This window comes from Myxine glutinosa, chromosome 1, assembly GCF_964187855.1.
Source record: "Myxine glutinosa chromosome 1, kmMyxGlut1.1, whole genome shotgun sequence".
NCBI lineage: Eukaryota > Metazoa > Chordata > Myxini > Myxiniformes > Myxinidae > Myxine > Myxine glutinosa.
Window position 1 is genome coordinate 448280956 of NC_136261.1, and position 252500 is coordinate 448533455.

General features: G+C 45.0%; 4 protein-coding genes across 9 annotated transcripts in view; 1 reads left to right on the plus strand and 3 right to left on the minus strand.

Moving 5' to 3' along the window:
* The window catches only part of LOC137418670 (ETS domain-containing protein Elk-3), a 66715-nt gene extending 39930 nt beyond the window's left edge, over positions 1-26785 (minus strand). For 5 of the 6 annotated variants that reach the window (XM_078770715.1, XM_068104789.2, XM_068104797.2 and 2 more), the window contains exon 1: positions 26596-26785. The gene's annotated coding sequence lies outside the window, so the exon portion shown is untranslated. Of the gene's footprint in view, positions 1-7949; positions 7970-26595 lie in introns of those variants that run through there. The other variant, XM_068104806.2, reaches the window with a different exon arrangement.
* Positions 26786-88146: 61361 nt separating this feature from the next.
* On the minus strand, positions 88147-103118 carry SNRPF (small nuclear ribonucleoprotein polypeptide F). The gene is made up of 4 exons (XM_068104753.2): positions 102991-103118; positions 100610-100735; positions 91406-91470; positions 88147-88383 (listed from the first exon to the last, which is right to left on the minus strand). Exons 1-4 carry the CDS (start codon positions 102994-102996, stop codon positions 88317-88319), a joined length of 264 nt encoding a protein of 87 aa, XP_067960854.1. The 5' UTR covers positions 102997-103118; the 3' UTR covers positions 88147-88316.
* Positions 103119-103356: 238 nt separating this feature from the next.
* On the plus strand, positions 103357-150937 carry MED20 (mediator complex subunit 20). The gene is made up of 4 exons (XM_068104747.2): positions 103357-103536; positions 116248-116393; positions 138783-139036; positions 150197-150937. Exons 1-4 carry the CDS (start codon positions 103523-103525, stop codon positions 150419-150421), a joined length of 639 nt encoding a protein of 212 aa, XP_067960848.1. The 5' UTR covers positions 103357-103522; the 3' UTR covers positions 150422-150937.
* A 6879-nt stretch (positions 150938-157816) lies between these two features.
* CHCHD4 (coiled-coil-helix-coiled-coil-helix domain containing 4) lies at positions 157817-218094 on the minus strand. The gene is made up of 3 exons (XM_068104737.2): positions 217991-218094; positions 168363-168461; positions 157817-158565 (listed from the first exon to the last, which is right to left on the minus strand). Exons 1-3 carry the CDS (start codon positions 218010-218012, stop codon positions 158243-158245), a joined length of 444 nt encoding a protein of 147 aa, XP_067960838.2. The 5' UTR covers positions 218013-218094; the 3' UTR covers positions 157817-158242.
* Positions 218095-252500: the final 34406 nt, after the last annotated feature.

Sequence of the window (252500 nt, forward strand, 5' to 3'; positions counted from 1 at the left end):
TTTTGAGATATCCTGCAATGTATAGTTTTTGGCCCTATCTTCCAATGGTGAAGAATCACTTAAATATTTAAATAATTTTCATATCCGAATCCATATTCAGATCTTCACCAAAATCGAATCGATTCTTCCTTGTCAGACACAACCTGTCCACCAATTTTCGTCCAAATCCATCCATAACGTTTTGAGATATCACGCAATGTATAGTTTTTGGCCCTATCTTCCAATGGTGAAGAATCACTTAAATATTTAAATAATTTTCATATCCGAATCCATATTCAGATCTTCACCAAAATCGAATCGATTCTTCCTTGTCAGACACAACCTGTCCACCAATTTTCGTCCAAATCCATCCATAACTTTTTGAGATATCACACAATGTGTAGTTTTTGGCCCTATCACCCAATGGTGAAGAATCACTTAAATATTTAAATAATTCTCATATCCGAATCCATATTTAGATCTTCACCAAAATCGAATATATTCGTCCTCGTCAGACACCCAACCTGTCCAACAAGTTTCGTCCAAATCCGTCCACAACGTTTTGAGATATTTTGTTCACAAACAAACAGACAGACAAACGGACAAACAGACAGACAAACGGACAAACAGACAGGGGTGAAAACATAACCCCCACCCACCTTTGATGGAGGAGGTAATTAATCCTAAGACTTTAACCAAACCAAAAAAAAAATACCTATTTTGAGGGGCAATCCCCTCCCCTTCCACCCCCACCCGTAAGCCAACATAGGCCCCAATTTTCCAAATGCCATGAAAAAAACTTTGGTACATCACGGGTGATGAAAGTTGTGGTCAAGTTTCATCAAAATTGTGTGTGTAGTTTCGGAGAAGAGAGCAAATACATATTTTAGTGGGTCAAACCCCACACACACCACCTTAAACCCCGATGTTGTAAATGCCGTGAACAAACTTGAGTTGCAACAGACCAAATATCTTCTTAGCCAAGTTTGCTCACAATCCCATCAGCAGTTTCGGAGAATAATTTTGCAAGCGTTTACAGACGGACTGACCATGCGCCATCCCATAAGCTCCCCGGAACTACATTCCAGGTGAGCTATAAAAAGGCAATGTGTATCCGTCAGTGTGTGTGTGTCTCCTCCATAACTCCAAAAATCATGAAGCCTTGTGGCCCTAAACTTTGCATGCACACTTATTGACCTCCAAGGTAGTGAATGAATGAAAACTGGGTGTTTGGTTGTGTTTAAACACTCCTTTTGAAGATCATTTAGGTGCTCATCACCAAAAAAGATAGGCTTCACCAAAATGGCGGCGGTGCACCATCTTGGTCAGCCCTCTGTCACATCGCCGGGTTCTTAAGCCGCCATTTTGTTCAGCCTGCTCAAAAATGCCTCGCCTTGGAACGACGATGACGTCTCACCGACTAATTAAAGTATATAATCAAAATCTGGATTCCAATTTGAGGATGTCATCCCATGGACTAAATAAGTATCGACATCTGGAGTGAAATCTGGAGAAGTTAAGAAACTAACGATTCTTATAACAAAGTGTATTTATGTAAGCAAGGCTGTCATTCCTCCTTCTGCACTGCCTGAATTCACACCTCCATAGGATAGGGATAGGGTGTCACTCCACTGGGATCTGCAATACAATTTAGCAATACATATAGATGATATGACACATCGGATGTTTCTTCAAGTTGCAATATGCTTCAACTTTATTCCCATTTGTCATAACTTCATCATTGCCCTGCGCTCGCGAAGTGAAAAGAAGGTTTCGCCTATCGGTTGCGTACGTGTGCCGTGTGTGCATTTTAAAAATTCATTTCCTCGGCAACCGTTGGTCTGATTGACACGAAATTTTACCATAGGAGCGTCTCTGCCTGTAGAATGTTTTTTGTTCATAATTATGACGTCATAGGTGACGTGGTACAGACGCCATCTTAGAAAAACGTTACACCTCTACATCCTCAAAACTGCCCAGTGGAATTTTTTTTAACATGGCTCATTGTCAAGTACTCTCCATGGGGAATAAGATACGTCATTGCTAATATCATCGGTGCTTTCATTATGACGTCATAATTCGATAAGTTCAACGTGTGATCTGATAGGTATGAAAAAAAAAATTCTTTGCATTTTTTTTTTTTTTTTTTTTGGATACAAGATCGAGGCTCTTGAAAGAGCAAACATTCATCACACAAAAAAGTCAAACCGACACATAAAACATATAATTTTAGTTTCCTTGTGTGAATCCTTGTGTGATTCCTTGTGTGAATCCTTGTGTGAATCCTTGTGTGAATCCTTGTGTGAATCCTTGTGTGAATCTGCGGTGAATCCTTGTGTGATTCCTTGTGTGAATCCTTGTGTGATTCCTTGTGTGAATCCTTGTGTGAATCTGCTGTGAATCCTTGTGTGAATCTGCGGTGAATCCTTGTGTGATTCCTTGTGTGAATCCTTGTGTGAATCTGCTGTGAATCCTTGTGTGAATCTGCTGTGAATCCTTGTGTGAATCTGCTGTGAATCCTTGTGTGAATCTGCGGTGAATCCTTGTGTGATTCCTTGTGTGAATCCTTGTGTGAATCCTTGTGTGAATCTGCTGTGAATCTGCTGTGAATCTGCTGTGAATCCTTGTGTGAATCTGCGGTGAATCCTTGTGTGAATCTGCGGTGAATCCTTGTGTGATTCCTTGTGTGAATCCTTGTGTGATTCCTTGTGTGAATCCTTGTGTGAATCTGCTGTGAATCCTTGTGTGAATCTGCGGGGAATCCTTGTGTGATTCCTTGTGTGAATCCTTGTGTGAATCTGCTGTGAATCCTTGCGTGAATCCTTGCGTGAATCCTTGTGTGAATCTGCTGTGAATCCTTGTGTGAATACTTGTGTGATTACTTGTGTGATTACTTGTGTGAATCATTGTGTGAATCCTTGTGTGAACCGTTGTGTGAATCCTTGTGTGAATCCGCTGTGAATCCTTGTGTGAATCCTTGTGTGAATCTGCTGTGAATCCTTGTGTGATTCCTTGTGTGAATCCTTGTGTGAATCTGCTGTGAATCCTTGTGTGAATCTGCTGTGAATCCTTGTGTGAATCTGCGGTGAATCCTTGTGTGATTCCTTGTGTGAATCCTTGTGTGATTCCTTGTGTGAATCCTTGTGTGAATCTGCTGTGAATCCTTGTGTGAATCTGCGGGGAATCCTTGTGTGATTCCTTGTGTGAATCCTTGTGTGAATCTGCTGTGAATCCTTGTGTGAATACTTGTGTGATTACTTGTGTGATTACTTGTGTGAATCATTGTGTGAATCCTTGTGTGAACCGTTGTGTGAATCCGCTGTGAATCCTTGTGTGAATCCTTGTGTGAATCTGCTGTGAATCCTTGTGTGATTCCTTGTGTGAATCCTTGTGTGAATCTGCTGTGAATCGTTGTGTGATTCCTTGTGTGAATCGTTGTGTGAATCCTTGTGTGAATCCTTGTGTGATTCCTTGTGTGAATCCTTGTGTGAATCCTTGTGTGAATCCTTGTGTGAATCCTTGTGTGAATCCTTGTGTGATTCCTTGTGTGAATCCTTGTGTGAATCCTTGTGTGAATCCTTGTGTGATTCCTTGTGTGAATCCTTGTGTGAATCCTTGTGTGAATCTGCTGTGAATCGTTGTGTGATTCCTTGTGTGAATCCTTGTGTGAATCCGTGAAGTTATGCACAATATAATTTGAAGTGAATGATTCAGAGGGGGAGCAGGTACCAGAGACAGACCGAACAAGGTGCCACCAAGACTATGAGGAAGGATATAAGTCGGAGAGTTCAGTGGGAAACTTTGTTCGATTATGTTTTCTCGTTCAATTTATGATGAATTCACATTTTTTACCTTTATTTCGGTTAAATGAGTTCAGGTTCGATTTCCATGTTGAGAAAGCAAGCAGCTTGATAGTCACTGCCTCACCATGAGACGTATCCTGGCCTACAAGGGTAGATCAGCACTGCATCAGCGGCACAGCTACAACTCCAGCAGATGATGTAACCCATACAGGGGGCACTGCATCAGCAGCACAGCTACGACTCCAGGAGATGATGTAACCCATATAGGGGGCAGTGCATCAGCAGCACAGCTACGACTCCAGGAGATGATTTAACCCATACAGGGGGCACTGCATCATAAGCACAGCTACGACTCCAGGAGATTATGTAACCCATATAGGGGGCACTGCATCAGCAGCACAGCTACGACTCCAGGAGATGATTGAACCCATACAGGGGGCACTGCATCAGCAGCACAGCTACGACTCCAGGAGATGATTTAACCCATACAGGGGGCACTGCATCAGCGGCACAGCTACGACTCCAGGAGATGATGTAACCATATAGGGGGCACTGCATCAGCAGCACAGCTACGACTCCAGGAGATGATTTAACCCATACAGGGGGCACTGCATCAGCGGCACAGTTACGACTCCAGGAGATGATGTAACCATATAGGGGGCACTGCATCAGCAGCACAGCTACGACTCCAGGAGGTGATTTAACCCATACAGGGGGCACTGCATCAGCGGCACAGCTACGACTCCAGGAGATGAGGTAACCATATAGGGGGCACTGCATCAGCGGCACAGCTACGACTCCAGGAGATGATGCAACCCGCCGCTATGTTCTGCGGACGATGATGTTTTCCACATAAAATTTCCTTGTTCTAACAACAACATTTAAACAAGTTACTTGAGGTAATGTGATCTTCCACCTTCTCCAAGTCTTCCACCTTCTCCAAGCCTTCCACCTTCTCCAAGCCTTCCACCTTCTCCAAGCCTTCCACCTTCTCCAGGCCTTCCACCTTCTCCAAGTTTTCCACCTTCTCCAAGTCTTCCACCTTCTCCAAGTCTTCCACCTTCTCCAAGTTTTCCACCTTCTCCAAGTCTTCCACCTTCTCCAAGTATTCCACCTTCTTCAAGTTTTCCACCTTCTCCAAGTCTTCCACCTTCTCCAAGCCTTCCACCTTCTCCAAGCCTTCCACCTTCTCCAAGCCTTCCACCTTCTCCAGGCCTTCCACCTTCTCCAAGTTTTCCACCTTCTCCAAGTCTTCCACCTTCTCCAAGTCTTCCACCTTCTCCAAGTTTTCCACCTTCTCCAAGTTTTCCACCTTCTCCAAGTCTTCCACCTTCTCCAAGTATTCCACCTTCTTCAAGTTTTCCACCTTCTCCAAGTCTTCCACCTTCTCCAAGTATTCCACCTTCTTCAAGTTTTCCACCTTCTTCAAGTCTACCACCTACTCCAAGTTTTCCACCTTCTCCAAGTTTTCCACCTTCTCCAAGTCTTCCACCTTCTCCAAGTCTTCCACCTTCTCCAAGCCTTCCACCTTCTTCAAGTCTACCACCTACTCCAAGTTTTCCACCTTCTCCAAGTTTTCCACCTTCTCCAAGTTTTCCACCTTCTCCAAGTCTTCCACCTTCTCCAAGCCTTCCACCTTCTTCAAGTCTACCACCTACTCCAAGTTTTCCACCTTCTCCAAGTTTTCCACCTTCTCCAAGTATTCCACCTTCTCCAAGTATTCCACCTTCTTCAAGTTTTCCACCTTCTCCAAGTCTTCCACCTTCTTGTGTCCTGTAGTCCTGTGCAGTTTAAGGAATGGCAAACTCCAATGTCCTCCAATTTCTTTCCCCATTTGGGAAGCAAATATAAATGTCGAATTCCACACTCGTTTTGACTTCCATTTCCTTGTGGATAAAATGGAATTCCTACTTTTCGTTGCTGAATAATGTGTAAAGTAGTTTAGGAAATACAAATGGTTCATGAGAATTATTCCTTTTTTAAACTTTGAGGACCATCTTCCTCCAGTCTGTTTCCTCTAATACCGTAAACCCCCTGACTGGTGCTAATGTTAAATTCCTGGTTTTCCTGAATGTTTCAACGGGATCCAAAGCTTTTTGTAAGATTGGATAATATAGAACAAAGAGACATCGCTTCTGATATTCCAAATGCGCAATGTAGTGGCCTCAGCGAATCCACAGGCTTGTTGTTGGGGGGAAGGGGGGAAGGGGGGCAGGGGAGCATGGGGAGGAGGAAACAGGATGCAAATGGAGAGAAGCCAATTTGAAGGAAGACGGAAACGGGCAGGGCCAGGAGAATAGGACAGGAAACAGGAAACCTCCCACCCTGTCTCAATCCCTCCCAAGCCTGCTTCCGCTCCTCTGCACCCCCTCTCACCCCACGAGCCCCCCCCAGCATTACCGCACTAGACCATGGAACATGGAACGGGGGGTTCGGGGGCTCAGGAAGGGATTCCATGAACATGGTTTCCACCACAAAGGATCTTCTGTGGAATTGTTAAAACGTGCAAAGCAAGTGACATCTGGTACACCTGGAACAGGGTCAGGTTAACATTTCAAACCACGTGACTTTCAAAAGTAGCACTGAAAGTTAACATTTCAAACCACGTGACTTTCAAAAGTAGCACTGAAAGTTAACATTTCAAACCACGTGACTTTCAGCAGTACCACTTAAAGTTAACATTTCAAACCAAGTTACCTTCAACAGTACTACTTAAAGTTAACATTTCAAACCACATGACTTTCAACAGTACCACTTAAAGTTAACATTTCAAACCACGTGACTTTCAGCAGTACTACTTAAAGTTAACATTTCAAACCACGTGACTTTCAGCAGTACTACTTAAAGTTAACATTTCAAACCAAGTTACCTTCAACAGTACCACTTAAAGTTAACATTTCAAACCACATGACTTTCAACAGTACCACTTAAAGTTAACATTTCAAACCACGTGACTTTCAGCAGTACTACTTAAAGTTAACATTTCAAACCACGTGACTTTCAAAAGTAGCACTGAAAGTTAACATTTCAAACCACGTGACTTTCAACTGCACCACTGAAAGCTAACGTTTCAAACCACGTGACTTTCAGCAGTACCACTTAAAGTTAACATTTCAAACCACGTGACTTTCAACAGTACCACTTAAAGTTAACATTTCAAATCACGTGACTTTCACAGTACCACTTAAAGTTAACATTTCAAACCAAGTTACCTTCAACAGTAGCACTTAAAGTTAACATTTCAAACCACATGACTTTCAGCAGTACCACTTAAAGTTAACATTTCAAATCACGTGACTTTCACAGTACCACTTAAAGTTAACATTTCAAATCAAGTTACCTTCAACAGTACCACTTAAAGTTAACATTTCAAACCAAGTTACCTTCAACAGTAGCACTTAAAGTTAACATTTCAAACCAAGTTACCTTCAACAGTACCACTTAAAGTTAACATTTCAAACCAAGTTACCTTCAACAGTACCACTTAAAGTTAACATTTCAAACCACATGACTTTCAACAGTACCACTTAAAGTTAACATTTCAAACCACGTGACTTTCAGCAGTACTACTTAAAGTTAACATTTCAAACCAAGTTACCTTCAACAGTACCACTTAGAGTTAACATTTCAAACCACGTGACTTTCAGCAGTACTACTTAAAGTTAACATTTCAAACCAAGTTACCTTCAACAGTACCACTTAAAGTTAACATTTCAAATCACGTGACTTTCACAGTACCACTTAAAGTTAACATTTCAAACCACATGACTTTCAGCAGTACCACTTTTAGTTAACATTTCAAACCACGTGACTTTCAACAGTACCACTTAAAGTTAACATTTCAAACCACGTGACTTTCAGCAGTACTACTTAAAGTTAACATTTCAAACCAAGTTACCTTCAACAGTACCACTTAAAGTTAACATTTCAAATCACGTGACTTTCACAGTACCACTTAAAGTTAACATTTCAAACCACATGACTTTCAGCAGTACCACTTAAAGTTAACATTTCAAACCACGTGACTTTCAGCAGTACCACTTAAAGTTAACATTTCAAACCACGTGACTTTCAGCAGTACCACTTAAAGTTAACATTTCAAACCACGTGACTTTCAGCAGTACCACTTAAAGTTAACATTTCAAACCACGTGACTTTCAACAGTACCGCTCACAATGCACTCAGACCAAATCTCAACTTTAAAAACAAGAATTTTTAAAATAAATGTTACTTGGAAATTTATCAAAATAAAACTTTCCAGTTCAGAGAGTGTTCATTGCCTTACTGAACCTTTCTTGTGTGTCACCGTCACAGTGACGTCACTAAAAAGGACATTCAAAGTGAGAACAAAAGGCTGAAACAAAGCAAGTACTCCATGATTTGCAGCAGCACACCAATCTTTCCTCAACGCTTATCAAAGGAAGCAAAACTTTCCAGGTCAATGGTGCTCACTTTCCAATATCAGCCTGGGATTCATGACTTGTCACAACATCACAAGCACCAACTCCCGAACACGTCAACCATCTCCAACAGGTTCAGTCACTCATGCGCGACACATTTCAAAATTGCCCTCCAAAGCCAGGTGCCCAATGGGCATCCTCCATCGTGCAAAGTCCTTCCTTGGCACACCTGAGCTCCTCTCCACCTACAAGGCTTTCACCTCCATCACCTCCATTGTCTGGGAACTGCTAATTGCTCCATCCAAGACCTCCGTTGTCTGGTAACTGCTAACTGCTCCATCCAATACCTCGATAATCTGGAAACTGCTAACTGCTCCATCTAAGACTTCCATCGTCTGGGAACTGCTAACTGCTCCATCTAAGACCTCCATCATCTGGGAACTGCTAATTGCTCCATCCAAGACCTCCATTGTCTGGTAACTGCTAACTGCTCCATCCAATACCTCCATCATCTGGAAACTGCTAACTGCTCCATCTAAGACTTCCATCGTCTTGGAACTGCTAACTGCTCCATCTAAGACCTCCATCGTCTGGGCCCGCTCTCCTGCCTCACCCGCTCGACTCCGTGGAAACCAAGGCCTTCACTATTATTGGAATGCCTCACAAAGAAGCTGAGTCGAAAGGCCTATTGCTTCGCCATTCCCGACAGGTCCGTGGTGTCCCTGTCTTCTTCCACCTCATTTCTGCTCTTGCACCCTCTGCCCTCTCCATGCTCTGTCCCCCCAGGTAGCTGCAGGATGAAAATTGTCTGCCCCTCCTAGCGAAACTGCTTAAATCCAGAACCACTGCTAACCTCCATTCATTCATTCCCCTCTTTCACCGCCTGTGGAACCACTTTCCACATTCTCTTCGATCTCATTCTTCCCTCCTGATCTTCAAGACGGCTGCTCAACACCATCTCAAGTCATCCCCCATTCAAAGCCATTATGTTTTCTTCACCCTCTCGTCCCAACCCCTCCCAAAATTTTGCTTATGTATCCATCTTGTCTTCCCCTTGGGTTCTCCCCTAACCCTCATCGTTACCTACAACCCTCGTTTGCCCACCTTCGGCTACCTTCTCGCTCCGCCCTGACGTTTCCCCTTTTCTCCTGCTGTTCCCTTTGTCATGTTGTGTCCTGATATGTGCTGTGTCCTTGCTCTTCCACGAGCCTAGACCATGCGTAAAAAAGCAAACGGTGAGAATTGCTTTGCAGTAGTTATCCCCTACCGGTCCCAAATGAGTATTCTTGTTTAAGGATTGATGAAACACCCTGAAAGTCGAACTTGTCCTGTAATTTATCATAATAAAGCCATGTACCAAGTTTCAGTTGAATATGTTAAAGGGTAAGGGGTAAAGTCTGGAAAAACCACAGGTGGGCCGGACCGACGGACAGACGGAGAGCAAATCTATAGTACCCTCCAGTGAAACAAGTAGAGGACTGGTGGTGGACGGGTGGTGGTGGACGGGTGGTGGTGGACGGGTGGTGGTAAACAGCCTATGGCTGCATCATTTTCTGGGGGCACAGCTGTGCCGCTGATGAATCCCCCCCACCCCCCATTATGAGTCAGCTGGTACTCATTTTACTGACCTCTGACGGATGGCAGACTGAGTCGAATCGCCTGGTCTTGACAGGGGCACAAACTCAAGACCCTAAAATCTCAAGTTAGCTACCTTAACCGTTAAGCAAACACCAGGCTTGTAGGAGACGAATAATAATAATAATAATAATAAACTATAACGACACTCTTCAATGTCGCAATGTCGACCCATATGCCTCCACCTACATTATTAAATAATTACACATTCAGGTACTTGTATTGAGTTTGATTTAAATCCCTTCAGCTTCAGCTTCAAGTATCACATTTGAACCTCACATGACCTCTGACATTTGACCTTTGAAGTCAAAAACTAATCGGTTCATCTTTGCATGATAATTTATACTTACACCAGGTTGGATCAAAATCCATCACTGGTTCACAAGTTAGCTCAGCAACAGAACCGTTTTACCAAACGAGACCTCTGACCTTTGACCTCTTCACCCCATAATCTCAACAGTTGATCGTTGCATCATCAAACATAGTTGTACCAAGTTTGACTTAGATCCCTTCAGCCGTTCTTAAGTTATCGCGGCAACGACAAGATATCACGTACGAACGGATGCACGGACGGACAGACGGATGCACGGACAACCCAAAAACAATGTCTCCAGTGACTTCGTCGGTGGAAGCATACAGAAGCACCTCGAACACGTCAACTCGAACACGTTTTTCAGAATCATTGGAATCTCCCGCGATGAAGCTAACTCCGAGGGCCTCTCACTCACTCACCGCAGGCAGGTTGGTGGTCTTTCCCTCTTCTACCGACTCCTCTCCGGCCTTGCCCCCCCCCCCCCAGCTCTCTCTGGGTTCTGTCCCCCAAATATTCCTACAGGTCGCACAAGATCTGCCTGCAACCCTCTTATGGTTAAACTGCCAAAATCAAGACTCTCTGCTCACCTTCACTCCTTCATTCCCATTTTCTCCCACCTCTGGAACAAACTCCCTCACTCTCTTCAATCCCACTCCACCCTCCAAGGCTTTAAAACAGCTGTTCACCACCATCTCTTATCCTCCCCCATCCAAAACCTTGATCTTTTCTACCCCCGCTAATTTCACCCCAATTCCACTTTATCGAAATACCAACTTCAATGCTGGAAGTCCTTGGTGTCCTTGTGTTTTATACTTCTCCCCCCCCCCCCTTCCCACGCCTCCTCCCCCCAAGCCCTCTCCCTCCCACACATCTCCCGATGTCCCTGCTCTCAAATGTTGTGGTTGTGTGCTTCCCCTTCTCTCCCCATCTTGTCTTCCGCTCCCTCTTTTTGTATATTTTGTTTGTCTGGTTGATTTGTTTGTGAAATAAATGTTAGCTCTTTCACGAGCCTCGATTCAGTATACAAAAAAAAAAAAAAAAAACTCGAAACAACACGCACTAACATTCTCAACTCAAAACAACACACAAACACATCAACTCAAAACAACACCCACTAACACATAAACTCAAAACAACACCCACAAACACATCAACTCAAAACAACACCCAATAGCACATCAACTCAAAACAAAACCCACAAACACATCAACTCAAAACAACACCCACTAACACATCAACTCAAAACAACACCCACTAACACATCAACTCAAAACAACACCCACAAACACATAAACTCAAAACAACACCCACAAACACATCAACTCAAAACAACACCCACTAACACATCAACTCAAAACAACACCCACAAACACATCAACTCAAAACAACACCCACAAACACATCAACTCAAAACAACACCCACTAGCACATCAACTCAAAACAACACACAAACATCAACTCAAAACAACACACAAACACATCAACTCAAAACAACACCCACTAACACATCAACTTAAAACAACACACAAACACATCAACTCAAAACAACACCCACTAACACATCAACTCAAAACAACACCCACAAACACATCAACTCAAAACAACACCCACTCGCACATCAACTCAAAACAACACCCACAAACACATCAACTCAAAACAACACCCACCAACACATCAACTTAAAACAACACACAAACACATCAACTTAAAACAACACACAAACACATCAACTTAAAACAACACACAAACACATCAACTCAAAACAACACACTAACACATCAACTTAAAACAACACACAAACACATCAACTCAAAACAACAGCCACAAACACATCAACTCAAAACAACACACAAACACATCAACTCAAAACAACACCCACTAGCACATCAACTCAAAACAACAGCCACAAACACATCAACTCAAAACAACACACAAACACATCAACTTAAAACAACACCCACGAGCACATCAACTCAAAACAACACCCACTAACACATCAACTTAAAACAACACACAAACACATCAACTCAAAACAACACCCACTAACACATCAACTCAAAACAACACCCACTAGCACATCAACTCAAAACAACACCCACTAACACATCAACTCAAACCAACACCCACTAACACATCAACTCAAAACAACACCCACTAGCACATCAACTCAAAACAACACCCACTAGCACATCAACTTAAAACAACATCCACTAGCACACCAACTCAAAACAACACACAAACACATCAACTCAAAACAACACCCACTAGCACATCAACTTAAAACAACACCCACTAGCACATCAACTCAAAACAACACCCACTAGCACATCAACTCAAAACAACACCCACTAACACATCAACTCAAAACAACACCCACTAACACATCAACTCAAAACAACACCCACTAACACATCAACTCAAAACAACACCCACTAGCACATCAACTCAAAACAACACCCACTAGCACATCAACTCAAAACAACACACAAACACATCAACTCAAAACAACACCCACGAGCACATCAACTCAAAACAACACCCACTAGCACATCAACTTAAAACAACACACAAACACATCAACTCAAAACAACACCCACTAGCACATCAACTCAAAACAACACCCACTAGCACATCAACTCAAAACAACACACAAACACATCAACTCAAAACAACACCCACTAACACATCAACTTAAAACAACACCCACGAGCACATCAACTCAAAACAACACCCACTAACACATCAACTTAAAACAACACACAAACACATCAACTCAAAACAACACCCACTAACACATCAACTCAAAACAACACCCACTAGCACATCAACTCAAAACAACACCCACTAACACATCAACTCAAACCAACACCCACTAACACATCAACTCAAAACAACACCCACTAGCACATCAACTCAAAACAACACCCACTAGCACATCAACTTAAAACAACATCCACTAGCACACCAACTCAAAACAACACACAAACACATCAACTCAAAACAACACCCACTAGCACATCAACTTAAAACAACACCCACTAGCACATCAACTCAAAACAACACCCACTAGCACATCAACTCAAAACAACACCCACTAACACATCAACTCAAAACAACACCCACTAACACATCAACTCAAAACAACACCCACTAACACATCAACTCAAAACAACACCCACTAGCACATCAACTCAAAACAACACCCACTAGCACATCAACTCAAAACAACACACAAACACATCAACTCAAAACAACACCCACGAGCACATCAACTCAAAACAACACCCACTAGCACATCAACTTAAAACAACACACAAACACATCAACTCAAAACAACACCCACGAGCACATCAACTCAAAACAACACCCACTAGCACATCAACTCAAAACAACACCCACAAACACATCAACTCAAAACAACACCCACTAACACATCAACTCAAAACAACACCCACAAACACATCAACTCAAAACAACACCCACAAACACATCAACTCAAAACAACACCCACTAGCACATCAACTCAAAACAACACACAAACATCAACTCAAAACAACACACAAACACATCAACTCAAAACAACACCCACTAACACATCAACTTAAAACAACACACAAACACATCAACTCAAAACAACACCCACTAACACATCAACTCAAAACAACACCCACAAACACATCAACTCAAAACAACACCCACTCGCACATCAACTCAAAACAACACCCACAAACACATCAACTCAAAACAACACCCACCAACACATCAACTTAAAACAACACACAAACACATCAACTTAAAACAACACACAAACACATCAACTTAAAACAACACACAAACACATCAACTCAAAACAACACACTAACACATCAACTTAAAACAACACACAAACACATCAACTCAAAACAACAGCCACAAACACATCAACTCAAAACAACACACAAACACATCAACTCAAAACAACACCCACTAGCACATCAACTCAAAACAACAGCCACAAACACATCAACTCAAAACAACACACAAACACATCAACTTAAAACAACACCCACGAGCACATCAACTCAAAACAACACCCACTAACACATCAACTTAAAACAACACACAAACACATCAACTCAAAACAACACCCACTAACACATCAACTCAAAACAACACCCACTAGCACATCAACTCAAAACAACACCCACTAACACATCAACTCAAACCAACACCCACTAACACATCAACTCAAAACAACACCCACTAGCACATCAACTCAAAACAACACCCACTAGCACATCAACTTAAAACAACATCCACTAGCACACCAACTCAAAACAACACACAAACACATCAACTCAAAACAACACCCACTAGCACATCAACTTAAAACAACACCCACTAGCACATCAACTCAAAACAACACCCACTAGCACATCAACTCAAAACAACACCCACTAACACATCAACTCAAAACAACACCCACTAACACATCAACTCAAAACAACACCCACTAACACATCAACTCAAAACAACACCCACTAGCACATCAACTCAAAACAACACCCACTAGCACATCAACTCAAAACAACACACAAACACATCAACTCAAAACAACACCCACGAGCACATCAACTCAAAACAACACCCACTAGCACATCAACTTAAAACAACACACAAACACATCAACTCAAAACAACACCCACTAGCACATCAACTCAAAACAACACCCACTAGCACATCAACTCAAAACAACACACAAACACATCAACTCAAAACAACACCCACTAACACATCAACTTAAAACAACACCCACGAGCACATCAACTCAAAACAACACCCACTAACACATCAACTTAAAACAACACACAAACACATCAACTCAAAACAACACCCACTAACACATCAACTCAAAACAACACCCACTAGCACATCAACTCAAAACAACACCCACTAACACATCAACTCAAACCAACACCCACTAACACATCAACTCAAAACAACACCCACTAGCACATCAACTCAAAACAACACCCACTAGCACATCAACTTAAAACAACATCCACTAGCACACCAACTCAAAACAACACACAAACACATCAACTCAAAACAACACCCACTAGCACATCAACTTAAAACAACACCCACTAGCACATCAACTCAAAACAACACCCACTAGCACATCAACTCAAAACAACACCCACTAACACATCAACTCAAAACAACACCCACTAACACATCAACTCAAAACAACACCCACTAACACATCAACTCAAAACAACACCCACTAGCACATCAACTCAAAACAACACCCACTAGCACATCAACTCAAAACAACACACAAACACATCAACTCAAAACAACACCCACGAGCACATCAACTCAAAACAACACCCACTAGCACATCAACTTAAAACAACACACAAACACATCAACTCAAAACAACACCCACTAGCACATCAACTCAAAACAACACCCACGAGCACATCAACTCAAAACAACACACAAACACATCAACTCAAAACAACACCCACTAACACATCAACTTAAAACAACACACAAACACATCAACTCAAAACAATACACAAACACATAAACTCAAAACAACACCCACTAGCACATCAACTTAAAACAACACACAAACACATCAACTCAAAACAACACCCACTAGCACATCAACTCAAAACAACACCCACTAACACATCAACTTAAAACAACACACAAACACATCAACTCAAAACAACACACACACACATAAACTCAAAACAACACCCACTAGCACATCAACTCAAAACAACAGCCACAAACACATCAACTCAAAACAACACACAAACACATCAACTCAAAACAACACACTAACACATCAACTCAAAACAACACACAAACACATCAACTCAAAACAACACCCACGAGCACATCAACTCAAAACAACACCCACTAGCACATCAACTTAAAACAACACACAAACACATCAACTCAAAACAACACCCACTAGCACATCAACTCAAAACAACACCCACTAGCACATCAACTCAAAACAACACACAAACACATCAACTCAAAACAACACCCACTAACACATCAACTTAAAACAACACCCACGAGCACATCAACTCAAAACAACACCCACTAACACATCAACTTAAAACAACACACAAACACATCAACTCAAAACAACACCCACTAACACATCAACTCAAAACAACACCCACTAGCACATCAACTCAAAACAACACCCACTAACACATCAACTCAAACCAACACCCACTAACACATCAACTCAAAACAACACCCACTAGCACATCAACTCAAAACAACACCCACTAGCACATCAACTTAAAACAACATCCACTAGCACACCAACTCAAAACAACACACAAACACATCAACTCAAAACAACACCCACTAGCACATCAACTTAAAACAACACCCACTAGCACATCAACTCAAAACAACACCCACTAGCACATCAACTCAAAACAACACCCACTAACACATCAACTCAAAACAACACCCACTAACACATCAACTCAAAACAACACCCACTAACACATCAACTCAAAACAACACCCACTAGCACATCAACTCAAAACAACACCCACTAGCACATCAACTCAAAACAACACACAAACACATCAACTCAAAACAACACCCACGAGCACATCAACTCAAAACAACACCCACTAGCACATCAACTTAAAACAACACACAAACACATCAACTCAAAACAACACCCACTAGCACATCAACTCAAAACAACACCCACGAGCACATCAACTCAAAACAACACACAAACACATCAACTCAAAACAACACCCACTAACACATCAACTTAAAACAACACACAAACACATCAACTCAAAACAATACACAAACACATAAACTCAAAACAACACCCACTAGCACATCAACTTAAAACAACACACAAACACATCAACTCAAAACAACACCCACTAGCACATCAACTCAAAACAACACCCACTAACACATCAACTTAAAACAACACACAAACACATCAACTCAAAACAACACACACACACATAAACTCAAAACAACACCCACTAGCACATCAACTCAAAACAACAGCCACAAACACATCAACTCAAAACAACACACAAACACATCAACTCAAAACAACACACTAACACATCAACTCAAAACAACACACAAACACATCAACTCAAAACAACACCCACTAACACATCAACTCAAAACAACACCCATGAGTACATCAACTCAAAACAACACCCACTAACACATCAACTCAAAACAACACCCACTAGCACATCAACTCAAAACAACACCCACTAACACATCAACTCAAAACAACACCCACTAGCACATCAACTCAAAACAACACCCACTAACACATCAACTCAAAACAACACCCACTAGCACATCAACTTAAAACAACACACAAACACATCAACTCAAAACAACACCCACTAACACATCAACTCAAAACAACACCCAAACACATCAACTCAAAACAACACACCAACACATCAACTCAAAACAACACCCACTAACACATCAACTCAAAACAACACCCACTAGCACATAAACTCAAAACAACACCCACTAACACATCAACTCAAAACAACACCCACTAACACATCAACTCATAACAACACCCACTAGCACATCAACTCAAAACAACACCCACTAGCACATCAACTCAAAACAACACCCACTAGCACATCAACTCAAAACAACACACAAACACATCAACTCAAAACAACACCCACAAACACATCAACTCAAAACAACACCCACAAACACATCAACTCAAAACAACACCCACAAACACATCAACTTAAAACAACACACAAACACGTCAACTCAAAACAACACCCACAAACACATCAACTTAAAACAACACACAAAAACGTCAACTCAAAACAACACCCACAAACACATCAACTCAAAACAACACCCACAAACACATCAACTTAAAACAACACACAAACACGTCAACTCAAAACAACACCCACTAGCACATCAACTCAAAACAACACCCACTAGCACATCAACTCAAAACAACACCCACAAACACATCAACTCAAAACAACACCCACAAACACATCAACTTAAAACAACACACAAACACGTCAACTCAAAACAACACCCACAAACACATCAACTCAAAACAACACCCACAAACACATCAACTTAAAACAACACACAAACACGTCAACTCAAAACAACACCCACAAGCACATCAACTCAAAACAACACCCACAAACATAAACTTAAAACAACACCCACAAACACATCAACTCACAACAACTCAAACATCCTCCTTCCTCACCTATCAGCCACCTCTCCTCCTCCTGTCACACACCTCTCCTCTCCCTCCTCCTCCTCCTCCTCCTTTTCCAGTCACCCACCCCTCCTCCTCCGGTCACCCACTCCTCTCCGCCTCTTCCACCTTCTTCTGTTACTCACCCATCCTCCTACTCCTCCTCCTCCTCCTCCTGTTGCCCACTGCTCCTCCTCTTCTTCTTCTTCTTCTTCCTTACACCACCCCCTGCCACATCCACCTCTTTCTACACCTCCTCCCCTCCTCCAACCCAATCCTGTTATATCTCGATATATATATATATATATATATATATATATATATATATATATCTTATCTTCTCTTCTCTTCTCTTCCCTTCCCTTCCCCTCCCCTCCCCTCGCCTCTCCTCTTCTCTCCTCTTCTCTTCTCTTCTCTCTCTCCTACCCTGTGCCCCCATTGTGGCAGCCTGCCATCCACCTCTTTATGCTCCTCTTCCCCCTCCTCCAACCCAATACTGCTATGTCTCTCTCTACCCTCCCCTCTACCTCCCCCCCCCCATCGTGGCAGCCTGCCATCCCCCTCTTTATGCTCCTCCTCCCCTCCTCCAACCCAATCCTGCTATCTCTCTCTCTACCCTCCCCTCTACCCCCCCCCCCCCCATCGTGGCAGCCTGCCATCCACCTCTTTATGCTCCTCCTCCCCTCCTCCAACCCAATCCTGCTATCTCTCTCTCTACCCTCCCCTCTACCCCCCCCCCCATCGTGGCAGCCTGCCATCCACCTCTTTATGCTCCTCCTCCCCTCCTCCAACCCAATCCTGCTATCTCTCTCTTCGTGGCAGCCTGCCATCCACCTCTTTATGCTCCTCCTCCCCTCCTCCAACCCAATCCTGCTATCTCTCTCTCTACCCTCCCCTCTACCCCCCCCCCCCCCCATCGTGGCAGCCTGCCATCCACCTCTTTATGCTCCTCCAACCCAATCCTGCTATCTCTCTCTCTCTACCCTCCCCTCTACCCCCCCCCCCCCCCCCCCCCATCGTGGCAGCCTGCCATCCCCGTGCACCCAGAAGAGGAAACCGAAGCATCGAGGGACAAAGGGAGGAAACCGAAGCATCGAGGGACAAAGGGAAGTGCAGGCTCTTTGTAACAAACGACGTGTGAAAGGCAAAAGGAATCATCGCACTGAGGTTGAGGTTGAATTGTTGAGGTTGAGGTTGAGGTTGAATCGTTGAGGTTGAATCATCGCACTGAGGTTGAGGTTGAATTGTTGAGGTTGAGGTTGAATCGTTGAGGTTGAATCATCGCACTGAGGTTGAGGTTGAATTGTTGAGGTTGAATCATCGCACTGAGGTTGAGGTTGAATTGTTGAGGTTGAGGTTGAGGTTGAATCGTTGAGGTTGAATCATCGCACTGAGGTTGAGGTTGAATTGTTGAGGTTGAATCATCGCACTGAGGTTGAGGTTGAATTGTTGAGGTTGAATCATCGCACTGAGGTTGAGGTTGAATTGTTGAGGTTGAATCATCGCACTGAGGTTGAGGTTGAATTGTTGAGGTTGAATCATCGCACTGAGGTTGCATTAAGTGCAGTTAGTGGGTTAATGGAGGCACATCCGGCAAGTCATTGGAATGATAACGTTTGCATGAAGCAATATCAAGGTAATTCAGAGGAAGATATTCAGACATATATTTTTATAACATTCATGATTTGTGTCGATTCGGGATAAAAACTCTTTACACTTCGTATTATTCCCGAAGGAAGTGGAAACAGGTGCGAGGTAATCGTTTCGTTATTTCCTGTGCCACCGGAAGTGGAGGTATGTTATGTTTTCACCCCTGTCTGTTTGTCTGTCTGTTTGTCTGTCTTTCTGTGAACACAATATCTCAACACGTTGTGGACGGATTCGGACGAAACTTGGTGGACAGGTCTGGTGTGTGACGAGGACTAAACGATTCCATTTTCATGAAGATCCGGATCCAGATACCAGATCATATAGAATCATATTTGAAAAAGTTGTGGAAGACTTATGACAAAACTTGGTGGACGAGTTGGTTTGGCGACAAGAACAAGCCGATTGGATTTTGGCTCAGGTGCGAATCCAGATCCGGCCTATCGGTGGGATACAAAAACATAAACTGTTGAGCCTCACGGTGGTATGGTCTCTATCGAGTGCCGTTCAAACGTTTTACTGTATTAGGCCTTCAAAAGGGAGCAGGATTGGAGAAATGGCGGAGAGAAGGGAGGTTTATGGGACAAGGAAAGGAGATGGGTAGGTGGAAGGAGGGGAGGATTGGTTGGAGGAAGGAGAGGGCAGCTTGGAGGCGGGGGGGGGGGGGGTGGAAGGATGAGAGGGGAGGGTGGAAGGATGAGAGGGGAGAATGGAAGGATGAGAGGGGAGGATGGAAGGATGAGAGGGAAGGGTGGAACGATGAGAGGGGAGGATGGAAGGATGAGAGGGGAGGATGGAAGGATGAGAGGGGAGGATGGAAGGATGAGAGGGAAGGGTGGAAGGATGAGAGGGGGGGATGGAAGGATGAGAGGGAAGGGTGGAAGGATGAGAGGGGAGGATGGAAGGATGAGAGGGGGGGATGGAAGGATGAGAGGGAAGGGTGGAAGGATGAGAGGGGGGGGATGGAAGGATGAGAGGGGAGGGTGGAAGGATGAGAGGGGAGGATGGAAGGATGAGAGGGGGGGATGGAAGGATGAGAGGGGGGGATGGAAGGATGAGAGGGAAGGGTGGAAGGATGAGATGAGAGGGGAGGATGGAAGGATGAGAGGGGAGGATGGAAGGATGAGAGGGAAGGTTGGAAGGATGAGAGGGAAGGGTGGAACGATGAGAGGGGAGGATGGAAGGATGAGAGAGGAGGGTGGAAGGATGAGAGGGAAGGGTGGAAGGATGAGAGGAGGATGGAAGGATGAGAGGGGAGGATGGAAGGATGAGAGGGGAGGATGGAAGGATGAGAGGGGAGGATGGAAGGATGAGAGGGGAGGATGGAAGGATGAGAGGGGAGGATGGAAGGATGAGAGGGGAGGATGGAAGGAGGAGAGGGGACGTTGTAGGAAGGAAAGGAGAGGAGAGGTTGGAGGGAGGAGATGGGAGGTTGGAGGGAGGAGAGCAGAGGTTGGAAGGAGGAGAGGGGCGGTTGGAGGGAGGAGAGGGGAGGTTGGAGGAGGAGAGGGAGGTTGGAGTGAGGGGAGGGGAGGTTGGAGGGAGGAGAGCAGAGGTTGGAAGGAGAGGGGAGGTTGGAAGGAGGAGAGGGAAGGATGAGAGGGGACATTGGAGGAAGGAGAGGGGAGGGTTGAGGGAGGAGGGGAGGGTGGAGCAGGAGGGGCGGGTGGAGCAGGAGGGCGGGTGGAGCAGGAGGGGAGGCTGGAAGGATGAAGCGAGGTAATGTTGGAAATCAGAATTCTAACACATTTGCGTACGTAATAAATGGGCATCCCCAAAAGGTTCCAAACTCACTACATACGTTCCACACACCACGAAAGCTCCCCCGCTGTGCAGCTTCAGATGAATCCCATTTTAAATAAATCATACGATTAACACGTTTTGTTGATAAGTTCGTACCTGTTAAAAGTGAACAGTTTAAAATCACCGAAAATACCTTCTGAACACCTGGGCCATCTCACCGACACCTCCACTCTAACCCCACTCGGCCTTGATCAGATATTGTGGATAAAGGTTCCCTCACCCCCCCCCAACCCCTCGCTCCCCCACCCCCCCCAAATGGGTTCAATGTCTTGAATTGAGCATCTCGAGTGTTACTCTGAATCACTTGGTTCAAACTCGAACGAGCCTGAAGTTGCCATTTTCACCTCCAACTACGACAATCCCAATAGCCGTTGCAAAGCCTTGGAATTCTTCTCTTTCTGATGCCCTCGTCGACGTTCCACTCGGAACACACAAAGTTTCCACATCCGGTGAAAAACGTATTAGATCGCGGTTTGTTTTTATTTGCTTTGCTGTGACGTACAGGGAACTTTGTGACGCAGTAGTGTACGTTCCGTGCATTGTTCCTTCACCACCCACCGTCCTCCTCCACAACAACACCCACCAAAACGACAACCAAAAAGTCGTCTTTAAATCAGCTTCTTTAAGGTTTCCAATGACATTGGTTTTAAACTTTTAAACTGCATTTGATTTCAGATAAAAAAAATTTTTTAAAGTTATACTCGAGTTAAATATTACAGTATGTTTGATTTTAGATCGAGAGTTTAACATTAAACTAAGTTTGGTTTTCGATCAAGAGTTAAAACGTTAAACTGCATTTGATTTTAGATTGAGATTTTTCAAAGTTAAACTGGAGTTTAACATTAAACCAAGTTTGGTTCGAGGCTGAGAGTTTAACATTAAACCAAGTTTGGTTCTCGGCTGAGAGTTTAACATTAAACCAAGTTTGGTTCTCGGCTGAGAGTTTAACATTAAACTAAGATTGGTTCTCGGCTGAGAGTTTAACACTAAACCAAGTTTGGTTCTCGGCTGAGAGTTTAACATTAAACCAAGATTGGTTCTAGGCTGAGAGTTTAACATTAAACTAAGTTTGGTTCGAGGCTGAGAGTTTAACATTAAACCAAGTTTGGTTCGAGGCTGAGAGTTTAACATTAAACCAAGATTGGTTCTAGGCTGAGAGTTTAACATTAAACCAAGATTGGTTCTAGGCTGAGAGTTTAACATTAAACTAAGTTTGGTTCGAGGCTGAGAGTTTAACATTAAACCAAGTTTGGTTCTAGGCTGAGAGTTTAACATTAAACCAAGTTTGGTTCTCGGCTGAGAGTTTAACACTAAACCAAGTTTGGTTCTAGGCTGAGAGTTTAACATTAAACCAAGATTGGTTCTAGGCTGAGAGTTTAACATTAAACCAAGTTTGGTTCGAGGCTGAGAGTTTAACATTAAACCAAGTTTGGTTCGAGGCTGAGAGTTTAACATTAAACCAAGATTGGTTCTAGGCTGAGAGTTTAACATTAAACCAAGATTGGTTCTAGGCTGAGAGTTTAACATTAAACCAAGTTTGGTTCGAGGCTGAGAGTTTAACATTAAACCAAGATTGGTTCTAGGCTGAGAGTTTAACATTAAACTAAGTTTGGTTCTAGGCTGAGAATTTAACATTAAACCAAGTTTGGTTCTCGGCTGAGAGTTTAACATTAAACTAAGATTGGTTCTAGGCTGAGAATTTAACATTAAACTAAGTTTGGTTCTGGGCTGAGAGTTTAACATTAAACTAAGTTTGGTTCTAGGCTGAGAATTTAACATTAAACCAAGTTTGGTTCTCGGCTGAGAGTTTAACATTAAACTAAGATTGGTTCTAGGCTGAGAGTTTAACATTAAACCAAGTTTGGTTCTCGGCTGAGAGTTTAACATTAAACCAAGTTTGGTTCTCGGCTGAGAATTTAACATTAAACCAAGTTTGGTTCTCGGCTGAGGGTTTAACATTAAACTAAGATTGGTTCTAGGCTGAGAGTTTAACATTAAACAAAGTTTGGTTCTAGGCTGAGAGTTTAACATTAAACTAAGATTGGTTCTCGGCTGAGGGTTTAACATTAAACCAAGTTTGGTTCTAGGCTGAGAATTTAACATTAAACAAAGTTTGGTTCTAGGCTGAGAGTTTAACATTAAACCAAGTTTGGTTCTCGGCTGAGAATTTAACATTAAACCAAGTTTGGTTCTCGGCTGAGGGTTTAACATTAAACTAAGATTGGTTCTAGGCTGGGAGTTTAACATTAAACTAAGTTTAGTTCTAGGCTGGGAGTTTAACACTAAACCAAGTTTGGTTCTAGGCTGGGAGTTTAACATTAAACCAAGTTTAGTTCTAGGCTGAGAGTTTAACACTAAACCAAGTTTGGTTCTGGGCTGAGAGTTTAACATTAAACTAAGATTGGTTCTAGGCTGAGAGTTTAACATTAAACTAAGTTTGGTTCTAGGCTGAGAGTTTAACATTAAACTAAGTTTGGTTCTCGGCTGAGAGTTTAACATTAAACCAAGTTTGGTTCTCGGCTGAGAGTTTAACACTAAACCAAGTTTGGTTCTCGGCTGAGAGTTTAACATTAAACTAAGTTTGGTTCTAGGCTGGGAGTTTAACATTAAACTAAGTTTGGTTCTAGGCTGAGAGTTTAACATTAAACTAAGTTTGTCCGTTATGTTGCAGCATTAAAAATGAATATGGAAATGAACATTCAAACTTCAAGTCGGAAGGAAAGACAGAGAACCACCACTAATACCACCGATCTTCCCTCTTCGGCGCTAACCTGAACGCGAATATCGATCCTGAACCTTCTAGTATCGACCCTCAACCTTATCGTATCCACCATGGAGCTTATAGTATCCACCCTAGAGCTTGTATGATGCATCCCGGACCTTGTAGGATCGACCCTGGATGCCTTGACCCAGCATATCCACCCTGGACCCCAGCATATGTCCACCCTGGACCCCAGCATATGTCCACCCTGGACCACAGGATATGTCCACCTCGGACCCCAGCATATGGCCACCCTGGACCCCAGCATATGTCTACCCTGGACCCCAGCATGTCCACCCTGGACCCCAGCATATGTCCACCCTGGAACCCAGCATATGTCCATCCTGGACCCCAGCATATGTCCACCCTGTACCCCAGCATATGTCCACCCTGGACCCCAGCATATGTCCACCCTGGACCCCAGCATATGTCCACCCTGGACCCCAGCATATGTCCACCCTGGACCCCAGCATATGTCCACCCTGGACCCCAGCATATGTCCACCCTGGACCCCAGCATATGTCTACCTTGGATCCCAGCATATGTCCATGCTGGACCCCAGCATATGTCCACCCTGGACCCCAGCATATGTCCACCTTGGACCCCAGCATATGTCCACCTTTGACCCCAGCATATGTTCACCTTGGACCCCAGCATATGTCCACCTTGGACCCCAGCATATGTCCACCCTGGACCCCAGCATATGTCCACCTTGGACCGCAGCATATGTCCACCTTGGACCCCAGCATATGTCCACCTTGGACCCCAGCATATGTCCACCTTGGACCCCAGCATATGTCCACCTTGGACCCCAGCATATGTCCACCCTGGACCCCAGCATATGTCCACCCTGAACCGCAGCATATGTCCACCCTGGACCGCAGCATATGTCCACCTTGGATCCCAGCATATGTCCACCCTGGACCCCAGAATATGTCCACCTTGGACCCCAGCATATGTCCATCTTGGACCCCAGCATATGTCCACCTTGGACCCCAGCATATGTCCACCTTGGACCCCAGCATATGTCCACCTTGGACCCCAGCATATGTCCACCTTGGACCCCAGCATATGCCCACCTTGGACCCCAGCATATGTCCACCTTGGACCGCAGCATATGTCCACCTTGGACCCCAGCATATGTTCACCTTGGACCGCAGCATATGTCCACCTTGGACCCCAGCATATGTCCACCTTGGACCCCAGCATATGTCCACCTTGGACCCCAGCATATGTCCACCTTGGACCGCAGCATATGTCCACCTTGGACCCCAGCATATGTCCACCTTGGACCCCAGCATATGTCCACCTTGGACCCCAGCATATGTCCACCTTGGACCGCAGCATATGTCCACCTTGGACCCCAGCATATGTCCACCTTGGACCCCCGTATATGTCCACCTTGGACCCCAGCATATGTCCACCTTGGACCCAGCATATGTCCACCTTGGACCCCAGTATATGTCCACCTTGGACCCCAGCATATGTCCACCTTGGACCCCAGCATATGTCCACCTTGGACCCCAGCATATGTCCACCTTGGACCCCAGCATATGTCCACCTTGGACCCCAGCACATGTCCACCTTGGACCGCAGCATATGTCCACCTTGGACCGCAGCATATGTCCACCTTGGACCCCAGCATATGTCCACCTTGGACCCCAGTATATGTCCACCTTGGACCCCAGCATATGTCCACCTTGGACCCCAGCATATGTCCACCTTGGACCCCAGTATATGTCCACCTTGGACCCCAGCATATGTCCACCTTGGACCCCAGCATATGTCCACCTTGGACCCCAGCATATGTCCACCTTGGACCCCAGTATATGTCCACCTTGGACCCCAGCATGTATCCAGGAACTACGTGTTTCCTTATCAGAACCCGGTCCATAACACGTCTTTACCGAGAGATCGGGTCACTACATGAAGATGTGATCTCCGCAGGCAGACTCCTTCCTCCGTGCACTTACCCGCAGCTTCGATATCCGTGCCGTGCCACGCCGTGCTGGTCCGTGCCTGGCCCGTCTCGCTCTCCCCGAGCTCCCCACCTCTCCGGAAGCCCGACCAGGGCAGAGACGCTGCGTTTCCGCCGCCGGGCGGGTAAACAATGCGTTCTCTCTCCGCTCCCGCCACCGGGACCGAGACCGACCCGGGCGGCGCAAACGGCGCGCTTCCTTGAAAGGGGCACCGCATGCGCTGCGTACTTTTTACTTCGTTTCTGCGCGCTCAGCACTCGCTCGGGGGACAATCAGGAATGAGCATACATCATCACACGCACTCACGAGAAACGTGAAACGCACTCTGCAAACAGCAGCGGGACAGGTAATACGGAACAAGAGTGAGGCACGGCTAGAGTAACAAAGTGGAACCGGAAAGAGCAATCAGGTTTTGCTGACCCTCGTCAGGACATGTTTTCAGTGGTTTTTAAGGCTTTTGTGTCAAAACATATATGCGGACCAAACGACGTAACCGATGACGCCATCATTAATTTTTTTATTCACCGATTTATCCCTGGATGATGCTCATTAAATTCCATCTTGATTGGATGAAGTTTTGTACTTGACGAATTATGACGTCATAATGGAGGCACCTATGACATCATCATTAACATATGGTATTCCCCATGGAGAGTTCTTTACAATGAGTCATGTCACAACTTTTTCTATTCGGCGCTTTCGGAGACATGGAGGTGCAAATTTTTTTCGGTTTTTCCAAGATGGCGGCAGAAACGCGTGACCAATGACGTCATCAGTTTTTTTTTCTCCACCAAGTTATCCCAAGATGACACTCAAGAAATTCCATCTTGATCGGATGAAGTTTTGTACTTGACGAATTATGATGTCATAATGGAGGCACCTATGACATCATCATTAACACATTTTATTCCACATGGAGAGTTCTTTACAATGAGCCATGTCTCCATTTTTCTATGCAGCACTTTCAGACATATAAAGGTGCAAAGTTTTTTTCGGTTTTTCCAATATGGCACCCATACCACGTGATCTATAACGTCATAATTATCATTAAAATATTCTACAGGTGGAGATGCAGGTATGGTGAAAATTTCCTGTCAATCGGACCAACGGTTGCAGAGAAATTCATATTTAGTCTGTGCGGACAAACAAACAGACAAACAGACCTCAGACAAACAAACGGACAGACAAACACAGACAAATGAAAAAAATCACTCTTGGGGCGACACTTGGCAAAACAGATCAAAGTAAAATGGCACTCGGTAGAGCATCCTTTTGACCTCAAAAATAATTAGTGGTTGAATTATGTCACCTGACAGGCAAATAGTCTTCAAATTAACTTAATTGGATGAAAATTGACAATTTTAGAAATTTGGTCTATGTTGACCTCTTGGCCTATGTTGACTGAAAATAGTTGGTGGTTGGTTTCATTTTGCTGATATGTAAATCCTATTCAAATTTCAAGTAAATCGGATGAAAATTGAGGATTTTAAGAATTTGAAAAAAGTGGTTGACCTTTGGCCTATGTTGACCTTTTGGCCTATGTTGACATTTTGGCCTATGTTGACCTCAAAAATAGTTGATGGTTGAATAAAGTTTGCTGATATGAAAATCGAATTCAAACTTCAAGTCAATCGGTTGAAAATTGAGGATTTTAGAAATTCGGAAAAGGTGGTTGACCTTTGGCCTATGTTGATCTCCAAAATAGTTGGTGGTTGAATTCAGTTTGCTGATATGTCAATCCTATTCAAATTTCAAGTCAATCGGATGAAAATTGAGGATTTTAGTAATTGGAAAAGGATGTTGACCTTTTGGCCTACGTTGACCTTTTTGTCTATGTTAACCTTTTGGCCTATGCTGACCTCAAAAATAGTTGGTGGTAGAATTCAGTTTGCTGATATGAAAATCCAATTCAAATTTAAAGTCAATCGGTTGAAAATTGAGGATTTTAGAAATTTGAAAAAAGTGCTTTGACCTTGTGACCTTTTGACCTAAAAAAATTAAGCATTTTGTCGAACACGAACTCTACAATTTGGTGAAATTTCGTGAAGGTCGGTTTAAAATTGTGACCTGTAGGCAAGTTTAAATGAGCGGACAGACAAAACACACACACACACACACACACACACACACACACACACACACACACACACACACACACACACACACACACACACACACACACACACACACACACACACACACACACACACACACACACACAGGAATGATCAACATACTTGTCAAAAAAAAAGTTTTTTTTGCCATGTAACAAATGAAAAATCACTCAGAGTGACACTTGGCAAAACAGAACAAAGTAGAATGGCACTCAGTAGAGCATCCTTTTGACCTCAAAAATAATTAGTGGTTGAATTCAGTGACCTGATATGCAAATCGCCTTCAAAGTTTAAGTTAATCTGATGACAATTGACAATTTTACAAATTTGGCCTATGTTGACCTTTTGCCTACGTTGACCTCAAAAATAGTTTATGGTTGAATTCAGTTCGCTGATATGAAAATCCTATTCAAATTTCAAGTAAATCGGATGAAAATTGAGGATTTTAGAAATTTGAATTTGTTGTTGACCTCTTGGCCTATGCTGATCTCAAAAATAGTTGGTGGTTGAATTCAGTTTGCTGATTTGAAAATCCTATTCAAATTTCAAGTCAATCGGATGAAAATTGAGGATTTTAGAAATCTGAAAAAAGGGGTGGGCCTTTGGCCTATGTTGAGCTTGTGACCTATGATGACCTCAAAATAGTTGTTGGCTGAATTCATTTAACCGATATGAAAATCCCATTCAATTTGCAAGTCAATCAGATGAAAATTGAGAATTTTAGAAATTTGAAAGTTGTTGAGCTTTGGCCTATGTTGACCTTTTGGCCTATGCTGATCTCAAAAATAGGTGGTAGTTGAATTCAGTTAGCTGTAATGAAAATCCTATTCAAATTTCAAGTCAATCGGATTAAAATTGAGGATTTTAGAAATTCGAAAAATGTGGTTGACCTTTAGCCTATGTTGACCTTTTGGCCTACGCTGATCTGAAAAATTGTTGGTGGTTGAATTCAGTTAGCCGATATGAAAACCACATTCAAATTCCAAGTCAATCGGATGAAAATTGAGGATTTTAGAAATTTGAAATATTGTTGTTGACCTTTGGCCTATGTTGACCTTTTGGTCTATGCTGATCTCAAAAATAGTTGGTGGTTGAAAAATAGTTGAGCCGATATGTAAATTCTTTTCAAATTTCAAGTCATCGGATGTAAATTGAGTATTTTAGAAATTTGAAAAAAGTGATTGACCTTTGGCCTGTGTTGACCTTTTGGCCTAGGCTGATCTCAAAATAGTTGGTGGTTGAATTCAGTTAGCTGCTGTGTAAATCCTCTTCAAATTTCAAGTCAATTGGATGAAAATTGAGGATTTTAGCAATTGAAAAAAAAGTGGTTGACCTTTGGCCTATGTTGACCTTTTGGCCTACACTAATCTAATAAAATTGTTGGTGGTTGAATTCAATTCGCCGACATATATATCCTATTCAAATTTCAAGTCAATCGGATGAAAATTGAAGATTTTAGAAATTTGAAAAAAAATGGTTGACCTTTGGCCTGTGTTGACCTTTTGGCCTACGCTGATCTCAAAATAGTTGGTGGTTCAATTCAATTAGCTGATGTGTAAATTTTATTCAAATTTCAAGTCAATTGGATGAAAATTGAGGATTTTAGAAATTTGTAAAAAAGTGGTTGACCTTTGGCCGGTCTTCTTTTTTTTTTTTTGTATACAAGATGGAGGCTCGTGAAAGAGCTAACATTAATCACACAAAAAAAATCAAACAGACACGTAAAACATATAATATGGGGAGCGGTAGACAAGATGGGGAGAGAGGGGGAAGCACACAAACACAACATTTGAGAGCAGGGACATCGGGAGATCTGTGGGAGGGAGAGGGCTTGGGGGGAGGTGGGAGAAGTATAAAACACATGGACCCTGCAAGACTTCCAGGAAAGAAGGTGGTATTTCACAAAAGTGGATCTGGGGTGAATTAGTGGGGGTAGAAAAGATCCAGGTTTTGGATGGGGGAAGATAAGAGATGGTGGTGAAGAGCTGTTTTAAAGACCTGGAGGGAGGAGTGGGATTGAAGGGAGTGGGGGGAGTTTGTTCCAGAGGCGGGAGAAAAGAGGAATGAAAGAGTGAATGTGAGCAGAGAGTCTTGATTTTGGAGGTTTAACCATAAGAGGGTTGCTGACAGATCTTGTGTTGGGGAACAGACAGAGAGACAGAGAGAGAGAGAGACAGAGACAGAGACAGAGACAGAGACAGAGACCGAGACAGAGACAGAGACAGAGACAGAGAGAGAGAGAGAGAGAGAGAGAGAGAGAGAGAGAGAGAGAGAGAGAGAGAGAGAGAGAGAGAAACTTTGACTTTTATGTGCTTTTATTATAAAAGTATCAAAACACACATGGAAGAACACCGCAAAATTTTTACATGAAAAAGAAAGTTGTACAAGCAAAAAGGATGTATATACATGTATATGTGGACATTGAGCGTAAGTATAATTTACAAAAACAAACTCAACCACCTCATCTGTAAAACAATCGTCGTTCACACTGCCGAAACTTATCCGGGCCGACTCTATTCCTTTGAAGCAAAACAGCACATTTTCATCTCTGCCACTCAATTTGCTCTTCCTAGTTTTATATATTGCGAGTTTAGCAATCCCGCACAGAAAATTCAAGAGAGGGACCGCTGTCTTGCTCTTGGTGCTCCTTTCAATGCCATACACAAAAATTGCAACAGAAAAAACAAACTGAAATTTATAAAAGAACTGTTGGAGGAAACAAAAAAGGGGTACCAATCTCTTTCATTTCACGAAAGCATGGGTCACATTTTCAGCCTCTTCACAAAAAGGACAAACATTCAGTACAGAAGGATCAAACTTATTAAATAAGTATTTGGTGACCAGGGCCTGATGAACTAGTCTCCAATTTAAGTCTCCGGTTCGACCTAAAGTTGGAGACCTATACATCTCTTTCCACACTGGAGATAGGAACGAATTAGCCGGAATGATCTCATCCCACCGATTTTTTAAAGGTTTTGTGAAACCCGGTATAAGCACCTCTTGGCATATCCCATAAATAACTTTTTTCCCCATCACATGGAACACACCGCAACCATCTGACTTTGAGAAGACACACTGTTGTTTTTTTGAGGTGACTTGGAGCTCGGGGAAATAGAGACGAGAGTCCACCACTTCATCTGCCCCAGTCCACCCGATATTTAATTCCCTGAAAGTTTTAATCACAACTCTCAAAACTTTGTCCACCATTCTAGATGACCGAACCCCCACTTTTGATGTGAGAGAACCGGTGGATAACCAACCATTTATGGAAGGCTTCATCAGGTCTCGCACTCTGTTTATTCCATTACAGGTGAAGCAATGCATAAATGACCTGGAGGTTGAAATTTCAGGGAATAAAGGATTCAGGACCAATGGCTCATGCATATATTTTTTTGCATCGTAGGACACCTCTAATCGTTGTATTCCAAGGACTTGCCAGGCATTCAGAAGGCTCTGATGAAACTCGGGGAGCAGAGTCATGTTGACATGCTGCAGGTCCATGAGGAAGAGCTCTCGGTCATGCTTCAACCCATCTGCTTCCTGCAGCCAAGCGTTTGTGAGAGGCCGCCACGGGACACACTCACTATACAATAAACGCTTTATCGTCAACATGCGGAAAGCCATTATCTGACTCGGAACATGTATCAAGCTTTGGCCACCTGCATTTCGGGGTCTGCACACCGTGTCTGGTCCAAGCCAATGGTGGCCTCCCCAGAAAAACTGAGTTAGAACCCTCTGAATGCCTGTGACCAAGTATCTCGGAGGTTGGAGGGGGATAACTTTATGCCAAATAAAAGGAACCACCAGGTTATTTATTATTGTCACCCTTGCCTTAAGTGATAGAAGGTGGTGCAACCGTTTCCATCTAGCCAGTTTCTGCTTAATTCTTTCCAAGAAACCCTCCCAATTTTTTTGTTCATATGCTTGGACTCCGAGAAATAACCCTAAATATTTAAACCCCTCTTTATTCCACTGCATTCCTCCTGGTAACACAGGCAGAGCTGAGGAAGGTGGACTGGGGCCCACCCATAAGGCAACACTTTTGTTCCAATTTACTTTTGCCGTGGAGGCGAGCTCAAACTGGGACAGACATCGAAAGACCTCACCCACATCATTTTGGCTGGAAATAGCAACACAAATGTCATCCGCATAAGCTGAAGTAACCATTTTGTGTTTTTTTGTTAAGGAGACTCCTTCCACTGAGTTTCGGAGCAAAGCTAGTAAAGGTTCGACCGAGAGACTGTATAGCATTCCTGAAAGCGGGCAGCCCTGACGGATGCCTCGCTGAAAGGGAAAAGGGCAACATAAGCTGTTGTTTACCTTCAACAGACAGGATGCATTTTCATACAACAACTTAACATAGGAAACAAAATTTTGTCCAAAACCAGCTCTCCTTAGTACAGCAAACAAAAAAGAATGGTCAACACTGTCAAAAGCTTTTTCTTGATCTAAAAGAACCAAACCAAAACCATGAGATGTAGTACGACCGAGACTGATCAAGTCTCTCACCAAAAAAATGTTATCGTAAATAGAACGCTCAGGAACACAATAAGACTGATCAATATCAATCAAAAGGGGGATGACTTCCTTTAGACGTATCGCGAGCGCCTTCGACAATATTTTATAGTCCGTATTTAGGAGTGACACAGGCCGCCAATTTGTGACGTCTTGCAAGTTCCCTTTTTTTGGAAGGAGACACAAAACTGACCTCCGGCAACTTAGTGGCAATTCACTTTGTTCAAGGCTATCATGAAAGATGTCAAGTAGAGTAGGGCCTAGGATGTCCCAAAAGGCCTTGTAAAATTCAACTGGGAGGCCGTCAAGTCCAGGGGCTTTCCCATCTTGAATTCCTTTAAGAGCAGCAGTAAGTTCTCCGAGAGAGATGCCAGGCTCCAGTTGTTGTTGCTGGTCTTCAGACAGAGATGGGAGCAGTTCAAACATCCCGTTTCTGTTTTCCTGGTTCACAGTTCTCAAGGCAAACAGCTTTGAATAAAAGTTTCGTAATTCATCCTTGATGTCACTTTGAGAAGACAGAAGCGCACCGGCAGAAGAGCGCAAAGCGTGAATTTGTTGAGGGATCTTGGCTGTCTTTTCCAAGTTGAAAAAGGCTTTGTTTGGTTTGTCAAGTTGAATATTGTCCATTCGCAGTCGGACGAAAGCACCAGATACACGCTCTCTCACCATTTCAGCCAGTAGTGTTCTTTTCTCTGACAACTGCTGGACATTTTCATTGGACATTCCAGGTTTCTGCTCACAATAAAGTATATCGTTTTTTAAGGCAGTTATCACACCGAGTGTGTTACAGGTATTATAACGACAGTATTGCTGGCAAAAACACTTAATTTGGGATTTTGTGCAATCCCACCATTGCCTTAAATTTAGGTACAAAAACTTTTGCATTTCACATTCCTTCCATACCATTCTGAATGCTTCTTTGAAATGCTCACTTTGTAAAAGTTTGACATTGAAAGTCCAATATGCACTTCTACACACGTGATGAGGTAAGCCACATACAACAACGACCATGTGATGATCAGAAAAACCAGACGGCCTTATATAAGAATTCTTGACAAGATTTACCTTATCATGGTTAACATAAATTCTATCCAAACGAGCCATTGTCAAAAGATTTCTTGCGGCACAAACCCACGTGTACTGCCGGATGTTAGGGTTCTGTACCCGCCACACATCCATAAGTTGAAATTTTTTAATGAGCTGTGCCAAAGGCCTTGCACTCGGTGGATGAGGCTCAGGAGTGTTTCTATCAAGTTGTGGGTTGAGGGTACAGTTGTAGTCTCCCCCCAAGCAAACCAACATGGACAGGGCAATAGTGCTTAAAAAACCTGCGAACTTGTGAAGAAAAGCACTTCTTGCAGAGTTAGCACTAGGGCAGTATACATTTGTCGTGCAAATATTTTGGTTACCGCTGACAAACTCCACAGATAGTAAATGGCCCTTGCAAATTTCTCTACATCTGATCTCCAACGGCTGGAGTCTAGGATGTAAGACTACTGCAACACCAGCCTTGGCATCAACGAAAGCACTGGAGAAAAAGTGACAACCTTTAAAGATATTACGCCACTCAACCTCAGAAGACTGATTTGCATGCGTCTCTTGTAACATCAGCACATCAATTTTTTCATTCTGAAACATTTGAAACACCTGGAGGCGACGCACACAACTGCGACCACCGTTGATGTTTAAGGATGCTACTTTTATCTCCACTCTGTTAACTATTCATACAGTTCCTTGCCCGCTCGAGTTACACATTTTCTTAGCCTCTGGAATTGAGGTTCTGACATGTTAACCTGATAAGGTTCACGAATCATGTTCTTTGCAGTCAAAATAAAATCATGCAGATTCGGAAAGTAGTCTTTGATTTTTACATGTCTTTTCCTGAACGTTTCATCAAGGAACTTAATAACATTTTGTTGAGAAACCATGGTGATGGTATTGTCATCACACGCCTCACTCTCTTGAGCACTTGAAGCACTAAAGAGTGGAGTAGAAGAGGTTTCATCAGAATCAAGTGCTTCATCTTGATCTGCATCTTTTCCTACTATTTGCTGAACACTTAGTTTTGGAAACAGCAATTCTACAGGGTCAAGGACCTCCGCACTCTTTGCAGACCCTTCCAGATTTACCATATCCTCTGTGGCTATAAGTATGTCCCCCACCTCATCATCCCTTTCATTTTTATCTGTCAGGGAAGGGTTAACGTTATCCTCACAGTCGCAAGGACTTTCCCCTTTATCTATTTTTTCCTCACTAGCAGATCCAGCTGCTAACTCGTCTGAGCGAGTTTGGTTATCAGGACAAGGACTTACCACCTCCTGAGAGGATCGACTATTTTCTGGGTCATACTCAATCTCAGCAAGTGGGGCAAGCGAATCTTCCTCACGTACATACACTTCCGGTACCATCTACATTACCGCCAAGGAGTTTCCGGTGTAGGCCTCACCCTGGAGGTCCTGCGAGCCTGACACGATCTGAATCTTATTTTGTTTTTCTTCGGAATCACAGGATTCATCACTTGAACGCTTCTGACATTTTTTCCTGGTGTCCGCTACCGATACTTCCATGATATCGTCCGCACTGTCGTCTACAGTGGACGAAATGGGAGAGGGTTCAACCACTTTCATTCCCACCTTGGGTGGAGGGGCGGGGTTAGTCACCTCACGTTCTCGATCTATCACTTACCCCCCCACCCCCCCGGTCGGGGTGGTCGGAGTGGTCGGGTCTGGCGCTTCGCTCACTGCAGTCGGTGCGGTCTGCGGTGGGTGGATTAACCACTCGATCCGCCTCCTCCCCTTCAGTGTGCGGTGAAGAGGAGTCGCTCCTCACCAATACTCCGTGTTCCTGCGGTTTAACCGCATTGGGACAGGCACTCCTCACATGCCCGTAAGCCCCACACCCGAAACACGTCATAGCCTCCGCGGAGGCATACATTTTGTATTCAAAGCCGTTGATTTTCACACTCAACACGACATTGAGCGTTTTTACATTTGCAGGCAGTATCATGTACACCACTCTCTTGAAGGACATGACATGTTTGAATCGATCGCAAACATTTCGCATCGGCACCATCGAAATCCTCAATACGACCTTACCGAACTTGTTTAATTGTTCACGTAACTCCTCATTTCTAATAAATGGCGGGATGTTACTGATGTTAATCTTTACCGTCGGGGCTTGTAAAGCAAACACACAGGGGAACGTGTTCGGTTCAATGAACAAGCCTTGTTCGACTACACTCGCTACCATGTGCTCCTCGGACAAAAAAACGACAAATTTCTTATTCATACGAGAGGCAGCGCGAATACTGTGTGCACCAACGATGTTTCCAATGGCGGAAAGCACATCGTTAATTTCCACCTCGTTGGGAGGAACACAAGCTAGCCCGTGTTTACGAGTTAGCGATTCGTACGTATCAATGCGGAAACGTTCGCCCGCCATTCTAACTCGACCAAAGAAAAGTTAGTAACCGAGAACCGAGAAAACCCAATGTTTGTCAAACACCAACAAACACATCAAATTCCCCCCCCCCCTTGTCCGAACCGGGCAAGAAGCTATCAAACCTAAATAATCGAGCTAAAGTAAATAATAAACGTGCGTTATAAGCACAAAAATGGCTTACAAAGCGCCGTCAAAGCCAGTAGGCCGCACCCAACAAGGGCCCGCTCTCAATCCTCTCTCTCTCTCGAAGACAAGGGTGCAGAACGGATGAAAACACAATGCCGAAGCACACAGGATGGAAAAGGAGAGGGAGGGGGAGGCAGGGGAAGGGGGGGGGGGGACGCAACGGGCTCACCAAAGCACAGAGCAGTTGCTCACAGCCGCCATGACGCCACACCCAACGCACCGACAGGTGGCAACAGAGAGAGAGAGAGAGAGAGAGTCAGAGAGAGAGAGAGAGCTGGGGGAGCAAGGCCGGAGAGGAGTCGGTAGAAGACAGAAAGACCACCAACCTGGCTGCGGTGAGTGAGTGAAAGGCCGTCGGAGTTAGCTTCATCGCGGGAGATTCCAATGACTCTGAAAGCTTTGGTTTCAACAGCGTGAAGACGAGCTAGGTGTGAGGCAGGAGCACCAGCCCAGCGGGGAGAGCAGTACTCCATTGAGCTACGGATGAAAGCCTTGTATGTGGTGAGGAGCTCAGGTGTGCCAAGGACAGACTTCACATGACGGAGGATGCCCAGTCGGCGACTGGCTTTGGAGACCAGCTTGGAAATGTGGTTTTCCCAGGAAAGATCATGGCAGATAGTGAGACCCAAAACCTTGAGTGACAGAACTTCTTGGAGAGGATTGTTGAGAAAGTAGATCGGGAGGGGGGGGGGGGAGGGGGTTTTCCAGTCGGTCTTTTCGGAGAGACATATGTGACGAGAAAAACTACCCCCATTTTCATTACTACCACCCCATAAAAAACCTCAAAATAATGATGAGATTAATATTAAAACGCAGAAGGCAGACTGAATGATAACAAAGAGTGGAGATGCAACCGCTGACCACCGGGTGTTAACAACACAGTTGCTCATACAGCACCTCATTTGCCGCGAATGGAAGGCACCAAGCCTGCATCTCCTGTTTTATATCTGTGATTATTATACAATTCAGAATAATGACGAGATTAATATTAAAACTCAGAAACCAGTCCGAGTAATAATAATGAGTGGAGATGCAGCCTCGGACCATCTGCTGTGAACAACACCACTGTTCCTACAGCACATTCGGTTGCCGCGAATATTGTGTTTGAATGCGCCAGGCCGGCATCTCATGTTGTGCATCTTTGATTACTCGTACCCGACTGCAAAGCCGTAATGAGCCGGCGAAGCCAAAGCCTCTTGCCACTATTTTACCCATCACTATGGCATCAGTAGGTTAGGTAGTAGGTAGGTGTAGTAGGTACCGTACCTGGTAAGACTTGGTAAAAGAGAAGAGCAGACAGTCCTCCCCAATACCTACATACAATAAATGTCACAAGAAGCTTAAGGAAGTAACTATACGATGTGCTAGCTTAGGGCCTATTTTAAGGAATTTTATCTGGGCTTAATATACGTTTTCACAGTATGTGTGTAGTCTTCTAACTTCAGTCACTGTCAGGACTGGTTCTCTCCGGGCACTGCGGCTTCCTCCACCAGAAGAAGTTAGCTTGCAGTAAGATCAGTGCCGACAGATCAGACGATAGCGCCGTTTCAACGGCAATGTGTGACTGTCGTTAATCAAACCGTGTCGATGGCGCTGATTGGCTGACCTAAGCTGATCGCTGATTGGTAAGCTCACAAAATTTCGCAAATTCAGACCTAAAATGACCCCATTTGCATTCTGGATGAGATTAAAATTGATAAAATTTACTTCTTGATTAATTCTGTGAATTCTCAACTTCTCAACTTCGGATATTTCCGGCCGTGAAAAACTATCCCCTACAGCCGCGAGATTTCTAAAAAATAATTCTTCGTCAATTTTAGAATATTTGATGCCGTTTTCACCCTCCGAAACGCGTAATAAGCTTTTTCGAAATATTTTTTCAAATGCTCGAATCTCATTGGTTGTTCCGATGTTTCGTGACGATTTTCGTTGAAGATAAAGAAGTTGGTTTTAAAGTATTTTAATTACAAATTAGAGGTGCATAAGAATGTGAATCAAACAAAGACGGGTGAAACAAACTCCAATTGAACTTTTTCGCAATTTTTTAATGCATATTTCCGCATCCGGAAGATGGCGGCCTCCATTGAGTGATTTGGTTTTTGAAATATTTTTTCAAATGCTCGAATCTCATTGGTTCCGGTGTTTGGTGACGATTTTCGTTGAAGATAACCAGGCCCGTGCGGGCCGAGGTTGGTCCTAAAGTATTTTAATTATAAATTCGAGGTGCATTAGATTGTGAATCAAACAAAGACGGGTGAAACAAACTCCTATTGAACTTTTTTCAATTTGTTATGCATACTTCCGCATCCGCAAGATGGCGGCCTCCATTGAGCGATTTGGTGCGTCAAAGCTTCGAAATTCTCAAGCCAAGGGATCCAGCATAATCTGGTTTTTCAACATAATATGTACGCGTTCATTGACAACACCGGCTTCGCCGGCTATTATTCCAGGTATGGATCGATTTCTCTCAAAATAGTGAATATTGAGGCACGATGTTGTTGAGTTTATTATCAATGTTGCAAGTAAATTCGCGTAGTGCATTATTGGGTTGTTATTAGTTAAGGCCTACAAACTCGGGGAGCAATGGAAGCATTTAGTCAAACCATCTCTGTCAATCCATCATACCAAATGTGTTCTGGGGACAATGATGGTACAGTGATACCGTTATTGATTACGTTGTTTGGTTAGCGATGTTATTTGTTGGGATATTAGGATTAATGCAAGCATTCTGTGCATGATTAATTGAACGGTGAATAACACGACTGTTCTTACAGCACATCCCGTTGCCGCGAATATTGTGTTTGAATGCGCCAGCCGGCATCTCATGTTGTGCATCTTTGATTATTATTCCAGTAAAAGAATTTGGAATAGGAATGGCGACTCTGCTCTGATCCATCTACCTCATCACCCTGCGGCCTGCACCATCACACCGGAATACTGTTATAGTGCAACATTTTGGCGAGCCAGGCAGGAGGAGTTTTTCATCAAGCACAAGAGCCTGAACCAACTCCTCTAATGAATCGAACCTTTAAAAAAACAAAACAAATGGCTACAGAGCAAAAGCTGTTGTCCAAGATGAATCTCGAACAGCTGCAGTAGAGTGCCAGCACTGTGTTAAATGAGTTAGACCAGGACCAGCTTATTGAGGCCTGCAGTTATTTGAAATATTTTTCAGGGGAAGATGAGGCTTGGAGACAAAAGAACAGGCGCACTTTGATCAGAGCAGCATAACGTGAGTTAGACGTTGTTGAAGAACAACAGGAATGGGTTGAGGCACAACAGTTTGTACAGAACTTCCTGGCCTTTGTGGAGACACTCGGAGAAACACACCAGGAACCTGGAGACGCAGTGTCAGCACGCCATCAGCTTGAGCTCCTAAAAGCACAATGTTACAGGTTGCATAAGTCCCAAGAAGAATCCAGAGAGGCATTGGAGGAAGGTCTTAGATCCCTCAGCCTAAAACTGCAAAGACGGGGCAGTTACCCAACAGAAGTCCTCACACGGACACAAGGTAAACTCCCAGAAGTGACAATTCGACGAGAATTCAAAATTCAGGGACAAATTGGGGAAGGGGGTCAAAAGGATAGGCTGTCTTACACAAATCTCATGCACCAGATTGAGGCAGGCCTCTGCAAGAGACATGGGGAATCGGAGATTGTTGATGCAGTAATAAAAGCAGTCAGCCCAGGACTGAGTTTGCGAAATATGTTGGAGATCAAGAATTACTTGACACTAGGGAAACTGAAGATCATTCTGAAGGGGTACTTCAAAGAGGAAAGCACAACTGATCTTTATCAGCGGATGGTGAACATATCACAGGGGCCGAGAGAGTCTGCACATAATTTCTTGTTTTGGGCCATTGAGCTCAAGGAGAAGTTGTTGCTGGCATGGAAAGAGAACGTAGCTGAAGAACAGTTTAAGCCTGAATTGATTCAAAAGAAATTTCTCAGATCCCTAAGCACAGGGATACTGAACGACAATTTGAAATTCCAGATAAAGCCATACCTGAACTCGACAGATGAACTACTAATTGAAAAGATGAGTGAAGCAGCTAGCTGGGAACAGGAGAGACAACAGAAACTGAGAAATCACACCAACCTCAAAGCGGTAAAGCTGACAGAAATCCAGACCGAGGTGGATGACAAGACAGATGAAGACCTCCACGGTGCAAAGACTATCCCCAGGACAGCACATCAGATGGAAAAGCCTCAAGGTGCAACACACAACAAGGAAAAATCTGAGAAGAGGGAAACAGAATTTGGACCAGAAAAAATGCAGGCAATAGTACAGGAGTTTAAAGTGGAAATGAAGGAGATCAGGGAGATGCTGATAGCCTCAATGGGAATGAACAGCCAGCCGGGAAGACAATGGCCTTCTGAGCGAGGGTGCCAAGTCTGTCGGGAAGCAGGAAGGGGAGAGATCTGTGACCACTGTTTCAGGTGTGGTCAAGGCGGGCATCTGTCCCGGGGGTGTCAGGCTCCCCGCCAGATCCTGGGAAACGGGCAGGGGCCACTGTAAAGGGGCGAACAGTGACCCAAGAGGCAAGGCCCCCACCACAGAAGAAGAGTGGAAAGCTTGGTAGTACAAGGGGAGAAGTCAATGGTGGCCAAAGAGACAGAGTAAGACAACCTGTGCCGATAAATCAGATAGGACTGGATGCATCATTCGAAAAAACAGCCCGGCTGAAAGATACAGGAGAACGAGGAGCTGCGGGTCTCAATGCCAAGCCAAATGCCAAGTTAGTGAGGCTCATCGGAAGGAGATGCCTTGGTCGCTGCACTCTGGATAATGTGAACACTACAGCTCTTTGGGACACAGACGCCCAAGCCAGCTTGTTGAATGAAGACTGGAGGAGAACATTCCTGTCACAGCTACCGGTGAGACCAGTGGAGGAATTGTTAGGACCTGGCACTGTTGTGGGTGTTGCTGCTAATAGGTAAGAAATCCCCTTTCTGGGGTGGGTTGAAGTGGACTTCCAGCTCCACAGCACAGGAAGTCTAAAAAAAAAACCTGCGGATCCCAATGCTGGGGGGGTCAAGTGATCCGAATGTAGCACAAGAACCCATAATTGGATACAATGTGATTGAAGAACTGCTCATGGGATCAGATGGGGCACCACCAAGGCGGATAGCAGTAGAAACAGTGAGACATGCCTTCTCCTTGGATGCCAGAACAGCAGAAACGTTCATCCAGCTCAAACAGGTGAGGCCCTCCGAGGGCGATGGGTGGCAAGTGCGGACAGGTCGATTACCGATCAGCATCCCACCAGGTCAGATGTTCACCATTCAATGTCGTGAATATTCTGGGAAGCTGGAAGAAAAACGAACAATGCTATTTGCCCCAGCTGAAGGGCTGCAAGAGATGGTAGGGCTAGAAGTTGGAGAAGTACTGGTGACGGTTCACCCAGGCAACAGTCCAAAGACAGCATCCCTGTTGTGAACACGACAAAACACAGCATCACAGTGGTCAAATGCTCCATGTTAGGACACCTGCAACCAGTGAAAACCATCCACCCAGCAGCTGTGCGGCCAGTTGAAATGACGGCAAGCTCGCCGACACCAGCCATGACACCTCATATAAATGGTGCGGACATGTCCGGTGTGCTACCAAATGCACCAAATGGCCAACAGTTCAGTGGGGAAGTGACATTGTCTCCATACATTCCTTCCACATGTTCATCTTTTCCTTCAGCCCATCCATACTTTCCGCAATCAACACCAGATCATCTGCATACAACAACTCCCACGGTAAACCCTCCTTTACGTTCTGAGCCAGCACCTCCATCACAGCTACAAATAGTAGTGGACTTAGTACCGACCCCTGATGCACTCCCACCTTCACCTCAAACTCACCACTGTTCCCGTCCTTCGTCCTTACAGCTGTGCGCGCTCTTTTTGCATTGCCATCACTACTCTGATCAACCATTCCTCCACTCCTAATTTCCTCAATGCCCATGTCAATACTTTGCGTGGTACCCTATCGAATGCTTTCTCCAGATCAACAAACCCAAGAAACAACTTCTTCCTCTTCTCCATGTACTTCTCCTGCAACTGCCTCACAATTAAAAGCGCATCTGTCGTTCCTCTTCCAGGCATGAATCCAAACTGCATTTCGTCGATCTTCACTTTCTTCCTTATCCTCCTCTCCAACACCCTTTCAAGTAGCTTCATTCCATGCTCCAATAGCTTTATCGCTTGGTACGAGCCACACTCCAGAGGGTCACCTTTCCCCTTGTATAGACTATAGAGGGACGAGGGTACTCAGTTCCCAATCCACTGGAATGCTGCCTTCTTTCACCACCAGATTACAGATCTCTGTCATTCTCTTCACACACCAACTTCCTGCTGCCTTCAACATATCTCCCACAACTCCCGTCGGCCCTCCCGCTTTTCTACCCTTCATTTCTTTTATCGCTTCCTCAACTTCCTTCTCAGTTATCCTCTCTGCCGGTCCTAAAACTGGGTTACTCTCTATGTTGCCATCCCATTCATTCTCTGTATTCAACAGCATTTCCATATATCTTTTCCATCTTCCTTTAATTCCATCTGGGTCGACAACGATTTGTCCCACTTCATCCTTCAAGCAACTCACCCCCATCACACCTCTCTTTCGCTATCTGCTTTGCAATCCTGAATACCGCTCTCTGACCCTCTTCCGAATCCAAGCGTTCTCCGAACATTTTCCTACATGCCTCCTGCGCCTTTGCTACCTCTTTCTTTGCAGCCTTCCTGGCTGCCTTATAACTTTCATGCTCTGCTGTTTCTGCTCCCGTACCCTTCGCCTTCTGCCACTCCTTGAACTTCTTCCTCTTCACGTCAATCCTCTTTCCAACTTCATCATCCCACCACCATGTTTCCGAGTGTCTCGGTGGTCCTTTTGTCCATACACATACCTCACCAACGGCTCCCAACAGACTAGCTTTCATTGACATCCAACCACTTTCAAGCTCAACCACATCATCCTCGACCCTACTCAGCCTCTCTTTTAATGCCTCCCTTACTGTCACCTCTTTCAACCTCCACACCTTCATTCTCGGTTGGTACTTCACCAAAAGGTCTGAAGGTGAATATCGGAAAGACGAAGGTGATGGCAAGTGGTAAAGCATGTGGTGAGGTGGAAAGAACTGGGAAGTGGCCCTGTGCTGTGTGTAGGAAGGGTGTCGGAGTGAACTCCATTCAATGTACAATGTGCGCTGAGTGGGTTCATCAAAAATGTAGTGGTCTGAGAGGGTCATTAACCAGTGTGGCAGCTACATTCAAGTGTAAGGTGTGCACAGAGGGAGCTGCAGATGGAGGAGATGTTGAGTTGGATCTTGGAGACGGCATGAAGCTGGAAGGTGTGAAAACATTTTGCTACTTCGGAGACATGCTGAATGGAGAAGGTGGATCAGACTCGGCAACGGTTGCTCGAGTGAGATGTGCATGGAAGAAGTTTCGGGAACTGAGTGGCGTGCTGATGATAAGGGGAGTGTCGTTGAAGCTGAAGGGAAAGGTGTATGCTGCATGTGTGAGAAGTGTTATGATTTATGGGAGCGAGACATGGGTAATGAACGTAGAGCAGCAACGAAGGTTGGAAAGGGTGGAAATGCGAATGGTTCGACGGATGTGCGGAGTATCGTTGAGAGAGAGGAAGACAAATGATGAATTGCGAAAGATGATGGGAATAGAGCCTGTGATTGATGCTGTGAAGAGGAACAGGTTGAGATGGTTTGGTCATGTGTTGAGGAAGGATGAAAGTGACTGGTTGAGAAGAGTGATGGAAATGAATGTAGAAGGAAGCAGAGGACGGGGAAGACCGAGAAAGACTTGGCTAAAGATGGTGGAAGAAGAAATGCGGGCAAGGGGGTTAACAAGGAGAGATGCAGAAAATAGGGCAAAATGGAGAAGATCGTCATGGGGACCGCAAAGCTAACCCCCGCTCTAGCAGGGAAAATGGCCTTTAAAATGCATGTTGTTGTGTGTTGTATACTAATCTCTCATTTATTTATAATACATAAATGACAGCAAGAAGACTTCAAGAAAATTATCATTTCTGTATCCAAGCATACCTACAATAAAAGGGTATTCGGTGTTTTAATAAATATGTTATACAACATAAGAATGGGAGTTTTTCAATAAAAGATTGGCTTTATACTAATGTTAATAAATCTACAAATGTAGTTTCAATAAAAATGTTAAATAATGAAAAGGTTTTAAAGTTGAGAAATTACAAAGCACTTTTAGAAATTCAGAATAAATTTTATTGGTTTCTTGCTGTAATTTTTTTTTTGGGAGAGGAATATCAAGAAATCCAGATGAATATATGTATGATATTCTATGGGGAGATGGTTCAAGGGTAGTACGGGATGAGGAAGGAGTTGAAGAAGAAAATGAGGCAAGGGCGAAGGAAGAGAGTGACAAAAAACAGAAGGAGGTAAGGGATAAAAGAGAGAAAGAAGAGAGTGAGAAAAAGGAGAAGGCGGCAAGGGATAAAAGAGAGAAGGAAGAGAGTGGGAAAAAGGAGAAGGAGGCAAAATTAAATCAAATTCAATCCAAATTCAAAAAGGAGAAATTCAATCTGAACGGGGGGAGTTAACAGTGACGGTGGAAGAGTGTGAGACCCAAGCCAATGTGCATGGGGCACAGGAGCAGGGAATTGCAGCGGAATTTGAATCAAAGCGGGAGGTGGCACGTTTGGAGGTAAATGGGGAGTGCGCAAAGTTAAATGGGGAATGATTGAGGAATGAAGACCTGGAAGGCTATCGGGGCTGAGTGGATGCCGACACACCAACAGGGGGATGAATTTGAATTTGTGCTGCACCAGGGTGGTTGTGCAGAGCAACAGGGGGTAAGAACATTGGGGGTCCGTGTGATGGAGCAAGACCGGGTATTTATTGATGAAGGCCTGGTGGGGCCAAAACTGATTGGGGGTGATGATAATGTGAATGAATTTGGACAGGAGCGGCTGTGACAGTCCCATGGAGGAAAAGGTTGACCAGGTCCAAGGGAGCTTGGGGGTTGAGGTGAGTCGGTCTGAGGAGGAGGTTGAGGTGACCAAGGGGACCCTCACCATGCACAACAATTTGGTTCTGGAGGCTCCGAAACTGGATACCCAGCAGGGGGAGTGCTTTTGCTCCGAGCTGGACTTGGATATGGAGGAGTCGGGAGATAGAACCTCGGAGGATCTGGTCCCCGTAGGAAATTTGGAACAGCTGCAAGAAGGGGTAGAACAACCCAGGGAAGGGGTTGTCACTTGCAGCTGCGGTGGTTGGACACACGAGGTTAAAATTTCAAAAGAAAATCGAAATTTAAATTGCAATGGGAATTGGATTTGGAGCATCCATGATGGGAGTTGGCCCCCGGGCTGCACAATTTGGACCAGGAGAGGTCATTGGGGATGGCCTCGGGGAAAAGTTGCTCCTTTCGAAATTTGGTGATGCCAACCAGCTGGGGGGCTGTGCTGGCAAGATTTGGATGTGGGGTCCGACCATGGGTGGCATGGTACGACCTGGGCCCCACGGGAGGGGGGGGGGTCTGGTGCAGAGTGGAGTCCCTTATCCATCGGGGTGCCGCCCGAGCGGGTGGCTCGGGCTGGCAGGGTCAACCGACCCTGGTGGGGGATAAGATCTCTGGGGGGTCTGAGGTGATTTCTCAGGTACCTAGGATGGTGTATTATGAGGACCACTAGGGGGAGGCGTTGTGGGTCGTGCCTTGGTGGTGGCATCACGGATGGCCAACATGGGCCTGATGTTGTGACCGCCCAGGCATGTGGCCTGACAGCCTCTCCCTGAGACTCTGGGACAACCAGCATGCGGTGACTTGCCATGCTGTGCTGGTCTATGGATGCGGGTCGATCCGCATGGACAGGAATGTGATAGCTCACCAGACAACCATTTGGGGCATCTGTGGAACACAATGGTGTGAGAGTGATCTTCCACAGATGCTCCGCTGTGATTTGTGGACTCCCGGCTTGGGAAGAAAGCCATGGGATTGTTGAATCGGGAAGTTGTAACGAGCCAAGCATAAGGGCCATGCTCGGCTGGCATGTGTATGGAGAAGCACCCTTCTTTGGTGAGATTAGTGAGTTGTGAAAAATATTTGGCACTGGCAATCTGAGGGTTAAATGCAAATTTAAGGGTGAATTTTGAGAGGCCATGGTGGACACTACACAGTGGCACCATTATTGATCCAGGTGTGTTAGACCAAAGTGTTGGAGGCTGGGACCAAAAAAATTGATAGGTTAGCAGGACACAGCATTCAACTGATTACGGGGGCAACTGCACCAATATTTAGGATGCGGGGGTTGTGGAGATAAAGTTGGGTAGTCTGGAGGTCAATGTGGTGCTGTGCGTGTCCGAGGTGTGTGGACCATGTCTTCTGGAGGAGTCTCCTGGTGGAGCATGGCTGTTTGCTAGACCTTGGCGTGGTCAAGTGTGGGTGTGCACTGGCGGCTGCAGTTGTGTGGACTGGGGAATGTGAGCGGTGCAGGTGATGTGATGTTGATGCCACACACTGTGACCGTTCCCTCCAGGGCCAAGGTTGTAGGAGTGGTTGTGTTGGCAGCAGGTGCTCACCACATTGGTCAGCTGGGGCTAGAGCAGCTGTGTTCCTCGCAGGGAGGCCGAAGGATGGATGGTGGGTCGCGCACCCTTATGGACACACATGGGCCATGTTGTTGCTGTGGCTGTTCAGCTTGTCCCGATGGCCCTTGCACGGGAGAGGTGCGAAGCTGTCATAGCCGAATGCAGTAGTTTAGTACAGATCACCGTTGGAAGCGGATCCACATACAGTCACGTGAAAAAGTAAGTACACCCCATGTAAAGTTTTGACTTTTTCAATATATTTCAACATACAGCTATTTGATCTTCATTTCAACAATATTGATAGATAAAGGTGATATAATATAACAAATATCATGAAACATTTACATTTTGTAGTCCATTGTATAATTAAAATAAACATAAATGCAAATTTCGCATGTGGAAAAAGTAAGTACACCCTTGGCTCTAAGAGGTGGTATTTCCCCCTTTGGCAGAAACAACCTCAAGTAGGCGTTTCTTATATCTGTCTACCAGTCTCTGACATGGACTGGGAGAAATTTTTGCCCACTCCTCCATGCAGAATTCTTTCAGCTGTGCGATGTTTGAGGGGTTTCTTGCATGCACAGCTCGTTTCAAATCCCCCCACAACATCTCGATGGGATTTAGATCCAGGCTTTGACTTGGCCATTCCAGAACCCTCCATTTCTTTCTTTTCAGCCATTCCTTGGTGGATTTACTGTTTTGTTTAGGGTCATTGTCATGTTGCAAGGTCCACCTTCAGTTGAGCTTCAACTTTCCGACAAATGGCCTCACATTATCCTCAAGCACCCTCTGGTACAATGAAGAATTCATAGTGGATTCTGTGATGGTGAGCTGCCCAGGCCCTGATGCAGCAAAGCTTCCCCAAACCATAATATTTCCACCACCATGCTTTACAGTTGGTATCGGGTTCTTGTGTTCAAATGCTGTCTTTGGTTTTCGCCAAATATGTCTTCTGGTACTTGGCCAAATAGCTCTACCTTTGACTCATCTGTCCAGAGCACATTGTTCCAGAAGTGCTGGTCTTTGCCTCGGTGTTCATTGGCAAACTTTAGTCTTGCCCTGATGTTCTTTCTGGACAGCAAAGGTTTCCTCCTGGCACACCTCCCATGTATATCAAATTTGTGGACCCTCTTTCTAATGGTAGAATCGTATACTTTGACATCAACAGTGGCAAGAGCTACCTGTAGGTCCCGTGATGACATTCTGGGGTTCTTTGAGACTTCTTTCAGCATCTTGCGGTCTGCTCTCGGGTTGAACTTGCTGGAGCGGCCTGGCCTGAACAAATTGGCAGTTGTTTGGAATCTTCTCCACTTGTAGATGATCTTCCGGACAGTCGAATGATCGATTTCAAATTGTTTGGAGATCTTTTTAAATCCCTTCCCAGACTCGTCGGCATCTATAACCTTCTTTCCGAAGGCCTAAGAGAGCTCTTTTGATCGAGGCATGGTGACGCCGCACACTTCAACAACAAAGAGCAAACCAAACTAAATGTCTGAGGTTTAAATAAGACAGGTTCCTCCAAGATCCTCTCTAACAATGTTCTTATCATTTGCACCTGAGCTGGTGCACATGATTCTAATTTTAGGTATTTGAAGTAGTGATAAATGTAGGGGAGTACTTACTTTTTCCACATGCGAAATTTGCATTTATGTTTATTTAAATTATACAATGGACTACAAAATGTAAATGTTTCATGATATTTGTTATATTATATCACCTTTATCTATCAATATTGTTGAAATGAAGATCAAATAGCTGTATGTTGAAATATGTTGAAAAAGTCGAAACTTTACGTGGGTGTACTTACTTTTTCACGTGATTCTACCTGACAGTACAGTAGGAAAAAAGGAAATTTGGTGAGTTTGATTGGCCCAATGGGATAAATTTGGGGATTCTGTAGGGTGGATGGCACTTTGGACCCGACCGACCTGCAACTACCTGCACTTGAGGTAAGTGCTTTGAGGTGTACTGTTCCAGGCTTCAGGGCTTGCTTATTTAAATTGGGACATGTAATTTGGAGTTGGGCGTGGGTGAGAGTGATGGCATTGTCGGTGAGGGGATTGGAATGTGTGCCACACAGTGTATTGTGGGTGGCGTTTGTTTATGTGTAGAGGTTATGTGTTTTTATGTGGTCGTGGAGAATGGAAATTGAGTGCGAGTGATGATTATTGTGTTTGGAAATGTGGTTTAAAATGTGAATATGGGATTTCACATGGGCAGGCCATGGCAGCAACGTTTGGAAACAACTCTTGGTGCCATCTTTTCATGAAAATACGTGGTGGAGAATTGAATGGCAGAGGGGGAGGAAATGTTTTTGTGGATTTTGTGGGTGGGGAAGCTGTGTGTGTCCGCAGGTACCGATCAAGCTCTGAAGGAGCGATAACTGTGGCTCCCCTCTGCAGCAATTACCCCTGGTAGCCAGTGGTGTCTGGAAATTGGAGCCCGTCGGATGGTGGGGTCTCTTTGGGCGCCCTGGGGTGAGAGACTCCCGGCAACCCGTGAGGCTGCAAAGAAGCCGGAGGCAACTGAGCCTGGTGTGTGGAGACCCTCACCGGCGGGATGACAGCAAAAGGAGCTGTTTGGCTGCCACTGGGCCAAGAGGTAAAGGGGGAGGCGGGGAGGGGGGCGAAGAAGTTGTAAGTCGGGCGACTTGTTTTTGGAACTGCGGGCACCACAGCCTGAAGCGCCCCCACCATCTTACTTGTGCGGTATCTCCCCGCTGCCTTGTAGAAACGCACACACATGTGTATAACATCTCTGCCATGGTCATGCAGGGGGGTGAAATATGTGTTTGCAACGAGTTTTGTGTCTTGATGATTTTTGGAATGTGTATGAGTGGTTATGGGTTTGTGTAGAATGAATGTGGGCGAAATCCACTGAGCCATGTCACTCACCTGTAAAACCAGGACAGGGCCCACGGAAATTTGGAGTGCATTGGGATGACCCCGCTGGTATCGTTGAGTCTTGTGGCATCCACCGGGGGACACGGTCTGTAAACTGGGGTTGTACAAATGTTTTTGAAATTTCTGCAAGTTTTTTTTGATTAAGTTTTGTGGTTAAGTTAGGTTTGCGTGTTGTTTGTTTCCTTCCTCCGCAGGAACAACCAATTATAATTGTGTAAATATTTGAAATCCATGGTTGATTAAGGGGGTAGCATGTTAAGGAGAATAGGTAGGTAGCTTCGGCTCACTTCCCACAGCCCTCCTGATTTATTTCATAGGCTAATTAAGTGTGAGACAGCAAGTGTTAAGACTGGAATGGTAGCGCCTGCAGTGAACCTTGTAAGGGCTATGGTTCCAGGGGGGGGGGGGGGGTGGGGGGGGGGGGGTTGGGGGCTGTGTTATGAATTTTGGGGTAGAGTGATATATAGATTCAGGTAGATCTGTATAGGTAGATGCTCCGATGATCGGGGGTAGGAAGAACCATTTTGATGTACATAAGTCAGGAACCTGTTCAGCCCGGATGTCGGATTAAGCTTGTGTATTTGTGGTCATACGAGGATGACCTTGTGTTAACTAGAGTAGGGATTATGTTAATTCCCCTGTTTGTGAGACCTTGTGATTTATTCTTTGTCCCGTATGGCAATGCACATAGACACTAGGCAGGCGCATTAGCACCACACATACTAATTAAATTCCACCCCCACAATAAAACTCACTGGAAGTGCAGGCAGGACGTGCCCACGTATTGTGCCAACATTGCGATAAAACATTGTTCAGGCCGGCTGAGGCCATGCCCACCTCACGACTGATTGCTCGAGGGGTTTGATGGGGAGATCACGCCAATGGTAGGGAGGGCCAATCACCATGCTGCTGAAGCCCAGAGGCAAGAATGAGCTAGCTGATTGGCTAAGGGGAGATTATAAAAAGGTGAAGAGAAACTGACATTTTCCTCTCTCTCCCCGCTCGCTCTTGCTCTGGTGCCTGCCTGCGAGTGTGTGCTGACAATCTTCTCCTCTTGGCGTTCTGGATCTCGGCGCAAGTGGTTGTGTGCCGGCCTCATGTCCTCGTTCCCCTGTTCATTTGACAACTGCGATTGAGAGAAACAGCTGACGGGGGAGGCGGCGCGTGGACGAGAGTACGAGCGCTGCGGCGTGTGAGGACATCGAGGCCTGGTTCCTGCCAACGCACATGCTTCGCGCCAACGCACATGCTTCGCGCCAACGACCGAAGGTTCCCGCCAATGCCCCAGACGACTTTTGTCGACCCTGACGAGACCCCACAATCCGCTCGCAGATAAGTGCATGATAACCATTACTTTGCAGGTTATTTTCTCCCCTCGTGTGCGTTATAAGTCTGGTGAGGGGACGTCCCAATTTAGGACATTAATTATCGCGTGTTTTATTCTCTACGAGCAGAAGTATCTGGCATTGCTGGGTGGGGGAGGGGAGGGGGAGGGGGAAGGGGAGGGGAGGGGAACGGGGGGGAGGGGAACGGGGGGGAGGGGAGGAGAGGGGGGGAGGGGAGGAGAGGGGGGGAGGGGAGAAGAGGGGGGAGGGGGAGGGGGAGGGGGGAGAAGAGGGGGGAGGGGGAGGGGGGGAGAAGAGGGGGGAGGGGGAGGGGAGGAGAGGGGGGAGGGGGAGGGAGAGGGGGGGGGAGGGGGAGGGGAGGAGAGGGGGGAGGGGGAGGGGGAGGGGGAGGTGGGAGGGGGAGGGGGAGGGGGAGGTGGGAGGGGGAGGGGGAGGGGGAGGTGGGAGGGGGAGGGGGAGGGGGAGGTGGGAGGGGGAGGTGGGAGGGTGGGAGGGGGAGGGGGAGGTGTGAGGGGGAGGGGGAGGTGTGAGGGGGAAGGGAAGGGGGAGGGGGAGGGGAGAGGGAGGGGGAAGGGGAAGGGGGAGGGGGGAAATGGAAGGGAAGGGGAGGGGAAGGGGGGAGGGTAGGGGGAGGGGAGGGGGGGAGAGGGAGGGGGGAGGGGGGGAGAGGGAGGGGGGAGGGGGGAAGGGGGAGGGGGAGGGGGAGGGGGGAAGGAAGGGGTAGGGGGGAAAGGGAGGGGTAGGGGGGAAAGGGAGGGGGGAGGGGAAAGGGGAGGGGGAGGGAAAAGGGGAGGGGGAGGGGGGAGGGGAAAGGGGAGGGGGAGGGGGGAAGGGGAGAGGGTAGGGTGGAGGGGGAAGGGAGGGGGAAGGGAGGGGGAAGGGGAGGGGGGAAGGGTGGGAAGGGAGGGGGGAAGGGAGGGGGAAGGGGAGGGGGGAAGGGTAGGGGGAGGGGAAAGGGAGGGGGGGAGGGGGAAAGGGAGGGGGAGGGGGGAGGGGGAGGGGGAGGGAGGGGGAAGGGGAGGGGGAGGGAGGGGAGGGGGAGGGAGGGGGAGGGGGAGGGAGGGGGAGGAGGGAAGGGGAGGGGGAGGGGGAGGGAGGGGGAGGAGGGAAGGGGAGGGGGAGGGAGGGGGAGGGGGAGGGAGGGGGAGGAGGGAAGGGGAGGGGAGGGATATAGATGGTTACTGGCAATTGATCACATCCACAAATGATGTAATCCACACAATTTATGTACTTTACATAACGTTAATAGGAATACATGGCCGTGTAGATGGGAAATACAGTTTGTTTGTTTGTTTTTTTTTTTTTTTTTTTTTGTATACAAGATCGAGGCTCGTGAAAGAGCGAACATTAATCACACAGAAAGACAAACCGACACATAAAACATATAACATCGGGAGCGGTAGACAAGATGGGGAGAGAGGGGGAAGGACACAAACACAACATTTGAGAGCAGGGACCGAGAGACATGGAGACATCGAGAGATCTGAGAGAGGGCGAGGGCTTTGGGGGGGGGGGGGCATGGGAAGGGGGCGGTGGGAGAGGTATAAAACATATGGACACTGCCAGGACTTCCAGGAAAGAAGTTGGAATTTCAAACAAGGTGGATCTGGGGTGAATTAGCGGGGGTAGAAAAGATCAAGGTTTTGGATGGGGGAAGATAAGAGATGGTGGTGAACAGCTGTTTTAAAGACCTGGAGGGAGGAGTGGGATTGAAGGGAGTGAGGGAGTTTGTTCCAGAGGCGGGAGAAAAGAGGAATGAAAGAGTGAAGGTGAGCAGAGAGCCGAGATTTCGGCAGTTTAACCATCAGAGGGTTGCTGGCAGATCTTGTGCGACCTGCAGGAATATTTGGGGGACAGAGCACAGAGAGAGCTGGGGGTGCAAGGCCGGAGAGGAGTCGGTAGAAGACAGAAAGACCACCGACCTGCCTGTGGTGAGTGCGTGAAAGGCCCTCAGAGATAGCTTCATCGCGGGAGATTCCAATAATTCTGAAAGCTTTGGTTTCAACAGCGTGAAGCCGAGCTAGGTGTGAGGCAGGAGCACCGGCCCATAGGGGAGAACAGTATTCCATTGAGCTGCGGATGAAAGCCTTGTATGTGGTGAGGAGCTCAGGTGTGCCGAGGAAGGACTTCGCACGACGGAGGATGCCCAGTCGGCGACTGGCTTTGGAGGCCAGCTTGGAAATGTGGTTTTCCCAAGAAAGATCATGGCAGATAGTGAGACCCAAAATCTTGAGCGACAGAACTCCTTGGAGAGGATTGTTGAGAAAGTAGATGGGAGGGTTGTCCAGTCGATCTTTTCGGAGAGACATAGTAAGAGTGTGAGATTTGTCAGGATTGAAAGACATGTTCCACTTGTTTGACCAGTCTGTGATTTTGTCCAGGTCTTCAGAGAGTGAGGAGGCAGCAGACTGCCGATCTGAGGGAAGAGGAATGGAGCGGCAGAGAGTGGAGTCATCAGCAAAGAGATAGAGAGGATTTTCGAGAGAGTCAGAGAGATCATTGATGAAGACCAGAAAAAGCATGGGGCCCAGAACACTGCCTTGGGGAACTCCAGCCTGAACAGGAAGAGGAGATGAGAGAAACCCATTCAGGGCCACACGTTGACGACGACTAGAGAGGAAGTCCGCCAGCCATGCGTGGAGATTTCCATGGATACCAAATGAGGAGAGTTTGGTGAGCAGAGCGGGGTGCCAGACCGTGTCGAAGGCACGTGATATGTCGAGGGAGACAGCTCTAATTTCCTGTTTGGCATTGAGGACCTCCATCCATTGTTGAGACAGCAGAAGCAGCATGTCCAGAGTAGAGTGACCTGGTCTGAAACCAAATTGATGATCAGAGATCAAGCCATTGGAGAAGAGGAAAGATTTCATATCCGAAGCAATGATGGATTCCATGACTTTGCTGATAATTGGGAGAAGGCTGATTGGTCTGTAGTTGCTAGGATCTGTTTTTGCACCTTTTTTGTGCAAAGCGGTGATGTTGGCTGATTTCCAAGCAGATGGCAGTTGACCTTGAGCAAAAGAGAGGGTGAAGAGAACAGAGAGAGGGTGAGATAGAGCAGCAGAGCAGGATTTTAGGACCTGTGGGCTGATGCCGTCGGGTCCAGTTGCAGAATCAGAGTCGAGGGTTGACAGAAACTTTTCCACCTTGTCAGGAGGAAAGGACACGGAGTCCAGGAGCAGCAGGGTACGACTGGGTATGGTGGGTACAGAGAGGGATGGGTTTGGGACACAAGATTTAGAGGCAAACACAGAGTTGAGGCATTCAGCTTTTTCACGTACGGAGTCAGCTGTGTCGCCGTTTGAGGTAAGGGAGGGGATGGAGGGGGAACAAACACCAGAAACGGATTTGACCAGATGCCACCAGGATTTGGAAGAGGGAGACAGATAAGAGAGTTCGGTCTTGAGAACGGAGAGATATTGTTTCCTGGCTCTCCTGAGGGTGGACACACACTTGTTTCGGGCTTTGTGAAAGGAAATGAGATTTCCTTCCGTTGGATTTGCTTTCCAGGAGACGAAGGCAAGTTGTTTCTGGGCAACAGCCTCACCACAAGATTCCGTGTACCATGGACGGGAGGAAGGGTATGACAACTGAAGACGAGATGGGATAAATCTGTGCATGAGAGAGAGCAATTTACTTTGGAAGAATTCCCAGGATGAGTTGATGTCAGAGGTGGTAGAGATGGGAAACCAGTCCAGATGATTGATGGCTGCTTGAAGACCGTGCCAGTTGGCCTGAGTGAAATGCCAGACTCGTCGACGCTGAGCAGGCTCCCTGAGGATGGTCAGAGAGATGTCCACTTTAACAAGGACATGATCAGATGATCCGATCGGAGCAGAAGAAGAGCAGCAGACATTTTCAGGGAAGTTAGTCATAACCAAGTCCAGAAGAGAAGATGTTCCGTTGACTGAGATCCGGGTCGGGAAATTGACAGATTGTGTCAGTCCCAGTGAGTCGCAGAAGTCCTTTGCTGAGGAGCCATGGCTGGTGAGAGAGCTACCCACACCCAGCCAACTGGCATGATGACAGTTGAAATCACCACATATGAGGAAGAGAGAGTTGGGATGAGTAGATAGAAGTTGGTCCATATCATCAGACAGCGAGATGTAGATGGAGTCATCACTGTTTGGTGGACGGTACAACACACATATGAACAAGAGGTGGGAGCGAAGGGGAAGCCGTAGCCAGAGGTATTCCTGGGGGTGATGTGGAGAGAGTGCAGTGCAGGGCGAGTGAGGAAGAGAGTTTTTGATAAAGATAGCAACCCCGCCTCCAGGACGAGGCTCAGGTCTATCATACCGGAGGAGGGAGTAGCCCGGGAGAGATACTATGGAATCAGAGACATCATAAAGGAGGAAAGTTTCTGTTAAGCAGATCACGTCTGGTTTGACAGAAGCAACCTGTATGGAGAGATCAGTTAAGTTTGAACGAAGGCCCTGGATGTTTGAGGTCCATACCGTTAATGAAGAGGAAGGGGGAGCATCAGATACAGAACAGGGGGGAGGAGGGGTAGGGTAAGATGTGGAAGAGGTGGAAGAGGTAGGGAGAGCTGTTGAAGGTGTGTCAGAGATTTCAGAATAGCTCGGAGAAAGGGAAGGATGGGGCGGACAAAAGGTTTGATGGTGATTGGGTGAGCCACAATGAGGTGTTATTTGAGGAGGGGGAAGAGCGAGGCAGAAGGTTGGGGGAGATGGAGGTGAGAGTTTGAAGGGGGAAGAAGCGGGGAGGACGCTTTGAGGAGGGGGAGTGAGAGGGGGGAAATTGAGAAGCAATGAGGGTGGGGAGATTTGAAGGGGAGGGGTGAGGGGGGAGTTTGGGAGGGAAGGGACAAGGGGAGGGATTTGAAAGGGATGGGATATGGGGGAGATTTGGAGGGGAGGGGTGAGGCAGGAGTCTAGGAGGGGAGGGGCGAGGGGCGTCTTGGCGGGGAGGGGTGAGGGGGTAGTTTAGGAGGGAGGGGGCAAGGGGGGAGATTTGAAAGGGATGGGTGATGGGGAAGATTTGGAGGGGAGGGATGATGGGGAAGATTTGGAGGGGAGGGGTTATGGGGAAGATTTGGAGGGGAGGGGTGAGATTGGATTTTTGAAAGTGTACGATTTATGGGAAACGAACATTTATTGCAAAATGAGTTTCTTGTGACCTTCGAGTTAAAAATACGTTTAAGGACGCTGGATGGAGGATGGAGTGCAGGAGAGTTTAGGGAATGTAGAAAAAAGGCACTATAGGAGATGGATATTTTTTTTGGGATGAATTGATTTGGTGAGCAAGTCGAAAGCAGCCTTTTAAAGAAGAAGAAGAAAAAGGTGTTATAAAATATGACGGAATACATAACTTGAGGGGAAAGTGTAAACATTGAAGGTTAATGAGTGAAAACTATCTGGGGAAATGGGGGAGAAACACGTGGTCGAAGAACGAACGAACGAATAAGAATGAATAAACGAATGAGAACATAGAAGGAAATGTTTTTTTTTTTTGTTGTTGTTTTTTTTTTAGTTGAGATTTACACAAGGAAGTAGGCTATGGGTGAAAAGACTGGGAATACAGAGAACGAAAGTTATTGGATCACAAACGACGGACCGCTGAGAGAAAAACAAAGCCTCAAGGTTGTACAGTGCACACTGTACAAGGCCTCAAGACACGACACGAATTAACACGATTTTCAATACAGGTATGAAAGATTTGCACCGAAAAATCTTCGTCGGGGCACAATATACGTACAACACCATAAATAAATACAGTTTTAACGAAAATACAAATGGGAACAATCACTTAACTTCGATTTCAAATCGTTCGCGACGCGGCAAAGGCCTTGCTCGTGACACGGCAAACAGACGATCAATTTATGAAAGATAAACACCGAGAAACAACCAAAGTTGCACACAATAACTTCACACACCGAAAGATAAATACAGTTTCGACAAAATACAATTGTGAACAGACTTAACTTCGAAAAACGTGGAGACCGTGTGGAGCTTCGAAAATCCCTCCCACCGTCTCCGAGATCTCGCGAGATCCCATCAATAATGTTTCATTGTTTGAAATAAATCACAAATATCAGATGAAAGTTTTTAAAATTTAGAACTATTCTCACTCAGAGTTAAACATCACCACAATATTACATGGTTGCTTCAACGTTTTCTGTGAATTATATGTCATCATTTTGAGATTTTTGGGGAATTTTTTTTTAATGAGATTTTTCTATTTTAAAAAACGGCAAAAAAGCATCAGAACAGCTGTGAAAAAGCATCAAAACAGCAGTGAAAAAGCATCAGAACAGCAGTGAAAAAGCATCAGAACAGCAGTGAAAAAGCATCAAAACAGCAATGTAAAAGCATCAAAACAGCAGTAAAAAGCATCAAAACAGCAACAATTGTCCGGTGATTTTTCAATCACCGCAGCTAAATGTGTCGGTGTAATTAACTATTTTCCCTCGTGCCTTTTTGTGTGTGTTTTTTTGAATACACATAAATACATAAAATCACATAAAATACACATAAATACACAAAAAATCAGATCAGAATCAGAATCGATATTCTCACAATCATCACAACACACCAGACATGTAGTTAATTACGCAGTGCTTCCTTGTAAACAATGTTCTTTGTCTTTCCTTGTTCGGATAGGATGTATAGATTGTTCTCTTGTCCTACCGGACTACATCCTACGTATATAGTTGGTTGGTTTCTGCAATCAAACAAACGACGCAAACGCAAGATTGCAACTCTGCGTCGTGTCATGGGCGTTGCCAACGTGGCCTCATGCTCCCAGGTGATTGGCTAACTCGAGCTCGAGCGAGCCATAATGCGCTATGTTATGGCAAAAAAATATGGATCTAAAGATGAAAGAAAAAAATCTATGTGGTGTGAATGGCAATGGTCATTCGATATATTTTCACTTTTATGTTTTGGCTAACTCGCTCGCGAATCTGACGAAGATCCTGAGCGAGGATCGCTACGCTACGCTACGTTATGCTAACGCTACGTTAGCTACGCTACGTTACGCTACATTCGCTACATTATGGCTAAAAATATGGATCTAAAGATGAAAGAAAAAAACACCTTTGTGGTGTGAATGGCAATGTTCCTCGCTGAAATGTGAAAAAACGCAATGGCTTTTCGCTCTGAATTATGTGCGAACGCGCAACTGTGAGATTATGGCGGCAAGGATTGAACATCACGTGATCGCTCTGAGCGAATCAGCGTGCTGCTCTGCCACCGGCTCAGATTCCGTGTATAATATTCCTCGCTGAAATGCGCTGAGGTAAAAATATGGATCTCGTCAAATATTTTTAGGTAGGCCATGTTCTTCCCAGGCTCAATGGCCATGTCTATGCCAAATATCAAGCACGTGAGCCTCTCCATCTCTGACTCTCTTGAAAATCCTCTCTATCTCTTTGCTGATGACTCTACTCTCTGTCGCTCCATTCCTCATCCCTCAGATCGGCAGTCTGCAGCCTCCTCACTCTCTGCAGACCTGGACAAAATCACAGACTGGGCAAACAAATGGAACATGTCTTTCAATCCTGATAAATCTCACACTCTTACGATGTCTCTCCGAAAAGACCGACTGGAAAACCCTCCCATCCACTTTCTGAACAATCCTCTCCAAGAAGTTCTGTCACTCAAGCTTTTGGGTCTCACTATTTGCCATGATCTTTCCTGGGAAAACCACATTTCAAATCTGGCCTCCAAAGCCAGTCGCCGACTGGGCATCCTCCGTTGTGCGAAGTCCTTCCTTGGCACACCTGAGCTCCTCACCACATACAAGGCTTTCATCCGCAGCTCTATGGAATACTGCTCTCCCCTCTGGTCTGGTGCTCCTGCCTCACACCTAGCCCGTCTGCACGCTGTTGAAACCAAAGCGTTCAGAATCATTGGAATCTCCCGCGATGAAGCTAACTCCAAGGGCCTTTCACTCACTCACCGCAGGCAGGTTGGTGGTCTTTCCGTCTTCTACCGACTCCTCTCTGGCCTTGCCCCCCCAGCCCTCTCTGGGCTCTGTCCCCCAAATATTCCTACAGGTCGCACAAGATCTGCCTGCAACCCTCTTATGGTTAAACTGCCAAAATCAAGACTTTCTGCTCACCTTCACTCCTTCATTCCTCTTTTCTCCTGCCTCTGGAACAAACTCCCTCACTCTCTTCAATCCCACTGCACCCTCCAGGTCTTTAAAACAGCTGTTCACCACCATCTCTTATCCTCCCCCATCCAAAACCTTGATCTTTTCTACCCCCGCTAATTTCGGTCCCCTTGTGTTTTATACCTCTCCCCCCTGCCCTCCCCCTCCCACGCCTCCTGCCCCCAAGCCCTCTCCCTCCCACACTTCTCTCTGCTCTCAAATGTTGTGGTTGTGTGCTTCCCCTTCTCTCCCCAGCTTGTCTTCTGCTCCCTCTTTTTGTGTGTTTTGTTTGTCTGGTTGATTTGTTTGCGAAATAAATGTTAGCTCTTTCACGAGCCTCGATTCAGTATACAAAAAAACAAACAAAAAAAACCAAACAAACATTATACACACACACACACACACACACACACACACACACACACACACACACACACACACACACACACACACACACACACACACACACACACACACACACACACACACACACACAAACTGTGTTTTATATATACGTATACGTAGATTACCGGCATCCGTGGCATTAAAGCCTTTCATTATTTTATGTCCATTTTAAACCCGTTCCCATTTGAGTTACTTTTAGCAGGTTGAAGACTGCCCGGCGAGATCATAACAGGTAAAAGCTTCCAGCTTCTTCTTCTTCTTCTTCTTTCTTCCTCCTGCGCATATATAGTGAAATCTGTATTTGAACTGAACGCCTTTGGAGTTAAAGCTCGATTTGCTATCTGTGATTTTCCCAGTATTAACCAAGGGGGAGTCACGCGACAATACACGACATGGCAAAAAGTATGCGGCCACCCCTTCTAATTAATGGAGCAACAACAGCTCAGCCATGACGTGGTAGGCCACATAAGCTCACAGAACGGGACCGCCGAGTGCTGAAGCGTGTAAAAATAGTCTGTCCTCGGTTGCAACACTCACTACCGAGTTCCAAACTGCCTCTAGAAGCAACGTCAGCCAACAACTGTTCATCGGGAACTTCATGAAATGTGTTTCCATGGCCGAGCAGCCTCACACAAGCCTAAGATCACCATGCGCAATGCCAAGCGTCGGCTGGAGTAGTGTAAAGCTCACTGCCATTGGACTCTGTAGCAGTGAAAATGCGTTCTCTGGAGTGATGAATCACGCTTCACCATCTGGCAGTCCGACGAACAAATCTGGGTTTGGTGGATGCCAGGAGAACGCTACCTGTCCAAATGCATAGTGCCAACTGTAAAGTTTAGTGGAGAAGGAATCATGGTCGAGGGCTGTTTTTGATGGTTCGGGGTCACCAGTGGCCTAGGCTAGGCCACTTCATTCCAGTGAAGGGAAATCTTAACACTACAGCATACACTGACATTCTAGACGATTGTGTGCTTCCAACTTTGTGGCAACAGTTTGGGGAAGGCCCTTTCCTGTTTCAGCATGACAATGCCCCTGTACACAAAGCGAGGTCCATACAGAAATGGTTTGTCGAGATCGGTGTGGAAGAACTTGACTGGCCTGCACAGAGCCCTGACCTCAACCCCATTGGACACCTTTGGGATGAATTGGAACGCTGACTGCGAGCCAGGCCCAATCACTCAACATCAGTGCCTGACATCACTAATGCTCTTGTGGCTGAATGGAGGCAAATCCTCACATCAATGTTCCAACATCTAGTGGAAAGCCTTCCCAGAAGAGTGGAGGCTATTATAGCAGCAAAGGGGGAACCAACTCCATATTCATGTCCATGATTTTGGAATGAGATGTGTGATGTTCGGGTGTCCACATACGTTTGGTCATGTAAAGTACAGTAGGATATCTCAAAACGTTATGGATGGATTTGGACGAAACTTGGTGGTGAGGATGTGTGTGTGACAAGGAAGAATCGATTCAATTTTGTTAAAGATCCGGATCCAGATCCGGCTAGTAGAATTTTAAAGTGATTCTTCACTATTCGGAGATAGGGCCAAAAACGATATATAGCAGGATATCTCAATAAGTTGTGGACGGATGATTTCGATAAAATGTGATTCTGTATTGTGATTTTCTGGTCAACTCTGGTATACAAAACGGAAACTGTTTACCTGGCTAAGGTATGCTCTCCACTGAGTGCCGTTCTCGTTTGAATTATATAATGCACAGAGAACCAGAAAAGGAGAGTTAACAGCAGGCGGCTCCAATCCTGAGAAAGGGAGTCAGGGCAGGGCAGGGGAGGGTGGGGAGGAATGGAAGGAGGAAGGGGCTGCGAGGGAGGGGGAGGGGGAAGGAAAGAGGGGAGAATGCGGATAGGGGAGGAGGAAGGTGTGGGGAGGGGAGGGGGAGGAAGGGGCTGAGGGGAGAGTGCAGGGAGGGGGGAGGAGAGAATGCGTATAGGGGAGGAGGAAATTGTGGGGATGAAGGGGTGAGGAGGGGAGAGGACGGGTAGAGGAGGAAAGGAGAGAGCTGGTCGGGGAGGGGAGGAGAGTGGGGGTAGGGGAGAGTGCCTGTAGGGGTGAAGTGGAGAGTGCGGGGAGGAAGGGGGAATGGGAGGGAACAAGGAGGAGAAAGGGATGGGGGAGAGGAGGATGATGGACAGATAGTGGAGGAGATGGGAGTGCAGGGAGGGGAGAGACTCCAAGTTGTATATTCTACCCCCCCTCCCGTTATATGCCATACCTAAACACTATACAACACCCCCCCCTCCCCACACCCCCACCTCAACTGTCTTTTTCTTTCTCACTGGCACGAACCTAACCCTCTTCTCCCTGCATCGATCTTTCATCTTCCATAAACGACCCTCTGCCTCCTCTCCTGCTCTGCTTTCTCACAACCCCATATATTGGAAGGCTTATTATTCCACGTCTGCTCAACCTGTGCATAATCCCCCTGAACCGATCACATGGAGTTGCCCAGCTACAGCAGCAGTTCATGGATAACTATCCAAAGGGAATCAACTTCCCAGAAGATGCACTTGGAATCGTCGATCAATTTTGAACGGATTTTGCCATGTTTTAAATGTGTATCTCATTTCACGTGATATCTGCACCACCAACGGGGCCCAAGACCCCCCCCCCCCCCCCCAGAGGCACAGCTCCTCCACCCAGGCATTGCAGCCACGTGGAGACTTCCGGGCTGAGCAGCCCAGAGTGCTTGGAGGCTAATTGCTTGCAGCTGTCTCTGAACTGCTCACTCTCTCTCTCATTGCTTCTCGTTCATGGGCTGGACACCAATGGTGTCTGTCTTCATGCAAACCATGTGAAGAAGAGAAATGGAACAAGAATATCCCTCCAATCCAGGTCACCTGCAATCACGGGGAATAAACCAAACAAGCTTGAGGATTGACATCAGGTATCAACACACTGAATCATCACTTTATCAGATATCAACACACTGAATCATCACTTTATCAGATATCAACACACTGGATCATCACTTTATCAGGTATCAACACACTGAATCATCACTTTATCAGGTATCAACACACTGGATCATCACTTTATCAGGTATCAACACACTGGATCATCACTTTATCAGGTATCAACACACTGGATCATCACTTTATCAGGTATCAACACACTGAATCATCACTTTATCAGGTATCAACACACTGGATCATCACTTTATCAGGTATCAACACACTGGATCATCACTTTATCAGGTATCAACACACTGGATCATCACTTTATCAGGTATCAACACACTGGATCATCACTTTATCAGGTATCAACACACTGAATCATCACTTTATCAGGTATCAACACACTGAATCATCACTTTATCAGGTATCAACACACTGAATCATCACTTTATCAGGTATCAACACAGTGAATCATCACTTTATCAGATATCAACAAACTGAGTCATCACTTTATCAGGTATCAACACACTGAATCATCACTTTATCAGGTATCAACACACTGAGTCATCACTTTATCAGATATCAACACACTGAGTCATCACTTTATCAGGTATCAACACACTGAATCATCACTTTATCAGGTATCAACACACTGAATCATCACTTTATCAGGTATCAACACACTGAATCATCACTTTATCAGATATCAACACACTGAATCATCACTTTATCAGGTATCAACACACTGAATCATCACTTTATCAGGTATCAACACACTGAATCATCACTTTATCAGGTATCAACACACTGGATCATCACTTTATCAGGTATCAACACACTGAATCATCACTTTATCAGGTATCAACACACTGAGTCATCACTTTATCAGGTATCAACACACTGAATCATCACTTTATCAGATATCAACACACTGAATCATCACTTTATCAGGTATCAACACACTGAGTCATCACTTTATCAGGTATCAACACACTGAATCATCACTTTATCAGGTATCAACACACTGAATCATCACTTTATCAGGTATCAACACACTGAATCATCACTTTATCAGGTATCAACACACTGAATCATCACTTTATCAGGTATCAACACACTGAATCATCACTTTATCAGGTATCAACACACTGAATCATCACTTTATCAGATATCAACACACTGAGTCATCACTTTAAAAGATATCAACACACTGAATCATCACTTTATCAGGTATCAACACACTGAATCATCACTTTATCAGGTATCAACACACTGGATCATCACTTTATCAGATATCAACACACTGAATCAACACTTTATCAGATATCAACAAACTGAGTCATCACTTTATCAGGTATCAACACACTGAATCATCACTTTATCAGATATCAACACACTGAATCATCATTTTATCAGATATCAACACACTGAATCATCACTTTATCAGATATCAACACACAGAGTCATCACTTTATCAGATATCAACACACTGAGTCATCACTTTATCAGAAATCAACACACTGGATCATCACTTTATCAGATATCAACACACTGAATCATCACTCTATCAGGTATCAACACACTGAGTCATCACTTTATCAGATATCAACACACTGGATCATCACTTTATCAGATATCAACACACTGAGTCATCACTTTATCAGATATCAACACACTGGATCATCACTTTATCAGATATCAACACACTGAATCATCACTCTATCAGGTATCAACACACTGAGTCATCACTTTATCAGACATCAACACACTGAATCATCGCTTTATCAGATAACACACTGAATCATCGCTTTATCCGATATCAACACACTGAATCATCACTTTATCAGATATCAACACACTGGATCATCACTTTATCAGATATCAACACACTGAATCATCACTTTATCACATATCAACACACTGAATCATCGCTTTATCAGATACCAACACACTGAATCATCACTTTATCAGATATCAACACACTGAATCATCGCTTTATCAGATATCAACACACTGGATCATCGCTTTATCAGATATCAACACACTGAATCATCACTTTATCAGATATCAACAGACTGGATCATCACTTTATCAGGTATCAACACACTGAATCATCACTTTATCAGGTATCAACACACTGAATCATCACTTTATCAGGTATCAACATACTGAATCATCACTTTATCAGTTATCAACACACTGAATCATCACTTTATCAGGTATCAACACACTGGATCATCACTTTATCAGGTATCAACACACTGAATCATCACTTTATCAGGTATCAACACAATGAATCATCACTTTATTAGATATCAACACACTGGATCATCACTTTATTAGATATCAACATACTGAATCATCACTTTATCAGATATCAACACACTGAATCATCACTTTATCAGGTATCAACACACTGGATCATCACTTTATCAGGTATCAACACACTGAATCATCACTTTATCAGGTATCAACACACTGAATCATCACTTTATCAGGTATCAACACACTGGATCATCACTTTATCAGATATCAACACACTGAATCATCACTTTATCAGATATAAACAAAATGAGTCATCACTTTATCAGGTATCAACACACTGAATCATCACTTTATCAGATATCAACACACTGAATCATCACTTTATCAGATATCAACACACTGAATCATCACTTTATCAGATATCAACACACAGAGTCATCACTTTATCAGATATCAACACACTGAATCATCACTTTATCAGATATCAACACACTGAGTCATCACTTTATCAGATATCAACACACTGAGTCATCACTTTATCAGGTATCAACACACTGAGTCATCACTTTATCAGATATCAACACACTGAATCATCACTTTATCAGATATCAACACACTGAATCATCACTTTATCAGATATCAACACACTGAATCATCACTTTATCAGGTATCATCACACTGAATCATCACTTTATCAGATATCAACACACTAGATCATCACTTTATCAGGTATCAATACACTGAATCATCACTTTATCAGATATCAACACACTGAATCATCACTTTATCGGGTATCAACACACTGAATAATCACTATCAGGTATCAACACACTGAATCATCACTTTATCAGATATCAACACACTGAATCATCACTATCAGGTATCAACACACTAGATCATCACTTTATCAGATATCAACACACTGAATAATCACTTTATCAGGTATCAACACACTGAATCATCACTTTATCAGATATCAACACACTGAATCATCACTTTATCAGGTATCAATACACTGAATCATCACTTTATCAGATATCAACACACTGAATCATCACTTTATCAGATCTCAACACACTAGATCATCACTTTATCAGGTATCAATACACTGAATCATCACTTTATCAGATATCAACACACTGAATCATCACTTTATCAGGTATCAACACACTGAATAATCACTATCAGGTATCAACACACTGAATCATCACTTTATCAGATATCAACACACTGAATCATCACTTTATCAGGTATCAACACACTAGATCATCACTTTATCAGATATCAACACACTGAATAATCACTTTATCAGGTATCAACACACTGAATCATCACTTTATCAGATATCAACACACTGAATCATCACTTTATCAGGTATCAACACACTGAATCATCACTTTATCAGATATCAACACAGTGAATCATCACTTTATCAGGTATCAACACACTGAATCATCACTTTATCAGATATCAACACACTGAGTCATCACTTTATCAGATATCAACACACTGAATCATCACTTTATCAGATATCAACACACTGAATCATCACTTTATCAGATATCAACACACTGAATCATCACTTTATCAGATATCAACACACTGAGTCATCACTTTATCAGATATCAACACAGTGAATCATCACTTTATCAGGTATCAACACACTGAATCATCACTTTATCAGATATCAACACACTGGATCATCGCTTTATCAGATATCAACACACTGAATCATTGCTTTATCAGATATCAACACACTGAATCACTTTATCAGATATCAACACACTGAATCATCACTTTATCAGATATCAACACACTGAATCACTTTATCAGATATCAACACACTGAATCATTGCTTTATCAGATATCAACACACTGAATCACTTTATCAGATATCAACACACTGAGTCATCGCTTTATCAGATATCAACACAGTGAATCATCACTTTATCAGATATCAACACACTGAATCATCACTTTATTAGATATCAACACACTGAATCATCGCTTTATCAGATATCAACACACTGAATCATCACTTTATCAGATAACACACTGAATCATCACTTTATCAGATATCAACACATTGAATCATTGCTTTATCAGATATCAACATACTGAATCATCACTTTATCAGATATCAACACACTGAATCATCACTTTATCAGATATCAACACACTGAATCATCGCTTTATCAGATATCAACACACTGAATCATCACTACCAGATATCAACAAACTGGATCATCACTTTATCAGATATCAACACAGTGAGTCATCACTTTATCAGATATCAACACACTGAATCATCACTTTATTAGATATCAACACAGTGAGTCATCACTTTATCAGATATCAACACACTGAATCATCACTTTATCAGATCACTCACTTTATCAACACACTGAATCATCACTGATCATCACTTTATCAGATATCAACACACTGAATCATCGCTTTATCAGATATCAACACACTGAATCATCACTTTATCAGGTATCAACACACTGAATCATCACTTTATCAGGTATCAACATACTGAATCATCACTTTATCAGTTATCAACACACTGAATCATCACTTTATCAGGTATCAACACACTGCATCATCACTTTATCAGGTATCAACACACTGAATCATCACTTTATCAGGTATCAACACAATGAATCATCACTTTATTAGATATCAACACACTGGATCATCACTTTATTAGATATCAACATACTGAATCATCACTTTATCAGATATCAACACACTGAATCATCACTTTATCAGGTATCAACACACTGAATCATCACTTTATCAGGTATCAACACACTGAATCATCACTTTATCAGGTATCAACACACTGGATCATCACTTTATCAGATATCAACACACTGAGTCATCACTTTATCAGGTATCAACACACTGAATCATCACTTTATCAGGTATCAACACACTGAATCATCACTTTATCAGGTATCAACACACTGGATCATCACTTTATCAGATATCAACACACTGAATCATCACTTTATCAGATATCAACAAAATGAGTCATCACTTTATCAGGTATCAACACACTGAATCATCACTTTATCAGATATCAACACACTGAATCATCACTTTATCAGATATCAACACACTGAATCATCACTTTATCAGATATCAACACACAGAGTCATCACTTTATCAGATATCAACACACTGAATCATCACTTTATCAGATATCAACACACTGAATCATCACTCTATCAGGTATCAACACACTGAGTCATCACTTTATCAGATATCAACACACTGGATCATCACTTTATCAGATATCAACACACTGAATCATCACTTTATCAGATATCAACACACTGGATCATTGCTTTATCAGATATCAACACACTGAATCATCACTTTATCAGATATCAACACACTGAGTCATCACTTTATCAGATATCAACACACTGAATCATCACTTTATCAGGTATCAACACACTGAGTCATCACTTTATCAGATATCAACACACTGAGTCATCACTTTATCAGATATCAACACACTGAGTCATCACTTTATCAGGTATCAACACACTGAGTCATCACTTTATCAGATATCAACACACTGAGTCATCACTTTATCAGATATCAACACACTGAATCATCACTTTATCAGATATCAACACACTGAGTCATCACTTTATCAGATATCAACACACTGAGTCATCACTTTATCAGGTATCAACACACTGAGTCATCACTTTATCAGATATCAACACACTGAATCATCACTTTATCAGATATCAACACACTGAATCATCACTTTATCAGATATCAACACACTGAATCATCACTTTATCAGATATCAACACACTGAATCATCACTTTATCAGGTATCAACACACTGAATAATCACTATCAGGTATCAACACACTGAATCATCACTTTATCAGATATCAACACACTGAATCATCACTATCAGGTATCAACACACTAGATCATCACTTTATCAGATATCAACACACTGAATAATCACTTTATCAGGTATCAACACACTAGATCATCACTTTATCAGATATCAACACACTAGATCATCACTTTATCAGGTATCAATACACTGAATCATCACTTTATCAGATATCAACACACTGAATCATCACTTTATCAGGTATCAACACACTGAATAATCACTATCAGGTATCAACACACTGAATCATCACTTTATCAGATATCAACACACTGAATCATCACTATCAGGTATCAACACACTAGATCATCACTTTATCAGATATCAACACACTGAATAATCACTTTATCAGGTATCAACACACTGAATCATCACTTTATCAGATATCAACACAGTGAATCATCACTTTATTAGATATCAACACACTGAATCATCGCTTTATCAGATATCAACACACTGAATCATCACTTTATCAGATAACACACTGAATCATCACTTTATCAGATATCAACACACTGAATCATCACTTTATCAGATATCAACACACTGAATCATCGCTTTATCAGATATCAACACACTGAATCATCACTATCAGATATCAACAAACTGGATCATCACTTTATCAGATATCAACACAGTGAGTCATCACTTTATCAGATATCAACACACTGAATCATCACTTTATTAGATATCAACACAGTGAGTCATCACTTTATCAGATATCAACACACTGAATCATCACTTTATCAGATCACTCACTTTATCAACACACTGAATCATCACTGATCATCACTTTATCAGATATCAACACACTGAATCATCGCTTTATCAGATATCAACACACTGAATCATCACTTTATCAGATATCAACACACTGAATCATCGCTTTATCAGATATCAACACACCGAATCATCACTTTATCAGATATCAACAAACTGGATCATCACTTTATCAGATATCAACACACTGAATCATCACTTTATGAGATATCAACACACTGAATCATCACTTTATCAGATATCAACACACTGAATCATCACTTTATCAGGTATCAACACACCGAATCATCACTTTATCAGATATCAACACACTGAATCATCACTTTATCAGATATCAACACACTGAATCATCACTTTATCAGATATCAACACACTGAATCATCACTTTATCAGATATCAACACACTGAATCATCGCTTTATCAGATATCAACACACTGGATCATCACTTTATCAGATATCAACACACTGAATCATCACTTTATCAGGTATCAACACACTGAGTCATCACTTTATCAGATATCAACACACCGAGTCATCACTATATTAGATATCAACACACTGAATCATCACTTTATCAGATATCAACACACTGAATCATCGCTTTATCAGATATCAACACACTGGATCATCACTTTATCAGATAACACACTGAATCATCACTTTATCAGATATCAACACACTGAATCATCACTTTATCAGATATCAACACACTGAATCATCGCTTTATCAGATATCAACACACTGGATCATCACTTTATCAGATAACACACTGAATCATCACTTTATCAGATATAAACACACTGTATCATCGCTTTATCAGATAACAACACACTGAATCATCACTTTATCAGATATCAACAAACTGGATCATCACTTTATCAGATATCAACACACTGAATCATCGCTTTATCAGATATCAACACACTGAATCATCACTTTATCAGATATCAACACACTGAATCATCACTTTATCAGATATCAACACACTGAATCATCACTTTATCAGATATCAACACACTGAATCATTGCTTTATTAGATATCAACACACTGAATCATCACTTTATCAGATATCAACACACTGAATCATTGCTTTATCACATATCAACACACTGAATCATTGCTTTATCAGATATCAACACACTGAATCATCACTTTATCAGATATCAACACACTGAATCATCGCTTTATCAGATATCAACACACTGAATCATCACTTTATCAGATATCAACACACTGGATCATCACTTTCTCAGATATCAACATACTGAATCATCACTTTATCAGATATCAACATACTGAATCATCACTTTATCAGATATCAACACACTGAATCATCGCTTTATCAGATATCAACACACTGAATCATCACTTTATCAGATATCAACACACTGGATCATCACTATCAGATATCAACACACTGAATCATCGCTTTATCAGATATCAACACACTGAATCATCACTTTATCAGATATCAATATACTGAATCATCACTTTATCAGATATCAACACACCGAATCATTGCTTTATTAGATATCAACACACTGAATCATCGCTTTATCAGATATCAACACACTGAATCATCACTTTATCAGATATCAACACACTGGATCATCACTTTCTCAGACATCAACATACTGAATCATCACTTTATCAGATATCAACACACTGAATCATCACTTTATCAGATATCAACACACCGAATCATTGCTTTATTAGATATCAACATACTGAATCATCACTTTATCAGATATCCACACACTGAATCATCACTTTATCAGATATCCACACACTGAATCATCACTTTATCAGATATCAACACACTGAATCATCACTTTATCAGGTATCAACACACTGAATCATCACTTTATCAGATATCAACACACTGAATCATCACTTTATCAGGTATCAACACACTGAATCATCACTTTATCAGGTATCAACACACTGAATCATCACTTTATCAGGTATCAACACACTGGATCATCACTTTATCAGATATCAACACACTGGATCATCACTTTATCAGATATCAACACACTGAATCATCACTTTATCAGGTATCAACACACTGAATCATTGCTTTATCAGATATCAACACACTGAATCATCACTTTATCAGATATCAACACACTGGATCATCACTTTATCAGATATCAACACACCGAATCATCGCTTTATCAGATATCAACACACTGGATCATCACTTTATCAGATATCAACACACTGAATCATCACTTTATCAGATATCAACACACTGAATCATTGCTTTATCAGATATCAACACACCGAATCATCGTTTTATCAGATATCAACACACTGAATCATCACTTTATCAGATATCAACACACTGGATCATCACTTGTCTGTGGTCGTTGTCAGCATTCATAAGCAGGATGTGTGTGGCTTCAGGTCAGTACCCTTCGGGACGTGACATAGTGCTGCTGCAGTGCCCCCTGGAGGTAAGAACAGGTATTTCTTCATGATGCCGGAAATTACTTGGCCTACTCTTCGCGAAGGACATCGTGTGATGTTTGACATGCACTCACTGAAGCTATCAGAAGAGACGCCTCGTCTGACGTGCATCCGAGGGCGGCCCACACGAAGCCCTCACTGCGAAACACAAGGATGAGAGTTTATCCCTGGATTGGGATTCAAACCCAGGCTAGACAGCTGAAAAGCGAGGCCACATATCTGCTCTGTCCTGCCAGCCCACAATACATTGCTGAAGTTTGCATTTCCGACAAATGTCGAGGCAAATTCTGAAGTTTTGCTCATTGTTTTTAATCACAAAAATGATGATGTCTGTGATGGCTTTGACACCTAAAAAACACGACTGCCAGAGGGAATCCGAAGCCATTTGTTAGAATTCCTGGTGCAAAGCATCCTCCAACTGTACCAGCATCTGCACATAAAGTTATATTTTCTTAACAATTCTTAACAACGACAAACTGTTGGATTTCAATCAGAACTCCTTTGATGGCGGGGGCCATGTTCTTATGGATTTGATTTGATAGCAGGGGCCATGTTCTTATGGATTGGATTTGATAGCAGGGGCCATGTTGTTGTGGATTTGATTTGATGGCGGCGGCTATGTTGTTATGGATTGGATTTGATAGCGGGGGCCATGTTGTTATGGATTGGATTTGATAGGGGGGCCATGTTGTTATGGATTGGATTTGATAGCAAGGGCCATGTTGTTATGGATTGGATTTGATAGCCAGGGCCATGTTGTTGTGGATTGGATTTGATAGCCAGGGCTATGTTCTTGTGGATTGGATTTGATAGCCAGGGCCATGTTGTTATGGATTGGATTTGATAGCCAGGGATATGTTCTTGTGGATTGGATTTGATAGCCAGGGCCATGTTGTTATGGATTGGATTTGATAGCGGGGGCCATGTTGTTATGGATGGATTTGATAGTGGGGGCCATGTTGTTATAGATTGGATTTGATGGCCGGGGCCATGTTGTTGTGGATTGGATTTGACAGCCAGGGCTATGTTATTGTGGATTGGATTTGATAGCGGAGGCCATGTTGTTATGGATTGGATTTTAAGCGGGGGATTGGATTTGACGCACCACAACATGTGGCCTCGCTGTAGTTCAGTTATTTCTTAGTGAATGTAAGCGTAGTCTCCTTTCCTGTGTTAGTTTTGTGTTGAGCAGGCCAGTGAGTAGGCCTCAATTGGGCTGGGATGGCATGTGCTCGGCCTGGAACAATTCTGGCATGGCCGAAGGGAGGAGCTGCAGGGGGAGTTGCCGGTGAGCAGCGAGCCGCCAATCAGAGCTCGAGGGGAGTGGCTCACCACGGCAACGGGAGGAGGGGCATGGAACATTCGGGTAAGGCCAGGGCGGAGCCATAAAACCCTGCCCCGGGCCCCCCGCCTCAGTCAGAACGCCAGAGTTTGCCCCAGAGAGACAAGTCAGAGACGGTGAGAGAGAGAGACGCGTCAGCCCCTGAACGAGTCGGAGCGCTTGAATTGAGTTGCTTGTTATAGCCTCGCTGTACACGAACATTCCCCGTGCCCTGTGCTCTGCGGCTGTATTAATCGCGCGTGTGAAGATGAACCATTCCGGAGCCATACGTGCCGTGAACACCAGAGGGCCACGCTGGGCGAGCCGTCCCGGAGCGACCGACGGCAAGGCGCGTTTGGCACGCGAACCTTCTTCCTCCTTTTCCCCGCGTGAGTGAGTGGGCCCTTTGTCTGGAGATAGGTTAAGACTGCTTAAGTGCTTGCTCTGTGTCTCTTCGCCTTGTACATAGTAAATAAACCATGCTCTTCCTCTTATTTGATCGTTCCCGTCATTTCACAATTGGCTTAGCATCGCACGAACAGAACCGCTCGAATCGGGTTCAATAAAAGGTAACGGCATGAGTCACGTGATACGCACACCGCTCGGGTGTACGTGATTAGCGTGGCTTGTGCGAGGTCCGGTCCCCGTTTCCGTGGCAGCGTGGGTATCAAAGGTACGTGCGGCGTCGACCCAATACCCTTTTCCACGCTCGCTGCGGGAGTGGCGACTCGGCCTCGTGGACATGAAGACCCGAGGGGGAAATGGTGCTTAACCCCCCTCTGTATGTCGATGGGCTTCGGGAGATCCGCAACAATATATTTGTGCGTAAAGTAAAAATGGTTTTTCAAATATCCGGGTAGAATCACTTCCCTTTTATCTATATATTTGTGCTTAAAGTAAAAATGGTTTTTCGAATATCCGGGTAGATTCACTTCCCTTTTATCAATATATTTGTGCTTAAAGTAAAAATGGTTTTTCGAATATCCGGGTAGAATCACTTCCCTTTTATCTATATATTTGTGCTTAAAGTAAAAATGGTTTTTCGAATATCCGGGTAGATTCACTTCCGTTAAAGTAAAAATGGTTTTTCGAATATCCGGGTAGAATCACTTCCCTTTTATCTATATATTTGTGCTTAAAGTAAAAATGGTTTTTCCAATATCCGGGTAGAATCACTTCCCTTTTATCTATATATTTGTGCTTAAAGTAAAAATGGTTTTTCGAATATCCGGGTGGAATCACTTCCTTTATCAATATATTTGTGCTTAAAGTAAAAATGGTTTTTCCAATATCCGGGCAGAATCACTTCCCTTTTATCTATATATTTGTGCTTAAAGTAAAAATGTTTTTTTTCAAAATGTATTTTTAATTTTTTCTAATTACAATTTTTTTTCTTCAAAAAATTTGTCAAATTTTTTTCCCCAAAATAGTTTTCAATTTTTTTTCAAATTTTTTCAATTTGTTTTTTTTTAATTTATTTTTCAAAATTATTTTCTATTTTTTTTTGAAAATTTTGAAGAGACGAAGATTTTAGACCTTATATTTCAATTTTTCATTATCTTTGTCTTTTGTAATTCCTGTGAATAAAATGATCCCAAGATTTCTTCTCCATTTAAATCATATAATTTGCAAGTCCAAGGGACTGTATCCATTACATCAACTATTTATAAATAATTCATTTTTTTTTTTTTTTTTTTTTTTTTTTTTTGTTTTGTATACAAGATCGAGGCTCGTGAAAGAGCGAACATTAATCACACAGAAAGACAAACAGACACATAAAACAAATAACATCGGGAGCGGTAGACAAGATGGGGAGAGAGGGGGAAGGACACAAACACAACATTTGAGAGCAGGGCTGTGGGAGGGAGAGGGCTTTGGGGGGGAGGCATGTGAAGGGGGGGAGGCATGTGAAGGGGGGGAGGCATGTGAAGGGGGGGGGGGGTGGGATTAGTCCATCTCTTTGTTTGTACCTTTCTCAAAATGACTTTTCCATTTGTATATTCTTACAATATCACCAACTTTGAACTTGGGTTTTCTCAAATTAATCTCCTTTTTATATTCTGATTTTGTAAATGTTTCTGATGGTTTTGATTGTGTTGATGAATGAACTGTATTATTGTAATTATCTACAATATCCTGAATTAAATATACCCATTGTTGAGAACCGAGTTGTGTGAATTTTTTATATAGTTTCTCTTTCAAAGTACGATTAAAACGCTCAATAACAACTGCTTTTCCTTCATTAAAGGTGCTGTATAATTTAATACCCTCCCCCTTAAGAAATTTCATAAATATTTTGTTATAGAACTCTGTTCCCTCATCAGTCCATAACTTCTTTGGTTTTCTTTTACTTTTACAAAATATTCCACTGAAAGCTAACATAAGAGCTTTCAATGTTGTAATGGATTGGATTTGATAGCGGGGGCCATGTTGTTATGGATTTGATTTGATAGGGGGGCCATGTTGTTGTGGAATGGATTTGATAGCCGGGGCCATGTTGTTGTGGAATGGATTTGATAGCCGGGGCCATGTTGTGTGGAAAGGATTTGATAACCGGGGCCACATTGTTGTGGAATGGATTTGATAGCCGGGGCCATGTTATTGTGGAATGGATTTGATAGCCGGGGCCATGTTGTTGTGGATTGGATTTGATAGCAGGGGCCATGTTGTTGTGGAACGGATTTGATAGCCGGGGCCATGTTGTTGTGGAATGGATTTGATAGCCGGGGCCATGTTGTTGTGGATTGGAATTGATAGCCATGGCCATGTTGTTGTGGATTTGATTTGACAGCCAGGGCCATGTTGTTGTGGAATGGATTTGATAGCAGGGGCCATGTTGTGATGGAATGGATTTGATCGTTGGGGCCATGTTGTTATGGAATGGATTTGATAGCTGGGGCCATGTTGTTGTGGAATGGATTTGATAGCCGGGGCCATGTTGTTGTGGATTGCATTTGATAGCCGGGGCCAAGTTGTTGTGGCATCGTTCCACAGGAAGTAGGTAACTGTGAAAGAACAGTGGGTTTGGCATTGTCACTCATGAATATAGGTCATGTGAGAAGTGGGTGGTTATCAAAATGTGGAACATCACCACCATGCAAAATGTCAACAACAAACGATCAAAAATGGATACAGAACCACCCACTGCAAAAAAGCAGCCTTTGAAAAGTGACTCAATTCATCACTACCTGGGGATAAATGATTTGGTGAGAGCTAATTGGTGTTAGCTGCAATTATGGGTGACAGATGCGATTTGTCCTCCCTCCAAATGTTTATGTCGAAAACCCACTTCTCCCTAAGCCCCTTTTAAATGTTTCATCCTCTGTAAATATGTCCTTTATAAACAAAGCGGCTTTGCGGGACGACCAAGGAACAAATGCAGGCGTTCTCCAATTGAAACCTCGAAGTTTCAGGACGTTTCGAGAAGCTCAGGGGTGAGACCTCAGCTTGAGTGACACCTGAACGGCCAACACGCGCGCAGCGCTGGGAGGCCAGAGGGGTGAGTGGTGTGTTGGCCGAAGTGTTAAAACAAGCTCCAGGCAGTACCACCAGTCAATAAAGTCTAGGCCTTGGCTGGGGAGCCACGTCTGCGTCGGAGCTCAAACATGGAGGTGGAACCAATAACTCCCACCATCACCCCATCTGTTCTCCTCTTGTCAAGAGATGGTACCCCTTCATCGCACCGAGATCCCCGTTTTGACCTGGAATCTGCCTGCCTCTCATGCTCTGGACCCACTCCATTGGATTTCCAGCACCCGCATGGGACATAATAGGTTATCCCATATCTTGTCAATGTCATTTTCACTCTCTCCAGACCTTGATAAAATCACAAACTGGTCAAACACGTGGAACATGTCTTTCTATCCTGACATCTCACACTCTCACCTTGTCTCTCCGAAAAGACCGTCTGGAAAACCCTCCCATTTACTTTCTCAAAAATTCCTCTCGAAGTTCTGTCACTCAAGCTTTTGGGTCTCACTATCTGCCATGATCTTTCCTGGGAAAAACATTTCCAAGCTGGCCTCCAAAGCCAGTCCCCGACTGGGCATCTTCCGCCTTGTGAAGTCCTTCCTTGGCACACCTGAGCTCCTCACCACGTACAAGGCTTTCATCCGCAGCTCAATGGAATACTGTTCTCCCCTCTGCGCTGGTGCTCCTGCCTCACACCTAACACGGCATCACACTGTTGAAACCAAAGCTTTCAAAATCATTGGAATCTCCCATGATGAAGCTGATTTTGAGGGCCTTTCACTCTCACCGCAGGCAGGTTGGTGGTCTTCCTGTCTTTTATTGACTCCTCTCTGGCCTTGCACCCCCAGCTCTCTATGGGCTCTGTCCCTCAAATATTTCTACAGGTCACACAAGATCTTCCAGCTTATGGCTAAACTGCCAAAACCATGACTGTCTGCTCACCTTCACTCTTTCATTCCTCTTTTCTCCTGCCTCTGTAACAAACTCCCACACTCTCTTCAATCCCACTCCTCTCTCCAGGTCTTCAAAACAGCTGTTCACCACCATCTCATCTCCCCCACCCAAAACCTGGATCTTTTCTGCCCCCATTAATGCACCCCAAACCCACCTCCTTCAAATTCCTGCTTTCTTTCCTGAAAGCTCCTGCAGTGTCCATCTTGCACTTTTTTGTGACGCCCCAGCCCTCTCTCGACCACAGACCCTATGTTTCCTGCTGTTGTTGTTCTTCCCTCTCTCTCCCGCTCCCTTTTATTAATGTTCTCCGTGTTAGCTCTTGTATGAGTCGAGACCAAGTATATTTATTAAATCTCTGTTTTTACCCTCGCCTGAGAGGGTATTGCATTTTTGTTCTTTTTTGTATACAAGATCGAGGTTCATGAAAGAGCTAACATTAATCACACAAAAAGTCAAACCGACACATAAAACACAAAATAAAGGGAGAGGTAGACACAATGGGGAGAGAGGGGGAAGGACACAAACTCAACATTTGAGAGCAGGGACATCGAGAGAACTGTGGGAGGGAGAGGGGTTTGGGGGAGGTGGGAGAGGTATAAAACATATGAACACTGCAAGGACTTCCAGGAAAGAAGTTGATCTTTTCTACCCCTGCTAATTCAACCCAGATGCACTTTTTAAAAATTTCAAGGTTTTGGATGGGGGAAGAGATGGTGGTGAACAGCTGTTTTGAAGACTTGGAGGGAGGAGTGGGATTGAAGGGAATGGGGGAGTTTGTTCCAGAGGTGGGAGAAAAGGGGAATGAAAGAATGAAGGTGAGCAGAGAGTCTTCATTTTGGCAGTTTAACCATAAGAGGGTTGCAGGCAGATCTTGTGCGACCTGAAGGAATATTTGCGGGGCAGAGCACAGAGAGAGCTGGGGGAGCAAGGCCGGAGAGGAGTCGGAAGAAGACAGAAAGACCACCAACCAGCCTGCGGTGAGTGAGTGAAAGACCCTTAGCTTCATCGCAGTAGATTCCAATGATTCTGAAAGCTTTGGTTTCAACAGCATGAAGCCGAGCTAGGTGTGAGGCAGGAGCACCGGCCCAGAGCGGGGAACAGTATTCCATTGAGCTGCGGATGAAAGCCTTGCATGTGGTGAGCTCAGGTGTGCTCTTCCAAGGAAGGACTTCGCACGACGGAGGATGCCCAGTCGGCGACTGGCTTTGGAGGCCAGCTTGGAAATGTGGTTTTCCCAAGAAAGACCATGGCAGATCATGAGACCCAAAAGCTTGAGCGACAGAACTTCTTGGAGAGGATTGTTGAGAAAGTAGATGGGAGGGTTTTCCAGTCGGTCTTTTCGGAGAGATATAGTAAGAGTGTGAGATTTGTCAGGATTGAAAGACATGTTCCACTTGTTTGACCAGTCTGTGATTTTGTCCAGGTCTGCAGAGAGTGAGGAGGCTGCAGACTGCCGATCTGAGGGATGAGGAATGGAGTGCAGAGAGTGGGAGTCATCAGCAAACAGATAGAGAGGATTTTCCAGAGATTCGGAGAGATCATTGATGAAGACCAGAAATAGCACAGAGCCCAGAACACTACCTTGGGGAGCTCCAGCCAGAACAGGAAGGGGAGATGAGAGAAATCCATTCAGGGCCACACGTTGACTATGACCAGAGGAAGTCCGCAAGCCATGCGTGGAGATTTCCATGGATACCATAGGAGGAGAGTTTGGTGAGCAGAGCTGGGTGCCAGACCGTATCGAAGGCAAGTGATATGTCAAGGGAGATAGCTCTGATTTCCTGTTTGGCATTGAGGACCTCCATCCATTGTTGAGACAGCAGAAGCAACATGTCCAGGGTAGAATGACCTGGTCTGAATCCAGATTGATGATCAGAGATAAAGCCATTGGAGAAGACGAAGAATTTGATATCCGAAGCAATGATGGATTCCATGACATTGCTGATAATTGGGAGCAGGCTGATTGGTCTGTAGTTGCAAGGATCTGTTTTTGCACCTTTTTAATGTAAAGCGGCAATGTTTGCTGATTTCAAAGATGCTGGCAGATGACCTTGAGCAAAAGAGAGGGTGAAAATAACAGAGAGAGGGTGAAATAGAGTGGCAGAGCAGGATTTTAGGACCCGTGGGAGTCCAGGAGCAGTTGGGTTTGACTGGGTAAGGTGGGAACAGAGAGAGATGGGTTTGGGACAAAAGATTTTGAGGCAAACACAGTGTTGAGGCATTCGGCTTTGTCACGTGTGGTGTCGACTGTGTAGCCATTTGAGGCAAGGGAGGGGATGGAGGGGGAAGAAACACCAGAAACGGATTTGACCAGACGCCACCAGGATTTGGAGGAAGGAGACAGGTTTGTGAGTTCATTCTTGAGTGTGGAGAGATAGCGTTTCCTGGCACTCCTGAGGGTAGACACACACTTGTTCCGAACTTGGTGGAAGGAACCGAGATTGCCTTCAGTTTGATTTGCCTTCCAAGAGGCAAAGGCAAGTTGTTTCAGGGCAACTGCCTCACCACAAGATTCAGTGTACCATGCACGGGAGGAAGGGTAAGACAACTGAAGACGAGATGGGATAAATCTGTGCATGAGAGAGCAGTTTGCTTTGGAAGTATTGATGTTAGAGGCAGTAGAGATGGGAGACCAGTCCAGATGATTGATGGCTGCTTGCAGACAGTGCCAGTCGGCCTGTGTGAAATGCCAGACTCGTCGACGCTGAGCAAGCTCTCTGAGAATGGCCAGAGAGATGTCGACTTCAACAAGCACATGATCAGAAGAACCGATTGGAGCAGAAGAAGAGCAGCAGACATTTGCAGGGAAGTTTGTCATAACCAAGCCGAGAAGAGAAGATACTCCATTGACTGAGATCCGGGTCGGGAAATTGACAGATTGTGTCAGTCCCAATGAGTCGCAGAAGTCCTTTGCTGAGGTGCCATGGCTGGTGAGAGAGGAACCCACACCCAGCCAGCTGGCATGATGACAGTTGAATTCACCACATATGAGGAAGAGAGAGTTTGGATGAGTGGATAGAAGTTTGTGCATGTTGTCAGACAGAGAAATGTAAATGTAGTCATCACTGTTTGGAGGATGGCACAGAACACATTTGAACAAAAGGTGGGAGTGGAGAGGAATCCGTAGCCAGAGGTACTCCTGGGGGTGGCGTGGAGAGAGGGCAATGCAAGGAGAGTGAGGAAGAGAGTTTTTGATAAAGATAGCAAACCCACCACCAGGACGAGGCTCAGGTCTATCATACCGGAGGAGGGAGTAACCAGGAAGAGATTATAAGGAATCAGAGACATGTTGAAGGAGGAAAGTTTCTGTTTAGCAGATCAAGTCTGGATTGTCAGAAGCAACCTGAATGGAGAGATCAATCAGGTCTGAGCGAAGGCCCCGGATATTTGAGGTCCATGCCGTTAATGAGGAGAGAGGGGGAGCATCGGGTGCAGGACAAGGGAGGGGAGGGGTAGGGTCAGATGAAGGATGAGAGGGGGAGGTAGGGAGAGCAGTTGATAGTGTGTCAGAGATTCCAGAAGAGTTACAAGAAAGGGAAGGATGAGGAGGAAGAAAGGTTTGATGGTGATGGGGGGAGGCACAGTGAGGGGTTGTTTGAGGGGGGACAGAGGAAAGTAGGTTGGGGGAGGTGGAGGTATGAGATAGAAGGGAGACGAAGTGGGGAGGAGGCAGCTTTGAGGAGGAGGGGGGGAGGAGGGAGAATTGGAGAGGGATGGTAGGGGAGGAGATTTGAATGGGAGGGGTTGGGGGCAGTTTTGAAGGGGAGGGGTGAGGGGGGAGTTTAAGAGGGGAGGGGCAAGGGGGTAGTTTTGGAGGGGAGTGGAATGGGGGGAGATTTGCTGGGGAGGGGCAAGGGGAGTTTAGAAAGTGGATGATTAACGAAAGACGAACATTTATAACAAACTAGCAGAAGTACCCGGCATTGCCGGGCGGGGGAGGGGAACAGGGGGGAGGGGAGGGGAACGGGGGGGGAGGGGAGGGGAACGGGGGGGAGGGGAGAAGAGTGGGAGGGGGAGGGGGAGAGGGGAGAAGAGGGGGGGGTGGGGAGGGTGAGGGATGGGAGGGGGGAGAGGGGGGAGGGGGGAGGGGAGGAGGGGAGAAAGGAGGGGGGGATGTGAGGGGGAGGGGAGGGGCCGGAGGGTGAAGGGGGGAGGGGGGAAGGGGAGAGGGGGGAAGGGGGCATGGGGGGAGGGGGCAGGGGGAGGGAAGGGGATGGCCAGTCAACAATGACGTTGCAGTTCTCATGGTCGGAGAGCAGCACAACAATCGGACATAGTCCTGCATATTCGCAACAGCACGAAGCGGATTTTGGAGACTCACCGATCCTGTGACGTCCTCCAGTACCGGCGTTGCCGGGCGGGGGAAGGGAGACCCGTACATTCCCAACCCGTACATTCGCCCTCTCGACTCAAGCTCACTCGGACAAAAGCCTCGCACAAATTACACCGTGAAGGCCCAATGGTCATGCCTATGCCACAAATCACGGGCGCACTGAATTGAAAATATATAGAACGCTCATACTCCGTGAAAAGTGAAGCCGCCGTGTCGCCATCTTGGTCAGCACGACCGCTTCGCGGATCTCGTTTTGTGCGGCAAGAAACTGCTCCAATCGGTTACGGAAGGGTTGTGGAAAGACGTTTCACAGCTGTTTCAAAGACATTTAATTCATATCGCACAAAATCGATACAAAACACGATCGCATAAAAGGTGGTGACGTGTGACGGGATGGAACATCACGTGATCGCTCTGAGCGAATCAGCGAGCTGCTCTGGAACCGGCTGAGATTAGCGGGTACTTCGCTGAAATGCGCTGAGGTGAATATGAATAAAAAATATGGATCGTCAAATATTTTGAGTTCGGCCATGTTTGTCCCACGCTCAATGGCCATGTCTGTCAAATATCAAGCACGTAAGCCTCTCCGTTTAGGAGTCTATCGGTAACATTACACACACACACACACACACACACACAAACAAACTGTGTTTTATATATATAGATTGGGTTTATTGTGATTTTCAAGTCAGAGATCCCGTTTTAGAACGATAGAGGGGTGGAATGAATGAGAATTTCGAGCATGTGGTGAGGAAGAATTATAAGATTGAATTTTTTTTTAAGTGGCATGAGTTGGAGGAAATTGAAAAGAGCCTTTTAAATAGGAAGAAAAACAGCGTGTTGTAACAAACCACTGAATAAAACACTGTGGGGGAAAGTTTAAACATATTTCAACAGAATCGGGAAGAACAGTCTTCTATTCACAAAATACCAACGGGGAGAGGGCCTGGAGGGACAACCACGAGTCATGTGAACAGGGGAAAAGGTGGAAGGCAAGGAGATAATGGGGGCGGGGCGAGACAGTGCACATGGACAGAAGCTCACGATGAGACAACAGCACACGTTGAGAAAGGGAAATAAATGTTTTTTTTTTGTTGTTGTTTTTTTGGGGGTGGGGGGGGGGGGGTGGGATTGAAAACGTGAGATAAAGAGTCGATGTTCGGGGAAGTTCGGGGGAGAAGGGAAAAATCTAAGAGCCAAGCAAAAACACCGAAGGAAGGAACTTAAGTGAACAAACTTCGACGGGGGAAGCCTCAGGCTACAAGGCCGCACACGCGGGGCAAACAGAAAACGATTAATTTATTGCGAGTTACAGGAAATTCAAACCAAAACGAAGTGGAAACAAACAACAATGCATAGACGATAAAATAACGAGTGGAAATTTGACAAACACACAAATGGAAAAATAACAACTTTAGATGCCGGGAGAGAACAAAAGTCGCCACCTCGATCGAGATACCGGAAGCGGAGTCAAATTTGAGTCCGTTTGTTACCCTCACCAGAGAGGGTATGGCATTTGAGTCCGTTTGATTGTTTGTCCGCCCAGAATAAATGATTTTCTCTGCAACCGTTGGTCCGATTGACAGGAAATTTTCACCATCGGTGCAACTCCACCTGTACAATTTTTTAATGATAATTATGACGTCATAGGTCACGTGGTTCGGCCGCCATCTTGAAAAAATCGAAAAACTTTGCACCTCTATATCTCAGAAAGCGCTGAATGGAAAAAAACGAGACTGCTCTTTCCACTTATTTGTGGAATCAGAATGTGTATAAATTGAGACATTGCTCATCTATCTATAATTCCAGCAATCTCTGTGTGTCTGTCTGTGTGTCTGTGTGTTTGTCTGTGACCGCTGTTTCTCGACAACCACGGGTCCGATATACTTGAAACTTGCCAGGTATATTGCTGGGGACCCGAGGATGTGCCTTTTCAAGGTTTGTAATTAATCGGACAATTACCTACCGAGCTATGTCCAAAAAACGCTTCAACCAATCAGAGAGCAGCGAGCTATCACGTGTGCCGAACGTGGCGATCAGACTCTGCCTCGGACGGCACATTTGACAGCGTATTCATTTATTTCACGTTGGAAAACTATGTTGCCGTTAAACTATGTTTTAAAACGAATTCAAACTGCGATTAAATTAAAACGATTCATCCTAACTGCGATTTGCGAACTTCCGGACAGTGACGACTGTCCGGCAGCACGCTTTCCGGCATCCAATCACAGAACGCTTTGTTGCGTAGGCGTGGCCGATGTGAGACGAGCGGAGCTGAGCGCGTTACGAGCTGACCGCCATTACGGTACGTAATTCGATTTCTTATGCGCATTATTTCTCCCAATTCATTCATCTCCCAATTTCTCCCAATTCAATTCGTATCACTAATAAAAACGAATTTGCGATTCATTCGCTTTCCTGCGCGTTTGTGCACGCGATGGCGATTGCTTTACCAAACTCCGGAAGCCGTTCGCTTTGGACCAAACCATTGCATGAGGGGGGGGTTCTGTGGTCGTTGCGAATGGACCAAACCATTCATGTAAATAGAGGGGGGGGATTGTCACTGTACTCGCAAGCCGTTCGCCGTTCGCTTTGGCGTTGCGAATGGACCAAACCATTTCATGTAAATAGAGGGGGGGGATATAATTTTAGATAGATATATAGTACGGGCATATATATAGTACGGGCATGCCCTAGTTGTAAAGAACTCTCCATGGGGAATAAAATATGTTAATGATGTCATGGGTGCCTCCATTATGACGTCATAATTCGACAAGTACAAAACTTCATCGAATCAAGATGAAATTTCTTCAGCGCCATGTCGGCATATACTGGTGGAGAAAAAAAAAATGATTACGTCATCAGTCACGTTGTTCGGCCGCCATCTTGGAAAAACCGAAAAACTTTGCATCTCGATATCTCCAAAAGCGCTGAATATAAAGAAATTGAGACGGCTCAATGTAAAGAACTCTCCATGGGGAATAAAATATGTTAATGATGATGTCATAGGTGCCTCCATTATGACGTCATAATTCGACAAGTACAAAACTTCATCCGATCAAGATGAAATTTATTGAGCATCATGTAGGCATAAATTGGTGGAGAAAAAAAAATAATAATGATGTCATCAGTCACGTAGTTCGGCCCCCATATTTGTTTTAACACAAAAGCCTTAAAAACCACTGAAAATACATCCTGGCGAGGGTTTGCAATCTGATTGCTTTTTCTTGTTTGTCTGTTTGTGCGCACAGAATAACTGATTTTCTCTGCAACCGTTGGTCCGATTGACAGGAAATTTTCACCATAGGTGCAACTCCACCTGTATAATTTTTTAATGATAATTATTATGTCATAGGTCACATGGTTCGGCCGCCTTAATTGGAAAAACCGAAAAACTTTGTACCTCTATATCTCCAAAAGCACTGAATAGAAAAAATTGAAACATGGCTCATTGGAAAGAACTCTCCATGGGGAATAAAATATGTTAATGTCATAGGTGCCTCCATTATGACGTCATAATTCAACAAGTACAAAACTTCATCCGATCAAGATGAAATTTATTGAGCATCATGTAGGCATAAATTGGTGGAGAAAAAAAAATAATAATGATGTCATCAGTCACGTAGTTCGGCCCCCATATTTGTTTTAACACAAAAGCCTTAAAAACCACTGAAAATACATCCTGGCGAGGGTTTGCAATCTGATTGCTTTTTCTTGTTTGTCTGTTTGTGCGCACAGAATAACTGATTTTCTCTGCAACCGTTGGTCCGATTGACAGGAAATTTTCACCATAGGTGCAACTCCACCTGTATAATTTTTTAATGATAATTATTATGTCATAGGTCACATGGTTCGGCCGCCTTAATTGGAAAAACCGAAAAACTTTGTACCTCTATATCTCCAAAAGCACTGAATAGAAAAAATTGAAACATGGCTCATTGGAAAGAACTCTCCATGCGGAATAAAATATGTTAATGATGTCATAGGTGCCTCCATTATGACGTCATAATTCGACAAGTACAAAATTTCATCCTATCAAGATGAAATTTGTCATGTTGGCATAAATTGGTGGAGAAAAAATAATAATGATGACGTCATCGGTCACGTGGTTCTGCCGCCATATTTGATTTGACACAAAAGCCTTAAAAACCACTGAAAATACATCCTGGCGAGGGTTTGCAATCTGATTGCTCGTTTCTCTTGTGGTGCTTGAGGCCTTAACTTATAGTCAGGTTCACTATGTCAATAAATTATATTTCGTTCAAAATCATGGTAGATTAGCAAGCCTATACATTTTTGGAAAGGTTATAGCATAAGGAAACTAAAAATCAATGTTTACATTTGGAGAGATACCTGTATGGCGGCCATTTTGGATTTTCAAAATGGCCACTGTAAAATACATATTTTGTTCTATTTCTGCCTCTAATTACCCTAAAAACTTTTAAAAATATATTAAACCTATATTTTCAGGGACAAGGAATCCAATGAATATCAAATTAGTGCTATAGGGAATGGTAACACACGAATCAAAGGTTTTGAATTGCAAAATACTGTCTTTATATTCGCGATAAGTTGCATAATCAAATACATGTTATCATTTTGTACAGGCAGTTAATAACATCAAAATGTGTCACAATAATTCATATCACCAAACATACACAGGCAGTCAGCAAAATCATATATACACATGCAGTCAGTATAACTTCACATCTACACAGGCAGTCAATGACAAAATATACACAGGCAGTCAATGGCATCAAACATACACGATTACAGAATATGCCATTTAGAGTTAGTCATCTCATCACTGTCCTGTGTGTCGTATCCGACATTATAGTCCGCATCGTTTTCACAGTCCGTTCCACACAAGCAAAGGTCGGTCAAATTGATTGGCAAATCGAATTGGTCGAATGGTCGATCGAATCGAATTCGATGAATCGAATCGAATCGATTGGTCGAATGGAATTGGTCGATTGGTCGAATCGAATTGGTCGGAATTGGCAAATGTAAACATTGATTTTCAGATTTTCCATGTAATAACGTTTGCAAAAATGTATAGGTTTGCTAATCTACCATGATTTTGAACGAAAAAACATAGTGAACCTGACTATTAGATACGCAAGATCTTCCTTCTGTATGAAATCACGGGGCGCATTTCTTTTATTGGAGGACCGAATGGTACCGTTTTGTTTTGGTGCTGATTCTTTTTTTTTTTCCCCTCCACCCAAACCCCTCACTTTTTGACCTTTATTCACTTAAATTCATTTTTTCAGCAATCTCTTGAGCGATTGACAAAAATTTTAACATAGCAGCGACTACCCATGAATAATTATTTGACGGTAAATATGACATCAGAAGTACTGTGGTATGACAGCTATGTTGGAAAAAATATATATAAACTTTGGACATACGTCTTCTGTGGAGGAGGACACAGGGGAATGAGCAAGGGATATACAAACTATACAAAGCAAGAAGAGGAAGGAAAGCTCAAATTCACACAAGACGACTTACAAATGCCACTTTTATTTTCCTGAATACAAGAGCAAGTTTGATCTCATCACAAGATACTCATATTGCAAGATCTTCATGGAAAAAAAAAAATTCCTTTTGATTTATACCACAACTCCTTTCAATAAAATAAAAAAGGGTCCTCAAACAAAAACACTGGAAAATCAGGTCACTCTCTCATCTCTCCATCTTCTTCTTCTTCTTCCACACCCCGCACATACAGAACGTTGTTACACCTGTGCAAAAGAGCAATGGGAATTCATGAGTAGGCAATTCAACATATCAACATTGTACAATTTAACATCCATGTGAAAGATGAACACAGAGAATGTGACATAGTCATGTTCGACATCAATATAACCATTGGACCAAGACCGCACAAACACCATTTCACTCGCCGTCACATGTGCAGCCATTCCGTGATGGTTAACGGCTGGGGCAAACAATGCTTTGCAATACTACAAGTAAACTCATGCAGTTCTCGTTCAATGCCCATAGAATGGACAGTAGTTGTATAAAATCAACACGAACACATGTATGCATTAAACCGTTAATAACCCTTGAGCCAAACCCGAATGTTTTTGCCAGAGGAAGTAAGGCTAGTTGTGCTTTTTAAGCAAAGCTCAGGCCCTCAGAGTTGGAAACTATGTGATAGCAGCATGTAATTCTTTTCCTTCCCTGTTTTATCACTCAATATACAACCTTACACCTGAGGTCGCCGGTTACCAGATTTCTCACCCAAAATGTATAGTCAGTCAGTTTATGGTGTATAAAGATTTATACAAGTATAATCACCAAAGTTTTGTATCTTGTCAAAAGGCAAAGACATCAAATTCTCATATCATGGTATAAAAGTATGGTATAAAATGTGATAGAAATAAACGCCTAAAGCCACTCAAAGTGAAGATAGATGGATGGGGGGGGGGGGGGGGGGGGGGGGATTGTGACCCAATAGCTAAGGAAACTGCTTCGGCAGCTCTATGCATCGTCACGGTGCAAAACGGAATGGTCATCAACAACAACATATATATAAATATACACGAATGAATGATTGAATGAATGATCGTTTTAAGGCCATTTTCCCCGCGAGAGGGGGTTAGCCTTGCGGGCCCCATGACAATCATGGTTCCCTGTTTGAGGCAATGTGTTTTTATGGCCGGATGCCCTTCCTGACGCCAACCCTTGGTCACGCTCTTACGATGCGCAGGGATACGGTGTACCTATTCTAAATCGGGGTACACACCAGGATCATTCATCCCAGCAAGCTGGTACTCGATTTGCCGACCTCGGAAGGATGACAGGCTGAGTCAACCTCCCTGGCGTTAATTCAGCGATCGACCGGGATTCGAACCCAGGATCCTAGGATCCCAAGCCGGCACCCGAACCGCTAAGCCAACGCCAGGCTAATATATAAATATACATACCATATAATTATAGTGGGGCAACTTAGCATAACAATTGTGCATTTTGTGAGGAAAGCACCAAATTTGGCACACTAGTAGACTATACTATTATGAACAGATTTGGATATTGGGCCATTGGGCCATCTCAAATTCAGCCCCTGATGGCTGTGGCAGCCATTTCCCAAAATGACACCTTCAGCTTGTTCCGACGAATTGCATCATCAATTGGCTTGGTCCTTTCCACCAGGCATTCTCTGGTGAAAGCCTGGAACTGCTCTTGGCCAATCTTCTTCACATTCCTGACAGTCTCAACTGCAGCAGGACCTGCAATTTCCTGTGTCAAGGACAACCAGATCCATGCTCTCTTCCTCAAAGGGGTTGCCAAGCTCTTCTATGACGCTGACAAGGGCACGGACATCCTTGGCGAAAGAGGTCTGCACACTTGGTGTCTGGTCGTGATGACGTGTGTCCTCTCGCCTCCCCCAGTGTTGATGGCCATCTTGGAACTCTTCTATGGCCCTGGCAACTTCTGGCCCGGCAATCATCCAACGCCGCAGGGCACTTGGGTTGTCAGTGAGGCCGACTGCTCCACTATCTCCTTTGATGCAGGCGTTATTCTGTTCATGTGCCTGGTCGATTGGGATCGAAGAGAACACCACCTTCGTCTTCTATACAGTGAAGTTGCCAGCCCTGAATTCTCTGGCTACATCTGGGTGCTTCATTGGGAGTGCAACCATGTCCCTCAGGTGAACAGGGACCCACCTGGCATAGTGTGTGTGGTCTAAGGCATGGAACCATGGGACCAGTTCTGTCAGGGAATCAAGGTACATCGTGAATGAAGCCTGCCGCAGAGAACGCACGTAGACCAGTACCAACATCTCTCGTTCCAGCACAGTTGCCCAGTACTGAAAGTTGGGAATGTCTTCTCCTCTCTGGTGACACCAGTCTTCGAACTCAGGCAGGTCTTCTGCATCATCAGCATACGTCATACAGTGGCGTTCATACGCACGGTGTTGCAGGATGTAAAGTGCCGCTGCAGTGATTTGATGAGCTCTTCTTGTGCGGGTGACGTGGGCAGCTCGCAGGAAGGAGTCGGCCGTCCCTGGCGTTGCAATCTCAGCTTGCAAATCTGCAAAATCGGCAAATCTTGCAAAAATCAAATCTCTGAATCTGAGATGGCCCAATATCCAGATCTTTTCATAATATGATAGTCTACTAGTGTGCCAAATTTGGTGCTTTCCTCACAAAATGCACAATTGTTATGCTATATTTAGCTTAGCTGCCGGACGGACGACTGTTGTATTTGTGTAATGTCTGTTCCTCTTTGTCAGGGTAGGTTTTAAAGGCTTTGATTAGCCCTTTAGGAGGGATTTGAGTGGCGTTTTAATGGGGAATCTTGGAACATGAATGTGTGTCCACCGGTTAAAAGACCTAAAAGACTCCAGGGACCGAAAAGACCCCAAGCACCCAGAAGACCCAAATGACCCTGAGGATCCAAACCACTTAGATGACCCAAAAGACCCCTGTATGGAGAGATTAGTCAAGTTTGAGGTCCATACCAGGGGGGCGTCGGGTACAAGAGAGGGGAGGGGTGGGGGTTCAATAACAAAACATATGGAGTAAAAAATGAATGAAGTTATTAGAGTATTAATGTTAAGAAGTGCAAACCTTTTACTTCATCTTTAAATTGTAATTGGACATAACTAACTTCAAAAAGAGACCCAACTTTAAATATTTTATCTCCTTCATTTGCTGCACAACCTTTGCTCGACCTACAATCCGTGTACCAAAATATTAAGAGTATATAAACAGGTAACTTCAAATACTCCAAACGAAAGTTGAATAATTTAAAAACCTGATGAGAACTTCCCCCAGATGACCGGCCAAAGCTCCATCGATGAATTCCTCGGTATTTGCCAGCTGGAAAAGAAAAAGGAAAAGTCGGTAAAAAGTTGAGCTCAGCAAATGCACTCGTACATTGCGGAAACTATTGCTCATGTATCAAGCTCAAACTGGACCACCACAACAATCACGTATCAAGCTCAAAGTGGTCCACCACAACAATCACGTATCAAGCTCAAAGTGGTCCACCACAACAATCACGTATCAAGCTCAAAGTGGTCCACCACAACAATGACGGATCAATCTCAAAGTGGACCACCACAACAATCACGTATCAAGCTCAAAGTGGTCCACTACAACAAAGTCTTATTCTAACAGAACAATGAAATACTAGTCTCCAAAGGTTTGTGTCGACCTGAATCAGCATGTTGAAAACGCAGAAGCAGAGCGAGAATGCAGAGGACATGCAATCCACCTTGGCCCCACCCCCTTTAGAATGCTCCTTGCCCAGTGCCCATTCGAAATAGCACCACGACCTTCAGAAACCAAGCCCCACGCCGGAAAATATGCAGAATATCCGGAATAAAGTTTATTTATTTCCAAACTGCCTGGGCGTTTTTGATCCACCATCTTGTATTATGGCCTCAAATCTTAGTTAGCGAAGCGTTTGTGGAGTACGCAGTACTGGGAGGGGCAGAGCGCAGCACATATGCGATACAAAGAAGTTATGCACACCCGAATCGCGAGTACAGAGGTGATTCCTCCCCTACTCCTCAAGGTGAATGGCTACTCATGGATAATGCCCCATCCCACATGCAAGTGCCCATTCTGAATTTGACTTACACCCTGTTTCGTTTCAGCTCACCTGGAATAAAAAATGTCCAGAGGAGGTATTAGCATCGCAAGGCGTCCGTCAGTCAGGAATCGAGTCACGCAGTCAGGCGGTATCTTCTGCATAATGAACAGCTTACCATGGATGCCATTATGGCCTCAAATCTTAGTATATAGTAGTTTGATACGTCATACAGTGGCGTTCATACGCACGGTGTTGCAGGATGTAAAGTGCCGCTGCAGTGATTTGATGAGCTCTTCTTGTGCGGGTGACGTGGGCAGCTCGCAGGAAGGAGTCGGCCGTCCCTGGCAATATCCCCCTGGTATGGATATTGGGCCACGCAACCATCGGTCTGCGTGGGGTTGTGGTGGACCAGGAATGGCATAACTGCACGCACTATTTCGATGAAACAAGACCACAACCTTCATCACCCGTGATGTGCCAAGGTGACATTTTACGCAGCGTCACTTGCACCACCCTGCCTAACACAATACATTAGTTATTCGTGCATGTTGTTTGTGTCCTTTATGACATCCATAAAAACAGTAAGTTTCCTCTGAAATAATTTTCCATTTTGTTTGACTGAGGCAGGCAGAGTAAAAACATCATCTCACTCCTCTCTGCGCCTGGTGTTGGCTTAGCGGTTAGGGTGCCGGCTTGGGATCCCAGAATCCTCGGTTCGAATCCCGGTCGATCGCTAAATTAACACCAGGGGGGTTGACTCAGCCTGTCATCTTTCCGAGGTCGGCAAATTGAGTACCAGCTTGCTGGGATGAATGATCCCGGTGTGTACCCCGGTTTAGAATAGGTACACCGTATCCCTGCGCATCGTAAGAGGCGACTAAGGGTTGGCGCCAGGAATGGCATCCAGCCATAAAAACATTGCTTCAAACAGGGAACCATGATCGTCATGGGGCCCGCAAGGCTAACCCCTGCTCCAGCGGGGAAAATGGCCTTAAAACGATCATTCATTTTCATTCATATATTCATTCACTCCTCTCTGCGCATGTGCGATCGGGACAAATTCCAAGCCAATACATGGTAAGCTGTTCAACAGCAAACTTGCGGTCTCAATCATGCTCCGATTCGTGTTCAAAATAAAACATTCAATTTAAATATCTTGTCCCTCAATCGTAAACCGATGATTACAGACAGACGGCCAGGCATGAATCAATTGCTGAACCCTGCTTCTCACTTTGTCTGCGTGGGGTACAATTAATCTATCACTGTGACGCAGTTGTCTGCGTGATGATAGTTTTTCAGGTAAACAACATGGAAATCGACTATGCAAAGTTAATACAAAGTTGTTCACACCATTCCTTAAGGGAATTCTGCTGGCAGGTAACTCAGGGCATTGTGGTTGGATTCACAGATGGTTGTCAAGATAATCCACACTACTCGTTGTTGCACTTCAATCATAGGTAACTGGTGTTGTGGAATGCCATACTGGACAACAAATAAGCCATCGGTCTAATCGAAGATGTGTAACACGGTGATCAGATTTTGCAACAGAATACACAACTTCCTGAATGACCGAAGCATGTAGAACGTCTTGTAGAATGAATGAATGAATGATCGTTTTAAGGCCATTTTCCCCGCTAGAGCGGGGGTTAGCCTTGCGGACCCCAAGACAATCATGGTTCCCTATTTGAGGCAATGTTTTTATGGCCGGATGCCCTTCCTGACGCCAACCCTTGGTCACGCTCTTACGATGCGCAGGGATACGGTGTACCTATTCTAAATCGGGGAACACACCGTGATCATTCATCCCAGCAAGCTGGTACTCAATTTGCCGACATCGGAAGGATGACAGGCTGAGTCAACCCCCCCTGGCGTTAATTCAGCGATCGACCGGGATTCGAACCAAGGATCCTTGGATCCCAAGCCGGCACCCTAACCGCTAAGCCAACACCAGTCTTGTAGCCAATGAAGTAATGAGGTTTATGTTATCAGCCCACTTGAGGTCATTACTAGTGACAACACCCAGTAGTTTAACCCACTGACTCTCCTCCAACATAACTATCGAGTTGGATCGGCGATGGAGGGAGTTGGTGACAAGTGAAAGACACACCTGCATAAACCGACACCGAATGTGGTTACGTTGCATCTTGGAATCTGTACACCATCGTAGTATAATTCACCAAATGTCCGTTCGAAGGTAATTCACCAAATGTCTGTCTGTCCGTTCGAAGATACCGCAAAAACGGCTGAACCGATCGCAACGATATTTTGGGTGGGTAATCCTGGGACCCCTGGGAGTAAAATAGGCTATATTGTTTTTCCAATTTTTTTTTTCACAATTTTCCAATTTTTTCAACCACGATGGAATAATATTTACCGATATGAACAGTGACGTGACTTTTGTTGAAATTCTACAAATACTGCTTAGATTTTGATGAGAATTATGAACCTGACGCGGATGCGGAAGTGGACAGATTACGGCTGTGCAGGTTTGATAATATCCCAATCCAACCGTCATTCAATCGTAATATTAAATCGTTAAACGTTAATCGTGTTAATCGCTTTGTTAAAGTATCGATTGATGATTGGAATTGAGTGAATACAATTACGATTTTGAATTTGTAATTGTATTCACCCAACCATACGGAACTTCACATCAGGATTTAAATATTTGTTTATGTCACGAATGTTGTTAAAAGTTTATTATATTAATGTGTATTTGTGATTGGAGTTATGCTGTTTGCAATGACAAAAGAGATATCGAGTTCAAATGAATGACGAAATGCAGTGACGGTTTTATGTTCTAAACATGAAATTCGCGGATCAGCATATGCGGATTCACCATTGACTGGGAATGGAACACACGTACCCATTTGTTTGCGAACGGGTACGTTTTTCATGGAAGTCGGCTTAACGGCTGACTCCGCACGTGAAAAAGCTGAATGCCTCAACTCTGTGTTTGCCTCTAAATCTTGTGTCCCAAACCCATCCCTCTCTGTACCCACCGTACCCAGTCGTACCCAGCTGCTCCTGGACTCTGTGTCCTTTCCTCCTGACAAGGTGGAAAAGTTTCTGTCAACCCTCGACTCTGATTCTGCAACTGGTCCTGACGGCATCAGCCCACGGGTCCTAAAATCATGTGCTTCCGGCCTTCCGCTCTTTCACTCCCTCTTTCTGTTCTCTTCACCCTCTCCTTTGCTCAAGGTCATCTGCCATCTGCTTGGAAATCAGCCAACATCACCGCTTTGCACAAAAAAGGTGCAAAAACAGATCCCAGCAACTACAGACCAATCAGCCTTCTCCCAATTATCAGCAAAGTCATGGAATCCATCATTGCTTCAGATATGAAATCTTTGCTCTTCTCCAATGGCTTGATCTCTGATCATCAATTTGGTTTCAGACCTGGTCACTCTACTCTGGACATGCTGCTTCTGCTTTCTCAACAATGGATGGAGGTCCTCAACGCCAAACAGGAAATTAGAGCCGTCTCCCTTGACATTTCACGTGCCTTCGATACGGTCTGGCACCCTGCTCTGCTCACCAAACTCTCCTCCTTTGGTATCCATGGAAATCTCCACGCATGGCTGGCGGACTTCCTCTCTGGTCGTAGTCAACGTGTGGCCCTGAATGGGTTTCTCTCATCTCCTCTTCCTGTTCAGGCTGGAGTTCCCCAAGGTAGTGTTCTGGGCCCTGTGCTTTTTCTGGTCTTCATCAATGATCTCTCTGACTCTCTTGAAAATCCTCTCTATCTCTTTGCTGACGACTCTACTCTCTGTCGCTCCATTCCTCATCCCTCAGATCGGCAGTCTGCAGCCTCCTCACTCTCTGCAGACCTGGACAAAATCACAGACTGGGCAAACAAATGGAACATGTCTTTCAATCCTGATAAATCTCACACTCTTACGATGTCTCTCCGAAAAGACCGACTGGAAAACCCTCCCATCCACTTTCTGAATAATCCTCTCCAATAAGTTCTGTCACTCAAGCTTTTGGGTCTCACTATTTGCCATGATCTTTCCTGGGAAAACCACATTTCAAATCTGGCCTCCAAAGCCAGTCGCCGACTGGGCATCCTCCGTCGTGCGAAGTCCTTCCTTGGCCCACCTGAGCTCCTCACCACATACAAGGCTTTCATCCGCAGCTCTATGGAATACTGCTCTCCCCTCTGGTCTGGTGCTCCTGCCTCACACCTAGCCCGTCTTCACGCTGTTGAAACCAAAGCGTTCAGAATCATTGGAATCTCCTGCGATGAAGCTAACTCCAAGGGCCTTTCACTCACTCACCGCAGGCAGGTTGGTGGTCTTTCCGTCTTCTACCGACTCCTCTCTGGCCTTGCCCCCCCAGCCCTCTCTGGGCTCTGTCCCCCAAATATTCCTACAGGTCGCACAAGATCTGCCTGCAACCCTCTTATGGTTAAACTGCCAAAATCAAGACTTTCTGCTCACCTTCACTCCTTCATTCCTCTTTTCTCCCGCCTCTGGAACAAACTCCCTCACTCTCTTCAATCCCACTCCACCCTCCAGGTCTTTAAAACAGCTGTTCACCACCATCTCTTATCCTCCCCCATCCAAAACCTTGATCTTTTCTACCCCCGCTAATTTCGGTCCCCTTGTGTTTTATACTTCTCCCACCCCCCCCCCCCCCCCCTTCCCACGCATCCTGCCCCCAAGCCCTCTCCCTCCCACACTTCTCCCTGCTCTCAAATGTTGTGGTTGTGTGCTTCCCCTTCTCTCCCCATCTTGTCTTCCGCTCCCTCTTTTTGTATATTTTGTTTGTCTGGTTGATTTGTTTGTGAAATAAATGTTAGCTCTTTCACGAGCCTCGATTCAGTGTACAAAAAAAAAAAAAAAAAAAAAAAAAAGTCCTTCACGAACTTGCTGTCCATGTCTGACGTGCGACTGAAGGTGCTACAGGAATGTGGAATTTATTGGTTTCATGCTTTAGCATTCGCCGTTTCCGCATTGTCCGTTTGGTTATGGCCTCCCACCCGTGCGTAGCACGGGTACCTCACTCGTTGTTGAAACTCCAAGAGAACTGACACAACAACAACAACAACAACAACATGCATTTTAAGGCCATTTTCCCTGCTAGAGCGGGGGTTAGCCAAGAGAACTGACTGGAGGGCAAACTCCGCAAACATCATCCACGTGTTTCCATTTGATGCCCGATGGCTGAAGAGCATCATTATTTGTATCCCTCCTTGCATTTTAATCTGTCCTCAGTGACTGATAAGTTTTTGACATGTTGGCCTTGGAAACGAGGTAAGTGTGCACCTGAAAATGTGTACTTTTCAAAGCCAAAATTGCCATGCCCTTCAAACCACAAATTTCATGGACTGATTGGAAGATCAAGAGGCACGCTGAAATGTCACTAAAAATAGAACCCGTGTCCAAAGGAAGCTGTTCAGTCTGGCATTTTTAATAAGAAATTGGCAAAGCCTTCAAATGAATGAAACCCTTTAGAACCCTCTAGAATTACATTAAAATTTAAAAATAGTGGCAATACCCCAGGGCGCTCACCTGGTAGAATAAACAGTATACTGCACAGACTAAAGGTATTTTAAACCAATTTCAATGGTTGTTAGGAGATGGGGCAGCATGTAGAATGATACTAACATAATCATAAGACTTTAAACAAACAAAAAATACCTATTTTGGGGGGAAATCCCCTCTCCCCCACCCCGCATACCTCCTCAGAACCCAATTTTTCTAATGCCCGTCAGATTTCATTGAAATTGTGGATGTAGTTTCAGAGAAAAGAGCAAATACCTACTTTGGGGGCAACCCTCCACCAAAACCCCACTCTCGCCCTCCTCCGACACCTCCCCTTCGGGCACGATTTTTTTTTTAATGCCGTGAACAAACTTTGATACATCATGGATGTTGAAGGTTGTGGTCAAGTTTCATCGGAGTGGCTTGTGTAGTTTCAAAGAAGAAAGCAAATTTTTTCACCTTTCACAAAGCTCAGAACAAGTATGTGTCTACCCTCGGGAGAACTAGGAAACAATATCTCTCTGCTCTCAAAACTGAACTCTCAAATCTGTCTCCTTCCTCCAAATCCTGGTGGCGTCTGGTCAAATCTGTTTCTGGTGTTTGTTCCCCCTCCATCCCCTCCCTTACCTCAAACGGTGACACAGCTGACTCCGCTCGTGAAAAATCTGAATGCCTCAACTCTGTTTGCCTCAAAATTGTGTCCCAAACCTATCTCTCTTTGTAAATCTAAATCTAATCTAAGAAAATCTAATAAAGAGTCAAACCACCTTGACCCCCGGTAGACCCCCTTAGACTACGACCTCTTTTGATGCAGTGAAAAAACTTTATTCACAACATAACAAATATAAATTGTGCCAAATTTGGTCACAATCCCATCAGCGGTTTCGGAGAAGTTGCAAGTGTTTACCGACTGATTGACGGACGACGCATCTTCGCACAAGCTCCCCGGAGCTTCGTTCCAGGTGAGCAAAAAAAACGTGGGTTTGAAAGGTTCTTCTTCATTTTTCATAGACGAATGGACGACGAATGGACAGATGGCAGGAAGGACAACCAAATATTTATGTGGCTTCACCGCTTAAAAATAATAAGAGAAGTTTTAAATTGGTGTTTATTTTCTGTTTACTGTTATTTTAGATATCAGACTCCAAGAAAGAACCATTTAATGAGACAAATGGAGTTCATTTCAATCAGAAACTCTCGACTGGAAAAGGCTGATGCACAACAATGGCGACTTGCACATTTTTCAAATAATGCACCATTTCTTCCAGAAAATTGTTGAAATTAAAAATATTTTGGTATCCACATCAGTATTTCTTTGGTTTTTAGTGGAACAAAACAAAAAAAGCTGAAAAAATTCCTAAATCTTAGCTTATTCACACATAAATCCTTAAATGGCCCGGCCAATATTATTGGCACCTTTTAGAAGTTGTTAGAAACTTTTTCCATTTCAAGCAGGTGATTCTACTTTACTTTGGAAATGAACTCACAGATGGCGAGTTGCAGGTGCCTGCAATATAAAAATCACTCATTCCACCAGTTTGAACAGATAAAAGGAGTCATTCTGCTGTTTTGCATCACTGTGTGTAACGCAATGAGCATGGAGAAAAGAAAGAAAACCAGAGACTTGTCTGAGGTCAGCCACAAGATTGTAGCCAAGCATGGACAATCTCAAGGCTACAAGTCCATCTCCAGAGACCTCAATGTTCCTGTGTCCACCGTACGCAATGTTATCAGGAAGTTTAAGGCCCATGGCACTGCAGCCAACCTCCCTGGACGTGGCCGCAAGAGAAAACTTGATCGAAGATTCCAGCGAAGGATTGTTTTAATAGTGGAGAAAGCACCTCGATCAACTGCCAAACAGATTCAAGCTGAACTTCAGACACAAGGTACGACAGTTTCAACTCGCACCATCCATCGCCAACTCAATGAAAGGAGACCCAGGAGGACCTCACTGCTGAGACATATGAAGGCCTGACTGTTGTTTGCCAAAACACACCTGAAGAGACCAAATTAGGGCTTTTTGGTGAAGCACATCATCTCTATGTTTAGAGAAAACAAAATGATGCCTTCAAAGAAAAGAACACCTTCCCTACAGTCAAACATGGAGGAGGTTCAGTGATGTTTTGGGGTTGCTGTACTGCCTCTGGCACTGGGTGCCTTGAATGTGTGCACGCCATCATGAAATCACGAGATAACCAAGGCATTGTGGAGCGCAATGTTCAACCCAGTTGCAGAAAGCTGGGTCTCCGTCAAAGACCATGGGTCTTGTAGCAGGAGAATGACCCTAAACACACTTCAAAAAGCAACCAAGAATGGTTCAAGACAAAACGCTGAACTGTTCTGAAGTAGTCACCAATGAGTACAGATCTAAATCCCAATGAACACCTGTGGGGAGATCTGAAAACAGCAGTTGGGAGAAGGCACCCTTCAGATCTGGGGGAACTGGAGCAGTGTGCACAAGAAGAGTGGGCCAAACTGTCAGTACAGAGGTGTAGGAAGCTCATTCATGGCTGTAGGAAGCCACCTATTTGGCCACGACTAACCCAGGAGTAATCAGCTCCACAGCGTACCTTTAAACAAGCATTTTAAGGCCATTTTCCCTGCTAGAGCGGGGGTTAGCCTTGCGGTCCCCATGACAATCTTCTCCATTTTGCCCTATTTTCTGCATCTCCCCTTGTTAACCCCCTTGCCCGCATTTCTTCTTCCACCATCTTTAGCCAAGTCTTTCTCGGTCTTCCCCGTCCTGTACTTCCTTCTACATTCATTTCCATCACTCTTCTCAACCAGTCACTTTCATCCTTCCTCAACACATGACCAAACCATCTCAAACTGTTCCTCTTCACAGCATCCATCACAGGCTCTATTCCCATCATCTTTAAACAGCGTACCTTGAAACACAGGTGTGAAAAGCAAAAAGGTTATTGCACTGTACCTGCATGTTCATATAACTATCCACAGACACGAGGTAGCCCTTGTACTCCATTCCCCACTTCAACTTCACCATGACGGGTTTGCCCGTCAGACCATTCAGAAATGGCTTTGGGTTCATCGGGAGCGTCTGCACAAAGGAAACGTTCAGCATACGGGGTTAAAAACGTATGGGGGAGGGGGGAATCTCCATGACATCAAATTTAGTAGATTAGGACTTGGCAACAAAGACATTTAAGGCAATCACAATCTATGTACCATTGTTTCAGCAGCAGCGATACTCTGTTGAGACAGTCTCCTGACAAGGTTATCGGGGTTAGGGTTAGGGTTAGGGTCAACCCTAACCCTAACCCTAACCCTGACGGCATGGAGCAAATAAAAGGTAAACGCTGTCACACCGGATACGGATACTCCACATAGAGTGAGTCCCAGATATTGTGGGGAGGGGGTGTGGGGCAGTAAGAGCGCCAAGTATTGTGGGGAGGGGGGGGGGGGTGGGGCAGTAAGAGCGCCAAGTATTGTGGGGAGGGGTGTGTGGGGCAATAAGAGCCCCAAGTATTGTGGGGGGGGGCAGGAGGGGTGGGGGCAGTAATAGCCACAAGTATTGTGGGGAGGGGGGGGTGGGGCAGAAAGAGCGCCAAGTATTGTGGGGAGGGGGGGGGGGGGGGGTGTGGGGGCAGCAAGAGCCCCAAGTATTGTGGGGAGGGAGGTGGGTGTGGGCGCAGTAAGAGCCCCAAGCATTGTGGGGAGAGGGGGTGTGGGGCAGAAAGAGCACCAAGTATTGTCGGGAGGGGGGATGTGGGGCAGTAAGAGCGCCAAGTATTGTGGGGAGGAGGGGGTGTGGGGGCAGTAAGAGCTACAAGTATTGTGGGGAGGGGGGAGGGGGGGTGGGGCAGTAAGAGCACCAAGTATTGTGGGGAGGGGGGGGGGGGGGTGCGGGGCAGCAAGAGCTACAAGTATTTTGGGGAGGGGTGTGTGGGGCAGTAAGAGTGCCAAGTATTGTGGGGAGGAGGGGGTGTGGGGGCAGTAAGAGCTACAAGTATTGTGGGGAGGGGGGGGGGGGTGTGGGGCAGTAAGAGCACCAAGTATTGAGGGGAGGGGGGGGGGGGTGTGGGGGCAGTAAGAGCCCCAAGTATTGTGGGGAGGGGGGGGGGGGTGGGGGCAGTAAGAGCGCCAAGTATTGCGGGGGAGGGAGGGGGGGGGGGGGGGGTGGGGCAGTAAGAGCGCCAAGTATTGTGGGGAGAGGGGAGGTGTGGGGTAGTCAGAGCCCCAAGTATTGTGGGGAGGAGGGGTGTGAGGCCATTAAGAGCCACAAGTATTGTGGGGAGGGGTGTGGGGCAGTCGGAGTCCCAAGTATTGTGGGGAGGAGGAGGGGGGGGGGGGTGTGGGGCAGTCAGAGCCCCAAGTATTGTGGGGAGGGGGTGTGTGTGGGGAGCAGTAAGAGCGCCAAGTATTGTGAGATTTGAGAAACGCAGGTGTGTTGGATTGCAGGGGTGAATTGGAGAATGTGTGACTGGTACGTGAGGGAGTGGAGGTAAGGGGAGGGGAGTGCGAGTCCCAGGTATTTGGGGGAGGGAGTCGGAGTGCAGATCATGCGCGATGGAGGCGTACAGTGAGCCCCAGGTATTGTGTGTGTTGGGGAAGAGAGGGGTACATGGGAGGATGCATGACTGGTGCGTGGGGGGCATGAGGTGAGAGAATGAGGTGAGGAATTGAGGTCAGAGAATGAGGTGAGGGAGTGAGGGAATGAGGTGAGAGTGAGGGTATGAGGTGAGAGAGTGAGGTAATGAGGTGAGGGAGTGAGGAAATGAGGGAATGAGGTGAGGGAGTCAGGTGAGGGAGTGAGGGAATGAGGTGAGAGAGAGGGGATGAGGTGAGGGAATGACATGAGGAATGAGGTCAGAATGAGAATGGTAATTGAATGGGAATGAGATGATAGAGAAAGAGGTAGGGAGAGAAAGAGGTAGGGAGAGAAAGAGGTAGGGAGAGAAAGAGGTAGGGAGAGAAAGAGGTAGGGAGAGAAAGAGGTAGGGAGAGAAAGAGGTAGGGAGAGAAAGAGGTAGGGAGAGAAAGAGGTAGGGAGAGAAAGAGGTAGGGAGAAAGAGGTAGGGAGAAAGAGGTGAGAGAAAGAGGGGTAGCAATGTAATGTGTTGTACGAGTCCCAGGTATTGATTGTGGGGAGGGAGTCAGAGCGATGAACAGGATGCCGCACTCGTGTTCACAATGCACTTTAATTCGGTGGATTCTGTTAACACGACGCGCGGGAATATTTTGAACTAGTCGAGGCGTAAACAAGAAGGCCTGAATCATCAAAACGCCGCTTTTCAAGCGCATGGACGCGCGAGTGAGACCGCACGGATGGACAAACTGCACAAGGTAAAATACCGTCATATTTGCGGATCCCAAGGCTCCAAGTCCACAGAAAAATTACGAAAAACCAGCAACGTGCGGCACAGGACGAAGCAGGTTAGATCACGTGGTCGTGGATGTACCCAATGGGAGCCGCGCCGGCGCGCCGCCGAGACGGGTCACGTGAGGATGTGATTTCCGTGTGGACGCCGCGCTCCTTTCTGACTTTTCTTTTGTTTTACATTATTAACATCCAGGAGAAAGCAGTGCCGAACCGACCCGTATTCTGCTGTTTATACGGTAAGTCATAAATAATACTTATGTACGGTATTATTAGGATATTAAGTATTAGGCGGTGTATACGTAGCGAGAAATATCAATTTAATCAGTTAATCCTTCATATTCCGGTGAAGTGGTGTCAGTTGTTACACCTGCATCATTTATCGTCATTGTTTGTGGTTTTTACGTAGTTTTTAATTTTCATAGTAACACGTCATAGGGACAGTTGGTGCGCTGAGGGAGCGAACGAGCAACGAGGTGATCATTTTAAGAAGAGCATTTGGTGGTGATGGGAGTCACGTGGTGAGAATAGGTTACAATCGTTACGGAGTCCGAGGGGATGTTTGAACCCCATCATGCATACCTGGATACCAGGATACCTGGCAGATACAATCATCGGATAGTCTGTCCGGCTGGGAACTTATAAAATAGGTCGTGATGTGTGTGCGTGCGTGCGTGCGCGCGTATGTGTATGTGTATGTGTGTGTGTATATACTATGTGTGTGTATATACTATGTGTGTGTATATACTATGTGTGTGTGTATATACTATGTGTGTGTGTGTATATATACTATGTGTGTGTGTGTGTGTGTGTGTGTGTGTGTGTATATACTATGTGTGTGTGTGTGTATATACTATGTGTGTGTATATACTATGTGTGTATATACTATGTGTGTGTGTATATACTATGTGTGTGTGTATGTGTGTATATACACTATGTGTGTGTGTGGATGTGTGTGTGTGTGTGTGTGTATATATACTGTGTGTGTGTGTGTGTGTGTGTGTGTGTGTGTGTGTGTGTGTGTGTGTGTGTGTGTGTGTGTGTGTGTATACATGTATGTGACGCTGGAGAGACAGCATCGGGGGCAGGTGGCCTTGTAAGCCATTTTGCCAAGCTGCATGGTTTGGATTGTGTTTGAGTGTGTCACGTTTGGAGTGAAAGAGTGTGTAGAGAAGGGTGAGAAGGAGGCATGTTTGAGCAGGAGGCAGAGGGAGATCCACGAGTTGACAATGGAGTTGAGGTGTTTGAATGGAAGATGGAAGAGGGCAGTGGAAGGGGAGAGGAATGGGCTTGAGGTGTTGACGAAGCAGGTGAGGATGAGGTTGGTGAAGTTGACGAGAGTGGAAAGGATGAAGAGGCAAAGAAAGGAGAGGCAGAGGAAGAGAAAGAGGTTCTTTGAGAAGTCTTTTCAGTTTATGAAGGATCTGTTGGAGCCGTCTCAAGGTGGTGTACTGAAGGTACCAAAGGAAGGGTTGGAAGGTCACCTGCGTGTCACGTATGCAGACACAAGGAGGAACGAAGTGGTGGAGGACATCGAAGGATTGGTGAGACCGACAGAGCCAGGTGTTCCATTTGATTTGTCAGAGCCAAAGATGTCTGAGATTGAGGCAGTTTTGAGGAAGGCACAGGCAGCATCAGCTCCAGGACCAAGTGGAGTGCCATACAAGGTGTTTAAGAGTTGTGAAGGCATCAGGCAGTATCTGTGGAAGGCTCTGAAGGTGGTATGGAGGCAAGGAGTGGTGCCCAGTCAATGGACGAGGGCGGAAGGAGTTTATATTCTTTGGAGTTTGCTCAATGTAGATGGGAAGATATTGATGAGTGTCTTTGCGGCACGGCTCTCAGGCTTCATCAGAGGGAATGGTTTTGTGGATGGTTCTGTGCAGAAGGCAGGAATACCATGATCACTAGGATGCATTGAACACTTGGCAATGGTCTGGCAAGTGTTACAGGAGGCAAAGAGGCAAAGGTGGGATGTGGTGGTGGTATGGCTGGATTTGAAGAATGCATATGGGTGAGTGCCGCATGCCTTGATCAGGTATGCCATGGATTTCTTTTGGGTGCCACGGAGATTTAGGGATTTTTTGATGGCATATTATGATCAGTTTTGTATGCGGTTTGCGACACAGTCCTATGTAACAGACTGGCAGAAGTTGGAAGTGGGGATCCCGATGGGAGGTACCATCTCCCCTATTTTGTTTGTGCTGGTTATGGAGTTGTTGATATGTGCGGTGAGTGGACATGGGAAAGAAGTGGAGCTAGCCCCTGGTCAGAGGTTGCCAGCAATGTTTTCTCTCATGGATGACCTGGTAGTTGTCCAACAGTCCGCTGATGCAGCAGTAGAGGTACTGGGACGACTGGAAAGGTTGATGCGGTGGGCAAGAATGGGATTTAAAGCAAGAAAGTCGAGGAGTGTGGTAGTGAGACAAGGAGTGGTGGATAACATGCACAGGTTTGAGCTGGGAGGGGAGGTGGTTCCGTCATTGGTGGAGGCCCCTGTGAAGAGTTTGGGAAGATGGTATACAGTGGAGTTGAATAATGTGGGAAGAGTGGACGAGGTCAGAAACAAGCTTTTGAGAGGTTTGAAGAGGATTGATGGATGTGGTTTGCCAGGTAAGTTGAAGGTATGGTGTTTGAAGTTTGGATTGATACCATGAGTATTGTGGCCATTGATGATGTGTGATATTGCGATTGGGCATGTAGAGAGGATGGAGGTTGTGGTGAGCGGGTTTGTGAGGAGGTGGTTGGGAGTGCCACGCTGTTTGACGAACATTGCCTTTCATGGTCAGGGTGGAAAACTCCAGTTTCGCTTGACATCATTAACCGAGGAGTTTGAGGTGGTGAGGGTGCGGGAGTTCATGATGTTGCGGGTTTCAAGTGATTCAGTGGTAAAGAATGCTCTCCCAGAGAAGAAGGGAAGTCGGAAGTGGAATGCAAGAGCAGAGGTGGACGAGATGGAGGAGCGGTTGCAACAGGAGGAGGTCATGGGGATGGTACAGCATGGGAAGCATGGCTTGGGGTGGATGGAGCATGAGCGATGGGGAAAGGCATGTGTGAAAGAGAGGAGGAAGATGGTTGAGAGGGAGGTGAGAAGAAAGGAAGAGGAGGGGAGATATGTGAAAGCAGTCGGTCAGGCGCAGCAAGGTGCTTGGACAAGGTGGGAAGGTGTGCGGGTGAGGATGTTGAAGTGGCAAGAGATTTGGAGGATGGAGCCAATATTGTTGAATTTCCTGTTGCGGGCAACGTATGATGTGCTTCCATCACTAGTAAACTTGAGATTGTGGGGGTTGTTGCAGGAGGAGAGATGTTATTTGTGTGGAGGTTTGGGAACGGTGCAGCATGCACTGAGTGCATGTTCAGTAGCATTGGCAGCAGGAGAATACAGGTGGCGACATGATCAGGTGCTGGCGGTGGTGGTGCAGATGGTGCAACAAGAGGTGCTGAGATCGAGAGAGAGAAGAGTGGAGAAGGAGACCGATGGGGCAAAGGTGTTGTTTGTCAAAGAGGGCCAAGTGGTAAGAGGTGGAAAGAGGAGGAGGAGGAGGAGGGGGAGGAGGAGGAGGAGGAGGTGGAAAGCAAGAGGGCTGTCAGATGCTTGTGATTGGCAGGTGGTGGCAGACCTAAAGCCACAATTGGTATTACCAGAGGAGATCTGTGTGACAAGGTTGTGGCCTGACATTGTCATTTGGTCAGGTGCAACAAGACAGGTCATCTTTGGGGAATTGTCTGTACCTTGGGACGAGAACATGGAGGAGGTGCACGAGAGGAAGAGAGGAAAGTACAGTGAGCTGGAGGCAGAGTGCCGGGAGAAGGGTTGGCGAGTTTCTTGTCAGCCATTTGAGGTGGGGTGTAGAGGGTATATTGGTAATTCCTTTTCTGCATTTCTTGCTCGGCTTGGAGTGAGTGGGACAGAAAGAAGGAGGGTGTGACAAGGTGGCCCAGGTTGCTTTGAAAGGCTCACTTTGGATATGGAGGAAGTTTATGGAGGCACGTCGAACGGTGTAGGTTGGTTGTGTGTGGTTTTTAAATTATTATTATTATTATTTCTTATTTTGTGTATGTGAGTGAGTGAGTGGGTGAGGGTGTGTGTTTTTGCATGAATGAATTTTTGCATGAGTGTGTTTTTGTATGTTGAGTGGTGTATGTTGTAAGGGTAGGTAGTTGGTTGGTTGGTGTTGTGTGTGTGTGTGTGTGTGTGTGTGTGTGTGTGTGTGTGTGTGTGTGTGTGTGTGTGTGTGTGTGTGTGTGTGTGTGTGTGTGTGTGTGTGTGTGTGTGTGTGTGTGTGTGTGTGTGTGTGTGTGTGTGTGTGTATGAATGATCTAGTGTGTTTTGTTGGTGAGTGGTGAAGGGTATAAAGGTGGGTGTTTGAGTGTTCCACCATGTTTGTTTGGTGCTGTGGATTCTGGATGTGGAGGTGTTGTTGTTGTTCACACTGGCTGGGGGTGGGGGTATGTACGCATCCAGGTGCGGTTGCTGCATGTGGATGTGTACGTGCCCATGCTGGCCCACCTTAGCTGACCGTATCGAGGTTGAAGGGCCGAAACGGGATGATGCTGAGGACCTCGACTGAGGACCCGGTCAGTGCGGCACACTTGTGACCAGGTGTGTTTTGAGTGTGTGTGTGTGTGTGTGTGTGTGTGTGTGTGTGTGTGTGTGTGTGTGTGTGTGTGTGTGTGTGTGTGTGAGTCTAGTGGCGTAGTCTGGGTTTGTTGCGCCCAGGACCAAAGCTGAAATTGGAAAAACAGTATACCCTATTTTACTCCATGGGATCCCAGGATTACCCACCCAAAATTTCGTTGCGATCGGTTTAGCCGTTTTTGCGGTACCCGGGAACGGACGGACGGACGGACGGACATTTGGTGAATTGTAGTAAGATATCACCTTTCAGAGTGTGTAGAATCACAATTCAACACAAAAAAGCTAGTCGTAAAAAAGTGAATATTCAGCATGTTTAACTTAGCCTGAGTTTTAGCACAATTTAACATTCAGATGTATTTGGTTACCATGGCAACGGTGTGCAATTCTTCAAAACATTGCCATTATTAATGGGGATAGAAAAGATCTTCACTCCACATCACCTCACCTTCACCCCTCTCCACTCCACTCCACCTCACTTCACCTTCACTCTAAATTACCTTGTCTTCACTCTACCTCACCTTCACTCCACATCACATCACCTTCACTCCACATCAAGTCACCTTCACTCCTCTCCACTCCACCTCACTTCACCTTCACTCTAAATTACCTCGTCTTCACTCTACCTCACCTTCACTCCACATCACCTCACCATCACTCCACATCAAGTCACCTTCACTCCACATCACCTCACCTTCATTCTACATCACCTCACCTTCACTCCACATCACCTCAACTTCGCTCCACAACACCTCACCTTCACTCTACATCACCTCACCTTCGCTCCACATCATGTCACCTTCGCTCCACATCACCTCACCTTCATTCTACATCACCTCACCTTCGCTCCACATCACCTCACCTTCGCTCCACATCACCTCACCTTCGCTCCACAACACCTCACCTTCGCTCTACATCACCTCACCTTCGCTCCACATCATGGCACCTTCGCTCATCACCGCACCTTCGCTCCTCATCACCGCACCTTCGCTCCACCACACCTCACCTTTGCTCCACCACACCTCACCTTCGCTCCACCACACCTCACCTTCGCTCCACGTCACCTCACCTTCGCTCCACGTCACCTCACCTTCATTCCACATCACCTCACCATCGCTCCACATCACCTCACCATCGCTCCACCTCAACTCACATTCGCTCCACATCACCTCACAATTGCTCCACATCACCTTACCTTCGCTCCACCTCAACTCACCTTTGCTCCACATCACCTCATCTTCGCTCCACATCACCTCACCTTCGCTCCACGTCACCTCACCTTCGCTCCACGTCACCTCACCTTATTATTATTATTATTATTATTATTATTTTTTGTATACAAGATCGAGGGTCGTGTAAGAGCTAACATTAATGACAAAACAAACAAACTGACACAAAAGACATTATAAAGGGAGCGGGGGACAAGATGGGGAGAGAGGGGGAAACACACAAGTACAAAATTTTAGAGCAGGGACATCGGGAGATCTGTGGGAGGTGGAGGGCTTGGGGGGGGGGGGGTTGGAGGAGGCGTGGGAAGGGGGGGTGGGGGGTGGAAGAGGTAGAAAAACACGGACACAGCTGGGACTTCAAGGAAAGAAGTCGGAATTTCAGAAAAAGTGTATCTGGGATGAATTAGCGGGGGTAGAAAATATCAAGGTATTGGATGGGGGAAGATAAGAGATGGTGGTGAACAGCTGTTTTAAAGACAAGGAGGGAGGAGTGGGATTGAAGAGAGTGAGGAAGTTTGTTCCAGAGGCGGGAGAAAAGAGGAATGAAAGAGTGAAGGTGAGCAGAGAGTCTTGTTTTCGGCCGTTTAGCCATAAGAGGGTTGCTGGCACATCTTGTGCGACCTGTAGGAATATTTGGGGGACAGAGCCCAGAGAGAGCTGGGGGAGCAAGGCCGGACAGGAGTCGGCAGAAGACAGAAAGACCACCAACCTGCCTGCGATGAGTGAGTGAAAGGCCCTTGGAGTTGGCTTCATCGTGGGAGATTCCAATGATTCTGAAAGCTTTGGTTTCAACAGCGTGAAGACGAGCTAGGTGTGAGGCAGGAGCACCAGCCCAGCGGGGACAGCAGTATTCCATTGAGCTGCGGATGAAAGCCTTGTATGTGGTGAAGAGCTCAGGTGTGCCAAGGAAGGACTTCGCACGACGGAGGATGCCCAGACGGCGACTGGCTTTGGAGGCCAGCTTGGAAATGTGGTTTTCCCAAGAAAAACCATGGCAGATCATGAGACCCAAAAGCTTGAGCGACAGAACTTCTTGGAGAGGATTGTTGAGAAAGTAGATGGGAGGGTTTTCCAGTCGGTCTTTTCAGAGAGATATAGTAAGAGTGTGAGATTTGTCAGGATTGAAAGACATGTTCCACTTGTTTGCCCAGTCTGTGATTTTGTCCAGGTCTGCAGATCGTGAGGAGGCTGCAGACTGCCGATCTGCGGGATGAGGAATGGAGAGGCAGAGAGGTGAGTCATCAGCAAAGAGATAGAAAGGAATTTCCAGAGAGTCGGATAGATTATTGATGAAGACCAGAAAAAGCACAGGGCCCAGAACACTGCCTTGGGGAACTCCAGTCTGAACAGGAAGGGGAGATGAGAGAAATCCCTTCAGGGCCACACGTTGCCTATGACTAGAGAGGAAGTCCGCAAGCCATGCGTGGAGATTTCCATGGATACCATTGGAGGAGAGTTTGGTGAGCAGAGCTGGGTGCCAGACCGTATCGAAGGCACGTGATAGGTCAAGGGAGAGCGCTCTGATTTCCAGTTTGGCATTGAGGACCTCCATCCATTGTTGAGACAGCAGAAGCAGCATGTCCAGAGTTGAGTGACGTGTTCTGAAACCAAATTGATGATCAGAGATCAAGCCATTGGAGAAGAGGAAGGATTTGATATCTGAAGCAATGATGGATTTCATGACTTTGCTGATGATTGGGAGCAGGCTGCTGGTTTGTTGTTGCAACGGTCTGTTATTGCACATTTTTTGTGTAGAGCGGTAATGTTTGCTGATTTCCAAGCTGATGGCAGATGACCTTGAGCAAAAGAGAGGGTGAAGAGAACAGAGAGTGGGTGAGATAGAGCGGCAGAACAGGATTTTAGGCCCGTGGGCTGATGCCGTCTGGACCTTTTAGGACCTTTGCTCAAAATCACCTCACCTTCGTTCCACCACACCTCACCTTCGATCCATGTCACCTCACTTTCGCTCCACATCATCTCCCTTTCGCTCCACATCACCTCACCTTCGCTCCACATCACCTCATCTTCATTCCACATCACCTTGTCTTCACTCCACATCACCTCACTGTCGCTTCACGTCACTTTCACTCCATATCACGTCACCTTCGCTCCAGGTCACCTCACCTTCGCTCCACGTCACCTCACCTTCGCTCCACGTCACCTCACCTTCGCTCCACGTCACCTCACCTTCGCTCCACGTCACCTCACCTTCGCTCCACGTCACCTCACCTTCGCTCCACGTCACCTCACCTTCGCTCCACGTCACCTCACCTTCGCTCCACGCCACCTCACCTTCGCTCCACGTCACCTCACCTTCGCTCCACGTCACCTCACCTTCCCTCCACATCACCTCACCTTCGCTCCACCACAACTCACCTTTGCTACATCTCACATCACCTTTGCTTGTCACCTCACCTTCTCTCCACGTCACCTCACCTTCTCTCCACGTCACCTCACCTTCTCTCCACGTCACCTCACCTTCTCTCCACGTCACCTTACCTCCTTTCTTTTCCCCAGATGGCCTTGTCGTCCTTGTTCTCAAATCCTGATCTGCCGTTCTTGCTCCGCTCCTAACCCCTTTTCTCTCCTCCTCACCCCCCCCTCCCCATCCCTTTGCAACATTCCCAACAGGCCTTGCTCCTTTTGATTTTGGTCTTTGGTCCCTCCTTGGTAATAACCTTCCAAACAACAGTTTTAATACTTACTTACTTCTCCACTCATTTGTTCCTCTTGTGGAACTGCATCACTGAATCACCTCTTCCTTTTCAAAACTATTTTTACAGCGTAGCCCATCGGGCAGAGCCATCTAGAACAGTGTTTGTCAGTCCGTATGCATGTACGTACGTAGTATGTATGTATGTATGTATGTATGTATGTATGTCCCCATAAACGTATACCAATCAGAGCTGAGGATCTGGTCACATGACAGGGTGATGTGATTACGTCTGATGTCATTACGGCGGTACGGCACCTGACTCTCCACACACTGCCATTTTGATTTATATGACGTTCATGCCGAACTTATCGTCGAACCTGTCATATATCACAATCGCCATGCTCTACTTTTACGTTTTTCATTCAGTGTTAGTTCATATTTTCATTTTCATTGTTAGTTCATTTTATTTTCATCATATTTTCATACTCATTCAGTAACGACAGACGCCCTCTTTATTGTGAGGCAGTTGCAGGAGAAGTACATGGAGAAGAGGAAGAAGTTGTTTCTTGGGTTTGTTGATCTGGAGAAAGCATTCGATCGGGTTCCACGCGAAGTATTGACATGGGCATTGAGGAAGTTAGGAGTGGAGGAATGGTTGATCAGAGTAGTGATGGCAATGTACAAAAGAGCGCGCACAGCTGTAAGGACGAAGGACGGGAACAGTGGTGAGTTTGAGGTGAAGGTGGGAGTGCATCAGGGGTCGGTACTAAGTCCACTACTATTTGTAGCTGTGATGGAGGTGCTGGCTCAGAACGTAAATGAGGGCTTACCGTGGGAGTTGTTGTATGCAGATGATCTGGTGTTGATTGCGGAAAGTATGGATGGACTGAAGGAAAAGATGAACAAGTGGAAGGAATGTATGGAGACAAAAGGTCTGAAGGTGAATATCGGAAAGACGAAGGTGATGGCAAGTGGTAAAGCATGTGGTGAGGTGGAAAGAACTGGGAAGTGGCCATGTGCTGTGTGCAGGAAGGGTGTCGGAGTGAACTCCATTCAATGCACAATGTGCGCTGAGTGGGTTTTTTTTTTTTTTTTTTTTTTTGTATACAAGATCGAGGCTCGTGAAAGAGCGAACATTAATCACACAAAAAGTGAAACCGACACATAAAACACAAAAAACAAGGGGAGCGGTAGACAAGATGGGGAGAGAGGGGGAAGGACACAAACACAACATTTGAGAGCAGGGACATCGGGGGAAATGTGGGAGGGGGAGGGCTTGGGGGGAGGTATAAAACATATGAACACTGCAAGGACTTCCAGGAAAGAAGTTGGAATTTCCAAAAAAAAAAAAGTGTATCTGGGGTGAATTAGCAGGGGTAGAAAAGATCAAGGTTTTGGATGGGGGAAGATAAGAGATGGTGGGGAACAGCTGTTTTAAAGACCTGGAGGGAGGAGTGGGATTGAAGGGAGTGGGGGAGTTTGTTCCAGAGGTGGGAGAAAAGGGGAATGAAGGAGTGAAAGTGAGCAGAGAGCCTAGATCTTGGCAGTTTAACCATAAGAGGGTTGCAGGCAGATCTTGTGCGACCTGAAGGAAAATTGGGGGGACAGAGCCCAGAGAGAGCTGGGGGAGCAAGGCCGGAGAGGAGTCGGTAGAAGACAGAAAGACCACCAACCTGCCTGCGGTGAGTGAGTGAAAGGTCCTCGGAGTTAACTTCATCGCAAGAGATTCCAATGATTCTGAAAGCTTTGGTTTCAACAGCGTGAAGCTGAGCTAGGTGTGAGGCAGGAGCACCAGCCCAGAGGGGGGAACAGTATTCCATTGAGCTGCGGATGAAAGCCTTGTATGTGGTGAGGAGCTCAGGTGTGCCAAGGAAGGACTTTGCACGACGGAGGATGCCCAGTCGGCGACTGGCTTTGGAGGCCAGCTTGGAAATGCGGTTTTCCCAAGAAAGATCTGGGTTCATCAAAAATGTAGTGGTCTGAGAGGGTCATTAACCAGTGTGGCAGCTACATTCAAATGTAAGATGTGCACAGAGGGAGCTGCAGATGGAGGAAATGTTGAGTTGGATCTTGGAGACCGTGAAGCTGGAAGGTGTGAAAACATTTTGCTACCTCGGAGACATGCTGAATGGAGAAGGTGGATCAGATTTGGCAACGGTTGCTCGAGTGAGATGTGCATGGAAGAAGTTTCGGGAACTGAGCGGCGTGCTGACGAGGAGGGGAGTGTCATTGAAGCTGAAGGGAAAGGTGTATGCTGCATGTGTGAGAAGTGTTATGATTTATGGGAGCGAGACATGGGTTATGAACGTAGAGCAGCAACAAAGGTTGGAAATGCGAATGGTTCGGTGGATGTGTGGAGTATCGTTGAGAGAGAGGAAGACAAATGATGAATTGCGAAAGATGATGGGAATCGAGCCTGTGATTGATGCTGTGAAGAGGAACAGGTTGAGATGGTTTGGTCATGTGTTGAGGAAGGATGAAAGTGCCTGTTTGAGAAGAGTGATGGAAATGAATGTAGAAGGAAGTAGAGGACGGGGAAGACCGAGAAAGACTTGGCTAAAGATGGTGGAAGAAGAAATGCGGGCAAGGGGGTTAACAAGGTGAGATGCAGAAAATAGGGCAAAATGGAGAAGATCGTCATGGGGACCGCAAGGCTAACCCCCGCTCTCGGAGGGAAAATGGCCTTAAAATGCATATTGTTGTTGTTGTATTCAGTGTGAAACACAAACAAACAGATTGTTAAAATAATCAAATATCGAAACCATCGGTGTTACGTCTTTTCCAACAATACCGTATCTGTCTTAGGCGTTATGCCTCATCTTCGGACCGGTTCAGACAAATTAAGCCCAGGTTTCTTTATACAGTAGTGTATCGTTTCAGTAGTGTCGTTTTTGTAATAGTAATAGTAATTTTTATTATAATAGAGCAAACGTATATGGTTCGCTATGTATGTATGTATGTATGTATGTATGTATGTATGTATGTTTATATGCGATGAAAACGTCTGCTTCTTCAAATAAAATTACCACCCTCTTAATTAACTCTCTTAATTGCGTTAAGACTGCTGAGACCCCTCAGACCTTTGACGACCCTTTAATTCCCCCAAGACCCTTCAGACCACCAAGACCCCCAAACACCCAACATACCTTGAAGACCCCCAAAGACACAAAACACCCCAAAGACCCAAAATACCCTTCAAGGCCCTGAGGCTCAAAAAGACCCTGAATACCCAAAAACCCAAAAGACCCCGAAGACCCAAAACACCCCGAAGACCCAAAACACCCCGAAGACCCAAAACACCCCGAAGACCCAAAAGACCCCGAAGACCCAAAACACCCCAAAGACCCAAAACACCCCAAAGACCCAAAACACCCCAAAGACCCAAAACACCCCAAAGACCCAAAACACCCCGAAGACCCCAAAAGCCCCTGAAGACACCAAAGATCCAGAAGACCCTGAAGACCCAAAAACACCTCAAAGACCCAAAATACCCTTAAAGGCCCAGCGGATCCAAAAGACCCTGAAGACCCAAAAGACACCGAAATGGTCAAAGATGCCTACCCCTCTGAAACGACGTGTGGTGAGGCACGCGCGCCGAGTCACGCTAGTAATAATAATAAAGTAAATATAACCATAATACTTTAATCCCAATCTTGTGAATGGAAGGTTAATGGATTGAAGCGGTGTATGGTTCATGATCAGTGATGAGTGTTGTTCAGCACTAATTAATAACCAAGGAAGTAAGGAATTAACCTCGGTTGTTTGATGGTAATATCATTTTCGAAATAATGATAACGTAATGTGAACATGTTAGTAAATCTAATTGTAACACTAATCCCTTCGTAGTGACTGCAAACTTACTGGAAGTTAAAATATGTCATCTTCTACATATTAAACTAGCGGCAGTTTTGTGTCCGTTACGTCATTACGTCTATGATGTCATTACGACAGCTGACTCCACCGACCGACATTTTAATTTACAAGTACACCCGCTTACTACGGGAGTGTCAGGAAGGGTCATTCCTCTTTGGGGTTTAGAGATTACAGTCGATCTATGGTCGGGTCTCAAGAACATTGGGTGTGTGTTCATTTACCAAGGTTCTTGTGGAGAGATCACCAAGTGGTTTAAGCATTCGAGCAAGCACTCCATTCAAAACCGTTAAGGAACGGCTGGCTTGGCAAGCGTTGGCTAGCTGCTTGGTAAATGAGCACACACCTCCAACCCTTGTGGGGTACATAGATTACAGTCGATCTATGGCCTGGTCTCAAGAACATTGGGTGTGTGTTCATTTACCAAGATTCTTGTGAACAGATCGCCAAGTGATTGAAGCATTCAAGCAAGCACTCCATTCAAAACCGTTAAGGAACGGCTCGCTTGGCAAGCACTAGCTAGCTGCTTGGTAAATGAGCACACCTCCAACCCGTCTGGGGTACATAGAGTACCATAGATCTCTGCTCAGTTCTGTAAGTAAAACTTACCTCATGGATGTCGGGATTCCTACAAATTTCTTTGTTTAATGTTATAAGCAGCATTAGCGACTGTTTTAAAAGCTAAACATACGTGTTTGTGGTTTATAATATTTTAGAAGCCCGGCTACGCTGCTGTTAGACTTTTGGTCTTGTTGCTCTGTCGGTGGGTTCGCCATCACCATGCTGACATGTATATGAGAGGTTGAGTGACCCTGACGTGGCCTTTACATGAGTGTTTCCTTAGTGTGTGCCAATGGCCCCCTGTCGAGGGAAAGAGCGTCCAGCAGAGCATCGAGCAGCTGCACAAGAGACTTGAGGGCCTTGGAGCTACAAAACAGGGCACGTTTGTCGTGGATTGCGAGAGTTTCCATCACTGTGCTCCAAGCAGCGGTACAGTAAGCATACCTTTGATTTGCTTCAAAGTGTTGTTGTACAAATTGATCTTTCAACTCAAATTGGAAATGTACCATTGTGATTACCCTGCGCTCGCGAAGCAAAAAGCAGGGTTAACCATTCGGTTTATATGTACGTACGTGTGCCGTACGTGTCTGCATTTTAAAAATTCATTTTCTCGGCAACCGTTGGTCGGATTGACATGAAATTTTCACCATAGGAGGGACTCCTCCTGTAGAATATTTTAATGAATATTATGATGTCAGGGGCCACGTGGTACAGGTGCCATCTTGGAAAAACGTTGCACCTCTATATCTCCCAAACCGCTCCATGGAAAAAATGGAAACATGGCTCATTGTCAAGTACTCCCCTTGGGGAATAAGATTTGTTATTGATGATTGTGGTATTGATATTGATTGATTGATATTTTTGATTGATTTTTTTGATACTTTTGAAATTTGACATTTTTGATTGATCGACTTGGGGAATATCACTTGATTGACATTGAACAAGTGGAAGGAATGTATGGAGACAAAAGGTCTGATGGTGAATATCGGAAAAACGAAGGTGATGGCAAGTGGTAAAGCATGTGGTGAGGTGGAAAGAACTGGGAAGTGGCCGTGTGCTGTGTGCAGGAAGGGTGTCGGAGTGAACTCCACTCAATGTACAATGTGCGCTGAGTGGGTTCATCAAAAATGTAGTGGTTTGAGAGGGTCATTAACCAGTGTGGCAGCTACATTCAAGTGTAAGGTGTGCACAGAGGGAGCTGCAGATGGAGGAAATGTTGAGTTGGATCTTGGAGACGGCGTGAACCTGGAAGGTGTGAAAACATTTTGTTACCTAGGAGACATGCTGAATGGAGAACGTGGATCAGACTCGGCAACGGTTGCTAGAGTGAGATGTGCATGGAAGAAGTTTTGAGAACTGAGTGGCGTGCTGGCGCGGAGGGGAGTGTCGTTGAAGCTGAAGGGAAAGGTGTATTCTGCATGTGTGAGAAGTGTAATGATTTATGGGAGCGAGACATGGGTAATGAACGTAGAGAAGCAACGAAGGCTGGAAAGGGTGGAAATGCGAATGGTTCGGTGGATGTGTGGAGTATCGTTGAGAGAGAGGAAGACAAATGATGAATTGCGAAAGATGATGTGAATAGAGCCTGTGATGGATGCTGTGAAGAGAAACAGGTTGAGATGGTTTGGTCATGTGTTGAGGAAGGATGAAAGTGACTGGTTGAGAAGAGTGATGGAAATGAATGTAGAAGGAAGTAGAGGACGGGGAAGACCGAGAAAGACTTGGCTAAAGATGGTGGAAGAAGAAATGCGGGCAAGGGTTTAACAAGGGGAGATGCAGAAAATAGGACAAAATGGAGAAGATTGTCATGGGGACCGCAAGGCTAACCCCTGTTCTCGCAGGGAAAATGGCCTTAAAATGTCTGTTGTTGTTTGTATTGATGATGTCATCTGTGCCTTCGATATGACATCATAATTTGACAAGTACAACACGTATCGATCATTGTGAATTTTTCTTTCTCAGCAACTGTTGGTCTGATGGGTATGAAACTTTCAGCATGGGAGAGCCTCCTCCTGTAGAATATTTTAATGACAATCATGACATCATAGGTCATGTGGTACAGGCGCCATGTTGGAAAAACGTTACACCTCTGTATCTCCAAAACCACTGTATGGAAAAATTGAAACAAGGCTCATTGTAAAGAACTTCATATGGGGAATAGGTGTTGTTAACGATGACGTCATTGGTGCCATAATTATGACGTCATAATTCGACAGGGACAACGCTTGGTCTGATCAGTTTGAAATGTAATGGGCGTGATCTATGCAACAATTATATTAGAGAATATAAATTTATGATGTCATCGCTCACGTGGTCTGGCAGCGATATTGGATCAAAGAAAAAAATGTTCAAAAACAGTGGAGTTGGCTCGCAACAAGTTGGCTGCGCAGGGTAAGTATTCTATGAATACCATCTAGTTGTGACGAACACATTCGTTCCACGGAACTTCCATCTCCAAGAGAATTTTGGAAGCCAATCAGTGATCCAATGTAAAGTAAGACTCTGCTGGAACAAGCAAGGAATGCCATTGGTATCCCCAGCTCTGCACTGTGTCAGCCAATAGGAGCAAGCTGTGGACACTCACTACCACCTTGGGTGGAGGAAACTTCAACGTCGAGGATATGTAATCGATATTACAATACGCAAAGGGCTCCACTTTGGGCACCAGTCTCCTTCAATGTGCCACTCTCTACCATAATATACAGTCACGTGAAAAAGTAAGTACACCCCATGTAAAGTTTTCACTTTTTCAACATATTTCAACATACAGATATTTTATCTTCATTTCAACAATATTAATAGATAAAGGTGATAAAATATAAGAAATATCATGAAACATTTACATTTTGTAGTCCATTGTATAATTTAAATAAACATAAATGCAAATTTCACATGTGGAAAAAGTAAGTACACTTTTGGCTCTAATAGGTGGTATTGCCCCCTTTGGCAGAAACAACCTCAAGTAGGCATTTCTTATAACTGTCTACCAGTCTCTGACATCGACTGGGAGAAATTTTTGCCCACTCCTCCATGCAGAATTCTTTCAGTTGTGCGATGTTTGAGGGGTTTCTTGCATGCACAGCTCGTTTCAAATCCCCCCACAACATCTCGATGGGATTTAGATCTGGGCTTTGACTTGGCCATTCCAGAACCCTCCATTTCTCTCTTTTCAGCCATTCCTTGGTGGATTTACTGGTATGTTTGGGGTCATTGTCATGTTGCAAGGTCCACCCTCGGTTGAGCTTCAACTTTCCGACAGATGGCCTCACATTATCCTCAAGCACCCTCTGGTACAATGAAGAATTCATAGTGGATTATATGATGGTGAGCTGCCCAGGCCGTGATGCAGCAAAGCTGCCCCAAACCATAATATTTCCACCACCATGCTTTACAGTTGGTATCAGGTTCTTGTGGTCAAATGCTGTCTTTGGTTTTCGCCAAACACGTCTTCTGGTACGGTGGCCAAATAGCTCTACCGTTGACTCATCTGGCCAGAGCACATTGTTCCAGAAGTGCTGGTCTTTGCCTCGGTGTTCATTGGCAAACTTTAGTCTTGCCCTGATGTTCTTTCTGGACAGCAAAGGTTTCCTCCTGGCACACCTCCCATGTATATCAAATTTGTGGACCCTCTTTCTAATGGTAGAATCGTATACTTTGACATCAACAGTGGCAAGAGCTGCCTGTAGGTCACGTGATGACATTCTGGGGGTTCTTAGAGACTTCTTTCAGCATCTTGCGGTCTGCTCTCGGGCTGAACTTGCTGGGGCGGCCTGGCCTGAACAAGTTGGCAGTTGTTTGGAATCTTCTCCACTTGTAGATGATCTTCCGGACTGTCGAATGATTGATTTCAAATTGTTTGGAGATCTTTTTAAATCCCTTCCCAGACTCGTAGGCATCCATAACCTTCATTCTGAAGGCCTCAGAGAGGTCTTTTTATCTAGGCATGGTGATGCCGCACACTTCAACAACAAAGAGCAAACCAAACTAAATGTCTGAGGTTTAAATAAGACAGGTTCCTCCAAGATCCTCTCTGACGATGTTCTAATCATTTGCACCTGAGGTGCACCTGATTCTAATTTTAGGTATTTGAAGTCGTGATAAATGTAGGGGTGTACTTACTTTTTCCACATGCAAAATTTGCATTTATGTTTATTTAAATTATACAATGGATTACAAAATGTAAATGTTTCATGATATTTGTTATATTGTATCACCTTTATCTATCAATATCTATCTATAATTCCAGTAATCTCTGTGTGTGTGTGTGTCTGTGTGTGTGTGTGTGTTTGTCTGTGACCGCTGTTTCTCGACAACTACCGGTCCGATATACTTGAAACTTGCCAGGTATATTGCTGGGGACCCGAGGATGTGCCTTTTCAAGGTTTGAAATTAATCGGAGAAGTAGTTACCGAGCTATGGCGATTTAGCCATTCGCTTTGGCTTTGCGAATGGACCAAAACATTTCATGTAAATAGAGGGGGGGGGGGGGGGGGGTTCTGTGGTCGTTGCGAATGGACCAAACCATTTCATGTAAATAGAGGGGGGGGGGGGGGTTCTGTGGTCGTTACTGCCACGTGGTTTCAAAGTTTTTTTTTGTTGTTGTTGTTTGCACGCATGCTTTTTTGCACGCACGTACGGGCACCCACGTACGGGCACGTCCTAGTTGTTGAAATGAAGATAAAATAGCTGTATGTTGAAATATGTTGAAAAAGTCAAAACTTTACATGGGGTGTACTTACTTTTTCACGTGACTGTATATATGTATGCACAATCTGGGGGATATAATATATGTAGATATATAATCTGGGGGATATAATATATGTCGATATATAATCTGGGGGATATAATATATGTCGATATATAATCTGGGGGATATAATATATGCAGATATATAATCTGGGGTATATAATATATGTGGATATATAAGCTGGGCTTCTGGGGAATATAATATACGTGGATATATAATCTAGGGGATATAATATTTGTAGATATTGTCGCGCAACTCCAATTAACACCAGAGTTGCGGATTGCCGATCACGAAGGCTTTAACTCCGAAGCGGAAACGCAATGGCGGATTCCAAAACCTAAAACACCTAAGCGCGCAGAATGGAGGGAAGCGGCGAGAGTCCCCGCAGCCTTATCTCTTGAAATCAACCACCCGGTAAACTGCGTTCAGATATATGTACAAAAATAATATAAGGGGTTATTCAGGAAAAGCAAAGACAGTAAAAGCACGTGTCGGTAATAAGATAAGGTACTAAATTGGGATCCCACACACACAGATATCAAATACAAACGGGGGAGATATGAATACCAAAATAAAATGTCTCGTCGTGTACAGTGTACGCGGAGCTCGGTCTTGTCTGTTCTCGTCGTTGGCTTTGGCCGCTGTCCAACATGCGGCTCCGTTCGGCCCCGATGTACCCACGAGGCCTCGCTTCAAGCTCTGATCCTCTCGCCACCCACGAGGTCCATGCACCAAGCTCCAAAGCACCCAACACAGGCCAGTGGCTTCACACGATGTCAATCCCCACACAAAGCACCAAAAGACAGGAACGGAGAGAATGCAGGTGTGACTGCACGTCTCGTCCTTCCAACTCGCTTCTCAACTGCTCACTGCCAACTGCACACTGCAAAACCAACTCTCGACCACAAATCCAACTGCTCTCGACTCAGGAATGTCACTCTCTACTGAACTGCCAGGGGCCAGGAGTGAACTCATCTCAACTCGACTGGCTCTCAACTCAACTCGACTCAGGAATGGAACTCGACTCTCTCAGTCCTCCTGCTCGACTGCCGAAAATGGCATCCGGCCCCCATTAATATCCCCGGCCGATGACGTCAGCTTTGGCGCACTGTCCTGCCAATCAGAGTCTCCACTGACTCGCCAGCTCACCCCGGTGCACGCCCACTGTGCCATTCTCACTCCCGCTCCTTGTCTTATAGCACGTGCTATACGAGGCGGATAGGCCGCTCGGAGGTGCAAATGGTGGCGGCTGTGTGGCGGTGTTCTGGCCTGATTTCTTTCTAAGTCATGTCAGGGGGAAGGGCGTCATTACTGTTGAACTAAGGGATCCTAACCAAGTGTCTAAGTGGTCTGTAGTGCCATAAGGGACAAAGGTTTGATCACCAGGTGAGCCATACATGGGCTCCACTCATTATTCCCTGTTGTAAGAAGTCAAATCCACAACATTGTCCCAATGATAGGTTTAATGCAAATTCGATCTCTGGCAACACCTGTCAAAATACGATCATGCAATATATCAGGATTATATAATCAAGGAGAAGTCCAGCAATTAACAATCAGTGCAAGCAAGCCTGGATCATCTAAATATACGTACCATTCGAGTCTACGCTGTCACAGATTATATGTCACAGGAATGATCCGGAGTGATGGTCGTCCGAGTTCTTATAGATGCCTCTCAGTGGTTGGAGAGAGCATAACACCTGGGTTCAACTTAGGTACAATTTCATTGCATTCTCCCCGCCGTTAAAACTACACTTCCGCTAAGGCAGGGATGAAGCACGCAGCAGCATAATAGTAGGGGCAGCAATTGTCCGTCCATGTCAGTCGGTCCATCCGTTGCGATCGGGGCAACAAATCTCCCTTCCGGCACGGGTCCGGAAACTACCGGGTGCTACATCCCCAAGACCGGAGTCCCCTGCGTCGGAGTAGCCGCCTAAGTCAGGTGACGAAGGTGGCACCACAGAGCCTACAGGTTGGGGTGCGTTTAGCGGTGAGATGGCCGGCAGTTACTCCACAGGCGGAGCAATGGGAGAGTCCATGGACTCGTAAATTGGTTTGTCAATTTCCCCGCAAGGGGCCAGGTGGCGTATGGAGACAGTTGACTCGCGTCCATCAGACATCAACACACAAGCAGGCTTGGGATTAGCTTGGAGTACTTGCACCTTATCCACTAGTGGATCATACTTGCTCATGCGAACAGCACGTTTGAGGAAAGCCGGTCCCGGCTCTGCAAGCCAACTAGGTAAAGATCGGGTACTACCCTAACTCCTCGGGTGATGAAACATCCGTTCGTGGGGAGTTTGATTGGTAGCCGTACACAGTAAAGTCTTGATCGAGTTCAGTGCCACAGGTAGCGACCAAGCCCATTTGTCTTGGCCTTGGCTGAGGGACTTAAGGCTCAGCGTAACGGCTCTCCATATAATACCATTGAAGCGTTTGACCTGTCCATTCGCCTGCGGCCTATACGGAGTGGTATAGCTAGAAGCGACATTATGCTGGAGTAAGAAGTTCCTCACTTCCTGGGACAGGAACACCGCACCTCGATCGGTATGCACGTAGGCCGGATTCCCAAACATAGAAAACAAGTTCTGCAGGCACCGGATAACCGTGGCGGCTGTCATATCTACGCACGGGAAAGCAAAAGGGAATCTCGAGAACTCATCAACGATTGTGAGCAGGTAACGAGAGTTATATTACTCGAAGCCGGTGACGCCGGCAGTGGCCCTTTGAAATCCATCGCCAATCTCTCCCATGGCCTAGTAGCTCGGACCAGCGTTCCCATAGGAGGGTTGTAGAAGCGCGGTTTGAGTTCAGCACATACAGAACAAGTGCGACAGATCTGACGAATATCCTCAACCGAGTAGGGCAAGTTACGACTATGCACAAAATGAGCGAAACGCATCACCCCGGGATGGCACAAGGTGTCGTGCAAAGCACGCAGGTCCGCAAAAGATATGAGGCTCGCACACGTTGCCGGCCGCGATAAGGCGTCGGCAACCAGGTTATCCCTCCCAGGGCGATATTTGATTGTGTAGCAGAAATCGGCGAGTTCGATCCGCCAGCGAGTGATTTTCTCATTCTTAATGCGTTGAGCATGCTGGGTGTCGTACATAAACGCAACGCTCTGTTGGTCCGCGATAATTTGGAAGCATCGTCCAAGCAAATAGGGACGCCAACACCGAATCGACTCGACGATGGCATACGCCTCTTTTTCGACAGACGAATGTTGCCGCTCAGCGGAGGAGAGAGTTCGCGAAAAGAAGGCCACAGCCCCCCCCCTCTCCCCCCCTCCACCCCCCCCGCCACAGCGGCACCAGCGATGTCGGACTTAAGGCTATGGAAAGCGGCCTTGGCAGCAATGCTCATGGGGAACGCTTCGCAGTCCACAAGTGGGTGGAGCTTCGCGGATAAATTTTGTACCCACTTAGAATAATGAGTGAACAGCCCGAGAGCACGCTTCAACGAAGCATGATCGCAGGGCAAGGGCCACGTCGAGCAAGGGTCGCAGACGTTCCTTATCCGGAGCAACAGAGCCGTGGGTCACGGTGTACCCCAGAAGATCTATTGTGCGAGCAGAGTAATGACATTTAGCCTCATTCATAGTTAAGCGATACCTCTGCGCGACCTCGAGGAAGCACTTCAGATTAGCATCATGATGTTCCTGGTCATACCCGCAAACCGTGAGATTATCCAGATAAACAAAGACATCGGTCAAGTTCTCCTTAGCGATGAGGTCGTCCATAGCCCTCTGAAAACAAGAGACCCCTTTCGTGACCCCAAAAGGTAGCCGGGTGAACTGGTATAACCTCTGACCCGATTCAAACGCTGTATCGATGCGATCTGCCTCGGAGATGGGGATTTGATGATACGCACTACGCAGATCGAGAGTGCTATAGACCGAATACTGTGCCACCTGTCGAACCAGGGAGTCCATTCCCGGGAGTGGGTAGGCGTCCAGCTGTGTAAACCGATTAATCGTCTGCGAATAGTCGATTACCATGCGTTTGCGATGCGATTCGCTTCGTACCACCAGAACTTGGGCCCGCCAGGGCGACCGACTAGGTTCTATGATGCCTTCCTTTAGTAGCAGGGCCGTTTCTTCCGCAATGAATTGCGCGTCAGCTCGTGAGTAGCGTCGCGATTTAACCGCGACAGGTGTACAGTCCGTGGTCATATTGGGGAACAGCGACAGTGGCTCAATTTCCATCCCTGCAAGAGCACACACAGCAAGAGTATCAGTACCACCAAATTCCATTTCCAAACGTCCATGTCGCTTGAGAAAATCATGTCCTTGCAAAACTTCTGCACATAATGCTGGTAAGACCATTAGATGCACATCCGGAAACATTCGACCCTTAACCACAAGCTTCAGTCGACATTCCCCTTTTGTGCTAAGCCATAGCCCCTGAGAGGCCATAAAGATCCGGCGTCTTGTCCCAAGTATCGGCCATCCATGTTTCTGCACAAGTCGAAAATCAACACAACTATCCGTGGATCCCGTGTCGATCAAAGCATTAGCAAAAATTCCCTCGATCATGAGTGGGATTATAGCACGAGCCAGGCCAGGTGGACCTGTAGTTATCAAGTCGTCAAGGCAAGGCGCTCATGCCTCGCGTGTGGATCCAGCGCCAGCTAAAGTCTTTCGTGCCGTTGAAGTCGTCTGTAGGCCAGTCGTGCCGCCTCCAGAGGGCGCACGTGCCACGCGTGAAGTTCACAGCTTTCGTGCCGTTGAAGTAGCTTGTAGATCATACGTGCAGTCTCCAGAGGGCGCTCGTGCCACGCGTGAAGTTCCCAGCTTTCGTGCCGTTGAAGTAGCTTGTAGATCATACGTGCAGTCTCCAGAGGGCGCTCGTGCCACGCGCGGAGTTTCAAAGCCAATATTAGCCGATCGGGTGGCCGATCCCGGAAGTTGGCAGGGTGTCGGAAGAATGCCGGCCAAGGACGGTCGCACCGCGTACTGAAGTGTTTGCGCCACTTGTTCAGTCGGCGCAGCGAGTCTCACCAAGGTCGAGCTCTCAGCTCAGGGCCCACGGAAAGGGGCTATCCCCATCAAAGTCGGGCGAGGCGCGCCGCGCGCTGTTCGGACCGCTGGCTCAGAGATAAGCACATTCATCGTCGAGCGGGCTCGTTTGCCCCTCGACGCTTGGCAAACTTTTGCAAAATGTCCCGTCTTTGAGCACAAATGACACTTCGCATCTTTAGCAGGGCAAACAGACCTGGGATGATCCCGATTCCCACAGAAATAGCATGTAGCGTTACTTCCGGACCTGGGTCCAGCTGCAGCGGCCACCGTCAAGCCCGGATCGGGATCCTCGGGAGTGGCCGGGGTCTCCAATTCCGGCGGAGGTGTCGAGGCTGCATCCACGACCTCGGCGGTAGCTCTCTCCGGTCGAGTCTGTCGAGATGTCCCCGCAGTGACGTATGGGCGTTCATATGCGTCGGATTGTTCCCGTGCTTCGGTGTACACGTGAGACAGCCGGAGTGCTTCGGCTAGGGTCAAATCGGCTTCTTCAAGTAGTCACTGTCTGACGACCGGTGACCTAAGACCTGCGACAAAAGAATCGCGAACAAGGCCATCACAGACTTGTTCATGAGTGCATACCACAGGGGTACCCTCCTTCAGTAGGCGTCGGAGGTCTTGAGCAAATCGATCTAAAGTCTCTGTGGGCTGTTGTCATCGCGTCGCAAGCAAATGTCGTGAATAGACCACGCTTCGTTTTTTTATGTAAATACGCTTCAGCTCAGCCACAGCTGCATCGAACGTCTCACATAGTTCAATTGCCATGTACACGGTATGGTGCACCTTTGATTGCAGCACTTCGAGTTTTGTTTCATTGGAGACTGCCTCCTGAGTCTTGAACTGGTTATCCAAGATCTTCAGCCAATGTGTCAGTTCGGCGGCCGCATCCGCCGCCTGAGGGTCTGCTCCGAAGATCGGCACTTGGATCATCTTACGAGTCATGTCGTTCTCGTTCATGACCCGTTCTCGTTCAAGACGAAGAGACGAATTTGCATTAATTGTTGTAAGAAGTCAAATCCACAACATTGTCCCAATGATAGGTTTAATGCAAATTCGATCTCTGGCAACACCTGTAAAAATACGATCATGCAATATATCACGATTATATAATCAAGAAGTCCAGCAATTAATAAATCAGTGCAAGCAAGCCTGGATCATCTAAATATACGCACCATTCGAGTCTACGCTGTCAGAGATTATATGTCACAGGAATGATCCGGAGCGATGGTCGTCCGAGTTCTTATAGACGCCTCTCAGTGGTTGGAGAGAGCATAACACCTGGGTTCAACTTAGGTACAATTTCATTACATTCCCTGCACTACTTAACACTCGAATCTCCTGGTAGATTCACAATCATACACCTTAACCGAACAAAATGCCTACACATGGACTTATTACAGGTAGTGTTCCTTACCGCGACACACGAAGCATGGTACCTACTCAGATCTACTCTGCTCTACATATATCACTACCCAAATTCGTAACAATATTGTTGCGGTTTTGAGAGTGTAAATATAACATCATTAAAGGTTAAAGGTTTGCCACCCATAGTTCGTCCACAAGCAACACGTAGGCCCATTAGAATTAGTTATGTCATAATATGTGTAAGAGTAGCCCATTGCCCTAGTGACATCTGCGTTGTGTAAAGAAATAATAAGATTAGGTCCTTTTCATTTTGCGGCCACCCTCCAATCTCCATCATGGGCATAATCGATCCCGCACCCCATTTGGCATCCCTCAATTTGTTACGCTTTGGGCTACCCGCGGCAGTTTGTTACGCTTTGGCCGCCAGCAGCGTTCGCTGCCCTTGGTTTTGCTCGAAACAAGTCCAATGACACGAGGTAGGCCTGAAAAGAGGGAGGAGCGCGAGGACGAGGTGTGGCCGCAACAAGCAGCGCGTCAGCAGGCGATGACGGTAAGGGCAACAACCAACCAGGGCTCGGTGGGCATGGCTTGAGAGGGCGTGGTAAGGACGCATCTAGCAAGTGCTGGAAGGTTCGCTGAGCAAGGCTATATATGTGTTTGCACAAAGCCCTTGGGAGGACTGGCCAGGAGAACTTCGTTGTACACAGCAGATGAGAAGGGTGAGGCGCTTACGAAGGGATATACGAGACCTGAACGGAGTCACGCATCGCGAGCGAATTGTATTGAAGGAGCGCATTGAGCTGCGCAGTGAGATACTGAAGAGCGCATTGTTCGCGGTTATTGGAACTGTTCGCTTATTACGTACGCGGCTTGGCCACGAGTGTAACTGCCAAAGCCAGCCTACCGTTGCCCTGTGATAATCCCGCATGCGCCAAACGACACGCAGAGAGCCGCTGCCGTCTGGTTCATCTACTTCACGTTATGAGTTGGGGACTGGAGAACGAGCTGCCTGGACGCCATCCCTGGACCATCGACCTGTTCGTCTGCAACCCCGTGTGAGTGTGTCTGTGTGTGAACGGGCCTGTTTGTCCAGGGATAAGTTAAGACTGTATAAGGCTGCACTGTGTATTCTTCTTCTTCTTCTTTATTGTACAAAGTGTAAATAAATCTGTTATTCCTTTCTTCCCAAATTCGACCGTTTCAGTCATTTCCTTCATTTGGTAAACGTGGCACGATTACGAACTGCTTGGATCGGGTTAGTCATTGCTAACGGCTCGGGTCACGGGTCGCTACGGCTCGGCGTTTCCACTAACACCCGTGATTCGGGCGGGGCTTATTTCCTCGTTTCTGGGCGGCGTTAGTACTTAGGTAATAGCAAATCCCTCGTCCTAAAACCCGACCTCACGCTGTCCGGGAAGGACGTCATCGGTCCCGGGTCCCGTCGGCTAGTAAAAGACAAGGGGACCAATCCCCCCTTGGTAAGGGGAAAGGCCGGCGCTGAGATCCGCAACTATATATAATCTGGGGGATATAATATATGTAGATATATAATCTGGGGGATATAATATATGTAGATATTCGGGCGGGGCTTATTTGTTACGGTTCTCTACTGTTACGTTAGATATTGTTACGGTTCTCTACGCCGGCCTTAATCCCCTTATCAAGGGGGGATTAATCCCCTTGTCTTTGCTGGGCCTGTCGGAACCGAGACTTGAGACGTCCCTCTCGGACACACGCGGTGTAGGGTTTCGGGACCACTCCTCGCTCGTACCTAATTCCCCGCGCTGCCCTGGGAGCGAGGAAACAAGCCTCGCACGAACCACGTGTGGTTTGAGTACACCGAGCGGATTGCGTACACGTGGTCCGCGCAGTCTTACTTCGTGGAACCCAATTGGAGCGATCTTATTCGTGCCACGCTTAGTTAAATGATGAAACCACAGGAACGATCGAATCAGGAAGAAAAGAAGAACAAATGGTTTAATTATTTCCCACACGTATATGCAAGTTCAAGGACGAAGAGACACAGAGCAACCTTAAACAGTCTTAACTTATCCCTTGGACAACAGGCCCATCTCACACTCACACAGGGAATTGCAGATGGGCAAGTGTTCCCCAACGCGTCCAGAGATGGTCCCCGTCCGGCTCTCCACAGTCCCCGGCACGTTCCGCGAAGATGGTGGCAGGCGAAGGCAGGGACTCGTAGCGCGTCTCTCGTACAAGCAGATGATGGGGTGGAACGGCAAAGTGCGGACTTTAGCGCGGCTGGCGGTTACTCAGCCTTGCTCACTCGCGCGTCTCAAATGCGCTGTATTCGTTATAAGCGCGTCTGGCTGCGCCCGCGTATCTGTACCATTCGCACACGCGGCCAACTCGTCTTCTTTGATACACTCCGAGCTGGTTAGCGCGCGCGTTCTCGTGCAAGTGTGTCAATTGCGTCAAGTTCTTTCGCCAATCCTTTTGCCGCAAGTCCTGTCGTGCTTATCCTGCGTTCCTCTGCGAGTCCTCTATCTTTCTCTCTCACAGCAAGTCCTCTCATACAAGTCCTCTCGCTAGTCCTGTCGAGGGCTTTCGCGCAGCCGGTTTTATAGCTACGCCCCCCGAACCTTCTGGAATTCACTCGAACCTTCTCACCATGCCCTCTGACGCCACGCCGCCGCCACCACCTCCGAGCTCTGATTGGCGGCTTGTGCTTACCGTCATCGCTTCTGCCGCTCCGCCTTAACTCTGCCCGGACCTTCCTCGGCCTGCCTCATGTTAACTCGCCAAATGATCAACCAATGCTTAGCAAACTGGATCGAGGCGAGGGTGGCTGGGAAATCGGTGGCAAGTAGAGCCTATTCTCCTGGCTCCTACTCAACACAGAACTAACAAAGGAAAAGGACGAAGCTTACAAATACTAAGACATAACTATACTATCGTGAGGCTACATGTTGCTTGTGTGACTAACTATGGGGGACAGACTTTAACCTTTATTAAACTCACTTGACAGACTCAAAACCGCAACACTGCCCCCCTCCCTCGTCAGACTCGTCCCCGAGTCGAACCTACAAAAACTGGAACGACCGGTTTTGAGAAAGAGTTGGGACTAACTTTTAATTCTGTGTGACACTTAGATGTGGTCCCCCCTAACATTTACTCTAACCCGTGTATGCGACAGTTTTACAACACTAAATATGTCCCACCTACTGCGTTGAGTAGCTAACTGACAGACTCACACCCACAATTAACCGAATTGCGGAATTATTTTCAAACTAAACATAAAGTCGGTGGGCAGCATTTCTATATACAAGCACAAAACCTAACCTTATTTACATTTCTACGACCCAGGACCTGTCCTTTTTGAAAAGAAGAATGGAGGGGAAAGAAAGCACAGCAATGCACAAAAACACATTCAAAAAGTTCACATTTCACATTTCTGCTGTTGTCTGGCATCTTCTTCTTGCTTCCTGCATCTTCTTTGTGCATAAAACTTACAGTTCTTCTTTCCTAGCACACCAATAATAAAAATGTACAAAAAGTGTGTTCGTTTTTATTTTGCCAGCAGGGCCAACCCGATGTGGTACAACTGCGTGACATTGATGCCACTCAAAACACGTGGTCCAAAGTTGCAAGGTTAGTTTGCAGCAAAGTGCTGCACAGCAAAGTGTAAGGCCACAAAACCTGTGGTGCATAATGTGGTAATGTGCAGCAAAGTGTCGGTGGCAGAAAGTGCTGCACACATGCAGCAAAGTTATAACAAATGCAAGGAATATGGCAGCAAAGTGCCGCACAGTTCATCTGCACAGTTGTAGCAAAGTGCAGCAGGGATGCTGCACAGGTGCTGCATGGTTCCACCTCCAAAATGGTCCTGGGGTGGGGGAGAGACAAAGCACAACCGGCAAAGCGGAAAGGGCACAGAGGTACACAGCCATACAAGGTAATGCAGCATGAGGGGCGCGGGAGAGCGAGCAGAGCAAGCTCGTCCCTAACCGTCCGTGCCCTCCCCCCGCCACCCCCCCTCCCCCCCCCCCCCCAACGTCAGCTTACACAACCCTTGCCCTTCCCTGCATTTACAAATTCGTCACTACGTCCTGTCTCCCATATCCCCCTCTAAACCAAATTCGTCTCCCAATCCCTCCCTGGAAGGAAGGAATGGAACAAACACATTGTCTCATCACGTCGAGATGCATCTCACTCAAATCAGTCACTTGGTGCTGGTGCGGAGCTTTGTCATCCTCGGTGAATGGATGTGGATGGCGCGTAGGGAATTCTCTTCCTAACTAGTCTAATTACATTAACTCACTTGTACTACCTGGGGTCATGCCCTGCCAATCGGCCTCTTTAAACTATGTGGTTCTAAAAACCGAATTCCGCATTGACCACTCTGCGATGCCATCCAAATTTGGGTCTCACTCCCCAATTTTTCACACTGTGCCCTTGCACAATTTCGGGGCTGGGTCGTGTGGCTCCACTAGCAGGTCAAACTACCTGCGCACCTCCGCCACTGAAGTCGCCACCCGAGCTTACCTGCTCCTGCGACTACCTAACTGGGGAAGGCCCTCCCTGGCTCTTTACCCCTCTGATACCCTCTTTGGCATTGGGCTACCCGGGTCCTTCCCTTGGATTCTCGGGCCCCACTGAACACTACTCACGACTACCCTGACTGGCTCCCAGAGACTACCTGTGGCCTCACCTGGCCGACAAACTACCAGTGGCGGAGTGCTCCAATAACCATACGCACCAACAAAGCCACACGCCCAGCCATTCACTGACTCATGCACCCAACCAAACCACGACTTGCCACTTCCCGCACCACAGGTGTCAATATCGAAACAATTTACCTAGCCCTCTACCTGGCTTTAAACTACCCACCCCGGGTATTCGTGAATGGGTCCATCTCCCCCCATTCACTCCTTCGCACCATGCATTCCACACCTTCTATTCTGCACCAAATTTTCTCACACACCATTTACCTCCCACACTAAATTCGGACACCTTTTGTCTGGCACACCTCTTGTGCTCACACACTTTTTTCCTCAAACACAACACAATTCCATTTGTCTCAATACACAATCCCTGGTTATTCTCAACCAATTCCTTATTTGCTCAATACACAGATCCTCACACACACAGGATCATCTAGCTAGCTGCTTCCCCTAAAACTCGTGCTTCCCCGTCTTCCCTTAAACTATGCACTCCCTCGTCATTATCAACCACCTAATCTAACTACGTCCCCTCTACCTGTACAAATGTCACTACTTAAATCTTTTCCCTACTGTCTGCTGATTCCCTAACAATTATCCTAGCCCGCCCTCGGCGAGCTTCAGTGCCCCATGGAGGTAACCATCGCTGGTCCCTCCATGTGCATGTCACTGCCATCCCCCTAAACTAATGCTCATGAGCCCTAACTAATGCTCAATGCACCAAACGTCGGCCTGTGCTTCCCAGAACTCCGGGAGTTTGACGGCGACAGCGTTGGTAGCCATGGCGCGTTCAGGGGTCAGCTACGGCTGAACCAGTCGGGGTCACCAGTGTGGTGCTATGCCCACACAATTCGTTTGCCAAGAAGGTAGGCCACCACGCATTGAACAAAACCAAACACTTTATTTAAGGCTCGCACGTAAGCACTGGGCGGGCTCGACTTTCGAGCCCGCGTATATATCCCGAGGCCACGCCTTGCCCTCGGGTGTGGCCGGTCGGCTGAAAGGCGGGGCATGTATTTCAGTTCCACCCTGAGCCTCATGACTCCTTTGCTCCGGGCGTGGCCCGAGCCTTGCTTCCACGCCCGGTCGCTCGCGTCACCCACTGGTGCGCGGAATTATGACCCGCTGGCATTGTGTCCGCCACAACATGAGGGATATAATACATGTAGATATATAATACACTAGCAGAAGTACCCGGCATTGCCGGGCGGGGGAAGGGAGGGGAGGGGGAAGGGGAGGGGAACGGGGGGGGGAGGGGAGGAGAGGGGGGGAGGGGAGGAGAGGGGAGGAGAGGGGGGGAGGGGAGAAGAGGAGGGGAGGGGAGAAGAGGGGGGAGGGGGAGGAGGAGAGGGGAGAAGAGGGGGGGAAGGGGAGGGATGGGAGGGGGAGGGGGAGGGGGAGAGGGAGAGGGGGAGGGGTAGGGGAGGGCGAGGGGCAAGGGAGGGGGGAGGGGAGGGGGAGGGGCGAGGGAGGGGGGAGTCAAGTCGGAAGTCATTGTCGTCAATTGAATGTCGCATTTATTTTGTATTCCCTGTCAAATGGCATTGGTCCCGCATTCCGAACCCGGAAGTAATTGTCGTCAAAGTTGAAAATTAACGGTTTGAAATACATCTATCTATAATTCCAGCAATCTCTGTGTGTGTGTGTGTGTGTGTGTGTGTGTGTGTGTGTGTGTGTGTGTGTGTGTGTCTGTCTGTCTGTCTGTATGCGACCGCTGTTTCTCGACAACTACCGGTCCGATATACTTGAAACTTGCCAGGTATATTGCTGGGGACCCGAGGATGTGCCTTTTCAAGGTTTGAAATTAATCGGACAAGTGGTTCCCAAGGTATGGTCACCGTACTCGCAAGCCGTTCGCTTTGGCTTTGCGAATGGACCAAACCATTTCATGTAAATAGAGGGGGGGTTCTGTGGTCGTTACTGCCACGTGGTTTCAAAGTTGCCAATGGACCAAACCATTTCATGTAAATAGAGGGGGAGGGGTTCTGTGGTCGTTACTGCCACGTGGTTTCAAAGTTTTTTTTTGTTGTTTGCACGCATGTTTTTTTGCACGCACGTACGGGCAAGCACGTACGGGCAAGCACGTACGTGCGGGCACGCCCTAGTAATTTTAAAACCCGAAGGTTTTTTAAACATTTAAGGTGTGCTTAGTAAGGGAAACACATGAAAATCTGTTAACTAAATTGTTACCAAAAAATTTCTTCACCAATATGTTTGTAAAGGTGTGTAATAACATGTGCTAAAATGTTGAAGGTCAACTCCCGTGGGAAATCCAGAAAAAAAGCTGTTGAATTCGGGTACCAAAAAATTATTTTCGAGAATTTATATATTTTTAAATCGGCCCTTAAGTAACTTATGAGGGGTCAAATAAGGGTTTTTCATGATTCTGAGTTGATTGTTAACATTTATATTTCACCACAGACACTCCTTTGTGGAAAAATAATTTCTAAATATATCTCATTTTCTACTTTGCAGGACATGGAGTCTAGCAATATGGATGAAGACATTACTCCACCTGTGCTCAATTGCTTCATCTGTGCACGCTCGGATACACCAGCTGAAAGGCTCATACAGGCAACTCCAAAGGGATACTCAACTTTATTGAAACAAGCAGAAACTGTCGAAAATGTTACTGTTGTGGAACGTATGAAGGAGGCTCAAAAGGAAGGAAAACTGAGGTTCCACCAGAAGTGTAAAAATGATCTGTACAACAACTTTGTTGCAACCACCAAGAAGTCAGCTCAAGCATCAAAGGCAGAGAAAGAGTCATCAAAGTTGAAGAGAAGACGCACTACTTGTGAGTTCAGTTCATCAACTGGCTGCAGTTCTAGAAGATCACAGTCAGTTGACCTCCTGTATAAGGACCTCGGTCTGGAGTATTGCCACACCAAATGGGGCTTGCCATACAACTTGATCATAGATTTGGGTCAAAATGGATGCTCAACATGTTCCACTGGCTGGGATACACTGAGTCTTACACGGAGACACAAAACTACAAATACTGCTTCCTTAATAGTAGGAGTGGAGATGATGTTCCAGATACTTCTGGCACTCTTGACACCATTGTGGAGGAAACCGATGAACAGATCAATGATGAGGTTGTGGTTGATGCTGCGCTTGAGGATCAATCAGTGATGACAGCCAAAGTGCCAGCCAGTGAAAGTGAATTGTCAAGTAATGATCAGGTGGTCTTTATGGAGGTTGGGGAAACAAACAATGCAGTCACTCAGTTTGTTGGAGACAATATAGATTTAAACATTGTCTCTATTCATGGAAACACTCCCTTTCACTCAATGGGTTGGATCGAAGTCACCTCTCCGGCACCACCTTTGCCAGATCCACAGACAACAGCAGCTTTCCCCCGGGTGAAGTTGAAGGCACTCGACAAAGCTAAGATCCTGAGAGGAACTGAAGTAAAGATTATTCCATTTACGAACAGGAAACAGATAGGAATGAACGCGATCATGTTTCTCCCCGTCGCTGAGCTTTCCTCCTCCCTGGCTTTTTTTTTTAGGTTTTGCGAAGGGGACGCGGCTGAGTACATCGACATCTTCCTTGACACAGAAGCCACCAAGGAAACAGTGATTCAGGCTGGTACTGCGATTTTCAAGTACATTTACCATGGACGAGATACTACATTGGGTGAAATTCGGTACAACATGTTCTCAAGGAAGGCAGCGGCAGGAGTGATCAAACCAGGGACTCTACCTCCAACAGAGGGTGCAGCTGCACAACATTCACTCTGTGCCTACCTGCAGACCCGGGACTGGATCCTTCTACAGAGCATGTCTCTGAACCCCAGTGACTATGGATGGACAATAGGTGTGCATGGGTATGAGCCAGTTCCAACACTGGACCCCACGGCTCCTGAGGAGCTATTGCAGTTCACGAGCTGTAATTGTCATGGAGATTGCAGCAACCGGCGATGCAGCTGCAAGAAGAATGGGGTCACGTGCATCTCGGCCTGTGGAGTCTGTAATGGCATTACATGCAGAAACTGCAGTCATGATGTTGTTGAGTCTGAAGAAGACATAGACAATGACTGTTGAAACTTCTGACATTGTGAATGAGAAATAACTCTTGAGTATTATATATGTATGTGAAATAAAAGCTACTTTGTGTGTAAATGTAAAAGTGAAAATATAAATGTTAACAATCAACTCAGAATCATGAAAAACCCTTATTTGACCCCTCATAAGTTACTTAAGGGCCGATTAAAAAAAATGTAAAAATTCTCGAAAATAATTTTTCGGTACCCGAATTCAACAGCTTTTTTTCTGGGTTTCCCACGGGAGTTGAACTTCAACATTTTAACACATGTTATTACACACCTTTACAAACATATTGGTGTAGAAATTTTTTGGTAACAATTTAGTTAACAGATTTGTGAAATATCTCATAAAATGCCCTTACTAGCTGTAGTTTCTCTGGGACGTACTGATTCCGAATATGAAGTTGAAAAAAAATTAACATTCCGAAATACGCTGATGACGTCATAATTTTAAAACGTGACGTTTTCTTAATTTTAAGGTGTGCTGTAGTTGCTCTGAGACGTACTGATTCCGAATATGCCTTTGGTTTTGCTCTGCGATGAGTAGTCCTCGAGTTATAAGAGGACAAAGAAACATACTTTACTGCTTTTATATATACACAAAGAATTAAGTTAAGCACCCCCCCGTTTTTTTACAACCTCGCACATTACAAGTTTGTTGTCGTCAAAACAGTGTAATATACCCATGATATTGCTATATTTTCTGGAGAAGTGATATTATGGTCACATAAAAACATAACAATCATGCCGTTTTCAATATTTTATTCTGAATAATTTAAGGTGAAATTTTTTGGGAATTTTAGGCATATTTTCACCTCAATTTAAGTATGGAGCTATAGGTCCATCACGGACAGTGTGGATGACGTTTATGTTTTCTAACGTACAGTCATTGTTCTGAGAAGACCTCTAGCGATCTTTGCGTCAATAACGTGTGTAGGACCCACGTGATCGGATCACTGACTCAACCAATCACTTTTTTTCACTTTGATCACTCACTTTCATCAATGGATAATTGCTAATGTCATACCAATCATTATTTGATCTCACATACCTTAGAATATATGCCAATGTATACATATACACAAAGAATATATATTAGGGGGTGCTTACCTTAATTCGTTGTGTAGGGGTGCTTAACTTAATTCTTTGTGTATATATAGATGAGGGATATAATAAATGTAGATATATAATACATGAGGGATATAATACATGTAGATATATAATACATGAGGGATATAATACATGTAGATATATAATACATGAGGGATATAATACATACAACACAACACAACATGCATTTTAAGGCCATGTTCCCTGCTAGAGCGGGGGTTAGCCTTGCGGTCCCCATGACAATCTTCTCCATTTTGCCCTATTTTCTGCATCTCTCCTTGTTAACCCCCTTGCCCGCATTTCTTCTTCCACCATCTTTAGCCAAGTCTTTCTCGGTCTTCCCCGTCCTCTACTTCCTTCTACATTAACTTCCATCACTCTTCTCAACCAGTCATGTCTATAAACAGGGAGGATATAATACATGTAGATATATAATACATGAGGGATATAATACATGTAGATATATAATCTATGAGGGATAAAATACATGTAGATATATAATACATGAGGGATATAATACATGTAGATATATAATACATGAGGGATATAATACATGTAGATATATAATACATGAGGGATATAATACATGTAGATATATAATACATGAGGGATATAATAAATGTAGATATATAATACATGAGGGATATAATACATGTAGATATATAATACATGAGGGATATAATACATGTAGATATATAATACATGAGGGATATAATACATGTAGATATATAATACATGAGGGATATAATACATGTAGATATATAATACATGAGGGATATAATACATGTAGATATATAATACATGAGGGATATAATACATGTAGATATATAATACATGAGGGATATAATACATGTAGATATATAATACATGAGGGATATAATACATGTAGATATATAATACATGAGGGATATAATACATGTAGATATATAATACATGAGGGATATAATACATGTAGATATATAATACATGAGGGATATAATACATGTAGATATATAATACATGAGGGATATAATACATGTAGATATATAATACATGAGGGATATAATACATGTAGATATATAATACATGAGGGATATAATACATGTAGATATATAATACATGAGGGATATAATACATGTAGATATATAATACATGAGGGATATAATACATGTAGATATATAATACATGAGGGATATAATAAATGTAGATATATAATACATGAGGGATATAATACATGTAGATATATAATACATGAGGGATATAATACATGTAGATATATAATACATGAGGGATATAATACATGTAGATATATAATACATGAGGGATATAATACATGTAGATATATAATACATGAGGGATATAATACATGTAGATATATAATACATGAGGGATATAATACATGTAGATATATAATACATGAGGGATATAATACATGTAGATATATAATCTATGAGGGATAAAATACATGTAGATATATAATACATGAGGGATATAATACATGTAGATATATAATACATGAGGGATATAATACATGTAGATATATAATACATGAGGGATATAATACATGTAGATATATAATACATGAGGGATATAATACATGTAGATATATAATACATGAGGGATATAATACATGTAGATATATAATACATGAGGGATATAATACATGTAGATATATAATACATGAGGGATATAATACATGTAGATATATAATCTATGAGGGATAAAATACCCCGAGATGTGTATCTATGAGAGGGACAGAGCACACAGAGATGCACAAGTTAATACGAATATCAACAAATCATATCTTTATGAAAGTTTTAACCTGTAATCACAGAAGCACATTTCCATGTACTTTCGAGTGCAGGGCAGCAGCAGAAAACTCTTTATGTGATGCACAGCACAGAGTTCCCGCTGAGCTGCTTCGCGCTGTACGAGGGAGGTCCGTGCATGACGGCCGACGCCAGCTTCACGGCGCTCATGTTGCGCCTCAAAGGTGCGTTTCAGAACGCCAAGGGCAGCAAGGTCGAGGCACGCGGGCAACGCTACCGGTACGCGGACTTCTACGTGCGCCTCGGGGCCGTGACCATCGGCCCCAACACCAAGGGGGTCTCCGTGGAGGTGAGTGAGCACGTGCCTCGTCAGACGGCCGTTTCATCTTTATTTATCGTGTGCATGCAGAACCATTTAAACGCACTCATTGAAACTCCCAATTACATGGCTTCAAGAAACTGTGACAGGAGGAAGAAGAAGAAGCAAATTTGTACGGAATGGAGCACAATCGATGGATAGATCGTTGTATTTACGGATAACTCACACGACACGAGCGGTAATTGGATGGTGGAACCAACCAGCAGGTTAAATACTTCAAATGAATGATGTTTTAATTTGTTTGTTTATTTTTAAAACCTCTACATGTATCTCATTGTACATGTACAATTAGAGCTTGTATGTGTGTCACATTGTACATGTACAATTAGAACTTGTATGTGTGTCCCATTGTACATGTACAAAATAGCTTGTATGTGTGTCACGTTGTACATGTACAATTAGAACTTTTATGTGTGTCACATTGCACATGTACAAAATAGCTTGTATATGTGTCACATTGTACATGTACAAAATAGCTTGTATGTGTGTAACATTGTACATGTACAAAAGAGCTTGTATGTGTGTCACATTGTACATGTACAATTAGAGCTTGTATGTGTGTCACATTGCACATGCACAAAAGGAGCTTGTATGTGTGTCACATTGTACAATGGCCCGGTGTGTACCCTGGATAAGAATAGGTACACCGTATCCCTGCGTGTCGTAAAAGACGACTAAGAGGGTTGGCGTCAGGAAGGGCATCCGGCCATAAAAACATTGCCTCAAAAAGGGAACCATGACAATTACAACTACATATGGGCAGGGTACAGCCCGAAGTGGAGATCGGTTTCTGAGGTTTGGGACATGGAATGTAGGGACAATGACAGGGAGATCAGGAGAAGTGGTGGAAGTATTGGTCAGAAGAAGAGTGGACATATTGTTACGGACACGACTTTGATGTTATGCTGGGCCGAGCGGAATGGCCGCCGTGTTCGCACAAGTTACCCGATTATACTCGAACCTTGGCCGAGTCGCGCTACGCTAAATCAATGAAGGAAAAGGACACAACGGCTGGGATTAAGGCAACGACACAAGGGGTACAGTTCTCAAGACCTCCGGAGGAGGTTATAATATTGCGGAAGGTTAGATTACAAAGACAAGAGAGACAGCATAGAAAGGTGGGCACTTAAACACGGTCTTATCTTAGCCCCGACAGACGACAGATAAACGGGACAAGACTGACTCACACGGGGATTGATGGCAAGGAAAGGCGGGTGGTCGATGGCTCAAGGTGCACTCTTGGCTCAGGGACAGAATCGACCCGGTCCGGTCCAGAGATGCGGGAGGTCTCTTGGCGCTCGGAGGTCGCGACTGGTTCTCTTTCGTGGCTGAGGCGCATCTGACGTCACGTCCGGTAAGTCGCTGCGTATATCCGGCGGGGAGTGACACGCCCTCGGCTAGTTAGCTCCGCCCCAGATGGAATCGGTCCGCCCTTCTTATTGGGTGCGGGGGGGTTACCGGGCTCCGCCCTTGACGAGGAGCTGACAGTGAGCCCCTTCGTGGTAACCCCGTCGGAGCGCATGGTCAATGGCGGCTAACCAAGCCGGAGTGAGGACGTGCACTCCCCGCGCGCTGTTGTTGTAGTTGTTGTTGTTGATATTGTTTCATGAGGAAGATGGGAGGAGGTATGGGGAGGTCCTAAACTCACTACTGGTGCCATACAATCACATTCTGGTGCAACGAAGAGTCAGAATTAATGGAAACGAGTCCTTAACTGACATAGACTAAGAATAACTAGCAAGATGTCCGAAAGTTGTCTACGTGAGATGCGGTGGACCTGGGCACGACATTTAATGGGGGAAAAAGGGGAAGGTCGGTTCTACAGAGTGTTATTTACAGGCAATGGGACTAGGGAATGGGGGATTGGGGATAGTTGGGGAGTGTTGGGGAAATAGGGGAATATTTACAAGCGGATATGGAGGCCAAGTCCCATATCCGCAACATTGCACCCTTCTCTACCCTCGGGGCGTCCCGACCCGATAAATTTTTACCTATTTTAGTGTGGCACTCAGATGTAGTTCCCTCTACTATTAACTCTACCCTGAGTGCGACAGTTTTACACATATTCACAAATGAGTAAATATGTCCCCCTGCGACGTTGCACCCTTCTCCTCTCAGAAACACACCCACAGGACAACCGAATCGCGGAAAGAATTCGCAAACTAAACATACAGCCGGTAGGGAGCATTATTTACAAGACTACGCTGCTATTTACACTACGATCCAGGACCTGTTTTTGGAGGAACACATGCAGATGTTATGCATAGAGAGAGCCCGCATGCCAGCATCGATACACCAACCCACGAGTGCTCTGTGGCCTTACGGCCTTTAATAATGTGCAGAGCACCCCATCCAAGCACCAAAAGCACCACCCCATCATGTACAGTCAGCACCATCCGGTGCACCAATAAAGTGTCTATAAATCACGGTGTGGTGTCGCAGCCGGCCGATGGTCTGCCGCTGGTCTTGCCTTCGTGTGGTGCACTTGCCCTTCTTACTGCTTTCAAAAATAAAGAAAGGCGCCAACCGCGTCCATTTCTTTATTGTGGCCGTCAGGGGGCCAACTATAAGTGGTTCACCTGTATGGCATAGGTGCCACGTTGACCCATAGGTCCATCCACGGGTGGTGCTTGGCCGCAAAAGAACTGCGGTCCATTGTGGGTGGCCACCAAAATTGCGGTCCATATGGTGTATCGATCCAGGCAGCAAGCAGCGAAAGTGCAGGCCCACAACTGCGGAGCCAGCACCTCTCTCTCCTCTCTCTCTGCCCCAAAGCCAGATCCTCGGAGGTGGGAGACAAAAGAAGAAGACAAGTGAGTAAGGTGGTAAGGGCGCAAAAGTGCACGCAATATAAGATGATGCACACTGGGGGCACATGGGAACCAGGTGAGACAGGTACGTTCCTACCGTACGCCCCCCCCCCCACCAGGTAACCTACATGGCCCCTCCCTTACCCCTTACTGTATCCACAAAACACAACACTACCCATAAACATCTACTTTACAAATCAACAAACGTCCCTACTGTCTTCCCCGTTCCTCCCATAAACCAAATTCGTCTTCTCTCCCTCCTAACCAATCAAATTTGCCATTTTCAACTTTCATCAAAATTTGCCATTTCCAACTCAACATCATAATTTGTCATCACCAATTCATCATCAGTCCCTCCTAAGGAGGGAGAGATGGAATCACCCCAATGTCTCATCCACGTCGTGATGCGTCTCACAAATCCTCACAGCAATTCTTACTTCCTGCAACACAAAACAAAGAAAACACAGGTGTGGAGTCATCATCATCACCACAGGTAAGTGGCTGCGTATGGTGCGACAGGTTCATCAATCCTAACTATTTCCTAAATGACTTTAACAACTTTACATTACCCGGGGTCTTTCCCTGCCAATCCATTGGCCAACTTACACGATGGGTTCTAAAAACCAATTCCCATTGACCAACTGTGGTGCTTTTCAATTTGGGGTCTCACTCCCCCGATTCATCTCCCGGTGCCCTCGCACAATTTCTGGGCCGCGACGTGTACCTCTCCCAGCGGGTCTACCCACCTGCACACCCCCACCACTGCAGTTGCCTCCGAGCTTACCTGCTCCTCACCCTATCCTAACTACCTGGGGAAGGCCCTCTGGCGCTCTCCCCACTCGGTGCCCTCTCTGGCACTGGGCTGCCCGATCCACACCCGGGATCCTCAGGCACCCACTGACACTAACGGCTCCCAGAGCCCACCTGCGGCCTCACCTGGCCGACATCCTCACAGTGGTGGAGTGCCCAACCAACTACACACACTAACAGGCTACACGCCCAGCCATTTCCACAACACTAATGCACCCATCCACAATACCATTCTGCAACCGCACCACAAATGCCAATATCCAACCACAATTTACCTATACCCTCTACCTAACACTTACACTACCCGCCCCGGGTACTCGTGAAAGGGGTCCACTCTTCCCCCATTCCACACCTTCGCACCATGCACACCACTCCGTACCACTTACTCCAACTCTCTCCACACCACTCATTCTCTGCTCCATATATTCCACACACCTGTACTTGCACACCTGTGCTCTCATACTTGGTGCCGCCTGCACCCTTCTCTCCCCAAGCGCATTCGCGCTGATCCACACACTCACTACTCATACACTGCTCCACACACCTGTCCAGTTACACACCTGTGCAATCACACCTGTTCAATTCTCACACACACGGCATCATCTCAGCTAACTACTCCCTTCTGAAACTTGCGCTTCCCAGTCGTCCCTTTAAACTATTGCGCTCCCTCGTCATTATCATCCATACTAATCTACCTGCGTCCCCACTACAGGTATCAGTCACTAACTAAACTTAACGTTACCTAATGTCATCTTCGCTAGATCCCTACACACAATATAACCTAACCCACCCGGGCTAGTTTTCACTGCCATACACCCCATAAGCTATTGCTCCTTTGCCCCACATATGGGAAGGGTGGCAGGGATGCCAGCCTTACCCACCGGGCCCATCGCTCACTACCAATTTTGCACATCAAATTTCAACAAATTAAAAATTTGCCAATCACTACCCATCATCTGCCAATCACTACTGCCAATCCCTTGCCAATCATCAAATTTTGTTTTTCTCTAATTTTGGGTCCAAAACACTAACCTCATCACCCAGTCTACTCACTAATGCCTCTCGGTGCGCCAATTCCTGTCCAAAGCCCGGCTTCGTAAAGCCAAGCCATGAATGCGGGTTGTTTGGTGCCAGCGGCTGGATGCGTCCGGCATTCGGTGCAGGGACGGGGGCTTACCCGGGCCGAGATCCCACGCACCACCTCGGCACGGAGCCATCCCATGGCTCGATCTCGACCTGCTGGCACGTCTTAACAAAACGTGGTCGCCATGACGACCCTTCCTATCCAGCCGCCCGCTCCGCCTAGTGGAGCACGGACGCGGCCGTTCAAAGCTAGGCCCAGCACGCACCGAGGGCCCGATTCGGCTAAAAGTCGCTCTAACCTCTAAACCGGTTACCGTCGATGCTTCACCTGGACGCTTACACCCCGCAGCCCGTTCCTTGCTCACACATCCAGCCGTTTCCATGCTCCTCGTACCTTTCCTTACACACCCAGGTACACCCATTCCACTCACAGCCTTGGTCACACACCTGACCACCGAACACTTTGGCACACATTCGTTGGTCGCACACCTCACCAACACACCTCTTCGCGCCCCCTCCTCTGTGACAATCACAGGTGTGCTCTCATTCGCACACCCAACCACGTGCCTCACGACCAATTCCAGCGTGCATTCCCACTCACGCTCTACCATTCCAGGTGTGCTTCCTTTCTTCCCAGGTGTACATCCTCGCTCACCTGTCACAACCAACTCACTCTCCTTGTCACTCTCACTACTCTCACCTCCATTCTTGACAGCGCACTCACCCTTACTCTTGACAGCGCACTCTTTCCTCATGCACCTGTCCGTCACACACCTTTCTCACGCACACTCCTGCGCACACTCTCCCGTCACACCCTCTGTAACACTTACCACACCGCGCTTCCATGTGCTCCCTCGCACACGCGCTACGACCGACTCACTCTCGCCAGCACCCTCACTCCTTGGCACGCACTTTTTCCTCACACACCCCAGAGTCGGACTTTCTTGCACACCTCCTTTTTCGCACACCAGACCTGTCGCACACTTCACCAACGGCCTCTCACGAACACCCGGGTCTATCTCGACCCCCAAGCTTATTAAATCACCTGGCGCATCATACGCACGACCATATTGGTCACCACTTACACCGGGTCCTCTTTCTCTTCGCTTCTCCTCCATCACATGCGAATCCCTCATCCGGTTAATGAGCACATCATCACGATCCAAACACAGACTTTGGACCAATTCTTTTACCTCCTCTTTTATCTCTTTCTTATCCTCTCTCCGTCGCTTCTTAATTTCGCTCACCCCTTCTTCCACTTCTTCTAATTTCTGTTTCACCTCCTTCATCTCCTCGTGCGCCCCTTTAAGTTCTTCCTCTAACTCCACTTTATTTTTTTCTATGTGCTCCCGCACCTCCCGCTCTTTAACCTCCATCACCTCTACCACCTTGTTCATTTTTCTCGTCAAGTCCTCATGTACCGTCTGACACTCTTTTTTAATTACCCCTACGTCCTTTTTCATCTCCTTCTGTGTCGATTTTAAACCCTCTATTACCGCTGTGTTCTTCTTTACCTGGTCCCACTCCTGACACCAATTGTTATGGACACGACTTTGATGTTATGCTGGGCCGAGCGGAATGGCCGCCGTGTTCGCACAAGTTACCCGATTATACTCGAACCTTGGCCGAGTCGCGCTACGCTAAATCAATGAAGGAAAAGGACACAACGGCTGGGATTAAGGCAACGACACAAGGGGTACAGTTCTCAAGACCTCCGGAGGAGGTTATAATATTGCGGAAGGTTAGATTACAAAGACAAGAGAGACAGCATAGAAAGGTGGGCACTTAAACACGGTCTTATCTTAGCCCCGACAGACGACAGATAAACGGGACAAGACTGACTCACACGGGGATTGATGGCAAGGAAAGGCGGGTGGTCGATGGCTCAAGGTGTACTCTTGGCTCAGGGACAGAATCGACCCGGTCCGGTCCAGAGATGCGGGAGGTCTCTTGGCGCTCGGAGGTTGCGACTGGTTCTCTTTCGTGGCTGAGGCGCATCTGACGTCACGTCCGGTAAGTCGCTGCGTATATCCGGCGGGGAGTGACATGCCCTCGGCTAGTTAGCTCCGCCCCAGATGGAATCGGTCCGCCCTTCTTATTGGGTGCGGGGGGGTTACCGGGCTCCGCCCTTGACGAGGAGCTGACAGTGAGCCCCTTCGTGGTAACCCCGTCGGAGCGCATGGTCAATGGCGGCTAACCAAGCCGGAGTGAGGACGTGCACTCCCCGCGCGCTGTTGTTGTAGTTGTTGTTGTTGTTATTGTTTCATGAGGAAGATGGGAGGAGGTATGGGGAGGTCCTAAACTCACTACTGGTGCCATACAATCACATTCTGGTGCAACGAAGAGTCAGAATTAATGGAAACGAGTCCTTAACTGACATAGACTAAGAATAACTAGCAAGATGTCCGAAAGTTGTCTACGTGAGATGCGGTGGACCTGGGCACGACATTTAATGGGGGAAAAAGGGGAAGGTCGGTTCTACAGAGTGTTATTTACAGGCAATGGGACTAGGGAATGGGGGATTGGGGATAGTTGGGGAGTGTTGGGGAAATAGGGGAATATTTACAAGCGGATATGGAGGCCAAGTCCCATATCGGCAACAATATGTTGTGTGCAAGAGACGAGATGGAAGGGAAGTGGTGTGAGAATGGTGAAGGGTAGGCAGGGACAGAAATACAAGTTTGTGTGGCAAGGGTGCCTGGAGGGCGTGAATGGTGTTGGTGTCCTGTTTTCTGAGGAGTTTGTAGACAGTGTGGTGAGTATGACTAGAGTGAGTGATAGGTTGATGATGGTGAAAATGATGATTGGAAAGCTCTTGGTGAACGTCATCTCGGGATATGCTCCGCAGGTTGGTCGAAGCGATGAAGAGAAGGACAAGTTCTGGTGTGCGATAGAGAAGCTGATGGAAAACGTGAAAGATGAGGAAGTTGTTGTGGTAGGAGGAGACCTAAATGGACATGTGGGAAGGAGTATGGACGGTTTTGAGGAGTTCATGGGGGTTACGGATATGGTGTGAGAAATGGAGAAGGTGAAAGGATTTTGGAGTTTGCTGATGGAGCTGATTTGTTGATTTGTAATACTCAGTTCCAGAAAGAGGATAATAAGCTTGTTACATACACGTCAGGTGGGTCGACGACAACCGTTGACTACCTGATGGTGCGTAGGCGAGATAGGGGGCACCTCCGGGACACAAAGGTGATCCCAGGGGAGGAGGCTGTTTCACAGCACCACTTGGTTGTCTGCGACGTAAGGGTGAAAGGTGCGAGGAGAGCTCGGCGGGTGAAGTACCAACCGAGAATGAAGGTGTGGAGGTTGAACGAGGTGACAGTAAGGGAGGCATTAAAAGAGAGGCTGAGTAGGGTCGAGGATGATGTGGTTGAGCTTGAAAGTGGTTGGATGTCAATGAAAGCTAGTCTGTTGGGAGCCGTTGGTGAGGTATGTGGATGGACAAAAGGACCACCGAGGCACTCGGAAACATGGTGGTGGGATGATGAAGTTGGAAAGAGGATTGACGTGAAGAGGAAGAAGTTCAAGGAGTGGCAGAAGGCGAAGGGTACGGGAGCAGAAACAGCAGAGCATGAAAGTTATAAGGCAGCCAGGAAGGCTGCAAAGAAAGAGGTAGCAAAGGTGCAGGAGGCATGTAGGAAAATGTTCGGAGAACGCTTGGATTCAGAAGAGGGTCAGAGAGCGGTATTCAGGATTGCAAAGCAGATAGCGAAAGAGAGGTGTGATGTGATGGGGGTGAGTTGCTTGAAGGATGAAGTGGGACCAATCGTTGTCGACCCAGATGGAATTAAAGGAAGATGGAAAAGATATATGGAAATGCTGTTGAATACAGAGAATGAATGGGATGGCAACATAGAGAGTAACCCAGTTTTAGGACCGGCAGAGAAGATAACTGAGAAGGAAGTTGAGGAAGCGATAAAAGCAATGAAGAGTAGAAAAGCGGGAGGGCCAACGGGAGTTTTGGGAGATATGTTGAAGGCGGCAGGAAGTTGGGGTGTGAAGAGAATGACAGATCTGTAATCTGGTGGTGAGAGAAGGCCGCATTCCAGTGGATTGGGAACTGAGTACCCTCGTCCCTCTATACAAGGGGAAAGGTGACCCTCTGGAGTGTGGCTCGTACCGAGCGATAAAGTTATTGGAGCATGGAATGAAAGTCTTGGAAAGGGTGTTGGAGAGGAGGATAAGGAAGAAAGTGAAGATCGACGAAATGCAGTTTGGATTCATGCCAGGAAGAGGAACGACAGACGCGCTTTTCATTGTGAGGCAGTTGCAGGAGAAGTACATGGAGAAGAGGAAGAAGTTGTTTCTTGGGTTTGTTGATCTGGAGAAAGCATTCGATCGGGTACCACGCAAAGTATTGACATGGGCATTGAGGAAGTTAGGAGTGGAGGAATGGTTGATCAGAGTAGTGATGGCAATGTACAAAAGAGCCTGCACAGCTGTAAGGACGAAGGACGGGAACAGTGGTGAGTTTGAGGTGAAGGTGGGAGTGCATCAGGGGTCGGTACTAAGTCCACTACTATTTGTAGCTGTGATGGAGGTGCTGGCTCAGAACGTAAAGGAGGGTTTACCGTGGGAGTTGTTGTATGCAGATGATCTGGTGTTGATTGCGGAAAGTATGGATGGACTGAAGGAAAAGATGAACAAGTGGAATGAATGTATGGAGACAAAAGGTCTGAAGGTGAATATCGGAAAGACAAAGGTGATGGCAAGTGGTAAAGCATGTGGTGAGGTGGAAAGAACTGGGAAGTGGCCCTGTGCTGTGTGTAGGAAGGGTGTCGGAGTGAACTCCATTCAATGTACAATGTGCGCTGAGTGGGTTCATCAAAAATGTAGTGGTCTGAGAGGGTCATTAACCAGTGTGGCAGCTACATTCAAGAGTAAGGTGTGCACAGAGGGAGCTGCAGATGGAGGAGATGTTGAGTTGGATCTTGGAGACGGCGTGAAGCTGGAAGGTGTGAAAACATTTTGCTACCTCGGAGACATGCTGAATGGAGAAGGTGGATCAGACTCGGCAACGGTTGCTCGAGTGAGATGTGCATGGAAGAAGTTTCGGGAACTGAGTGGCGTGCTGATGATGAGGGGAGTGTCGTTGAAGCTGAAGGGAAAGGTTTATGCTGCATGTGTGAGAAGTGTTATGATTTATGGGAGCGAGACATGGGTAATGAACGTAGAGCAGCAACGAAGGTTGGAAAGGGTGGAAATGCGAATGGTTCAACGGATGTGCGGAGTATCGTTGAGAGAGAGGAAGACAAATGATGAATTGCGAAAGATGATGGGAATAGAGCCTGTGATTGATGCTGTGAAGAGGAACAGGTTGAGATGGTTTGGTCATGTGTTAAGGAAGGATGAAAGTGACTGGTCAAGAGAAGAGTGATGGAAATGAATGTATAAGGAAGCAGAGGATGGGGAAGCCCGAGAAAGACTTGGCTAAAGATGGTGGAAGAAGAAATGCGGGCAAGGGGGTTAACAAGGAGAGATGCAGAAAATAGGGCAAAATGGAGAAGATTGTCATGGGGACCGCAGGGCTAACCCCCGCTCTAGCAGGGAAAATGGCCTTTTAAAATGCATGTTGTTGTTGTTGTATTGTACATGTACAATTAGAACTTGGATGTGTGTCACATTGTACATGTACAAAATAGCTTGTATGTGTGTCACATTGTACATGTACAAAATAGCTTGTATGTGTGTCACATTGTACATGTACAAAATAGCTTGTATGTGTGTCACATTGTACATGTACAAAAGAGCTTGTATGTGTGTCACATTGTACATGTACAATTAGAGCTTGTATGTGTGTCACATTGCACATGTACAAAAGGAGCTTGTATGTGTGTCACATTGCACATGTACAAAAGGAGCTTGTATGTGTGTCACGTTGGACATGTACAAAATAAATGTTCATATACGTAAACTGAAAACGAAACCAACATATTAAAGAGTAGAACTAGGAAATGGAATTGGAGGAGAATGCGTCGATAGATATGATTTGCCTCCAGCCACAGTCCATGTCCACCAAGAGATGTTCTTCAAGGTCACATGAAATATTCAGGTCGCAGGAGAGAGAAAGATGAGTAAAAGAGACATTAGATGATTCTATCTTGTGATTTTCAAAGGGTGCATGTCCTTTGACCTGTTTAACCCAAAATGGAAACGGTTAATCTTTGTATCACAATCTATAGTTGTGCCAAGTTTGGTTGAAATTCCTTCAACGGTTCAAAAGTTATCGTCGTAACAAAGAACCGAAGATGGATGCACAGACATTCCGATAACGTAATGTCTCCTGAGGACTTTTTTTTGACTGTGGAGGCATAAAAACAAGTCTGAAATTGGTAAGTTTGAAATTGCGTGGTTAACTGGTCCCATAGTTGCACTGCTCTCCTTCCTCCATTTACCCCCGCTCACCACGTGATTTCCACAGGTAGAATACTGTCCGAGCATGGTTCCGGCCGACTGCTGGGGACTGCTGCAGGAGTTCACCCAAAGCTTTATGGGGTCCAATGGCCCACTCGTGCCGCCTACATGTGCTTCGCGACATGACGGAGCCCCCCCTTACAACCCGTCCGATACCATGATCCAGTACATGGAACTGTTCAATAGGATGCGCAAACACCATGCACAAAGCAGCAATATCAGTATCCGATAATCCTGGTTGCTTGCTGCCATACCCCCCCTGCTCCCACCACTCCACCCCTATTTTTATTCTCTCTCCATACCAATACTTAACCCCTTCTTTCCCCCCTTTTCTTTTCTCCATGTAGAAAGCACCTCCTGACCCCCTTTATTCGATGTACTGAGATCACGCCTCCCCCCCCCCCCCCCCACCCCTTTATATTCTACTCTTTCTCTGCAGATATTTCATTTTTCCCTAAGGGTGTGGATATAAAATGACAGATTAAAGATATCCATTTCAGAGTTTGTGAATTAAATGTTTGATTCAATTAAACCTTAACTGAGGCGTCTCTCAGATTACACTATTCCTTAAGGGGAAGGAAGGGGAGCATCGAACCAGGTAATGTGCCATGCTTGTGGGGATATTCAAACTGGAGGTTCTGTGCTTGGGGGGTGATTAAAGATAACAATTCCAACCATAAACCATCATTATAAATGGACCAAATACGGTGATCATAATCATACTAAAATACACCATTTCATGTCTGTCTGTCCGCCTGTCTGATGAATTTTTGATGACAATACATTCCGTCGTTACTTATCCCATCTCAACCAAACTTGACAGGATGACCAAGGGTTACACAATGAAGGATGCAGCGCATTCATTTGCCCACCCCCCCTCCCCAAGGGGGTTTCTCCCCCAAGCGGGTTTTCCCCGTCGTTGCCGTCAATGGCGTTGCGTGTTGAGGTGTATATCAATGTTAAATTAGCTTTACTGTGGCGTTTTTACAAAGACGCTTTTAAAAACAAAATTAATGATAATCGCATATTATTAATGTTATTACAAAACAATAGTAATACTAATAATGTCCAACTTACCCAAGGCGTTTTTCCTGCAGTGATAACGTGTATAAACCCGGTGTGTACCCTGGTTAGAATAGGTACACCGTATCCCTGCGTGTCGTAAGAGGCGACTAAGAGGGTTGGCGTCAGGAAGGGCATCCGGCCATGAAAACATTGCCTCAAGGGGAGAACCATGACAATTACAACTACATATGGGCAGGGTACAGCCCGAAGTGGAGATCGGTTTCTGAGGTTTGGGACATGGAATGTAGGGACAATGACAGGGAGATCAGGAGAAGTGGTGGAAGTATTGGTCAGAAGAAGAGTGGACATATGTTGTGTGCAGGAGACGAGATGGAAGGGAAGTTGTGTGAGAATGGTGAAGGGTAGGCAGGCACAGAAATACAAGTTTGTGTGGCAAGGGTGCCCGGAGGGCGTGAATGGTGTTGGTGTCCTGTTTTCTGAGGAGTTTGTAGACAGTGTGGTGAGTGTGACTAGAGTGAGTGATAGGTTGATGGTGAAAATGATGATTGGAAAGCTCTTGAACGTCATCTCGGGATATGCTCCGCAGGTTGGTCGAAGCGATGAAGAGAAGGACAAGTTCTGGTGTGCGATAGAGAAGCTGATGGAAAACGTGAAAGATGAGGAAGTTGTTGTGGTAGGAGGAGACCTAAATGGACATGTGGGAAGGAGTATGTACGGTTTTGAGGAGTTCATGGGGGTTACGGATATGGTGTGAGAAATGGAGAAGGTGAAAGGATTTTGGAGTTTGCTGATGGAGCTGATTTGTAATACTCAGTTCCAGAAAGAGGATAATAAGCTTGTTACATACACGTCAGGTGGGTCGACGACAACCGTTGACTACCTGATGGTGCGTAGGTGAGATAGGGGGCACCTCCGGGACACAAAGGTGATCCCGGGGGAGGAGGCTGTTTCACAGCACCACTTGGTTGTCTGCGACATAAGGGTGAAAGGTGCGAGGAGAGCTCGGCGGGTGAAGTACCAACTGAGAATTAAGGTGTGGAGGTTGAAAGACGTGACAGTAAGGGAGGCATTAAAAGAGAGGCTGAGTTGGGTCGAGGATGATGTGGTTGAGCTTGAAAGTGGTTGGATGTCAATGAAAGATAGTCTGTTAGGAGCCATTGGTGAGGTATGTGGGTGGACAAAAGGACCACCGAGGCACTCGGAAAAATGGTGGTGGGATGAGGAAGTTGGAAAGAGGATTGACGAGAAGAGGAAGAAGTTCAAGGAGTGGCAGAAGGCGAAGGGTATGGGAGCAGAAAAAGCAGAGCATGAAAGTTATAAGGCAGCCAAGAAGGCTGCAAAGAAAGAGGTAGCAAAGGCGCAGGAGGCATGTAGGAAAATGTTCGGAGAAAGCTTGGATTCGGAAGAGGGTCAGAGAGCGGTATTCAGGATTGCAAAGCAGATAGCGAAAGAGAGGTGTGATGTGATGGGGGTGAGTTGCTTGAAGCATGAAGTGGGACAAATCGTTGTGGACCCAGATGGAATTAAAGGAAGATGGAAAAGATATATGGAAATGCTGTTGAATACAGAGAATGAATGGGATGGCAACATAGAGAGTAGCCCAGTTTTAGGACCGGCAGAGAAGATAACTGAGAAGGAAGTTGAGGAAGCGATAAAAGCAATGAAGAGTAGAAAAGCGGGAGGGCCGACGGGAGTTGTGGGAGATATGTTGAAGGCAGCAGGAAGTTGGGGTGTGAAGAGAATGACAGAGATCTGTAATCTGGTGGTGAAAGAAGGCCGCATTCCAATGGATTGGGAACTGAGTACCCTCGTCCCTCTATACAAGGGGAAAGGTGACCCTCTGGAGTGTGGCTCGTACCGAGCGATAAAGTTATTGGAGCATGGAATGAAGGTATTGGAAAGGGTGTTGGAGAGGAGGATAAGGAAGAAGGTGAAGACCGACGAAATGCAGTTTGGATTTATGCCAGGAAGAGGAACGACAGACGCGCTCTTTATTGTGAAGCAGTTGCAGGAGAAGTACATGGAGAAGAGGAAGAAGTTGTTTCTTGGGTTTGTTGATCTGGAGAAAGTATTCAATAGGGTTCCACGTGAAGTAGTGACATGGGCATCGAGGAAGCTAGGAGTGGAGGAATGGTTGATCAGAGTAGTGATGGCAATGTACAAAAGAGCGCACACAGCTGTAAGGACGAAGGACGGGAACAGTGGTGAGTTTGAGGTGAAGGTGGGAGTGCATCAGGGGTCGGTACTAAGTCCACTACTATTTGTAGCTGTGATGGAGGTGCTGGCTCGGAACGTTAAGGAGGGTTTACCGTGGGAGTTGTATGCAGATGATCTGGTGTTGATTGCGGAAAGTATGGATGGACTGAAGGAAAAGATGAACAAGTGGAAGGAATGTATGGAGACAAAAGGTCTGAAGGTGAATATAGGAAAGACGAAGTTGATGGCAAGTGGTAAAGCATGTGGTGAGGTGGAAAGAACTGGGTAGTGGCCATGTGCTGTGTGCAGGAAGGGTGTCGGAGTGAACTCCATTCAATGTACAATGTGTGCTGAGTGGGTTCATCAAAAATGTAGTGGTCTGAGAGGGTAATTAACCAGTGTGGCAGCTACATTCAAATGTAAGGTGTGCACAGAGGGAGCTGCAGATGGAGGAGATGTTGAGTTGGATCTTGGAGATGGCGTGAAGCTGGAAGGTGTGAAAACATTTTGCTACCTGCTGAATGAATCGGCGACATGCTGAATGGAGAAGGTGGATCAGACTCGGCAACGGTTGCAAGAGTGAGATGTGCATGGAAGAAGTTTCAGGAACTGAGTGGCGTGCTGATGAGGAGGGGAGTGTCGTTGAAGCTGAAGGGAAAGGTGTATGCTGCATGTGTGAGAAGTGTTCTGATTTATGGGAGCGAGACATGGGTAATGAACGTAGAGCAGCAACGAAGGTTGGAAAGGGTGGAAATGCGAATGGTTCGATGGATGTGCGGAGTATCGTTGAGAGAGAGGAAGATAAATGATGAATTGCGAAAGATGATGGAAATAGAGCCTGTGATTGATGCTGCAAAGAGGAACAGGTTGAGATGGTTTGGTCATGTGTTGAGGAAGGATGAAAGTGACTGGTTGAGAAGAGTGATGGAAATGAATGTAGAAGGAAGTAGAGGACGGGGAAGACCGAGAAAGACTTGGCTAAAGATGGTGGAAGAAGAAATGCGGGCAAGGGGGTTAACAAGGAGAGATGCAGAAAATAGGGCAAAATGGAGAAGATTGTCATGGGGACCGCAAGGCTAACCCCCGCTCTAGCAGGGAAAATGGCCTTAAAATGCATGTTGTTATTGTTGTTGATAACGTGTATAAATAGCTCGTAGTTATTAATGGCGTTTCTGTGGGAGCAACAGCTTCTACAGGAAGTAAAAATATTACAAACCACCAGCACGTATGCTTAGCTTTTTAAACAGTTGCGAATGCTTTTTATAACACTAAATTAAGAAATTTGGAGGAATCCCGACATCCGTGAAGTAAGGTTTACTTGCAGAACTGAGCGAAGATCTACTGTGCTCAAAATACTCCACAATGGTTGGGTTAATACCATGACACTTCCTGGTGCTAACATGGCGTTTTTCGTGGTGGCCTTTTGAAACTCGCTCCTGCTGTTTAACACGAAACTGAAAGGGAGGAAGCCTGGATTGTGCTCATTTACCAAGCAGCTAGCTAGCGCTTGCCAAGCCAGCCGTTCCTGAACAATTTTGAATGGAGTGCTTGCTCGAATGCATAAACCACTTGGCGATCTCTCCACAAGAAACTTGGTAAATGAACACACACCCAATGTTCTTGATACCCGACCATAGATTGACTAATGTATACATCCCAAAGAGGAATGACCCTTCCTCCCGCTCCCGTCGCGAGCGGGTGTACTCGTGTGAAGAAATCTGCCAAAGTCATCTTTTGTTTGCTTATTTCTGTGACCTTGAAAGAGGCTGTGACCTTGGAAAAACAACCACAACAGAGGAGAACGATATGCTCATAAATACCTTGTATAATCAGAGAGTACGCTTGTACACTCTATGTAGGGAAACGTCGGTCCCATCTGCTACATACAAAGCTAAAGTTGGAGTATCTTTAAAAACTCGGTTTGGCGACATATGAGAGCCAACCTGGTTTGTTCGCTGATTGTCGAGGTAGGGATCACTTTTCAGTTCTCCAGACCAAGGTAAAAGCAAAAAAAAGCAAAAAAATGAGATCGGTCAAACCCAGGAATTCATCTTCTTGTTCATAATAATAATCTTCTTCAGACGGCATATTTCCGAGCTGCCTCTGTCGAATGGTAGCAGAATCATTGCCATTGATAGAGTTTTACTTCCTGAAACATGCTTTGGTATTATAATTGTGATAGCTTGAAAGGATTCCACGAAAATTACGTAAAACTACATTCCTATGTAAAACAATGGGATTGGGCTAGGCGTGGCTATGACTGTCAATCAGCTTGATGGGGGCGGAGCCGCTAGACACATTCGCCTCCGTGTCGGCGTTATGCGTGATAATGTTATATGGGATCAAATAATCTCAGCAGAAATATCATGTCTCGGGAAATGCCTTGTTTTTCATTGTTACATTTATGAAAATAAAATAATAGTGAGGTACCAGTGCTACACACCGCACACGGGACACGTGATCACAAACACTCCAGTCACGGAGCAAGGCAAAAGCAAACCCTGTGATCAAAAAACCATCGTGAGTCACGGTTTCTCGGCGCCAGATTCGTTACGTCGGCGCATCACTGATTTTTTTTTTTTTTGTACACTGAATCGAGGCTCGTGAAAGAGCTCCGTCGTATGAAACAGCCTGAACAAGGAATCCACGGGAATTGAATCTACTATAAATGGAAGAGGTGTGTGTGTGTGTGCAGTGCGTGTGTGTGCATGCGTGGTCACGGTGGAATGGGCATGCGTGGTCGTGGCGGAATGGACATGCGTGGTCGCGGCGGAATGGGCATGCGCGGTCACGGCGGAATGGGCATGCGCGGTCGTGGCGGAATGGGCATGCATGGTCGCGGCGGAATGGGCATGCACGGTCACGGCGGAATGGGCATGCGTGGTCGCAGCAGAACGGGCAGGCGTGGTCGCGGCGGAATAGGCATGCGCGGTCGTGGCAGAATGGGCATGCACGGTCGCGGGGGAATGGGCATGCGCAGTCGCGGGGGAATGGGCATGCGCAGTCACGGCGGAATGGGCATGCGCGGTCGTGGCAGAATGGGCATGCACGGTCGCGGGGGAATGGGCATGCGTGGTCGCGGGGGAATGGGCATGCGCGGTTGCGGGGGAATGGGCATGCGCGGTCGCGGGGGAATTGACATGCGCAGTCGCGGGGGAATGGGCATGCGCGGTCGTGGCAGAATGGGCATGCACAGTCGCGGGGGAATGGGCATGCATGGTCGTGGGGGAATGGGCATGCACGGTCGCGGGGGAATGGGCATGCGCAGTCACGGCGGAATGGGCATGCGCGGTCGCGGGGGAATGGGCATGCATGGTCGTGGCGGAATCGGCATGCGCGGTCACGGGGGAATGGGCATGCGCGGTCACGGGGGAATGGGCATGCGCGGTCACGGCAGAATGGGCATGCGCAGTCACAACGGAATGGGAATGAGCAGTGGCGGTGGATGGGCATGCGTGGTTGCGGCAGAATGGGCATGCACGGTTGTACCCCAATGGGCATGCGTGGTTTTACCGAAGTTGGCATGTGTGGTCACAGCGGAATGAGCATGCACAGTCGCGGCAGAATGGGCATGCGTGGTTTTACCAAAATTGACTTGTGTGGTCACAGCAGAATGAGCACGGGCGGCCTTGGCATAAATCCTCAATTTTATCAGTTCATGGAATTTTATGCATAAAAATATATAATAATAAACATAAATGCACCTCTTAAAGGCATGGTTTGTAACACTTCTTTCCACACATTCTTCCTCTATGAACTCCTTGGCCTCATGCAGGTTTCTTTGAACAAAACGAGAAACTATCAACCTTCATAAAACTGCAATATGCAATAATTTTGCAAACTGTGGTAGTTATTTAAGGCGTGATGATCACACATCCTGCCTTCATTAAACATTATAGAAATCTATATTGAAGCGAGTTCCTGCTGTATGTCATTCCGCTGTATGTTATTTCAGATAAACGTCGTTGCTAAATTACTCCCTTTTGTGCGATTACACATCGCGAAAATTTGGCTTGTTTCGCAATAAACACGTTTTGAGTTGCATGGAACTACTTTATATGGTGGAGCATCACTGAGGTGGGAATGGCATGGTTCCTTCCCGCTATCCAGTCCCTCACCTCGCCATGTTTGTTGCTCAACGTGCATATCGTACTGTGGTGCACCTTATTTACCGTTTAGACTCGAAGCTCACATGAGTGAAATCAGTCATCCAGTGAAGGAAGTGATGCGGTGCTAAAGAAGAGGCATCCTTCAGTCACCTTGCAGACAAAGTTGGAGGTTTTGAGACCATTTGAAACAGGTGAATGGGCATTTCAGGAATGGATGTTTCAGGACATTTCTGCAAATAGTGGTAATGACTTGTGTGGTTAAACAGATAACAACAAAAGAAAACATGGAAACAAGGTTCTATAAACATGGCTGCGTGGTTTACTCCACATTGAAGTCCGCAAATTGGACACTGAAGAAATTTCATTCGCCTTGTTCCTTCTGTAGCGGCTGCAAGTTACACAAATATGTTCACATCACATGTTAGGATCTTCCAAAACGAAGGGATTTAAAAAAAATAAGAATGAATTAAAACTGAGACCAAAGTGAAAAATGCACGAAATGAAATTTCTGAACAGTGTTGACGCTGACAATTTGAATCACACAGTTGTCGTCGTGGTGAAAACGGTTTATAACAGTGTTGCTTTTCACGTTTTAGGCCCAATAGGACCACACGAGAGAGTGCGATCATGAGGGTGCATGAAAAAAAAATCCCCCACAGGTCACCACGTTGGTTCCATTGGGAAAATAAAATCCACTTTTTCCAGTCGAAATCCACACAAAACTAGCTGGACGTATCTGCTGCCACCACCTGGTCGATTGGCGGCGGCGTCGACTCGGCCGGCGCCGCTTCACCGACGTCATCGCTCTCCAGTCGTTCAGGGCTTACTTCCAGCGGGTCGTCGTCCTGAGGATACAGTTCCGGGTAGCGCTGCATGCAGTCCTGCATGTCACGAAACTGGTCGAGGCAGTCCGAGCCACGCATCTCCTCCTGGCTCTTGTGAAAGCAGGAGAAAGCCGCCTTGAACGGTTCACTGCACGGACCGCTCGCCATGCCGCCCAAGCACGGGCAGTTCCAGTTGATTTCACCATTAGGCAGGATCAGGCCTGCAAGTTCATTCAGCACAAGAGATGATTAGGCATCCTTCTTCAGATGTAAGAAAATAAGCAACTCGACATACGCAAAACCTATCAAATGACCTTTCGTATGAAATTACCTGGAATACGGCTTCGTGTATCATTTTTAGTCAGAAAGGGAAGACTTGTTTAAAATAAATGAGCAATCTGGACGCAAAACAGTTAAAATCCAGCAATTCCGATCTCCATATCACCTTATCCTGCGCTGTGTTCAGAAACAAGGACATGGGCGGAGTCTATGAGCGGCAAATTTGATTGGTCGTGATATTTTGTCCAAGTACTGCTAAACAAAAAGGGTTTGAAAGTGTAAAAATGCGATTGGTGTTCGACAGCGTTCAAATATATAATTCAATTGAAATAAAATGAAAAATTTAAACGTTCTAGAAAGAAAATCCAGAAGTTTCGTGCTGTTGATGTGGCTTCTTAGACACCACCTTAGTTAACGCTTTACATTCATTTTCGTGCCTGGTGTTTGTGTCCTTTAATGACATCCTTAAAAATCAAGTTTCCTGTTTGGAATGATTTTCAATTTTGATTGACTGGAAACACCCGCTCCCTTCGAAAGCATTGGGAGGGAACGCTGGGAAGGGGGGGGGGGGGGGGCAAACAGTTGCCCTGTGTACTACCAAAGTCGTTCCTCAATCGTAAACTGACGTTTGTAGACAGACAGAAGTGAACCAATTGCTTTACCCCACCTTTGACTTCGCTCACGTGAGGTAAAAAAGTGCATTCATGTGTATTTGTTTGAAATCAAGTTCAAAGAAGACAGACTGAGGAAGTAGGACAACCATCAGACACAATGAATGGACACGTGGGCAAGAGAAAGAGGGAAGGAAACACCAGCTTACAAAGAGATGGGAAGGATTAATAAGTGTCGAGAAGATGGGTAAGGCAGGGATGGAGGATCACCTGAGATGGTAGTGCACCCTCACACAGCGAAGCTATAGCGAAGCCCTTAAAGGGACAATGGGGTTAAACAGATTGAAGATGCTGGTTCCATAAGGAATTAAAAAAGCAAAGGAGTGGAGATGAGTAGCACACCTGGAATTTGGGAGTGGTACGCCTGGATGGAGGTTGCTAAAATAATGCACATGACCTGAAGGGACCGAGAAAGGATAAAAGAAAGCAGAGGATGCACGACCTGAGGAGGTGGTAGAAAGCAGAGTCCACCAACCTGTTTGCGGTCAGAAAAGGGCAGGCCTTGTGCTATTCGTGGGAGTAGTCTTTGATTTTAAGAGATGGAGATTCCACACTATCCAGGATCGAGAAGTGTGACACAGAAGAACCAGTCCAGAGGCACAAGGAACAGTAGTGTTCACAAAATATCGGCTCAAAAAAGAGGGCAAAAGGGCATCATGCTGACAGTGGGGCATCAGGTGGACACAGCAAACAAGGGAATATCCATAGAATGATTGAAAACAGACTCCATTGAGGTGCGGATGGGCTTCATATAACGAGGTCAGATTTACCAAGGAAGGACTGAGCACAAAGGAGGATGCTTAATCTGGAGCTGAATTTGGAATACAGCTTTGAGATAGGCCTTCCCAGGAGGTCGTCGCTGATGGTGACTCCCAGAAGTTCGACAGAATGAACCTCGTTCCAATGGTTAACTGCAAATGGATCGGTTGGTTAACTTGGCGATTCTTTCTGATAGACGTGGTGAGAGTGCGAGCTTTGCTTGATGTCTTTAATGTATTTGTCCGTAGTGTGGGACATGGACAAGCTCCACAATGAGCGTTACATCATTGGAACAAAGAGACTCGGTCATATTGCAGAAAAAGATAGTTTAAGGGATTGTTTTTAGTAGAAGTTGCTATGACTTTCTAACCTGTAACTCCTCCACGATTTGAGGTAGAAATTTGAAACTTTGCTGAATGACTGCACTGGTGACGAGGACGGTACCGTTTGTTTTGAAACTTTGATGGGGCACGTATTGAGCTTACTGCTCACTCACTCAATATTGGGTGATGTAATCTAGGGAAGGGTCGTCTCAGCATGCAAGGGATAATGGCGGCACAACATAACTAACGGCTGCATTCATAACGGAAAGTGATTTTGGCAAAGATTTTTCTGATCAAGAATCTTCTGATTATGACTATGCTCAAAATCATGATGTACAATGTGCTGTCAGACCATACATGTATCGTGTGAAACCGAGGTGGCATCTTGCATGAAATACCTGCCGTTCACAACCAGAGCCTCCGTTAGGAGCCAGCAGAGCCCGCAGCCGCTGGGAGCATCCGACAAACAGGGGCCTCCGACAAAACAGGGGCCTCCGGCAAAACAGGGGCCTCCGGCAAAACAGGGGCCTCCGGCAAAACAGGGGCCTCCGGCAAAACAGGGGCCTCCGGCAAAACAGGGGCCTCCGGCAAAACAGGGGCCTCCGGCAAAACAGGGGCCTCCGGCAAAACAGGGGCCTCCGGCAAAACAGGGGCCTCCGGCAAAACAGGGGCCTCCGGCAAAACAGGGGCCTCCGGCAAAACAGGGGCCTCCGGCAAAACAGGGGCCTCCGGCAAAACAGGGGCCTCCGGCAAAACAGGGGCCTCCGGCAAAACAGGGGCCTCCGGCAAAACAGGGGCCTCCGGCAAAACAGGGGCCTCCGGCAAAACAGGGGCCTCCGGCAAAACAGGGGCCTCCGGCAAAACAGGGGCCTCCGGCAAAACAGGGGCCTCCGGCAAAACAGGGGCCTCCGGCAAAACAGGGGCCTCCGGCAAAACAGGGGCCTCCGGCAAAACAGGGGCCTCCGGCAAAACAGGGGCCTCCGGCAAAACAGGGGCCTCCGGCAAAACAGGGGCCTCCGACAAACAGGGGCCTCCGACAAACAGGGGCCTCCGACAAACAGGGGCCTCCGACAAACAGGGGCCTCCGACAAACAGGGGCCTCCGACAAACAGGGGCCTCCGACAAACAGGGGCCTCCGACAAACAGGGGCCTCCGACAAACAGGGGCCTCCGACAAACAGGGGCCTCCGACAAACAGGGGCCTCCGACAAACAGGGGCCTCCGACAAACAGGGGCCTCCGACAAACAGGGGCCTCCGACAAACAGGGGCCTCCGACAAACAGGGGCCTCCGACAAACAGGGGCCTCCGACAAACAGGGGCCTCCGACAAACAGGGGCCTCCGCCAAACAGGGGCCTCCGCCAAACAGGGGCCTCCGACAAACAGGGGCCTCCGACAAACAGGGGCCTCCGACAAACAGGGGCCTCCGACAAACAGGGGCCTCCGACAAACAGGGGCCTCCGACAAACAGGGGCCTCCGACAAACAGGGGCCTCCGACAAACAGGGGCCTCCGACAAACAGGGGCCTCCGACAAACAGGGGCCTCCGACAAACAGGGGCCTCCGACAAACAGGGGCCTCCGACAAACAGGGGCCTCCGACAAACAGGGGCCTCCGACAAACAGGGGCCTCCGACAAATAGGGGCCTCCCACATCAGCTTTCTTTAAAGTCCAGTTGTGCAACGTAGACGTTTCCAACAACTATCCTGCATGCCTACCGGCTGCCAATCGCTTCACTGATGGGTTTAATCAAAGACATCATGTTGCACTTCATAACCACATGGTATACCTATCTGTAAATCTCAATGAGGATGAAAAATAGTGAAACACGCGAAAACTGAACTTTTCGTGGTAGAGTCGTTGTTGTTTATGTGCTTTTTTCCCGAACGCCGTCACTTTTTATTCTAAAATCTTAAATGGTTCCTGCTGCCATACATTAAACATTTTCTTAATCCAATTCAGAAAGATAGACGGACTTTCAAAATAGAACCCTGTATCTTCATGTTTAAACAGACATCGATTTTTTTTTTCCCCAAGTATAATCGATCATTTTCTGGGAATCGAGCCTGTGATTGATGCTGTGAAGAGAAAGGTTGAGATGGTTTGGTCATGTGTTGAGGAAGGATGAAATTGACTGGTTGAGAAGAGTGATGGAAATGAATGTAGAAGGAAGTAGAGGATGAGGAAGACCGAGAAAGACTTGGCTAAAGATGGTGGAAGAAGAAATGTGGGCAAGGGGGTTAGGGTTAACAAGGAGAGATGCAGAAAATAGGGGAAGATGGAGAAGATTGTCATGGGGACCGCAAGGCTAACCCCAGCTCTGGCAGGGAAAATGGCCTTAAAATGCCTGTTGTTCTCGTTGTTTAATCGGTCATTTCTTCTTGTTTCCATACGTTTTCCAGTAGCATCCCGACATCCTTTTTCATTGAAAAAAAAAACTTTTTATTACTTGTTGAATAACTTTCCAACGACCTCAAAGTAAATAGAATGAAATTGACTATGAATTATTTACTCGATTTTACGTCATTTCCTCCATCTTGCAGAAGTACCTTGAGGATGCGAGTCAGCGTTATTTTCTTTATCTTGACATACTTGGCATTAGGCTAAGCCTGGTGTTGGCTCAGCGGTTAGGGTGCCGGCTTGGGATCCTCGGATCCTGGGTTCGAATCCCGGTCGATCGTTGAATTAACACCAGGGTGGTTGACTCAGCCTGTCATCCTTCAGAGGTCGGCAAATTGAGTACCAGTTCACTAGTAATTCCCTGTGTGTCGCAAGAGGCGACTAACAGGGTTGGCGGCAGGAAGGGCATCCGGCCATGAAACATTGCTTCAAAGAGGGGACCACGGTGCCCGAAAAAGGCCAACCACCGCTCTGCAGGGAAAAATGGCCTCTAAAGGTTGTTCACTCGGCATTAGGCTCACATAAGCTTTGCTGCTCTACTGAATTTAGCTGACACTGCGAAAAGAAAGGATGCTAAATGTTACAGCGAGGCAATGGGCCGAGTGAAGGAAGTGGGGACTTTCAGATTTCTCATATGTCTCGTCATCTGGTACGATCTGCTTGTCCAGATCAACTGAGTCAGCAAGGTATTGCAGTCAAAGGACGTGCAGTTGGAAGTTGCATTAGACCAAATCCAGGTGTCATGCTCACTTTTCTTACGAATCCAGGCACTTTTCTTCCGAGTCTGTAGATGAACCAGGTTCAGACCCACAGACAAAGTTCAAAGTAGAATTTTTCTACAGGGTTATTGATGTTTGTCTGACTGCACTCGACAGTAGATTTGAGCAGGTGTGCTGCATCTTGTGTTGCAGAAGGTGAGGACTTGGGGTTGAAGGGGGGAGGAGGACATGGGGGGTGTGGAGGCTTGAGTGCAGGGAGGAGATCAATGCCTTAGGGTTGGGAGGGGAAGGTGAGGACTTGAGGTTAAAGGGGGGAGGAGGACATGGGGGGTGTGGAGGCTTCAGTACAGGGAGGAGATCAATGCCTTAGGGTTGGGAGGGGAAGGTGAGGACTTGAGGTTAAAGGGGGGTGGAGGACATGGGGGGTGTGGAGGCTTGACTGTGGGGAGGAGATCAATGCCTTAGGGTTGTGAGGGGAAGGTGAGGACTTGGGGTTGAGGGGGGGGGGGAAGGACATGGGAGGTGTGGAGGCTTGAGTACAGGGAGGAAATCAATGCCTTAGGGTTGGGAGGGGAAGGTGAGGACTTGGCATTGAAGGGGGTGGGAGGGGGAGGGGGGGAGATGGCGTCCATAAATAACACAAATTATGCACCATGGTCATGGAGATTAACCATCATTTCATCATTTTCTCTGTTTCTGTAGATTATCTATCTGCTTGGCACATGAAACCTACAGTATATGACTACTAGCCCTGCTGTCTGATAAGGCTGCACCTGCACGTATGTCTGATAAGGCTGCACCTGCACGTATGTCTGATAAGGCTGTACCTGCACGTATGTCTGATAAGGCTGTACCTGCACGTATGTCTGATAAGGCTGTACCTGCACGTATGTCTGATAAGGCTGTACCTGCACGTATGTCTGATAAGGCTGAACCTGCACGTATGTCTGATAAGGCTGTACCTGCACGTATGTCTGATAAGGCTGTACCTGCACGTATGTCTGATAAGGCTGTACCTGCACGTATGTCTGATACGTAATGTAGAAAGTTACTGATAAGATTGATTGCTAAAGTGGTGGCGATTATGGCCGATGGTAAATCGAAATGCGAAAAAGCAAAAACGCTACTTACCCTCAGCTTTTTCTGCTTTTCTGCAGCTGTTCTGCCTTTGTTTGGTTCTGTTTGCATGTTCTGCTCTTCTTTTCCATCATATGAGAATGGGACATGTTCTGGTTGGACACATGTTCTGTTCTGTCCATTCTGGTTGGACACATGTTCTGTTCTGTCCATTCTGGTGGGACACATGGACACGGTCCGTTCTGGTGGGACACATGGACACGGTCCGTTCTGGTGGGACACATGGACACGGTCCGTTCTGGTGGGACACATGGACACGGTCCGTTCTGGTGGGACACATGGACACGGTCCGTTCTGGTGGGACACATGGACACGGTCCGTTCTGGTGGGACACATGGACACGGTCCGTTCTGGTGGGACACATGGACACGGTCCGTTCTGGTGGGACACATGGACACGGTCCGTTCTGGTGGGACACATGGACACGGTCCGTTCTGGTGGGACACATGGACACGGTCCGTTCTGGTGGGACACATGGACACGGTCCGTTCTGGTGGGACACATGGACACGGTCCGTTCTGGTGGGACACATGGACACGGTCCGTTCTGGTGGGACACATGGACACGGTCCGTTCTGGTGGGACACATGGACACGGTCCGTTCTGGTGGGACACATGGACACGGTCCGTTCTGGTGGGACACATGGACACGGTCCGTTCTGGTGGGACACATGGACACGGTCCGTTCTGGTGGGACACATGGACACGGTCCGTTCTGGTGGGACACATGGACACGGTCCGTTCTGGTGGGACACATGGACACGGTCCGTTCTGGTGGGACACATGGACACGGTCCGTTCTGGTGGGACACATGGACACGGTCCGTTCTGGTGGGACACATGGACACGGTCCGTTCTGGTGGGACACATGGACACGGTCCGTTCTGGTGGGACACATGGACACGGTCCGTTCTGGTGGGACAAGGACACGGTCCGTTCTGGTGGGATACATGGACACGGTCCGTTCTGGTGGGATACATGGACATTGGACATGGTCCGTTCTGGTGGGATACATGGACATGGTCCGTTCTGGTGGGATACATGGACATGGTCCGTTCTGGTGGGATACATGGACATGGTCCGTTCTGGTGGGATACATGGATATGGTCCGTTCTTGTGGGATACATGGATATGGTCCGTTCTTGTGGGATACATGGATATGGTCCGTTCTGGTGGGATACATGGACATGGTCCGTTCTGGTGGGATACATGGACATGGTCCGTTCTGGTGGGATACATCGACATTATCCGTTCAGGTGGGATACATGGACATGGTCCGTTCTGGTGGGATACATGGACATGGTCCGTTCTGGTGGGATACATGGACATGGTCCGTTCTGGTGGGGTACATGGACATGGTCCGTTCTGGTGGGATACATGGACATGGTCCGTTCTGGTGGGATACATGGACATGGTCCGTTCTGGTGGGATACATGGACATGGTCCGTTCTGGTGGGATACATGGACATGGTCCGTTCTGGTGGGATACATGGACATGGTCCGTTCTGGTGGGATACGTGGACATGGTCCGTTCTGGTGGGATACGTGGATATGGTCCGTTCTGGTGGGATACGTGGATATGGTGTCAGTACTGCTCATGTTTACAAGAGCCCAGCGTGATGGTGTGTGCGTCTTGAATCTGCACACGGGATGAGACAGGGACACATCCAATTATGACCTCTGATCCCATTCCACAAGCTCCTTTGGATTGCATCATGAAAATTGCCTGTGGCTCACGATGTGGAACGCTCCGCTGCAAACGTCGAAGAGTAAAGCTGCCATGTACATCTGCATGTGCATGTAGACAACAGGCTGATGAGAATGATCCGATTCAACATTTTTATTTTTTTTTGGATACAGAATCGAGGCTTGTGAAAGATAACATTTATCACAAAAACAAATCAAAGAGACAAACAAACAAAGTATATAAAAAGGGGAGCGGTAGACAAGATGGGGAGAGAAGGGGAAGCACATAAACACAACATTTGAGAGCAGGGACATCGGGAATGTATGGGAGGGAGAGGGATTGGGGGAAGGCGGTGTGGGAAGGGGGTGGGGGGGAGGTGGGAGAAGTATAAACACAAGGACACCAAGGACTTCCAGGAAAGAAGTTGGTATTTAAAAAAAGAGCATTTGGGGTGAAATTAGCGGGGGTAGAAAAGATCAAGGTTTTGGATGCGGGAAGATAAGAGATGGTGGTGAACAGCTGTTTTAAAGACCTGGAGGGAGGAGTGAGATTGAAGAGAGTGAGGGAGTTTGTTCCAGAGGCGGGAGAAAAGGGGAATGAAAGAGTGAAGGTGAGCAGCGAGCCTAGATTTTGGCAGTTTAACCATAAGAGGGTTGCAGGCAGATCTTGTGCGACCTGTAGGAATATTTGGGGGACAGAGCCCAGAGAGAGCTGGAGGAGCAAGGCCGGAGAGGAGTCGGTAGAAGACGGAAAGACCACCAACCTGCCTGCGGTGAGTGAGTGAAAGGCCCTCGGAGTTAGCTTCATCGCGGGAGATTCCAATGATTCTGAACGCTTTGGTTTCAACAGCGTGAAGACGAGCTAGGTGTGAGGCAGGAGCACCAGCCCAGAGGGGAGAGCAGTATTCCATTGAGCTGCGGATGAAAGCCTTGTATGTGGTGAGGAGCTCAGGTGTGCCAAGGAAGGACTTCGCACGACGGAGGATGCCCAGTCGGCGACTGGCTTTGGAGGCCAGATTTGAAATGTGGTTTTCCCAGGAAAGATCATGGCAGATAGTGAGACCCATTGTATGTGAACATTAGGAATATGTGACTGCCACATTGTCTCGATTTGCTGTCGTGGTGAATTCTCGGCCATTAACAATGAGGAGGCAGAGTTGTGCTGGTACAACGCCTACGATTCTGTAGAGTGCGGCCATTGTGATATTGCACATGCAAATAGGATGCGTTTCTGTTTATGTTACATTCCAAAGTGGCCATAATGCCAAAATCTAGTCAGCCCACCTGGAGCATCGTTCCGAGGAGCTTATGCGATGGCGCGTCATCCGTTCGTCAGTCCGCAAACACTTGCAACTTCTTCTCCGAAACTGCTGATTGGATTGTGACCAAACTCGGCACAAATGATATTTGGTATGTTGCAACTCAAGTTTGTTCACAACATTAAAAAAAAACCGAGGTCTTTAGGGGGCGGGGGGTTGCCCCACAAAATATGTATTTGCTCTCTCCTCCGAAACTACACACACAATTTTGATGAAACTCGACCACGACCGTCATCACCCGTGATGTACCAGAGTTTGTTCACGACATTAAACAAAAAAATTGAGGTCTGGCGGGGAGCGGTGCCCCCCAAAATAGGTGTTTTGTTTGTTTGTTTAAAGTGTTATGATTACGTTAGTATGATTCAACCTGCTGCCCTGAGTCAACCAGGTGAGCGCCCAGGGGAATTGCCCCGACTTCTTGTCTTCATTTCATTTTTGGTGGCCCTTTTGTTTTGACCTCTTTATCCTCAAAATTTAGTTTGGCAAAATCGATTTTTTGACTGAGCGACCCTCAATTCCGTTCGATAAGCTTGTTAGCAATTGCTACTCAAAAATGCCTCTTATGTTCTTAAAATGGAGTCTTTTCTGAAATGAGATCTCGGCTAGAAGGGCTTTTGGACATTTATCACAATCAGTGCAGTACATTACAGGTATATAACAACGTAAACAATCTGGTGAGACACGAGATTAGCTTAGAGCAATATGTTGACCGGTGGTGTGAAGGTGTTACCATGCTCTTCATAAGGATCATCCGGGTCATCGGGTTTTATCTCTGCCAGGCTCGGTGAAGCGTGGTCATCCTTGGTTACAAACATGATCCGGTCCTTTCCTGCACAACCAACCCAGGAAAATCAACCAAACATTTACAATCGTACTACAATCCTACAAGAATGAGTGCGTTGTGATGACAATTTCAGTTGTTTTCATGAAGATTGTCCTGCTCATTCGTCTTCATGTTGTGGGGAAAAATCCATTGCACTGCTAATTGTATATTTGTTGATTAGTTGTACAGTAACGGCCAGATCTTACAAGTTAAAATAATTAAATACATTCAAAAGCTCAAACATCGTTTACTTATTGACTTGTAGCAAATGTGCGATGATGCAATGTGCTGGTGAAACATTGCGGAGATGTAAAGTAAGAATGAATGCACACAGGAGCAGCATGAGAAACCCAGATAAAACTACTGCTTGTCCACTACTCGCTCGTCACTTTACTTATGGATAGTGCAAGAACATGAGCTTCAGTCACCAAGGTCATCGGATAGATAAGCGCTAATGGCAGGAACAAGGATGGCATGGAATATAAAATAATGAAATACCAAAAATAACCTTAACTTGCAAGCAATTGTTTGGTTGTTTTTAATTTTGTACATACAGTCAAGTCAAGAACCTGGTGTTGGCTTAGAGGTTAGGGTGCCGGCTTGGGATCCTAGGATCCTGTGTTTGAATGCCGGTCGATCTCTGAAATAACACCAGGAGGGTTGACTCAGCCTGTCATCCTTCCTAGGTCCACCAATTGAGTACCAGTTCACTGGTAATTCCCTGCGTGTTGCAAGAGGCGACTAACAGGGTTGGCGGCAGGAAGGGCATCCGGCCATAAAACATTGCTTCAACAAGCGTTATGCCTCGGTCCCCCGTCGGGGAAGTGATGTGAGTTGACAGAGTGGAAGACGCAGAAAACATGCTATGATATTATATTTCGCTCACAAGGTTCAGACATACATGGAGGCGGCCATCTTGGATTTTGACGTGGCGACCCAATTTTCAATAGCGTTCTTCCTTATGCGTAGATACACCCACACACCAGATTAGAAGTTAGTAATTCTTTTCTTTTTTTCAAGATATTTCGCTCACAAGGTTCAGACATATATATGGTGGCGGCCATCTTGGATTTTGACGTGGCGACCCAATTTTCAATGGGGTTCTTCCTTATGCCTAGATACACCCACACACCAGATTAGAAACTGGTACTTCGCTTATTTTTCAAGATATTCCGCTCACAAGGTTCAGACATACATGGCATCAGACATGCATGGCGGCGGCCATCTTGGATTTTGACGTGGGGTGCACGCACACACCAAATTCGAATGCGGTCCTTCGCTTATGCACGCACACACGCACATACGGACGGACGGACGGACGGGAAAACCATCGTCCCCCTTTCGCTCCGCGGTGCGACGGGGGACAAAAAGAGGACCACGGTGCCCGAAAAAGGCCAACCCCTGCTCTGCGAGGAAAATGGCCTCTCAAGGTGGTTCATGTACAGAGTCAAGGCTCGTGGAAGAGCTTGAACACAACACCACAGAGAGAAAGAGAGAAAGAGAGAGAACGACAGAGGGAAAGAGAGAAAGACAGAAAGAAAGAGAGAAAGTTACCCTGCACTCGCGAAGCGAAAATGGGGTTAAGCAATCTCTCTGCGTACGTGTGCCGTGTCTGCATTTTTAAAATTCATTTTCTCCGCAACCGTTGGACCGATTGACATGAAATGTTACCGTAGGAGCGCCTGTGCCTGTAAATTATTTTGCTGATAATTTTGACGTCATAGGTCACATGGTACGGACGCCATCTTGGAAAAACGTTACACCTCCATCTCCCAAACCGCTTAATGGAAAACAATGAAACATGGCTCATTGTCAAGTACGCCCCATGGGGAATAAGATATGTTAATGATGATGTCATAGGTGCCTCCATTATGATGTCATAATTCAACAAGTTCCACGCTTGATCTGATCAGCATGAAAATAAAAAATTCGTCTGCAACTGTTGGTCCGATGAACACAAAATTTTCAGAATATGGGCGGCTACTCCTGTAGAATTGTTCTAATGATAATTATGACATAATTGGTCACATGGTACAGGTGCCATCTTGGAAAATCGAAAAAAGTTGCACCTCCATATCTCCGAAACCACCCCATGGGAAAAATTGGAATATGGCTCAATGTCAAGCACTCCCCTTGGGGAATAAAATATGTTAATGATGATGTCATCAGTACCATAATAATGACGTCATAATTCAGCAAATTGTACAACACGATTCGATTAGTATGAATTTTTTTTCTCTGCAATTCCTGGACCGATTGACAGGAAATTTTCACCATAGGAGCGCTACCTCCTGCAGAATATTTCAATGATTATTATTATGACATCATAGTTCAGCGGTACAGGCGCCATCTTGCAATAAACGAAAAACGTTACACCTCTATAGTCTATCTCCCAAACCACTCAATGGAAAAATTGAAACATGGCTCATTGTCAAGTACTCCCCATGAAGAATAAGATATATTAATGATGACGTCATTGGTGCCTTCATTATGACGTCATAAATTGACAGAGACAACACTTAGACTGATCATTTTGAAATTTATTGAGCGTGATCTACGCAACAATTATATTAGAGAATATAAATTTATGTCACGTGGTCTGGCAGCCATATTGGATGCGTAGATATGCGTAGACGTAGGATGCGTAGACCTCCCGGTGTGTACCCCGGTTTAGAATAGGTACACCGTATCCCTGCGCATCGTAAGAGGCGACTAAGGGTTGGCGCCAGGAAGGGCATCCGGCCATAAAAAAAACATTGCCTCAAACAGGGAACCATGATTGTCATGGGGCCCGCAAGGCTAACCCCTGCTCCAGCGGGGAAAATGGCCTGAAAACGATCATTCATTCATTTCATTCAGATACACCCACACACCAAATACCTAACCGAGTTGATACCAACTCGGTTAGGTATCAAATATAAAAAACCCTTCAAAAACAAAAGACTTCACTCGCACCAAGTTGACTGCGCAGGGTAAGTATGCCATGAATACCATCTTGTTGTAGCTTTGTAGTGTGGGTTGGTGAAATTGTATGTTTATGTTCATGGTAGTTGTATATTTGTAGTGTGGGTTGGTGAAATTGTATGTTTATGTTCATGGTAGTTGTATATTTGTAGTGTGGGTTGGTGAAATTGTATGTTTATGTTCATGGTAGTTGTATATTTGTAGTGTGGGTTGGTGTAATTGTATGTTTATGTTCATGGTAGTTGTATATTTGTAGTGTGGGTTGGTGAAATTGTATGTTTATGTTAGAGGTAGTTGTAGCTTTGTAGTGTAGGTTGGTGTAATTGTATGTTTATGTTTATGTTCATGGTAGTTGTATATTTGTAGTGTGGGTTGGTGATATTGTATGTTTATGTTAGAGGTAGTTGTAGCTTTGTAGTGTGGGTTGGTGTAATTGTATGTTTATGTTAGTGGTAGTTGTATATTTGTAGTGTGGGTTGGTGAAATTGTATGTTTATGTTAGAGGTAGTTGTAGCTTTGTAGTGTGGGTTGGTGTAATTGTATGTTTATGTTAGTGGTAGTTGTATATTTGTAGTGTGGGTTGGTGTAATTGTATGTCTATGTTAGTGGTAGTTGTAGCTTTGTAGTGTGGGTTGGTGTAATTGTATGTCTATGTTAGAGGTAGTTGTATATTTGTAGTGTGGGTTGGTGTAATTGTATGTCTATGTTAGTGGTAGTTGTAGCTTTGTAGTGTGGGTTGGTGTAATTGTATGTTTATGTTAGTGGTAGTTGTATATTTGTAGTGTGGGTTGGTGTAATTGTATGTCTATGTTAGAGGTAGTTGTATATTTGTAGTGTGGGTTGGTGTAATTGTATGTTTATGTTAGTGGTGGTTGTATATTATTTTGTAGTGTGGGTTGGTGTAATTGTATGTCTATGTTAGTGATGGTTGTATATTTGTAGTGTGGGTTGGTGTAATTGTGTGTCTATGTTAGTGATGGTTGTATATTTGTAGTGTGGGTTGGTGTAATTGTATGTCTATGTTAGTGATGGTTGTATATTTGTAGTGTGGGTTGGTGTAATTGTATGTTTATGTTAGTGGTAGTTGTATATTTGTAGTGTGGGTTGGTGTAATTGTATGTTTATGTTAGTGGTGGTTGTATATTTGTAGTGTGGGTTGGTGTAATTGTATGTTTATGTTAGTGGTAGTTGTATATTTGTAGTGTGGGTTGGTGTAATTGTATGTTTATGTTAGTGGTGGTTGTATATTTGTAGTGTGGGTTGGTGTAATTGTATGTTTATGTTAGTGGTGGTTGTATATTTGTAGTGTGGGTTGGTGTAATTGTATGTTTATGTTAGTGGTGGTTGTATATTTGTAGTGTGGGTTGGTGTAATTGTATGTTTATGTTAGTGGTAGTTGTATATTTGTAGTGTGGGTTGGTGTAATTGTATGTCTATGTTAGAGGTGGTTGTATATTTGTAGTGTGGGTTGGTGTAATTGTATGTTTAATTGTTTATGTTAGTGATGGTTGTATATTTGTAGTGTGGGTTGGTGTAATTGTATGTCTATGTTAGTGGTGGTTGTATATTTGTAGTGTGGGTTGGTGTAATTGTATGTTTATATTAGTGGTAGTTGTATATTTGTAGTGTGGGTTGGTGTAATTGTATGTTTAATTGTTTATGTTAGTGATGGTTGTATATTTGTAGTGTGGGTTGGTGTAATTGTATGTCTATGTTAGTGGTGGTTGTATATTTGTAGTGTGGGTTGGTGTAATTGTATGTTTATGTTAGTGGTGGTTGTATATTTGTAGTGTGGGTTGGTGTAATTGTATGTTTATGTTAGTGGTAGTTGTGTATTTGTAGTGTGGGTTGGTGTAATTGTATGTTTATGTTAGTGGTAGTTGTATATTTGTAGTGTGGGTTGGTGTAATTGTATGTTTATGTTAGAGGTAGTTGTATATTTGTAGTGTGGGTTGGTGTAATTGTATGTTTATGTTAGTGGTGGTTGTATATTTGTAGTGTGGGTTGGTGTAATTGTATGTTTACGTTAGTGGTGGTTGTATATTTGTAGTGTGGGTTGGTGTAATTGTATGTTTATGTTAGTGATGGTTGTATATTTGTAGTGTGGGTTGGTGTAATTGTATGTTTACGTTAGTGGTAGTTGTATATTTGTAGTGTGGGTTGGTGTAATTGTATGTCTATGTTAGTGATGGTTGTATATTTGTAGTGTGGGTTGGTGTAATTGTATGTTTATGTTAGTGATGGTTGTATATTTGTAGTGTGGGTTGGTGTAATTGTATGTTTATGTTAGTGATGGTTGTATATTTGTAGTGTGGGTTGGTGTAATTGTATGTTTATGTTAGTGGTAGTTGTATATTTGTAGTGTGGGTTGGTGTAATTGTATGTTTATGTTAGAGGTAGTTGTATATTTGTAGTGTGGGTTGGTGTAATTGTATGTCTATGTTAGTGATGGTTGTATATTTGTAGTGTGGGTTGGTGTAATTGTATGTTTATGTTCGTGGTAGTTGTATATTTGTAGTGTGGGTTGGTGTAATTGTATGTTTATGTTAGTGGTAGTTGTATATTTGTAGTGTGGGTTGGTGTAATTGTATGTTTATGTTAGAGGTCGTTGTATATTTGTAGTGTGGGTTGGTGTAATTGTATGTTTATGTTAGTGGTAGTTGTATATTTGTAGTGTGGGTTGGTGTAATTGTATGTTTATGTTAGTGGTGGTTGTATATTTGTAGTGTGGGTTGGTGTAATTGTATGTTTATGTTAGTGGTAGTTGTATATTTGTAGTGTGGGTTGGTGTAATTGTATGTTTATGTTCGTGGTAGTTGTATATTTGTAGTGTGGGTTGGTGTAATTGTATGTTTATGTTAGTGGTAGTTGTATATTTGTAGTGTGGGTTGGTGTAATTGTATGTTTATGTTAGTGGTGGTTGTATATTTGTAGTGTGGGTTGGTGTAATTGTATGTTTATGTTAGAGGTGGTTGTATATTTGTAGTGTGGGTTGGTGTAATTGTATGTCTATGTTAGTGATGGTTGTATATTTGTAGTGTGGGTTGGTGTAATTGTATGTTTATGTTAGTGATGGTTGTATATTTGTAGTGTGGGTTGGTGTAATTGTATGTTTATGTTAGTGGTGGTTGTATATTTGTAGTGTGGGTTGGTGTAATTGTATGTCTATGTTAGTGATGGTTGTATATTTGTAGTGTGGGTTGGTGTAATTGTATGTTTATGTTAGTGATGGTTGTATATTTGTAGTGTGGGTTGGTGTAATTGTATGTTTATGTTCGTGGTAGTTGTATATTTGTAGTGTGGGTTGGTGTAATTGTATGTCTATGTTAGAGGTGGTTGTATATTTGTAGTGTGGGTTGGTGTAATTGTATGTTTATGTTAGTGGTAGTTGTATATTTGTAGTGTGGGTTGGTGTAATTGTATGTTTATGTCAGTGGTAGTTGTATATTTGTAGTGTGGGTTGGTGTAATTGTATGTCTATGTTAGTGGTAGTTGTATATTTGTAGTGTGGGTTGGTGTAATTGTATGTCTATGTTAGAGGTGGTTGTATATTTGTAGTGTGGGTTGGTGTAATTGTATGTCTATGTTAGTGGTGGTTGTATATTTGTAGTGTGGGTTGGTGTAATTGTATGTTTATGTTAGTGGTGGTTGTATATTTATAGTGTGGGTTGGTGTAATTGTATGTTTATGTTAGAGGTAGTTGTATATTTGTAGTGTGGGTTGGTGTAATTGTATGTCTATGTTAGTGGTGGTTGTATATTTGTAGTGTGGGTTGGTGTAATTGTATGTTTATGTTAGTGGTGGTTGTATATTTGTAGTGTGGGTTGGTGTAATTCTATGTTTATGTTAGAGGTAGTTGTATATTTGTAGTGTGGGTTGGTGTAATTGTATGTTTATGTTAGTGGTAGTTGTATATTTGTAGTGTGGGTTGGTGTAATTGTATGTTTATGTTAGTGGTAGTTGTATATTTGTAGTGTGGGTTGGTGTAATTGTATGTTTATGTTAGTGGTAGTTGTATATTTGTAGTGTGGGTTGGTGTAATTGTATGTTTATGTTCGTGGTAGTTGTGTATTTGTAGTGTGGGTTGGTGTAATTGTATGTTTATGTTAGTGGTAGTTGTATATTTGTAGTGTGGGTTGGTGTAATTGTATGTTTATGTTAGTGGTAGTTGTATATTTGTAGTGTGGGTTGGTGTAATTGTATGTTTATGTTAGTGGTGGTTGTATATTTGTAGTGTGGGTTGGTGTAATTGTATGTTTATGTTAGTGGTGGTTGTATATTTGTAGTGTGGGTTGGTGTAATTGTATGTTTATGTTAGAGGTGGTTGTATATTTGTAGTGTGGGTTGGTGTAATTGTATGTTTATGTTAGAGGTAGTTGTATATTTGTAGTGTGGGTTGGTGTAATTGTATGTTTATGTTAGTGGTAGTTGTATATTTGTAGTGTGGGTTGGTGTAATTGTATGTTTATGTTAGTGGTGGTTGTATATTTGTAGTGTGGGTTGGTGTAATTGTATGTTTATGTTAGAGGTAGTTGTATATTTGTAGTGTGGGTTGGTGTAATTTTATGTTTATGTTAGTGGTGGTTGTATATTTGTAGTGTGGGTTGGTGTAATTGTATGTTTATGTTCGTGGTAGTTGTATATTTGTAGTGTGGGTTGGTGTAATTGTATGTTTATGTTAGTGATGGTTGTATATTTGTAGTGTGGGTTGGTGTAATTGTATGTTTATGTTAGTGGTGGTTGTATATTTGTAGTGTGGGTTGGTGTAATTGTATGTTTATGTTCGTGGTGGTTGTATATTTGTAGTGTGGGTTGGTGTAATTGTATGTTTATGTTAGAGGTAGTTGTATATTTGTAGTGTGGGTTGGTGTAATTGTATGTTTATGTTCGTGGTGGTTGTATATTTGTAGTGTGGGTTGGTGTAATTGTATGTTTATGTTAGTGATGGTTGTATATTTGTAGTGTGGGTTGGTGTAATTGTATGTTTATGTTAGAGGTAGTTGTATATTTGTAGTGTGGGTTGGTGTAATTGTATGTTTCTGTTCATGGTAGTTGTATATTTGTAGTGTGGGTTGGTGTAATTGTATGTTTATGTTAGTGGTGGTTGTATATTTGTAGTGTGGGTTGGTGTAATTGTATGTTTATGTTAGTGGTGGTTGTATATTTGTAGTGTGGGTTGGTGTAATTGTATGTTTATGTTAGTGGTAGTTGTATATTTGTAGTGTGGGTTGGTGTAATTGTATGTTTATGTTAGTGATGGTTGTATATTTGTAGTGTGGGTTGGTGTAATTGTATGTTTATGTTAGTGGTAGTTGTATATTTGTAGTGTGGGTTGGTGTAATTGTATGTTTATGTTAGTGGTGGTTGTATATTTGTAGTGTGGGTTGGTGTAATTGTATGTTTATGTTAGTGGTAGTTGTATATTTGTAGTGTGGGTTGGTGTAATTGTATGTCTATGTTAGAGGTGGTTGTATATTTGTAGTGTGGGTTGGTGTAATTGTATGTCTATGTTAGAGGTGGTTGTATATTTGTAGTGTGGGTTGGTGTAATTGTATGTCTATGTTAGAGGTGGTTGTATATTTGTAGTGTGGGTTGGTGTAATTGTATGTCTATGTTAGAGGTGGTTGTATATTTGTAGTGTGGGTTGGTGTAATTGTATGTCTATGTTAGTGGTGGTTGTATATTTGTAGTGTGGGTTGGTGTAATTGTATGTTTATGTTAGTGGTGGTTGTATATTTGTAGTGTGGGTTGGTGTAATTGTATGTTTATGGTCATGGTAGTTGTATATTTGTAGTGTGGGTTGGTGTAATTGTATGTTTATGTTAGTGGTGGTTGTATATTTGTAGTGTGGGTTGGTGTAATTGTATGTTTATGTTAGAGGTGGTTGTATATTTGTAGTGTGGGTTGGTGTAATTGTATGTCTATGTTAGAGGTGGTTGTATATTTGTAGTGTGGGTTGGTGTAATTGTATGTCTATGTTAGAGGTGGTTGTATATTTGTAGTGTGGGTTGGTGTAATTGTATGTTTATGTTAGTGGTGGTTGTATATTTGTAGTGTGGGTTGGTGTAATTGTATGTTTATGGTCATGGTAGTTGTATATTTGTAGTGTGGGTTGGTGTAATTGTATGTTTATGTTAGTGGTGGTTGTATATTTGTAGTGTGGGTTGGTGTAATTGTATGTTTATGTTAGAGGTGGTTGTATATTTGTAGTGTGGGTTGGTGTAATTGTATGTTTATGTTAGTGGTGGTTGTATATTTGTAGTGCGGGTTGGTGTAATTGTATGTTTATGTTAGAGGTGGTTGTATATTTGTAGTGTGGGTTGGTGTAATTGTATGTCTATGTTAGAGGTGGTTGTATATTTGTAGTGTGGGTTGGTGTAATTGTATGTCTATGTTAGAGGTGGTTGTATATTTGTAGTGTGGGTTGGTGTAATTGTATGTTTATGTTAGTGGTGGTTGTATATTTGTAGTGTGGGTTGGTGTAATTGTATGTTTATGTTCATGGTAGTTGTATATTTGTAGTGTGGGTTGGTGTAATTGTATGTTTATGTTAGTGGTGGTTGTATATTTGTAGTGTGGGTTGGTGTAATTGTATGTTTATGTTAGAGGTGGTTGTATATTTGTAGTGTGGGTTGGTGTAATTGTATGTCTATGTTAGAGGTGGTTGTATATTTGTAGTGTGGGTTGGTGTAATTGTATGTCTATGTTAGAGGTGGTTGTATATTTGTAGTGTGGGTTGGTGTAATTGTATGTCTATGTTAGAGGTGGTTGTATATTTGTAGTGTGGGTTGGTGTAATTGTATGTCTATGTTAGAGGTGGTTGTATATTTGTAGTGTGGGTTGGTGTAATTGTATGTTTATGTTAGAGGTGGTTGTATATTTGTAGTGTGGGTTGGTGTAATTGTATGTCTATGTTAGAGGTGGTTGTATATTTGTAGTGTGGGTTGGTGTAATTGTATGTCTATGTTAGAGGTGGTTGTATATTTGTAGTGTGGGTTGGTGTAATTGTATGTCTATGTTAGTGGTAGTTGTATATTTGTAGTGTGGGTTGGTGTAATTGTATGTCTATGTTAGAGGTGGTTGTATATTTGTAGTGTGGGTTGGTGTAATTGTATGTCTATGTTAGTGGTAGTTGTATATTTGTAGTGTGGGTTGGTGTAATTGTATGTCTATGTTAGAGGTAGTTGTATATTTGTAGTGTGGGTTGGTGAAATTGTATGTTTATGTTAGTGGTGGTTGTATATTTGTAGTGTGGGTTGGTGTAATTGTATGTTTATGTTAGTGGTGGTTGTATATTTGTAGTGTGGGTTGGTGTAATTGTATGTTTATGTTAGAGGTGGTTGTATATTTGTAGTGTGGGTTGGTGTAATTGTATGTTTATGTTAGTGGTGGTTGTATATTTGTAGTGTGGGTTGGTGTAATTGTATGTTTATGTTAGTGGTGGTTGTATATTTGTAGTGTGGGTTGGTGTAATTGTATGTTTATGTTAGTGGTGGTTGTATATTTGTAGTGTGGGTTGGTGTAATTGTATGTTTATGTTAGAGGTGGTTGTATATTTGTAGTGTGGGTTGGTGTAATTGTATGTTTATGTTAGTGATGGTTGTATATTTGTAGTGTGGGTTGGTGTAATTGTATGTTTATGTTAGTGGTAGTTGTATATTTGTAGTGTGGGTTGGTGTAATTGTATGTTTATGTTAGAGGTGGTTGTATATTTGTAGTGTGGGTTGGTGTAATTGTATGTTTATGTTAGAGGTGGTTGTATATTTGTAGTGTGGGTTGGTGTAATTGTATGTTTATATGTTAGTGATGGTTGTATATTTGTAGTGTGGGTTGGTGTAATTGTATGTTTATGTTAGAGGTAGTTGTATATTTGTAGTGTGGGTTGGTGTAATTGTATGTTTATGTTAGTGGTAGTTGTATATTTGTAGTGTGGGTTGGTGTAATTGTATGTTTATGTTAGTGGTGGTTGTATATTTGTAGTGTGGGTTGGTGTAATTGTATGTTTATGTTCGTGGTAGTTGTATATTTGTAGTGTGGGTTGGTGTAATTGTATGTTTATGTTCGTGGTAGTTGTATATTTGTAGTGTGGGTTGGTGTAATTGTATGTTTATGTTAGTGATGGTTGTATATTTGTAGTGTGGGTTGGTGTAATTGTATGTTTATGTTAGTGGTGGTTGTATATTTGTAGTGTGGGTTGGTGTAATTGTATGTTTATGTTCGTGGTAGTTGTATATTTGTAGTGTGGGTTGGTGTAATTGTATGTTTATGTTCGTGGTAGTTGTATATTTGTAGTGTGGGCTGGTGTAATTGTATGTTTATGTTCGTGGTAGTTGTATATTTGTAGTGTGGGTTGGTGTAATTGTATGTTTCTGTTCATGGTAGTTGTATATTTGTAGTGTGGGTTGGTGTAATTGTATGTTTATGTTCGTGGTGGTTGTATATTTGTAGTGTGGGTTGGTGTAATTGTATGTTTATGTTAGAGGTAGTTGTATATTTGTAGTGTGGGTTGGTGTAATTGTATGTTTATGTTCGTGGTAGTTGTATATTTGTAGTGTGGGTTGGTGTAATTGTATGTTTATGTTCGTGGTAGTTGTATATTTGTAGTGTGGGCTGGTGTAATTGTATGTTTATGTTCGTGGTAGTTGTATATTTGTAGTGTGGGTTGGTGTAATTGTATGTTTCTGTTCATGGTAGTTGTATATTTGTAGTGTGGGTTGGTGTAATTGTATGTTTATGTTCGTGGTGGTTGTATATTTGTAGTGTGGGTTGGTGTAATTGTATGTCTATGTTAGTGGTGGTTGTATATTTGTAGTGTGGGTTGGTGTAATTGTATGTTTATGTTAGAGGTAGTTGTATATTTGTAGTGTGGGTTGGTGTAATTGTATGTTTATGTTCGTGGTAGTTGTATATTTGTAGTGTGGGTTGGTGTAATTGTATGTTTATGTTAGTGATGGTTGTATATTTGTAGTGTGGGTTGGTGTAATTGTATGTTTATGTTAGTGGTGGTTGTATATTTGTAGTGTGGGTTGGTGTAATTGTATGTTTATGTTCGTGGTAGTTGTATATTTGTAGTGTGGGTTGGTGTAATTGTATGTTTATGTTCGTGGTAGTTGTATATTTGTAGTGTGGGCTGGTGTAATTGTATGTTTATGTTCGTGGTAGTTGTATATTTGTAGTGTGGGTTGGTGTAATTGTATGTTTCTGTTCATGGTAGTTGTATATTTGTAGTGTGGGTTGGTGTAATTGTATGTTTATGTTCGTGGTGGTTGTATATTTGTAGTGTGGGTTGGTGTAATTGTATGTCTATGTTAGTGGTGGTTGTATATTTGTAGTGTGGGTTGGTGTAATTGTATGTTTATGTTAGAGGTAGTTGTATATTTGTAGTGTGGGTTGGTGTAATTGTATGTTTATGTCAGTGGTAGTTGTATATTTGTAGTGTGGGTTGGTGTAATTGTATGTTTATGTTAGTGATGGTTGTATATTTGTTGTGTGGGTTGGTGTAATTGTATGTTTATGTTAGTGGTAGTTGTATATTTGTAGTGTGGGTTGGTGTAATTGTATGTTTATGTTAGTGGTAGTTGTATATTTGTAGTGTGGGTTGGTGTAATTGTATGTTTATGTTAGTGGTAGTTGTATATTTGTAGTGTGGGTTGGTGTAATTGTATGTTTATGTTAGTGATGGTTGTATATTTTTAGTGTGGGTTGGTGTAATTGTATGTTTATGTTAGTGGTAGTTGTATATTTGTAGTGTGGGTTGGTGTAATTGTATGTTTATGTTAGTGATGGTTGTATATTTTTAGTGTGGGTTGGTGTAATTGTATGTTTATGTTAGTGGTAGTTGTATATTTGTAGTGTGGGTTGGTGTAATTGTATGTCTATGTTAGAGGTGGTTGTATATTTTTAGTGTGGGTTGGTGTAATTGTATGTTTATGTTAGTGGTGGTTGTATATTTGTAGTGTGGGTTGGTGTAATTGTATGTTTATGTTAGTGGTAGTTGTATATTTGTAGTGTGGGTTGGTGTAATTGTCTGTTTATGTTAGTGATGGTTGTATATTTGTAGTGTGGGTTGGTGTAATTGTATGTTTATGTTAGTGGTAGTTGTATATTTGTAGTGTGGGTTGGTGTAATTGTATGTTTATGTTAGTGGTAGTTGTATATTTGTAGTGTGGGTTGGTGTAATTGTATGTTTATGTTAGTGGTAGTTGTATATTTGTAGTGTGGGTTGGTGTAATTGTCTGTTTATGTTAGTGATGGTTGTATATTTGTAGTGTGGGTTGGTGTAATTGTATGTTTATGTTAGAGGTGGTTGTATATTTGTAGTGTGGGTTGGTGTAATTGTATGTTTATATGTTAGTGATGGTTGTATATTTGTAGTGTGGGTTGGTGTAATTGTATGTTTATGTTAGAGGTAGTTGTATATTTGTAGTGTGGGTTGGTGTAATTGTATGTTTATGTTAGTGGTAGTTGTATATTTGTAGTGTGGGTTGGTGTAATTGTATGTTTATGTTAGTGGTGGTTGTATATTTGTAGTGTGGGTTGGTGTAATTGTATGTTTATGTTAGTGGTAGTTGTATATTTGTAGTGTGGGTTGGTGTAATTGTATGTTTATGTTAGAGGTAGTTGTATATTTGTAGTGTGGGTTGGTGTAATTGTATGTTTATGTTAGTGGTAGTTGTATATTTGTAGTGTGGGTTGGTGTAATTGTATGTTTATGTTAGTGATGGTTGTATATTTGTAGTGTGGGTTGGTGTAATTGTATGTTTATGTTAGAGGTAGTTGTATATTTGTAGTGTGGGTTGGTGTAATTGTATGTTTATGTTAGTGGTAGTTGTATATTTGTAGTGTGGGTTGGTGTAATTGTATGTTTATGTTAGTGGTAGTTGTATATTTGTAGTGTGGGTTGGTGTAATTGTATGTTTATGTTAGTGGTGGTTGTATATTTGTAGTGTGGGTTGGTGTAATTGTATGTTTATGTTCGTGGTAGTTGTATATTTGTAGTGTGGGTTGGTGTAATTGTATGTTTATGTTCGTGGTAGTTGTATATTTGTAGTGTGGGCTGGTGTAATTGTATGTTTATGTTCGTGGTAGTTGTATATTTGTAGTGTGGGTTGGTGTAATTGTATGTTTCTGTTCATGGTAGTTGTATATTTGTAGTGTGGGTTGGTGTAATTGTATGTTTATGTTCGTGGTGGTTGTATATTTGTAGTGTGGGTTGGTGTAATTGTATGTCTATGTTAGTGGTGGTTGTATATTTGTAGTGTGGGTTGGTGTAATTGTATGTTTATGTTAGAGGTAGTTGTATATTTGTAGTGTGGGTTGGTGTAATTGTATGTTTATGTCAGTGGTAGTTGTATATTTGTAGTGTGGGTTGGTGTAATTGTATGTTTATGTCAGTGGTAGTTGTATATTTGTAGTGTGGGTTGGTGTAATTGTATGTTTATGTCAGTGGTAGTTGTATATTTGTAGTGTGGGTTGGTGTAATTGTATGTTTATGTTAGTGATGGTTGTATATTTGTAGTGTGGGTTGGTGTAATTGTATGTTTATGTGAGAGGTAGTTGTATATTTGTAGTGTGGGTTGGTGTAATTGTATGTTTATGTTCGTGGTAGTTGTATATTTGTAGTGTGGGTTGGTGTAATTGTATGTTTATGTTCGTGGTAGTTGTATATTTGTAGTGTGGGCTGGTGTAATTGTATGTTTATGTTCGTGGTAGTTGTATATTTGTAGTGTGGGTTGGTGTAATTGTATGTTTCTGTTCATGGTAGTTGTATATTTGTAGTGTGGGTTGGTGTAATTGTATGTTTATGTTCGTGGTGGTTGTATATTTGTAGTGTGGGTTGGTGTAATTGTATGTCTATGTTAGTGGTGGTTGTATATTTGTAGTGTGGGTTGGTGTAATTGTATGTTTATGTTAGAGGTAGTTGTATATTTGTAGTGTGGGTTGGTGTAATTGTATGTTTATGTCAGTGGTAGTTGTATATTTGTAGTGTGGGTTGGTGTAATTGTATGTTTATGTTAGTGATGGTTGTATATTTGTAGTGTGGGTTGGTGTAATTGTATGTTTATGTGAGAGGTAGTTGTATATTTGTAGTGTGGGTTGGTGTAATTGTATGTTTATGTTCGTGGTAGTTGTATATTTGTAGTGTGGGTTGGTGTAATTGTATGTTTATGTTCGTGGTAGTTGTATATTTGTAGTGTGGGCTGGTGTAATTGTATGTTTATGTTCGTGGTAGTTGTATATTTGTAGTGTGGGTTGGTGTAATTGTATGTTTCTGTTCATGGTAGTTGTATATTTGTAGTGTGGGTTGGTGTAATTGTATGTTTATGTTCGTGGTGGTTGTATATTTGTAGTGTGGGTTGGTGTAATTGTATGTCTATGTTAGTGGTGGTTGTATATTTGTAGTGTGGGTTGGTGTAATTGTATGTTTATGTTAGAGGTAGTTGTATATTTGTAGTGTGGGTTGGTGTAATTGTATGTTTATGTCAGTGGTAGTTGTATATTTGTAGTGTGGGTTGGTGTAATTGTATGTTTATGTTAGTGATGGTTGTATATTTGTAGTGTGGGTTGGTGTAATTGTATGTTTATGTTAGTGGTGGTTGTATATTTGTAGTGTGGGTTGGTGTAATTGTATGTTTATGTTCGTGGTAGTTGTATATTTGTAGTGTGGGTTGGTGTAATTGTATGTTTATGTTCATGGTAGTTGTATATTTGTAGTGTGGGTTGGTGTAATTGTATGTTTATGTTAGTGGTGGTTGTATATTTGTAGTGTGGGTTGGTGTAATTGTATGTTTATGTTCGTGGTGGTTGTATATTTGTAGTGTGGGTTGGTGTAATTGTATGTTTATGTCAGTGGTGGTTGTATATTTGTAGTGTGGGTTGGTGTAATTGTATGTTTATGTTAGTGATGGTTGTATATTTGTAGTGTGGGTTGGTGTAATTGTATGTTTATGTTAGTGATGGTTGTATATTTGTAGTGTGGGTTGGTGTAATTGTATGTTTATGTTAGTGGTGGTTGTATATTTGTAGTGTGGGTTGGTGTAATTGTATGTTTATGTTAGAGGTGGTTGTATATTTGTAGTGTGGGTTGGTGTAATTGTATGTTTATGTTCGTGGTGGTTGTATATTTGTAGTGTGGGTTGGTGTAATTGTATGTTTATGTCAGTGGTAGTTGTATATTTGTAGTGTGGGTTGGTGTAATTGTATGTTTATGTTAGTGATGGTTGTATATTTGTAGTGTGGGTTGGTGTAATTGTATGTTTATGTTAGTGATGGTTGTATATTTGTAGTGTGGGTTGGTGTAATTGTATGTTTATGTTCGTGGTGGTTGTATATTTGTAGTGTGGGTTGGTGTAATTGTATGTTTATGTGAGAGGTAGTTGTATATTTGTAGTGTGGGTTGGTGTAATTGTATGTTTATGTTAGTGGTGGTTGTATATTTGTAGTGTGGGTTGGTGTAATTGTATGTTTATGTTCGTGGTGGTTGTATATTTGTAGTGTGGGTTGGTGTAATTGTATGTTTATGTTCGTGGTGGTTGTATATTTGTAGTGTGGGTTGGTGTAATTGTATGTTTATGTTAGTGATGGTTGTATATTTGTAGTGTGGGTTGGTGTAATTGTATGTTTATGTTAGTGGTGGTTGTATATTTGTAGTGTGGGTTGGTGTAATTGTATGTTTATGTTCGTGGTGGTTGTATATTTGTAGTGTGGGTTGGTGTAATTGTATGTTTATGTTAGAGGTGGTTGTATATTTGTAGTGTGGGTTGGTGTAATTGTATGTCTATGTTAGTGGTAGTTGTATATTTGTAGTGTGGGTTGGTGTAATTGTATGTCTATGTTAGAGGTGGTTGTATATTTGTAGTGTGGGTTGGTGTAATTGTATGTCTATGTTAGTGGTAGTTGTATATTTGTAGTGTGGGTTGGTGTAATTGTATGTCTATGTTAGAGGTAGTTGTATATTTGTAGTGTGGGTTGGTGAAATTGTATGTTTATGTTAGTGGTGGTTGTATATTTGTAGTGTGGGTTGGTGTAATTGTATGTTTATGTTAGTGGTGGTTGTATATTTGTAGTGTGGGTTGGTGTAATTGTATGTTTATGTTAGAGGTGGTTGTATATTTGTAGTGTGGGTTGGTGTAATTGTATGTTTATGTTAGTGGTGGTTGTATATTTGTAGTGTGGGTTGGTGTAATTGTATGTTTATGTTAGTGGTGGTTGTATATTTGTAGTGTGGGTTGGTGTAATTGTATGTTTATGTTAGTGGTGGTTGTATATTTGTAGTGTGGGTTGGTGTAATTGTATGTTTATGTTAGAGGTGGTTGTATATTTGTAGTGTGGGTTGGTGTAATTGTATGTTTATGTTAGTGATGGTTGTATATTTGTAGTGTGGGTTGGTGTAATTGTATGTTTATGTTAGTGGTAGTTGTATATTTGTAGTGTGGGTTGGTGTAATTGTATGTTTATGTTAGAGGTGGTTGTATATTTGTAGTGTGGGTTGGTGTAATTGTATGTTTATGTTAGAGGTGGTTGTATATTTGTAGTGTGGGTTGGTGTAATTGTATGTTTATATGTTAGTGATGGTTGTATATTTGTAGTGTGGGTTGGTGTAATTGTATGTTTATGTTAGAGGTAGTTGTATATTTGTAGTGTGGGTTGGTGTAATTGTATGTTTATGTTAGTGGTAGTTGTATATTTGTAGTGTGGGTTGGTGTAATTGTATGTTTATGTTAGTGGTGGTTGTATATTTGTAGTGTGGGTTGGTGTAATTGTATGTTTATGTTCGTGGTAGTTGTATATTTGTAGTGTGGGTTGGTGTAATTGTATGTTTATGTTCGTGGTAGTTGTATATTTGTAGTGTGGGTTGGTGTAATTGTATGTTTATGTTAGTGATGGTTGTATATTTGTAGTGTGGGTTGGTGTAATTGTATGTTTATGTTAGTGGTGGTTGTATATTTGTAGTGTGGGTTGGTGTAATTGTATGTTTATGTTCGTGGTAGTTGTATATTTGTAGTGTGGGTTGGTGTAATTGTATGTTTATGTTCGTGGTAGTTGTATATTTGTAGTGTGGGCTGGTGTAATTGTATGTTTATGTTCGTGGTAGTTGTATATTTGTAGTGTGGGTTGGTGTAATTGTATGTTTCTGTTCATGGTAGTTGTATATTTGTAGTGTGGGTTGGTGTAATTGTATGTTTATGTTCGTGGTGGTTGTATATTTGTAGTGTGGGTTGGTGTAATTGTATGTTTATGTTAGAGGTAGTTGTATATTTGTAGTGTGGGTTGGTGTAATTGTATGTTTATGTTCGTGGTAGTTGTATATTTGTAGTGTGGGTTGGTGTAATTGTATGTTTATGTTCGTGGTAGTTGTATATTTGTAGTGTGGGCTGGTGTAATTGTATGTTTATGTTCGTGGTAGTTGTATATTTGTAGTGTGGGTTGGTGTAATTGTATGTTTCTGTTCATGGTAGTTGTATATTTGTAGTGTGGGTTGGTGTAATTGTATGTTTATGTTCGTGGTGGTTGTATATTTGTAGTGTGGGTTGGTGTAATTGTATGTCTATGTTAGTGGTGGTTGTATATTTGTAGTGTGGGTTGGTGTAATTGTATGTTTATGTTAGAGGTAGTTGTATATTTGTAGTGTGGGTTGGTGTAATTGTATGTTTATGTTCGTGGTAGTTGTATATTTGTAGTGTGGGTTGGTGTAATTGTATGTTTATGTTAGTGATGGTTGTATATTTGTAGTGTGGGTTGGTGTAATTGTATGTTTATGTTAGTGGTGGTTGTATATTTGTAGTGTGGGTTGGTGTAATTGTATGTTTATGTTCGTGGTAGTTGTATATTTGTAGTGTGGGTTGGTGTAATTGTATGTTTATGTTCGTGGTAGTTGTATATTTGTAGTGTGGGCTGGTGTAATTGTATGTTTATGTTCGTGGTAGTTGTATATTTGTAGTGTGGGTTGGTGTAATTGTATGTTTCTGTTCATGGTAGTTGTATATTTGTAGTGTGGGTTGGTGTAATTGTATGTTTATGTTCGTGGTGGTTGTATATTTGTAGTGTGGGTTGGTGTAATTGTATGTCTATGTTAGTGGTGGTTGTATATTTGTAGTGTGGGTTGGTGTAATTGTATGTTTATGTTAGAGGTAGTTGTATATTTGTAGTGTGGGTTGGTGTAATTGTATGTTTATGTCAGTGGTAGTTGTATATTTGTAGTGTGGGTTGGTGTAATTGTATGTTTATGTTAGTGATGGTTGTATATTTGTTGTGTGGGTTGGTGTAATTGTATGTTTATGTTAGTGGTAGTTGTATATTTGTAGTGTGGGTTGGTGTAATTGTATGTTTATGTTAGTGGTAGTTGTATATTTGTAGTGTGGGTTGGTGTAATTGTATGTTTATGTTAGTGGTAGTTGTATATTTGTAGTGTGGGTTGGTGTAATTGTATGTTTATGTTAGTGATGGTTGTATATTTTTAGTGTGGGTTGGTGTAATTGTATGTTTATGTTAGTGGTAGTTGTATATTTGTAGTGTGGGTTGGTGTAATTGTATGTTTATGTTAGTGATGGTTGTATATTTTTAGTGTGGGTTGGTGTAATTGTATGTTTATGTTAGTGGTAGTTGTATATTTGTAGTGTGGGTTGGTGTAATTGTATGTCTATGTTAGAGGTGGTTGTATATTTTTAGTGTGGGTTGGTGTAATTGTATGTTTATGTTAGTGGTGGTTGTATATTTGTAGTGTGGGTTGGTGTAATTGTATGTTTATGTTAGTGGTAGTTGTATATTTGTAGTGTGGGTTGGTGTAATTGTCTGTTTATGTTAGTGATGGTTGTATATTTGTAGTGTGGGTTGGTGTAATTGTATGTTTATGTTAGTGGTAGTTGTATATTTGTAGTGTGGGTTGGTGTAATTGTATGTTTATGTTAGTGGTAGTTGTATATTTGTAGTGTGGGTTGGTGTAATTGTATGTTTATGTTAGTGGTAGTTGTATATTTGTAGTGTGGGTTGGTGTAATTGTCTGTTTATGTTAGTGATGGTTGTATATTTGTAGTGTGGGTTGGTGTAATTGTATGTTTATGTTAGAGGTGGTTGTATATTTGTAGTGTGGGTTGGTGTAATTGTATGTTTATATGTTAGTGATGGTTGTATATTTGTAGTGTGGGTTGGTGTAATTGTATGTTTATGTTAGAGGTAGTTGTATATTTGTAGTGTGGGTTGGTGTAATTGTATGTTTATGTTAGTGGTAGTTGTATATTTGTAGTGTGGGTTGGTGTAATTGTATGTTTATGTTAGTGGTGGTTGTATATTTGTAGTGTGGGTTGGTGTAATTGTATGTTTATGTTAGTGGTAGTTGTATATTTGTAGTGTGGGTTGGTGTAATTGTATGTTTATGTTAGAGGTAGTTGTATATTTGTAGTGTGGGTTGGTGTAATTGTATGTTTATGTTAGTGGTAGTTGTATATTTGTAGTGTGGGTTGGTGTAATTGTATGTTTATGTTAGTGATGGTTGTATATTTGTAGTGTGGGTTGGTGTAATTGTATGTTTATGTTAGAGGTAGTTGTATATTTGTAGTGTGGGTTGGTGTAATTGTATGTTTATGTTAGTGGTAGTTGTATATTTGTAGTGTGGGTTGGTGTAATTGTATGTTTATGTTAGTGGTAGTTGTATATTTGTAGTGTGGGTTGGTGTAATTGTATGTTTATGTTAGTGGTGGTTGTATATTTGTAGTGTGGGTTGGTGTAATTGTATGTTTATGTTCGTGGTAGTTGTATATTTGTAGTGTGGGTTGGTGTAATTGTATGTTTATGTTCGTGGTAGTTGTATATTTGTAGTGTGGGCTGGTGTAATTGTATGTTTATGTTCGTGGTAGTTGTATATTTGTAGTGTGGGTTGGTGTAATTGTATGTTTCTGTTCATGGTAGTTGTATATTTGTAGTGTGGGTTGGTGTAATTGTATGTTTATGTTCGTGGTGGTTGTATATTTGTAGTGTGGGTTGGTGTAATTGTATGTCTATGTTAGTGGTGGTTGTATATTTGTAGTGTGGGTTGGTGTAATTGTATGTTTATGTTAGAGGTAGTTGTATATTTGTAGTGTGGGTTGGTGTAATTGTATGTTTATGTCAGTGGTAGTTGTATATTTGTAGTGTGGGTTGGTGTAATTGTATGTTTATGTCAGTGGTAGTTGTATATTTGTAGTGTGGGTTGGTGTAATTGTATGTTTATGTCAGTGGTAGTTGTATATTTGTAGTGTGGGTTGGTGTAATTGTATGTTTATGTTAGTGATGGTTGTATATTTGTAGTGTGGGTTGGTGTAATTGTATGTTTATGTGAGAGGTAGTTGTATATTTGTAGTGTGGGTTGGTGTAATTGTATGTTTATGTTCGTGGTAGTTGTATATTTGTAGTGTGGGTTGGTGTAATTGTATGTTTATGTTCGTGGTAGTTGTATATTTGTAGTGTGGGCTGGTGTAATTGTATGTTTATGTTCGTGGTAGTTGTATATTTGTAGTGTGGGTTGGTGTAATTGTATGTTTCTGTTCATGGTAGTTGTATATTTGTAGTGTGGGTTGGTGTAATTGTATGTTTATGTTCGTGGTGGTTGTATATTTGTAGTGTGGGTTGGTGTAATTGTATGTCTATGTTAGTGGTGGTTGTATATTTGTAGTGTGGGTTGGTGTAATTGTATGTTTATGTTAGAGGTAGTTGTATATTTGTAGTGTGGGTTGGTGTAATTGTATGTTTATGTCAGTGGTAGTTGTATATTTGTAGTGTGGGTTGGTGTAATTGTATGTTTATGTTAGTGATGGTTGTATATTTGTAGTGTGGGTTGGTGTAATTGTATGTTTATGTGAGAGGTAGTTGTATATTTGTAGTGTGGGTTGGTGTAATTGTATGTTTATGTTCGTGGTAGTTGTATATTTGTAGTGTGGGTTGGTGTAATTGTATGTTTATGTTCGTGGTAGTTGTATATTTGTAGTGTGGGCTGGTGTAATTGTATGTTTATGTTCGTGGTAGTTGTATATTTGTAGTGTGGGTTGGTGTAATTGTATGTTTCTGTTCATGGTAGTTGTATATTTGTAGTGTGGGTTGGTGTAATTGTATGTTTATGTTCGTGGTGGTTGTATATTTGTAGTGTGGGTTGGTGTAATTGTATGTCTATGTTAGTGGTGGTTGTATATTTGTAGTGTGGGTTGGTGTAATTGTATGTTTATGTTAGAGGTAGTTGTATATTTGTAGTGTGGGTTGGTGTAATTGTATGTTTATGTCAGTGGTAGTTGTATATTTGTAGTGTGGGTTGGTGTAATTGTATGTTTATGTTAGTGATGGTTGTATATTTGTAGTGTGGGTTGGTGTAATTGTATGTTTATGTTAGTGGTGGTTGTATATTTGTAGTGTGGGTTGGTGTAATTGTATGTTTATGTTCGTGGTAGTTGTATATTTGTAGTGTGGGTTGGTGTAATTGTATGTTTATGTTCATGGTAGTTGTATATTTGTAGTGTGGGTTGGTGTAATTGTATGTTTATGTTAGTGGTGGTTGTATATTTGTAGTGTGGGTTGGTGTAATTGTATGTTTATGTTCGTGGTGGTTGTATATTTGTAGTGTGGGTTGGTGTAATTGTATGTTTATGTCAGTGGTGGTTGTATATTTGTAGTGTGGGTTGGTGTAATTGTATGTTTATGTTAGTGATGGTTGTATATTTGTAGTGTGGGTTGGTGTAATTGTATGTTTATGTTAGTGATGGTTGTATATTTGTAGTGTGGGTTGGTGTAATTGTATGTTTATGTTAGTGGTGGTTGTATATTTGTAGTGTGGGTTGGTGTAATTGTATGTTTATGTTAGAGGTGGTTGTATATTTGTAGTGTGGGTTGGTGTAATTGTATGTTTATGTTCGTGGTGGTTGTATATTTGTAGTGTGGGTTGGTGTAATTGTATGTTTATGTCAGTGGTAGTTGTATATTTGTAGTGTGGGTTGGTGTAATTGTATGTTTATGTTAGTGATGGTTGTATATTTGTAGTGTGGGTTGGTGTAATTGTATGTTTATGTTAGTGATGGTTGTATATTTGTAGTGTGGGTTGGTGTAATTGTATGTTTATGTTCGTGGTGGTTGTATATTTGTAGTGTGGGTTGGTGTAATTGTATGTTTATGTGAGAGGTAGTTGTATATTTGTAGTGTGGGTTGGTGTAATTGTATGTTTATGTTAGTGGTGGTTGTATATTTGTAGTGTGGGTTGGTGTAATTGTATGTTTATGTTCGTGGTGGTTGTATATTTGTAGTGTGGGTTGGTGTAATTGTATGTTTATGTTCGTGGTGGTTGTATATTTGTAGTGTGGGTTGGTGTAATTGTATGTTTATGTTAGTGATGGTTGTATATTTGTAGTGTGGGTTGGTGTAATTGTATGTTTATGTTAGTGGTGGTTGTATATTTGTAGTGTGGGTTGGTGTAATTGTATGTTTATGTTCGTGGTGGTTGTATATTTGTAGTGTGGGTTGGTGTAATTGTATGTTTATGTTAGAGGTGGTTGTATATTTGTAGTGTGGGTTGGTGTAATTGTATGTTTATGTTCGTGGTGGTTGTATATTTGTAGTGTGGGTTGGTGTAATTGTATGTTTATGTGAGAGGTAGTTGTATATTTGTAGTGTGGGTTGGTGTAATTGTATGTTTATGTTCGTGGTGGTTGTATATTTGTAGTGTGGGTTGGTGTAATTGTATGTTTATGTTCGTGGTGGTTGTATATTTGTAGTGTGGGTTGGTGTAATTGTATGTTTATGTGAGAGGTAGTTGTATATTTGTAGTGTGGGTTGGTGTAATTGTATGTTTATGTTAGTGGTGGTTGTATATTTGTAGTGTGGGTTGGTGTAATTGTATGTTTATGTTAGTGGTGGTTGTATATTTGTAGTGTGGGTTGGTGTAATTGTATGTTTATGTTAGTGGTGGTTGTATATTTGTAGTGTGGGTTGGTGTAATTGTATGTTTATGTCAGTGGTAGTTGTATATTTGTAGTGTGGGTTGGTGTAATTGTATGTTTATGTTAGAGGTGGTTGTATATTTGTAGTGTGGGTTGGTGTAATTGTATGTTTATGTTAGTGATGGTTGTATATTTGTAGTGTGGGTTGGTGTAATTGTATGTTTATGTTAGTGGTGGTTGTATATTTGTAGTGTGGGTTGGTGTAATTGTATGTTTATGTCAGTGGTAGTTGTATATTTGTAGTGTGGGTTGGTGTAATTGTATGTTTATGTTAGAGGTGGTTGTATATTTGTAGTGTGGGTTGGTGTAATTGTATGTTTATGTTAGTGATGGTTGTATATTTGTAGTGTGGGTTGGTGTAATTGTATGTTTATGTTAGTGGTGGTTGTATATTTGTAGTGTGGGTTGGTGTAATTGTATATTTATGTTCGTGGTGGTTGTATATTTGTAGTGTGGGTTGGTGTAATTGTATGTTTATGTTAGAGGTGGTTGTATATTTGTAGTGTGGGTTGGTGTAATTGTATGTTTATGTTCGTGGTGGTTGTATATTTGTAGTGTGGGTTGGTGTAATTGTATGTTTATGTGAGAGGTAGTTGTATATTTGTAGTGTGGGTTGGTGTAATTGTATGTTTATGTTCGTGGTGGTTGTATATTTGTAGTGTGGGTTGGTGTAATTGTATGTTTATGTTCGTGGTGGTTGTATATTTGTAGTGTGGGTTGGTGTAATTGTATGTTTATGTGAGAGGTAGTTGTATATTTGTAGTGTGGGTTGGTGTAATTGTATGTTTATGTTAGTGGTGGTTGTATATTTGTAGTGTGGGTTGGTGTAATTGTATGTTTATGTTAGTGGTGGTTGTATATTTGTAGTGTGGGTTGGTGTAATTGTATGTTTATGTTAGTGGTGGTTGTATATTTGTAGTGTGGGTTGGTGTAATTGTATGTTTATGTCAGTGGTAGTTGTATATTTGTAGTGTGGGTTGGTGTAATTGTATGTTTATGTTAGAGGTGGTTGTATATTTGTAGTGTGGGTTGGTGTAATTGTATGTTTATGTTAGTGGTAGTTGTATATTTGTAGTGTGGGTTGGTGTAATTGTATGTTTATGTTCGTGGTGGTTGTATATTTGTAGTGTGGGTTGGTGTAATTGTATGTTTATGTTCGTGATGGTTGTATATTTGTAGTGTGGGTTGGTGTAATTGTATGTTTATGTTAGTGATGGTTGTATATTTGTAGTGTGGGTTGGTGTAATTGTATGTTTATGTTAGTGGTGGTTGTATATTTGTAGTGTGGGTTGGTGTAATTGTATGTTTATGTTAGTGGTGGTTGTATATTTGTAGTGTGGGTTGGTGTAATTGTATGTTTATGTCAGTGGTAGTTGTATATTTGTAGTGTGGGTTGGTGTAATTGTATGTTTATGTTAGAGGTGGTTGTATATTTGTAGTGTGGGTTGGTGTAATTGTATGTTTATGTTAGTGGTAGTTGTATATTTGTAGTGTGGGTTGGTGTAATTGTATGTTTATGTTCGTGGTGGTTGTATATTTGTAGTGTGGGTTGGTGTAATTGTATGTTTATGTTCGTGATGGTTGTATATTTGTAGTGTGGGTTGGTGTAATTGTATGTTTATGTTAGTGATGGTTGTATATTTGTAGTGTGGGTTGGTGTAATTGTATGTTTATGTTAGTGGTGGTTGTATATTTGTAGTGTGGGTTGGTGTAATTGTATGTTTATGTTAGAGGTGGTTGTATATTTGTAGTGTGGGTTGGTGTAATTGTATGTTTATGTTAGAGGTGGTTGTATATTTGTAGTGTGGGTTGGTGTAATTGTATGTTTATATTAGTGGTAGTTGTATATTTGTAGTGTGGGTTGGTGTAATTGTATGTTTATGTTAGTGGTGGTTGTATATTTGTAGTGTGGGTTGGTGTAATTGTATGTTTATGTTAGAGGTGGTTGTATATTTGTAGTGTGGGTTGGTGTAATTGTATGTTTATGTTAGTGATGGTTGTATATTTGTAGTGTGGGTTGGTGTAATTGTATGTTTATGTTAGTGATGGTTGTATATTTGTAGTGTGGGTTGGTGTAATTGTATGTTTATGTTAGTGGTAGTTGTATATTTGTAGTGTGGGTTGGTGTAATTGTATGTTTATGTTAGTGGTGGTTGTATATTTGTAGTGTGGGTTGGTGTAATTGTATGTTTATGTTAGTGGTGGTTGTATATTTGTAGTGTGGGTTGGTGTAATTGTATGTTTATGTTAGTGGTAGTTGTATATTTGTAGTGTGGGTTGGTGTAATTGTATGTTTATGTTAGAGGTAGTTGTATATTTGTAGTGTGGGTTGGTGTAATTGTATGTTTATGTTAGAGGTAGTTGTATATTTGTAGTGTGGGTTGGTGTAATTGTATGTTTATGTTCGTGGTAGTTGTATATTTGTAGTGTGGGTTGGTGTAATTGTATGTTTATGTTCGTGGTAGTTGTATATTTGTAGTGTGGGTTGGTGTAATTGTATGTTTATGTTAGAGGTAGTTGTATATTTGTAGTGTGGGTTGGTGTAATTGTATGTTTATGTGAGAGGTAGTTGTATATTTGTAGTGTGGGTTGGTGTAATTGTATGTTTATGTTAGTGGTGGTTGTATATTTGTAGTGTGGGTTGGTGTAATTGTATGTTTATGTTCGTGGTAGTTGTATATTTGTAGTGTGGGTTGGTGTAATTGTATGTTTATGTTAGTGGTAGTTGTATATTTGTAGTGTGGGTTGGTGTAATTGTATGTTTATGTTAGTGGTAGTTGTATATTTGTAGTGTGGGTTGGTGTAATTGTATGTTTATGTTAGTGGTAGTTGTATATTTGTAGTGTGGGTTGGTGTAATTGTATGTTTATGTTAGAGGTGGTTGTATATTTGTAGTGTGGGTTGGTGTAATTGTATGTTTATGTTGTTAGTGGTAGTTGTATATTTGTAGTGTGGGTTGGTGTAATTGTATGTTTATGTTAGTGGTAGTTGTATATTTGTAGTGTGGGTTGGTGTAATTGTATGTTTATGTTAGTGGTAGTTGTATATTTGTAGTGTGGGTTGGTGTAATTGTATGTTTATGTTAGTGGTAGTTGTATATTTGTAGTGTGGGTTGGTGTAATTGTATGTTTATGTTAGTGGTGGTTGTATATTTGTAGTGTGGGTTGGTGTAATTGTATGTTTATGTTAGTGGTGGTTGTATATTTGTAGTGTGGGTTGGTGTAATTGTATGTTTATGTTAGTGGTAGTTGTATATTTGTAGTGTGGGTTGGTGTAATTGTATGTTTATGTTAGTGGTGGTTGTATATTTGTAGTGTGGGTTGGTGTAATTGTATGTTTATGTTAGAGGTGGTTGTATATTTGTAGTGTGGGTTGGTGTAATTGTATGTTTATGTTGTTAGTGGTGGTTGTATATTTGTAGTGTGGGTTGGTGTAATTGTATGTTTATGTTAGTGGTAGTTGTATATTTGTAGTGTGGGTTGGTGTAATTGTATGTTTATGTTAGTGGTAGTTGTATATTTGTAGTGTGGGTTGGTGTAATTGTATGTTTATGTTAGTGGTGGTTGTATATTTGTAGTGTGGGTTGGTGTAATTGTATGTTTACGTTAGTGGTAGTTGTATATTTGTAGTGTGGGTTGGTGTAATTGTATGTTTATGTTAGTGGTAGTTGTATATTTGTAGTGTGGGTTGGTGTAATTGTATGTTTATGTTCGTGGTAGTTGTATATTTGTAGTGTGGGTTGGTGTAATTGTATGTTTATGTTAGAGGTAGTTGTATATTTGCAGTGTGGGTTGGTGTAATTGTATGTTTATGTTCGTGGTGGTTGTATATTTGTAGTGTGGGTTGGTGTAATTGTATGTTTATGTTAGTGGTGGTTGTATATTTGTAGTGTGGGTTGGTGTAATTGTATGTTTATGTTAGTGGTGGTTGTATATTTGTAGTGTGGGTTGGTGTAATTGTATGTTTATGTTCGTGGTAGTTGTATATTTGTAGTGTGGGTTGGTGTAATTGTATGTTTATGTTAGTGGTGGTTGTATATTTGTAGTGTGGGTTGGTGTAATTGTATGTTTATGTTAGTGGTGGTTGTATATTTGTAGTGTGGGTTGGTGTAATTGTATGTTTATGTTAGTGGTGGTTGTATATTTGTAGTGTGGGTTGGTGTAATTGTATGTTTATGTTAGTGGTGGTTGTATATTTGTAGTGTGGGTTGGTGTAATTGTGTGTTTATGTTAGTGGTGGTTGTATATTTGTAGTGTGGGTTGGTGTAATTGTATGTTTATGTTCGTGGTAGTTGTATATTTGTAGTGTGGGTTGGTGTGGGTGTGGGTTGGTGTAATTGTATGTTTATGTTCGTGGTAGTTGTATATTTGTAGTGTGGGTTGGTGTAATTGTATGTTTATGTTAGAGGTAGTTGTATATTTGCAGTGTGGGTTGGTGTAATTGTATGTTTATGTTCGTGGTGGTTGTATATTTGTAGTGTGGGTTGGTGTAATTGTATGTTTATGTTAGTGGTGGTTGTATATTTGTAGTGTGGGTTGGTGTAATTGTATGTTTATGTTAGTGGTGGTTGTATATTTGTAGTGTGGGTTGGTGTAATTGTATGTTTATGTTCGTGGTAGTTGTATATTTGTAGTGTGGGTTGGTGTAATTGTATGTTTATGTTAGAGGTAGTTGTATATTTGCAGTGTGGGTTGGTGTAATTGTATGTTTATGTTCGTGGTGGTTGTATATTTGTAGTGTGGGTTGGTGTAATTGTATGTTTATGTTAGTGATGGTTGTATATTTGTAGTGTGGGTTGGTGTAATTGTATGTTTATGTTAGTGATGGTTGTATATTTGTAGTGTGGGTTGGTGTAATTGTATGTTTATGTTAGTGGTAGTTGTATATTTGTAGTGTGGGTTGGTGTAATTGTATGTTTATGTTAGTGATGGTTGTATATTTGTAGTGTGGGTTGGTGTAATTGTATGTTTATGTTAGTGATGGTTGTATATTTGTAGTGTGGGTTGGTGTAATTGTATGTCTATGTTAGTGGTAGTTGTATATTTGTAGTGTGGGTTGGTGTAATTGTATGTCTATGTTAGTGGTAGTTGTATATTTGTAGTGTGGGTTGGTGTAATTGTATGTCTATGTTAGTGGTAGTTGTATATTTGTAGTGTGGGTTGGTGTAATTGTATGTCTATGTTAGTGGTGGTTGTATATTTGTAGTGTGGGTTGGTGTAATTGTATGTCTATGTTAGTGATGGTTGTATATTTGTAGTGTGGGTTGGTGTAATTGTATGTTTATGTTAGTGGTAGTTGTATATTTGTAGTGTGGGTTGGTGTAATTGTATGTCTATGTTAGTGGTAGTTGTATATTTGTAGTGTGGGTTGGTGTAATTGTATGTCTATGTTAGTGGTAGTTGTATATTTGTAGTGTGGGTTGGTGTAATTGTATGTTTATGTTAGTGGTAGTTGTATATTTGTAGTGTGGGTTGGTGTAATTGTATGTTTATGTTAGTGGTGGTTGTATATTTGTAGTGTGGGTTGGTGTAATTGTATGTTTATGTTAGAGGTAGTTGTATATTTGTAGTGTGGGTTGGTGTAATTGTATTTTATGTTAGTGATGGTTGTATATTTGTAGTGTGGGTTGGTGTAATTGTATGTTTATGTTCGTGGTAGTTGTATATTTGTAGTGTGGGTTGGTGTAATTGTATGTTTATGTTAGTGGTAGTTGTATATTTGTAGTGTGGGTTGGTGTAATTGTATGTTTATGTTAGAGGTGGTTGTATATTTGTTGTGTGGGTTGGTGTAATTGTATGTTTATGTTAGTGGTGGTTGTATATTTGTAGTGTGGGTTGGTGTAATTGTATGTTTATTTTAGAGGTGGTTGTATATTTGTAGTGTGGGTTGGTGTAATTGTATGTTTATGTTAGTGATGGTTGTATATTTGTAGTGTGCGTTGGTGTAATTGTATGTCTATGTTAGTGATGGTTGTATATTTGTAGTGTGGGTTGGTGTAATTGTATGTTTATGTTAGTGGTAGTTGTATATTTGTAGTGTGGGTTGGTGTAATTGTATGTTTATGTTAGTGATGGTTGTATATTTGTAGTGTGGGTTGGTGTAATTGTATGTTTATGTTAGTGGTAGTTGTATATTTGTAGTGTGGGTTGGTGTAATTGTATGTTTATGTTAGTGGTGGTTGTATATTTGTAGTGTGGGTTGGTGTAATTGTATGTCTATGTTAGAGGTGGTTGTATATTTGTAGTGTGGGTTGGTGTAATTGTATGTTTATGTTAGTGGTGGTTGTATATTTGTAGTGTGGGTTGGTGTAATTGTATGTTTATGTTAGTGGTAGTTGTATATTTGTAGTGTGGGTTGGTGTAATTGTATGTTTATGTTAGTGGTGGTTGTATATTTGTAGTGTGGGTTGGTGTAATTGTATGTTTATGTTAGTGGTGGTTGTATATTTGTAGTGTGGGTTGGTGTAATTGTATGTTTATGTTAGTGATGGTTGTATATTTGTAGTGTGGGTTGGTGTAATTGTATGTTTATGTTAGTGGTAGTTGTATATTTGTAGTGTGGGTTGGTGTAATTGTATGTTTATGTTAGTGGTAGTTGTATATTTGTAGTGTGGGTTGGTGTAATTGTATGTTTATGTTAGTGGTAGTTGTATATTTGTAGTGTGGGTTGGTGTAATTGTATGTTTATGTTAGAGGTGGTTGTATATTTGTAGTGTGGGTTGGTGTAATTGTATGTTTATGTTAGAGGTAGTTGTATATTTGTAGTGTGGGTTGGTGTAATTGTATGTTTATGTTAGAGGTGGTTGTATATTTGTAGTGTGGGTTGGTGTAATTGTATGTTTATGTTAGTGATGGTTGTATATTTGTAGTGTGGGTTGGTGTAATTGTATGTCTATGTCTATGTTAGAGGTGGTTGTATATTTGTAGTGTGGGTTGGTGTAATTGTATGTCTATGTTAGAGGTAGTTGTATATTTGTAGTGTGGGTTGGTGTAATTGTATGTCTATGTTAGAGGTAGTTGTATATTTGTAGTGTGGGTTGGTGTAATTGTATGTTTATGTTAGTGGTGGTTGTATATTTGTAGTGTGGGTTGGTGTAATTGTATGTTTATGTTAGTGATGGTTGTATATTTGTAGTGTGGGTTGGTGTAATTGTATGTCTATGTTAGAGGTAGTTGTATATTTGTAGTGTGGGTTGGTGTAATTGTATGTCTATGTTAGAGGTGGTTGTATATTTGTAGTGTGGGTTGCTGTAATTGTATGTTTATGTTAGTGGTGGTTGTATATTTGTAGTGTGGGTTGGTGTAATTGTATGTTTATGTTCGTGATGGTTGTATATTTGTAGTGTGGGTTGGTGTAATTGTATGTTTATGTTAGTGGTGGTTGTATATTTGTAGTGTGGGTTGGTGTAATTGTATGTTTATGTTAGTGGTAGTTGTATATTTGTAGTGTGGGTTGGTGTAATTGTATGTCTATGTTAGAGGTGGTTGTATATTTGTAGTGTGGGTTGGTGTAATTGTATGTTTATGTTAGAGGTGGTTGTATATTTGTAGTGTGGGTTGGTGTAATTGTATGTCTATGTTAGAGGTGGTTGTATATTTGTAGTGTGGGTTGGTGTAATTGTATGTTTATGTTAGTGGTAGTTGTATATTTGTAGTGTGGGTTGGTGTAATTGTATGTCTATGTTAGAGGTGGTTGTATATTTGTAGTGTGGGTTGGTGTAATTGTATGTTTATGTTCGTGATGGTTGTATATTTGTAGTGTGGGTTGGTGTAATTGTATGTCTATGTTAGAGGTGGTTGTATATTTGTAGTGTGGGTTGGTGTAATTGTATGTTTATGTTAGTGGTAGTTGTATATTTGTAGTGTGGGTTGGTGTAATTGTATGTCTATGTTAGAGGTGGTTGTATATTTGTAGTGTGGGTTGGTGTAATTGTATGTTTATGTTAGAGGTAGTTGTATATTTGTAGTGTGGGTTGGTGTAATTGTATGTCTATGTTAGAGGTGGTTGTATATTTGTAGTGTGGGTTGGTGTAATTGTATGTCTATGTTAGAGGTGGTTGTATATTTGTAGTGTGGGTTGGTGTAATTGTATGTTTATGTTAGAGGTGGTTGTATATTTGTAGTGTGGGTTGGTGTAATTGTATGTTTATGTTAGAGGTGGTTGTATATTTGTAGTGTGGGTTGGTGTAATTGTATGTTTATGTTAGTGGTAGTTGTATATTTGTAGTGTGGGTTGGTGTAATTGTATGTTTATGTTAGTGGTAGTTGTATATTTGTAGTGTGCGTTGGTGTAATTGTATGTTTATGTTAGTGATGGTTGTATATTTGTAGTGTGGGTTGGTGTAATTGTATGTTTATGTTAGAGGTGGTTGTATATTTGTAGTGTGGGTTGGTGTAATTGTATGTTTATGTTAGTGGTAGTTGTATATTTGTAGTGTGGGTTGGTGTAATTGTATGTTTATGTTAGTGGTAGTTGTATATTTGTAGTGTGGGTTGGTGTAATTGTATGTTTATGTTAGAGGTAGTTGTATATTTGTAGTGTGGGTTGGTGTAATTGTATGTTTATGTTAGTGGTAGTTGTATATTTGTAGTGTGGGTTGGTGTAATTGTATGTTTATGTTAGAGGTGGTTGTATATTTGTAGTGTGGGTTGGTGTAATTGTATGTTTATGTTAGAGGTAGTTGTATATTTGTAGTGTGGGTTGGTGTAATTGTATGTTTATGTTAGTGGTAGTTGTATATTTGTAGTGTGGGTTGGTGTAATTGTATGTTTATGTTAGTGATGGTTGTATATTTGTAGTGTGGGTTGGTGTAATTGTATGTTTATGTTAGTGGTAGTTGTATATTTGTAGTGTGGGTTGGTGTAATTGTATGTTTATGTTAGAGGTAGTTGTATATTTGTAGTGTGGGTTGGTGTAATTGTATGTTTATGTTAGTGGTAGTTGTATATTTGTAGTGTGGGTTGGTGTAATTGTATGTTTATGTTAGTGATGGTTGTATATTTGTAGTGTGGGTTGGTGTAATTGTATGTTTATGTTAGTGGTAGTTGTATATTTGTAGTGTGGGTTGGTGTAATTGTATGTTTATGTTAGTGGTAGTTGTATATTTGTAGTGTGGGTTGGTGTAATTGTATGTTTATGTTAGTGATGGTTGTATATTTGTAGTGTGGGTTGGTGTAATTGTATGTTTATGTTAGTGATGGTTGTATATTTGTAGTGTGGGTTGCTGTAATTGTATGTTTATGTTAGTGGTAGTTGTATATTTGTAGTGTGGGTTGCTGTAATTGTATGTCTATGTTAGTGGTGGTTGTATATTTGTAGTGTGGGTTGGTGTAATTGTATGTTTATGTTAGTGGTAGTTGTATATTTGTAGTGTGGGTTGGTGTAATTGTATGTCTATGTTAGTGATGGTTGTATATTTGTAGTGTGGGTTGCTGTAATTGTATGTTTATGTTAGTGGTAGTTGTATATTTGTAGTGTGGGTTGGTGTAATTGTATGTTTATGTTAGTGGTAGTTGTATATTTGTAGTGTGGGTTGCTGTAATTGTATGTTTATGTTCGTGGTAGTTGTATATTTGTAGTGTGGGTTGGTGTAATTGTATGTTTATGTTCGTGGTAGTTGTATATTTGTAGTGTGGGTTGGTGTAATTGTATGTTTATGTTCGTGGTAGTTGTATATTTGTAGTGTGGGTTGGTGTAATTGTATGTTTATGTTAGTGGTAGTTGTATATTTGTAGTGTGGGTTGGTGTAATTGTATGTTTATGTTCGTGGTAGTTGTATATTTGTAGTGTGGGTTGGTGTAATTGTATGTTTATGTTCGTGGTAGTTGTATATTTGTAGTGTGGGTTGGTGTAATTGTATGTTTATGTTCGTGGTAGTTGTATATTTGTAGTGTGGGTTGGTGTAATTGTATGTTTATGTTAGTGGTAGTTGTATATTTGTAGTGTGGGTTGGTGTAATTGTATGTTTATGTTAGAGGTCGTTGTATATTTGTAGTGTGGGTTGCTGTAATTGTATGTTTATGTTAGTGGTAGTTGTATATTTGTAGTGTGGGTTGGTGTAATTGTATGTTTATGTTAGTGGTAGTTGTATATTTGTAGTGTGGGTTGGTGTAATTGTATGTCTATGTTAGTGGTGGTTGTATATTTGTAGTGTGGGTTGCTGTAATTGTATGTTTATGTTAGTGGTAGTTGTATATTTGTAGTGTGGGTTGGTGTAATTGTATGTCTATGTTAGTGATGGTTGTATATTTGTAGTGTGGGTTGGTGTAATTGTATGTTTATGTTAGAGGTAGTTGTATATTTGCAGTGTGGGTTGGTGTAATTGTATGTTTATGTTCGTGGTGGTTGTATATTTGTAGTGTGGGTTGGTGTAATTGTATGTTTATGTTAGTGATGGTTGTATATTTGTAGTGTGGGTTGGTGTAATTGTATGTTTATGTTAGTGATGGTTGTATATTTGTAGTGTGGGTTGGTGTAATTGTATGTTTATGTTAGTGGTAGTTGTATATTTGTAGTGTGGGTTGGTGTAATTGTATGTTTATGTTAGTGATGGTTGTATATTTGTAGTGTGGGTTGGTGTAATTGTATGTTTATGTTAGTGATGGTTGTATATTTGTAGTGTGGGTTGGTGTAATTGTATGTCTATGTTAGTGGTAGTTGTATATTTGTAGTGTGGGTTGGTGTAATTGTATGTCTATGTTAGTGGTAGTTGTATATTTGTAGTGTGGGTTGGTGTAATTGTATGTCTATGTTAGTGGTAGTTGTATATTTGTAGTGTGGGTTGGTGTAATTGTATGTCTATGTTAGTGGTGGTTGTATATTTGTAGTGTGGGTTGGTGTAATTGTATGTCTATGTTAGTGATGGTTGTATATTTGTAGTGTGGGTTGGTGTAATTGTATGTTTATGTTAGTGGTGGTTGTATATTTGTAGTGTGGGTTGGTGTAATTGTATGTTTATGTTAGTGGTGGTTGTATATTTGTAGTGTGGGTTGGTGTAATTGTATGTTTATGTTAGAGGTAGTTGTATATTTGTAGTGTGGGTTGGTGTAATTGTATGTTTATGTTAGTGGTAGTTGTATATTTGTAGTGTGGGTTGGTGTAATTGTATTTTATGTTAGTGATGGTTGTATATTTGTAGTGTGGGTTGGTGTAATTGTATGTTTATGTTCGTGGTAGTTGTATATTTGTAGTGTGGGTTGGTGTAATTGTATGTTTATGTTAGTGGTAGTTGTATATTTGTAGTGTGGGTTGGTGTAATTGTATGTTTATGTTAGTGGTAGTTGTATATTTGTAGTGTGGGTTGGTGTAATTGTATGTTTATGTTAGTGGTAGTTGTATATTTGTAGTGTGGGTTGGTGTAATTGTATGTTTATGTTAGTGGTAGTTGTATATTTGTAGTGTGGGTTGGTGTAATTGTATGTCTATGTTAGTGGTAGTTGTATATTTGTAGTGTGGGTTGGTGTAATTGTATGTCTATGTTAGTGGTAGTTGTATATTTGTAGTGTGGGTTGGTGTAATTGTATGTCTATGTTAGTGGTGGTTGTATATTTGTAGTGTGGGTTGGTGTAATTGTATGTCTATGTTAGTGATGGTTGTATATTTGTAGTGTGGGTTGGTGTAATTGTATGTTTATGTTAGTGGTGGTTGTATATTTGTAGTGTGGGTTGGTGTAATTGTATGTTTATGTTAGTGATGGTTGTATATTTGTAGTGTGGGTTGGTGTAATTGTATGTTTATGTTAGAGGTGGTTGTATATTTGTTGTGTGGGTTGGTGTAATTGTATGTTTATGTTAGTGGTGGTTGTATATTTGTAGTGTGGGTTGGTGTAATTGTATGTTTATTTTAGAGGTGGATGTATATTTGTAGTGTGGGTTGGTGTAATTGTATGTTTATGTTAGTGATGGTTGTATATTTGTAGTGTGGGTTGGTGTAATTGTATGTTTATGTTAGTGATGGTTGTATATTTGTAGTGTGCGTTGGTGTAATTGTATGTCTATGTTAGTGATGGTTGTATATTTGTAGTGTGGGTTGGTGTAATTGTATGTTTATGTTAGTGGTAGTTGTATATTTGTAGTGTGGGTTGGTGTAATTGTATGTTTATGTTAGTGATGGTTGTATATTTGTAGTGTGGGTTGGTGTAATTGTATGTTTATGTTAGTGGTAGTTGTATATTTGTAGTGTGGGTTGGTGTAATTGTATGTTTATGTTAGTGGTGGTTGTATATTTGTAGTGTGGGTTGGTGTAATTGTATGTCTATGTTAGAGGTGGTTGTATATTTGTAGTGTGGGTTGGTGTAATTGTATGTTTATGTTTGTGGTGGTTGTATATTTGTAGTGTGGGTTGGTGTAATTGTATGTTTATGTTAGTGGTAGTTGTATATTTGTAGTGTGGGTTGGTGTAATTGTATGTTTATGTTAGTGGTGGTTGTATATTTGTAGTGTGGGTTGGTGTAATTGTATGTTTATGTTAGTGGTGGTTGTATATTTGTAGTGTGGGTTGGTGTAATTGTATGTTTATGTTAGTGATGGTTGTATATTTGTAGTGTGGGTTGGTGTAATTGTATGTTTATGTTAGTGGTAGTTGTATATTTGTAGTGTGGGTTGGTGTAATTGTATGTTTATGTTAGTGGTAGTTGTATATTTGTAGTGTGGGTTGGTGTAATTGTATGTTTATGTTAGTGGTAGTTGTATATTTGTAGTGTGGGTTGGTGTAATTGTATGTTTATGTTAGAGGTGGTTGTATATTTGTAGTGTGGGTTGGTGTAATTGTATGTTTATGTTAGAGGTAGTTGTATATTTGTAGTGTGGGTTGGTGTAATTGTATGTTTATGTTAGAGGTGGTTGTATATTTGTAGTGTGGGTTGGTGTAATTGTATGTTTATGTTAGTGATGGTTGTATATTTGTAGTGTGGGTTGGTGTAATTGTATGTCTATGTCTATGTTAGAGGTGGTTGTATATTTGTAGTGTGGGTTGGTGTAATTGTATGTCTATGTTAGAGGTAGTTGTATATTTGTAGTGTGGGTTGGTGTAATTGTATGTCTATGTTAGAGGTAGTTGTATATTTGTAGTGTGGGTTGGTGTAATTGTATGTTTATGTTAGTGGTGGTTGTATATTTGTAGTGTGGGTTGGTGTAATTGTATGTTTATGTTAGTGATGGTTGTATATTTGTAGTGTGGGTTGGTGTAATTGTATGTCTATGTTAGAGGTAGTTGTATATTTGTAGTGTGGGTTGGTGTAATTGTATGTCTATGTTAGAGGTGGTTGTATATTTGTAGTGTGGGTTGCTGTAATTGTATGTTTATGTTAGTGGTGGTTGTATATTTGTAGTGTGGGTTGGTGTAATTGTATGTTTATGTTCGTGATGGTTGTATATTTGTAGTGTGGGTTGGTGTAATTGTATGTTTATGTTAGTGGTGGTTGTATATTTGTAGTGTGGGTTGGTGTAATTGTATGTTTATGTTAGTGGTAGTTGTATATTTGTAGTGTGGGTTGGTGTAATTGTATGTCTATGTTAGAGGTGGTTGTATATTTGTAGTGTGGGTTGGTGTAATTGTATGTTTATGTTAGTGGTAGTTGTATATTTGTAGTGTGGGTTGGTGTAATTGTATGTTTATGTTAGTGGTAGTTGTATATTTGTAGTGTGCGTTGGTGTAATTGTATGTTTATGTTAGTGATGGTTGTATATTTGTAGTGTGGGTTGGTGTAATTGTATGTTTATGTTAGAGGTGGTTGTATATTTGTAGTGTGGGTTGGTGTAATTGTATGTTTATGTTAGTGGTAGTTGTATATTTGTAGTGTGGGTTGGTGTAATTGTATGTTTATGTTAGTGGTAGTTGTATATTTGTAGTGTGGGTTGGTGTAATTGTATGTTTATGTTAGAGGTAGTTGTATATTTGTAGTGTGGGTTGGTGTAATTGTATGTTTATGTTAGTGGTAGTTGTATATTTGTAGTGTGGGTTGGTGTAATTGTATGTTTATGTTAGAGGTGGTTGTATATTTGTAGTGTGGGTTGGTGTAATTGTATGTTTATGTTAGAGGTAGTTGTATATTTGTAGTGTGGGTTGGTGTAATTGTATGTTTATGTTAGTGGTAGTTGTATATTTGTAGTGTGGGTTGGTGTAATTGTATGTTTATGTTAGTGATGGTTGTATATTTGTAGTGTGGGTTGGTGTAATTGTATGTTTATGTTAGTGGTAGTTGTATATTTGTAGTGTGGGTTGGTGTAATTGTATGTTTATGTTAGAGGTAGTTGTATATTTGTAGTGTGGGTTGGTGTAATTGTATGTTTATGTTAGTGGTAGTTGTATATTTGTAGTGTGGGTTGGTGTAATTGTATGTTTATGTTAGTGATGGTTGTATATTTGTAGTGTGGGTTGGTGTAATTGTATGTTTATGTTAGTGGTAGTTGTATATTTGTAGTGTGGGTTGGTGTAATTGTATGTTTATGTTAGTGGTAGTTGTATATTTGTAGTGTGGGTTGGTGTAATTGTATGTTTATGTTAGTGATGGTTGTATATTTGTAGTGTGGGTTGGTGTAATTGTATGTTTATGTTAGTGATGGTTGTATATTTGTAGTGTGGGTTGCTGTAATTGTATGTTTATGTTAGTGGTAGTTGTATATTTGTAGTGTGGGTTGCTGTAATTGTATGTCTATGTTAGTGGTGGTTGTATATTTGTAGTGTGGGTTGGTGTAATTGTATGTTTATGTTAGTGGTAGTTGTATATTTGTAGTGTGGGTTGGTGTAATTGTATGTCTATGTTAGTGATGGTTGTATATTTGTAGTGTGGGTTGCTGTAATTGTATGTTTATGTTAGTGGTAGTTGTATATTTGTAGTGTGGGTTGGTGTAATTGTATGTTTATGTTAGTGGTAGTTGTATATTTGTAGTGTGGGTTGCTGTAATTGTATGTTTATGTTCGTGGTAGTTGTATATTTGTAGTGTGGGTTGGTGTAATTGTATGTTTATGTTAGTGGTAGTTGTATATTTGTAGTGTGGGTTGGTGTAATTGTATGTTTATGTTCGTGGTAGTTGTATATTTGTAGTGTGGGTTGGTGTAATTGTATGTTTATGTTCGTGGTAGTTGTATATTTGTAGTGTGGGTTGGTGTAATTGTATGTTTATGTTAGTGGTAGTTGTATATTTGTAGTGTGGGTTGGTGTAATTGTATGTTTATGTTCGTGGTAGTTGTATATTTGTAGTGTGGGTTGGTGTAATTGTATGTTTATGTTCGTGGTAGTTGTATATTTGTAGTGTGGGTTGGTGTAATTGTATGTTTATGTTCGTGGTAGTTGTATATTTGTAGTGTGGGTTGGTGTAATTGTATGTTTATGTTAGTGGTAGTTGTATATTTGTAGTGTGGGTTGGTGTAATTGTATGTTTATGTTAGAGGTCGTTGTATATTTGTAGTGTGGGTTGCTGTAATTGTATGTTTATGTTAGTGGTAGTTGTATATTTGTAGTGTGGGTTGGTGTAATTGTATGTTTATGTTAGTGGTAGTTGTATATTTGTAGTGTGGGTTGGTGTAATTGTATGTCTATGTTAGTGGTGGTTGTATATTTGTAGTGTGGGTTGCTGTAATTGTATGTTTATGTTAGTGGTAGTTGTATATTTGTAGTGTGGGTTGGTGTAATTGTATGTCTATGTTAGTGATGGTTGTATATTTGTAGTGTGGGTTGGTGTAATTGTATGTTTATGTTAGTGGTGGTTGTATATTTGTAGTGTGGGTTGGTGTAATTGTATGTTTATGTTAGTGATGGTTGTATATTTGTAGTGTGGGTTGGTGTAATTGTATGTTTATGTTAGTGGTAGTTGTATATTTGTAATGTGGGTTGCTGTAATTGTATGTCTATGTTAGTGGTGGTTGTATATTTGTAGTGTGGGTTGGTGTAATTGTATGTCTATGTTAGTGATGGTTGTATATTTGTAGTGTGGGTTGGTGTAATTGTATGTCTATGTTAGTGATGGTTGTATATTTGTAGTGTGGGTTGGTGTAATTGTATGTCTATGTTAGTGATGGTTGTATATTTGTAGTGTGGGTTGGTGTAATTGTATGTCTATGTTAGTGATGGTTGTATATTTGTAGTGTGGGTTGGTGTAATTGTATGTTTATGTTAGTGATGGTTGTATATTTGTAGTGTGGGTTGGTGTAATTGTATGTTTATGTTCGTGGTGGTTGTATATTTGTAGTGTGGGTTGGTGTAATTGTATGTTTATGTTAGAGGTAGTTGTATATTTGTAGTGTGGGTTGGTGTAATTGTATGTTTATGTTAGTGGTGGTTGTATATTTGTAGTGTGGGTTGGTGTAATTGTATGTTTATGTTAGTGGTGGTTGTATATTTGTAGTGTGGGTTGGTGTAATTGTATGTTTATGTTAGTGGTGGTTGTATATTTGTAGTGTGGGTTGGTGTAATTGTATGTTTATGTTAGTGGTGGTTGTATATTTGTAGTGTGGGTTGGTGTAATTGTATGTTTATGTTAGTGGTGGTTGTATATTTGTAGTGTGGGTTGGTGTAATTGTATGTCTATGTTAGAGGTGGTTGTATATTTGTAGTGTGGGTTGGTGTAATTGTATGTTTATGTTAGTGGTGGTTGTATATTTGTAGTGTGGGTTGGTGTAATTGTATGTCTATGTTAGTGATGGTTGTATATTTGTAGTGTGGGTTGGTGTAATTGTATGTTTATGTTTGTGATGGTTGTATATTTGTAGTGTGGGTTGGTGTAATTGTATGTCTATGTTAGTGGTAGTTGTATATTTGTAGTGTGGGTTGGTGTAATTGTATGTCTATGTTTGTGATGGTTGTATATTTGTAGTGTGGGCTGGTGTAATTGTATGTCTATGTCTATGTTAGTGATGGTTGTATATTTGTAGTGTGGGTTGGTGTAATTGTATGTTTATGTTAGAGGTAGTTGTATATTTGTAGTGTGGGTTGGTGTAATTGTATGTTTATGTTAGAGGTAGTTGTATATTTGTAGAGTGGGTTGGTGTAATTGTATGTTTATGTTAGTGGTGGTTGTATATTTGTAGTGTGGGTTGGTGTAATTGTATGTCTATGTTAGTGATGGTTGTATATTTGTAGTGTGGGTTGGTGTAATTGTATGTTTATGTTAGAGGTAGTTGTATATTTGTAGTGCGGGTTGGTGTAATTGTATGTCTATGTCTATGTTAGTGGTGGTTGTATATTTGTAGTGTGGGTTGGTGTAATTGTATGTCTATGTTAGTGGTGGTTGTATATTTGTGGTGTGGGTTGGTGTAATTGTATGTCTATGTCTATGTTAGTGGTGGTTGTATATTTGTAGTGTGGGTTGGTGTAATTGTATGTCTATGTCTATGTTAGTGGTGGTTGTATATTTATAGTGTGGGTTGGTGTATGTGTATGTCTATGTTAGTGGTGGATGTATATTTGTAGTGTGGGTTGGTGTAATTGTATGTCTATGTCTATGTTAGTGGTGGTTGTATATTTGTAGTGTGGGTTGGTGTAATTGTATGTCTATGTCTATGTTAGTGGTTGTTGTATATTTGTAGTGTGGGTTGGTGTAATCACAATCACACACAAACACTCACTCACTCTCACATGTGTAGTTGTCAGTACTTCAACCATGCAGTAGATTGCAGGACAAGAAAACGTTTTCACCAACCATCTAGTAAACCAAAGTCAACCTTTAAACGGTTAACATTTGGGGTCTTCTCAGAGGTCACAACCTTGGGTCTGCTCAAGAAGTCACAACCTTGGGTCTGCTCAAGAGGTCACAACCTTTGGTCTGCTCAAGAGGTCACAACCTTGGGTCTGCTCAAGAGGTCACAACCTTGGCTCTGCTCAGCGGTCACAACCTTGGGTCTGCTCAGCGGTCACAACCATGGGTCTGCTCAGCGGTCACAACCATGGGTCTGCTCAGCGGTCACAACCATGGGTCTGCTCAGCGGTCACAACCTTAGGTCTGCTCAGCGGTCACAACCTTGGGTCTGCTCAGCGGTCACAACCTTGGGTCTGCTCAGCTGTGACAACCTTAGCTCTGCTCAGCTGTGACAACCTTGAGTCTGCTCAGAGGTCACAACCTTGGGTCTGCTCAGAGATCACAACCTTGGGTCTGCTCAGAGATCACAACCTTGGGTCTGCTCAGAGATCACAACCTTGGGTCTGCTCAGAGATCACAACCTTGGGTCTGCTCAGCAGTCAAAAACTTGGGTGTGCTCAGCTGTGACAACCTTGAGTCTGCTCAGCTGTGACAACCTTGAGTCTGCTCAGAGGTCACAACCTTGGGTCTGCTCAGAGATCACAACCTTGGGTCTGCTCAGAGGTCACAACCTTTGGTCTGCTCAGAGGTCACAACCTTGGGTCTGCTCAGCTGTCACAACCTTGGGTCTGCTCAGCTGTCACAACATTGGGTCTGCCCAGAGGTCACAGCCTTGGGTCTGCCCAGAGGTCACAACATTGGGTCTGCTCAGAGGTCACAACATTGGGTCTGCTCAGAGGTCACAACATTGGGTCTGCTCAGAGGTCACAACCTTGGGTCTGTTCAGAGGTCACAACCTTGGGTCTGCTCAGAGGTCACAACCTTGGGTCTGCTCAGAGGTCACATCTCCCCCCCTGCCCCTTCCCTCCAAAACTCCCCCCACACACCTCCCCTCCGAGACTCTCCCTCACTCCTCCCCTCCTAGACTCCCCTCTCACCCCTCGTCCTCAAAGCGTCCTCCCCGCTTCTTCCCCCTTCCAACTTTCACCTTCTTCTCCCTCAACCTTCTGCCTCACTCTTCCCCCTCCTCAAATAACACCTCACTGCGCCTCACCCAATCACCATCAAACCTTTTGTCCGCCCCATTCTTCCCTTTCTCCAAGCTATTCTGTAATCTCTGACACACCTTCAACAGCTCTCCCTACCTCTTCCTCCTCTTCCACATCTTACCCTACCGCTCCCCCCCCCCCCCCCTGTTCTGTATCCGATGCTCCCCCTTCCTCTTCCTTAACAGTATGGACCTCAAACATCCGGGGCCTTCGCTCAAACTTAACTGATCTCTCCATACAGGTTGCTTCTGACAAACCAGACGTGATCTGCTTAACAGAAACTTTCCTCCTTCATGATGTCTCTGATTCCTTGGTATCTTTCCCAGGTTACTCCCTCCTCCGGTATGATAGACCTGAGCCTCGTCCTGGAGGTGGGGTTGCTATCTTTATAAAAAACTCTCTTCCTCACTCGCCCTGCACTGCCCTCTCTCCACCTCACCCCCAGGAATACCTTTGGCTACGGCTTCCCCTTCGCTCCCACCTTTTGTTCATATGTGTGTTGTACCGTCCACCAAACAGCGATGACTCCATCTACATCTCACTGTCTGATAATATGGACCAACTTCTATCTACCCATCCCAACTCTCTCTTCCTCATATGTGGTGATTTCAATTGTCACCATGCCAGTTGGCTGGGTGTGGGTACCTCTCTCACCAGCCATGGCTCCTCAGCAAAGGATTTCTGCGACTCACTGGGACTGACACAATCTGTCAATTTCCCTGTCAAATTACTGTCAAATCAGTAATTGAACACTTGTTCTAAATGAGAAATATCATCCAATTTCCAATAATATTGTCGCGCAACCGCCGAAATTAATATCAGGCGGTCGCGGATGCCGATCACGAAGGCCTCAGCCCCTGAGGCGGAAACTCAATGGCGGACTCCGGAACCAAAGCTACCCAAGCGCGCGGGATGGAGGGGAACGGCGAGAGCCCTGCAGCCTTATCGATAATTCAATCACCCGGAAACTGCGTTCAAGTATATGCACAAAAATAATGCAAGGGTTTATTAAATGAAAAAGCAAGGACAGGAAAATGTGACGATAAACCTAATGCCTAATTTGGGATCCCACACACACAGATATCAGAGACAAGACGAGGGAATATGAATACCAAAATAACACGTCCGTTATGTAAAGTGTATTTGCCGATGCGGCCTTATCTCGTCTTTGTCGTCCTGCCTGGGCTGCCCTTCAACACCGCTCCGTTCGGCCCCGACCGCACACCAAGAGGCCTCGCTCCAAGCGCCACAGGTCCAACGCAGGCCAGAGGCTCCACACGAGGTCGATCTCCACACGAAGCATGGAAAGACAGAAACAGAGAGAACGCAGGTGTGACTGCACGTCTTGTCCTTCCAACTCATTCATTGGAATCTCCCGCGATGAAGCTATCTCTGAGGGCCTTTCACTCACTCACCGCAGGCAGGTAGGTGGCCTTTCTGTCTTCTACCGACTCCTCTCCGGCCTTGCTCCCCCAGCTCTCTCTGTGCTCTGTCCCCCAAATATTCCTACAGGTCGCACAAGATCTGCCAGCAACCCTCTGATGGTTAAACTGCCGAAATCTCAGCTCTCTGCTCACCTTCACTCTTTCATTCCTCTTTTCTCCCGCCTGTGGAACAAACTCCCACACTCCCTTCAATCCCTCTCCTCCCTCCAGGTCTTTAAAACAGCTGTTCACCACCATCTCTTATCTTCCCCCATCCATAACCTTGAACTTTTCTACCCCCACTAATTCACCCCAGATCCACCTTGTTTGAAATTCCAACTTCTTTCCTGGAAATCCTGGCAGTGTCCATATGTTTATACCTCTCCCACCCCCACCCCCCCTTCACATGCCTCCCCCCCTTCACATGCCTCCCCCCCAAAGCCCTCTCCCTCCCACAGATCTCTCGATGTCTCCATGTCTCTCGGTCCCTGCTCTCAAATGTTGTGTTTGTGTCCTTCCCCCTCTCTCCCCATCTTGTCTACCGCTCCCGATGTTATTTGTTTTATGTGTCTGTTTGTCTTTCTGTGTGATTAATGTTTGCTCTTTCACGAGCCTCGATCTTGTATACAAAACAAAAAAAACAAACAAAAAAAAAACAAAAAAAAAAAACTCGCTTCTCAAAACCCAACTCATGCTGCACAACTCACTCACTCACTCACTCGAACCACAGTCCTCGACTCTGCGAACTCAACTCTCTGGATCAAAACCAACTGCCCGAATGGCGTTCGGCGCTCGTGACCCAACTCTGCGCACGAAAAGTCCGACTCACTCAACTCCCAGTCCGACTCGGGATCCAACTCTCAACTCAACTCAACTCTCCAACGAAAAGTCCAACTCACAACTGCCCGAAATGGCGTTGGGCGCTCGTTAATATCCCCGGCCGGTGACGTCAGCTTTGGCGCGCTGCCAACCAATCAGAGCCTCGTAACTTCCCGCCCTCTGTCGACCCGCTTCGCGCCTCCCGCGTCCATTCGCGTCAAACGAGCACAGCCCTCCTGGGCGTGGCACTCAAGGTGGATAGGCCTGCTCGGAGGTGTAGATGGCGGCGGCCATTATCGGCTGTGTCCTGGCCTGGTCTCTTCCCAAGTCATGTCAGGGGAGGGCGTTACTTAGTGTTGTACTAAAGGTCGTAACTAATGTCTAAGTGGTGTGCAGTGCCAAAAGGGACAAAGGTTTGGCTAACCAGGTGAGGACACAGGGGCACTACTCCTTAATCCCAACACTACTTATCACTCGAACCTCCTGGTAGATTCACAAGTATACATATTAACCGACAAAACGCCTACACATGAATAACTTATTACAGGGTAGTTTTCCTTACCGCGACACCTCGAAGCATGTTACCTACGCAGCTCTATCTGATCTACATATCATGACCCGCCAGACATAACACATATTATCATAATGTTTAGTATATTTGAATTCTTTAAGAAATATAGTAATATGAAATTTTGTAATGTTTGAATATTTCTTCACACCATCCTGTTCATCATCTAACAAAGTCGATACGCTTTAAACTTTTCATTCAGATCGTTATAAAACTTTTCTGGTATTTTACAATATTGTTCACCTCGATATTGAGAAATACGTTTTTGAAAATGAGAAACTCTATTGTAAATATATTTTCCTTTTATATTTACTCTCTTATAATTATTATGTCATATTAGTGTTAAAAATTAATTGTTTGTTATTACACCGCAAGCACGTTTTAATATTTATTTTAAAATCAGATAAGTTTGAATTTTTTACAAAATGTACAAGTAATATTAGCGATAGGTTTAATATCATATAAAATAGGTATAATCCATAATTTTGACCTTATTATTTCTCGAGCAATATCTAAAAACTCATTTATGTCAGATACTTTCTTTTTAAAGATTGGATTATGTGTATTGATCGGTCATATTGGTTTAGATAAAATTGATTTATATTCATGTAGCAATAATCCTGTCCTTACAATGTAGAACATTTTATTCTGATTAATATTCTGTAATGTTTGTTCAATATTTACAATATTTGTTTTAATATCAACTGATGTTTCATTACAAGTTAAAATTAAATCTTTTATCTTATCAAATTCCGTGTTGAATTTATTAATTATTTCCTTATTAATGTTAATAATATCTATTTTTTCATTTCAGTTATTCATTTGTATTATAATTCTCATCCTGTTAAATAAAAAATTCAATTTTTTTATTTATATAATTATTTTAGTGAATTTGGAAATTTTAGAAAATCATGAAAATCGTGAAATTCGTGAAATCTGAAAAATAATTAATTATTTGGCCACTTCCGGTTTGTGGTGAGTCCCTTCCTGTTTTTGGGTTGAGTCAGTTTCGGTTTGGGGGCAAGGGGGATGTGGGGAATGTGACCTGTCCCAGTATGCGCATTTTATATCTACTGCGGCCACAACCTTGGGTCTGCTTGTCCGACGTTTCCATCCAATCACAGAGTTTGACGCTGGGATTCAGGTTCAAATCCCAGGTGGACAGGTAGTAGTGCGTTCATGGTCATGAGATGTGTTCAGACAGGTGGTGTGTTCATAGACAGGAGGTGTGTGTTCATAGACAGGAGGTGTGTGTTCATAGACAGGAAGTGTGTTCATAGACAGGAGGTGTGCGTTCATAGACAGGAGGTGTGCGTTCATAGACAGGAGGTGTGCGTTCATGGACAGGAGGTGTGTGTTCATAGACATGAGGTGTGTGTTCATAGACAGGAGGTGTGTGTTCATAGACAGGAAGTGTGTTAATAGACAGGAGGTGTGTGTTCATAGACATGAGGTGTGCGTTCATAGACAGGAGGTGTGCGTTCATATACAGGAGGTGTGTGTTCATAGACAGGAGGTGTGTGTTCATAGACAGGAGGTGTGCGTTCATAGACAGGAGGTGTGCGTTCATAGACAGGAGGTGTGCGTTCATGGACAGGTGTGTGTTCATGGACAGGACGTGTGTGTTCATAGACATGAGGTGTGTGTTCATAGACAGGAGGTGTGTGTTCATAGACAGGAGGTGTGTGGTCATAGACAGGAGGTGTGTGCTCATAGACAGGAGGTGTGTGCTCATAGACAGGAGGTGTGTGTTCATAGACAGGAGGTGTGTGTTCATAGACAGGAGGTGTGTGTTCATAGACAGGAGGTGTGTGTTCATAGACAGGAGGTGTGTGTTCATAGACAGGAAGTGTCTGTTCATAGACAGGAGGTGTGTGTTCATAGACAGGAGGTGTGTGTTCATAGACAGGAGGTGTGTGTTCATAGACAGGAGGTGTGTGTTCATAGACAGGAGGTGTGTGTTCATAGACAGGAGGTGTGTGTTCATAGACAGGAGGTGTGTGTTCATAGACAGGAGGTGTGTGTTCATAGACAGGAGGTGTGTGTTCATAGACAGGAGGTGTGTGTTCATAGACAGGAGGTGTGTGTTCATAGACAGGAGGTGTGTGTTCATAGACATGAGGTGTGTGTTCATAGACATGAGGTGTGTGTTCATAGACATGAGGTGTGTGTTCCTAGACAGGAGGTGTGTGTTCCTAGACAGGAGGTGTGTGTTCATAGACAGGAGGTGTGTGTTCATAGACAGGAGGTGTGTGGTCATAGACAGGAGGTGTGTGGTCATAGACAGGAGGTGTGTGGTCATAGACAGGAGGTGTGTGGTCATAGACAGGAGGTGTGTGGTCATAGACAGGAGGTGTGTGTTCATAGACAGGAGGTGTGTGTTCATAGACAGGAGGTGTGTGTTCATAGACAGGAGGTGTGTGTTCATAGACAGGAGGTGTGTGTGTTCATAGACAGGAGGTGTGTGTGTTCATAGACAGGAGGTGTGTGTGTTCATAGACAGGAGGTGTGTGTGTTCATAGACAGGAGGTGTGTGTGTTCATAGACAGGAGGTGTGTGTGTTCATAGACAGGAGGTGTGTGTGTTCATAGACAGGAGGTGTGTGTGTTCATAGACAGGAGGTGTGTGTGTTCATAGACAGGAGGTGTGTGTGTTCATAGACAGGAGGTGTGTGTGTTCAAAGACAGGAGGTGTGTGTGTTCATAGACAGGAGGTGTGTGTGTTCATAGACAGGAGGTGTGTGTGTTCATAGACAGGAGGTGTGTGTGTTCAAAGACAGGAGGTGTGTGTGTTCATAGACAGGAGGTGTGTGTGTTCATAGACAGGAGGTGTGTGTGTTCATAGACAGGAGGTGTGTGTGTTCATAGACAGGAGGTGTGTGTGTTCATAGACAGGTGTGTTCATAGACAGGAGGTGTGTGTTCATAGGCAGGAGGTGTGTGTTCATAGACAGGAGGTGTGTGTTCATAGACAGGAGGTGTGTTCATAGACAGGAGGTGTGTGTTGATAGACAGGTGTGTGTTGATAGACAGGAGGTGTGTGTTGATAGACAGGAGGGTGTTCATAGACAGGAGGTGTGTGTTCATAGACGGGAGGTGTGTTTAAAAACAGGTGGAGTGTTCATTTATTACTTTCCTGGTAATTTTGAAAGGTCCAACGCAACAGTGCGTACTCATGTCCTTGTCCTGTACTCATGCCCTTGTCCTGTACTCATGCCCTTGTCCTGTACTCATGTCCTTGTCCTGTACTCATGCCCTTGTCCTGTGCTCATGTCCTTGTCCTGTACTCATGCCCTTGTCCTGTACTCATGCCCTTGTCCTGTACTCATGCCCTTGTCCTGTACTCATGCCCTTGTCCTGTACTCATGCCCTTGTCCTGTACTCATGCCCTTGTCCTGTACTCATGCCCTTGTCCTGTACTCATGCCCTTGTCCTGTACTCATGCCCTTGTCCTGTACTCATGCCCTTGTCCTGTACTCATGCCCTTGTCCTGTACTCATGCCCTTGTCCTGTACTCATGCCCTTGTCCTGTACTCATGCCCTTGTCCTGTACTCATGCCCTGGTCCTGTACTCATGCCCTTGTCCTGTGCTCATGCCCTTGTCCTGTGCTCATGCCCTTGTCCTGTGCTCATGCCCTTGTCCTGTGCTCATGTCCTTGTCCTGTGCTCATGTCCTTGTCCTGTACTCATGCCCTTGTCCTGTGCTCATGCCCTTGTCCTGTGCTCATGCCCTTGTCCTGTGCTCATGCCCTTGTCCTGTGCTCATGCCCTTGTCCTGTGCTCATGCCCTTGTCCTGTGCTCATGCCCTTGTCCTGTGCTCATGCCCTTGTCCTGTGCTCATGCCCTTGTCCTGTGCTCATGCCCTTGTCCTGTGCTCATGTCCTTGTCCTGTGCTCATGCCCTTGTATACCGAAACGAAAAGGTGATGTATGTATCACGTTTGGAGGGAAAAGACGATCCGCGGTGGTGGTGCCTCCACAGAAAGGGAATGAATAAATGAATGAATGATGAATAAATCGAAACACAAACCTTCCTGCCTGCAGTACGACATGCCGTCCCCGTCCCACGACACCACCTGCGCTGTGCAAACCACGCGATAAACCTGAACCTCCCCTTCACGGCTTCACTCACTCACACTTCCGGGTTAAATACTCCTTCGGAGACCGGAGTTCATCGATCCTCTCAAACTAATGCAATATATCCGATCACACAGACATGAATCTAAAGGTTGGTGTGAAATGTTACCTGAGGATGTTTACGGGAAAAGAATGTACGAGGCGAGAGGGAATATTTACCATCGTAGCTTGTTTATACACCCCAAAGAGTAAACACTGCGTCATCGGATACCACGTCTCCACGGAACGGATTTATTACAAGAAAACTGATTCAAAGTAAAATGTTTATTATTCTCAATTCTATGCAGCAAATATATATATATACACACATGTGTGGCGGACACGAAAGCCCACTGGCATGGTGACATCATTCCGCGCACCAAGTGGGCGGCGGCCACGCCCGAGGGGTAGGCGTGGCCTGAGGATATACACGGGGCGCGCAGCCCGGAGCGCGCTAGTGTTACAGTGAGCTCCTCAAATAAAGACGCTTAAAAGTTACCGCTTGTCCGCTTCCTCCTTGCTCGCAAGCAGCGCGCGTAGCGCCGCGCTTTACTGGTGACCCTCGACGTTGGATCTGCCGGAGCGATCCTTCCACACACGATGCCATTGCCAGGGCCAACAACGCAATGTCGATTAAACTTCCCGAATTTTGGGAGGCCCAGGCCGAAGTCTGGTTCGTCCAAGCCGAAGCCCAATTTCAGCTTCGGCGCCTCACCGGCGACGACACGTGCTACTGCCACGTCGTCGCCTCCCTCGGGCCCGGCACGGCCGCTCAAGTTGTGTCCGTCCTTCGCCACCCACCGGACGGCCACAAGTACGAGGCACTCAAGCGGCTACTCCTAGCCACGTTCGGCCTCACGGACGACGCACGGGCCGACCGCCTCCTGGATCTCCCCGAGCTCGGCGACACGCGCCCGTCGGTCCGAATGGACCATATGCTGTCACTGTTGGGCGACGAAGCCCCCGGTTCTCTATTCCGGGCGCTTTTCCATCGCCAACTTCCAGCGCAGGTTCGCCTCGCGTTGGCCGGGACTGTGCTAACGGAACCCCGAGCATTGGCAGCCGAGGCGGACAGGTACTTCGCTGCTTCGGACACGCGGGCGAGAGCCGGTGCGGCCGTCACGGACCTCGAGGCTGATGCTGCTGAAGATGCTGATCCACAGCATCAGCTTACACAGCATACGCAGCATGCTGATACGCACCTCGTGACCGCCGCCACGCCCCGCCCACCGCCGCGGCGAAAACCGCCACCGTGGGGAAAACCGCCAACTCCACCGGCCTGGCGGAGCCAGCCGCACTCCTCCAGCTCCACCACCTGGTGCTGGTTCCACGCCAAGTTCGGCCATGAGGCTCGGCAGTGTCATCCGCCATTCTCCTTCAACAGGACGGGAAACGCCCGGGCCGGCGCTTAATAGTGGCGATGAGCGCCGGCCTTTTCGAACAGCCTGCTGTTCATAACGGACACCTTATCTGGGCGCCGTTACCTGTGCGACACAGGAGCGCAGGTGAGTGTCGTTCCTGCTGGTACGTCAGACAAGCACGCCGCGGGCGGGGGCCCCGCGCTGCTTGCCGCGAACGGGACGCCCATCCGTACGTACGGAAAACGCTGCCTCTCTCTGCGGTTCGGAGGGCAGGTTTTCCGATGGACGTTCGTCACCGCCGACGTGCCCATGGCACTGCTTGGCGCGGACTTCCTGTGCGCTAATGGGCTCCTGGTCGACGTAAAGCGCAGACGTCTTGTCCAGGCCAAGACGTTCAGCTCGCTCGCTTGTGCGCTGCCCAGCTCGTCAAGCAGCTCAACGAGCGGCTCGCCGAGCGGCTTGCCAAGCGGCTTGCCGAACAGTTCGGTTCCGGCCACGTTGATCTGTACGCTTCCGGCAGCGGACGAATTCAGCCGCCTCCTCGCCGGCTTCCCAGCCCTCACGCGGCCCACCTTCTCGGCGGGGGCCATCAAGCATGGGGTGGCCCATCACATCCCCACCGTCGGGCCACCGGTCTACGCCCGGGCACGCCGCCTCGAGCCGACGAAGCTGGTGGTGGCAAAAGCGGGGTTCGCTACCCTGGAGCGACTCGGCATCGTTCGGCGCTCGGAGAGTGCTTGGGCGTCGCCGCTGCACATCGTGCCGAAGCCCGGCGGGGGATGGCGACCGCGCGGGGACTATCGCCGTCTCAATGATGCCACCACTCCCGACCGCTACCCCGTCCCCCACATTCAGGACTTTTCCGCCCGTTTGGCGGGCATGTCCTTCTTCTCGAAGGTGGACCTCATACGCGGCTACCATCAGGTCCCCGTCAGGCCGGAGGACGTCCCGAAGACGGCGGTCATCACGCCATTCGGACTCTTCAAGTTCCTGCGGATGCCCTTCGGTCTGAAGAATGCGGCTCAGGCGTTCCAGCGACTGATGGACAGCGTCCTGCGCGACTTGGATTTTGTCTACGTCTACCTGGACGACATCCTCGTCGCCAGCGCGTCCCGCGAAGAGCACCTACGCCACCTCCGCACGCTCTTCGAACGCCTGGGCCAGCATGGCCTGATTGTGAACCCCGCAAAGTGCCGGTTCGGTGTCGCCGTAATCGATTTTCTGGGGCACTGTGTCACCAGGCACGGAGCCGTCCCCCTGCCGGCCAAGGTGGAGGCGGTGAAGGGGTTTCCGTGCCCCCGCACGATCAGAGGGCTGCAGGAGTTCCTGGGCATGGTGAACTTTTACCATCGGTTCCTGCCCCGTATCGCCCAGCTCCTGCGCCCCCTGCACGAAGGTCTCCGAGGTAAGCCGGGCAAAGGCGACGTTACCTGGACCGAGCAGATGGACACGGCATTCACGGGCGCGAAGCTCGCCTTGGCTAACGCCACCATGCTCGCGCACCCGGCGCCCGATGCACCGATCGCCCTCACCACCGACGCCTCGGACTACGCGGTGGGCGCGGTGCACGAGCAATGGGTGCGTGGAGCTTGGCAACCGCTGGCGTTCTTTAGCCGGCAGCTTCGCCCGCCCAAACGCCGTTACAGTACCTTCGACCGCAAGTTGCTCGGGCTTCACTTGGCGGTCAGGCGCTTCTGCCATCTGCTCGAGGGCCGTGCGTTCACGGCCTTCGTCGACCACAAGCCGCTGATCTTCGCGATGGGCAAGGTCACCGAGCCGTGGTCGGCCCGGCAGCAGCGTCACCTCTCGGCCGTGTCCGATTACACGACGGACATCCGGCACGTCGCGGGGAAGGACAACCCGGTGGCGGATTGCCTTTCCCGGGCCGTCGCCCATGCAGTCCACCTCGGCATCGACTATGCCCGGATGGCAGAGGACCAGGCCGCTGACCCCGACGTCCAGGCCTTGCGGACTGCCGTCACGGGCCTCCACGTCACCGAGGTGCCGTTCGACGGCGCGGGCACGGCCCTCTTGTGTGACGTCTCCCTCGGGCGGCCTCGCCCCATCGTGCCCGCGGGCTGGCAGCGCCAGGTGTTTGACGCCATCCACGGCCTGTCCCACCCGGGCGCGAGGGCCTCCCAAAGGTTGATCGCCGACAAGTTCGTCTGGCATGGCCTCCGGAAGGCCGTCCGCGGCTGGGCCAGGACGTGCCTCGCGTGCCAGCGCGCCAAGGTGCACCGGCACACCCAGGCCCCGTTGGCCCCGTTCACGGTGCCGGAACGCCGGTTTGACCACGTTCACGTGGACCTGGTGGGACCTCTGCCCCCCTCGCGGGGTTTCACCCACGTCCTCACCATGGTGGACCGTACCACCCGGTGGCCGGAGGCCGTGCCCTTGGCGTCGACGATGGCGGCGGACGTCGTGCAGGCTTTCATCGCCACCTGGGTCGCCTGGTTCGGCGCCCCCTCAGACATCTCGTCCGACCGCGGCCCCCAGTTCACCTCGGAGCTCTGGGGGGCGGTCGCGCAGGGGCTCGGGGTCCGGCTGCACCGAACCACGGCCTACCACCCCCAGGCTAACGGCCTGTGTGAGCGATTTCACCGCTCATTGAAGGCCGCGCTCCGGGCCACCCTCCGCGATGGCGGCTGGGTCGACAGGCTCCCCTGGGTCCTGGTGGGCCTCCGGACGGCGCCCAAGGAGGACCTGCGCGCATCCGCGGCGGAGTTGGTCTTCGGGCAACCGCTGCGGGTGCCGGGCGAGTTCCTCCCCGACTCCACGGCACCATGGTCCGCGGTACAGCAGCGCTCTGCTCTGCAAGAGACCGCCCAGAGGTTCGCCCCGGTGCCAACGGCATGCCACGGGCACCCACCGACGCACGTCGCCCCGGAGCTTCGCACGGCGGAGTACGTCTTCGTCCGCCACGATGCCCACCGGACACCACTGCGGCCCCCATACGACGGGCCTTTCCGCGTGCTGGAGACCGAGTTGTTAGGGTTTGTGCCTCTGCAACCACGTGCGCGAGGGCACCATCTTGCGCACCTGATGCCCCCGCAACCACATCCTCATTTCTCTCCTCCTCGATTATTACTCCCACCTCCTTCCTGGGGTCCTGGGTTGATTCTAACCCCTCTTCTAACTCACCCACCAGCATCCGATCGCCTTGAGCATCCATGGCACGATTTTTAATTTGGATGTTAAAATGAAATTTTGGGCCACTCGTAATTTGACGACGTGGACCATCCACCGCCAGTGGCCCGACCCCCGCGTCGGGGCCGCCCCCCCTGCGGGCGGACCCCCGGCACCGCCCAGCCCCGCCACCACGCCGACCCCGGTCCTGCACCCATCCCAGGGGCAGCCAGGGGCATCCCACCTGGCATCCCTGCACCCCGGACGCCGCCGATCGCCAGGGGGCGCTTCGGCCGGGTCATCCGTTTGCCCCGCAAACTGGCCCTCCAGGTGCGCGGGAATTCTGGGGGGGCGCGTGTGGCGGACACGAAAACCCACTGGCGTGGTGACATCATTCCGCGCACCAAGTGGGCGGCGGCCATGCCCGAGGGGTAGGCGTGGCCTGAGGATATACACGGGTGCGCAGCCCGGAGCGCGCTAGTGTTACAGTGAGCTCCTCAAATAAAGACTCTTTTAAGTTACCGCTTGTCCGCTTCCTCCTTGCTCTCAAGCAGCGCGCGTAACGCCGCGCTTTACTATATATATATATTGTTGCGGATTTGAGAATTGTTGTAAATATCACCCTCTGTAAGTGTAATGATTCCTTGTAAATACCTCCGTAGTGTAAAGGTCAAAGATCGTCCTCTTAGTTAGTCCATATACATGCACGTAGGCCACCATATACCCTTCTAAATAGTTATTTCTTATTCTATGTAGTTTAAGGCTCTGTTTCCCATTAGTTGACTCTGCATTGCATCAGATGACATAAGATAGGATCCCTCCGACACCCCAAGGCACCTTCAAAATGCCAGTAATTTTGGATGGGGGTATTGGCATCACCATCGCGCCTCTATTGCCAACTGCATCGCCGCCATTGCCACGTGCTCTAACTCGGAGAAGAAAGGCGTGTCTCCACCTCGTCAGTAAGGAGTGAGCCCTTGCCGATCAACCAACCAAGCACGAGCGGCTTGGCTTGAGAGGACGGAGACAGAACGATCGGGCAGTTTTGCGAACGTTCCAGGGTGTGGCACTATAAAACCCGTCGCCCGGAGCCTCCCACCGCAGTCCACCGGTGGTTGTTGTTGAGAGTTCAGTGGAGGAGGAGCAACAAAGTCGAGTTCAGTGGAGGAGTGAGCACTGCGAAAGTTGAGTGAACAAACCGCAGCTTTGAGACCACCGTAGTCCAGCCCCCCTGTGACACGTAGCTTCGACCCGCTGCTACGCGGGAACCAATTGCTGTGGGATCGGTGGCCGTCGAGGTCGAGCCCGACGTCCCGTGCGGGAGCAAGCTCCAACTGAACCTTCCTCCCCTACCAGCCATTCGTTCCTATCATCATTCCCCATGTAAGTCTGACTGTCGTCCGTCTTTTATGTTGTCCTGGGGTTTAAGTAAGACTGCATAGGTAAGTTAGTATTGCACTGTGTCTTCTGATCCTTCCATCTTTCTGTCTTTATTTTCGTATCTTTCCTTCTCCTTGGTTACTTTTGGTCTTGTACATAATAGTTAGTAATAAATCCTGTTCTTCCTACCTTGCCTTCTTTCCTTTACATCCGTTTCGTTTTAGTGATTTCCCCATTGGATACCTGTGGCACGATTTGGCCAACGTTAAGAATCAAGTCTAGTTACTTGCTAATGGTTCGTGCCTCGGCTGCTAATCCGCTCGGCAATTAACATGTTGTCCGCGGTCCCGAACGAGGTTGCTCACCTGCCTCCCTGGAGGGAGCCGAGCAGCTTCAGGACTCACGTCGGTCAGTCACAGACAAAATCCCCCCTTCTTAAGGGGAAAAAAGGCCGACGTTGAGATCCGTAACAATTGGTGTCTGGAGCGAGATTCGGACCTGAAGTGCGCTTAGCGCACTCAAATTACGAGTGGCCCAAAATTTCATTTTAACATCCAAATTTAAAATCGTGCCATGGATGCTCAAGGCGATCGGATGCTGGTGGGTGAGTTAGAAGAGGGGTTAGAATCAACCCAGGACCCCAGGAAGGAGGTGGGAGTAATAATCGAGGAGGAGAGAAATGAGGATGTGGTTGCGGGGGTATCAGGTGCGCAAGATGGCGCCCTCGCGCACGTGGTTGCAGAGGCACAAAATGGTGGCTCGCACGTGGTTGGGGCAGCCACGCCCGCAGCACCAATGAATTTGGACCTGTTTATGAAGCAGATGATAGCCTTTATGGTAAAGACAGACGATAATTTCAGGGGAATGGGGCAGCAATTGGGGGGCCAAATGAGGGACAAAGCGCGGGGTACCAGCGCCCAAATTGGGAAGTTGGACAGTAAATTTGGGGGATTAGAAAATCAAATAGGGGAATTGAGGAATGATATGGGAAATCAAATCAAAAGGCGAGAAGGTAAATTGGGGGGTCAACTAGAGGACATGGGTAATCAAATTTGGGAAATGAAGGAGGGGTTAACGGGGTTGGAAAATAGAATGGCTGCCCAGGAGAACCAGATGGAAGGGGTGAAGAATGGGTTAACGGCGTTAGAAAACACTATGGAAGGCAAATTGAGGGAAATAGGGGAGCAATCCGCCCGAGAAATTAAACAGATGGGAGATCAGAGAGAGGAGGTGAAAATCGGGTTAGAAACCAAATTGGATGCCCAGAGAAATGATTTGGAACAGATGAGGGCAGCAGCTACCAAAGAGATGGGAGAAATTGGGGAGGAGATCAGACGAGGTGTGGGCGAGGAGGTCACGGGGGTACGCGAGGAGGTAAAGCGAGGTGAGGAGCGTATGGAGAAAGAGGTGAGAAATAGTACGGCTAGGTTAAAGGGGGGCATAGAGGATCTGACGAGGGGAGTAGAGCAGCTGATGGTGGGACAGAAGGAATTAGTGGAGCAAGTGGAAAAGAACACTGCGATAATCGGGGGGTTAAAGGCGACGCAGAAAGAAATAAAAAAGGAACTGGTAGCGACGAAGAGGGAATGTCAGATGGTACATGAGGGGTTGACAAAAAGGTTGGACGAGGTGACAGAGGCAATGGAGACGAAAGAACGGGAGGTGAGGACGCACATAGAAACGATCAAGGTGGCCTTAGAGGACGAAATTGAGGGGGCGCACCGGGAAATGAAAGAGGTGAAGCAAAAATTAGAGGATGTGGAAGAGGGGGTGAGTGAAATTAAGAAGAGATGGAGGGAAACTAAGAGAGAGATAAAGGAGGAGGTGATGGAATATGTACAAGGTCTGTGCTCAAATCGTGATGATGTGCTTACTAACCAAATAAAGAGTTTGCAGGTGGCGGAGGAGGAGCGAAAACGAGGTGCCGAGGTGAGTGGCGATATACTCGGAAATGTATATGGTGTGAGGGGAGATTCAGTCAGCTTGGGTGTTGGTTTAGACCCGGGTGTTCGTGAGAGGCCGCTGGTAAAGTGTGCGACAGGTACAGAGTGTGAAGGAGGAGGTGTGCGAGGATGTCCGACTATGGGGTGTGTGAGGAAAAAGTGCGCGCCGAGGAGTGAGTGTGCTGTCGAGAGTGAGTTGGTCATGGCGCAGGTGCGGGGGGGCACATGGAAGCGCGTGATGGGGAGTGTTACAGGGGATGTAGCGGAAGAGTGCACACCTATGGTGAGTGTTACGGAGGACGTAACGGGAGAGTGTGCGCAAGAGGATACGCGAGAAAGGTGTGTAACAGAGGAGTGCATGATTACAAAGTGTGCTGGCGAGAGTAATGGTGAATGTGCGACCGAGTGTGGTGGTGAGAGTAGTGAGAGTGACACGGAGCACGAGTTGGTTGTGGCAGGTGAGAGATAATGAACACCTGGAATGAAAGGATGCACACCTGGAATGGTCGAGCGCGTGTGGGAATGCACACTTGAGTTGGTAGTGAAGCACGTGATTGGGTGTGCCGATGAGTGCACACCCGTGGTTGTCACAGAGGATGTGACCGAGGAGTGGGCACGAAGAGGTGTGTTGATGAGGTGTGTGAATGACGAGTGTGTGCCAAGGTGTGCGGTGGTCAGGTGTGTGACGAAGGCTGTGAGCGTAATGAGTGTACCTGGGGTGTGTGTAAGAGAAGGTGCAATGACGGAGTGTATGGAGACACTTGGATGTGGGAATAAGGGATGGAACGCGGGGTGTGAGCATGCAAGTGAAGCATCGACGCTAAACGGGATAGCGGTTAGATTGACTTTTAGCCGAAGCGAGCCCTCGGTTCGTGCCAGGCTTTGTGTGCAGCGGGAACCAGCGGGGATCGTAACCACGGCGGTTTCGAAAGAACTGCCGTGCGGGATCCACGCCGGGCTTCGCTCGAAACGGTCGCGTCCGTGCTCCGCTAAGCGGAGCGGGCGGCCCGGAAGGAAGGGTCGGCATGGCGACCCCTTGTGGTTGAGGCGTTCCGGCAGGGCGAGATCGGGCCATCGGACGGCTCCGTGCCGAGATGGTGCGTGGAATCTCGGCCTGAGCAAACCTCCTTCCCTGCACCGAATGCCGGACGGATCCAACCGCCGGCAACAAACCACCCGCATTCATTGCTCGGCTCCGCGAAGCCGGGCTTTGAAAATGTAGAGACGCACCGAGGCTCAAGTTAAAGGACATTTGGTAGGGTTAGGGAATTTGTGATTGGCAAAATTTGATTGGCAGATTGATGATTGGTAGAATGATTGGCAAATTTTGATTGGTTGGAATTGGATGGCAAAATTGGTAGTGAAAGATGCCCGATGTGGTGGAATGACAAATCCACCATCCCTCACACACAAAGGGGGCACATGAGCTATAGGTTTATGGGGTTTGGCAGTGAAAACTAGCCCGGGAGGGTGAGGATAATGTATAGGGATCTAGAGAAGAATGACCATAGGTAACTGTACAGGTAAGTAGCGACATTGGACAGGTAGTCGGGGACATAGAGAGGTTAGAATGGATGATAACGATGTGGTACGTGCTTAGTTTAAAGGGAAGACGGGGAGCACCATGTTAGCAGGGCACCAGGTAGATCAGATGATGCCGTGTGTTTGAGAATTGAAAGTGTATTCGGAAGTGTATTGTGAAAAGAGTGAGGTGGTTGTGAGTTGTATTGAGCATGGAAGTGTATGAAGCAGCGTATGAGGAATAATTGTGATTGTGGATTGTATTGAGCGTGGAAGTGTATGGAGCAGTGCATGAGGAACAATTGTGGTTGTGCATTGTATTGAATGGTTGGAGGTCCTGGAGGAAGGAGGGTGCAGGAAGCACCAGGTGTAGGAGTGATGGCACAGGTGTGCAATACAGGTGAGCATGGTTGAATAGAATAAATGGTCTGAAATACATGGAGTATGGAATATATGGAGTATGGAATGGATGGTCGTGGAGTGAGTATGGTGGAAACTGTGGAGTGGAATGGATGGTGCGAAGGTGTGTATGGGGAGGATGGACCCCTATCACGAATACCCGGGGAGGGTAGTTTAAGAGTTAGGTAGAGGAAGTAGGTAAATTGTGGTTGGATATTGGCATCTGTGGTGCGTGTGGAAGAATGGTGTTTGAAAGGGTGCATTCGTGACGTGGAAATGGCTGGGCGTGTGGCCTGTTAGTGTGTGTAGTTAAATGGGCACTCCGCCACTGTTAGGATGTCGGCCAGGTGAGGCCGCAGGTGGGCTCTGGGAGCCGGTAGAGTTGTTGTGGATGGGGCCCGAGGATCCGGAGGACGGACCCGGGTAGCCCAGTGCCAGAGAGGGCACCGAGTGGGGTAAGCGCCAAGGAGGGCCTTCGCCAGTTAGAAAGGTTAGGTAAGGAGCAGGTAAGCTCGGAGGCAACTGCAGTGGTGGAGGTGTGCAGGTGGGTAGACCTGCTGGGAGAACCACACGACCCAGTCCTGAAATTGTGCAAAGGCACAGGGAGTTGAATCGGGGGAGTGAGACCCCAAATTGAGGAAGCACCACAGTTTGGTCAATGGGAATTTGGTTCTTAAAACCGCATAGAGTGGAAGATGGCCAATGGATTGGCAGGGAAAGACTCCGGGTAGTGTAAAGTGTATTAAAGTCATTTAGAGGATAGTTAGGATTGAAATCTCCTTGCACCATCTACATCCACTCAACTGAGGTGACCGAGCTGCACACCATGCCAGGTTTTTGGGTATTTCTGTGCAAATGTTTGGAATGTGAGACGCATCATGACGTGAGTGTGACATTGTGTTGATGTTCCATCTCTCCCTCCTTATGAGGATTGATGATGAATTGGGGATGGCAAATTTTGGATTAATGGGATTGTGATGAATTTGGTATAGGGGAGATATGGGGAAGACATGACGGTGGAGACGAATTGTAAATTGGAGTGCAATGTGTAGATATTTTTGTACATCCGGGGGTAAGGGGCAGGCCCCCCCCCCCAAAGAACAATCACAGGTTCCTAGGTTGCGTTTTGTAAATACAATCAGCGTCACTTGTAAATAATGCTCCCCACCGTTCATGTTTAGTTTGAAAACCATTCCGCAATTCAGTTATCCTGTGGGCGTGAATCTGTTAGGGAGGGTGCAATGCAGCAGAGGGACATACTTATTTGTGTTTTAAAACTGTCGCACTCAGGGTCAGGTTAATTGTAGAGGGAATTACACCTACGTGTCACACGAAGTAAGTTTTATAGGCCCGGGCCGTGCCTTGGAGGATGAGGGTGCAGTGTTGCGGATTTGAGAATTGTTGTAAATATCACCCTCTGTAAGTGTAATGATTCCTTGTAAATACCTCCGTAGTGTAAAGGTCAAAGGTCGTCCTCTTAGTTAGTCCATATACATGCACGTAGGCCACCATATACCCTTCTAAATAGTTATTACTTATTCTATGTAGTTTAAGGCTCTGTTTCCCATTAGTTGACTCTGCATTGCATGAGATGACATAAGATAGGATCCCTCCGACGCCCCCATGGCACCTTCAAAATGCCAGTAACTTTGGATGGGGTTATTGGCATCACCATCGTGCCTCTATTGCCAACTGCATCGCCGCCATTGCCATGTGCTCTAACTCGGAGAAGAAAGGCGTGTCTCCACCTCGTCATTGGAAGGAGGAGTGAGCCCTTGCCGATCAACCAACCAAGCACGAGGGGTTTGGCTTGAGAGGGCGGAGAGAGAACGATCGGGCAGTTTCGCGAACGTTCCAGGGTGTGGCGCTATAAAACCCGTCACCCGGAGCCTCCCACCACAGTCCACTGGTGGTTGTTGTTGAGAGTTCAGTGGAGGAGGAGCAACAAAGTCGAGTTCAGTGGAGGAGTGAGCACTGCGAAAGTTGAGTGAACAAACCGCAGCTTTGAGACCTCCGTAGTCCAGCCCCCCTGTGACACGTAGCTTCGACCCGCTGCTACGCAGGAACCAATTGCTGTGGGATCAGTGGCATCGGTGGCCGTCGAGGTCGAGCCCGACGTCCCGTGCGGGAGCAAGCTCCAACTGAACCTTCCTCCCCTTCCAGCCATTCGTTCCTATCATCATTCCCCGTGTAAGTCTGACTGTCGTCCGTCTTTTATGTTGTCCTGGGGTTTAAGTAAGACTGCATAGGTAAGTTAGTATTGCACTGTGTCTTCTGATCCTTCCATCTTTCTGTCTTTATTTTCGTATCTTTCCTTCTCCTTGGTTACTTTTGGTCTTGTACATAATAGTTTGTAATAAATCCTGTTCTTCCTACCTTGCCTTCTTTCCTTTACATCCGTTTCGTTTTAGTGATTTCCCCATTGGATACCTGTGGCACGATTTGGCCAACGTTAAGAATCGGGTCTAGTTACTTGCTAATGGTTCGTGCCGCGGCTGCTAATCCGCTCGGCAATTAACATGTTGTCCGCGGTCGCGAACGAGGTTGCTCACCTGCCTCCCTGGAGGGAGCCGAGCAGCTTCAGGACTAACGTCGGTCAGTCACAGACAAGGGGATTAATCCCCCCTTCTTAAGGGGAAAAAAGGCCGACATTGAGATCCGTAACATGACATCGACGTCATGACGTGTGCTGGTTCGACGTCTGATCCGAGTCAGCGGGTGCGATTGCTTCACTAATCACGATAATACTTTCACATGAAAACTGATTCAAAGTAAAATGTTTATTCTCAATTCTATGCAGCAAATATATTGTTGCGGAACCCAACGCCGGCCTCGGATCCCCTTAGAGGGGGGATTAATCCCCTCTTCTACAACTGACCGACGTGGTCCCTGGCGCTGTACAGCGACCTCCGGAAAGGCTGGTGGCACAGCCTCGTTCGTACCGCGGACAGATGTTAATTGCCGAGGGGTTTTAAGCAACCGCGGCACGAACTATTAACAATGACTAGACCCGATCCTGAAACATTGGCCAAATCGGGCCACAGGTTGTCAATGTGGAAACCGCAAAGACGAAGGTTGTGAAGAAGAAGAAGAAGAAGACAAAAGGTAGGAAATACGAATATGATTTATTACTACTATTTACAAATCATCAAAAGAAACCAAGGAAGAAGGAAGGATAATAAAATAATGTAGAAAGAGGGACGGACCAGAAGGACACAGTGAAACTCTAGCTTAACTAAACAGGCTTAACTTATACCCCAGGACAAGACAAAAGACAGACTACAAGCACACTTACACGGGGGATGATGACAGGAATGGCAGGAATGGTTTGGGATGGCAGAGAAGGGTCCAGGCAGATGGTAGGCATCGAGGTCCAGCTCCGAGCGCGCGCTCCGATCCGCGCTTTTGGGGTCGAGGTGAAAACCCGGCAAAAACAGCTCTGCGTCGGGCTGGGACAGAGGAGCCGGCAGCTCCACGTATTCGGTTTCACACCGGCAGCTTCCTTTATCCGTCTTCCGCCTCCGAAGTTCGCTTTCTACTCCACAGAATCTGCCTCTCGCCCAGCGCACCTCCCTCAGAACTCTCTCTCTCTGCTCTCCGTTTCTCTTTTACGCATCTGGACTCATCTGCCGTACCTCTCAAAATGCTGCCGCGGGCGCTTTTATAACGCGCTTTCAGTTCAACCCGCGCCACGCCCGTGATGGTATTTCCCCAGCCCTGGTTGGCTGGTCAGGGCTCGCTGGCTCCACCCTTTTGATGACGATGGGTGGGCAACGCCCGTGATTTGGCTCCTCCCCCTTCTTCTCCGAGATTACCTCGTGGCTAATGGAGTCTTGCGGCGATGGAAAACCACTCGCACCGCTGGGATGAAAACGAAAGGGGACCTAGCTTATTTGACTTCGGTGCAATGGAGTATCAATTAATGGAAGACACAGCCTTAATCTAATACACATAATAAGGAGATAACTACTGAACAGGGAGATCTATGATTTGGCTACGTGATTGTATATGACCTAACTAAGGGACGCCCTTTGACCTTTATACACAACAACTGGAGGAAGGAGGGTGATATTTTACAACACAAAAAAACACCATTCTCAAATTCATAACACTGCACCCTCCTCCTCTTAGGCACGTCCCGGGCCTATTACTTTTACTTTTAGTGTGGCACGTAGGTGTAGTTCCCTCTACATTTAACCTGACCCTGAGTGTGACCGTTTTAAAACACAAATAAATATGTCCCGCTGCTCCATTGCACCCTGCTTAACAGACTCACGCACACAGCTAACCGAATTGCGGAATGGTTTTCAAACTAAACACTTACGGTGGGGGCGCATTATTTACAATGACGCGACTGGTATTTACAAAACTAACCCAGAACCTGTGATTGTTCTTTTGGGGGGGCGGGGGGGTGGGAGACAGCCTGTGCTGCATCGGCGCACCAGAAAGCACAAAAAACCGCACCAAAGCACCATCACGCACCAATCGGTGCACAGTCACCACAGTTCAATAAAAACAGTAAACCCAAACCCTGCTGGTGGTCTTGCTCTTCAGCTCCCTCTGCTGGCTAATGCTCTTCCAGATGTTGTCAACCTCTTTGCTGGCGGCCTATTTGCAATAAGAAACTTGCACAAAACGTGTCCATTTTTTATTTATGGCCCATAGGGCCGACTAGGGGTGGTTCACCTGTGTGGCATAGGTGCCCTGTGACCAAGGTCCGCCAGCAAGATCTCGGGCCTTCATGGCCGGTTCCAGCAGAGGGGCCATGCCCCAACCCATGGGGTCCATAAGTGGTGCTCAGCCACAGACATGTGGTCCATAAGTGGTGCATCGATGCAGACAGCTGTGGTTGCGAGAGCTCTGGCACACAATGGCGGACTCCCGCACGCTCCCTTCAGCACCCAGTGGCGCACAGTCCTCGGGTGGGAGACAAGGGGGGGGGGGGGGGGAAGAAGACAGGTGAGCGAGGGGTAAGGTCACAAGGGTACACATCAACAAGGCAATGCAAGACGAGGTGCGTACGGAGAGCGAAGTGAGAAATCTCGTCCCTACCGTACGTCACCCCCCCCTGTTACCTACTCTACCCTTGCCCTCACCCCATATGTACAACAATTTACACATTACAAATCCGTCGCTACCGTCACGTCTTCCCCATATTTCCCCTACACCAAATTCGTCCCCACAATCCCTCTACCCAAAATTTGCCATCACCAATTCAACATCAATCCTCATAAGGAGGGAGAGATGGAACAACAAAGCACAATGTCACACCCACGTCATGATGCATCTCACATTCCAAACATTTGCACAATAAAATCACAAAAAAAACATGGCATGGTGTGGAGTCCCGCTACCTCAGGTGAGTGGATGTAGATAGTGCGAGGAGATTCTTAATCCTAACTACCTTCTAAATGACTTTAATACACGTTACACTACCCAGGGTCTTTCCGTGCCAAACCATTGGCCATCTTACGCTCTATGCGGTTTTAAGAACCAAATTCCCATTGACCAAACTGTGGTGCTTCCTCAATTTGGGGTCTCACTCCCACGGTTCAATTCCCTGTGCCCTTGCACAATTTCCGGGCTGAGTCGTGTAGCTCTCCCAGCAGGTCTACCCACCTGCACACCTCCACCACTGCAGTTGCCTCCGAGCTTACCTGCTCCTTCAGCTAACCTATCTAACTGGGGAAGGCCCTCCTTGGCGCTTACCCCACTCGGTGCCCTCTCTGGCACTGGGCTACCCGGGTCCGTCCTCCGGATCCTCGGGCCCCATCCACAACAACTCTACCGGCTCTCAGAGCCCACCTGCGGTCTCACCTGGCCTACATCCTAACAGTGGCGGAGTGCTCAACCAACTACACACACTAACAGGCTACACGCCCAGCCATTTCCACGACACTAATGCACCCATCCAAACACTACACTTCCACCACGCACCACAGATGCCAATATCCAACCACAATTTACCTGTACCCTCTACCTAACTCTTAAACTACCCTCCCCGGGTATTCGTGATAGGGGTCCACTCTTCCCCCATTCACACCTTCGCACCATCCACTCCACTCCACAGTTTCCACCATACTCACTCCATACCATCCATTCCATACTCCATATATTCCATACTCCATACACCTGTTCAGTTGCACAGCTGTGCAATCTCACCTGGTGCCACCTGCACCCTCCTTCCTCCCTGGACCATTTGGTCAACACAACACACATCACCATCACTCACTCATACACTGCTCCATACACCTGTTCAGTTGCACACCTGTGCAATCTCACTTGTTCCTCACTCACTGCTCCATACACTTCCACGTTCAATACAATTCACAATCACCTTCTCACAATACACTTCTGAATACCTTCTTTTTTTTTCACACACACGGCATCATCTGAACTAACTACTCCCCTCTGAAACTCGCGCTTCCCTGTCGCCCCTTACATTATTGCGCTCCCTCGTCATTATAATCCAACTACCCTCTCTATGTCCCCACTACCTGTTCAAAGTCGCTACTTAACCTTACCGTGACCTATCATCAATCTTCTCTAGATCCCTGCACATTATCCAAACCCTCCCGGGCTAGTTTTCACTGCCAAACCCCATAAACCTATTGCTCCTTTGCCCCCGCTGTGAAGGATGGCAGAGTTGCCATCCCACCACATCGGGCATCTCTCACTACCACGCCCCCCCCCCCCAGTCGTCTGACGCTACGAGCCTCCGTCGCAAGAGGTACTGGGTCCTGCCTCGCCATCTAGAGCCGAGGCGATCCACGAGGGCGCCTGCTCGCCGGCATAAGGTCTTATCCGGTCGGCATGGACGATCCGAGGGAGGGCCCGTGGACCCATCTTGATCTTAACGACCACGTCACAGACTTGCGACAGGATGACTCCCGGGCCTTGCCAGGGGGAGGTGAGTTTTGGGCACCTACCCTTCCGCCTCCGGGGATTAAAGAACCAAATCTTCATCCCCGGAGTGTATTGACTCCCCTGGCTCCGGTCGTCGTACCTGCACTTCATCTTGGCCCCCGCCAGATGGAGCTGGCGGCGGGCGAAGGCATGGACCCGCTCCATGCCTTCCTCCAAGTGACGTGCGTAACCCTCCCTCGGCGGTGTATCCGTGGTGTCTGGCACGGGACCGCATAGCAAGTCGGCGGGAGCCCGCAACTCCCGCCCATACATAAGCAACGCTGGACTGCATGCAGTGGCTCCGTGCTGGCTGGTTCGGTAGGCCATTAACAAGTACGGGAGATGTTCATCCCAGTCATCCTGACGGGTGGTGGTGAACAATGCCAGTTGTTGGATCAATGTTCGATTGAATCTTTCCACCATCCCGTCAGATTGTGGCCGCAAGGGCGTAGTCCTGGTTTTCCGAATTGACAGGAGTCTGTACACATCTTTTAATAATTGGCTTTCAAAATTTCGACCCTGGTCGGTGCGCAGCTCCTGTGGAATCCCGTGCCGACATACAAATCCTTCGACGAAGGCCTGCGCCACAACCCCGGCTTCTTGGTTGGGGAGGGCGTAAGCCTCCGGCCACTTGGTGAAATAGTCCATTACGACGAGGATATACTTATTACCTTGGCGGGTGCGGGGCAGCGGTCCTAGAATATCCATAGCCACCCGCTCAAGGGGGCCCCCCACCTGGTGTAATTGAAGGGGGGCCCTCATCCTCCGTGCTGGTCCCTTTTTGGCAGAAGAGGCGTCGCATCTCCGACACCAGTCCTGTATGTCGCGCCCCATATTCACCCAATAGAACCTCCGGCGGACCCGAGATGTTGTCTTTGTCCTGCCCAAATGGCCGCCGGAGCAGGTACCATGCACCTGTTGCAATATGACGTTCTTAAATTTGTCAGGGACTATCACCAGCCAGGAAGTTCTATGAGAGGGAACCTCCACCCACTTGCGATACAAGATGTTGCCTTTCAATTCCAGGGTCTTCCACTGAGCCCAATACGCCTTCGTTTGCGCCCCGAGGGGGGTGACCTCTTCCCCCTTTGGTCTTTGCCCCAATTTGACCCATTTGAACACCGGCCCCAGAACGGGATCCTCCTGCTGAGCCATGCTCCATGCCAAATTTCCAAATTCCTCGTCTGCGGTTAGTGGCAAAATTGGCCCTCTCACCCGGGTTGCCCGGACGACGAGAATCGGGGCAGAATTGCCCAATTGCTCCCTCTCCTCGTGTCTCGCACAAAATTTGCAGTTTTCCCCCAGACGAGGACGCCGAGAGAGTGTGTCTGCATTACCATGGGCCTTCCCGGCCCTATGGGTCACATCAAAATTGTAATGCTGCAACTTTTCCAACCACCTTGCAATTTGGCCCTCCGGTTCCTTGAACCGAAAGAGCCATTGCAAGGAGGAATGGTCAGTTCGAACCGAAAATTTCCGCGCGTACAAGTACGGGTGGAAATGGTTCATGGCAGCCAGCATAGCCAATAACTCTTTGCGAGTGACACAATAATTTCGTTCGGGCCTACATAAGGCCCGACTATAATAACCAATCACTCTCTCCACGCCCTCCTGTGTCTGAGACAAAACTGCGCCCAATCCTTCCTGGCTCGCATCCGTGTCCAGGGTAAATGTCCCTTCGCTAGTGGGGTAAGCTAGAAGGGGTGCGGATGTCAAACACCCCTTCAATTTTAGGAAGGCCTCTTGGCACTCCCTTGTCCAATTAAATCGCGTCCCCTTCTCCGTAAGCCGGTGGAGGGGACGGGCCAACTCCGCAAATTTCGCCACAAAGCGCCGGTAGTAGGAGCAGAGTCCCAAAAATCCCCGCACCTCCTTGATGGTACGTGGTGCGGGCCACTCCTCTACCCCTGTAATTTTGCCTGGGTCTGTTTTTACCCCCTCGCGACCGATAACGTGACCTAGATAGGCCACCTCTCTTGCAAACAATGTGCACTTACTCGGGTTCAGCTTCAACCCTGCCTGTCTGAGGCACCCGAACACCTGGTCCAAATTAGCTAACGCCTGGGGGAATGTTTTGGCATGTACTAGGACGTCATCCAGGTATACCAGGCATGATTGCCATGGCATGCCGCCTAGTACATGTTCCATTAATCGCTCAAAGGTGGCGGGGGCGTTACACAAACTAAACGGCATCACAGTGAACTGATACAGCCCCTTACCTGTGGAAAATGCCGTTTTCTCCTTCCCTGTCCGATCCATCTCCACCTGCCAATACCCACTCTTGAGGTCCAAAGTTGAGAACCAATTTGAGCCCGCAACGGCATCGAGGGTGTCATCAATCCTTGGCAGGGGATATGAGTCCTTGAGTGTCACGTTGTTTAGCTGACGATAGTCCACGCAGAACCGCGTGGTCCCATCTTTCTTTTTAACCAGCACAACAGGTGACATCCAGGGACTTCCCGAGGGCTCGATCACACCTGCGTCGAGCATTTTTTCAACCTGCTCGTCAGCTTCCGCCCTCTTGCTCCAAGGGAGCCATCGGGCGGCCTGACGAATAGGCCGGGCCTCACCGGTGTGGATCTGATGTTTCACCAGGCCCGTACATCCAATATCCTCGGTGGACAAGGAGAAGAGATCCAAATGGGATCCAACCAGTTTGTGTAAGGCCTCCCTCTGGGTACCTCCCAACTCTATGCTACTTCGATTTACCATCTCGCAAATGGGATCGGGCCAATTCCTACTACTTATTGAAGGCTCCCCCTGGGGCCGGCTCGGCTGGACGTTCTCGCCCCTCACTGACGCGACTTCACTAACTGGGGTGCAGCCAGCTACCTTCGTGCCCCTCACTATAGTGCGTGGTTCTGTACTAATGTTAATTACCCGGACGGCCACCACCGGCCCGTCCGTTTTTACAAGGGAGCGGCCCACAATTAACCCAGGTATGGATCGCGCTGCCACCGGTTCGACCAGGCCGCAGGACTCCTGCCATGTCCGGCGAGCTGACCATCGGGCCGACACTATGGCTTCGGCCCCTGGAGGGATGGTCACGGCCTCAGGAGCCTCCAGCTCCACCCTCTCGGCCGTGCTCACCCCCTCCAATGGTAGCTCTTCCACTCCCACTTGCAGGATCCCCCGGCTCAAGTCGATTTTACAACCGCTGGCAGTCAACAAATCCAACCCTATTAAGCATGGGTCTCCCACCTCCGCCACCCAAACCTCTATCTCTCTCTTTACCGATCCCAACTTGAGGGTCACAAAACCACGCCCTATGATCGGAGCCGTTGCCCCGGTAGCCAACTGCAAACTATGATTTTCCAGACGCTGGATTTTACCCCAGCCGTCTGCACTCGAATTAAGGATCACGGGGCTGATGATCGTGGCGCTGGCTCCCGTGTCAACGACGGCGTCTACCCCCACGCCGGCAATTTTGCATCGAATTGTCAAACTACCGGTTCCAATTTGGCCACAATGAATGACCTGTCGCGTCAATGAGGGCTTTCCTCCATCCCCTACTGCCGAACACTGCCCTGCATGCCCAGCACGTTCTAGTTTCCTGGGCCCTGGGAGGGGGGGGGGGGGGTGTCTGACATCGGCTAGGCCGATCGATACGGGGAGTAGTTGAGGGCATCGGCTGGCGGGGAATGTCCCGGCGCGGGGCTCTGCACTCCCACGCATGGTGACCCAGCCGAGCACAGTTATAACACCTTACCTGGTAAGGTGCTTGCCTCCGGTATTCCAAATTTCCCCCCCTGTATGTCCGAATTGGGGTACTCTGTCGTGGACTACCGGGTGCCACCGCTGGGGCCGCCTGCCATGGTCCAAGTCCCGCTAGGCGCCGATCCACCAGTCTCCGAACCATGCTCTCCCGGTCAGGGGGCCGCCCCCCATCATGGGCCCTACCTGATGCACCGCCACTGTGTGGCGCTCGCCTCCCCGGGCCAGGGGCCTCGCTGCTTCCCAACGGGCTGCAGCATCGGCCGCCTGACTCATGGTCTGCGGGCGCCACATGGCGAGCTGCTGTCGGAGCTCCAGATCCGGAAGGGCCTGGATAAAGTGATCCAGCGCCAGGCTTTCCTGGGGAACTCGCCGCCATGTCTGCATGTGCAATCCCCACTGCACGGCGAATGTCGTGGGCAAGCTCCCCGATGGTCTACTGGGGCTTGCGTTTTCTCTGCGCAAGCTGAGCTTTAACAAGCTCGCTTTGCTGTTCAATACCGAATCTGTTAATTAAAGCCGCACAGAGAGCTGACAGGGTGAGAGCACCCGGTGGTAAAGCTGTCAGCACCTCCGCCGCCGCACCGCGCAGTGCCCCACAAGATGTACTCCACCTTCGTCCGGATTCCAACCATTGCCTCTGCACACGTACTCAAACTGCGCCAGGTACGCCCTCAGATCACTCTTGCCGTTATACGGCGTGAGTGGGACCTTGTGGGCGCCCGAAGGCCGGACCCTGCACGTCACTCCTTGCGGGATCAACGCGGGACCAAACCGTTCGGGCTCCCACAGTACGCTATTCCCGGGGGGCTCCCGCGCATCCCCCGTCCCTCCAAACACTACCCCTCTTGGTGTCGATGCCTGGGTCGCCCTTCCGCAACCCGCTACCCACTCCATATCCGCACACCCTTGCTCACCAACACCACCCTCACTCCCAATAGCCAGACCTCCTTGCACACCTCCTTTATCCATACTCTCTGGACCAGTCATACACCTCACCATTGGTCCCTCACGAACACCCAGGTCTACACCACCCCCCAAGCCGACTGAATCTCCCCTCACACCATATACATTTCCGAGTATATCGCCACTCACCTCGGTACCTCGTCGTCGCACCTCCTCTGCCACCTGTAAACTCTTTATTTGGTTAATGAGCACATCATCATGATTTGAACACAGACCTTGCACATATTCCATTACTTCCTCCTTTATCTCCTTCTTAGTTTCCCTCCGTCTCCTCTTAATTTCACTCACCCCCTCTTCCACTTCCTCTAATTTTTCCTTTACCTCCCTCATTTCCCGGTGCGCCTCCTCGATCTCTTCCTCTAATGCCGCCCTTTACCGTCTCTATGTGCGTCCTCACCTCCCGTTCTTTCATCTCCATTGCCTCTGTCACCTCGTCCAACCTTGCTGTTAGTCCCTCATGTACCGTCTGACACTCCTTCTTAATGACGGCTGCGTCCCTCTTTATTTCCTTCTGTGTCGCCTTCAACCCCTCGATCACAGCCGTATTCTTTTGTACCTGTTCCTTCAACTCCCTTTGTCCTACTGTCAGCTGCTCCACCCCCTGCGTCAACTCCTCGATGCCACCTTGTAACTTTGCCGTCCCATTCCTCACCTCTTTCTCCATATGCTTCTCACCTTGCTTTACCTCCTCGCATACCCCCGAGACCTCCTCGCGTACCCCCGAGACCTCCTCGCTGACACCTCGTCTTATTTCCTCCCCCATCTCCTCCATTTCTTTAGTAGATGCCGCCTTCATCTGTCCCAATTCATTCCTCTGAGCATCCAATTTAGTGTCTAACCCGATTTTCACCTCCTATATCTGGTTCCCCATCTGTTTGATTTCCCGGGCGGATTGCTCCCCTATTTCCCGCAATTTATCTTCCATCTTGTCTTCTAGCCCCATTAACCCATTCTTCACCCCTTTTATCCCGTTGTCTAACCCCTCAAATTTATTGTCCAACCCCTCAAATTTATTGTTCAACCCCTTAAAATTATTGTCTAACCCCTCAAATTTATTGTTCAACCCCTCTCTTAATTGCTCACTGGTACCCCGCGCTTCGTCCCTTAATTCTTTCATTTCCCTGCGTCTTTTTTCATTGTCGCACTTCGAGTTGTCGCACTCCGCCATATATTCGCTGAACCGTGCCATGAACTGCTGTATGTCAAAGCCCGCTGGTACAGCGCTCGGCTACCGCGCGCTCGTGCGAGGCGCCATTTTGCGCCTCTCCAACCACGTGCGCGAGGGCGCCATTTTGTGCACCTGAAACTCCCTCAACCACCTCCTCATTGTTCTCCTCCTCCATTTCTCCCACATACATTTCCCCGAGGTCCTGGGTTACCCCTAACCCCTCTTCTATTTCCCCCACCGGCATCCCGTCACCTTGACCATCCATGGCACGATTTTCAAATTTAAGATTTGATTAAAAAAAAATTTGGGCCACTCGTAATTTGAGCGCGCTCAGCGCTTCAGGTCCGTATCTCGCTCCCGACACCAAATGTTGCGGAACCCAATGTCGGCCTCGGATCCCCTTAGAGGGGGGATTAATCCCCTCTTCTACAACTGACCGACGTGGTCCCTGGCGCTGTACAGCGACCTCCGGAAAGGCTGGTGGCACAGCCCCGTTTGTACCGCGGACAGATGTTAATTGCCGAGCGGTTTTAAGCAACCGCGGCACGAACTATTAACAATGACTAGACCCGATCCTGAAACGTTGGCCAAATCGTGCCACAGGTTGTCAATGTGGAAACCGCAAAGATGAAGGATGTGAAGAAGAAGAAGAAGAAGAAGACAAAAGGTAGGAAATACGAATATGATTTATTACTACTATTTACAAATCATCAAAAGAAACCAAGGAAGAAGGAAGGATAATAAAATAATGTAGAAAGAGGGACGGACCAGAAGGACACAGTGAAACTCTAGCTTAACTAAACAGGCTTAACTTATACCCCAGGACAAGACAAAAGACAGACTACAAGCACACTTACACGGGGGATGATGACAGGAATGGCAGGAATGGTTTGGGACGGCAGAGAAGGGCCCAGGCAGATGGTAGGCGTCGAGGTCCAGCTCCGAGCGCACGCTCCGATCCGCGCTTTTGGGGTCGAGGTGAAAACCTGGCAAAAACAGCTCTGCGTCGGGCTGGGACAGAGGAGCCGGCAGCTCCACGTATTCGGTTTCACACCGGCAGCTTGCTTTATCCGTCCTCCGCCTCCGAAGTTTGCTTTCTACTCCACAGAATCTGCCTCTCGCCCAGCGCACCTCCCTCAGAACTCTCTCTCTCTGCTCTCCGTTTCTCTTTTACGCATCTGGACTCATCTGCCGTACCTCTCAAAATGCTTGCGCGGGCGCTTTTATAACGCGCTTTCAGTTCAACCCGCGCCACGCCCGTGATGGCATTTCCCCAGCCCTGGTTGGCTGGTCAGGGCTCGCTGGCTCCACCCTTTTGATGACGATGGGTGGGCAACGCCCGTGATTTGGCTCCTCCCCCTTCTTCTCCAAGATTACCTCGTGGCTAATGGAGTCTTGCGCCGATGGAAAACCACTCGCACCGCTGGGATGAAAACGAAAGGGGACCTAGCTTATTTGACTTCGGTGCAATGGAGTATCAATTAATGGAAGACACAGCCTTAATCTAATACACATAATAAGGAGATAACTACTGAACAGGGAGATCTATGATTTGGCTACGTGATTGTATATGACCTAACTAAGGGACGCCCTTTGACCTTTATACACAACAACTGGAGGAAGGAGAGTGATATTTTACAACACAAAAAAACACCATTCTCAAATTCATAACACTGCACCCTCCTCCTCTAGGCAAGACCCGGGCCTATTACTTGTACTTTTAGTGTGGCACGTAGGTGTAGTTCCCTCTACTATTAACCTGACCCTGAGTGTGACAATTTTAAAACATAAAGAAATATGTCCCGCTGCTCCATTGCACCCTGCCTAACACACTCACGCCCACAGCTAACCGAATTGCGGAATGAACCACACGTAGTCGGCCCTGTGGGCCATAAATAAAATAAATAAAAATGGACACGTTGGGTGCAAGTTTTATTGCAAATAGGCCGCCAGCAAAGAAGATGACAACACCTGGAAGAATGCAAATAGCCAGCAGAGGGAGCCGAAGAGCAAGAGACCACCAGCAGGGTTAGGGTTTGTTGTTTTTATTTTTATTCATGAACAGTGATGACTGTGCACCGATTGGTGCTTGAGGGTGCTTTGGTGCAGAGCAGACTGTCTCCCCCCCCCCCCCCCCCAGAAAGAACAATCACAGGTCCTGGGTTACGTTTTGAAAATAAAGTAACGTCATTGTAAATAATGCTCCCCACCGTCAATGTATAGTTTGAAGACAATTCCGCAATTCCGTTAGCTGTGGGCGTGAGTCTGTTAGGTAGGGTGCAATGGAGCAGCGGGACATATTTATTGGTGTTTTAAAACTGTCACACTCAGGGTCAGGTTAAAAGTAGAGGGAACTACACCTACGTGTCACACTAAGGTAAAAGTTATAGGCCCGGGACGTGCCTAAGGGGAGGAGGGTGCAGTGTTGTGGATATGAGAATGTTTTTTTTTTATTGTTGTGGTAAAATGTTGTTGTAAAAGGTTGTTGTAAAATATCACCCCTCCTCCCTCCGTTTGTGGTTGTATAAAGGTCAAAGGGCATTCCGTAGTTAGTCCATAAAACATACATGCAGGACACGATATATCTTTTTTGACAGTTATATCCTTGTTATGTGTATTATTGTAAGGCTGTGTCTTCCATTAATTGAAATACTCCATTGCACCAAGTGAAATAAGATAGATTCCCTTTCATTCCCCATCCCCACTCCCAAAACTTCTACTGCCAACTACAATTGCCGCCATTAAGCGTGGTCAGCTCGGGGAAGAAGGGCGTGCCCGACTGCCCGCCCATCGTCATAGAGGGGAGGAGTGAGCCAGCCCCGAACAACCAACCAAGTACAAGGGGTTTGGCTTGAGAGGGCGGAGAGAGAACGCTCGGGGAGGTTCATGAAGGTTCGAGGGTGTGGCCGATATAACCCGCGGCCCCGATGCCCCCCACCAGAGTTGAGTTGAGAGAAGAGTTGAGTAAGGGATCCCTGAAAGAGCAGCTTCAGCCACCGCAGCTTCAGCCACAGCAGTTTCAGCCACCGCAGTTTCAGCCACCGCAGCTTCAGCCACAGCAGTTTCAGCCACCGCAGCTTCAGCCCCAGCAGCTTCGGGGTCTTGACGGCAGTTTCGAGCGAGGCCACGAAGGAACGGCGGCTGCTAAACGCGCCAATTGAGAGAGGGCGGCGGCTTCTCATCCCCGACCCGACCGTGCTGCGATTCCAGCTGGACCTTCCTCCCCCTCCAGCCATCCACCTCCTGCCATTCCTGTCATCATTCCCCGCGTGAGTCTGTCTTTTGTTTGTTCTGTCCCAGGGTATTAATTAAGACTGTAGGTAAGCTAGCATTGCACTGTGTCTCTGAGTTCTTCTGTATATTATTTTATTATCTTTCCTTCTCCTTGGTTTTTTTGGGCCTGTAAATAGTAAATAAATTCTATTTGTATTCCTTACCCTTTGTCTTTCTTCTTCTTCACATCCTTCGCTTTAGTCTTTTCCCCATTGAATGTCTGTGGCGCGATTCGGCCAACGTTCAGGAATCGGGTTAGTCGGGGTAACTGTTAGGGCCGCGGTGCCATCCGCTCGGCAAAACAACATCTTATCCGCGGTCCGTAACAATACATTATGCTTAATTTGTTGGTTTGCAAAATTTGTTGGGAATTAGATATTCCTGTTTGTGATTGTAATCACATACACTTGTTATAAATGCATTTATTTTCTTTGAGTAGTGCTAAAATACCTGCACAAGTTAATTTTTGAACTATATTAACCTGAAAGCAATTGTGGATGCTATTCTTAGTTTAATAGCAAAATACATACCTGATTGAATATTATTTGTGTTACGCATATAAATGAATATAACTTTTTAAATGTGTTAAGGGAAAAACAACAAATTGTTGAATGTGAAACTGTCGGAAGATATACATGATTATGCTGATTTCATGGTAAGATGTACCCTATCTGATTCAGTGTGTGTGGAAAGCAGATTCAGATGTGACTGAGCGTAAGGATAAGACGAGATCACATTTTGAAGGGAGTGCTAACGGAATTGGGAAGAAGTTCGAGAAAGAAAATTTGTGGCTAAAAAATGAAGTTAATCGTGGCATACACCCTCTTCCTCAAAGAATGATGAAGACATTCTCCCGTGTAACTTGGAGATGGATGCTTACCTTCACCAAGGAAATTTATGTGACCATTTGCCTGGATCACACTGCAACATATGAAAGAAAGGCGATCACTTGCTCTTGTTTGAAGGCTTCGAACATTCATCACATCAGAAGTTGCAGGACAACGACATTTTACCTGCAACCTCTGTGAAATGCGGGGACATATGTTATTACTTCACCAACTTCCAGGGAACCAGCATGGAGCTGCAAACAAACGGCTGTGCCCTTGTCACAACAGCTGTGCACGATTCTGCTGGTTGCTCCTGGTATGGACCATGAATGACCTGAACACCATGGTCCCAACATCATTGTGGATGCATCCGGCATCCCTGTTCCACATCTTGCTGGCCAATCAACGTCACACCAATACTTTCTGCCCACTCATAATGAGGGAGGAGGCAAGTCGACTACAACTGGGTGAAGGCCTTGTTCAGGAATTACTATGGTTTACAGCAAGAGTGGCAAGAATGCTACATTGAGAGCAGGGTCAGTCTATGACTCCGTGCAGTTATTACAACAGCAAGACCCTACACGAAGTAGTGCAGGTGCTATGAAGACATTAGGAGAAAATGTGTCATACCTGAATTCAAACACAAGTGATCAGCCCTTCCTTTCAAACAAAGAATCAACATTTGTTTGGAGGCAAACGTTTTTGCCAGATGTTGCAGATGCCTTAAAAACGTGAAAATGGTGAAGTGAAATTGTTGTATCTTGGTGATGGTGAAGTGTTGTTTTGAAAAGATACTTGTGATGCAAATGCAATAGATTGAACAATATGGAAGGAGTCAATGACCAACGAAATGTTTTGTGATTCTTGCAGGATGACGGCTGACGGGGTATGCCTAAGGGAATTGGATTACCAAAGTTATGGTTTAAATACTTGTATTGATGTTTACTTGTAGTGATTGATTGTTTACTTATACTTGTATTGATGTTTACTTGTAGTGATTGATTGTTTACTTATATTGATGTTTAGATTAATGGTTAATATAAACAAAAACAAAAAGATGAGGGAATTGTGGAAATGTAACTCATTGATCGTTGGAATTGGAAAACGAAGCAGATAGACGATTTCGTAAATGAATGTCAGGAATTTGCACGAATGTGGTAATCTCTTGTTCACCTGGTCACAGCCCCGGGCTAGAGCACCCTCCTATTGTGAGGCAAATGGAACTCCCAGCAGGGGGGGAGCGAACCGGCTCCGATGAGGCGATTGTGGATGACCAAGGAGCTTCAGCGCACGGAGGAATAACATTTAGCGCACGGAGGATTAACTCGAGTGTGCCCATATAAACGAGACCACACTTTGAGTCGGGAGCACTTGTCATCAGAATCTCTGCCCAACGGAACGAACGAGTACGGAACGAGAAACAGCAAAGAGAGAGAGGACCGGCCAGGGAAGAAGAAGAACCAACGACTTGAATTAGCTATAATAGTCTTTATTGAATTGAAACAAGTGACTTAGTAATTATAATAAATCCTTACTTTGTAAAAACTGTCTCAGTCATTGGCTTCTTGTAGATTGTCCATTATTCCCGGACACTCCCATCAATACCCGGGCACATGAGCTATAGTTTATGGGGTTATGGCGGTGCAAACCAAGCCAGGGAGGGTTTGGATAATGGATTAGAGATCTAGAGAAATGACAATAGGTAACTGCAGAATTAAGTAGTGACATTGTACAAGTAGTGGGGACGTAGAATAGATTAGGTGGATTATAACGACGTGGTATGTGCAATAGTGTAATAGGCTATCAGCTAGGGGGGTCAACCGGTACCAAATTGAGGGAGTAAGGCTAATAATGATTTTTGACAAGGTTTTTACCTCTAGAATAAGAAAATATGTGATAGCAAATTCAATGATGTAGCTAAATGTGTGTTATCACCCATTTTCAAAATGGCCGCCACTTTACATACAAAATTTAACGTTGTTGTTGTTTTGTTTGCTTTTTTTTCTGTAGGAACGGTGGTCGGAGCAACGAGCAACGGAGTAGATAGAAAGTAGATGCTATACGATTAGAATAGAAATAATAGTACACACCAAGTGATGAGGTCTACTAATTTTCCAAAATGAACAGCGCCACAGAAAGCAAAGAATGCGTTATACACATGACAAGATCGGATGACGATGATCATCTGGTGAGCCCACAAAACTACACATCTTGGTTGACATTACTGGAAGCGGCTAAGGTTAGGAACCATGAACATATCATCAATATTGCCGAGGGGCTTGAGGGCAATGAAGTGGCAGAAATATTCTACCACCGAAAATGTAGGAGCCTGTTCACCATGAAACGAGATTTAAACATGCTAAAGAGGAAAGCCAATAAAGCCAGTTATTTTCGTGCATATTTTGTGCATAAAGTTGTTGTTATGATGGCAGCCATTTTGTGAAATTGGGCGCCATATTGGATTCTATCTTCTTGGATTAAAGTTCAGATGATGTATTTCATACTTTAAGAGAGTTGTAAAGTCTTAAACATCTCAAAACGCAATGCTATTTGTTACAAGTTCCTACAAGAATATGAAACATGGTGTTTTTAATAGAAAAACATGCATTTTGGCGGCCATTTTGAAAATGAGGTGATAACACCCATTTAGCTACATGGTTGAATTTGCTATCACATATTTTCATATTCTAGGGGTAAAGACCTATCCAAAAATCAATATTAGGCTTACTCCCTCATTTTGGTACCAATGGACCCTATTTTGGGGGTCTGGCTGATGGCCTATAAGGGATGACTGGGGATGCAGAAGTTAGAGGGGCACCAGGTAGCTCAGATGAAGCAGTGTGTTTGTGGTGTGGTTTTTTTTGAATGAGGCATTGCGTATGGAAGTTTGTGCTGGTGAGCATGTTGAAATGAGGAATTGAGAGGAAATGCTCGGGAAAGATGTGTGTGTGAGCATGGGAAAATCTGAGTGCCTGAGGCAATGGTTTGGAGAATTGAAAGCGTATTGAGCAGAGTATTGTGAAAGGGGGTGATTGTGGGTTGTATTGAGCGCATGGTCCCGGAGGAAGGAGGGTGCAGGGAGCACCAGGTGTGATGGAACAGATGTGCAAGTGAACAGGTGTGCAAGTGAACAGGTGTAGGGAGAATGGTTGAATGGAATAACTGGTCTGGAATAAATGGAGTATGGAATGGATGGTGTGGAGTGAGTATGGTGGAAAACGTAGAGTGGACTGGTTGGTGCGAAGGGAGTGGATGGGGAAGATGGACCCCTTTCACGAATACCCTGGGAGGGTAGTTTAAAAGTAGGTAGAGGGTATAGGTAAATTGTGGTGGATATTGGCATCTGTGGTGCGTGGTAGAATGGTGTTTGGATGGGTGCATTAGTGACGTGGAAATGGCTGGGCGTGTGGCCTGTTAGTGTGTATGGTTAAATGGGCACTCCGCCATTGTGAGGATGTCGGCCAGGTGAGGCCGCAGGTGGGCTCTGGGAGCCGGTAGCATTGTTCAGTGGGGCCCGAGGATCCTGGAGGACGGACCCGGGTAGCTCAGTGCCAGAGAGGGCACCGAGGGCGTAAGTGCCAGGGAGGGCCTTCCCCAGTTAGATAGGTTAGGGTAAGGAGCAGGTAAGCTCGGAGGCAACTGCAGTGGTGGAGGTGTGCAGGTGAGTAGACCTGCTAGGGGAGCCAGACGACTCAGCCCCAAAATTGTGCGGAGGCACAGGGAGTTGAATCGGGGGAATGAGACCTCAAATTGGAGAGCGCCACAGTATGTGCAATGGTAGTTCGGTTCTTAGAACCACATAGTGTAAGACTGCCAATGGTTTGGCAGAGAAAGACCCCAGGTAGAGTTAAAAGTGTTAAAGTCATTTAGAGGATAGTTAGGATTGAAATATCCTCGCACCATCTACATCCACTCACCTGAGGTGATGACAGGACTCCACACCACACCATGGTTTGTTTATTTTTGTTGCAAATGTTTTTGGGAATGTGAGATGCATCATGACATGGGTGAGACATTGTGCTGGTTGTTCCATCTCTTCCTCCTTAAGAGGGATTGATGATGAATTGGGTGATGGCAAATTTGGTTAGAAATTGGGATTGGTACGAATTTGGATTAGGGGAGATATGGGGAAGACGAGACGACAGACAGAATTTGTAAATGTGTAAATTGTTGTGTAAATATGGGGTAAGGGCAAGGGTAGAGTAGGTGACAGGGTGGGCGGGGGTGGGGCTGGCGTACGTTAGGGACGAGCTTTCTCCGCTCGCTCTCCAGGCGCACCTCACTCTGCATTGCCTTTATTGATGTGTACCCTTGCGCCCTTACCCATTGCTGACTCTGCTTTGTCTTCCTCCCCACCCATGAACCGTGCTCTCTGGGCACTGAGGGAGAGCGTGCGGGAGCCGCATCTGTGTGCCCGAGCCGCCGCTGCCAGCTGCCTGGATCGATGCACCACCTTATGGACCACACGTTTGTGGCTAAGCACCACACCCATATGGACCACAGTACTGCGGCCGAGCACCACTGATGGACCCCACGTGTTGGGGCCTGGCCCCTCTGCTGGGACCCACCACGATGGCCCAGGAAAGTTTGCTTGCGGACCACGGTGAGGTGGCCCCTTTGCCATACATGTGGACCACCCTTAGTTGGCCCCTGTTGGCCATAAATAAAAAAATTGGACGCGTTGTGTGCTTTAAAAAAATGATCCTCAAATAGGCCGCAAGCAAAGAAGAGTGAACATCAAGAACGACAACATCTGGAAGAAACTCTATCAAAAACTCTCTTCCTCACTCGCCCTGCACTGCACTCTCTCCACCTCACCCCCAGGAATACCTCTGGCTACAGCTTCCCCTTCGCTCCCACCTCTTGTTCATATGTGTGTTGTACCATCCACCAAACAGTGATGACTCCATCTACATCTCGCTGTCTGATAATATGGACCAACTTCTATCTACTCATCCCAACTCTCTCTTCCTCGGATGTGGTGATTTCAATTGTCACCATGCCAGTTGGCTGGGTGTGGGTACCTCTCTCACCAGCCATGGCTCCTCAGCAAAGGACTTCTGCGACTCACTGAGACTGACACAATCTGTCAATTTCCCGACCCAGATCTGTCAACGGAGCATCTTCTCTTCTGGACTTCGTTATGACTAACTTCCCTGAAAATGTCTGCTGCTCTTCTTCTGCTCCAATCGGATGATCTGATCATGTGCTTGTTAAAGTGGACATCTCTCTGACCATTCTCAGGGAGCCTGCTCAGCGTCGACGAGTCTGGCATTTCACTCAGGCCAACTGGCACGGTCTTCAAGCAGCCATCAATCATCTGGACTGGTCTCCCATCTCTACCACTTCTGACGTCAACTCATCCTGGGAATTCTTCCAAAGTAAATTGCTCTCTCTCATGCACAGATTTATCCCATCTCGTCTTCAGTTGTCATACCTTCCTCCCGTCCATGGTACACGGAATCTTGTGGTGAGGCTGTTGCCCAGAAACAACTTGCCTTCGTCTCCTGGGAAGCAAATCCAACGGAAGGAAATCTCATTTCCTTTCACAAAGCCCGAAACAAGTGTGTCCACCCTCAGGAGAGCCAGGAAACAATATCTCTCCATTCTCAAGACTGAACTCTCTTATCTGTCTCCCTCTTCCAAATCCTGGTGGCGTCTGGTCAAATCTGTTTCTGGTGTTTGTTCCCCTCCATCCCCTCCCTTACCTCAAACGGCTACACAGCTGACTCCGCACGTGAAAAAGCTGAATGCCTCAACTCTGTGTTTGCCTCTAAATCTTGTGTCCCAAACCCATCCCTCTCTTTACCCACCATACCCAGTCGTACCTAGGTGCTCCTGGACTCTGTGTCCTTTCCTCCTGACAAGGTGGAAAAGTTTTGTCAACCCTCGACTGATTCTGCAACTGGACCTGACGGCATCAGCCCACAGGTCCTAAAATCCTGTTCTTCCACTCTTTCACTCCCTCTCTCTGTTCTCTTCACCCTCTCCTTTGATCAAGGTCAACTGCCATCTGCTTGGAAATTAGCGATCATCACCGCTTTGCACAAAAATGGTGCAAAAACAGATCCTAGCAACTACAGACCAATCAGCCTTCTCCCAATTATCAGCAAAGTCATGGAATCCATCATTGCTTCGGATATGAAATCTTTCCTCTTCTCCAATGGCTTGATCTCTGATCATCAATTTGGTTTCAGACCAGGTCACTCTACCCTGGACATGCTGCTTCTGCTGTCTCAACAATGGATGGAGGTCCTCAATGCCAAACAGGAAATTAGAGCTGTCTCCCTCGACATATCACATGCCTTCGATACGGTCTGGCCCCCGCTCTGCTCACCAAACTCTCCTCCTTTGGTATCCATGGAAATCTCCACGCATGGCTGGTGGACTTCCTCTCTAGTCGTAGTCAACGTGTGGCCTTGAATAGGTTTCTCTCATCAACCTCTTCCTGTTCAGGCTGGAGTTCCGCAAGGCAGTGTTCTGGGCCCTGTGCTTTTTCTGGTCTTCATCAATGATCTCTCTGACTCTCTTGAAAATCCTCTCTATCTCTTTGCTGATGACTCCACTCTCTGCCGCTCCATTCCTCATCCCTCAGATCGGCAGTCTGCAGCCTCCTCACTCTCTGCAGACCTGGACAAAATCACAGACTGGGCAAACAAGTGGAACATGTCTTTCCATCCTGACAAATCTCACACTCTTACGATGTTTCTCCAAAAAGACCGACTGGACAACCCTCCCATCTACATTCTGAATAATCCTCTCCAAGAAGTTCTGTCACTCAAGCTTTTGGGTCTCACTATCTGCCATGATCTTTCCTGGGAAAACCACATTTCCAAGCTGGCCTCCAAAGCCAGTCGCTGACTGGGCATCCTCCGTCGTGCGAAGTCCTTCCTTGGCACACCTGAGCTCCTCACCACAAGCAAGGCTTTCATCCGCAGCTTGATGGAGTACTGCTCTCCCCTCTGGGCTGGTGCTCCTGCCTCACACCTAGCTCGTCTTCACGCTGTTGAAACCAAAGCGTTCAGAATCATTGGAATCTCCCGCGATGACGCCATCTCCGAGGGCCTTTCACGTAATCACCGCAGGCAGGTTGGTGGTCTTTCCGTCTTCTACCGACTCCTCTCCGGCCTTGCTCCCCCAGCTCTCTCTGGGCTCTGTCCCCCAAATATTCCTGCAGGTCGCACAAGATCTGCCTGCAACCCTCTTATGGTTAAACTGCCAAAATCAAGACTCTCTGCTCACCTTCACTCCTTCATTCCTCTTTTCTCCCGCCTCTGGAACAAACTCCCTCACTCTCTTCAATCCCACTCCTCCCTCCAGGTCTTTAAAACGGCTGTTCACCACCATCTCTTATCTTCCCCAATCCAAAACCTTGATCTTTTCTACCCCCGCTAATTTCACCCCAAATCCACTTTTTTGAGGTGACTTTTGACTTCTTTCTTGGAAGTCCTTGGTGTCCTTGCGTTTTATACCTATCCTGCCTCCCCCCAGGCCCTCTCCCTCCAAAAACATCTCCCGATGTCCCTGCTCTCAAATGTTGTGTTTGTGTGCTTCCACTCCTTCTCTCCCCATCTTGTCGACCGCTTCCCTTTTTATATACTTTGTTTGCTTGTTTGTTTGATTTGTTTGTTTGATAAATGTTAGCTCTTTCACGAGCCTCGACTCTGTACACAAAAAACACGCCGGTGGCCTTTTTTCATGCCAGGGCTGCGGATGGTGGGCTGGGCTTGCCCCAGTTTCAGACCACGATTCCAATCTTGCGTGAGCGGCGCCTGCGAGGGCTAGAACGTTCCGATAGTCCCTATCTGAGGGCCATTTTCCAGACAAGCGTGGGAGATTG

What these genes read in the sequence shown, in the direction of transcription:
- SNRPF (XM_068104753.2), bottom strand. An exon ending in ATAGTTATATGAACATGCAG is followed by an intron (nt 91,471 to 100,609) that starts GTACAGTGCAAT and finishes TTTCTTTTCCAG; the next exon opens with CTGGCAAATACCGAGGAATT. An exon ending in CTGGGGGAAGTTCTCATCAG is followed by an intron (nt 88,384 to 91,405) that starts GTTTTTAAATTA and finishes TCTTTTGCACAG; the next exon opens with GTGTAACAACGTTCTGTATG.
- MED20 (XM_068104747.2), top strand. An exon ending in TCACTGTGCTCCAAGCAGCG is followed by an intron (nt 116,394 to 138,782) that starts GTACAGTAAGCA and finishes TTTCGAGTGCAG; the next exon opens with GGCAGCAGCAGAAAACTCTT. An exon ending in CCAAGGGGGTCTCCGTGGAG is followed by an intron (nt 139,037 to 150,196) that starts GTGAGTGAGCAC and finishes TGATTTCCACAG; the next exon opens with GTAGAATACTGTCCGAGCAT.
- CHCHD4 (XM_068104737.2), bottom strand. Translation starts at nt 218,012, where the DNA reads ATGTCGTACTGCAGGCAGGAAG. An exon ending in GTCGTACTGCAGGCAGGAAG is followed by an intron (nt 168,462 to 217,990) that starts GTTTGTGTTTCG and finishes TTGGTTGTGCAG; the next exon opens with GAAAGGACCGGATCATGTTT. An exon ending in TGATCCTTATGAAGAGCATG is followed by an intron (nt 158,566 to 168,362) that starts GTAACACCTTCA and finishes ATGAACTTGCAG; the next exon opens with GCCTGATCCTGCCTAATGGT.